Genomic DNA, 248,712 nt, shown 5'->3' with positions numbered 1-248,712 from the left:
CACATGTATTTTATTTTTTAATGTTTGGGTTTAGATTCTTTCCTTGGGTTTCTTGTGGACAAAAATTCCAAGAAACAACATTGTTTTGACCTATCATCATAAAATTGCAGGATTTATATGCACAAAACAATGTAGCATAAAACCACCTTTACTGTGTTTATATTTATAATTTTTTTAAGGGCCCCAAATATATTAGATCTGGCAAAGGACTATATTAAACCAGTAGAAAGAATCAGCCTCTGCCTTACAGCTTTTCCTCACTGTTACATAGTCTATAGTAATGACAGGTATTAATGTATAAGTGCAAACACATTTCCAGGTCAGCCCAATTTTATTCTGCCATTTTTAAACAGTTTATTAATATTTAGTTGCATTTCTCTAGCACCTGTCATTTAAGAAATGTCACTACTCTGAAAGTTTGGACTAATGTGAGGATTCACTTTTTACAGATAAGGAAATTAAGAAACAAAGGAAGTTACAGTCTCTGTGCACAGCTTTTGCAAATAGAAAGACAGAAGAAAAATTAAGATTAGAAAACAGCTTGAGTAATTGCCAGCCTTTATTTGCCATCTTTAGACTTAATCCTTATTTTTTGGCATTTCTAAACACCATCAAAAATGTAAAACAATCTATAGCAATAATTATATTATTGTTCCTAAAACAAAAATCCTATCACTGGTAATAGCCAGACACATATTCTAAGAAAAACTCTATTATTACTATATCACATTGACCTTCATTACTTGAGAGTTGCACATGTTTGGAGAAAGACATTGCTAATGTAGATTTAACCCACGTTTAGGCCTGTGCATGTAAACATACTGGGGATTTTCTTTCACTTCACAATAAAAATAGAGCCCTCAATAGTTTTCATACAAGCAAATTGCCATAGGGCATAAAAATGAAGTTAGATTTCTTGGACTCTACTTTCTTTACAGTTTGTTAATGTCTTAGTGGTCTCCCTGTTAGCACATGAGTACAGCTTTTATGCACAGTGAATCACACCTAGGTGAATATCCACACTTGAGTCTCCCCAAACTTTCACATACATTCAGGAAATACATCCCTATAATGCCATTTGTAACATGTGTTTCAATGGCGTTTGAGAGTGGGTGTGAGGACTGTGAATATTTCCAAGATAGATAAATGCTACATTGAAAAATAAATCAGGAAAAAAAAATACACAAGCTGATGTCCAGGCCTTAAATCCCACTCAAATGGCAAGACTCTGAAGAATATTAGCAATGCTATCACCATAGGCACATGCCTGAAGGGCTGTGATATTGGCATCATGGAGATATGGTAGGATGGCTCCTATGACTGGAGTGTTTGAATGTAAGGATTCAGGATCTTTAGGAAGGACAGACAGGGGAGACTGACTCTGTGTCAGCAACCAGCTGGAGTGCATGGAGCTCAAATTGGGGATGGATGAGGAGCCAATGCAGAGTTTATGGGTCAGGATTAAAAGGTGTAGAGGATCAGGTTACATTATTGCTACAAGCTACCTGACTGGGAAGACTGAGTGGATGTGGTCCTCTATAGGCAAATAGAAGCAGCCTCACATCCACAAGCCCCGGTCCTCACGGGGAACTTCAGGCACCCTGATATCTGTTGGAGGGACAACACAGCAGGGCATAAGCAATCAAGGAGGTTCCTGGAATATATTGATGATAACTTCCTCCTCCAAGGGACAGAGGAGGAGGAAGAGTGTTCTATGTCATCTACCTGGATTTGTGCAAAGCATTTGACACTATCCAGCACGACATCCTTCTCTCTAAACTGGAGAGACGTGGATTTAACAGATGGAACATTCAGTTGATAAGGAATTGGCTGAATGGTTGCACTCAGAGAGCTATAGTCAATACTCAATGTCCAAGTGGAGACCAGTGGCAAGTGGCATTTCTCAGGGATTGGTATTGGGACCATCTTTGTCAGTGTAATGGACAGTGGGATTGAGTGCACCCTCAGATAACTTGCTAACAAACACCAAGCTGTGTGGTGCAGTCAACATACTGTAGGGAAGGGATACCATCCAGAGGGACCTTGACAGTCTTGAGAGGTGAGCTTGTGTGAACCTGATGAAGTTCAACAAGGCCAAGTGCAAGGTCTTACACCTGGGTCAGGACAATCCCAAGCACAAATACAGTCTGGGTGGAGAGTGGGTAGAGAGCAGCCCTGAGGAGAAGGACTTGGGATGTTGGTGAATAAGAAGCTCAACGAGACTCAGCAATGTACACTTACAGCCTGGAAAGCCAACCATGTCCTCAGCTGCATGAAAAGAAGTGTGACCAGGAGATAGAGGGACATGATTCTCCCCCTCTGCTCTTTTGAGACCCCACCTAAGAAGAACATAGACTTATTGGACTGATCCCAGAGGAGGGCCACAGAGATGATCAGAGGGATGATCAGAGGTCTCTTATGAAGAAAGGCTAAGAGATTTCGGGTTGTTCAGCCTGGAAAAGAGAAGGCTCAAGGGAAACCTTATAGCATCCTTCCAGTAGCTAAAGGGGGCTTACAGGAAAGATGAAGAGGGACTTTTTGCAAGGACATGTTGTGACAGGACAAGGAAGAATGGCTTTGAACTGAAAGAGGGTGGGTTTAGATTGAATATTAGGAAGAAATTCTTTATTGAGAGGGTGGTGAGACACTGGAACACATTGTCCAGAGAAGCTGTGGATGCTCATCCCTGGAAGTGTTCCAAAACCAGATTGTATGGGACTTTGAGTGACCTGGTCTAGTGAAGGGTTTCCCTGCCCATGGCATAGGGGTTGAACTAGATGATCTTTTTGTCCCCTTACAATCCATTTCTGTGATTCCATGAAACTGCAATCATAGTACCTTGCATATTTGGAGTCCATTTCAATGAAATTACTAATCCATTTAAAATTACCTTTGTTCAGCATCAATGATAATCCTTGTGGGATGACCAACATCTCTTAGAAGAACTCGACGTTTCTTCCCATTCATGTCTGTCAATTCTATGGTTCCTTTCTGTCTATTGGCCCAGAGAATATCTTGATTTATCCAGTCAATAGCAAATCCTGAAATGCCTTTGTCTATGTAGCATAGTCTCTGTAAACAACAACAAAAAAAAGAGTTGACAAGAGATATCCTGATGACTACTCCAAACTTGGCTTTCATTATAGGGAATAAAATGCCAGACTGAAACTTTCTATTTCATTCCTTTGCTTGCTTCATTTTCTTTCAGACCTGTAGCTATTTCTTATTCTTTCATCACTTTCATTTGGTCTTTGTACTTACACATACCCCCTCTGAAAAGAGAGACACCCTGCAAAAGGAGAAACTGTTCTGTTCAAGAAATACTCTGGAGTAATCTTTTCGCTACAACTTTTTGCATTTCACACACTGTGAAGCACCCAGACCTGTACTGTTACATATGGAAGACTTCCTAACACACTGTTGCTGGGCTCTGATCCTTAAAAGTTAGTGAAAATACATCAATGAAGACTCCGCATGAGTACACGAACACAGACAATCTCTCTCAAAGAAGGCCCTTACACCATTAAAGTTCAGCCACAACAGCCTGTCTGCCCTTCTTAATCAGATGCAATGAACTGCATGGTTTTTTCTGAACAAAGGATGAAGTGCCAAAAGAAGCTTTTATGCAACCATAGAAACCAATGAAAGGTTTGAGAAAAAAATGAGTAGGAATTGAAACACATTCTTCTCATAGCATTTGTGTCAGCTTTTGCTGGAGGACAAAGTTCCATAATGCCAGAGATTAATTTAAAACTGATAGAAACATTAATGTCTACAATTAGTCTGAATTAGTTTGTCTGAATTTTCTTTCCTTCATTTTTAACTCTCCTTCATCCACAGAAAATACTGAATGTACTAAATGTGAATGCCAGTAAAACAGCCTAGATTCAGGATCAGAACTATTACAACAGCAAAAATAAAGTGCTAATCAATGAACAGTAAAGGCAGAATTGTACCTAAAGAGCAGGTGGTTTCCATAGAGGGTTTTACACCCATTAACTTGAAGAATTCCAGAGAACTGAGTACTCTACCTCTTGTTTTGTGCCATTCAGGTGAATTCTTTGAAGTAGTCTCCTTTCAGAGTCTACCCAATACACTTTCTCTTCTACATAATGAAAATCCATAAGTGTTGATGGACCAGTATCAGCAACCAATCTTTCGTGATTGGTCCCTTCAGTGTCAATTCTAAAGATGGCATTTCCATGGCTAAAAAGCAGGAATGGTGCAGGGTCTGGTGTGGAGAAAACAAAAAGAGACCAATTAATTGATAAGAATTGCATTTTTGCTGCATTAAGTTCTCATCAGCAGTATACTAGTCAAAGAGAAACTTCAGGATCTATCTATCTCATATTTTAATAATAGTTTTCTATTACAGAGATAGGTGTATCACAGAGAACCAATAAGATAGAAATGTAATGATCCTTTCATATGTAATATTGAAAATTAGGTCAAAAATCTGACTTAGGAAACTGAGACTGCAATGGTTGTTACCACTAATCCCAAATCCTACAGCCTAGTCAGAGGTCAGAACAATCACTGCATGCTTGCCAGCTGAGGTTGGAAGAGTTTTGTCATGGATGTGTCTCCAGGTAGAAGACCACTTCAAATTATTGTGCTATAGCAAGAATTTATCACATAGAGGTGGCCTGGAGCCTCACTTTAACTATTCAAAAAGGAAAATTAAAGATTCCAATACAGGGCAAATGAAAAAGCTAAAGATTGTAGATGTTTCTTATGCATACAGAGGGCTGAAGGAAAACAAAAGACTTGTACTTAAAACTCAACAGCATCAACTCCTTCCAGACAAAAACTGTATTCATACTGAGTGAAGGGTAACTTAAAATACATTAAAATAAAAAGTGCTCCAATTATGCCCCAAATTCTAGAAAACCAATTAAGGTTGAAAGTGATGAGCAACTAGGATGGTCCCAATACCCTTGATGCAACCTTAAACCAGGTGATATGTATAGAAATACAATTAGCGTGGCATAATGACTGGGGCTGCTGATTACACCACTCCAAGTTTTGTCAAATCCTTTGTTATTTTTAGGGTATCACCATAGAGCACCATATCACCAAGACTGCCCTATCACCAGTTTTCTTGCACATAAATTTTTGAAAATTAAACTGGTTTTATTGACCAGGTTCATATCTTTTTTAACTAAATATCTTTACTGTTAACATGAAACCCAATGCTTTAAACTCAACAAGTAGCACTTTACAAATATTAGATAGATGCTCTGCCTTCATCATAGTTGCAAAGTTGTTTGACAACTCCTTTCAAAGCAGAGGATTGAGACCAATTTTGATTTCTTCAAGTGAACAAAGTTCTGACAAGCACCCAAGATGTAATTTTCTTTTGTGCCCAGAGGGGAACCCAGTGAAGATGATCAGCACATTGTTTCTATACTAGCAGAGTGGTTTGTATCTCAGGTTTAAAGCTATCATCCAATTATAGCAGCTACTTCTAGGATTTTAATGACTCCCTTTTTTCTGCTGTTATTTGCACTGAGCAACCCCATGTGACCATATTTGAATTATGAAGATTTGCTTCACATAAATGGTAAATGAACAGTAAAGTGTAGTGAGGTTGATTTATCTAAGGAATTTGGCAGCTGCAATGCCTGCATTTTTGCCAATTAGTTGATCAAGAGCATTTATACACTTTGGTTTTGTCCTTTACATTCTCTGAATTTCCTATCAGGTGACTATGAATGAGGGCTGCCAGTGGAACAGGAACTAAAACAAATTTTTTTTATTGCAGATTTGCAGTTTAATGATCACGTAAACAATATCTGCACCAAAGAGCTTCCTGTCTTTAAAACACAACGGTATTTCACTTGGTGCATCCCCCAGAAGGGTTTATACCTAGCATAAGGGCTCCTTATCCATCACCGTATTTCCATCAGTCACTTTCTACTGTTACTATAAATATTAGTAATAACGTGTTAAAAAGTTGAAGTCCTCCAATATGAAGGTAGGATTGTTCTTTGAAAGATACCTGTGCACAAATAGTGCAGTTAAGTAACATGTTTGTTTTCACGTCTCTTCAGTTCAGAAGTGAAGAGTTCACAAAAGATCTGATTTTTAAAAATAGGAACATTCTATTTAAGGGACCAGAGATGTTTAGGCAGGACTATAAAAAATCCAGTTTGGGTTTTTTACGAGTCACATGTAGCTGATAATTATGAAGGTTCTAGGGGTAACTGAAGTAACTGTGTTGGTGGCAGTTTGGAGCTATATGGAATATTTTTGGTTATGTTCATGGTCCCAAAGGCTACATGCGTAGGGACTCAAGTCTGTCTCCTACTTCTCAGGTCAGAAAAATGCCTTATCACATCCCATCTCTGCATTAGCAAGAGTCCCAGGTAAATATTAGTCAAAAAAAAAAACCTCTGAGATTCTGGATCAGGAGGGAGCTGTGGCATAACCCAGACATGAATCAAAGCCAGGCATTTGGGAAACAAAAGTGGAGATGTGAGAGGTGTACTCCAGAGCACTCCCACCTCATACTCTAGATGCAAATATAGGGTTAAACCAATCAGTAAAATCCAACTTGATTTTTTTCCCAGGGTAGCATCAGTTGAGGGCAAAATGAAAGTTATTCAAAGGCCACAACTGTGAATATTTTTCTCTTAGAAGAGCTAAAACCTGTTAAAATTACATGCATCTTCCACATTTTAAAATAAATTTATTTTTAAATAGCTAAGGACAGAGCAAGGGAGAGAGATAACGTATAGTAGCACTCATGTTTTTTAAGACACTGCTGATGGATGAAACCAAAAATAAGGGCTTCTTGCTTACAGTTTCACAGCACTGCCCCTAAAACCTAGACACACTGGAAAGACATCAACACCACTAGACTGAAAGAGGCTAAGGTAGTAAAATCTTTTGTACTGCCACGTCTTCCTGGAAGTAGTTAGAATGGGATAAGAGAGTTTACAGTTCTGAGCACGCAGAGAAGGCTAAACAGGAAATAATTGTTTAGTTTTATTTGTTTCCATATTTTCATATTTTCATTCATCTTTTCACCACTATACTTTTCATTCTTCACCATCATTCTTCTGTGGCACCCACTTTTGGCCTTGCCACTTACCCACAGAGTAGGAGACAGGCTTTTTTTATCAGTGAACCAGAGCACCCCAGTCGCTGTCCAGCAGGGACCAGCAGGCATGGTTCACTTTGAAAAATAAAGCTAACTAAATCCCTAAATCTCTTTTTCAGTCATCAAAAAAGAAAGTGACCTTACCATTCACATAGCAAGACCGTTTGTCAATATCCAAAGAGTAGCCAGGCAAACAAGAGCAGACGTAGGATCCTGGAATATTGATACAGGTTTGGCCACAGGTTCCCAAACCACCTTCAAGGCACTCATCAATATCTGAAACAGGCATTTGAAAAAGATCAAGAAAATTCAGCTTGGAAGAGCAGCATGAGCAAGGAGAAAGAGTACCTTTGACATAGTTATCTAATAATAAATTGGTCACAAAATTTAATATCCCATCATTAAAAAAGCAAGATGAGGATGGCTGTATTCCTTCATGCATTGGTTTCTGAATTATTGTTTTGTCCATTGTCATGCTCATAGTGATTCTGGAGGGTGTTGGGGTTTTTTTGAGTTTCCTTTGACGTCTAGGGAAATTACCCTTCTCCCTTGTGTTTGGGCACTCTGGTCTCTAATTGCCCAAACACAGGGAACAGACTTGTCTTGATTTGTGTTATTATTTGCTATGCAAATGCTGCTCGCAGCTGCTTCCGTCAATCTTTATCCCTTTATCAACAATAATAATTTTGCCAACAAATTAACAGACTTTGCAAAACAGCAAAGCAGCAGACTGCCACAGCACTGAGTTCAATGTTGAGCTCATTTTGGTTTGAGTCAAATCTCAAACACACATACAAAACACTAAAACTCCCACTGTATTCTGACAGCAACAAGCCCAAACCAAGGCAACAAGCAAACTAATTAGAAACTGGACTTTTAACTGGCAGATTAAGCTAGAGCCTTCAGAAATTAAAAGATATTTGACGTATTTATGGTGTTTTATCAGGGTTGAGGCAGTAACTGTTAATTAAGCCCTCAATTAAGGAATTTATTTTTCAAAAAAAAAATATTACTACTGAGGAGCATTGTTTACAGTAAGGGGAAAAGAAATTAATCCCTTTGGCAATACCACGGATAATTGTCCCACAAAATTGAGATAAATTTTAGTGCCTACTGAAAACAGATGCAGCTTTCCAAGGTACTTGACGTCTGGCAGTACCATATGCTGGCATATTTCTTGTATACTTTCTTCAACTGTTGTGAGGGCTGCTATAAGGAGCAGCTGCTTCCTTGCCCAAGTACTATTAGATGTCAGTGGCTTTTGTTCTGGGTTTTATCAGCTGACTTTGCATATGCAGGAATAAAAGAATCAACAAATTTTGTTTTAATGAGACACATTTGATTAAGTCACTAAAGGACATTGATTCACAACCAAAACTAGGACTGTGAGTGTCATGTGAGAATTCTCTTAGTTTAAAGAAGGGCAGAAATGGCACCTTAACTACAAGGAACAGCAATGTAATCAACTCACAAAACTTTAAAGGAAACTTTCTCAGTAACTTAAGGAGAGCTAACCAACTAGATCTCTGATATACCATGGTTCTGGGTCCTGTATCCTTTAACTGCTTTAAGAAACTATATGTATCTGAAGTGTTTAGGGGTTTCTTCTCTGTCAAGTATCAAAGTTGTTAAAAAATAATGTAAATGCTTTACAGTCACCTAATGTGTCTGTACAGAGTAGAGAAAGTTTCATATTGTTTTTAGAGTTTTCCCACAACCTTATGTTCCAAATAGCAGATGAACTAATTTGGCAGTGCATGAAATGTAGTCAGAGCACATGCAACCGATTTCTGTTTAATGGATTACGAAGGTAAAGCAGAAATATTTTCAGCAATGTAATTCCACGAAGTACTCTAATTCTAACCCACAATTTTCTTCAAACAATCAGCTTTCAGGAGAATATTTTCCCTCATGTACTAGGATTGTACATTCCATTCTCCACAGCATTAAAGGAGTAACTCCTCCAAATCCCCTCTAGAAAGGTTTGACTGGCTTAGAAGTGTTAATGGGCTACAGAAACCACAAGCTCCAGGTCACCATTTTAAAACTAGATATTCCTAGCAAACGTTGTCTGGATGGCATTAAAACTAAAGGCCTCTCTGATAGCCCATATGGGGGGGCTTTGGTGACCTCAGATCATTGTCCAGCTGCTGTTGGTGCTAGACACAAAGACCAGTTACCTCTCTCTTGCTGAGCACTAGTTTTCAAACCATGTACCTGACTGATTATGCCAGAGAGTTAACCTGATCTAGTCACCAGTGCCGCAGCAGGTGCGAGACTGTGTCGATAAAGGCTATAATGTAGTTTATGTTAGTCAAAATACTTTTATGACAATAGTAGCTTTTAAATGAAATTGATGTTATTCCTCTGTGGAAATCACAAGTACGGGTGACAAAGGCAACTGTTTGGATATAAGATTGCTAAAGAGAGAGGTTTTTTGATTAAGCTATGTGAAACACTGGTGAGCTATTATTCAATCACAATAAAGAGCACATTAAATAAGAATAAAAAAAGATAGGCCTGACCTACAGATTGTATATGGAACTGCTTTCTCTGAGAAGGATTTGTGTTCATACTGGATAGAAAGGTGACCTCTTACCATGTTAGTGGGCATGAAAATTCAAATCAAAACACCTATAAACACAGGAAAAAATACTGATGTGGGGGAAAAAAATTACTTCTGTAAATGGCAGTGGTCAGATTATATTGGCATGCTGTTTGTATTTCTCAGATATAGGTTGTTAAAGGAACTCAAAAAATTAGAAGGTGTATACAACAAGGATAAAAAGCCTGATTTGAATGTATGGAAAAGTGATTTTCTGTGAGACACTTAAAGAGTTCAGAATGTTTAGAATATCAGAAAGAAATTTGGAAGAAGATTGATCACCATAAATAAATACCTTTACAAAGAAAAAGTAGCATATTTTCTAAAAGATACTCTAATCAGGAACCATTAAACAATGACTGATGTCTCAGAACTGAAGCCAGGGAAATCAAATTCAGACATTAAATACAAATTTTAACAGGAAGGGAATTCACTAAGGGAACTAGCTATTCAGAAAAACCCTGAAGGCATGGAAAACATCACAGGATACTCTAAAGTCAGGATCAGACTGGGAAGACATGCTTTAACCAAGCACAGGTTACTGAGCTACATACCAAGGTAAGAGGACAATGACCTTTTATTTACAGGATGGATTTTCCAACTTTATATGAGTGTACAAAACAGGAAAGAGTATACTCATTGATCAGGCTACAAGAATTTACACTGTCTCCCCAGTAACTGTACTTGAAGAGAAGATTTCAGGGTTATTGACCTGTCCATTTTCATCATCACCAAAACTCACATAATCAAGCAAATCCCACACATACTGAAAAGCAAGCCATCCCTCTAGCTGAAGAACAGCTACCATGGAAGAATAATAACTGCCCAATAAAAGGCCAGGGACACAGTGGCAGGTCGGCCACCGGAGAATGCCGCTTCCAGTGGTAAACAGGAGGAACCAAGAGACACAGTGCTATTGTGAAACACACAGCAGCACTGTGAATGTTTGGCTTTTATGGAATCAGCAACAGAAGGGACTCCTATGCTTAACACACTGTCTTCTTTGCTTAAAGTTCAAACAAACAAACAAAACCCAACCCAATAAACCAAAAACACCAACCCCAAAACAAACGAAAAAAAGAAACAGAACAAAGCTGTTTCTTAAGATTTAAGAGAACTCGATCACAAAACCATCCATCAGGTGTAACTAGCAGTGCTTTCATCTGCACTTTTAGTGCCAAAGGAAAGCATGGAGTTGCATCCTGCTGTAGCTGTTTTACGTGTCCTGGCAACCACATCCCCCAGTGGGAACTTTACCCTGTGAAAGAAATCGGCTTAGTGAACACAAAAGCTGTCTGCAGTGCCCTGACAGCCAACCCTGAAAGAAAGAATGAGGTTCTGCTTAGTTCTCAAAGGCTTCTTTATGCAAAAAATGCCTTGAGAATCAGCAAAAACGATGAATCATGTCATCACGATGTTGGCAGCTCTCAATGACTTTGCATACAAATATACTACTTTATTGAGAGTCCTGAGAAAGGCTCTGGTTGCAGAAGGTTGAACCATTAGTATGCCTGTCAGGGATACAGAGAAACCACAGTGAGCTAGAACTTGCATTTCATTATGGCCCAAAATACTTACATTATATACATATATATGTGCAGATACATCCACTCAAATAACCTCACACAAATTTAGTTCCTGTCAAGTTGGACTGGGGATTAATTCAATCCACTATATCTAGCAGCACCATAATCTTTTCAACAAAGTTGAAAATGAAATTTTATCTGGGTGACAAAAAAGCAGCCCATTCCTTTTATCTATTTTGTTTAAAGCATACAGCTCAAAGAACAGAAAATAACTAGAAATGGAAAAAGATACTCCAACTATCAGCAGACTACAATAAAATAGATGATGCATAGCTCAGTATCTTTTCTCTCCACTTTTAAATGAGGCTTAAAATGCAGCCTTATCATTAACAATTTTTGAGAGGAGAGAGGTGGTGAAGTGCTCCCATACTATGGTAAGAAATACAATATGAATACAGTAAGGTGGTTATCAACTCCTGGACTCTTTCAGCCCAGAGCCACAGAGATGATCATATCACAGATATGACAGCAAGAGCAAGCTTATTATTTATCAAGTATAAAATAGAATCAAATTTAGAATTTAAATGGAATTTAGAAACCACTCATAGATATCNGAGAAAGGGCAAAAAAGATCTCCAGGAACTACAATATCTTTTTTTTTTACTTTCTGGACTCCGATCTCAAGTGTTTGCTCACTAGAATGAAAAAAAAAAAAGGTTTTATCTTCAAAATAAATTCCATGTGTAAATTACTAACTACAGCATGGACCTCTACTTCTCGGATCATGCAACTTTCAACAGACTATTACTGGTTTGCCTTTCAAAGACCAAGTTCATGAGGCATCCATCAAATGCTGTCATCCAGCTCCCTTTAAAATCAGATTTCAAATTAGATACTAGAAAGTAATCAGTTTGTTTTTAAAGAGAATAACTGCTATTTTCCCCTGAAGAAAATAATGAGTCTTGTAGTATTAGTTATTGGCCCTGGAGTCTGCCCCTTAGCCCTTTTCAGTATTAAGCATCATGTGATGTGTGATGCCATTTCTGTCCTTTCTTGTAATATATTTGCCTCTTTCCTATTTTGATCTGAGTTTTTACAGCTGAAGACAGTATTTTTCCACATTCAGCTGGATCCAATTTCCAGATAATTCAGTGTGAATCTTCTCATGAATTGGTCTCTGGGTTCAGACCCCTGCTCAAGAATTCCTGAATACTGTTTGGTAAAAATACAAGCAGTATCTTTCCCCAAGGCAGTATTATATGCAGTGAGCTAGCTGGAAGATAACTACTGAAAACAAGGAAACAAACACGCCTTGACTGCTGCTCTTCTGAGACACAGAAGGAAACAGTGGCAACTTATCAGGTTTATCCCTGCCACAACAGAGGGAGAAAAAGCAGTTCCCCATTTCATTGGCTCTTACTGCTCCTTATGAGATGCTTGCAAAGAAAGGAGAGCTGTGAACTAATAAGGTTTTGGCATTTCATATTTCTCAGAATACAGCCAAGAAGTTTTAACAGCATGTCTTCAGAAGGCTGTATGGAGCAAAGTGAAGCCAGGATTTAGGTAATTAGGGTAAATTTAAAGATGTAAAACAAAGAGTAATAACTTAATATTACTCATTTCCCGTGCTCCATGGCAGGAGAGAGGTGAACAGTAAGAAAGAAAAGAGGAAAACCTGAGACACAGAAAGAAGCATCTGACCAAAAGAGCTGACCTAGATAGCTGCAGTTGTCACCTTCAATTGCAGGCTCTAGCTCTGTTGGAATGTGCAGCATGTTAGTCCTGAAGAAGTGACAAGGACTGAGCAGTTAATGTCAGGATCTGGTAGAGATGTGCAGAGTTTAAGAACCTATGATTAGGCAAAACTTCACTACTGTGGGTTTTAGTTTGCCTTCTTCTGAGACTTTTTTACAATACTGTTGGTTTTTTTAAAAATAACTATCTTTCTTCACTTTCAAAACTTACATAGTGAGTATTTAATGTCAGCCCTGAAACCAAAGTAGACCTCCAGTGTTGCAGCATCCAGAAGACAATATACTTACCTAGGGTAGCCCAAGACTAACAGGGGTTAGTATCTACTCTAAAATTGATAATGCAAGGGGCTGTTCTAGGGTCTTCTTCAGATAAACAGTGCCATGTGGAAAACTTTTTTGGTCTTGAGTAGGGAAAGAGTCTATACAACGTGACAGAATAAAAAATACTGTTGTTAAAGTGGTATTTCAGGAGGGCACAGGCAACAGATTCCAACAGGTACAGGCCCATCCCCTGGTGTACCACGTATGCTTACATTGTCAAATATGTTGGAAATCAAAGCTCTCTTGGGATCCACTATGCATATGTTTTTTCTTTGTAGGCTCCTTTGTAGGTCAGACCATTTTTCTTCAGCGGTAGAAGGTTCTATGTTTTTACTGGGGTCTAACGAGGCGAGTTATTTAAAGGTGACTGAGTCCCCAGTCCGGATATCAGCTTAAAATAAATTATTAATTCGAAATGGCAATGTCAAAAAATGTAGAAATGCTTCCAATTCTACCATAACTTGTCGATAAATTGATGCATTCATTCACCAGACTAGTGTTGTTCTGACCTTGTGATCTCTTCTTCCATACTTTCTCTCCTGTAAACCTTGCTGTTGTAGGACTCAGCCCCTCTGAAAAGTCTTTCCTCTCTTGACATACGAAGTCAGGATTCAAATAATCTCTCTTAAAATAACTGTATAAAACTGTGTGACATTTAGGGTTAGATTTCATTATACTTCCACAGGATGAGGAGGTCTTTGATCTTTGAATATCCAGAGAAATAAAAGGAACTAATTAAGAAGTGAGCTATTTAGCAATGTAAGAAGAGCACAGCCCAGACCTTTGTCTGTAGTGGCAGTGTGGAAAACAAATCTAGAAAAGCCTTCACACTTTCTGGTAAGTCACCAGTAACAGAGAGCAGACACCTCCTCAGTTCAGGGTAGTCCTTATGGCTGGCAGGTTGCCACCAGAGTCACAGATGATTAAGAATATTTTACAATTGGTATATCTATTACAGCTCACCCAGAATGGTCGCCAAGCCACGATTCAGCTTGCTGTCATTGTTCAGAAGTCAGTGGTATGAGTCACATCTCCCACTCACCACTTTTATCCCCAGTATTACCTTCAAAGCCTGCCTCCAGCTTCCTCCCACTTGCTTTCACTGCACCCTCTGTCTCACATAGTTATTGAACCAGAATGTCATACGTCCAGTCTTCTGGTCAGAACACCAGTTGTGTATCCAATACACAGAGGAAAGAGCCAGGGAAACCTCTTACACCAAAGCATCCTTCAGTCTTACAGTTCATATCAGAATTTCACCTTCACTTAATCCCCTGTAATCCAGTGGTCTGTAATTGAAAAATTACCCTAACATGTCTCATTTTTCACTTATTCTATGTCATGGAATTGTTCAGAGTATGTCATAGTAATGTTAGCTTTTATGCAGAAGATTTCTTCTATTGCTATTTCTTTGAGAGTTTGCTGAGCTACTGGCCAATCTGTTTTGGTGCTTTACCTAGAGTCCTCCATTCATACAGCAGCTAATTTTCAACAGAAAAGACAAGCAGGGCAGGTTATGTCTTCATTAATGAAATAGCAATGTGCATCAATATGCGAAATATGTTCACTGAAATAAAAAAATATGTCTTTGCAGCACTTTTCATGTTAATATTTAGAGCCCTTTTTTGGCTCTAAACAAGTGCCAATCAATACCCTTCATCTCAGCAGGATTCTCCCGTTATATGTGAGCTCTTAATCGGGCAATTCTGTAATATAGAAGTCATAACTAATGAACATCCTAATTCCCTTGTGGAAGCAAAGTACCTATTAATGAATAGTATCATCTGCAGGAGAGGCTGTGTAAGGTGCAACAGCAGCTAAGGATATGGTATATACACTGCATATATTTCAGACTGAGGTTTTAGACAACCAGGTCTAGTCTGGTCCCATGGACTGAACAGCCATTAACAGCAGAGAGGGTAGATGCTCTTCTACAGGAACACCCCCTGGTTTAAGTTTGCCTGAAGGGAATCCAGTTTGTGTATTTTGAGTGCTTTTTAATGTGAAGCAAGCATAGTAAGAGGTGGTAATATGGAGATCAATTTCAGAAGTATGCTTCTTATTTAAATTGAAGTATCAGTGTGGAAGCACCCTAGGTGTGTTTGGCTCTCAGATAAACCTTCGGTCAGGTTTATAATTTGTACACAAAAAATTCCTAGCTCCTCCTCTCTCAATATGACATCATTTAACATACATACTTTTATTTTCTGCTTACAAGATGGTATTTCTTGGCAGAATGCACAGAGGAGGCACCTGTTATTACATCACTAGAATCACAACAAGAACTGAGTCAGAGCCCAAGAGCCAAGAGAAGCCAAGGAATCTAAGGCAAAAGCATTAAATCCAAGTATTATGTCTGTTTGCTTGAATCCTTACAGAGCATTTCCTTATCTCCTTACTGCAAAACCCACAACTTCATTGGCTCTGGATTTCTTAAAAAAATTGGACCTCAAGGTAGCAGGGGAGGGAGAAGGATTCTGTCATTTTTTGTCTTGAACTTCGTAAAGAATAGGAACCTGCAGTATCAAGCACATCTGCAATTCATGTGTTGCAAGAGTCGTACTAATATGAACACATCTACATGCACCAATCAGCATAGGAAGAATAGTTTTTGAAGTTATCTAACCCACATCTAAGTGTATACTAACACATAATCAATAAAATACTCTTTCTATATGCATATAGAAATAAAAAAACACATCTGCACACAAATTTTACATATATAGAAGCATGAATACATGCATGCACGTGTACTGAAACTACAGAGACACTAAAAGCTACAGCAAGGAGTTTTGTGCACTAGAGAACAGTTCAGATTTCTTAATGATCATATGAAAATGTATCCTGCTTTCTAATACTTAAACTGACAGACAAGTGCTGATTTCTGGAAAAAAAAATGAGCTCTGTTCATTTTGAGAAGCAACAGATATTGAGAAGCTGATTTATCAGTTCTGCCAGTACAACAAGCAATCTGTAAAAAAACTCTTTGAAAATTATAAAGCTAAATTGAGAGAATACAAATGCAGTTTTCTTTATCTGGGAATGTTCAGCAACTTACCTATACAAGCAGAGTTTTCAGGCTTTAATCTGTATCCATTAGGACAGTTCCAGTGCTGCAGAGCTGAGAGGTTGACAAAACCAATTTTAAAAACCACCGGCAAAAAAGCAACAAGGAAGGGAAACATAATCTTGAGGGGTTTTTTGAGCCGTCACTAAAGAAAAACTAGCTTGTATTCAGTCATATCCAGGACAAGATGAACATGTGCAATCCCAAAAGGTTTCTGCAATCTCCCACTTTACACTCAGACATCTTATCACAATACCAAGTTTTATCTTTGCCTTGCTTTCCTTGTCACTTTAGACCTTACTGCGTCTGACTACAACCTTGAATAAATTCCTGGGAGATTTCTTCCCTGCACACATCAGGGCTTTTTTTCTCTGTCTCTTTCGTTTCTTTTTTTTTTTCTCTTTTGGAAGCCAAGTATGAAATGCCTGACCCTCCTGCCACAAATTTAACACAGCTTAAAAGCAATGCTCGCAAGGATCATTGCAAATTTCCTTGCAACAAGCAAAACTGCTGTTTAAGTCCTAAAAATTGGAAAACTTCACCACATCTCTCAGTGGAGCGCAGGCAGTGAGATCTCCAGGTACTGTCCTTCTCAGAAATGCAGTTGCTTTTTACATTCAAACTTGGACGGACTCCTCTTTTCTTTTTAAAGCTCTGCTTGCCCCACCTCTTCTCTTTTTAGTACCACTTGAGTGAACCCTGTGTTTGCAAATAGTAATGTGGTCAGTTCCTTACTACAGGGAACTGAGCCAGCATGCAGATATCCAGCCACCCGTTATAAATACAGTCTCTTTAGAAAAGCAGCCCCTCCCGCTTGAGAAGTACCTGTGGCTTTCAGCTAAGTTTTTTTCCTCAGAGATTTTAAGCAGGTTTATATGATTCCTGTTCAATCATGATTAGTTGCATTCATTTTAATATCATCATGTGTTGTACCACCAGAAACAAATTTTGTCATCAAAATATTTCATGCAAAAAGGAGGGGTTGGGGGGGAAGAACCCCTCTGGTTTCTTTGATATATTTAAACTGGAAACTCAAATCAGCTTAAGGTCAAGTTCAAATCTAGGATATGTGTTTGTAATTCCAAAGTTGAAACCATCTCTCTCAGGTCTCAATTTGGCCTTTGTGTGTTTCCAGGGAAATACCTGCTGTCAGAGACCAGGGCAACGTGTTCTGACCCTGCATATCTCACGGATGTTGCAGTCATTTGTATGTACACTAGTGCTGCACAACTCTACTGTTGGGATGCAATGCTCTTTTACACCTGTTCCACTGAGGTATAAAAACTAGACAAATTACCACTGCATTAAGCTCATAATTCTTCAGTATTGAAAAAATCTCCTTTTTCCCAGTCCATCAACCTATACCAGCAAAGCTCTAGAGCACAAGCATAAGTTTGTGCTTATAAGAGTTGAATTGTGAATGTTCTGAGATTTAAGCAGGTGTTTAAATGGTTGACTGAGCCAGGCTTTGTCAAGCTAACTGCTGTGAGGCATTCTAGGTTTGTCATTTTTTTCTTTCCTTTGATTTTTAAAATTTTGTTTCTGCAGCATTGTGCTAGAATAAATACTAACACAACAGTTGGATACAGCAGCAGCATCAGATGGTAACCTACAGCTGTACAAGTTCCATCTGTGGGAATTCTTCCCCTTCCCTCCCTTTCTCTCCCCATACTTATCTGAATCGATAAGAGTCCAGACTTGCACTGTCAGAAAATAGGAAGCACAAAACCTGTTATAAACTGAGCCACTCTCCAATAAAGTAACTGTTTCTTGATGTTTCTGTCTGCGTGCAGGCACATCCAGGTCACTCAGTCTCCACTGCTACAGCTAATGCAACTAGTTAAATCCAGACTGACAAATGGCAGTCACATTTCCATACACTCTGTTCAGAACCTAGTCTCTACCCACATGCTATAAAATACAATAACAGTGATGTAAATTATGCAGAGCCAGACTCATGCCAAACACCATTTGCTTCTCCAAATAGTCCCCTGGTATATAAAAGGGCAAACAATGTGAAAGCACAGTATAATGCCATCCCATCTAAGATTACAGGACCCTGCCCAAGAAATGTGTTATGTTCCACATGAACATCTTTTACTAATTGTGCAGCCATTGGTTCCTCCTCACACAATTTTCATCACTGTTCAAGCTGGGAGCAGGCAACCTAACCAGTTTAAAAGGAATGTGTCACTTCTTTGTGAGCAGCCACCAGCAGAGTGTTTGCCAGACCATGAGAGTGGCCATCCAAGCACATCCCTGACCTCTTCTAGGGCAGACTCAGACAAACTCACTGAAGGAGACAAAATGAATAAGCTCTGCCTTTCCTTTTAAACCCAGAAACAATTTCTGTCTGACTCACTTTCTTTTAGCCTCTCATTTACACACATTATCTTTCTTGAACATCTCCCTCAATCTTCCCCCCGCTCCATTTCCACTTATTGCCTTTACACAAAATACGGTCAAAGGCACATCCCAGAATTTCTTTTTCTTTTTTTTCTCTAAAGTAAAAGTGAATACAGAACTGTCTGATGCCAATATCACAATGACCTTTTCTGAAAGAGATCACTTCAGTCAGCTAAAGAGTAGTTAATAAAGTCATTCATTTTACTACCCTAGAAGTACAAGAATGGCTAAAAACAGGAAGAAAAATCTCTTAATAGTGGGATTACATTTTTTTTTTACCCTCAAAACCCAAATATAACTCAGATCAGAACCAGCTACCAGACACACAATATGATATTACATGATCTAGGACTAGGGATGTAAATATCCATTTGGAAGTGGATAGAAGAAGTCATCTCTCCTTACATCAAACCATGAAGTTCTCAATAAAGTATGAAATACACTTTTCAAACTATTTTTCACCAAGTCATTCAGCATAACATACAGAATAATTCCTTTAAATTTCCAGTCATTTAGCATTGGAGAAGTTGTTCAAATGCGTTTCTACAAAGTGGATTGTTGTGCTCACCTACATGTATTAAGTACAGTAATTTACATTGGTCTAGCACTCATATAATATATTAGACAAAAATAGCACAGCAGTCTCATTTGTAGAGCTCACTGCCAAATCAGTCCAAAAAACTTATACCAGTTCATCAAATGTGAAGAACTTAGTTGAATTTGACCTGCTGAATTGCGAGACTGATGAACTAACAACAAATAAAGATTTTATTCCTTTCTCTTGGATTTAACACTATCTTGGCTAGCTTTGGAAGGCTTTCTTTGCCTAAGATGGTAAAGACCACCTCGTGATTCAAATGGAGCGGGTCTTCTCCCCTACCTTGGCAAACAGCTGCTGTTATCTAGTTCAAGGATAGTATATTCTGGCTGCTTCTAAACTTTGAAGGAAATAGAGCCCTCTCACAGTTTCCCATGGCTTTCAGTATCTATATTGTATTAATTAGCACAGTATTTAAATCATGTTTTTGTTTTTAAACTTGCTTACTACACATTACACTAGCTTGTCAGCACTTGGACTCCTTTTTCTGTCAGCCTCTGAAAGTCTAATTCTGGTCTTAGGCATGTTCTAATCTGGTTAAAGTTATATTTATAGTCATCATAGTCCCAATTACCCCCAATACAGGTTAATCATTAAATGTGAGAGTTCACCGATATAGCAAAGGAAATGTGTAGTGGCTATCTCTAGTACAAATAGCACAGAGCAGAGAGGAACACTCAGATCCCACAAAACAGTTTCCAGAACCTCTCCGATGGCCCAAGGAAATCTGCCAGCCCCTGGGACTACATGCTGATGTATATGTCATTCTGACAAAAAAAGTGTCACCACCAGAGCAGTAGCTGATCGACATAAGCAACTTTTGAGATGATCCTGAGGATTTCTGACAGCCTTTGGGAAAAAACACCCAGCATTGGTGAACGCCATGCCTTACACCTACTTGCTGAAGCCTGATCTGAGGGTTGGTGTCGGGATAACTGACTGATCACCGTACTTCCTGTGACAGGACAGTGCTTGATTCAGTACTGTTGACATCATTTCAGCAGGTTCAGCCTGCATCATCTATAATTCTGATGAAGGAGACATTATGTAATACTAAATTGCCTGTCAGACAGAGCAGGGCAAGGTACAGCATGAGAGAGTGGCATATTCCAGTGGTCTCTCAAAGCCAGGAATGCCTGAAATCTCCTCCTGAGGAATGATGGCCATTCTAGCTTTGTCCTCAAGGATGTTACTCATCACTTCAACAGTTTGGGGATGATACTTGGCTAGCAGAATGTTTTAATTTAATTTACTAGTAAAATTAATCAAAGAGTGGCACTTTAAATCATGAAAGCTTTTTGAAAACCTAGTGTTATTGTAAGTAATCTCTTTCCAATTGTCTGTTTCACAGCAGCAATTACAACAAACATCTATGGGTGTTTTTTTGGTAGTCTGAGTCTCATATTTTTTCCTGCAACAGTTACCTTTTTTTTTCCTATTGCAAACTGATCTTAAGTAAAAGGAAAGGAAAAAAAATCCATGTTTAAACCATACTTTTAATCATACCTGATACTAACTTTTTTAAGCAGTTTTACATTTAGCATTTTAACGGGCACCTTTCAGCTGCTGTACAATGAACACTTATTTCATCAGCTAGACCACACTGCGATCCACAGAAGGATCCAGAAAGAAAGTTAGATATGCTCTCCCTTGTATCCAGATAGCCAGAACAAGAGAGAAACATTCTGGGGAAGCCACATAACACATTACTGACTTATGACATTTATCAGTGTTAGATGACTACATTAAGACTCTATGTTAACAGACACAAAGGAGTAGCTAAAATAGCACGTTGAAACAGTCAGTTGGCTCTCTGAAGGGGAGATAAAACTGGTGATAAAGCTAGTCATTTGTTACAATTAATAAGGTCTTTGCAGTTTGCTATGTGAGAACATTTAAGAAAGGATCTTAGTAACATTACTTCACTATCAGGGTCAAAAAATGTATATTCCCCATCTCTTTACAATGTTTCCATCCCAAGAGTAGCTCTGTTTCCCTCACAGCAAAACAATTTCTAGTGCATGTTCTAGAAGAGCTGCTCTAGCAGAACAAAGGCTGAAATCTGATTTCACTGCTTTTTAGAGTTCCTGAGCAGTCATCATTTACACCGATACCAGTAAAAGATTGCGAATTTATCTGTTAGTCCATGGGCTCTTATTTGAAATTCATCTATCACAGATATTGTAATTTTTACTTTTTTTATCCTATTAGTTTTAGGCTGGGAAGGTGAATAATTAAAATTACTTTTTCAGTCAACTTTTTTCTCCTCATCACAGATTTTCAGATTTCATTCTTCTTGTGACCATGATGCTCTTTAGAAAATAAACACCAAGAAAAACATTTTATAGTTTTGTTTTATGGCTGTTTTGCTGGCTATATGGAAGAGAATCACAGCATTTACCAATTCAATTCACTTTGTCCAGTTAACCCCATTTCACCTGATGCATCTATTACACCAGTGTGGCATACCTACAGAAACACATATCTGCATAAGCTTATCTCAAAGGCAGAATCAAAAAGGTGGACAATAAATAGAAGTAGAGGAAGAAACAGGCATTATTATAGTCAGCTTTCCACAGCAAAAGAACCTGAGGTGAACTCAAAAGTCTGGAATTACCAGAAGTGTTTTCAGTGCCCAGTACTGAGCTCCCGCAAGCAGGCTGCAGGATGCTCCCAGTTGCTGCCAGACTCAAACACTCTGAAGGAGGTGATGATCTCCTGAGCACGTTGCAAGCCACATTTTTTTTGTGGAAGTTTGTTATTTTCCTGTACATGGCCATGCAGTTGGTGCCAGAGGAATTCGTCAGTAACTTGGTGGCAACAAAGAGCAGGTGTAATAAAATACATGGCAAACTGCTGGGAATGTTCATTTTCCTACAATTTGTAGAACAGATTCAGAAGATCTCCGGAAGCAACTTTGTCTTGATTAAAATATATTTGAGCATTGAGGATCTCCTGAAGAATTTGTTCAGAGCCCTCTAAAAGTAAGCTTGCACTGGAAGTGCAAGATTTTGATGTACTGTCATTTCCGGTGTGAGGCAATTTTACAGGTGCAGTACAGAACTAAAGCAAAACAATATATGCAGGTCAGACTCCACCCACAGTGGCCATAAGAATCCTGGGTGTGGATTTCTTATACCGTATCAGGAAGCATTTGGCACAGAAAGTGGCAAGTGATCAGCAAGGGGCTCTGCCATGGAGGAGGCAGCTTGACCTGACACCACCTCAGAGAGCCTCACAGCTGCAGGCAGCGCAATGCCAGAGCCTATCACAGACCCAAATGCCGCTGTGAGTGATATCCCAGAACTTGGCATCCAAATCTTGCAGCTACCAAACACACCCTGCTTGAGGCCACAGCTGTCAATTCTCCATGTAAACAGGGACAAGGAGAGAAGAGCAGTAGGGAAAAAGGCAGGCATACTAAGCACAAGCAATAGCCCAAATTATATTTAGCTTTTAGATAATGCTTCAAAGCTTCAAAGTGATCCCATATTGCTGGTGAATACAGAGGCTCAGGTCAGACTCAACTGATAGTGGTTATTTCAGAAAGGGGAGAAACAGTTTCTTGCAGTCATCATTTTGCCTCTGGAGCCCTGTAAAAAACTACTGCTATACAGGAATCCCCTGAGATTACCTGCAGGAGTCAGAAACAGTATTATTCCTATGGTAGTTTCGAAGAAAAGAGAATGACCTAACAAAGGGTTGTTCCCAGGGACTGATCAAGCAAGTGCATTAAGCATTAAAGACAAGGGAAAACCACTTTGTAACAGAGCAGCATACAAGTGATTGTATAACCAACAAACAAACAGCGAGCAAAGTGCTCACTAATGTTCACATATATTCTTACAAAATGTCGCCTTGGCTGCTTGCAGAAAGTAATGTCTGCCCAGCTGAGGAGTGAATGAACAGATTCCTGGAAGCTGTAGCTACCTCCTTTGGAGTTGCCGGCACGTATTTGTGGGCGTAGCCTTTGCCTTACACTAGGCTAGGAAAAGCAACAGTGATTAGACTTGTAAAATAAAATGTCTATGAATGCATAGACAAATTCTGTGGATGCTATAGCCATATGCACAGTGTATTAAAAGATTACTTCATTCCATGTATATCCCTGGTACAGATCTCCTGCATGACCTTGGCATACAGCACAAAAGGGCCAATAGTTCCTATTGCATAAAGGAGGGTTATTTAATTTAGTAGCTGTTAGAAAGTGTACTGAGACTCTTGGATATAAGGTCATATTCAAAATTGCAAAGTAATTGTTATTTATTCCTGCTAAGATCACATAGAGAGAACAAATTAGGCCACAAAATAGAAGAAAAAAAGAAAATTATCTGGAATTGTACACTGGCTGCATTGGAAATACAAACCCAATCTTCTTCCCATGTGGTGTCGCAAAGCACTGGAAACTTTTAAGTATCATTTGTTATTCTCAAAATGAAATGTATGTTTATTTCTATACAGGAAGGCACAGTAAAAATATGTTTCCTTCAAAGGAGATATGTTAATATTTTTGCTGCTTTTATGCCAAAACTCATTGAACTATACTGTAGAAACTTTTATTTTTCAAAGTGCAAGCTAAGTTTTTTATAATAAAATTCCTATTAGTGGTAGGTGATAAAATACAGAGAAGGCTTCTGTGACTTTACTAGAACTAGAGTCCACCATCAGTAGGAATACACCAGCTAGTTTAGAGTAATAAGAGAGCATTTCTGAGGCTCACTGACCGATACACTATATAAAAAATGCTTCACACTCTCGTCACTTCACAAGTTACCAAACTAAAATCATGATAATAACGAACACAGTAGCTAATCCAAAATCACCATCTATGAGATGCACACACACACCCATTATAGTGTCTTTATTTAAAAATAGAGTATTTCAGGACCATTCTGTATATTACAACTGAGCATTAGAACAAAATTCTAAAAAGGACCATCCACCCAAATCCTCCTCAGCAATGCCCGTGGGAGAGGGTTTAATGTACCTCCTGGGCAGTGCTTTGAAAATTAGCCAGAGGTGCCCAGTTTTCCAAAATGAAATAAGACTCTAGTAAGCGGAGAGGGGCACAGGAAATCTATTCTGAGAGTCTGCATGTGTTTCCCAATGGTAAAGAGACTTCTCCATTTGCATGTTTGCGTTTGACTGCCTTATTTAGAACTGGGCTGGCAAGCAAGGCAGAACATGTCATAAGAATAAACCTAACTATCTAAAATATCTGGGGCAAACAGTAAAATTCTAATACAATCTATATATCTCTAGAGAGGCTTACAGAAGAACCTATCTCATATATGTTGGCACAGAAGTCAAAGACACTCATTCCTGCATATCTTCTCAGTGCTCACAGCCATTAATTGCTGCAAAACCAATGGCAGGGACTCTTCTCAAATGTTGATGCATCACAGGCTTATCTTCACATTCCAGGATGAAATATCCAGAGTAACAACTCTTTGCTTCCACACATGAAGGAGGAACTGATCCTGAACTCACTGAAGTCAGTATCAAACTCCACTGACTACATGAAAAACATTGGACTAGGCCTATCTTAAGGAAATGACAGATTCTTGTCTTAACAATCAACACAGCTTAAATATTTCTTTTTTATCCCACAGAAATCAAAAGAGATTAGGTCCTTTGGTAAAAGAATATCTCTATCATATGCTCTCCAGGGTCTACTTAAGTATTTTTTAAAACATATATAATTTAAATTAGGCCTGATACTAAGAAATAAGAGAAAAAATGAAAAATATTTCTAAGATCTTAGAAAACATTAGTAAACACAACAGCAAAATAAGAGGACAATCTGATTAAGGCTTCAGGATATGGTTTTCATGCCATGCACTCCTACACCTGTCCCAAACACAAGTTGCCACTGCGTGAGCATATGATATGGACATTTCTCAATCTAAAGTCTACAAGAGGTTCCAGCAGCAAACTAGTAAGTGACATTAGCTTTCCTTCTCTGCTGCTGCCAATAACAGGCACCTGTCCGCTAGTATCAAAAAAGAAATGATACCTTCAAAAATTATCAGTTATTAAAGATTCTTCAAGTCATAGTGTTCTGTGGATCAAGTATTCAGCTACTACTAATGCTTTTGTAATAAGATGAAAAACAATCTATTAAGTGCAGAACAATTCAAGAGAGGAAAGTGTTATAAGCATTAAAGGCTGAATGGTTTGCCTATACTGCTGCATGAGAATTTTTGCTACAGCTGCACCCACTACAAATAAATGACAACATTCTTCTTTCACATCACTCTGGTTTTACCGGGATCCATCAGCTTAAACATACTGTTTAATTCAGACAAACGTGCAAGCAGGAAAACACTGCCATATCTTAGCTTCATGTGTTTAATATAGATTAATTTACCATGAGAACTTACCTCCAAAGTTGTCTGGATTTCTCCTGACTGACCCACTGAAGTTTTCATAGAAGTAATGTCACTATTCAGTAGCTTAGGGAAAAAAAAAAAGTCTTTTTGATACAGCAAAGTTCTTGGAAGTCAGTACTCAGACAATGTGGTTAGGGCTTGAAGCAACACTCTTGAGATTGGAGCGCTGAACCCAAAGCAATTTTCTGTGACCAGCTGAATTGCAGAGTTACCAAGAAGCAGTATTTCTTCAAAACTAGAAAAAGGAGTCACCCAGCACCAAAGAAGGAATTGTTATGCTACATTGTGAATGACAGTCACTTTTGCTTTCCGCAGCATCATTACTTAGGCAGTGTATATGTTAAGTTCTGTGACTGGAGACTTTATGGCAGCTGGCAGGGCTGTTTCTCATAAGCTGCTGAACTTTGAGGACGGTGGAACTGCTATGAAACTCCTGCACATAGACAAAAAGCTCCTCTCTCTTGCAGAAAAGTGCTGGGCAGAACACGGGTCCTTGATGGCTATTGAGGCCAGTTCAAAAAATCACAGATAGTTTTCATTTATACACACCTGATTCATACAGTGACAAAAGGAGACCATTCAGTTGCATCTCCACAGGCTCCTTTACTATCCTGAAAATCTCAGTCATCTATGGTTTTCTGAATAGACAGTCAGTCAGCCTTTCAGACTTTTCTGGTATAATATTTTTTGGGATAGATTCAAAACATTAATAAAGGGCACTTTGTCTATTACTATTTTATTAATACCACAAGTGGCTTATGATCTACCTGTCACATTGCTGAAATTATCAAGATGTGGAAGCATCTTCTGAATCTCTTGCATTCCCAACCTCTCACCAGACACTCTCGCTATTTATGCAAACTTATTCTTGGTGTCTGAACACTGCCTGAAACAACGTGTGACAGGATTCATCTCACTGTAACTGGAGTACTAGCCCACTAAATCTTGAGCTATTGGCATTTGCTGAAATGGCTGTGGGCTCAGAAATACTGTCAAATGTCAGTTCCCAAGATGTGGTCAATAAATCTTTTAGAGCATCTTTTTAGAACCTATTCCTATGTTTTATCCCCAGCCCACACAAGGTTGGCATCATGCAGTTCATAAAGAGCATGGCCTTTTGTGGAATTTACTCCAGACATTCAGAGGAAGAAATCTCATCATTTCAGTTATATTTTTAGGTGGTGACATTTGACTTCAACTTCCTCCAGGCCTGTTCCCCTGCCCTTTTGGTGAATCACAAGTTATTTGTACTGTAATGGGCTTCCTATAGCTAAAGTTTTGTCAACTAACTGGGAAGCATCAGAAAGACACGCAAGGATATGTTTTGAGTATAACAGATCCAATAAAAGTACATCACCTCCACATCTTATTTCTCTCTTCTGTTTCAGTTTTCTACTCAGTAAGACTGAAAATCATTTAGGCAGCGCTGTCCAAGTTCACTCCAACTACACTTCTAGCTGGCACCTGTCATCAAATTCTGTTCTAGCTTTTCCCATTTAACATGTGGCCCATCTAACTTTTACAGTTCAGTTAGCATCCGTTAATGGCAAAGGTGTCAATCTAATGGCTTCTTTCCTGTGTAGACTCATCAGACTCAGAAAGCCAACATTTTTCCTTCCTTCAGCCTAAGTCCAGGTTTTTCCCATCCACAACTCTCGTTGCAAAGCAGTTACCTCAGCTTCTGAATTAATATCAAATATAATGGAAAAAATCACGTACAACAATACAGTCTTTTGTCCCCCAGACCAGATTTCTCTAAACTCTACTGAAGATCTTTCCTGGATCCATTATTGGAACTGGTGAATTGTCACTATTCTTTCTGCTTGCAGTTCCTACCCATGATTTTGTAAGCCCAAGGATAGTGAATGAGGTCCTGTGCACTGTTCAGGAAAGTTTTACTTAATCTTATTTGCATGTTTTCTGCAGGAATTTCTTCTTTGTTACTCCTGCATTCCCCTCCACCACAGCCTTTTCCTTAGTTTAGAATCTGTGTTTGATCAGGTGCCAAGTTAGTGCTCTCTTTCAAGGCAGACTTGCACACAGATAATTACACTAAAAATTATTCTTTCTTGTCCCAGCCACCAAATTATCATTTATGTTGTGCTTGTAGTGACCGCCTTTCTAAATGTTCATCGGCTGATTCTGGGCTTCTCCAGTCTTTTATTTTAAAAAGAGCAATTGTTTAACCATTATTCCTTTTCTTGGCATATTTTTGGCTGATCACCCCTTAAAAGAACTTTCATGACCATTCTTCTAGTTTCCTTATGATGGTCAATGAGCTCTAAGAATCACAATTTTTTCTGTCCTAGAATTTGATTCAGATTTCATTTCTACATGAATCTTCAGTAGTGAGAAATTGAAAACTTAATCACCTTGTGACAGGCCAAACTTTTGTCTATATCAATTCACATTCAGGCAATCTCTAGAGTTAAGTCATTGACAAAGACATGAGAAAAATGTCACTTTTTTCTATCAATAAACAAGGGACTTTATTAGTTACCTCTCCTCATGAAGTCCCTGTTACAGTTTGAAAGAAATAGTTCATATAGCTACTGGACATAATGCCTATTCAATCATTGTGCCTGACCAGAACAAAGACCGTTATGTTTTTGGCTTGAGAAAAACATTGTTTGCATTGTTTCTGCTCCTAATTACCCGATCCAAAGGGAATGTCTGCTCCTCTGTCAAAGAGTAAAGAATGCTCAAGCAAGCTAAGGAACAAATAAGCAGCACTTTTGTGCATGAAAATCTACCTCCGCCATTCTAGAGAGTTCCTCTCCTAATGCTGAGAAGTAATTTTGCACAATCTTCTACTGAAAAATGCTATGCTCAGATTTTTGGCTGAACTCAGAATGATTGACATAGAACTCCAAGAATTGAGTGCTTTGGGGATATTGATGCAATCCAGAGACAATGGCAAACACCACAATTGTAAAATGCAGTGCTTAAGTTCATGTGGAAGTTAAATCACAGAGGGAGAAAGAGGACAATATAAGAGTATGGCAAGCAGCTAGCTATAGAGCATGGCAAATTAAATTCAGAATATTATTTTCTCTGATCTGCTATGAAGCATGATGCTCAGAACAAGCAAGAGTGTTCTGATTCCTGTTTTCACATTCCTGCTTCACCAAGAAGGAAATCACTCCACCATGTCACTTCCATGCTAGAGAACAAGATACACCAAGCAGTATTCTTTTTCAAACCAATCAGTGAGAAACCAGGACAGGTCACTCAAGATCTGAGAGCATGCCCTGGAAAAATATCCACGGATAATGCCATTCATGTGCAATCTGAAACTAGCAGTACATCGGAAGTTTAGTTTAACACTGAAGTCAAATAAGGATAAATTTAAAATACAAAGAAAAGAGAAAAGTAATATCAAAAGAGAAAGTAATATTATTGTGAATTTAGTTTGCCATGCTCTATATAGATGGCTGCTCTTAAACACAAGGGACTGGGCTATGAAACAAAAAATATAATTGGTACAAGTTATTTTTGGAGGCTCGAACATTTGGCGAAATATTAGCAAGATAAAATTCAAGACACATGACTCAGAAGTCCATCTGACCAGCCCATGGCATTAGATTTCAGCATCATTAATTAAATCAGGTTCTTAGAGAAAAAGGTACTTACAAGTATTGGATTTAATTTCCTTTTCCTTTGACAAGGATGTCATTGTTTTAGAGATTGGAAAATAATACAAAGCAGACTATAAATATTGTTCCTCTTTTCCAAAACAATATTGAACTGGAAAGAATAAGTGAGAAAGAGTAAAGCAGGAACATGATCTGGAGATTTTTTTATAAACTTACTTTTTGAAGTATTAGAAAATTTATTTGAGGATGCCAAAGGTTTCCTACAACTGTGTGTCTAAATGAATGAAAAGACTAAAAATATATCAACAGAGCATTTGTTTACTTGACTGAGGAAGCAACAAATTATAGTTGCATTGAGTCTACTAGTAATTGTCATTTTGGATTGTTCTTACTTTCCATCAAGTCCAGTAGCATTCTCAAGTACCAGCTGTCCATACCAAAAGCCTTAGAAGAAACTGCTTGAATTCTGTCTGAGGCAACAACCCTGGAATATTCTATTCCTGCCCTCAATACACATACACACACACATGAAGCTCCTTTCTCCTGTATTAAAAGAGAGTAAGACAACACATTTCAACAACATGCTTTTCTAGGCATAAGCATTCCACCAAGTCCTCTCTCAGTCACCTGAGTCACTTCCATAAAAGAACATTATTAAAAAAAAAGAAAACTCACACCATGACTGAATTCCTTTGACACCTCCTTAAAAAAGATGTGCTGAATATTTGATTGCTCACCATATTTTAGAATAAAGTATTTTCTTGTCAGAGCATCTTCTGCAAAATGTAGATATTCACACATCATCAGTAAACTGGTATTCCTCTAGTATGAGAGGTTGGTTATAGTTGTTTGTACAGTCATCCTTTCATAATACTCTTAAGCCAATCAAGTGTCCTTCAAAAATACCAGACCTGAAGTTAGAACAATATACTTAAAATACATACCTGACAGGTGCTACTGAACTTGCTGCAATAACTTGAGCAATTCCACATTCTTTCCAAACACAAGATTAGGATGTTACTTCATAAAAAATAGACAGTTGGGGAAAAGTGCAGATTTTTTACTTCTACATTGGGAAATATTATATCCTTCTGTTCATAGCTGCTTTCTGGTTTTTTGATTGAAAAGATTACTATCTTGAATACTGATTATTAATACAGCTTTGTAAAAAAAAATAAATCTCTCCTTGCTACAGGATATTTCAGACTGACATTTCAGCTTGATTTTCCCACTGTTTAGCAAGAGAGTCTTTCAGATATATAAAAATGACACAATAATCATGCCTCCACTCTGAAAGGAACTTTGATCCTTTGAAATTCAGAGGAAAAAAATTTCAGTGATTTGTAAAGAAAAGAGAAAGCATCTATTCTACTGAAAATTTCTCATATTCAACAAAGGGAAGTGACAGCGCTAACCTGAAGCTTCTGTGGCTTTCTACACCTAGAACAATGCAATGAATTCTGTGACAGAAGGCATCCAGGTCAGCATGTTTCCAGTCTACACCCAATAAAATAATTTAAAAAAGGTTAATTTTGAAATCTTATCTGGGACCGTGAAGGAAATTCAAATTGGTCTACCTCCTAGCCACAAATCTAACAAATTGGTTATTTTCAAAAGAAAATCATAGATCACAATGGATGACAGTATATTATATCTAGGTTTCACAGCCTAGCTGGAATTGCTGTTGATGCAATACCTTTGTAAGCTACTTGCTTCCCTTTTTTCAGTTTAAAGACAGTGTCCTCCAAAAAGCTTTCACAGCTTTCACTGAGACACGGGCAGACTTTAAGAACAGCTTCAAGTACACTTTTCAAATTCCCCTGGTGCCTTTGTTCCACACTCCAATTTTATAGCTGCCCCCCCACCTTGTTGAAATTGGGCACATGTAGAGCTCCAATCATTGCAATAAGCTGGCAGTATCGTCATCCATCCTTTTACAGCTACCTGTCTGCGGATGCCCCAGCACCCTTGCCATGTATTACAGCAGAATTGCAAGCAAAAGGCTTTGTGGCACACAGTCACAGCATTCTTTAGGATATTACCATTCTGTTGTTTCTCAGCCTTCTTTTTGTATTCTCATTTCTTTTTAAATTTCTACAGCTACACTCATCACATATTTTCTAAAGCTATAAACAAAGACAAAAGGGTCAGGCAAACACAGTGTCTTGTATAAAAACAATTTTTTATTTTCACATCAAAACAGCTTCTATTTTAATTACTTATTTGAAAAGGTAATGAGTTTAAAATGTCCTTTGTTTAGCCTCTTAGATGTAGTCCAAGTCTGAATGGTTTTGCTATTACAGACATTTTCATGGTATCCATGAAATTAATTTCCTGTCTGAGAAAAGTATGAGAATCTGATGATAGTGCAAGGAATACAAAATCCACTGTGAGCAATGGCAAGGACTAAAATAGATGCATGGATGCCTTAAGTTTAGCTTAGTAAGTGCACATTGAAGCCAAGATTATGGATAAGTATGCTAAGTACTAAGGCCCACTAAAGCTCTAAGTAAAAGTGAGCTCTATTTAGAATTCAGCTCACATTACTCAGTTATTTCATTTGCCATCCAATTTTGACACACCCATTGTAGGTAATGTATAAAAAGAGGTCTAACCTTTTTGGTGAAAAGCAGGATGAACTGAGCTAACAAAGTGCAAAATATATGAAAGGCGATACATAAACACTGATTAAATCCTCTACAAATTCTCCTACCAGGCAAATATAGACTATAGTCATCATTATTCATAGTGATGATTGATTCAGTATTGCATTTCAGAAGATATTATACAAATTATTATGGGTGACAAAATCTATATCACATCATTAACAACTGACAATATAAAAAATTGCATCTGTTAGCAGAAGTATTTCTTCAGCTCTTTAGTTAAACCAATCCTGGGTGATGCAGTGCACATGCTTTTATTGTGTGATTTGGCCTTTCTTTGTATCAAATTCCTGCCAAAAATCCTCAGCAAATTTGCTGTTTTGCCATGAGGTACAGAAGCATATGAGTTATGTAACTCTTTTGTCTCAAGAACTGTGGAAAAACCATGTATTTCATGTTTTCTTCAAAGAACATGCCCTTTATAATAAACTCCATCTTTGTTGATAGTCCATGATTAATTTCTAACTTTAGGACATGCTAATTCCACCAGGATTAGTCAAACCAAAAGGTTTACATTCACAAGTGAGCTCTCTCAAACAAACTGCACACCACCTCAGTTCTATATATTGATGTATCACCTACAAGTCAGGTGAATAGCACTTTTGAACTCCAGAACTAGATTCAGGTTTCTTGCAGAGCTTTGAAACCTGAAATCAAATATTCTCCAGGAATTAAAAAATAAATGTTAATACAATTGCTCTCCTTAATGACAAACATGGTGTTTTTAATTGGAAACATCTTTAACAACTACCAGCTATACTATCTGTAAGGAAGAAAGAAGGCAAATATTTAAACACTTCAGATCCTGTTAAAATCTCAGTTTATCATTAACTGCTTGTCAGACAAACCTTGATTTTGACACAAAAAGAATCTGCTTTCCCTAAAAAAATCCTAAATTAAAAAAAAAAAGTCAAAGTAAAATGTTCCACTTAGAAGACCAAAACCATTTTCACTGCAGTCGAAATTATCCATTGAAAACAAAGAAAGGTTGATTTTTAACCACACATACTAGTACCATGGAAAGGAACACCAAGGTGAATTCTAAGCAGGTAAGCTAATTTTGCACTTTCGAACATCTCATCTGCTTCCTTACCACAGCTCCCAAAGTCTCAAATACTCATTCTGCTAGTCCTGGTCATTGAACACCATTGTGTAGATACTATGGAGGTTTTTCAGTGTGTTCATTTCCTGCCATGATTTTATGTTGGACGCTTTTTGACAAAGTGTTTTCCTCTCACTAATCTATGCCTTGCAAGATAAGCTCATCAGCATTCCAGCAGGCAAAATTTAATCCTACACTAGTGACATTGAAAAATGCCACTGTTTTGAAGTTGACAAACTAAGCTTTGGTTTGTAGCTTTGAGTAATATTTTCCCTCTGGAAAATTACAATTTCCTATTTCCTAGCAAAACAAATAGTTCCTCTAGGCATAGAAAAGTCCAAGAAAACAACACAGTTGTAATTTTTAGGAAAAACTGTGGTTCACAATTCATACATACTTCTAACCATAATATCTGAATCTAAAACAATAAAAGTTCTGTTATTTACTTCAGGCATCAAAAAGCAGCCTCAGAATAGACAATTCATTGTTATCATTAATAGGCAACTCTGAATTCATCGTTACTGTTAATTCGTAATTTTTTAAACATTAGGAAGCACACTCACAATTAACTTTCACTGTGCTCATTGAACCTCACACCCAGCATGACCTGGGGACAAAACCTCCTCTTACTGTATCTCAAAATGTATTATATTACTGAAGCATAGTACATAATATTGTGCAATATCTGTGTAATATATAGTCCTATAAGAGTGCATGTGGCATTACACAGTACCACGAAATTTTCTGGACAGTTTTCTGAAATTGAGGTATATAGACAGATGCATCCAAGGAAATTCTAAGGCTGAGATTTTGCAAAAAGATCATCTGATGTAAAATAACATGATTATCTAGTGTCTCTCTCAGAGTTACTCACAGTATCTTATCTGAGCTTCAGAATACTAAAGAAGTTTCTTTGCCCTTTGCAACAGCATCTGCAAAAGGACAACATGATGTGTATTGTACCTCTCAAGAGCCCATACACTGTGGCTACATAGCTTCAGTCTTCACTGACCTGAGAACACTTTCAATCCAAGATACTGTACAAACAGACCTGTATGACATCTCAAAGCACAAGCTGATGTCAGAAAAAACTTGTATTTTCAAATAAAGTTTTGACCACAATAGAAGTAGTTTAAACTGTTTTCCTTCTATTTTTAAGTACATCACTTTCATGAAGATTGTGATTAGTGTTTGATACATGCAATTGGGATATTATATATATATATGTTAAAATGAGAGAAGAGAAAACAGAACATTTTAATAAAAACAAGAAATAGAATATTTTTAACCAGGAAACCATTTCAAAGTTGTATTTATCTTTTGAAGAACATCATGCCTTCACATCCAAAGTCACAAACATTAAAAAAGAAAATAAACAGGTAATATTTTTCTTCTATTCTCCCTCCTACTCACCACTCTACACATCCAGTAGACTGTATTATATCAGATATCATATTCTGACCACGACTTAGCATCAACCTGCTTCCAGATGCAGTATCATCATTTTGGAATAATTTTACCTATTGTTTATTCCATTTCCACCCTCACTCATGTTCAACACAGATACTCTGACCTAGAACCCTCACTTTTGAAGGTCATTTGAGAATCCATGCTTGACCTAGAGCAAAGGAGAAGTCTTTCCGACTCATCGGTGTACCTCCGTGCCCAGAGCTGCTCTCCTGCACTCACTGTTCGAGGTTTCAGAGATAGTGTTTCAAATTTCACATAGGTTTCTTTTGCAAGGTCAGCTTCCTTTGCACTTTTTGGTTTCATATGAAGTTTTAAAACTTTGTAGAGTAAAAAAAATATCAAAGGTAAAACAACCACGCATGCTGCACTGCTGGCCACTATCAGAATAGAAAACTCAGAACTGCTTTCATCATTTAACCCATCAGTGGAGAAAATAACACACTGTTCTTTTGTAGGTGGTACGCCTTTGGGTGAGACACATGCCATATACTGAGTACTAGGTTGCAAACCATCAATTGTGACTCTGTTTTTGTTAGAATCAGTGCTCAGAGGCAACATATCTTTCTCACCATATTTGGAGTACAATACAGTCACTGCGGAGTTGCTTGTGGCATTGACAGTTTTCCAAGTTAAGGTCACTCTTTCATCAGTTTCACTGATCACTCTTAGATTCTTCACAGTGATGTTTTGCTCAGGCATACCTGCTGTATTCAATGGAGTGTCTTCACCTTTCTTGCTTATCTCCCCAGTCTGCTTTTTGTTTCCATTTGTCATAGCCTTTGAATTTTTCTTTCCATCAAACATGGGCCTGGGTTGCTTCTTGTCAACAAACATGATGCTCGTTGATCTTTCAGTGCTAACCAGTGCTGTGGTTGTGCTCTGTGTAGTGGCAAGGGGTGTGGTTGTCGTCTCGGGTTCCTGCTTGGATTCCTCCTGAGTTGTATTCTGTCTCTCAGCCTCTTGCTTCCTTCCATACTTCTGTGGTGACACAGTTGTAGTAACTACACCAACCACTGTGACAGTAACAGCAGCTTCTGACATTCCTGCCAAGTTCTTGGCTTTACATCTGTATTCTCCTGCATCCTTGTATGAAATTCCTGTCAAGCTTATTATGGACCATCTGACACCCTCTCCAGGAGTTTCTTGAATTACTACAGAAAAATGCAAAGAGTATTATGAATGGGAGTTAAAGAGAAAGTAAACATTATTAGACTATTTCTTCCCCTAAGTTATTTCTGCCAAAAGGAATCACATATACTAAACTTTTAAAAACAAAACACAAATCAAAAAAAAAAAACAGCACCAACAACAAAAAGCCCAAAACCAAACCAAACTCCCAACACAAACTATGGAATTCTTGGTCATATTATATTATTAAATAAAAGTGATCAGCTTGGGTCAAAATGAAAATGAATGTTTGGAGTAATTACAACATAATTTGCAGTTTCACTAAGTAAAACACAAGTACATAAAGCAAAATCAAATGTCTTAAAGCTGCTATAGACTCTTAAATACATCTCACTGACTTCAAGTGACACTGACCATACTGGCCATTTAGAACACTATTGGAAATTACCTTTATCTTAAGATATTTCAGTACTCTGGACTATTACCTTCTTTAGACCTATGATAACTGCTAACCACTTGGCATTAGCAAGAAATAATTTTTACTTTTAAGTTACTACATAAATATCTGTCACAGCAGCTAGAATGATATCAGATAATGATAGCCTTGAAAAATTTGCAAATAATGTAGAAAACATGAATTTGGAAAATCCTGTGTTTACAAAGCTGAGATTTAAGTGGCTTAGTCATAGATTTTTTAACAAGAACATTTTGAAACAAAACAGAAATTTCAGCAACAAATTCTCCTTTCTGCTTTTCAGCTTCTGAGTTAGGGCCCAACTAACCCAATCTCCATTTTTCTTTATCCTTCCCCTGCTTCATGCATTTCTCCCTTCCATACGCATTGTTATTATACACCACATCTAGAATCAAAACAGCCTGAGGGACCTGTTAAGACCAAGAACTAGACAAAGAATTTCATAACAGCTGTTGCACAGATACAATTGCCAACTTGATGCAATGCAAGGTCCATTGTTACTCATTACGATGATCTCAAAGCACATGCAACCCAAAAATGTTTGGCTCTCCCATTTCCTATAAAAGAGCAATTGTACCTGTATAGTTCACTGGTATATTGTCTGACCTAGTCCAGGTAAGCTGTGGTGTTGGGTACCCAGTCGCATCACAGCGCAGCAGAACGTTGCTTCCCAGAGGGGAAGTGATTTTTGTTGCTGATGTCATCACAGATGGTTTAAGACACTGCTCTAACTCAGCTCTCTGGAACAAGATTCCCGCAAGGCTCTCAGGTCCACTGCACGAAATCAATGGATCAAGAAGCACAACTGAGCTGTCCACGATTTTGGAAAATTCAATCAGCTTTGAAATGCGGCAGTCACAGAACCATGGGTTGTCCTGAAAACCTGAAGCAGGAAGGAAAGAGGGGGAAGAAAAAAATGTTGTCAGGCAATATATTGTGGTAACAGTGTGATGCATGACTACCGCAAAGTACAATCAAGGACGATTGTGGACCTATTCTGAGTTAATATTTTCTCTTTCAATTTGTCTTTTTTGTTCAGCTGACTGGTGGGGGAGTATTTTCAGAGGTGAGGAAGAACAGTGTGAATGTTTATTAAGCTAGACCTTTTCTTCACAGAATTTTACAGGAGCATAGTAATGTAGTAGCACTACCATTGCTTAACCTTACTATTTATCTAGGAAAAAATACTTTGAAAAGATGTCTTGAGACTGACAATACATTTTAACCTGCCTGTGCCTTCTGGAAAGACAGCTTCTCAGGACTATTGTTTCCTGTCACTCTCCTCTGCTCTTGGTCCTTGTTTGGGCTTTTACATCTTGATCTTCTAGGACCCTTTTCTCAATGCTTGCAGAGAACATGATGATTTAAGGGTTTAGAGCTTACGTCAACATCCCCGTCCCTTGAAAAAAAAAGGATAAAAGCTAAAGTTTTAGGCCAATAAAATTCTTATCTGGCTCTGAACTAAATAACAATATTGTTAGAAGTCTGGCTTCAATTTAGTACAGCCTTTGCAATATATTCATAAAAAGAATAGCAGAGGGGTAGAAAATAGGAAGGACCACAAACCCCCCTGATGATTACAATATTTTTATGAGGGCATACAAGAACTCTCTTTCTCTTCTGTCGGAGGCCATAACATTTGCTTCTTGATTCCAGTCTTTGAATGAGAGGCTTCTCCACCTTTGTGAACGCACTGTGTTGAAAGAAAATATCCATTTCTAAGGAATATCAGTTTAAATCCTCAGCTGGTATTTATTACTCCACTATGTTGACCTTCATAGAGCAACAGTGACTTCACCAGGTAAAATGCCACACAGCATGTCATTCATGTATTCAAATATTTTCTCATTTGACTTATACTTTTGAGCATACCTTTCTCATCTGAGTACTAATAATAAATACAGTCTGAAACAAGGGATAGTATGTAAGAACCCCTCCCTATTTAATTTAATGATGAGCTCAACAGAAAAGTCAAACCAATATTAAAAGAAAAAAAAAGCCTGAAACACCTGCTGTGTGTATTGTTAAGAATTATCAAAACAGCTAATGGAAAAATGCTTTGTTTTGTTCTGAAAAAATGTACAGATGAAAGAATACATGAATAATTAACTACTGCTTCCTTTTATCACCAGACCAAGATTAGGTTATTTTAAGCACAATGGTAGTGATTGGTTAAAACTGTGGTGAATCTCAATTAATCCCCACTCTTTAAAACAAGACTTGACCTGAAGAGATTCCGTGACTTTGACATCACAATCCAATTTCACTCCTTCCAGACAGAAGAGGTTTTACTTCTATTCACTACTTATTGCTTGCTAGAACAGAGAAGGAGAAGTCAAGGAAACTGTATCAGAACTGCTTTTCCTAAAAACCAAAACCAACCAAACAAACAAAAAAAACCCCAACCAAAAAAAAAAACCAAACACCTCCAAAATATAAAAATTTTGCCTATTATTTTCATACATAAATTCACAAGGAAAAGAGATGCCATCCAACTGTGTTTTCCATATCTAGGCACATCAGCTGTTTGTGCTTATAAAAATTCTGCTCAATCGAGCACATGCATGTAATTAGTTTTGCTCATCTTTTCAATTAGGGAAGCTTGTAGTTAGAGAAAATACTCCTGTAATATTCTTTTTTTTTTCATTCTCACTTGCTTATAAGGGGTCAATTTTCCTCACTCTGTTTAGAAATAGACTATATGAGCATTTGAATATTGAACTCCCCTAAAGTATATGAGGGAAAGCAGGATTCCCATGAAACAAGGGGCCTCAACTGCTGAAGTTCCTCCATAGCAAACACTGCATGTGAAAAATGCTTGTGAACTCCTGGCACGGCCCCTGTGCTATCTAGAGGACAGAAGCAGGGGTCAGCTGTGCTTCAAGCAGGGAGCAGAGCAGGAACTCTGGGCCCACAGCATTAATCGGGACAGATCTGCAGCATCAGCAGAGCTCCCCTCCTGCATACTAGGCAGCGGACTCTCTGTTATGTTAAATGCTTTAGAAAATATTTCTACCAGCTTTCTGCATCCTACAAACTTTTCTGCAGGAAAAGAAGAGGTTTATTACTGTTTCTAACCTACTCAAAGCGCTCAAAAGTTGTTATTGAAATAGAATCATGGAATGATTATGTTAGACAAGACCTTTAGGACCATCAAGTCCAACTGTTAACCCACTACTGCCAAGTCCAGCACTAAACCATGTATTTAGGTGCCACGTTTACATGTCTTTTAAATACCTTCAGGGTTGGTGACTCCACCACTCCCCAGATCATCCTTTCAGTGAAGGAATTTTCCTAATATTTATACAGACATGGCTTTCTTATTCTTGCAGCGTCCTGAAGAAAACCCAAGTTGTTAAAGTAAGTATCGGAAATAGACAAAATAAAAGGAAAGATGAAGAAAAGATGAACAGTCCTTAGACTGGATGGTTGATTAGTCCAGTCTGGGACACAGCTTTGGCCATCTCAGGTCATTCTGAAATCCTGGTTTTAACTTCAGAGTAAAGCTGTAGTCCCAGACGGCTCTACTTCTGTGTGTAGTGCAAAGAGAGTGTTACATCAGTTAGCCAGCTCATCTCCCCCATCCATATTGCTTCCCAGTGGAACTGGCTAAAAAGCAGGACTTACATAAATACAGATAACATATACAGCTACAGGAGTTCCTTCCTTGCCTCTACAGCACATTCCTTCTATTTACCTGTGTCTTGCCAATATCTGACAGCATTCACATTATTTTTAGCCATTGTAAAGCATCAAGTCATGTGAATTCCCAAAATTAAAAGACGAAAGCACTAGTGAGTTGGAAGCAAAGATAGACACTGAATTTGATTATATTTCAGTTAGATATTGAAGAGAACAGAAATCTGGATGTAAACTGGATGTAGTTTCCAAACTACAAGGGGCATTCTGAAATTTAACAGTTTGTGTTTACGAGATGATAGAAGTGAGAACTAACATGTGAAAGAATAAAGAAAAAGTTTAAAAAGGGGAAAACTAAGAAAATGGAAAAGAATAGGGAACTTGAATAAAGGAATAAGATGGAATCCCCTTAATTACTTAAGAAGCAAAAATAAAAATAATGAGTCTCCAATGGCACATGTTTTTGATTAAAATCTTTATAAACGCTGAATTCTTTTGTAGAAATATTAAGGCAGCTTGCTGATCTGAGACAGAAATACTAGCCAAGGCAAAACAAATATTGATAAATATTTGTGCATTGCAATATACCAATACAGTGTTATTTTAACATTAAATATTAAATATAAATTGCTCTAAAAACCTTTCTCTTTCTAGATTTAGCATAGTTTATATTTACTGTCACACATTTATATGTATGCTTGCATATACAACAGCAAATACATGTATATGTCCATGCACATTTTTGTAATCTTCTCAGTAAGCAGTGTTTTCCCCGTGCTGTGTCAATATGGACTTTAGCATTTGAAATAGCTATGAGCAAAATTTACTTTGTAAATCAGTAACCAGACTCAAACTATAACTTGTGTAACTGCTTTTCAGCTGCTGCAAAATGGTAAGATGCAAAATATTCAAGTTTTGAGCTGATAGACATTTTCACCACAGCTTGGGCCAACCCAACCAAGGCTCTTTCCCACTGAAGCTACAAATTTTGGTCCACGGTTCTAAACAGTAAAGTGCACATCCAACACTGTTTTGCAGTGTTTTCTGCACAGGGCAATTGCTAGGGAGTATATTCAGGAAAAGAAGTATCTATCCAATGGCCTAGCTGGGAGCCTGAGGGACCTGCAGCATTCCAAATTTTTGGCACCTCTACGTGCAACAGAGGCAAGATCTCATCTAACTGCTACTCTACTAAATCCTGGATTCCTCTGTTCCTCTCAGTGACTCATCAGAGTACACAATATGGAAAATGCTACTGCCATCATTCACGCCAGAAATGTCAATCTCTGTACAGCAGCCAGTGCTGAAACTCATTTGTGATTTGGATCAAAGTATTAGGCTATGGCTCCAGAGGTAACCAAGAGAGGGTTAGAATTCACACACTGCTCCCTCGATCATTTGCACGGCTTAATTGTCGGCTTTATTTTGAGCTGTTCCAAAGGGCATTTCCAAGACAAAGCCAGACGTAGCTCCAGGGACAGTTTGCACTCCAAGGATTGCTTCCTGAAAGGCTTACGGATGACACCACACCAAGGGAGGCTCTCTCTGTCCTGTTGTTGCCCCCAATGTAAGTGCAGTAGGTTTTGCACCTCCTAACTATTCTATCACCCTATCATTCCATAAGGCATACAACATACCCCTGCTATTTTATATTACAAGAGCACAGCTGTATGGTTTGAATGCAATTCCCACATTACTTCAGGCAGGTTAGAGTGAAGGAAAAGCACCCCTGATTCATGGAATTACATTTCAGAGTCACTGCAGTGTCCTGTAGAGCCCACAGAGAACCAAGGGCTAAGTATTGCAAGGTGTGGAATGGACAGCCAGCTTTAAAGAGAGCTGGCCCTAAACTGGATGAGAACCAGAGCAGGCCACTTGGCCATAAGGCCAGGAATCATTCCCTAACCCACTTTCATTTAGCACAGTGCACACACGGAGGAACATCATACAGAGGGAGGTATTTAAAAAATCCAAACCTCTTAGTGCAGAGATTATGAACTGGAATAAGGAGATGCTAACATGTCAGTCCCCTGGCAGTAGTCTTTGGTTCCTCCAAGAGTCCTTGAAAAAAACATGAGGAACCTAAACTTTTTCTTACCTGCAACCTTCTCGATGCTCAGTGAAGACACTGAAGATAAAATTGCCTGCTGGTGTTAAAAAATACATATGCACAAACATCTGAATTTGGGGCTTTGCTGGTTTTGATCTTGTTAATGAAATACAAGTAGCAATCTTATCTTGCTAGAACGGGGAGAGATGACAGCTCAAGACACAATTGCTTACACTAATTAGAACCTGACTGCTGCTTCCCTGACTTAACAAAAACAGTATTTGTTTGTTCTGGGTTCCATCTTCTAGCAGAGTTCTGGCTGCAGTTACCATTCTAAGTAGGTACATAGGTCAGGTTGAATGCTCTCACAGAGAATAGCTGAACTACGTAGGACAGTCTTCAGCATCAAAGCATGAAAGCATGCAGTTGTGGGCATCACATTTTAGGAGACATGTTTTTTTTAAACTCAAAGGAGTCTAAAGGGAGCCAATAGCTATGGTAGAAAATGAGAAACACCCTCCACCTTATCCAAAAAAAAAAACAAAAAACCCCCACCAATCAAAAAAAGCCTTCACATTATTTTAACTATATTAGCAACTGGTGAAAAAAAAATCTGTGTGATTAGCTAGGATGGCAAACAGGGAAGGCAAAACATGAAAGATTACTATGAGAGATGGTAATTAGTTTTTTTGTATGTCCATCTCCTGTAGGACAAGAGGTAATCAGCTTAGTTTGTAGTAAGGGAGATTGAGGTTAGATATTAAGAGAAACTTTCTCACTATCCTGATAGATAAGCACTGGAGGAGGTTACCACAGGAGGCTATGGGGGTGGTCTGGACACAGGCTTTAAGAACAGCTATGACTTTACCAGAAGGGCTCAGTTCCTCTGGATCTGCATCCTATGTGATCCTTCCTAATCACATACCTCTGTGATCTTCATCTCCAACTCAGAGGAGGCGGAGAGTATCTATGGGATACATTTCTTCTCCCTCATGCTCCAACAAGCCACATAGAGACAGGAGTGTCAGAGACAAGCCAACTTCTCCTTAGAGATGGTTGGAGCATTACCGAGACATCTCAACTCCTAAGTGATCTTTCTAGCCTGATAGTTTCTATCAACCATTCATTCCTGAAAAACAACTGCTTTGTAGCAGTCCATCAACAGTGCCAGTGAGTGTGAGTGCTGTAACTACAACTTGCAATACACATAACAAAACTAGCACTCAGTGAAGACTAAGTAAATTTGTCAAAATAACCCATGACATAAAGAGCCTTGCACTGTCAAATCTCCAGAAGAAGGGGACTGTCTTACTCACTACAGAGTTTATTACGTAGCAAGCACTGTCTGTCTTCACTGGGATATACTCATCAGAAAGCTATGATGTTAACGACAAAAAAAATTCAGCTAATTAATTCATAGCTTACATAAGGTAGATTTATTCAATGCAACACAATAAAAGTACTACCTGGCATCTTGCATTCTCAGATACAAATCTGTAATGGCTGCACAGCACCTTCCTTAGCACCTAACAGTAAAAAATAAAAGTGAAGCAAAGTGCTGTTTAAACTCACAGTGTGCGTCCCTCTGGAGATCTGTGTTAAAACCCATTTGTAGTTCATAACAGAAAATGGTCCAAAGGTCACATCTCAGGTCTCTAAAGAACTCAATGCTGGCACTAGAGGGTTTTCCAGGACTAGAGGAGGCTGGCAATGTGCCTGCACTAAGGAAGCATGCAGGTGGTTGCCAGGGGTGAGGGGAAGAGAGAAGTGTGCGTGTGGTTTTAGGATTTTTTGGTGTTTATTTTTTCCGTTGGTTTGTTGGTTTTTCTTTTTTGGGGTGGGGAGGGGGAAGGGGATGCTAGGGGGGTGTGGTGTTTGGGGTTTTCTTTAGTTTCTTTTGGTTTATTTTTTAAGTCGTGAGGGCCGTGTAAGACAAGGAAACCAATTAACCCCTGGGACTCCCTCATCAGATCACGAGGAGGATTAGATTTAGCACAGTCAGCTCTTACTTTACTGCCTCCTGTAGCCTTCAGTGTGGGGACAGGGAAAGGAGTACTGAGATGGACTTACTTTTACAGCTTTCTCTCTCTTTTTTTTTTTTAATCCTGAATAAACAAAGATCCTTTAATGCTGCAAACCTACAATTTGCGTGCATATAAGTTGTTCAGCCTACTTGCATCTATTAAGTCACTTATATAAAATCTCATTTAAATGAGAGTTTCAAACTGCAGCTTCTGCTGTGAAACAAAACAGCTGAGCAAATGAACACTGAATAGTGGGGCTTTCGATCAAGAAATTGGAAATACTAGGCAGTACAACACAGAGCTGATCTTTACCAGTGCTTATAGAACTACTGCAGTAGAGACAGCCAGCTGGTTTTCCTCCCTTCCGCTTGCTACACTACAAAAAAAAGTCAAAACAGTGTAAACAGTGACAGAAAAGAACACTGTTGATAGAACTGTTCCAGCTAAATTCTGAGGCTGCAGAAGAGAAAGAAGTGTAAGACTAAGAAGTGGAGAGAAAGTGTAAGATACAGCACAAAGCCACAAATAGAACTGATATAATTGTACTATAGAGAGATGGATAAAATTATTTAAAAAGTCAGAGTGTGACCAAATCATTCTTATATACTTGCCTTAAAAATTCTAAAAAGTACCTTGAAGTTGTAGGGATCAATTTCCTACTCTCTCTCATATTCAATATGTAAATTGGGAAAAACTTCAGGATAATCAGTTACTTTTAAAACAATGCAAGGTCAACAGGGGTCCTGGAGAGAGCAGAGTTGCCCTTTTTTGAGCCACCAACACTATCTGCAGCACTGTGTCACAGGACAGGCTTTATATGAGCATCAGCTCCCAGCTACTTGCTTGGCTTGTGAGCCATTGGGAAAAAACAGCCGCAAATGGACATGCTCGTAGTTGAGAACACATACAGAGATGACAGAAATGTCACCAGAAACACTGTGTAAGTCCTGCATTTATATGGTTACTGAATACTCCATATGGCCCATATTCACGTAGACTGGATTCTCTCAAGTTTTATAATCGTGAGATATCAACATACATGGAGGTCACTATCTTAGTTTTATGGTTTTCTGTCACCAACAATAAATAAATAAATAATCACAGAGCAAACCAGAAGACTGACCTGGATAAAACCCACTCTCCTGAATCCCAGGCTGGTCCCCCATCTGCTCTCACTTGCAATTTAATGTTTAGGTACATTTTAATAAGGAATAAGAGAGGCTGTTTAACATACCCAAAATGACTCTCTGTGTCACCAGAATGTCTGTGTTCTTGGACAGGACAGTTCCTGAGAAGGGGGGCCAGATGTCCATCAGGTCTGATGGCAAGGTGGTTAGCTTGTTGCTGGATATGTCCAGGTAGGTGAGGTTTCTCAGGTACCGGCCAGCATCAGCAGGAATGCTGGTCACTTTATTGTTGTGTAAATCAAGAGTCCGTAAGTTGGGCATCTCTGCCAGTGATTCCCAAGGGAAAGTTGAGAGCAGATTACCATCCAGCCGTAACTCGTGCAGTAGTTTCAAGTTATAAAAGCTGCTGATATCAATGTTGGCTACACAGTTGTAAGTTACCCACAGGTATTTGAGATCTACTAGGTAGTAAAAGGCTTCAGTTGGAATCCTTCGTATGACAGTTTTCTCTATTCGAAGTTTTACAGTATCCACAGGAACATTCACAGGGATTTCATACATGTCAGGATCATTACAGAGTACAGACCTAGCACCAGGGGAAAAGAAAAAAGAAAAGGAGAGAGATACTGGCATTTATTTATCAGAAATTTGAATTTCAGAGTTAAATGCAAATGCTATTACTTTCTGCAACACTACTACCAGAAATGAAGGACAACCCTCTGCATTTAAAAGCTGAACAAACTCCACAAACATGGAGTCTCTAAAGAGAAAAAGAATACAAACCAGAAAAGATCCTTCTTTCACATGAAATCTAGATTTGCTTTTTTCTAAAGCATGTAAGCACTGTCCTCTGTGCATCCCTCGCTCTATTGATAACTGAAAAACAGAAGCCCTTGTATAAGGAATAATGCATGCATGTATCTCAGGTGGGAACTGTATGCCATCTAGTTTACTAAAATTCAGAATATAGGATTACTAATCTAATTTTTCTGTATGATAAAGATTAAAAGCATTTTCTATACTTACCTTTCAGAATGGACTGATAATTCAAAATATACCAAAGCATATTTGAGTAAAGAAGAGCTTTCTCTCTCTCTTTCTGATGTTTACTTATGAATTACTTGCTTTGTAGAGATGCTAAGAACTTTCTGTTCCAATTGATTTCAGTGAAATGGATTTCTCAGCATTTTCAGGTGTCAGTATACTTTTTCATTTCTTTGGGGTATATTGTTTGCACATACTAGCTTGAAGATTCCCCTGCTCTCACTAAGTCTAATTTTCTCCCCCTTTTCTCTAGATTCTTCCTCTATTTTACTTTTTCCTCATGCAGCTTTATACCAGATAGCCTGTGACAGTAAGTAGCAATGACAAAGAGTACCTCCTAAAATTGACATGATAATAACAGGTCACCACATTTCAAATTAACCTCCTTATTATCAAAAATTACATGATTTACTCTAGATTAAAAAAATAACAAACTACTGTATTTTATTTAAATCAGAGCCACCTTACAGTAGTTAAGTAGTTTGTAGAAATGGAAAGGACATTACAACAGCAGGAAAATCAAGGAGCAGAAAGAAATTGCCTTCTGCAAAAAATGAAGATTTAGAGTAGCTATTTGCCAAGTACAAAGCCATAATCACCATCTGCTCCTGTTCAGGAATGCTGCTAGCCATAGAACATCAGTGTAAAATATGTGTTTATTTCAATTATTCTAGAATTACTTGGCCATGTATGAGAATGTTATCTCCAATTTCTTTAACCCTTTTTCTTATAAATTTCCCTATATAACAAATAATAAAATATATACCTTGTTCCAGTGCCATCACTTCTGCCATGGTAAACGCAAGTGCATTGTGAAGGACAAAAACCAAGGACTTCTTCAAAAAAGCTCATTAGGAAGTAGAAGTAAATAAACAGATACATGGCTTCCTCCCAGCAGAACTGACATGAAAAAATTTGAAAACTTTATTCCTAAGCACTCATGTGCAGTGTGCTACGAACGTGCATGTAGACATCCATTTAGTAACAGCAGATTACAAGAGATTAGCCGAGATCTGTAGTTGCTTAACCTTCAAATGTATCCTGAATGGGATCAGTTAAACCAGCTCGTTCTTTACTCTGTCAGAACACACGCTGCTTCAAATCACATCCAGTGTGTTTTAAGGCTATGTTAATATGTAGCTTGTAGAGCTTGTGTGTAATAAAATATCTCTTTTCTTCTTCTACGAGGAGGTGCATTAGTTACTGTATATAAAGTGTTCCAAGGTTCCTGAAGGAAGTCTAGTACACCATGAGGATATTGTGAGGCATTTTCTTTAATACTGAAAATTACAAATTAATAGGAAGCCTGGATTCCACAGCTTTTAAAAAATCCCATAAAAACAGGTTTTAGGCAAAAATACACATATATTTAAATAAGTTACACACTACAAAGCCAAACTTCAGATGCACACACAGAAGCTAGATTTATACAGTCATCTTCTTCATCCTGAATAAATCCATTGCTCATATTGCCAAAGGTATTTCTTGAAAATTACACATCAGACCTATATAACCAAAAGATTGACTTAAAAGTGATGAGAAATTACCATAAACATTTACAACATTTACTCAGTGTTATGTGCCTCCCAAGTGTGGCGCTTTAGGGTACATTTTGTCTCATTTTCAGGATTTGCTGTACAGTCACAAGCACTAGAAATATGCTACTAACAAAAAAAAAAAAACAAAAAAAAAAAAAAAAAAAAAAAACTCTCTTTCCTACAAATTAATTTGGTTCTATGAGTCAAAATTTTAAAAATACTTGAAATATCCTGAAACTCCTTCAAAATCCTAAAAGTTGTTAAAAGATTCTATAGCGTTTGGCTAGGTATTTTGACATCCTAACATATTCACAGACCTTTGCAAAGCATATCAACATGGACACTTGGTATGGAAATATACAGCCATAGGGAGAATCCAGAATATTTCAAGTCTGGAAAACTTTCAAGGGAAGTTGGTGGAAAGTAATTCATGAAAGGAATTACAAATGTAAAATCTAGGGCTACTGAACCTTCCGTCTCTCCCTGCCCCTTTGTCGCCTTGCCCAACTCTGTAAGAGTCACAGAGGCCTTTTTCATTTGGGACACATATACTGGGCAAATAAACCTCACTCTCAAAAACTAAATTCTTAGCAGGTTTTGTCTTTCTGCCTTCTTAACTTATCTAAAAGGATTACTGTGACTAACAAAAAACAGCTGGCTGGGACAGATTATTATTCCAAAAGATTAATTAGCTTTAACCCAGATTTCACTCCTTTCCATGTAATTTATACAGGCAAATGACAGGAGTTCTATGATGTCAATGCACTTTGAGATACACTCATGGGCAAAGCATTGTTTATAGTTATCTCTTGTCTTGTCTGACATCGCACCATTGCCAGGATTGCCCTCCGAAATCTGCAAAGGACAAGAAAGGAAAAACAGAAATATCATTAGCTGGAGAACAAAATGTAAAGAAAAGCTGCGTAAGATAGCCTTAATTATTACAATAGTTTTCAAACTCAATAAAAGACGTGTATTTGGAATTCATAAGGATCTGGGTCTTTTTTACTTCCATGTACAGGAATATACAATTAATTTCAGTGTTTCTTCTACAACAGGGATCACAGCAGCTTTTGCTTATCCCAGGAGAGGATACATCCACAACAAAGACGAACTTATAGAAAGGGAAGAAACCCAGATGTTTTTTCATTGATTCAGCAGGATCAGGTAAGTTCACCCAGACAGAGATCACAGGCTCTGCTTGAAGGTTGGTAGCAGAGGAAGGAAGGATGCCTCTTTGCAAAACCCACTCCTCAGTCAGAGGCACTGGCTTGATTAGAGCATGTGTTATGCTTGCTCAAATTGGAATAGGCTTAACCTATTTAATTTAATGAAAAGGGTCAATCCACCCTAATAACTCAGAATATGATACATTCCAAATCAAACAAGAAGTATTTTGATTTGGTAAGTAACGTGTCACTAAGCCACACACATTTTGGCCACAGTCATTAAAACCAGTCTACTACTGATGCAACTCAAATTCCATAATGCATCCTCTTGAGAAAAGACAAAGGGACTTTCAAAACTCTTATAAAATCTATGTTAATGTTTTTTCAAAAATATTTTATTAATTCCGTACGTTCTGAGGATGATCAAAACAATTTATTTTAGACTTTCCTGTCCAAAAGGTCATCTTTGGTAAATTAACAGTGGCTTACCCTTTGCTCTTCACTAATCAGTTTGTCATATTTTACAGGTGATCCTTCTATAGTCAGATGATATGCTAAAATCATGAAATAGACTGGTACTATAGGAACACTTACTTTTTGTTTGCAATGACATAAATACAGGGATTATAGAATGTGGAAGATTTTGCAAAAAGAGGAGCTATTATGGCCATTGCAGGAGAAATTTTCTTTGGGTCTCCAAAGGAAGACCACAAACACACAATAGAATATGGAGACCATGCCATCAAGAACATTACAATCATCACAACAGACATCTGTAAAACAAGAGGAACAGACATATAACCAGTATTACCTCAAGATGAAGACCTCATAACATAACTTCATAACAAAAGCACATGCAGCTGTGTGAAAACAGATCTATCCTGAATGAAATAATATATGAATAAGCACACCTGACACATTTTGACAGGTTACAATGAAATCTCACTTTAATAGTAGGGGATTTAATAGCACACTTCACTGCCATGTATCTGGCATACTGTCATTTCATTACGTACAATCTTCCTTCAAAGTCAGTGCTACTGATTATGTTAAATCTCTCCATCAGGAGTTTAGATGATCAGAGACAACTTCACACATGAATTATGACCCCTATAGCAGGACACTCAGGGATGCTATTACAAACAATAAATATGAACAGAGAGAAAAATCTAAGCCATATGTTTAATTAGGCTGTTAATAAAAACATTTCATATGGCGTAACTATGGTACAGTGAAATAAAAGAAAGTAAATACTCTAGGACCTATACTGAAGGAACCCAGAAGTGTCTGCTTGGTTTAATGAAGAATTATAGCCATGTTCAAGTATCATACTGAGGAGATATCTGATATTCTCTGCCTGTCTGTCAGAGGGAACAATCTGGGCATGGTGGGGCTCACACACCAGAACACAACATGCCACAGCTAAACCTGAACAGCAACAAACTGTGGTAGTGGAGGAGACTACCGTGGTATCAACTGAGACAGACTTCTCTGGCCTTTGTTATGGACATGAATCAATAATGGAAACTGGAATGGAAAGCTCAAATCAAGAGGACAAAACAAACCAGTAGAAAACCAAACAAAACTGCAGGGCTCTCTTTACATACCGGCTTCTCTAGTGCTGTTTATTCAGCCTTTTAGTGATGAACAAAATGAGAAACAAGAAGTAAACAGCTAGTTTGTATGAGCTGTTCTAGAGAATAACCAACAAATAAGCAGTGACTCTCTCACAGAAGATTCCTATTTAAATACAAATGCAATACCCATTGATAATAATGTTAGAAATAACACTTTTATTTAGAAGTTTGGTGCACAGAAATCTTAGAAGATGCTAATTTGTGAAAAGCAAGCAGTCCAAATATACAGAAGGATACTGCTTAGCTCCATAGCTCCAATCTTTTTTTCTTTTTAAACATAACTTTGTGTCTTCAAATGCAAACCCAGAAAAATGTATTTTCTTCACAAACATGAGTCTAAATTTTTAACTGAATCCTCAGTTTCAAGCTTTCTGAAAATTCTTCATAAAAGCAAAATGCTCAATTTATTCTTTTTAGGTAAAAATACTATTTTCAGAATTTAGAAATAATAATATTTTCTAAAGAATGTTAAGTTTGCATTGATAAGGAACTCAAAAACATAGGTACATACTCTTCTGTCCAATTCTCTCTCACTTTTTCATCACGCCCAACCATCAATCACATCTTTACACAAAATCAAAGGAGCTAGTGAACTTCAAGATTTTTCAAGGACTCTTCTACATTAAAAGAATGTCCACCTTCCAGGCAGGATACCTCATTTCATGTCATAACTCACATTTGCTTCTGTTTACATAAGAAAGAGATAAGCTCACTAGACTGAAAAGAACAAGGGATTGGAATCACACAGCTTGAATGCTAGAAATGCACTTTCATTCCTAGTTCAAATCAGAGTTGACCAATCCTTTTCAGACCAAATACACCTAAGAACCTAGCAGAAAGCTTAAGGACTCTGCAGGTACAGAGAGTAAAAATTCTTCTAGGGCACCTCTGAGGTATATTTCTGAGGAATGGCAAGAGGGCACAGGCAACAAAAATTCACGATGTTCCCAGCCTTTAAAGTAGCTATTCATCTGGAAAGAGTATTAGACCAAAAGTAAAGACTCTAATGTTAAAAGTCAAGCCAAGAGTTTACACCAAGGCTCAATTTCAGTCATTTAGTATGAAAGAAAAAGGAGAAGGTATGAAACAGAAATGCTTAAAAGGCTGCACTGTTCCTTTGCCCCTAAGACTTTAACACAAAAGAACACGTTTAAAGAAACCCCCACACTCATTTACCTTTGTCACATCTACTTGGTCAGACCAATCTATGTTAATGCTCTCCAGGCAGTTACTGCTGGCATATTGTTTCATTGTCCGGGAAACATTGTAATAACAGTAAAACATGACTGTTAAGGGCACAACAAAATTAACAGCAATTACACTCATTGTGTAGGAAACAAAGGACCTGATAAGACAGAAAAACAAAACAGAGTAACTTACAAATAGCCATCCAGGAAAAGTTGCTAAAGAATTTGGTATTTTGCTTTGATTATGAAATTTTATAATAAGCTTTTAAATAATAAGGAAATTTGTCTTTAGTTTTTGTTATCAACTACAAGTCTTGCAGTTATGAAGCATGGCTCAATTGTTATGGTTTCTTTTTTTTTCTAGACTTGTTCTATGTTATTTCATTGTTTTAAATTATTTTTAAAAATTAGACTTCATACTTTAGAAAGAAGTTATGCTCGTATATTGGTGAATTAAATAATCTTAGACTTCAATAAAACAGCAAAGTTAAAAGAAAGAGTGAAGAGGAATCTTACACATCATTTTTCCTCCAATTTACTGTGCACGTTGCTCCAGTTGGATCGGGAGCGTAGCTAGCCCAGCCTAGAATAGGCATGGAAGCCCAAAAAACTGCATTTATCCAAGCAGCAAGGATTAGAGCTGTATAGCTACGGGTAGTCATTCTTCTTCCTGTGGCCAAGCACATACAATCACAAACAGTTGTCATCTGTTGCTTCTTTCCAATGTCAATCTAGACTGATAAGTGGCTTTCAGTAAGCACATAATGGGTTAATAATGACCCTTTCAAAGGTTTACACTCCCAAACACTGTAGCATACCTGTTTCACACTGCTGACTGACATCTCAATTTTTCCAGCCCTTAAAGCCACTTAAATACCATTACCCATTCCAACTCTCAGCATACAGGCAATACCTGATCCTGACCCCATGCCAAAAAGCTTATTATGCAACAGTGCATTCAAGTACATCCTTAGAAGACTGCAGAGGCAGGAATTAACTGTTACAATACAGCTGTGGCAGAGGAGAGAAAAACACCCCCTGTGGTGTTAACACAACAGTAAAGGCACATATCAGCCTGACAGAGGTCAAAACCTCCCAAAGCTAGAGGCTTTTCTTGTGCTTCTGTATGAGGATGTGGCCCTCTAAAGACTGCAAACAGCCGTGAAAATATAACTCATAAACAGAATAACAGCCTAATTGTGACTTTTTTGTTTTGACAAGCAGTACCATCCACGCCAACTAGATAAGTTACTTAACTAAGTGCCGTAGGTTCAAATTATGCCCAGCACTGACTATGGAGTCATTCATGAGAAAATAATAAAATAAAATCAGACTTTTATTTCTTAGAAGCTCAACAGCAAATGATTTTTGACTATAAGTACAGTACCTATATCAGGCCTGCAGATTGTCAGATAACGGTCAACTGCAACAACAGTGAGCAAACCAATACTCGCCATCCCAAAAAAGATATTTAAGGCAGCATAGATCTGGAATTAAAACAAACAAACAAGAAAATCCTTCCTGAGAAATCTTTCAAAGGTAAAAGCACAAATTTGTGTACTGAATCAAAGGTACTACAACACATCACATTCAGCCAGAGCTCTCTTCCATAAGCAGTGTCTTGAAGGAATTAATTCTATGCAGGTAATTCGAAGCTGGCCCATTAAAAAGTAAACCTGCATTCAAAAGCAACCTGCTTGTGTGCACATCAGAAATCCTAAAGGCAGAAGTCTCAAAATCAAAGAAACACCATACTTCAATAAGTAAATTTTGAGATTCAGAGTTTGGAAGTGTTCACTTTGTGTTTTCAATATATGTTAAGGAAACCCAAAAAGTTTTTGGTTCACCAAAAAGAGTTACAGCTTTAGCAAATATGAGGTTCTGAATTATTACTCTTTCATTTGTTGTATAACTACACTTATTTCACAGATATGGCACACTGATTTACCCCCTTACCCCCATTTTACGTGTGTCAGATCTATTGCAGAGTGACACATGCTTCAATTCCAGCATGCTCTATATGCATCTGCCCCATCATCCCATGGGAAGCCTGACCAGGAAGGATGACAGGGAAGGCTATGTTACCACTGGCACTCCAGAAACACAGAGCCCTGAGCCAGACCACATGCAACCAGCAGTTATAATAGGATCACATGACATTCAGGGATCTCAGATCACAGGATTCATTTGGTTTAGGTTGACATGAGTTGTGCTTCAAGTGATCTTAACTCTCAAAGCACTGGCAGTGAGAATTCACATTAACATGAACACACTACAAGTCAGTCCAGATCCAAATATGTTGAAAGTGAAGTTTCCTGTCAAACAGTGACTGAATTTTGAGCTTGAAGCAACTGTCTCCTGAGGCAAGTGATGTCAGATTGTTATAAACATCCAAAATGTATAGTCTTGCTAATGTTTGCCTTGAGACATATTTTCAGCATATGCCTTCACATTACTACCCATCTTCCTGGACACTTAAGCCAAACAGCCTATCAATAATGTAAATTTAAATCCCAGTACACAGTGAGTGAAGGGCATCATCTCTCTGCTATGAAAGTATAATTTTTCCAGTCAGTCTATTCTTAAAAGCAGATGGCTATTAAAACTAGGATAAGTCTTTAATGGAGACTAATAGCCTTGCAAGCCTTCATTTTGGATATCCTATTAGTCCTGTCCAAAAGAACATGTATTTCCAAGGAGAACTCATTAGATCTGTTAAGATCATCATTGAAACATTAGCTACATTCAAAGTCTTTTAACTGTCAAGTGAGTCATCAAATGTGCATGTGCTTCTATAACCATCTTCATTTTGGGATTGAGTTTGTAAGCCTTCTTAAAGCTAATTTAAAATCTCTACTTGAGATTAAAGTAGGGACTACAAACTCCCTACTTTAATGTTTACAGATTATAAGTTTAAAGTGAAATTCATATGAAACACTGTCTCCAGAAACTGTTGACATTACAGAACATTGACTTCAGGTCTACACTCAAATTCTGCATCTCCATTTTACCTCTTAAATGAGCTAACACTAAGTAGAGCTACTACTTATTTCTCAGTTTGCTTTTAAGTGCTCAATTTTTTTTTCTCTCACTGAATTGCAATACCTGGCATCCAGTATATCCAAATTTCCAGCTTCCATGCAGGTCTGAGGCAGCAGACATGGGGTAACCAATGCTACTAACACCAATGTCAGTAAAAGCCAAGTTGATAATAATTGCATTGGTTGCTGTCCGAAGCTCTTTGTACTTAACAAAGATGCCTAACACAACAATGTTACTGAAAATGCTTATCACTCCTGTAAAAAGAGAAAAAGGGAAACTTTACAAAAGATACACACCAGTCAGTAATACACATGCAGAAGAAAATGCAGCCTATTGTAATATGTAAGTCCCAAACAAGCAAGTCAGTCAAGTGCAATTTTGCAAGGATAGACACCTGAAAAGGAGAGAAAAGCTTTTCCAATTAAGTAGTTTTCACTTGGATTCATTAAGTGCCAACAGTGGAGCATTTGCCAAATTTGGGACTTTCGATACAATGACAAAAACCACAGCAGAAGTTCAAATGCATCTAGGATTACACTTCAAACACTCTGGTCACCAAGCATATTGCTGACTTCCATGATAAAAAAGAATACAGTTAGTGATTGGCAAAAAAAAATTTGGGGAAAAAAATTATACACCTAATCTAGCAAGAGGCCCCTGCCAACATCCGAGGTCTTCCATTCTCAGCAGGTAGTTTTCACCAGCATTCAGACAATAATCCTGGGCAAAAGGGATGTAGAAGGTTTGACTTTGGTATCACTATTCTAGCCAGACTAACTCCTCTCTCTGCTCATGAGGTCCCAAAGCTTTGCCAGCCTCAGAGTTGGCTCAGGTTGCTGCAAATTTTATTTTCTAAGCTTTGTCAAGCAGTCTAGGTGATCTGCACAGTCTGTCACAGTGGCATGGCTGGGCCTGCACCAGAGTTGTTTCCTCTACCTGACAAGCTCTAGGGCTGTGTCATAGCCCTGGGAAAAGTCCAGCTCTGGACTGAACTTGCTTCTGCTTCACTAACTTCTGTATTTTTAAACCTTTTTGGTCTGGCTTGACTCAAACTGTGTCTGAAATCTATTCTTAGGCAACACAAAAAATGTCCAGGAGCCAAAGAGTTGTAACAAAGTACTAAAACAGTACTAAAGCTAAAATGTACATTCTCCTCCCTTCACATTCCATCCCTCTGAAATTTGTACGTAATGCTCTTCAGGGTGCCCAAGACATTCTTCGGGACTCCATGCACCAGGAAGCTTTTTCTGATCCTGGTGATCCTATATTAAAGCATCTACAACCTCCTTTTCTCCTGTCATTCCCCTTTCCTAGCCAAATCCTACTGCATGACTCTTGGAGTAGTTTACATGGCATTCCCACAAAACATTTTTCTTTATGGTTGTGGTTTTATTATCTTCAGACTCCAGCCTGTTTTAGAGGTATACAGAGCAAATTCTCATCCTCTAAATTTTTACTAACCCAATATTAATACAAGCTTTAATAAACGGTAAGGTTAAATACTCCACCTTGCACCTCAGCAGAGACAGACTCACAGCCCTTATCAACACAATGAGAACTCAAACATCTTCAAGCAAAGACAGACATTAAAATAATAACCTGCAAATAGTAAGAGGAATTTGTAAGTTGTTCATAGATTCCCTAGACTGGCACAACTGCTACAGTATCACTGAAGCAAATCCTAAACTTACAAACATTTGTATAGCCTGGGTACCTTAAATTGCCAAGTGAATAGTGGAATGTTATACTGCTAAAAGTAACAACACATTATCCATGGCAATGCCTCTCGGAATTTTTGTTTTGGTTTAGTTTCTTGTTTGGTTTGGATTGGTTTTATCTTAGAAGTTTCACCTATGTATTGAAACACTATAGTTTTCGTCATCACCGATCTGAGGCATAATTCTGTAAGAGCTTGAGTGAGTGGTTGTTATACTGAATGTGGACTTCCACAAGCAGATCCATCTTCTTTCACAGTCCCGTTGGTACCTTTTTTATTATACCTAAAACTCATATAAGGATTTTCACTGCAACATTTTATTAATCAGTACCAATCTCCTACATTAAATAAATTCTCTCATCAGATTCAGTAATTTTAAAATCAAATGAGGCAAAATTAAAATTAACTCTTGGCTATCTCTTTTAAAACTACCAAGCATGTCTGTTCTCAGGCCTCCTGTGGAAGGTCCAACATCTTTTGGCCACACAGATGCCATCAGCTATCATATTCATATATCCACGTATTTCGGGAATGACACTGTGATGCTATGTGTTCCTAAAATTAACAAAAACAAGGAGCTGAGGATCTGATCTGAAATGAACATCATAGGAAAAAACACCCACAGTGCCAGTTCTGTCAGTTTTTCTGTTGACAGATAGTATGTCATCTCTTGGGAGAGAGGCAGCAAAAGGGAATTACAAGTTTATAAAATAGTATAGGCTTCTTATGAGGCATGCTTTAACAGATATTACAGCTATCAAGAATGAAATCAGACATACAACAAGACTGTAAACTCATATCCTCAGGGTGAAGGAAAGATCCTGCTAGACACACTTAAATTTAGTGATTCAGAGTCCAGTCTTAATTTTAAGGAGGGGGAGGGAATCAAACTAAGTCAAAATAGGGAAGAAAAAGTGGAAATTGCTAAGCCTATATTCACTTAAAATGTTCACTTAAATGTTTAAATGATGCTAACATCATTTAAACAAATTAATAATAGGGAAAAAATGCTTTTGAGGAGTAAAATTTAAGACTGAGGATGGATTCCATCTTGAATAAAGTGAGAAAAAACATGTAGATATAAGAAATGCTCTCTTCTGTGTTTCTGAGAATCGGGTCAAGCAACTGAACAAAGTTTCTCTGCACAACAGTTAAGCAATGCCCATTAGAAGGGCATGAAGCTGGTGAAAGGACCAGAGCAGAAGTCTTATGAGGAGTGGCTGAGGGAGCTGGGGGTGTTTAGCCTGGAGAAGAGGAGGCTCAGGGGGGACCTTATTGCTCTCTACAACTACCCGAAGGGAGGGCGTAGCAAGGTGGGGGTTGATCTCTTCTCCCAAATAACAAATGATAGGGTGAGAGGAAATGGCCTCAAGTTGCATCAGGGAAGAGTTATTTTGGATATTAGGAAAAATTTCTCCACTGAAAGGGTTATCAAGCATTGGAATTGGCTGCCCAGGGAAGTGGTTGAGTCACCATCCCTTGGAGATATTTAAAAGATGTGTAGATGTGGTGCTTAGGGACATGGTTTAGCATTGGACTTGGCAATGCTACATAGTAGCATCAAAACAATGAAGGTTAGGTCCACTTTTAACATGGAATTTACCAGTCAGCATTTTTAAATTATACCAGAGCATTTCAGCACTATATGCAGAAAGATATCCATGAGGAAGTATTGCTTCCGGTATCCCTGTTGTATCACAAAAATTACATCCTGACCACTGTAGAATGCAACACTTAACAATTACTTCCTTCTTAGAACACAAAAGAGAGGCATTCAAACCTTTTAAAGAGTAGCATAATGATGAAAACTGGACCTGGACTTCATTCTTATTTTTAGCCATCTACTTATTAACACAGCTTAAATTTTCCAGATGTGAGATTTGCTGGGGTAAGCAAATATGTAATAGACCTTACCGTCAAAAACATTTCTCATTAAGAAAGTAAAGATTTACTAGACTCCCCCAATTATAATAAGAAAAAAAATTAAAACAACTCAAACCCACAAAGTAATCCAACTTTTTTTTTTTTAAGACATTTAATTACCATGCAAGATTAAGAAAGAAGAGCTGGGTTGATTCTGGCCAATTCCATTGACACTCTATGATCACCTTTGGTAGATTTGATCCCTAACACCAAGTGGTCAAAACTATCTGAAAATATCATCTTCTTACATACAATACAATAAATTTTAATCAAAATATAACAGGTATCATACTTATTTGCAGCACCTAATAGATCCAAATAGTTCCAATATCTGCAAATAGTGTGACAGTGTTGCAGAGCATATTTAGCCTTCCAATATTTGACCATTATCCATCTCTACAGCTTCTTTAAAAAAGTCTACTGATATGTGTAGCTGTTCTACAAATTTCTCTAAAGACCTGAAATAAATTATTGTCTTTGCATCCAAAAATATCCTCCTTACCAGAACAGCAATTTTATACTCATGACTGCAGACAGATATGCTAAATAAAATGTGACCATCAGCAATATTATTTCATATAAGTTTAAATTAATATTTTTAAGTATTTTAAAATCTAACTATAACATAGAAAATTTATGGTACAGTCTATTAATAAAATATTGATAAACTGCCTTGATTTGCTGTAACAAAGGTACAGAAGGCTATTTTTAAACACAGTAGGTTTCAGGTTTTGGTTAGGTGGATATTTCATTGCTATAGCAATCAAGGCTTCAGAAAAGCACTATTGAAACAGTTGTGGTTACACAATGAGAAAGTTTTCAAGGTGGAAAAAAATATAATTCTATAATAATTTAGCCAAAGACCACTGAAGTCACAGTGTGTTTTTCTAACGTGTCATTGGTGAAAAATACAGCTGCAACTGGAGTCTGCTCTTCTCTGATTAATGACCAGCTCCCTCCCTCTAAGTCACATTCCAACCCTTCCCCTTACATCCCCCTAACAGACACCCGCTCACATGCTCAGACTACACATATATTACTACGAACATGTGGCCCAGGAGAAATCTCAAGATAGCTTCGAGCACATCGCAGAAAAATGCAAGATGTGACAGCTATGCCCTATTTTTATCTCTTTTGCAAGCTGGCAGAAATTAATTCTCACTCTCTTCTATAATTATATATCAACAAAATATACTTTTTGAGACACAACACTGCCTTCAAATATAGAGCAGAAAACTTAGATGTTTCTGCACACTTCAGATGTTTCTGCATATTTCAGTCAGGCAGCTGATTGCTAACTTGTCAGTAAATAGGGAGAAAAGCCATCAGACAGTTGTCTAATACAAAATGAAATACCATCACTGTTACTATACAAAATGAGCATTAAGATCTACAAGTTCTATTTTAAAAAGTTACACAACAATTTGCCAATGCTCATACCTGCTGTTATTAAGTAAGCTGCAACTATGTTGTGCTCAGTCTGTGTAAAGGCTGAATGAGCTTCATTGTCACTTTCTGAGGAATTGGATGAGTCATTCCAATGCATTTTCGACAAAAGTGTGTCGTTTATCCTCTGCAATAATTCATCAAGACGAGGAAACACTACAACCCTGTCAGGCAAATTCTTTCATTATTCAACAGACTCATTGAACAATTAAAAGAAGGGGGGTAGGGCGGAGTTCTCCCCACCACTGACAGCTTCCAAGCATGATTTAATTGGACTAAAGTGGAAAGAAGTTTACGCTCCCAATCTAAGCAGGAGATTGTTATTTAAAACAAAGAGCAGCACAGAACTGAATAAATTTCCAACAGTGTGCTTAAACTTCATTCTTACTGCTAAAGAGATTAACTGTCACATGCTCCCAAACTTTTTCCCTCAAACCTCTTGTGCAATCTCAACAAAATCTTTGGAAATCTCAACAAAAGTTGACTCAGTTCAGTTGATCATCAGCCTGGTTTGGAACTAAGTCCCATCATCATAGAAAGTACAAAAAACTGCAGTATGACACAAAGACACAAATGTCAGTTTCTTTAAAAAGCAGGATGTGTTTACTCTAAAACCCATCCCTTCAAATCTTCAAAGACCTACTTCTTCAAAATTCTTTGTTTGAGTTAAGCTCTCAAGCTGACACAGACACAAGAAAAACACACTCCAGTATTTTCTGAAGTGAAGCATAACTTTCAGAAAATTCAATCACTACACTTCTAAAATAGCCTGGCAGGTAGAAAATGATTGTTGAATATGCCTTACAAGCCAGAACACCCTCCCTCTCCTAATCACAATGCCTGTAAGCTTACTTTGGGCAAATTTTCCAAGGCATGTTACTGGGCAGAAAATTACTGGGCATTTTTCAAACACCTAAACAGCAGAAGCTCATGTTGTTTTCTCTTCAATGATGAGGTACCAGCACACCAAACTAAAGACCTTTTAAAAAATCCTGCATAAATATTAGCTGCAATAAATCCCTGCCCAAAGAGTTCATATGCAGTATCAGAAACCAGCTGTTTCCCATCAGTCCCACTTCACACAGTTTTTGCCTCCAGTTAGTATTCATACTGGGTATAAAAGTGACAAAGATGAGTAACCAGTAGTTCTTCAGTTGTATGTGGTTCACAGGCAGTTCAAGCAGGTCCCAGGCTAGAGCTGTATCTTCCGAGCAGCAGTAAGGATGCAGTGACAGAGGCACTATTGAGTCATTCTATAGAAAGGAAGTATATCTGAAGAACTCCTCCTTCCCTAACCTGTCAAACACTCATAGAGCATTCCCTCCTACTCCTCAGCTCTCCAAAACAGACATTCTGCATCTTTCAGCCATTTGAATATAAAAGAACATTTTTATATAAAACTTGTGCAGTCACAACATGTAGTCATCATTACTACAAACGATCACGCCACAGTTCTACCAGCAAACATTTTCTTTAATACCCCAGATCTACACTCACTCTTACAGCTCTCAGGGTACTTGTATTATTACAGTATTTTTCTTGTCAGAAGAGGATTAGGCAGGAACAAGGTGGGAGAGATCTAAAAGGAATGATGATCCATTTGGCAATGAAGCCACTTCCCTAGTGCACCACAGTCCTGCCTCAAAAGATAAAAGCATAGTGATAATCTGATATCTTTGCTTTCCTCCTCTGACACTTTGGCAAGAGTTTCAAAAGCACTTCAGATCTTGCAGCTTCCACAGAAGTCAGCTTGCAATGCTGAATGTCTCAGAAAAGCATAGCATCACTATTTTTATTCAGACAGGATTCTAGACGTAGAGTAGCACCTAACGAGACCATAGAAATTTTATACTTGTTGATTAAAACACAACTTTCTGATATGTGCAGTCCATTCTATGTACCATCACGTTGTCTCCATCTCTTCTTAAATTTGACTAACTTTACAGCAACTGGAATTGAGAGAAAAGTCAAAATTATAGGCAGACATCATTAATCTAAAAGTATTTTTTCCCACAAAATTGTAGTTTATGAAACAAAAAGATAAAAAAAGGAATTAAATATTGAAGTATACAAATAATCCAGAAAGCTGGAACCAGTTCCTAAGCCAGTTAAAATATGTCTTACCACATTACTTATTTATACTGGTATAAGAAAATAAAATCCAAAACCTCAGGTTGTTTTTATCCTCCAATAACAGATAGTATTACTGGTGTCAGAGGGGTACTTTATAAACTCAGGTGATGCTTTTCCTTCCCACTTGCCTCAGATCAATAGAAAATCACAACTTCTATTTAAGTCCATTCTTCAATTTGTAGGTATCGCTATATATATATGTTTGACAATGCAATACTCATCAAGGGTTTAGCAAGCTGCTTTCAGTTTTGTGTAAAATGTATTTCAATCCATGACTGATGAGAGTGGAGAAATGTAACTTCTGCATTAAAAAAAAAAAAAAGTTAGAAACCTAAACCAACCCCAAACCTTTCTTATTTTCGGAGGTAACCAGGTTACAAACCCACCCCAAACCCAACCCCTCCCACGTTTATTACGAAACCACGGCTAGAGGGCTCTCTAAGGCAGAACGTCCCTTTTCTCATGTATGCAAATAGTTCAAATCCCATGGAAAACAAATTAATAACTTACTTTTTCCCCTCACTCACTGATTTTTACTAGATTTAAACTTTTGTTCAGAAAAGCTTGACTCAAAAGATATTTTCAGCTGACAGAAGAAAACACCCTCAAAAATACGTGACTCCACAAAGCTTTTTACTTGCCCTCCTTCACACAGTAGCTGTGCCTTTTTTTCTTAAAGACACTACTGGTTTTTGCCAAGATGATGCTTTGCACATCTGCAAATAACTTTGCACCAGTATGTATGTGACAGTCCAGCATTGCTTCAGGCAAATGTCCATAGCTGTGAGTCAGTGCCAGAGAGAATCCTTTCTGTTCTATAATGGCCAGTGTCGCAGACTTACATCAAAATATCCCAATCATTTTCTCCACTTCATCAAATTTCTCCGACAAAGTAACACAGCAGATCTTATGAACAACATTGAACCATCCTATCCCAGCAACTGCAGAAAACACAAGGTGAATAAACATCCCTCCAAGACAGAGAAAAATATAAATCCAGAATTTTGGTGTGGCAAGGACAAGAGGCTCCAGGTCTTCTGAATACCTTTAAACAATCAGATTCTAGTGATTTACCAGCTGTTATTTTCAAAACCAGCTGAAAGCCAGACCCTATGCCTAGGTGGCCAACACATTCATTTGTGACCACAAACAGGACTTGGTCACTGAATGCTCTGCCCCTGCCAACAGCGAGCACGTGCAGACACTGACAAGTGGAGGAGGAGACAGGCAGGTGACACCACTACTGCTGTGTCCTGGGTGGGCAGCCAAGCACTGAAGTGCACTGAAGCCCACCTGAGTTTCAGAGGAATACTTCAGGACAGCAACCCTCTTTGCACTGCTGGAGCAGGTGGCAGGCGAGCTCTTTAGATGACCCAGGTGTTTGTCCCAGATGCTGCCATTGAGGGAAAACCCAGGGAACATCAAACAGTCATGAAGAGCCTGCACTACCACTAACACCTTACCCCACTCCGCTCACTTCAGACTGCACTGTGACTTTTCTTCCCCAGACACCACAGCTACCTGAAACTTCCCACTTCTGCAACACACTTACTTCTGCCAGGGTACTGGTGAGACCCCCCCTTCCTGTTCTCTGCAGACGCAGCCTAGGATAATTGTAAGCACTTATATAAAACTGGAACATTCCACTTACTAGGATTAGGAGCTCAATGACCAAATCATTGGATACGATTTGAATAAAAATTCAAGACAGAGAGAAGGTGTCATATAAAATTAGAGAATCTGTATTTTAGTTCATTACAGCATTACACTGCAGACAAAACCTGTCTATTAAGAGACTGAATTTTCATCCATTACAGTTAGCACCTTACATTAGGAGGGCAGGGTCATGTCATGGCACAGAGAAGACAAGGCAGAAGAGGGACTGGATGGGCCTGGCAAACACCATCCTTCCCCACAATGGAGAAGAAAAAAAAAAGCATAATATGACAAACACAATAGTTAGTTTCCTCATATTCACACCAAATCACTGAGGACATTCTTATATCCCAACATCCTACAACCTCCAAAAAGATCTAAGATTATAAATTTTCTCTATATATTTGTATAAAATCCATCCAACATTGTTTGTATGCATAGGCCATACCATAATGATCCTCATGCACTTCTCAGTTGGGACTGCAGTCTGTCCCCTATAATCAAGAGGCCAACCTTCTCTCCAGAGCTGCAACGGATATTGCGCTTTAGCCCCTCTGCACACAGATGTCAAAGCCTTTGCTTTGGCCTCACCATGCTTCAAGCTGACTCACTGCTCCATCTGCTGAGAGATTCAAAGCATACACATCTTGTCCTGAGCTGCAGGAAGGTGGTACTGACTGCAACCAAATCATCAGCTGTCACAACATGCAATTCAAAAGGGATGGCAGGAGTGTTTTGATACCCTGGGAAAAAAAATGTCTCTAAAGCACGCAGTGCGAATAGCAAAGCAGAGCATGAATTCAGGTGTAAGAGTGAGGACTGTGTTGTGTTAGTCTTCCAAAGTCAGATGAATAAGGAAAGACAATCTGAGTCAACTGCCCACAACTAGCTACTGAAACATCAGTGAACACAGCACAGCAGATGCAGCTACAAAGGACAGAAGCACTGACAACTGCAGCTGCACTTGGTCCCTATTGTTCAACTGCAATGTGGTGTGCCTGAAATGCAACTGGTAACTCCTCACATAGGAGACTGTCTAGTTGAAGGGCAGTCAATGCCTTAGGCCTAGCAATGCACAGCAACAAAAGCCTGAACATTCTGAGAGTTCTGGATTTAACTGACCTGGTTAAAGCTCAGACTGCAGCAATAACACGAAAATAATGGGAATCCTTCAGTTCCAGATAGTTCTGTGGCTAAACAGTAGACTCAGTTTCTTCTCACAGAACCAGATATAGCAGAAATTCAATGTTTGTGGGGTTTTCTAAGCTGAAGAATATTATTATCTATTATCCTGTGCTGCATCTGTTCACACTTAAGTGAATTCTTTAATTTTTTTTTTCCACCTTGTTTCAAGTTTCGATCCAGAGACTATTAAAACTAACAGTCACGTTTGTTAAAATGACCAGTAACTGTCCAATTCTAGTGCTGAAAAACTACCTGTTTCTTTTTGTTAAGCAGAAGGCTAATATAATTCATCTGCCTGGTACTGCATTCATCAATTAAAAAGTGTAACAGTACAATCAGTTCTGAAATGTATTTCTTTTCACATGGAACAAGATGTTCAAAATACTTGCACATACATTATTCTATAGATCCCTTTTCAGAAGTGCTTGGTAGGAGAGTCTACGAAGATACTCCTGGCTTCAGATGAAGTCCAGAGAGATTCTACTTTTTACCCCTTACTTTATTTCCAAAGTTCAAGAGTAGAGAGGTACCCTGGTCTCCTCTGTCCATAAGGAGAGACAGTCACTAGCTTTCCAAAAATCCGAATGCATCCATTTAAAGAGTCCAAAGACTCATGCTGATTTTTTCATGCCTTTTTTAAGCAATACATAACCAAAAGCACTGTGTGCAGAGGAGCCCAATGATGAGCTATTTAATCTTAGCCCTACACAAGCTCAGAGCACCACAGAGGTGCAGTGCCAGGATATCAAAACCTCAAAAGAAAAAAGCTAAGGGAGTATGCAGCGATGGTTAAAAACCCTCAGCTTTTTAATATACAATTAGGTGACTCAAGTATAGTACTAGCTTGTCATTAGACAGCAGCTGCTAAGAAGCACATATCTTAACGCTTTTTGGCTTTCATTGAGATTTGTACAAAAAAAAAATCACAAAATATACTTTGCTATCTTCCTTTTCTTTTATACATTATTATGTATTTAAAAAAAAAAAATCTATCAACACAAAATATTTAAGTTTAGTTTATAAAAAAAGGTTCATAAAGGTTGTTTAAACAGCATGTCCATTTCAGAGCAACCCAGAAGATTCTATATAAAAGGAGGATGAGAACCAGGGATCAGTCACGCACAGGTAACAGGTTCACACTGATGAATGTGCATGTAGTGAACCTGTAGGGTCTTCCGAGAACCTATTTCAATTGACTGTTTACTCCAAACTCCATCAGGAAGTCAAGCATTGACTGCTGCTTGTCAGAAACAAACAGTTTAAGAATAACATTGAATCCTGGCTTAGTTAGAAAAGTGTCCATATATTCTGAGTAGTCTTCAGCTCTTCGCCTGGGGCTACACTCCTCATGTGTTGATCAACAGTCACTAGCTGTAAAAATAATCATCATCTTACAGCTTCAAGTTCTTTATAAAAACAACTTTTTCAGGGTCCTTTACAAAAATTTTTGCTGGTTCTTCCCTTCCGTAGATGACATGGTAAGACAGTGGGAAGATATCCATGGCTCCATTTTTAATGTCCTCTTCCTATTTTAAGAGGAAAGAAAAATACACCAAACAGTTCACATCTTAGTTGCATTTAAAGTATATCAGTTATATATGTAACACTGAATGAGTTGATAGAATAAAGTAATTTATCATTGTTGTCTGTTCTCACAGCCCTTTCTGAATGCAAAAATCTGACATGTTCTTATACACACATCAACAAATGCAGAATACTGTGCTTTGGTTTAAGCTACTGGGATGCACTGAAACATTTTACATAAAACTATAAACATCTACAATACATTAAAAATTACAACATTCTGTTTAATATTTATAAGCTTTAGAAATCAGGAGCCATTCTTATTACTGAACAGTAAAAACCACACACTCACCCCGAAAGCCTCCTCCACCACCTCTTCCTCCTCTGAATCCTCCTCCTCCACCTCTGCCTCCTCTGAATCCTCCTCCTCCTCCTCTTCCTCCACCTCTTCCTCCTCCAAATCCTCCTAAACATAAGAAAGAAACTACCCTTTGAGAAGCATATTCTTTGTTATGCATAACAATTTATTTCACTGACAGCTTCTCAAAGAGAATGAACAGCAACAAAAAACAGAAACTGGCAGTTGCTGGACAGTTACCAGTTCAATTGTCTTTTCTAGGGACCATCTGCAGCATTTTAGGTATTGTTTGATATCTGATATACCATGTACAAAATACTAAAGACACTAACAAAACTCCACAATTAACTTCTTTCACAAGAGCACAAAACTAATTACCTATATTAACCAGTAATTGATTACAATTATTAATACTTAATATTTATTAGTTCAAACAAACAAACCAAACCCCTTCGAAACACTTGTGCCCTGCTGCAAAGGGCTAGGGTAGGGAAAACAGACAAGAAACTGTGATGTAAGAAAAAATAAACTCCAGCTTTAACTGCAGAGTAAGTACATGGCAGATGATGTTCAAAAAGCAGAGGATGAGATTCACCAGGTGATTCACTCCTCTCTCAAACACTGCATTTCAAGTATTTTGATATCCAGACTGGATTTTTAGAACATAAGGATAAAAAGCTGTTAGACAGTGTCCAAAGGAAGGCAACAAAGATGGTGAAGGGCCTTGAGGGGAAGCTGTATGAGGAACAGCTGAGGGCACTTGGTCCGTTCAGCCTGGAGGAGACAGAGGGGAGACCTCATTGCGGTCTACAACTTCCTCAGGGGAAGTGGAGGGGCAGGCACCTTCTGTGGTGACCAGTGACACGACCCAAGGGGATGGTCTGAAGTTGTGTCAGGGGAGGCTTAGGTTCGATATTAGAAAAAGGTTCTTCACCCAGAGGGTGGTTGGGCACTGGAAAAGGCTCCCCAGGGTCACAGCACCAAGCCTGAAAGAGTTCAAGAAGCGTCTGGACAACATTCTCAGGCACAGTGTGATTCTTGGGGCTATCCTGTGCAGGGCCAGGAGCTGGACTTTGATGATCCTTGTGCGTGCCTTCCAAAGCAGAATATTCCATGATTCTATGACTCTAAATATACTAAAAGTATAGATTTCACTGACAGTTTTGAGTGTGTATTATCTACAACCTTTTACAAGTTTGCTTAGTAGTCACACTTTCTGTCTTTGATATAAATCAGCATTCTCTCCTCCCTACGCATTGGAGCTGTTATTTAGCCATTGGTCTTGCCATTGGAAAGATATCACTGTCTTTTCTATTGAGTCAAACAGAAACATGAGTAATATTTTTCTTTGCAATATAGCTGTTGATATTCAGGTACTCAGCAGCAGCTTTAAAAAACAAAAGAACACAAATACCCCACAAAACAAATGAAGAAAACAAGATATGCCATCCCAAATAACTCCAACATTCTGCAACTTCCATTCTTGGGATCTTACCTCTACCACCGCCTCTTCCTGCCCCACGTCCACCACCACGTCCTCCTCTACCACCTCCTCTGGGAGCACCTTTTTCTCCAGGGGGCCTTGGCAAAAATCTCTGAAGAGGTAGTAGCTTTGCTGGATCAATGTAAAACTGTAGGAAGAGAGTTACATTAGGCTTTCAAAATACCAAGACCAAAAAGCACATTAATATCTCCCTTTACAAATACCCACAATTTCCTCTTACCCCTTTATGTCAAACTGTTACAAATACCTGCAATTTCCTCTTACCCCTTTATGTCAAACTGTCCTCTGCAAATAGCCAAATACAGAAAGCACACAAGAAATAAATCACAGTGTTATAAAGTTACTAAAATATAGATATTTGTGTGGTTTTCTTTTGTTACATCTTTTCTTGTGGGGCAGGGAAAAAGAACAAGACAGATACAAAATTGAAAAGTAAGAGGAAATAAAAGACTGTTTACAAAGGCCAATCAGCTTTTAAAGTTATTAAAAATTTAATAAAGCTTTTATTATTTGCTGACATAGACGAGATTTATCTAACTGATGACATACAGTAAAATGCTGTTATTGAGATTGGCTCACCTTTTGCATTTTTTTAAATGAAGAGGCTTTCATGTTCTCAGACAGTTTCACTGAAAAATACTGTTAGTTTCTTTAAGGAGCATAGCAGTAATAAAACATTAGAAATTTTGATTTTTATTATTATGCAGAAGGCATATTCAGACATTTTCTAAATTAGTATTTTATAAATTAAGCTAAAAATCATCACAATTGCAACTTAAAGATCTGCAGAAACTGTAACCAATTTCTCTCAAATTTTTTAATAGTTACCAATACGGTATTTTGTGGTAAAATAATTTTTTCCTTCCATGTATTAAGGCATACGGAAGAACACAACAGTCCAAAGAGTACATAAAATCATAATTTTAAAAAACAAATTAGCATAGCAAGTGATGAACCCCTTAGCCTCAGGGTGACCTCAAGGCTTATCTAGAATAATTCACATGCTGCAGGGGCTCTGCTAATGCTGCTGCTGCTGGATACCTGGCTGTGGGAAGGTAAGAGCCAGCAGGGACTGCTGGACCAATCCCATGCCCAGCCTCATCCTACAGGGAACTGGCAGACTGTGTAATCCCACAAGGACTCTTGTACAAATCCTTTGGCTCTCCAATATGCAAGGACTTAGGGATGCCGTTCCTAAGATCAAAAAAGAGCTGCTGGCCAACTCTGCTTAATTAAAAGTCAAGATTAAATGAGGAAGCAAGGAGCTGCAAAATCCAGCGATGTATTTGCTTCATATGTTATTGTAGGAAGAAAACAAGTCTTTGCAATTCAGGTAATTGTCATACAAAAAGCAGATCTGTTAGTTACTACATTCAGAGCATGAGAGTGCTTTAAAACCTGCATGTTTTACTTCACATTTCATGTGGGAGAGGAAAATGCATATAGCTGGTGACTGATGCTCAACAAACCAACACAGGCTAAGTCTTACTGCCATGTTATAGGGTTACTCCCCCAGGCATCCCACTTTTCTCATGGATACTGTCAATCCAGCAGTGACAACTGAATGGGCCCAGTGCCTGTGTCAACAAGCTTGCTCTGACAGAGGACATCCCAGCACAAGCCCACTTTTAGTAATAAACTGGACAATGAGCAACAGGACATCCTAGCATAAACTCACTTTATAATTAAATAATGAGCTGTAGTATGACCAAGGTCCCCTAATGCAGAGGGAAAAAAAATCCACACCCTTGATCCAACTCTGTTATGGGTGAGTAACCTATAGCAGAAAATTTGGTCAGTTAGCTAAAAAAAGTAACAACTTAAACCACCATGGATCCAAAACACAGCCCCAGTACTGGTACGGAGTGAAAACCTCTGCCTGACTGAAAGTACCCTGTCATATCAAAAAGGCTTTAAGACAGGCACTTAATGTGAACGAGCACCTACTGACATTAACAGTTGCAGCCAGACTTGTGTCTGTCCACATATAACTGGTAGCCAAGCCCTGAATGATTTTAAAATCCTAGAGAAATCTCATTTAATATCCAATTCACTTTTAAAAAAATAAATACTGCATATCACATTTTTTGAAGGATACAAAATCTCTCAGCTGTCCAAAGATTTCATCCACTTTGCCAATCTGTTCTTTATTATCCAAGTACACTGGTGCATTGAAATAAGGCACCTTGTTTTCTTCTGTTTTGCATTTACAAACAATGTCATCTTCACAGGGGTGCATGAACTCTCCCAACACTGAAATAAAGAACAAACAAGCTAAGGATTTGGACCAGTCATTCTAAATTAAACAAATATAATCCCTCCATGTAACTTACAAACTACCCTTTCTGGAGGGCCCTGGTCATATCCGCCTCTGTTGAAGCCTCCTCTTCCACCTCCCCGTCCAAAGCCACCTCGTCCACCGCGATTAAAGCCACCTCTGTCACCGCCACCTCCTCCACGGTTGAAGCCACCACCTCCTCTTCCTCCTCCACCTCCTCTGCCACGAAAAGACATCCTCTACTGCCTCCTAAATTGTGGACAAAAATCAGTTGTTTTAAATGCAAAAGATATCTCACGTTTGATTTGCTGTACAAACTCAAGCCTCCTGTCAGCCTTGTTTGTTAATTTAGTTGTTAGTCCTTTTCAATACTCACTACAAACGTGCTATGGTTTTAGCCTATGAAAAATCAAGTTTACAACTAAGATGTCACCTACTGCAACACCTATCTGCAAAAAGTGACTAGCAGTGATTAGCATGTTCTTCACTGGTCTGTATGAGGGTTGAACATGACACTTTCCAGCCCCAGGAGAAAACTGTGCAGCTCTCCAGTCCTACAAAGGAGTGACACAAAGCGAGAACATCATAGAATCAGAGAATGCTTTGGGTTGGGAGGGACCTTCAAGATCATCCAGTTCCAACCCCATCTTCCACTAGACCACATTGCTCAGGGCCCCATCCAACCTGGCCTTGAACATTTCTGGAGATGGGGCATCTACAACTTCTCTGGGCAACGTGTTCAGTGTCTCATCACCCTCACAGTAAAAAAACCTAAACCTACCTTCCTTCAGTTTATGGCCATTTCCCCTTATCCTACCCCTACATGCCCTTGTAAAAAGCCCCTCTCCAGCTCTGGTGTGGCCTCCTTCAGGCACTTGGAGGCTGCTGTAAGGTCTCCCCAGAGGCTTCTCTCCTCCAGGCTGAACAGCCCCAGCTCTCTCAGCCTGGCTGCAGAGGAGAGGTGCTCCAGTCTCCTGAACATCTTGGTGGCCTCCTCTGGACCCGCTCCAAAAGCTCCACGTCGTTCCTGTACTGGGGTCCCCAGAGGTGGATGCAGCGCTCCGGGTGGGATCTCAGCAGAGCGCAGCAGAGGGGCAGAATGCCCTCCCTTGCCCTGCTGCCCACGCTGCTTTTGATGCAGCCCAGGATGTGTTTGGCTTTCTGGGTTGTGAGCGCATATTGCCGGCTCGTGCCCACCCTCTCATCCACCGGCACCCCCAAGTCCTCGGCAGGTCTGCTCTCCCTCTGTCCATCCCCCAGCCTGTGGCGGTACCGGGGGTCGCTCCGGCCCTTCCGCTCGGCATCCTTAAACTCCGAGAGGTTCCCACGGGCCCCGTCGCTCGGGCTCGCACCCGCAGCACCTCACAGGGCCTGCAGCCGGGGCGCGGGGCCGCGCGGGCCCCTCCTGGCGCCATTCCCTGAGGAATGACAGACAGACAGACGGACGGACCGGGCCGTACCTGCACGTGCGCGCCGTCCCCGCCAGGAAACCGCCCACGCTGCCGGAAACGCGGCTGCCGCCGTAAGTGGAACGGCACCGGTCGACCGACACTGTCGCAAAAGCATCTGCCAAAGACTTGGAAAATTCTCAACGCAAACCGTGTAAAAGGAGCTTGTGACACGGATGAGCGTGTAATGGACATCACACGGATAGGAGGGCTTCTCCATATATACATTGTACATAAAAGCATTTGTCCTTCACAATATATAATAAATATTATGTAGTAAATAATGCCTACAATCAGGAGAACAAGTGCAATGTTTCGATCAGATTCCTCTGGCCAAAGAAAAGAAATGTGTCTCCTTAACAAGTGCTTCCTTTTAATCATTTACTTCAAGGGCTTTATTTCTGTTATCTCATCATGCACTTACGATAAAACCAGTCAAGCCGAGGCGGGATCCTTTGGAGAGATCAGATTTATCAGTCAATAGTTGCGGCTCCTGTACTTTATTTCTAAGTGCACTTTAAAGTATTTTACTAATGGTTAAAAATTAAACACAAATCTAACATCTGATATTCTAAAGAATCCCAGCCAGAGGAATTTGTCTACAAAGGGAGATAAAATTTCATCATGCGAATGCTCCCAGTTTGCTTGGTTTTCTTCTCTCTCTTTTGTCTTTGTGGATCAGAGGTAAGATATGTTTTATTGTGGTAGCAGTAATTTATTAAAAAGGTTTTAAAACAGTTTATTGTTACAAAAGCAAAACCAGTTGATTTTTTTTTTTTTTAGTTTCCTTTCATGGTATTTGGGTTTCCTACATTAGTTTTAGACCAGCTTGAATGTTTGAAGCTTGCTGTTTCTCTTTCATGTACTGATTGTATCTGGGGCTTATGCTGTAACAGGCTTGTGGGAAAGATTTTAATCATGACCCTACGCTAAACCAAATTTGCAAGCATGGCTGACCACATAAAGGTGCTGCTATTTCCCCTGCCTGCCCCCCCCCCCTTTTTTTTGAGAAACAAAATTACAGTCTTGTCACAGGGCAGCATGGTACATCCTACTGCCAGAAGGTTTGCTGAGGATTGTCTTCAGGCAGAAGTGTCCTGGAAAGCTGAGCTGAGCTGAGCATTCAGCATGACCCAAGTATTTTAGAGAAATCCTGAGATAAAAATCAGCACCTGTTGTTCCCGTTCAGGAGAAACACCAAGCACAATATGGGAGTTATGCCAAGCCGGATCTACTCACCTGAGAACAGCAGGAAGAGTTTAGTAAGATTATACAACTGTTAAAAGGAGGGTTGTTGGATTAAATTCTGCCCCAACAACATAATCACTGACTTTACTATGGCCAGAACTTCTTCATGAGAATTTTAAACTTCAGCTATATTGATTCAGTTGACACAGCCAGAGCTGATAAATCACATTTGAGGACTCACTATTCTCTCCCATTTTTATGCAGAGTCCATCCATATATATTTTTCATGTTTCATCATTCATCCTACGCATAGATCTTAGTAAGCAAAAGCACTCAGCTTGCAATGAAGTCACAAGAGAGCTGCATGAACACAGTTGCAGAGCCACTCAAACAGAGGCTGTCAGAGGGAGTGTCAGAATCTGTGCTTGCAGTCCAATGATGACCACCAACCACACTGCAAATCCACTGCTCTGCCAGATACAGGAAAAAAGCTGATAAGGAAGGGCATTTAATTTTCAACTTTCTTTAAGATACTTGTTACTTGAGCAGTCACAGAGTAAAATAAACCATTAATTGTAGTTCATAAATATTTACAGGTGATACTTAAATCCAACGTCAACCAAGCCACTAAAAAAAGTCTTAGAAAAAAATCAAATTTCTATTTTTTTTATTTCTCTGGTGTTTAAGTCCCCCTATGTTTTGATCTGCTTACAGTCCCATTGCTGGGATGTGTTATAAACCAATGGCTTAAAAAATGTTTATAATCAGCTGTGCATTTCAGCTGATGTTTGAAGAGTAAAGAGTATAAAGTTTGTGGGAGACCAGTAAGAGAGAAGATCATGCCAGGTAAATGATCCAAAAAGAAAAAAAGGTTCAGAGAAACTGAGAAAAATGAGGTGGCCAAAGACAAAAACCACTATAAATGATATTTAGCAACTTTGTGGTTGTTAGATAGGAAAAGGCTTATGAATGGACACTTTGTTGAGGGATCTGCAAAACTCTTGGTGCAGTTCCTAATCTTACTCCCTTTTAATTAGATTGTTTTTGTACCTTGCAGAATGCAGCATCTAATGCTGAAGAAAACCAGTTTCAGCAGGTTGAACCTACCCAGCCAGCTGAGCAAGACACATACCTCATAGGAGAATGCTTAAGCAACCAATACACCCACAAGTCCTGTAAGAAAGTTTTTTGTCACCCATGGGAACGATGCGTGGAGGGAAAATGCCTCTGTAAGCTTCCCTACCAGTGCCCAAAGAATGGCTCTTCAGTTTGTTCTACCAATGGAAAGAACTTCCATACTTACTGTCAGCTAAAGAGCTATGAGTGTCAACAACCCAAAGCAAAGTTTCTGCACAAGGGAAAATGCATGCCTGAAGGTATTAACACCTCCTTTTCCAAAATTTATCAAACATCAGTGGTTAAGGAGATGCTTATTATTTACAGCTCAGAAAGTCTGTTCCTTTTCTTGCACTAGCAACAACATGAAACAGAAAATGAAAAGTCACTGAAAATGGACAGTATCTGTTGATTTTTATAAAAAAAATAAAATGATTGACAGGCCCAGGTAGAAAGGGAAGAAATAGACATGGGAAAGAGCCCAACGGTTTCTAAGCAGGGTGTTGACTATGGTGGGAGGCAGCGGGAGAGGGCCTGCTGTGAACATTAACAGAGAGGGTATCTTTTGAGAGGGACAAACCTCACAGGAGTAAGTGTCCAAGGAATGGAGTCAAGCTGCTGAGGTATGTGTGGGAGTGCATGGGGGAAGGTAAGGCATGTTCACCTCAGCCATCTTCGTGCTGTGGATTCCATCCCAACAGAAAGCTGTTGTCCCTCAAACCAGCAACAGTTTGTGCACTGACAATCAGCTCTTTGTTCTCACCTGCTTTTTATGCTGCACCAAGCTGCTTTGTTGGCTCAACATCTGTCTGAGTGCAGGGAAAAACAGCTCCTGTGAACTGGGCAGGTGCCTCTTTCAGCAGAGGCAGATACCTTTTAGCAGAGGCAGTTCCTGCCCATCCTCCAGCCTCACCTCCACAAAATGTTTTTTGTCAAGCCAGGCCTAGTACTGTCCCAGTACCATCACGCCCTTTCCTCAGAGAAGTAGCAACTGAGCCCATCACCTTCAGGGTAGCAAAATTCAGTTCTGTCTATTCCACTGAAAAGGTCTGGAGAACCTCCATGTGGTCCTGGTGCACTCTCTATACTTCACTCTGCTTCACTATGTTAAGCTGAGGACTTTAGCTCCACTGTACACAGCAGACGTTTTGATACACAGGTAGTAGAAGCAGGATCTGGCCACCTCACTTCAAGTGTTACTGGTTGGTTATCAAAAGTTCCCTAAAAAAGGTCATTATATTAAAATGCAGCCTGTTCTCAGTAGACCTCCAGCTACTCTTAAGTGTCCATTATCCTCATTTATCCTTAAACTGGTATATTTTGAAAAAATAGCAGGCTCAAAGACACAAAGTCAATCCTCAGAAAATTCACGAATAATACCTGAAGCTTCTGATTCCCAATCTACTGTTCTTTCCATATGAACCTTGGCTGTAAGTACAAAATTAGTCCTGATTTGGTTTTGTGCTGTCTTTCCACTAGATACTTCTATATAATGTGATATCGTTTGGGGATTTTTTTTAGAAACATTTTCAGTCTCTCTGGATCATGGAAATCTAAACTTGCTTCAAGTAAAACCTGTTAATCAAAAGGACAACAGTTTTGTATGTGCTACTGAGTGGACTATGAACGAAGCAAATGTGGCTTGCAAGCACCTTGGCTTTGAATTGTAAGTTTGGGGAATTTGTCTCTGGATAACTGCAAGGGATCTGAAAAAGTGGTGATGCTTACAGAATTGTCAGTCACATGCAGCCAGCAGTTAAGACAGAAAACTCATGAGCGAGTATTGGCTCCAATATTCTAACAAAACTTCTTAAACTAACACCTCAGAGTGAAAGCCAAAACACAGATTTCTGTGTTCTATTACAGGCTACAACTGTACAAACCATAACTGTTTTACTTCTAAAATAAAGCTGAAGACCAATGTGGAGGTGTTCTCTCAGGTCTGCGTAAGGGAAAGTGCACGGATCACAGAGTAGCTTTGAGCAATGATCTCTCTACATAGAACATGGAGTTTTTTCCTTCACCCCTCACCCCTGCTGCTACTGCTTGCTTTGGCCCCAGGTAGGGCCAAAGCCACACACAGCTTGTTCTTTTTCCTGTGAACACACTGATGACCCAAGTTGCGTATTCAGCTCCTTATAAAGAGTCAATTCTATATCCTGTACATAATAATTCTACACCTGTACAACTAATTTAACTTAGTCAGGTAGAGCTGTCTCCCCAACTCTACCTGAACACTAGAGATGCGATTGCAGCGCCCTAAATTGTCTGCTCTAGGTGAGAAGAAAGTATTTCCTACTCCTGATCAGTATCTCTTTAGATAGCAGAGAAGGGTGTGCCCTGGGACAGAGCATTCAACCCTGGAGTCCTGTTGAAAGCGTCTCAAGTTACTTATTTACTCAATCCATATTTCTGAAAGGAAGGGTGCACATACACTGTTGGGAGGATACTGCTCAGCTAAAACCAAGAAAGATAAAATTTATTAATCTCAGCCTTGCAGTGGCCTAAGCTTCCTCAATATGCACTGGTTTTGATAACCCCATAAAGGATGGTTTCCAATTTATGGCTCACCTGTGTCCACACAAAGATAGAGATCTGAGCTTACAACTTCTGCTACATAAGGAGACTTTTCTATCCATCATGATACACAGTGACTGTCACAGAGCTACATATGCATTTGGGGACAGTTCTATGCAGCAACCTGCAAAAATCAGCACTTCACTTTTTCTTCCAAAATAAACATTTCCTATTTACCTCGAGACAACTCCATGGGAAGTCTGCTCTTTTTCTTAGGCATGATCAAAATTCTTTAACAATGAGGAAAATAATATGAATTCTAAACAATAAAAGCAGTGGACAATCCATTGTGAAATTATATAATTTGTTGTTATTATTATTTGTATCTCCACAGAGGTGCTGAATATTACCAAGCCATTTCCAGCATCACAGAATCTGCTTTAAATTCATTGCACTGTCTGCAAATAACTTGCAGGGGCCTAGAGACAAGTCTTGCTGAATGTCACACAGAGATGAAATCAAGAGATAGTAATGAGGGACTTGTTAGCCTCCAGTGCTATGAAAATCTCAGAGGTTAGTAGATTTTTTAGTTTAATATCTTTGTGGAGTTCTTACATTTTGAGTTTATTTTATATAATGAGAACCTAGTTTGCTGAACTCTCAGCCACAGCAAACCTGCACTGAAAACTTTTGACTTTTTTGAAATAATAATTTTGCAGTCTTTAAGACAATTGAGGCAATCTTGAGTCAAGACAGTCTTGAGTTTATGAGTTTGGAGAGTCACTGTTGCTCCTTAAATATTTTTACAGGTATTTCACCCACCCATGGCTCTCTTTGTTCTCCCATCTCTTCCAAGGGTACCAAGGTATCCCACAAGTCTTATCTCTCCCAGCTTAACTGGTGAGGAGACAGGTGACAACTTCCTACTCACTGTTTTCTCTGTGACGGAGATCAATTATCACATGAGTAGCACTGTAGCCAGACAAGCATGACTAGAGTGGAACTGCTGGTGTCTTCTGGGGAGTTTCAGGACTCCTCAGTTTCTCACAGATAAATGGGGAATCAGGGTCCTGGTTTGAATTCTAACAGCTTTTCATTCTCTGTAGTGAGCTTTCTTTGGGACTGATAAGTATCACCCTGAGATGCTGCTGGTTAGAAGGGCTATGAATCGTCTCAAGTTTTTCTTACAAAAGGAAAAAAAGGAGTTATTCACAGACTATGGTTGAGTTCTTTCTACAGGGGGAACATCTTAATCACTTGAATAATTTACAGTGGGTTTGAACTGATCGTTTCTTGTTTAGTCCTTCCCTAGAAGAAATTAAATTCCCTTTTGCCAGGCTACTGAAAGTTGGAGGAGGAAAATAAGTGGCCACGCTGAAACCTTGATGAGAAGGCAATCAAAACAATAAAAAAAGATTCCTATGTAGGTGACTGGGCCCCAGCATGCCTACTGTTGATAGGCCAAACTGCTGACAGAATAAAATATGCAGGCAGAGTATTTCTCTAGGCAATTGTGAACCTATGGTCAATGCCACACTAACTTCATTTTCATTTTGCTGCACAGTTTGTTCAGATGATGAGTTTCATTGTGTCAACAAGAAGTGCATTTCTCTGAGTAAAACCTGTGATGGAATCAATGACTGTGGAGACCTAAGTGATGAATTGTGCTGTAGAGGTAATGATTTCCTTTCTCAGGTTTCAAAATCATTTCAGCAGAAAACCACTCCCAAAGAATTTTTCTAGTGCCAGCTAAAGTCTCTCTTCCAATAAGTCACTACATTAAAGCAATCAAACCACAGTTTTTGTATATGCAAAAAAAAAAGCAGGCATAATATACTTTTTTGAAGCAGGCAAGTGATCTCTGAGAACCTAGATTTCCTCAGAGGATGAGGAAATACAATGAGATTATTTAAGAGGCTGTTAAATACTGAGACAAAAAATGAGCCATGTTAAAATGAAAACATATTTTTAGTTGGGAAAAGTCAATAGTAATTAAACAAAGACACTTTTTCCAATAAACTGACTTTAAACCAAAGTAAGATATCTCTTAAATTTATTATTAATGCGAGATTATCTTTAGAATATCTGTGAACAGTTCCCATCACATTGTTTGTTCACTGAACAGTCATTCTTTCAGCATCTGCAATTCCAGCTGTAAAAATGCTGATTAGAAACATGAAACGGCTCTACCATGGCCTGAATGCAGGAGAATACTCCCAAAATTTGGGTGCCAAACAGTAATGTGGTTTACAAATCCTATCATTATCCCTCCATAACCTTAATTTTGTAGTTTTACTGTTTTAAGTAAATTTAATCTGATAATTGTGGAAACACATTCACAGGTATTTAGAAAAAAGTAATAAATACCTGTGATTTCATATATTTGGAGGACATTTATTTGGATTCCACATGGCAAAAATAGTGCTGCTTCAGCTGAATGGGCAGAAAACAATTATTCTTGGAATCAGAAGAAATATTTCAATTGAGTTCAGCGGTCTTTGGAACATATGATCCATATCTGGACACATTTAGAGAACCACCTTATCTTCTATTAGACACAAATATCCTTAAATAGGAGATTGACATAGGATTTTAAAGAAGCTCAAAAGCCCCTGACATAAATTCAAGCACTGCTTTGCTTTTGATAACTTTTAAAGTGATCACAAAAATTAAAAGGAAGGGGGTTCTCAGGTTTATAATACCTTTTCACGTAATCAAGAATTTTAGAAGAACTAGAGTTATTACATCCAGTATCTTCATAATAGGATTCTTGATTCATAACCCTGCATTTAGGCATTTAGGTCACTCAACCAAAAGTCAGCTTGGTCTCTGGTTTGGGATTTGGCGCAAGCATCATCAGTTCCTAATTTGAGATGATCAGTAATGCTGCAAAAACTGAAAGTCCTTTGGCTGAGGTTGAGTGTGGGCATGTGTTATGGATGAAACTGGCACGAAGTGACACCAAGTCCAGCAGTACAGGGCTGAAACGGTAACAGAGATCCACATTTTTCAAGTTTTAAAACTTCAAGATTATAAAGTGAGAAGAGCCAAGTACTCATTTTGTTTACACGTACAGAGCCTGTTTTTGTGATCTATTTATGAGCTGCCAAGTCCCCTGCAACATGGGTATTATATTGTGTTTATATTTTAAAAAGCTCTCTGACTATGTGAGGTTGCTGAATCATATGATCCTGTGATTTACAAATGTAATTCTCCTATTTTACAGAGTGCAGAGACAACAGTTTCCACTGTCGGTCAAATATCTGTATTCCAAATAAGAATGTCTGCAACCAAGAAACTGATTGCCTCACAGGAGAGGATGAAGCTCGAGTTCGCTGTGCAGGTTTCCTTCTGAAAGGTGTTTTTGTTTCTTTTTTTTTTTTTAATTCTGCTCAATTATAACTAGAGACTACACAATGCATATTATTAAATTATTTATCAGATTGGCAGAACCAAAATGCATGCAAGAATTAGTCTTCCCAATGTTATGTTATGCACAGTAGGAAGAAAAGGTTATGTGATTTTCTTCCTTTTCCTTCTAGAAAATAGCAAGAAGACAAAAGGAAGGAAGAAACAAATGTTTTGGGAGGCTTAAGGCAGATTATGTCTTTTGTTTACGTGGCCATCTATCAAACTGGTATCCCTTATTTGTGAAGAAAGTGTTGAGAGGGGGAGCAGGAATATTTTCTTCACAGATGAGGAATTCAACTAGTTTATCAATATAATAATTCTTCTGTGCTCTTCCCCTCTCTGTTGAAAAGATTTTGCTTTGTTTTGAAATTAGAATGTTTTTCTTTGCTCTGATAAGAGACAAAGTCTAAAGCCAAAAAAGTAAACACTACCGGTAAATGGTAATTAGTACAGGTAAACTGAACTCTAAATGTAAACATCACTGTCAGTGATATGAGAACAGACACAATGCTCAGCCCCCGTTTAGGAATCGAATTCAATGAGCACTTTTTTTGGATAAAACCTTACAGACCAGATTCAGGAAGCATTTAATTTACCTCTCATGTTGAATACCCTCCCTTACTCTGTTAAAGGAGGCACACAGTACACAACACCATAATCTAAACTGGAAAAAAAAAACCCAGACCTGTTATCTAATGCTCCTTTGGGCTCTAGAAAGCTTCATAAGGGGCACGAGGAGGAATTTCTGTTGTTTCCTGGTGGAGGAGAATGGGATATCACTTTACAGATCAAAAACCAAAAAAAGGCTATTCCTCAGGGTTTCCTTGCAGAAGGGCTCCCTAGACTTGGCAAGCAGAGTAGATGTCATGTAGTTACAAATGAGTATCTGCTATTGTAGGTCATTTGTAGGCTGAGGCAGCCAAACAGTGTCTAGAAGGAAAGGAAACAGCAAGCACCAGGCTCAAGAGTACTGCTCTCCATATGTATTTAAAAAGTTTACCATGATTTTGGCACACAAACATATATTCAAGTAAATGTTTGCCAATAATTTTAGTATTTTGTTATTTTACTGCAGACAAAGAAAAAGGGGCTGAAAATGACAGCATGGATGAAGGTAAGTGTAACTAGCCCTCCAAAAACAACAGCATACCCTCTTATTAGCGACTTTCAGCTACCTGCTAGCTGGTCAGATCCAGAACACTCAGATATTTGGACTTTGTGATTTAGTAAGATGCACTCTGGGGCTTACTCTTTGTCTCGCTTTTCACTAAATTCAAGAACACCATAATAATTCATCCTGGTTGAGGACCCACATCTGTGTGTTTTGGCATCTGGTGGAGGTAAACTCCCAGCAAATCTAGGGGAATAGCTTTAAAATTATTTGCCTGAATGCAAGCAGCATTGGAAAATGAAGAGAAGTAATGTGATGCTAAGACACAAGCAATTTTCAAAGCAAAAAGAGATGCCAAAATTTTTAGTCTTTGCTTTCCTGCAATTTCAGCTACTGGCATATTCACAGCACTCAAATTTTCAAGATAAAGATAAACCTGTCTCCAAAGTGAGAGAATGTATATCTGAGGTACATTTTTCCTTTTTGTCAAAGAAAGAAGAATGATAAAGACATTTCTTCCCCAAGCACACTGTGGTGTTACAAATCACACATTAACTCGGCGGAAAAGAATCATAGGTGGAGAGACTGCAAAAAAGGTAAAAAAAATAACCTTATATGAGTTCATTCAGCATTGATTTAAAGGGGCATTATTTGCTTTCTGTTAAACTTATGGAAATAACAAAATCAGCTACAACATTTATTTCTTGTTTTGCAGCAGTAGTGGCATCACAGTGAATGAAAAGTAAAGAGAAGCAAAATTTGTAAAGTAAAATATGGAGCTGCAAAATTGAGCATTGTACACACTGAAAATTAATCAGAAAAACACAATACTATAGCTAGAAATAACAATTCTGGCAAAATGGCATTAAAATTTGCGTCTTTGAAACAGAATACAGCAAAAATTCTGCACTAGATCAAACCAGTCAGATTCTACATCTGTTTCTCTGTCTACAAGGGGTTTCATGACTGAAAGTTGGAGAGAAGGTGGCATCACACAAAGTCAGAAGATTGAATAAAATTACTGGATTTTATCATATATATCCTTTTTATCTGATGTAGCCCAATTTACAACTTCTGCACAGCAGATCTATAATTTACAATCAGGCATAGTCAAGATGGTGAGGTGATATCAAGAGATGTGTTTCCCTTTATGCACTAGAATAGTACAATTATAATGATTTCTCATTATTTGTGTTTGTTGCTTAAATAGGGTGAATTCCCCTGGCAAGTGGCAATTAAAGACACCAGCAATGAAGGTACAACAGTGTACTGTGGAGGGGTTTATATTGGTGGCTGTTGGGTTCTGACTGCTGCACACTGCGTCAGGTAAAAACGACAAGCTATGAAATTATTTTCTTATTGCAAGGCAGAAAGATTGAATTGGATATTATTGCCCTTTTCAGCTACCTGTTTGCTAATTTCTATCTGCCTATTGAATAGAACAATTTAAAAAACTGACTTACATTAATGATGAGGAATATTCAGAGAAAACAAAGTATTTTGACAGTGAATAGAAAGATTAAAAAGTAATAAGTTTGAGAGACATAGCATACTTCAGTCAAATGGCAAGCAGGCAGGAAAGGTTCAAGGTAACCATTCTGGCTGAAATGCAATACAAGGGACCTCCTCTCTTCCCCATCTCTACCTTGGGAAAGTCCAGGATCTGTTCCCTGAGAAAGTCCCTGGGGTCATATATTCCCCAGAACAAGCAAGAGCAGACAGGGAAGATTTGCCAGTCCCATCCACATCTGCTCACTCTTTTTTCAGAGCAGCATAAACACCTGGTTTCTCTTTGTCACAGCACTAAACACAGAGCCTGGGTTTTAACATTTTTTCTGTATTAGTTGCAGTACTCAGCATGGGTCATCTGTCTTATATTTACTATACTTTAGAAAAATCTGGACATCAAGCCCAGAAAGAAAATATATGCATATAACATGACTTTTTATTCTAGAGACACTTTGATAAAATGCATAAGTTTACAGCTTTAAACTAGTTGACATATACTGCTTGTGTTAAGTACCAAATTGTATTTTATTTCTCTGTTTTTTTCCAGGGCAAATCGAGTCCATCTCTACCGTGTCTGGGTTGGAATGTTGAATACAATACAGTATGACAAAGAGACACATACTTTTAGACTAAAACGACTGATAATTCATGAAAATTACAATGCATCAACTTATGAAAATGACATTGCTCTGCTGGAGCTGAGTGGTTCTGGGAATGGAGAATGCTCCCCAGACCACAACAGCATACCTGCCTGTATCCCCTGGTCAGAGTATATGTTCAAGACTGGTGACAGATGCAAGATTTCTGGATGGGGACTAGAGAAAGGTATTTGCTGTAGTGCTTGCTACAAGAATGTACTATTTGTATCACTCCTTTTCTAATTGTGGTGAGCTTTCATTTCGAAAAGGCTGAAGAATAGTTGTGCATAAAGCACTCAGAAGAGGCTGAGTACAAAAAACATAGGCTGTGGTTTGACATTCAGCTATCACTGTTGGTTCTCTTTTCTGTACTGCTTCCTCTGCTGTTTCAGCACTTAGTAAATTGATATGGAGGATACTCCTGGATGAAAACTATCTTAACAATAAGAAATTTTCGTTTTTTCCATCTAATATTTATATTAGCTGTGGAGACCTGTTAAGGATATTATCAAGTGGCGGTTGGTAGCTCTCAGGGGCCCACAGTCACAGCCTGTCCTCTGTCCCAAGAGGATCTGATCTGCAGCCAACAGTTATGAAACTCAGCATATCCCATCTCAACCATGTTTGAGTTTAGCCCAGAGAAGTTGCACAGAGACCCATAAGCCAAATGTAATCATGCTTTCAAAGATTTGGGAAGAACTTGTTTTGTATCACAGCGTTACAGCCTGGCATTGGAGCTACCATGTTCTGGTTGTGAGGTTTCTCCTGTCCATACTCAGTAGCAGTCCAGCCAGCAAATGCCATGTTGGGAATTGCTAGCAGAGACAGAGAACAAAACAGAGCATCTCCTTAGACTTGTGAATACATAGTTCACCTGTATCTTCGATAACTGCTCCACTCACCCCAAAAAGACAGAGACAAATTGGAAAAAATGTAACAAGAATGCATTACAGCCACATCTCCATTTCACAGAAAACAATGTACCATTTTGAAAGTGTCTGAAACCTTGATATGGAAAACACAGGGAAAAATACCTGAGGAAAACATGGAAATGGATAGGGTTGAAAATGTCACAAAATGAAACTACTGTAGTTAACATCACAACTGAACCACTCTGCTTTTATTTTGAAATATATGACCAAGGTACTGCAATTCATATGGGGTAAATGTTACTGGCAGTTTAAGGTTTCTGGTTTATAATAATGAAGATAATATTCTGTAAATAATTAAATATGTAGCTTTCAATTTATTATATTAAATGTGTCTCGTATGTGCTACCATTTTAAATTTAGAAAATTATATTCTTTTTTCTTCTAGGTTATACCAAACAATTTATCCTCAAGTGGGGAAATGTTAATATATTTCAGAATTGTTCTGCATTGTATCCAGGACGATTTTTTAAAAAAATGGAATGTGCAGGCAAGCATCAGTTTTCTTACTATAATCTCTCTATAATCAAACTTACAGTTTAGAGGGTCAGACATAATGGCTGGGAATCTTCTAGACTTGGGAAAGACAAAAAACCCAACTACCACAGTATCACTACTGGCAAAATGCTACAGCATCCACCATTATATACGTATTTATAAACAGAGTTCAGATGACAGTGTGCCAAGTTTCTCTAATTATGTAGACAAATTTCTGCATGTGAGTTGTGTTTTCTAGACACACAAGCACTTTACAGTGCACTGACCTTCCCACCTTTACTACATTTGATTCTGATTCAACAACATATTTAAGCAAATGCCTGTTCCAGAGTGCATTAGTAGCCCCATTGACTAGAATATAATTATTCATCTGCTTAGACATTTGCCACTAACACACTGTACCCTGGGAAAATATGATTAACTTTTCAAACTTAGATTAGTCTGGCCAGGAAACTAGTTGTCACTCCTAGTATTAAAACAAGGATTTTGAATACACATTTTTTGCTTCTCAACGAAAGGTATTGCCAAATACATGACTAAAAGAGCAATGAGTATTCAACTTACAGGGCAGATAGTTTCCAATGTTTGTCAAATCGAAAAGTAAAGGCAATATTTAAACAAACTCCTTAACAAGAAAATAAAAAACACATATAAAAGCCAAATAATTTATGATAAATTCAGCATGACACCTGTAAGATACTGGGTTTATTTACTGTGCAAGTTCTGTAACTTATCTTCTTTTTCTTCAATATATTTCAAGTGATCATCCTTTACCATGAGGTGACAAAGGCAGTATCACATGGGAGAAATTCAGAACAGGGGTACCTGGCATTAGCTTCCCCTCCCTGATGCAAATACAAACTTTGAAATTAAGGGCTAGTATCCACAGTAGCTAGTTATACATGAAAATATTAATTAAATAAAGGCACTAAAACCTTGTTTCATAGGATCAGTAATCCCAACTCTACAGAGTTCACATAACTCTTTCTCAGTAATGTAGAGATTCAAGAAAGAGGTTACATTTTTAAAAACTTGGAGACTCATGCTTGGTATGGGGTCCATCGTGCTAGGACAGCCTACCAAGCAGAAAAGTGTCATAAGGGAGTTAGAAATTAATAAACTTTTACTGAGTATATAGGAAAGATCATATTCTAGCTCTGTAGCAGCATTTCTGTTTATATCACATCTTTTACACTTATTCTTTTTTTCACAAGCACTGTATTTGCTGAATTGCAAACAAGTAGGTTTGTGAACGCTGAAACATAAGGAGAACTGAATCTACACACTTGTGCCTCAGGGCTGCTGTCTGGTGCTGCAAAAGGTCCACGCTGAGACCGAGATCTCGCAGTGAGGGCACTGTATTACAGACAGTTGCTCTCTCCCTCCCTTCCCACATTCATGTGCTTTCCTTCTCCTTCTTGTACCTGCTCACCCATTTTCATAAAGCTGGTAAATAAAATAAATGTGCAGATGAAACAGGACAATGAATGACTGAGTAGAGAGGACACCAAAGGCAGACACAGAGGTGTACACATATTACGGTATCTTAATTTCCAAAGGAATCAACCTAGAAATCTTTTTATCTTTTCCCTCCAGCTTTTGTTCCATTTTTATGGGCTACTTATTATGACACAATAGGCAATGTAGCTGAATTCTTCTCTTTGGCACGGGGTGAAACAAGTCTCACATGACTGACAACAAAGCAAATGAGGAGAATTTGGGCCGGCCACAAATGTAAAGAGAGATCCAGCACTTAAAAAGAAATGATAGACTGAAGAGGTTCAGAACCTCCTTTACTGGTGACCATTAGGCAAATATCTGTCAGGAAGTGACGTGCACCTGAAAATTCTCCTGAGCTCTGCTTTGTGCTCTAGCTTGTATATGAACTTATTTTTGCTTTATATTTCCTCTTTTGCTTCAGGTACTTATGATGGCTCCACAGACAGCTGCAAAGGTGATTCAGGAGGACCCTTGGTCTGTTATGATGCAGAAAATGTGGCGTATGTCTGGGGTGTTGTGAGTTGGGGTGAGAACTGTGGGGAGGCTGGTCACCCTGGCGTGTACACAAAGGTTGCCAGCTACTATGACTGGATTAGCCACCATGTGACACGGAGTCTCATTGCACGGTACAATATCTGAGCTTATATTCAATACTTCCTTCATATCACCCATGCAAAACCAAACACCAGTGCTTTTTCACGATCAGCAGTCATGTAACTTAGCAACAATTACTACAAATCTTTAAAGAATATATTTTGAAAATTCTTTACAGTCTACGAATAGCATAATTTTGCAGAGCCTGTAGGAAGAGAATTCTACAGACACAAGTCCACAGCAAAAGTCTCTAATAAAGAAGGATATTAAAATATCTTTTTCTTGTTGTTATTTTGGGTTCTTTTCCACTTTTCACATTGCATTTCAATTGCCGTTGTTTAATTAGCTAAAACTGACCATACTGGAAGCAGTGGTTGGAAAATGAGTGCACTGGCCTTATGTGAACTTACAAAAAGGACAGCAACCAGAGTACTTTAAAGGTCTTACATCATACTGGGGTCTAAGTCACTAGAAACCTTCTGCCTTGCTTGGAAGATTCTTTAGGCTTATTGTGGAAGTAGACTTCAGACCATCTATTAATCAAGAGATTGACTATGACCATGGGATTTGTTGCAATGCAACAATTACTCAAATAATAAATCTGCTTAGTGGTAGTTTTTTTTTCATCTACAGACTCAGACAATTTATATCTAGTTAATATATATCATCTGATCATCTAGCTTTGTAGCTCTGAGTTTTATTAATTTAACAGCTGGTCACAAAAAGCAGAAGAATTTTAAAACTTAAATCTTCAACTTAAATAAAAAGCATCTTTACTATCTTAAGTTCTCTGTGTATGTGTACATATATATATATATATATCAGGTATACAACAAAGTCTTAACACCAAATAGTTTTACTCTGTGTGTATATATATATATATTTATACACACACACAAATTTTATATAATATAAATATATAAAAAGTCAATATATTATATAGATATAATTCTACAAAAGCAAGTTACAGATCTAAAGTTAAAATCTTTGCTGTCATAAGGAAAACGTCAGTCTATACATAATACCCTCACAACCAGCAAGAGTTATATACAGAAAGTGTGTAATTTTAAAAGTATTAGAATTTGATTTATGGATTGGTATCCTTGACACAGAACTCAAATAGCTCCAGGACTATCTCAGCCAGTTGTATCAAACTGTTCAATAGTTTTAGAACATTCCTCACTGTATTCTAATTACAAATACTTTTAATATTTATTTTACTTTATTCAACTCCATTAATTATCCTGTCGAATTAATGGCATATGTTCACACAACACAGTTGTTCTGGTGGTGTTTTTTCTATAATTCAGCACAATCAGACAACGTTTTTACATTTTCACTGACTTTTCTTCGTCTTACAGTCTTGTAAAAACCCCACATCAGCATGAATTTGTCATGTAAATGCACTGTCAATCATCAATAACTAAAGAAAGGGTATTAATTGATTCTCTTCACATGCACACACACAAACACCCCCTCAACAAGGTTTCCTGTTTAGAAAAGCATTTAAGTATATTCCTACACAGGAATATACCACAGGGTCTTGGTAAAGTAATCATAGGAAAAAGCTGGACAGGTGTACAAAGAGCTCCCTCTTTTGTTTGACTTAATTAATTTCTGCAAAGAACTTTTTCAACCAATATCTTTAGTTAACGACAAATAATATTAAATGTTGAGGCTGAAAATAATAAAAAAAAAACAAACCAAAAACCAATAGAGTATGTATCCTTATACTCTGCCTGTTGATCTGAAAGTCTCTTGGTTTTCTTCCCATTTCCTGTTCTTTTTCACATTTAACTTTTGGCCAAATACTACTATTTTTTGAGGTCTTCTACACATCTTAAATCAGAGTTTTCATGGTTCCACTTCAACTCATCTGTGAAGCATCTAGAATTAAAATATAAAATTAATTAAAAAGAAATCCTCAGAACCAAACAGGATGTTCAGCAAGCAGGTTCATTTTGGTCTGTTTTTTTTTTTTTTCAGCAAATCAAGACTGGAGTTGTAATGTTTAATAGATATACTTTCATTTTGTTCTGTTTTACAACCCCGTCTTGCACTCTTGATGATGATGTTACCAGAAACTGAATCACTTGCATGTGGAAATGTCACCAGATCAGTTTCCTCCACATTGAACATCATCATAAACTTAGGTTAAAATTTTAACATTTCAAGCACATAGTCTTTAAAGCCTTTTTTCTTTTTTTTTTTTTTCTTCCCAAAGGGTCATGTTTTTCTAGCTGCTCTAATCCAAGTTCTCTCCGTGAGTACACAGAGGGACAGCAGTATGTGGGTCTGGGCACGCTGCTGCCAGAGGCAGCGTTTGCTCCAAGCCCCAACATGGCTGGCACAAAACCTTCCCTTTGACCCTACGCATGCAGGGTCACGAAGGCTGGCTCGAAAATCAGCCTTTCACAGAATCACAGAATCAACCAGGTTGGAAAAGACCTCTGAGATCATCGAGTCCAACATATGACCGAAAACCACCTTTGTCAACTAGGCCATAGCACTAATATGTCCAGTCTATCCTTAAACACCTCCAGGGACAGTGACTCCACCACCTCCCCGAGCAGCTCATTCCAATGTCTGATCACCCTTTCAGTGAAGAAATTCTCCCTGTGTCCAACATAAACCTCCCCTGGTGCAGCTTGAGGCCATTTCCTCTTGTCTTGCCACTGGCTGTCTGGGAGAAGAGTTGGATCCCCACCTTTCAGGTAGTTGGGAGAGCGATAACACCACCCTTGAGCCTCCTCTTCTCCACCTTTTCTCCAGGCTAAACACCCCCAGCTCCAGCAGCTGTTCCTCGTAAGACTAATGCTCCAATCCCTTCACCAGCTTCGTTGCCCTTCTCTGGAGGACTCTTGTTGTCTCTTTCACACTGAGCAAAGCCAAGTCCTCTACTTCTAACACAGGCATCAAATAAAGGTTTTCCCAAATAGCAGACTCCCGCGGTTCCCTACTACCGGATCGCACCGGTACCTCCCAGGGCCCTGCTCAGCCAGCGCCACGGTACCATACAAGCGCATCCAGCCACCTGCCCCTGGACAGCTTCGGAAAAGCTCCCCGCACTGCACACAGCCCACCCTGACCTTCCCCCCATGAAGCATACGACACTTCAGCGAGGCGGACGCTCGGCCGGCACCTCCTCCTGCCCTGGGACGGCGGATGAGGGAAGGCCCGCCCCGCGGGCGGTGCCCGTGGGACGGTGGCGGCGATGGCGGCGGTGGCCCCGGGCTGGGCCGGGCGGGCGGCGGAGGCGCCGTAGCGGGCGGGCGGGCGGCGGGGCGCGGCTCGGCATGGCCCGCGCCCTGCTGCTGCCGGGGCCGCCGCTCCTGCTGCTCCTGCTGGTGGCGGGCTGTGCCCTGCGGCCGGCGCGGGGCCAGGAGGCGCCGCAGACCCCCGACTGGAGGATGACGCTGAAGACCATCCGCAACGGGGTGCACAAGATCGACGTGTACCTCAACGCGGCCCTCGACCTGCTGGGCGGCGAGGACGGGCTCTGCCAGTACAAGTGCAGCGACGGTGAGCGGATGGGAAGGGGGAGAGAGAGTGACGGCGACCCTTGTCCCCGGTCGGAGCGGCCGGGGCTGCGGGGATGGGGCGGCAGCGCTCCCGCCGGCCCCGAGCGCCGCTCCCAAGGGAAGCCTCGCCAGCAAGTTCTTACCGGTGTCTGTATCTATAAATATATCTGTCAGCCTCAGCAAACATGTTCTTACGCTTGTGTATATGTTTAAATACATGTGTAACATATATAAAAACATATATACACGTAAGCAGTGCTCTCGGTGTGACTTTTAAATAGCGACGTTTGCGTTTGACAAACTGTCAAATATGTAGCTGATGTGTAGAGTAATAATGTGGAGGGGAAAGAATTGCTCCCTCCAAGGGTTATTTACGAACACTCCTGAGCATTTCAGTCTGGAACAGAAAAGCCTAACTCTGAGCTGTGGAATGCGCTGTTTCAGAGTCGCGTTTAAATAACAGCTTTTAATGGCAGCCACGTTTGCCGGCGGAAGGAATGCATCCTGCTGTTTGTAAATCTTGCTGCTACCAGCAGAGGACATCTGTGCTTCTTCCCTGCGTTTTAGCTGCCTAATTTGCCTAAAATCTAATTGAGGCAGCTCAAGTTGGCATGACCTGATAGATTATTATTAGGATATTACACTATTATTATATGAGACTATTATTATTAGGATAACCCTGCTTGAGCAGAGAGGTTGGACCAGATAACCCACTGTGGTCCCTTCCAACCTGACCTCTGTGATTCTGTGATAAACTGCCTGAAAGTGGCTCCCCAGCCATCCCGTCCCAAGGCCAGGCTTTTCACTGGTGCTCTCGAAATGGGAGGCTCACCGTAACCTGTGTCCATGGAATTGCTCACCCCCATTTTACTATGTTGGATTTGTTAAGTCAGGAAATGAGTTCGGTGGTGGCCCCCTGGCTGGCTCCACAAGAGTGGCTAGGACACTGTAACATTTCCTTGCTGTACTAGAATATGAACCTTTCAAATGTGTTTTTTCTTCTCCATCACTTTTAATTGTGGCCTCAGTTTGTTTCCAATACCAAAACAAGTTGGAGGGTCATTTTTCAAATTAACAGTTTTCCTTAACTTGCAACGCAGAATTCCTTGGCTTGCTGTACTAATGAGTATTCAGGGAGCTGGGACTTTAGCAGTCTCTACTAATTTAAATTGTATTAAGATTACAGCTGTAGAAATAAAAATGTTTTGTTCCAGTTAATTTTAAAGGTTAAGCTAAAAAAATCAGCACTACTGTTGATTGCGTATAAAGCATAGAAGTATTAATGAACTTGCAATGAAGTACTCTGTTCTTAAATATAATCCTACATATTGCATACTTAACTGACACAGCAATTTTAGTAACTTAAGCTCTTCCTCTTTTTTTTTTTTTAACTTTTGAAGCTAACATTGACACTTGCTCAGGTGACTTGTTTCCCCCTTTTTTAAAAAAATTGCCTACTACCCCAAAGTTGTAATTTGGAAAGGATTGTTGATATGTAGCTGCCTAAGTATATGTTTAAGTTAAAAATATGAGTGATACTGTCTTAAGCCCTACAAATGCCTGTGGTGAGTTTTAACAGTACAAAAATTACATGCAAAAAGTCTATTTGAGGCATGATAAATTACCTTTTTCAGGATCAAGGCCCGTTCCTCGCTATGGATATAAACCATCACCACCAAATGGCTGTGGATCCCCTCTATTTGGAGTTCAGGTAGGTACTTCCATTTTTGGACTTGTCTTTTATACATCAACTTTCCTCACCGTAGAGGACTTTTCCCCTCCTCCATTCCAAGAATGAGACAGCATCCATATACATATGGATCCATATACAATGTCCCTACTCTTATCAGCTCCAACACGTGCTCTGGTAACAACAGATGGAAAATGTTAGTATTGTAAATGAACATAGCGTAAACATTTTCAAATATTATAAGCATAAAATGTAACATTGATGATTAATTTTTCATGTTTTGATGTTTTATTTAGTGTTTTGTTCACGCAGTCTTGAAAGCGTTGAATAACCACAACTGTGAGAGTCAAAGGTTTGGCTCTGACTCTTGCTGTCCTTACTGACACTAATCCTTTTTCCTTAATGCTAGAAAGAAAATATGAGTTAGCTTATTCTCCTGCTTTTGGCTGGGATAGAGCTAATTTTCTTCTTCTTCATAGCTGGTGTAGTGTTGAGTTGCAGGTTCAGTATAAGAATAGTGTTGATAAAACACTGATGTTTTTGGCCTTTGCTCAGTAGTTCTTACCCTAAGCCAAGGACTTTCCAGTTTCCCATTCTCTGGCAGTGAGGAGGTGCACAAAAAGCTGGGAGGGAGCACAGCCAGGACACCTGACCTGAACTGGCCAAGGGGATATTTCACACGATAGAACATGATGCTCCGTATATAAACTGGGGGAAGTTGGCCAGGAGGGGCTGATTGCTGCTTGGGGACAGGCTGGGCATTGGTCAGTGAGTGGTGAGCAACTGTATGGTGCATCACTTGTCTGTCTTGGGTTTTGTTTCTCTTTCTCCTTTTCCTCCTCCTCATTATTATTGACTATATTTTACTTTCTTTCAATTATTAAACTGTCCTTATCTCAACCTCTGAGGGGTGTTTTTCTGATTCTCCTTCTCATCTTACTGGGGGCAGTGGGGGAGAGGCAGGAAGAGTGATCAAGCAGCAGCATGGTATTTAGTTGCTAGCTGGAGTTAAACCATAACCCTTGAGCACCATGTCTGGGTGGGATGGAGTTAACTTTCTTCATAGCAGGCTGCATGGCACTGTGTTTGGGATTTTGTGCTAAAACAGTGTTGATGGTTTTGGCTGTTGCTGAACAGTGATTGCACAGCTTTGGGACTTTGTCTTTTCAACCCCACTCTGCTCATCCACCACCCCAAAGCATAAGCTGGGGCTGAGGAAGAGGTTGGGAGGGGACACAGCTGGGACAGCTGACACAAACTGAACAGAGGGATATTCCATACTACATAGTGGTGCTCAGCAATAAAAACTGGAGTAGTGAGAGAAGGTGGGGAGGGGATGGTGGTAAAGCCTACGTATGACTTCAATGGAGGCTGTTGCTCACAGACTGGCTTGGCATTCTCTCTGCTTGTCAGATGTGGTGAATGATTGCTTTTGCACTGCTTATTTTGGGACATCTTTTTCTTCCTTTATTCATCTATTATAGTGTCTTTATCTCAGCCCACACGTTTTCGTGGTTTTGCTCTTCCAATTCTGCCCTCCATTCCATGAGGTGGGGCAGGGGGTGAGCAAGCATCTCTCTGGGTGCTTGGCTGCTGACTGGGGTCAAATCACCACACCTTACTAGACGTGAACAGCAGAACAGATAAGTGAATGACAGCTGGATTGGTCACATTAGTTTGTAATTCCTAACTGTTACAGTCCATTCATAGGCTGTATCTTTCTTAACTGGAATACCAGTGGAGTACGTGTGTGTGTGGATTTTCTTCACAGTTTGACATTGGTATCCCTTCAATGACAAAGTGCTGCAATCAACACGACAGATGCTATGACACTTGTGGCAATAAAAAAAATGATTGTGATGAGCAATTTCAGTCCTGCCTCTCAAAAATTTGCAGAAACGTGCAGAAAACACTTGGAATCTCAGAGAGTGTCCAGGGTAAGTGTGAAAAACGCTTTCTTTTTTTTTCCCCAGGTTTAACTGAGCTTAATTTGGCAAAGAATCTTTGTGCTGCGCAATAAGGCCACATTTTCATAAGCTGATGCTGTTACTGAAAGACGCCTTGTTCTGTCCCTGTGCTGTGCAGCCCAGACACTTGTACAGCACAGCAAGGACAAAGCATAGGAAAATGATCTGGGTTAAATCTAACCTTCAGTTAAGGTTAGTTTTAACTTTAGAGGGAAAAAAATGCTTCCCATTTAGAATTAAGAATATGGGCATACAACTTGATCCAAATGCACATATAATTCTTGCATGTACTGTAACATGGCTGAATCCTGACTGTTCTGCTGGGTGATTTCTAAACATCTACTACATATGATTGCTAGTAAACTGTAGGAAAATGTGGAATAATTTCCTTTTATGAAATAAGATTTTAGAACAATACACTGTCATAGTGGATGTAGTTAATGCTGTCCCTTAGTGAATAAATGTTAGGTTTCTTAGTAACAGACGATATGATACTCCTTCTGGTTGTTGGCCTGCATCCGATGGATATATGACAACTACTTTTTAACTTAGACATTGTCACTTTCACAGTATGTAGTCCCACTGAGAGCAGTAAGGCTTTAGAACAAGCCTGTGTTTGAACTGCTCAAATTCATTTAACTGCAAATAAGTCATTGCATTAGTCTTTAGTGTCAGAACTGGTGAATATTTGTTCAGTTCTGTTGAGCTGATGTTAAAGATAGCAACCTCTGCATAAACTGGGATGCAAAGAGTGAGAGGGTAAACCAGTTCTTTCATCTTCCCAAGACTCAGTATTCTAACACAGTTAACATTCCATATGCAATGAATTTTCTTGTTCGTTTTGTTTGGCATGTGAAAAATCTTAATTCAAAACTTAAATGGTTCTGTATTGGTTCAATGTTTCATTTAACAATCTGTTTGCTGTGCCCAGAGAAGACTGCTTCTTTCTTAGAGTCATTCTCACTTTGCCAGAGTTATTTCTGTTAGTTTCATATTCCATTCAAAGCATACTTTTAACTGAATTCTTCTTTGCTTGCAGCTTGTGAATCAACTGTTCAGCTGTTGTTTGATGCAGTTATACATTTAGGATGTAAACCATACCTGGACAGCCAGAGAGCTGCATGTATGTGTCATTATGAGGATAAGACAGATCTCTGAAAGTAGATACTGAGTTCTCATGGTGTACAATGAAGATTCAGCTGAACTGAAGCAAGTCTTTGGTTACAAAGCTTTACGATTTTCAGATAGTAATATATTAAACACTGACATGAATATACTGATTTGAAAATCACTACAATATTCTTATTAATGGAAAAAAGAAACAAGTCTTCTTTCTTTTCTATTTTATGCCAGAATCTTGGAAACTGAAATTAGTTTCTTTTGGCGTATGCGTGCTCAGGGCATGTTATTGTACAACACTACAGCATTAGTGTACAACTACAGCACTAGTATGCAACACTAGTGCCATTTTAAAGTTTTTAAGAAAACTCCATAATGGGGACATCAGAGGCACTGAAGAGTTATATTGAATTCTCAGATGATTTTTAATATAGGTCACATTTCAGGTTTACTAGATGCATCTGATGGATCCAACAGGAAGGAGTGTTTTGTGTGCATCAGTATGTCATCTTAAATAGCCTGTACTTCCATGTTTCTGGTACAACTGCATTCAGTTCTCTCTGATATATGCTGTCCTGGGTTTGTTCTTAAAAAAGCAACCAAAATACCCCAACCCTGTATACATCTGAACTACATATTTCTACCTGAGTCTGTATCAACCTTACTTCTGCAGCACTTTTCAGATCGAATATGTTGATCCTTTTAAGGCTTGACTAGTAAAATGAACAGCTTGCAATCTAAGGATATACTTTTGATTTGACAAAATGGTGAAATGTAGTTTCTTATGTTATTTTTAAAAATTCATCAAATGTCTATTTTTAAATAAAACATTTTGTGTATTATATGCACAGAAAGGATATAATGTTCCAACATGTTCATTTATATTTGTCTTGTGGCACAACTTGGCTACTGTATTCATCTTTGCTTTCATTTAGTACATTCTGATGAAAACTAAAAGCAAGTTCCACGGTTAAGATCAGTAAGCCCAACAAACCTTTTTATTTAAGATGTCCTCTGTGAGGCTGATGGATATTTGAGCCTGTATTTTTGTCATCGGTTCCCATGACCTCTGTGAGGCTGAGCAACATCTGAGCCTGTACTTCTGTCATCTGTTCTCTCTCTGACTTCTCTAGCTAAAATCACTGAATTATTTGGGATTTGTTCTCTGTACTCAGCTTTCGTTGCTGATCTACAGGTGTTAGTCCTTAACTTCTGCATTAGGTTCTCTGTTATAATGATTTGCTTTCATGCAGCCCTGATTCTGCTTTAGATATCCACAGAAGAGGAGTGAAAATTAAAATACTGCATCTGTGAACAGGGAATAGAAACCATGCTAAATGCATAAAATTTACTGGACTCATGGACTGTAATGTCATTTCTCCTCTGGAAGGACTTTTATATGTTTTTTCTTGGCCAGTTGTATTTTTGGTTGGTTTGTCACTGGAGCTTACTGTATATGACACTGAATGTGCCTCATTAAAAAAAGTTTCTGCTAAAATTCTTTAGCCATGCTTCAAGGTTTCTTTTCTTATTTGCGGATATGAAATAGCACTGCAAGAGAAGTATTACTATAGAGTTTTACAAAACTGTGCTTGACGAACTTGTGGTTCCTCTAAATTTGGTGAAATTTATTTTCTACCATAAAATTGAAACAACTCTGAATTACTCTGGAATTCCACGGTTGTAACCCTAAAAATCTTTTAACACCAAAGCAGGGAACGGTAATGGCATTGCTTGTTTAAAATGAAAAAAAGTACCACACTGAATCCAAAATGCTGTAATTCAACTAAATAGCTGTTGAGTTCGGTACAGATGGGCTTAAACTAAATGCTTAAATGTCCTGGTTTTGGATGGGATAGAATTTATTTTCTTCCTAGTATGTGGTGCAGTGCTGTGTTTGGATGTAGTGTGAGAATAATGTGGATAACACACTGATGGTGTAGTTGTTTCTGAGCAGCGCTTACCTTAAATCGAGGACTTTTTAGTTTCCTATGCTCTACCAGTGAGGAGGTGCACAAGAGGGAGGGAGGAAGCATGGCCAGGATAGCTGCCCCCCACTGTCCAAAGGGATATTCCATACCATAGACTGTGATGTTCACTACATAAATGGGGGGAAGTTTATATCCCAGTCAGCTGAGAGGCACTGATCACTGCTCAGGAACTGTCTGGGCATCGATCAGTGGGTGGTAAGCAACTGTGCTGTGTCTCACTTATCTGTCCTGGGTTTTGCTCCTCTTTATTATTTTCATTTTTATTATTTTTATTTATTTTACTTTATTTCAATTATTAAAGTGTTCTTATCTAAACCCATGGGTTTTACTTTTTCTGATTCCCCTCCCCATCCTGTGTGTGTGTGTATACAGGTGTACTTAGTTGTTGCCTGGGGTTAAATCATGACTATACAGAAAATTTTCAGTGTTGGAAAGAGCTGGTTTTTGTTCCCTTCTGTATTCACCTGTACCATGAAAGTATTCCAGAGTTTCCTTCAAATCATGTATAACGCTAAAAAGAGCTTTAATCCTGCTGGATAGCACTTTCATAGTTCTGTTTGCAAACCACAGAAAGCATTTAACTTTTTCCAGGGAATCTTTACTTTGTGCAAGTTTTTCCTGTAGCAGAAATCCTGGATTATATTTACCTGCAAATGATACAAAATGCATTTTGCAGACCACAGCTAGCCTTTATTTTAGGGGTATCACCCCCAGAATTAACTTACATATTTATATATATATATGGTTTTTATATATATATGTAAAAAATGTAATGCTTGTCCTGGTTTTGGCTGGAATAGTTAATTTTCTTCCTAGTAGCAGATACAATGCTGTGTTTTGGATTTAGGATGAGAATATTGTTGATAACACACAGCTTCTCATACTGCCCTGCCACGGAGGAGGCTGGAAGTGCACAAGTTGGAAGGGGACACAGCCAGGACAGCTGACTCCAGTTGACCCAAGGGATATCCCCACACCATATGGAATCATGCTAAATGATAAAACTGGGGGGGTGGGAGGGGCAGTTGGCCAGGGAGTGGCACTGATCACTGCCTGGGAACTGGCTGGGCATACGTCGGAGGGTGGTGAGCACAATCACACTTCCTTCTTCTGACTGCAGTTCTAATCCATCCATAATGCTTTTTCCAAAAACTACCCACTTATGGTGGAGCTCCTGCAACAATCTGAAAGTGTTTCAAAACATGTTTCAAAACACGTATAGGCATGTATAACAAAAAACTTGCATATAACGCACACCAGCCAAACGCTACCTGAGGCTTCATACATTGCAATCAAGTTACTGGTGAGTCATCTGAACATGGTGTCTGATGGCTCTTAGCCTTCAGCAAAACAAAGCAGAGAAAAAGTTTGTCTTGTTATGATCTGAGCAAACTGTTGGACTGAGGAACATGGCTGATACGAGTTCAAACTGCTGAACACAAAGCTCTTACAAAGTCCTAGATTAAGGTTCTACAGCTGCTACTTCACACAGGATTCTCTAGCATGGGCTGAGAGAGCTGGGATTAGAAATTTCAAAAAAAAATGAATCTGCTTGATAGAAGTCTAAATGTTACACAGTGGAAGATGCAAAACTCTTACAATAGTATCATGTTCTAACTAAAGTAAACACAAAGCCAATTTAAGCAACTGTTTTATCTTGATCCAGCTGCCTACTGGCAGACTGAAGGTAACAAGTCCAAACAAGGGGAAAAATAAGCAATGGTAATTAGAAATACCCATGGCTTCTTCAACCAAAAGGGACACATCTTGTCTAAAAGATTTACCTATGCAAGAAACCTGTGGAAAACCAAACCAAATGGACTGGGTAAAAATACTTAAAATCCCACTCTAGATCTGCCTGCTTTTGTGCTTGTAGCAGCAATCTCTAAGTGCATATTCGCACACGAGTTTATCCTAGACCCTGCCTAGAAACAGGCTGGATAGAAAATTCAGATTCCCTCCACTGTACAAAACTGTAAAGCTCTTATAGAGAAGAAATTTTTTTTGTCATTGGCTTTGGTTTAGAGACTTGTGTCTTATGCAACTGATCCAGCGAACAGTAAGTCCATATAATAACTTAGTTGGGAATATCGGCACTTGTTAAGATACCTCGGCATTCTCTTCAGTATCTTGTCACACTCCTCACAGTTCTGAAATCGTCAAAGAGAGCTGATGTAAGAATAGAGAAAATGCATTTTGAGGAGCAGGAGTTTTACAGGAAAGGAAAGCTCCCCATGAAGGGGCCTTGAGGGCAGTTTTGAAAAATCTCAATAAATAAAGGAGCTTCTCACCACGTTTCAGGACGATAATTTTGTCTACGGCGGTGCAGTTACCCAAGGACGGCCGCTGAGGTGCCCGTCACAGGAGCAGGTAACGCAGGGCACACTTTTACACATCACCCTTCGGTTCTCCCGGCCGCCTCCCGCCTGACAGACACTTCCCCCGTCACTCGCCTCGCTTCTTGCGGAGGCGGCGGCCGGAGCCAAGGGCGACAAAGGCCCACCCCCGTACGGAGGGGGCGGGCCGACCCCGGCACGGCACGGGAAGGAAGGACACGACACGGCTCGGCTCGGCTCGGCTCGGCTCCAGCAGCAGTTCCTTTGTCCGCGGTCATGTCGGGGCCGGAGCGGCCGGCAGGTGGGTGGGCGGCGGGGAAGGCGCGGCGGGTGGGTGTGGGCTCCGGCCGGAGCCAGCGGGATGCCGGGGTGCCTGCGAGGGGCTGGGGGGAGAGGGGTCCCACGGGCACCGTGGCGTGGCAGCGCTGCCCGGAGGGCTCTGCCGGCGCTCGTGGGGAGCGGGGCCTTCGCTCCCTTCCGTCCCGAGGAGGAAGGGAACGGGGAAGGTGGGACGTGAAGAGCCAAAGGCGGCGGCGGCCGACGAGGAAATAAATGTGCACGGAAATGGATCTGCACGTAAAGTCCAGCGCACCCCGCGGAGGGGAAAGTCCCGCCCCAGGGCGAGGGAAGGGGGAAGATCGCCGTTGTGTAAGAGGAGTTCAAGGGAAGAGAGGGCAGCAAAACTGCGGGGGTTGGGTGCATACCTGATTTTTGATTCCTCTGAAGCAAGGAGAGATCTAAGACAAGTAGTCCCATTGAGAGCAATCAGCTTTTAGAACAAGGCTGTGTAAGACAAGAACACTTTTCATGAATCATGGTAATTCAAGTAGTGTTTAGTTGAATGAAGCTGCAATATGAGAGTGGCATTGAAAAGCTACAGACTAGGAACTGACTACACAGAATCTGAATAACAGGAAAACTGTATTTCCCTAGTTTCCTTCGGCCCAGGAATTCTGTTCTTCCTGTGTCTACATTACAGTATTTTCTGTTATAGTCTGATGACTATAACATTTTATGATCTGTTTTTGGGGGAGTGCCTTGCCCCCCGCTCCTTAGGTTAAGACAAAAGCATAAACCATATCTCAGTTACATATGCAAAAATACAGTGTAAATTTAACATATAGATGCACTCTAAGATTTCTGCCTTCCTGTTATCAACACATGCACAGGTGTTGTTCTATCAACTCTCATTTTTTAGCAGTTCTATCATTAGTCTGACCTCCATGTTATGTTTCAAGCAAAAGAAATAGCTTTTTTTTATGCATTCAGGATAGGAGTGGTAACTGTAAGACACCACAGCTGATCGATATTTGCCAGTAGGAAGCTTAAATGTAAAGACTAACACTTAGTCCTTTGAGCCACCCCTCTACTTTCCTGTGCTGTTGTCTTCAACATTAAGCTTCTAAAGCCAAGTCCAGATTTCTGCAAGTTTATTCTGGTGTCTTTATGAACTTTTCTCCTCTATCAACACAGAGCTATGTTAGTTTTGCAAAAGACTTTAATAACATATGAAAAACAGATATGAAAAGGTAATGCTGTATATACAAAGCAGTTTGTAAAATATATGTGTATGTGACTCCTCTTCTAATTGCAGGCCACGTCCAGTTGGATAGCAGACCTATATTATCTACCACAGGTATAGTATAGTATATAGTTTTCATAATGTGTTAGTCTCCACCAGTAGAAGTTGTGATTTTATAGCCCACTGGTTAAGAGAAAGGAATAAATATTTTGGCCTAAACATCTGCAGGTCTGTAGTTCTGCACACTCCCAAGATGTGCACATTCCCCATTGTTCCCACACTGTTACCTTTATGTCCGCTGGCATTAGCTATACATACTGTTACACTACTATTGTGACTCATGTCCTGCATCCAGCCTCTAAGAGAATGCTCAGCTTTGAATTAGCAGCATTACTAATAAAAGCAGCATTGCTAATAAAAGAAACAGTAGTGTATTTTTAAATAATATAACATCGTAACTATTTAGAGACTTTTAAAAAATACAGCCAGCAAGTTAATTATATAAAATCATGATCTCTGAATTATGCCTATATAGGTACAGATGCACAGACAGATAGAAAATACGCACGTCTTGACCATCTAAAATTCACACTGTGAGACTCAGAACTTTCAGAACAGCCTCCAAAAGCTGTGGGTGCGGACAAATGCTAATGAAGCTGTTTAACTGCATGCCTACTTACCTGATGTGTAAAGGAGCTTTTGGTTCATATTAACAGCTAAACTTTAAGGCTGGATGCATAAATTCAAATTGTTTCTGTTCAATGAATGATTTTGCAGCTAAATCACTTTTTGATCTCTAACAGATGGAAATCAGAACATCACAGAAGTAGATGCATTCGATACAAGGTAAAGTTCTGGTGGCAGACAGAGGTGGCCCATGGCATTGAAATCATTGAATGCAGGGTTTTCTGATTTTTTTTAAGAACATGATGGAATTATTCCATTCAACTCCACCAATTTACAGAACACATTTCTAGTTTTAGCTACACCAGATGCAGAAGCGCCCTTATTGTGAAGGCATGTGGAAGGGACTATTAGGAGTGGACTCGTTTTATGGTAGGCAGTGTGCAGAGACCGTGGCAAAAATACCATCACAATCTAAGGAACAATTGGACAGACTAAGTAATAGAATGTAGCACAAGAATACATTCCTCTAGAAGGAGGGGAAAAGAGACCATGGGATAGTGATTCCATTGATTTTTCCTATTCCACCTTGCAACGTCTTCTAGCCCTGGAAACAGTAAACTACCTGCCTGATAACTCTATTTGCCTCAGCCATTCAGTAAATACAACTGAGCAGAGAAAGAACTATGTAGGGAATCATCCTTTAATAGTCATTCACAGGATCCAGGGACCTAACTGTCCAAAATCCCTACCAGCCATGCATCTAGCCAAATCCTACAGAAGAGAAATTGCCAAAATCTGAATAAATTCTGGTACTGGCACAGGTGAAATACCATTCATAATTACAAGGCTAAAGTTTATAATATTTGCATTTTATCATGTTAAGTACTCAAACTGGGGAGAGTGTGATAAAGCACCCAACTTCTTATACTTGTTATCCAACCAACACTGTTGAAACCCCCAGACTTTAAACAGTCATCCAAAATTCCTGTTCTCTGAATTCTTATGTAGTCATTACCAAAAGATGTTTCATTAAGGAGTTTCTCATAATGAAGTGGAGAAACAGAAATAGTTTATGGATAACTATAACTACAACTTTGTTGTGAAATGAAGCATTTTGCTGACAAAACTGTGATCTTTAAGTAGTGTCTGCAGGCAAATATTCTAGCCAATTTCTTCCACTAATTGCACCAAATCTGAATATTCTATGGCAGGAAAAAAACCAGTAACATGGCAAAAATGGCTCTGACTAGAGCAGCATGACCTGCACTGTCATTCTGTACACCTGTTCTGTCCTTGTCTATTACCAGTGGTGTCACCAGAAGTATTTTAGTTTTCATTTTCTGCACCAATTACTGTCTTCAGAAGCAGAAAGATGGTCTGCTTTGTCTCCCAAAACACAGCCATGTCAACATTTGGAAACGATCTTCTGGATCCAAATGTTGGCATGACTGTGGGTCCACAACCAAGTCCAGAGCATGCTGTCACGCGCTTCTATATTGTGTTTTGCTCGTACACCAATAACATTGCTGAATGCTACTCCCAAACACACAGGTACTCCATGCTTTTGTTGCTATGATATAGTCCTCTACTTAGAAGCTGGGTAGGTCATTTATTCTGTCCTCTAGAACACCTCTGTCCTTCAGCCTTCAGATTTTGTTGGCTGGTTGCTAAAAACTTAGCATTTTCTTAGGGTAAACAATAAACATTTTTTCTCCTTTTGCAAGATACACTACTCTTAGCACCTCATCACCATCAATTTATAGTCTATTACTTATGATGTAGCACTTGATTTACTTAGAAGAACTTGAAGCAAACTGCAGACAGCTACAATTCCAAATAAGTACATGTGTACTATCCAATTATGCTAAAATAATATTTAGCAGAACACATAACATGGAGAATCGGAGCCATGCCTAAAGTGCACCATTATATGTGTTACTGTGTTACTAATGAGACAGCCTCCTGAGGAGAGAAAACACAAATACCTTGCAGAGAAACTGTTCAGTCTATCTGGTGGAGTCACAGTAAACACCCAACACTTGTTTTTACTGATTCACTTAACATGCCCAAGCTTTTAAAAAAGACGTAGTGATTTTGGGTCTTCCTAAAATATTGCACATTTTGAGGTCTTGTCTTCTGAAATTGGCTCCTCCAAATATCTAGTCAATTAAAAATTCTTACCTTGTGGAAATGCAGGAATTTAATTCAATTAGCCACTGACTCATTTATCAAGAATGTTTTCCATCTCTGGCAACAGGCAAACACATGATCCTGCAGTGCAGTACAAAATGAACCATCAAAGAAGAGGAATTGCATTAATCTTCAATCATGAACACTTTTTTTGGCATTTAAAAATGCCAGACAGACGTGGGACTTTAGCAGACAGAAACAATCTGAAACGCAGGTAAGAAACTTGGTTTCTCTGCTCATCCTTAAAAAAATCTGAACTTCAGAAATCATAGTCAAATAAGCAGTTACCTAAATCTTGTGTTTTAAGTAGAGACCAAAAGATTTTGTAGACATAAGCATCTCTGCAGAAAGCTGTAATGAAAAAGCTTTAGGGCACATTCTGTACATCACAGAAACTGCTGGCACAAGTGCTATGATTTCAGTGAGTCCAGAGCTTTCTTTGGGCAAACTCTTTGAAGTAACTTGAGGTATTAGACCTGTACTTGACACTGGTTTGAGTTCAAAATCAACTTTAGTTTGGTTTTTTTTTTTCATAAATAATGCATAAACATGAATATTTATTCTCTGAGAGGGAAAGCAACTGACATATAATTTGAGTAAGATTTGTACTAATACTGATGTGTTTTAATAATAGTTTGACAGACCTTGGATTTGAAGTCAGAGTTTTTGATGATCTGAAAGCAGAAGACGTGCTGCAGAAAATTTATGAAGGTAGGAGACTATACATTGATTATGTCTAACTATTTGTAGCAGAATTTCCAGGTATCTTTTCTTCCATTCTCTCTCTTTATCTAACTTAAAACAGTTTTTGTGCACAAGGAAGTTCTTTAATATTAGAAGGACTTAAAGGTTAGACTGCAGATTATTGCAGTATAAGGGAAACTTCTGTGGAAGAACTAAGGAAGTCACTAAAAGATGAAAGTACTTGCTGCTGGGAGAAGTTGTTAACATTCTTCTTTTTACATTTAGTGGCCCTTCAGCCATGTTGAATCAATGCACCTTCAAATCTGCAGTATTCTTCTATCTGAAAATAGCTTTCATTTGAAAAGGACTGATCAGGGATTAAAAATGATACAAATGTACAATGTTTTTTAAACCTCAGGATGACTGTTTAGTCATTTTGACTATTTCAGCCTCTCTGGATGACCACAGTAATGCTGACTGCTTTGTTTGTGTGTTCCTGAGTCATGGTGAGAATGATCATGTTTATGCATATGATGCCAAAATCAAAATTGAGACAATCACAGACATGTTCAGAGGAGACAAGTGCCGGAGTCTAGTAGGAAAACCAAAGATATTTATCATTCAGGTAAGATGTCTGTTTCTGAATTCAGTGGACTTAACACTGATCTGGTGTCTTCCTGCAATACAGATGTCAGTTTTCCTGATGCAGTCTTTCCACAAGGGAAATTTTTCCTTAAAGACATTTCAGACAAGGAGTCTTCTTTTTTAAGAAACCTGTATGTACACTAGTGTTAATATCATGATTATAGCTGTATTTATTAAGTAATTTTATGAAGAGAAACACAAATCAAGCCCATGTCAGATTGACTGTCACTGTATATTTAATGGCAGAGAAGGCAGTGCCATATTTTTGGGGAAGGTCTCAGCTCAGTTCCTACTGCTCACACCTCACTAGACTGTAGAAGGCTATCAAACCTCTATCTTCATTGCTTCCTTCTAGGCAAGTCCCTTTAACTGATCCTTACTGAAGCTGGGGTTTGTGTTTTGTTTTTCTGTTTGGTTGTTTTCTTTTTTTGTGGACTACTTGGTTGGTTTTTGTGGTGGTAGTGATTTTTTTTTGTTTGTTTTTTGTTTATGACCAATACCTGGCATCTCTGTAGACTCTAAGAATCAATTTAAGGATTTATTGTCTCAAAAATACTTTTTATGGTAAGTGGGCCCATATGTAAAAGCCCATATGTAACCTCCTGTGTCACATCTTGGTTCACGGCATAATGCAAGCTGGGAGGCACCTCAAAAGGTCTCTGTTCAAGCCTCTTGTTCAAAGCAAAGTCATGGGATCATGCAGGGCTTATCCAGATTACAGTTAGCAAACTCATATATGAACCTGGCCTTCAGCAGATTGTAATTGTAGCAGTTTACAGAGTAATCCTAAGTATTATCTTTTTTCTTTTTCCAAATGAAAGCTTCCTTAGGCACAGGGCTGCTGCAAGAATCAGCACATCATTAATTCATCTTTCATTAGGAGTCATGCAGGTTTCCTTTATTATTTTTAACCTAGTACCAAACATGGAAAAATATTTTCATATTTCAATTTTAAGTAATACTTGGAAACATCTATAACATATACTCATCAAAAAGCTAATTAACTTAGTTCATCAGCTGAGTTCTTTTACAGAACAATAGGCATAGCATTTACCTGTGGAAATTAGAGGAAACAGCCACATGGAACTTCATCACTGTAAAGAAGATTTTTTTTTGTGTTTTCTCTTTTTAGTGGTAGTTCTTAAGTAATGCTTCTTACTTTTTATCTTTTGACCGTGTTCTCACCTTATGCTCCATGTGTAGCCGTCCTGCATCACTGACAATACTGGGCTCACTTACTGACTTCTCACAAAAAAACCATCCCTCATCTAACACATATGAGACAACTAGGAGCAGAAGTGTGACAGCATGTAATGATGGCTGTGCTCAGAACATTAATTCAATGCTGCCTGCTTGCCAGCTGGTCTCAGGGAGGCAATTCTTCCTCTCTACTCAGCACTGGTGAGGCTGCATCTGAAGTGTTGTGTCCAGTTCTGGATTTTCCAGTACAAGAAAAATACAGACTTAGTGAAGTGAGTCCTGCAAAAGGCCACAGAGATGATTAAGAGACTGGAGTATCTCTCATAGGAAGAGAGGCTGAGAGAGCTGGGATTGTTCAGCTTTGGAGGACATGCCTCAGGGGAACCTTATCAATGTTATAAACATCTGGTGGGAGGGAATAAATAAAAGGGAGACAGGCTCTTTTCAGTGGTGCTCAAGTGACAGGACAAGAGGCAACCGGAATGAATTAAAACATACAAAATTCCATCTCAACACAAGAGAACACTTTTTCACTGTGAGGGTGGTCAAACACTGGAAGAAGTCACCCAGACAGATTGTGGAGTCTCCATCTATGAAGATACTTGAAAGCTGACTGCACATTGTCCTGGACAGCCTGCTGTAGAGCAAACCTTGGCGGTTGGACTAGGTGATTTCAAGTCCAGTCTTAGTGATTCTGAGATCATCTCAGAGCTTTCAATGGACTTCATCACCAATATTTTAACTGATAGAGAAGTAAATGGGTCTTTATGATCCAGACTCACGGTAATGTGGAACACCTAACTGAAGTCCCCTCTGTTTAACTTGAGAAGTATCACATTAAGCATAGGTGACTTTGGCAAAGGTGGAAGCCTAACAATACTTCTCACCAACAGGCATGTCGAGGTGATAAACATGATGATCCAGTTATTGCTCATGATTCAACAGACAGTAGCAACGAATCCACTGTCAATGAGACTGAAGTGGATGCAGCTGGTGTCTATACTGTCCCCGCTGGTGCAGACTTTATCATGTGCTACTCTGTAGCGCAGGGTAAGTTCTAATATTTTACATCCAATGTCTAGAACTTCATTCATTCTTCATTTTGCTGTCAAAAAAATGAGAACAGTTCCAGGTCATCTGTTTTACATGTCTGATAAGTGACAACTTGTCTGAAAGAACCTTACGTGTTAAAGGAAAAGTGAAAATAAACTATCAAGGTTGCAGTTAATTTGCCAAACAGAAACATTCTCATCAATCTTCCTGCTGAGCTGTCTGCTGATAGCACACATTCCCTTCTATTCCATGATTTTAGGATTCTGGTGGCTTATAACTTTCCCTGCACTATATGGCTGTTCTCTCTTGTCCTCACTCCCATCTGCTCTCTTGTAATGTGCAGATACAGTCCTGTAAGCTACCAATCCCTGAATCACATTCCTCTTAGCTGAGCACTATAAGTGATCTCAAAGCCATTTCCCATCTACAGTTTCCAGTGAAATTACATAATTGGCAAAGTAAGATTTATACCTATTAGTAATCCCTTACGGATGGTAGCTAACAGTGACTCTCATAAATATTTTTCCAAGAGTCATCACTACTTACATTCAGATATTATTTTATGTTTCTGTTCTACATTAGGCTACTATTCTCATCGTGAGACTGTAAATGGCTCCTGGTACATTCAAGATCTGTGTGAAACGCTTCGGAAGCACGGGTCTTCCTTGGAGTTCACAGAACTTCTTACTGTCGTTAACAGGAAAGTATCTTACCGCAAAGTGGATGTGTGCAGAGACCGTAATGCTATAGGAAAAAAACAGATTCCTTGTTTTGCCTCAATGTTAACTAAAAAATTGTATTTTCATCCAAAATCTAAGTAGATTGTTATTTAACAACGATGACCATTAACTACTACTTGCTGCAGAAATGAAAACACCATCTTAGTTCAGGAAACTAATACTCTACAAGATTGTTCGCAAAATCACTGGAATCAAACATTATAGTTTGTATACATAATAGATGCTAAAATCTTAAAGCAATTTTAAAGCTAGTATTACAGCTCAGGGAATTTGGGAAAAGCTGACTGGTCCAAAACTCTAAGAAGGTGCTCAGATTTTACTGAAATTGATATCTAGATTACTTTTTTGTAAAAAGCCTTTTGCTTGATTGCCATCTAACTATGGCACATTTTACTACTTCCAAAACATTTCTAATGTTGCATTAGATTAACTTATCTTGCTCCAAGAGCACACTTTATAGGGAATAAGTTTGTAGGGTACCTTTTCAGATTTGTGGAAGCAGCATCCACGTTGCAATTTTTGTGGCTTTATTGAGCTTTTTGGACATTTTTTAATTATTTTCTCTCAACACTAAAAAGGAATTTAATTCCTTGAGTACAGTTGCAGCATTAATATAGGGTTAATTAAATAGGGTTAATTAATAAAGGGGTTTTTTTTACTTGAACATCATTTATGTTTGGAGCACAATACAGCTTGCTGGTGCTTTGAATCCTCAGGAGAAAAGCAAGCAGTAGTGAAATGAGACCTTAGCTTGACTTTGGCTAAGCTTGCCTTGTACATACCTCTAAAGCTAAAGCTGCTAGACATCTCTAGGCAGCTCTGCAAAATATAACCTATGCAAACCTTCCTACTTCAGACCTTGGTGTTGGATCAGCCTCTTCCTCCTCTTGGCTCTGGAGAAGGTCAGCCATACTCTGTCATTGTGTACATACAAGTGATAGTCACCATAGGATTGTTACTACTGCTGCATCAGCAATTGCAGTGACACTATGATACTGCCTAGAAGTGAATATTTCTTTTCTTTGTTTTTTTGGTGTTGGGTTTTTTTATATATTATTGGTACATACGCTTAACCCTGAGGGACAATGGAGAACTCAAACTGAGCAAAATGTCTTAATCCACTTTCCGGGGGATAAAATAATTGATTTACTGCCTCTGCTTTAGTTCAGTCTGTGGTCTGAACCACATATGTTAAATCTTACTATGTCTACTTTTAAGCTTTACATAAATCATGTATGTTTGAATGTTTTGATAATTTTTTTCAATAAAGTGCAACATAAATGATTTTATATTGAGATGCCTTGTTCTTCCAGCAATATTTACTAAAAAAAGCTTACCTGTAGATCAAGTCTAACCTTCATCAGTGGTGTTACACCAACAGTCAATGCAAAGAGCTAGGGAAAAGAATCCTTAATACTCAATGCAAGAAGAATTCTGTGAGCAACTGCTCATAGTACATGGTACTAAAAAGACAGCCTTTGTTCTGTAAAGCATCACTGTCATTTTACCAGCAGTCAGAATGCCTCCATTGTACTAATGAAATTTGAAAAATATCTTGAAGATTTTGAAAAAAAAAACAAAACAAAACAAAAATAAAACAAACCAAAATCATCAAGTGACCAAATCATTTTAATAGATATTTAATGCAACTTTCAAAACTACAGTGGTCAAAAATGCCCAATTTCAATTAAATGTTCATATCAGCTTTGAAAGGGCAACTCCAATATATACAAAAACAAAGTTAGTCCTTGTCATTGATTTCCTGGATGGGAAGCCTCAGGTGCAGAGGTTGGCGCAGACGCCTCAGGGATTCTTCTGCCTGCCAATGCAAGGAAGAGTGAGAGTTTATTATTGAAAGAGTGAGAGTTCATCCTTCTGCAGCCCTCTGTTTTCTCTTCTTTCACACATTTGTTTTTTCACAAGGCACTGGTCTTAGGCAAGAAACCAAGCAAATCAAAGGGAGGATGCTGAACATTTACAGACCTGCTGAGGGCATTCAGCCAGTCTCCAGAGAGAAGCATGAATCCTGCCGTCAACCCACTCACCCGCACCCCAAAGTATTATTTTCCTGAAATCACAATTACAAAGTTCATACTCACAAGCCACTGAAAAAGCATCAAACTTTAGCTTTATGTCAAATGTGGCTCATGAAATTATACCCTGAACTATGGGTTTTGAACTAAAATTAGTTCCCATTTTCAAGACATTGAACACAGGGCTGGCAAGATGGGATGGAAGAGTGAGAACAGAGGAGTGAGAGATCTGCTAGACTTTGTCATGAAGGCCAAAAAGTTTCTCCTACGTACACATGCTTTCCATCCATTTGCTCATATTCTGTAAAACTAAGCCTTTTACCTAAGGAATAGGATTATGATGTCAAATGCTGAACTCTGCAAGACAATCTCCTTCCAAGGAAGGGAAGAGACTCTGTTACCACAGCGGTGCAGCAAAAATACTGTGTCCAGAAGCAATGCAGTTAGTCTATTAAAATGGTTAAAAAATGCAACATTAATTAGAATATGCAGAAAATAGGCTGATGAACTGACTTACTTGTTTTAAAATAAATTAATGAAGGTCTCCCTTTCTGATGATTTACTGGAGTAGTTTATATGTCAATGGCAAACACTGTATGGTTATCTGAACAGCTGAAACTGGCTGATAAACAATACACTGTTTTGAATGTAAGTAGCAAACCTTGAGGTCAATTTTCTGTTAGCTAAGAGTTTACTGAGAAAGTCTTAAGCCAGAAGCTACCACATTATTCAAGGACTGTGTTTAAATACCTCTGCTAGGTCGTCTTTGAGCTTGTTGTACCGTTCCACATTAAAATGCTGTTTTTTGGATTTCCGATAGAAGTAGTGGAGAAACTGCCTGTCCTTGGCATGAGGGTAAATGTAGTCCTGGTGAAGGAAGGAGGACATATATTTGGGGTTATCAAGAAAACTGAGTAGAAGTCAGAAGATTAGAAATTCAGCCTGTTTCAGGAATATTTACCTAGTTCAACACACACCTATGTTCTGTAAAGAGGCTACACATGGAGCTATGCTATTACAGGTCATAAGGGCTTTTTAGACACATGGTTGGAATCATTTCTATCATGTCTGAAGGAATTTTCAATTGTAATAAAGACATAGCATGATCTTCATGACTGGAGCCACTGGAGTAAATAGACACAACCTTCAGAGGGTCAAAGGAAGTTCGGGTACTGTTTCTCACAGACGTATTTGAAAGTCTTATGGCACCAGCAGCTCTTCAAAAGAGCCAAGTAGTAATCTCTTTACTCACTTACAAAAATTAGGAATGCCTTAGCCCTTCTTAAAACACAGTGAGAAGGAATAAAACTCACATCTAGAGCCAGCTCTTTATAAAAACAGACATATCCCCCCTTCTCACTCAATGAACCTAGTGTCTTACAAGGTCTACAGATCCACTGGTATTATGGAAGAAAGCGTTGGCTACTCTTCCAACAATACCTCCACAATAAAAGGTTTGCATCACAGAAAGTTCGACATCAATATGCCTACTTTGAGAGTAAAGTACAGAGCTAAAATAGGAAAAAGAAACATTTCTCAAAGTCTCACAGAAGTCTCACAAGTCTGTATTGTGAAGCTCAGTTAAGATCTGAGCAAGCTTTTTTTCTTCTACACAATGGCTGCTTCCTGCTCCACTTCAGTTGTCCTAGATTTACCTCCATTCATTCAAAGTCACAGAAAAGCAGTCAGATTATGAAGAACAAAGCAACAGCTTTTTTTCAGGCACTAAATAAGGCATATTTTAGTAATGCAACTGCCAGAGTTCCAAATGGTTTGGTACCCTGCACTGTTTATACATAAACTCCAGCAAATAAAAGCTGCTGTTCAGTGATGTTCTTCTGTAAGGCAGCGTTCACAAACTGTCACAGCACTAGCAGTTGCTCTCCCTTTACAGCAATGAGCAAGGTTCCATTTACTATGCAAAGTGGTCCACAAATATTTTAAAGGAGAGACTTCTTTCATCACTTCTTATTCCCTAGATTATGAAATCTTACAGATAGTAGTTATGCTGTGCAGTTGGTCTGCAGTTCATGTGTAACAGCACCTGGATTGATTTTGCATCATGTAATGTTTGTATCCAGCCCCGTTACGGATCAAACAAGTCCTTGTCTGATGCCAAGGCTACTTACTAAATTCTATTTTCATCAGAGCCCAAACATTGTGATTTTCAGAGTCAGTTTTCCTTCTTTTCAATATTCCAGACACTACAAGAAAAGGACTTACTTGCTTAGTAAGAACAAAGTAGGCATAGAAAGCCATGGCAGTCCCATAAGTGATGAAGTACGTGACTGGCTCCATGATGTCCCACGAATAGACCCACCACGTGAGCCACGCCAACGCTCCCCCTTGAGTTGACATCAGAGCTAAGCCAACCCATAGAAGCCTGGAGGTCTTGGCATCTGCACTGTTTATGATTCTGGCTTTCATCTAAGGAAAAGAAATATAGCAAACATGAGTGCTCCTCTGATAAGCAGCTTGTCAACTATGTTTTCTCCTGCTGGGCTAGATCCTCTTTCAGGATTTCTTACTGATACCTCTTACTGACACCTTTTACTGACCTACCCTGCTAAGAAATAAAAAGATTGAAATCCAAGAGCAACCAGATCTTCTTGCCTTTGTGCACCAAGACATTCTGCTTTTAAATTTGTCCTTCCAACTACTAGGGATCTATGTCTACTGGATTTCCATTTACCATTCCAGGCAGTTCTGGGTAACACTGAGGCTGGTCCTCATAAAGCAGGAGTCCTTTTGTCCACTAGCCTAAGCCACAGATGATGTTAACCCCACTACTGGGTTTTTCTCTCAAAACTTCTACAGCAACAGGTGACTAAATGGCCTTTCAATCTCAATACTAGCCATGCTGAGGCTTGTTCATGACAACTTTTTCTCCAAGTGTTGTGATTTCTACCCAAGTGAATGTCTGAAACAGGAGGGAAAAGAACTGAATTGAAAATAATTTGAATTCTATTTGAGCTGACATTTGTTTATATAACAAACAAACCAGATACACCCTAGCCATTCATGCTGATTTTCTTCTATTACAGAACTTATTCTTGATGAAAGGAAATGCTTTTGAGTTTAAAAAAGAAGTAACCCCACTTTCTGACCTGTTCAAGGGGCAACAGCTCTTCTTTGAGGTGATCCACTTTCTGTAGCAATTCTCTCTCTTTCCTGATCTGGTGATCTTCTAAATGTAGGGCTACAAACAGTCTGTGAACCAAGGATTTGATATCTTCCATTTCAGTAGCATGCTCACTATTCAGCTTATCTGAAAGAAAATATTTGTCACATAAACCATTTCAAGAACTCACCCTTCTTCATTCTTTCCCTACCTCCAACCCCAAAAGCAGGATTATCCAATGGTAAAAAAACAAAATCAAATAGAAATACCTTTCTCCAGACAGGTTCCAGTTTTCTGAGACTTCCCATGCCTTTCACTAAAGATAATCCGTTATTAAGGATTGCTCTTACCTTTTACAGGAGGTGACACACTGTACTCTGTGTTGTTGATAACAAGTTTAAAGTCATTCATCAGTAAGATCTCCATCAAGGTTGCATGAGAGACCTTGCTACCATCTGCAGAAGAAAGATTTAAGTTCTAGATCACTTACCATAAGGAGTCTTAAACATTAGCAGATAACCCTGCTAATGTTTAAGAGTTAATGTGCTACAGTTCTTCATTAATAATGTTTGGAAGGGAACTGTACTTTCAGAAGAACTGGTAACTAACACTAAACAGTAAGGAGGAACACATGGTGTGATTCTTGGGGCTTGATCTGTGCAGAGCCAGAAGCTGGACTTTGATGATCCTTGTGGGTCCCTTCCAATTCAGAATATTCAGTGATTCTGTGACACTAACACAGTGTACCTGAATGCTTTCTATACTGGTATCATTCGGACTTGTCCCTACTATAAGCAGACTTGCATTTTCTTGTCTGTGATTAGGACTAGAATAGACCCATTGGCGAGGGCAGAAGAAAAAGAAGTTCTGAATAAACCAGCAACAAATTGCAACATAAGGATCTGCATTTTTGTTTCTCCACCCACACACAAGTTTGCATCTTTACTGGGGTTTTGGGCAATTAAAAGACCTTCAAAGACTTCATCTTCAGTTACAGATTTATGTCTTTACTTAAACAGGTTCTTCAAGTCAAAAGGAACAATTCCCGTCAATAGTGGTGTACTGATTTTTATTAATGGTATTTAAAATCATTCTGTTTTGCTATCAGTGACTGGAAGGTAAGAACTAGATAGCTACACTGTCCAGTAAAAGGCAGACCAGAAGCCACAGAGGCATAGCTCTTCTACTTCTTTTTGATGCAAAAAATTATATGAATGGTACCCCATGAATTTTACATGCCATTTTACAGCTCCTACTGAAAAGGAACTTCTGGACTCATTAGCACTAACACGTAACAGTGGATGCCAAGAGCACACCAGGGTTCAGATGGCCCAAGAACCCGCAGAGCCCACACCACTGCTGCTGGACACATCACTGTGGTGTAGGGGTTTGAAAACCCCCATGGAGCAGCTGCTCCACAGTACCTGTTTGACCTGATTTTCATTTCCCATACAAAAAAAGGGCATCTTCCCCTGTCCCTGCCAAGAGCTAAAGCAGCGGCGCAAAACAGCAGCTTTACTCCCAAGATGAATAATGAACAGGGTACAAAATACCAAGACTTTTGTATGTAAATATTTGTCACAGTGCTACTTTCCCAGCTCCCCCATCATACCCACTACAGAAAGGCACCATAGGTGACTCCACACCTCTGATTATTTATTCACCAGACCTCTGTCCTCAGGCCCCATCTGCTGAGGCTGAGACTGCTGAGCTCTGCGAGCTAATGCACCAGCTGGCTTGCCCATCCACTCTGTGTGGGCAAAGCAAACCCAGAAGGCTATCACTTTCAATCCAAAATATGAAATTTTAATGTGCCCATCCACTCATTTCTTTTTTCTTTTACAGTGTAATAAAGCATCACAGCTCGTTAAGGTGACATTTATGAAGTGACATTTAAGCAAAAATTGCTTTTCAAAAAAAGGGCCAGACAGGCTCTTTGTTCTGGATGTGAAACACCACCAATTTATTAACCTGTGCAACCTTTTATTAACCGAAAAGAAGAAAAGTTTTGGGGAAAGGGAGGCGTTTTATTTAAGAAAATTCCCCACAGGCTTTTCGCAAAGGCTACTTTCAATCCTAGACCTAAACACAAGTGTTCTGATGTGGACAAAGGGCCATTTTTTGTCTACTTAAGTTTTGCAGGACCAAAACCAAATCCAGAGAAAATGAAAGCAAGTCATCATACACAGCATTGATACTTTCAGTTAAGGTTAGCTTTCATTTAATGGCTAAATGGCACAGAAATGTCTGCATTAAATCAAGGCTTCATAATTTGTCTTTAATAATAAATGTTTAAAATCAACTCTCAGTACTTGACCAATAGTTTCTCTTTACAGTATCAGTTTCCTAATAAATTAAACATTTAAGCTGTTCTCTAACATTACAACTGCCCAGTACTTGACAAATACAGAGCATAGAACTGTTTGACAGTCACTATTTTAATCAAACTGGACAATGTTTCTATTCCAAAGTTAGAGGTGGACAGGTGCATGTTTCAACAGATGAGACAGGTGAAAATGACCCAAATTCCTCTTCACTCTGGAATCTGCTGCCTGTCTGTGCCAAAAATGTTAGACTTTGTGATTCACTGCTGAATCGCATTCTTCTGTGGTATGTCAGCAAAAGCTAACTTCTCCTGCTTCAGTGCAAACATCAGTCACTTGTGAAGCATGTAATTCACAGAAGAATTCGATTCCACAGTAAATGACAAATACTCCTGTCCTGGATGTCTCTGCATAATAGCAGTACCCAGAGGTTAACTGTTTGCTGGCACATGTACTGTCTCCCCCCAGTTAAGAAATCCTTTGTAGTGAAAACCTCCATTTTAAGGGGAAGGCCAGCTGCTGAAAACAGCCATTTGTTACAGTGGTTTCTGAAGATAAGAGTTTTTTAGGAAATTATCTTTCTCAAGAGAATTTTCTACTTTTGCTGCCTTACAGACCCTTAAAAAAAAACCTGAAAAAACACCACCAAAGTTCCTGTGTACACAAAGCTCCTGAAGCTCATGCACACACTGGGATCCACACACATCGCATCTCCATTGCTCCGGAGGATATAAAAAAAAAATGGCTCTATGGGATATTTTCCTGTTTTACTAAATGTGCTCTCGAAGGCAACTAAAGCAGCTTCTCCTATATATCTGGCTTCCTGATCTTCTCGGAATATCAGTCTGTTTTCAGTTCCCTTAAAAATCTCTGCAGCCCTCTGTAGTATCAACCAGAAAGAAAAGGAATGTTATGAATGCACCCAGCTATGAAACTTTCAACCAGCATTCCTTGACCCCATCCTTTCTTCTGCTTATGTGTTACCTGATGGAATATAATTCTTTCCATAGGAATGTAGCTATCTTTTTTTTTTTCTTTTCTTTCTCTCTAGAGGCATAAGCAGGGAAGGAGCAAAATAGATGCTTTTAGTAAGTCAAATTCAAGTCCCTATTCTACCAGATTCAGACCAAAAAGCTATATCCCAATTCTGCTTTTGAGATTGAGTCCTTCTCTAATACCAAGACAGGGATTGCAAGAGTCTTCAGAATTGCTGTGGAAAAACTACAAAGCACTGCCAAAATACAAATCATCTTGGATATAAAATGGAGAACCAGGTGAACTAACTGGATGTTAATTTTTATCAACAGGAAAACCAAAGAGACAGAACAAAAGAACACAGTGAGTAGAGCTTGAGATAATTATCTAAAGACTTGAGACAACAGGATAAATAGTATGCTACAAGGAGGAAAGAGGACATCAATGCAAAAATATGAGTTAGCCTTCAACCCTAGCAATCACTTTCCTTTCAACCCAAGGGCCCCAAAGCATTGTACTCCAGTTGATGAATGAAACGTCCCCAAAGACTCCAAAAGTTGCCCTTGACTATTGCACTCATTATCTGGTTGCTTAGCTCTTTCATATGAGTTCAAGTTTGTAGTAAGACAAATGGATTCTTTCAGCTCTGGGTAACACTGAACAACTGGCAGACATCACATTCAAGAGCCCAACAGGTTGTCTTCATGAAGGATCATGGAGGATAAGGAAAGAAAAAGGTATCAAGGAGATCAGAAGGGAGATACACATTTAAAGACAGCATTACAAAGAGAAGCTAAACTTCTAATTTTTAATTAGCTTTTTCAAGAGGACTCAGATACTAAATTTGAAACACAATAAAATCCAGAAGCATTCAAGAGCTACCCCAATAGCAACAATGCTAAAATTGATGGAAGACTGAACTTGTGCTTCAGAGGGGAAGTCCATTTGAAAAACAATGTATTTATTCTGGGGAATAACAAATATAAGATACCTGTTGCAAAGACTTCTGCCCTCTCAACTCCTTTATCTTCTCTTTGCACATCCTGCAGGAATGCTCCTACAGTGGTCACCACCGGCTTAACAGTGAACTGACAGCGTTCACTTCTTGTGGGCAGCATAAGAGTTATCACAGGAAGACCATGTCTGTAATTAATAGTTACTTCTGGGGGATTAAAAAAAAAAAAAAAAGAAAACTAAGTGAAAAAGTCATATTGTAGGTTGTGGTTTAATTTAAAAGGATGAATTAAGGAAAATTACACAAAACATTCTAGATTTTTTAAATCAATATAGTACTTCTATTTCTGGGAGATATATATAAAACCACATAACTAACATCATCTCACCTGACCCTCACAAAAAAAAATAAAAGCTTGTTGACACTGATGGGAAGGGGGAAAAACCTGCTGGGAAAGCTTACCATCAGATGGCACCAGTGTGCTGTAAGGTGCTCCTTCCCAGCCCCTCCAAGCTCCAGCGTTCCTCCAAAGCCACACCTGCAGCATGGACACAGGAGAGCTTTCTTTAGAAAGGTCAGGATGCAAGATATATCTGGTTAAAAGCAGTAACCCAGCTGTCACGGTGATCTGCTTTTATGTGATCTGATAGAGATGTCTAGACATCTGAAGAAAAAACCCTCACTTAGCAGTTCTGTGTAAAAAATTAAACCATCCTGATAGCACAATCATTGCCAAAGGTATTAAGGTATTACCCACAGATAAACTTTTTGCCTAGTGTGGTTTAACTAACTCAAGGAAATAAGGGAAGGGGAAGGAAAGAAAGGGGAAAAAAAATTGCAGTGTTTCTGAAGGGCTTCAAGCAAATGCTACAATAAAACCTCTCCACCCAAAACAGCCATAGGTATGGTTTCAGTGGCATGTTACCGCTCAATCATAATCACAAATAAAATATAAGGGACTGAGGTCACTACTCTTTGCTTCATAATTATATACTATACACCAAAAGCTAGCTGTTGACATTCATGCTGTTAAAATACAGCTTGTCCAAGTACAGAAGATTTTTTAAATGTTTTAAATAGGAATGGCTGTTGCTGCAACTAACACCACCACCAGCCTCTGGTACTACACTGAAGGCGGCACACTCAGATGCAATAAGTATCCTAGATGCCCTGGGACAGGGATGACAGCAGGGTTTTGAACCTGCATAGTTGAGCTCCCAAGCTTGTCCCTTCCAGAGACACTGGTGAGAACCATCACAACACTTCAACACAGTCATATCACAACACAGAAGACAAACTGCTCTGATTAGACCCATTACTTAAAGCAGTCCAGCCACGCTGTGGAACGTGCAAAACAAAAGTCTTTGCTGCTACAGCGAATCCCCCTGCATAGGGAGGGAACAATTTTATTGCAGTGAGTCCACAAAGCAGACGTTACTGCCATAAACTAAATGTAACAGGTAGAAGGGAAATCACATCCTTGGCTAAAATGGTTACAAAAATTGTGCATGGGCTGGACCAAGGCCTGGGATTTGAAATATGGTAGTTAGAGGAAGTGGAAAACAATGTGGAGAGAAATGACAAGGACTGATCCTCCCTCTGGTGAGCTTTATAGCTCATCTTTCTGAAGGTACACACACTTCAGAGTCTGCAAGATAATACCCTTTGACAAGGCAGGAAAACAAAGCTACAAATGCAAGAGGCCCTGCCCATTCAATACGCCAAACACTGCTCACCAGTTCACATGATTTATTTGTTTTTAAAGAATCACAAGCTTGACTGTTTGGGTAGGAATACAGTACTAGGTTAAATAAAAGAATCATCTGTAAAATAAATCTGTAAAATGATGCTGATATTGCCCTAGCTTTTTACCTGGAACAAGTGCTTTCAGGTTTTAAAGAAAATAATTCTAGGAGTTTCCAACACTTAGAAATTTGTGTGTTGTAGTCTTTAGGTATCAAAGGCAGTCAGAAACCTCGACAAAATAGCAAAATACCTTAAACTGGATTAAACAAGTGGATTAATTCAAACTGGATTAAACAAGTGGATTAATTCAAAGAAAGGTAGGCATTAGGAGTGCAGCAATGCTGAATGCCACTCAGGAGACATGCAGTAACTTGTCTGTTTCTTCAGCAGAGGAAGAGACTTTCCCTGGAGCAGAGCAGGACTCACAGCCCAGCTCACCAGTTCTCACCCCATTTACAAGGGACACCTACACCCCCAAAACATTTAGTAACACCCAGCCTAGAGCAGGGAGACAACTTTCAACATATGATCTGCTTTTCCACAAAAGAGTCTGAAACATACAGATTAGAAGAGTCTGTAGTAAAACTCAATAGCTTTGAATGTAACAGCAAATGTGTTGTTTCTTCAGAGGGATACACAAGGGATAATAAGAAACTAATTTTTTACAGACTCTTGATATGTAACTTTGCAATCAATATCTGGGTATTGATCATTCAACATGCCCCAGGCAATGGGGCCCCAGCCAGCCTGCATTTGAAGGTTACTTAATTTCTTCTGTTGTTAATCTGGGTATCTATTTTACTTATGGAAGAAACTATGCATTTAACAATTAATATATATTAAAATATCTAAATATATTTAATATATTACGTTAAAAATACTTATTAAATTGAACTACATTTATTGAAATAAGATCATTAAAGTAATTCATTCTATTGTTCTTTAGACTTTGACATTACCATTCAAGATCCACTGAAAGAATCTCTATATACTGGAGCTTTCTTTTTTCTATTTTAGATTGTCTGTTAATGCAGCCTATTCATTAAAATCATCTGCAAAGAATATGTGAAGTATCAGAAAAGCAAAAGCCACGGAGCCATGGAGTTGAAGTGATTTCCAAATAATTAACTCCTTCCATATAAGCTCTAGGTTGATTAACTGGGAAGCATGAAGGGCTGGATTAATTTTCTCCCTATGTTTCCAGATTTAAATCTCCAGTTCCAGTGAAGTTACTAAACCATTAGCTTGTGCCCTATATCCAAATCATTGTGCCTCTTTTGAGATACTTGCAATGACCCCTATCTAACCACTGGAAAAGAAATGTTAGTCAGCGAGCACCATAGCTAGAAGGAACACAAACTATGGGACCAAAACAATGAGACTGCCCTCACAGCAACATCAGTGAGAGCTGGAACAGGAATATGTAACCTGAACTAACTGCAGCACAACTTTAACTCTGAGATACTGTAAGGAGGACAGCATACTAACTCTTATATGCCATTACGTGCACCTCTTGCCTAATTCGTCTAACCATGCAAAGGCTAAAGAAAGCTATTTCACATCTTTCTGCAACTTGGATGCACATGTGGCAGGACTTCTGGATAAAACACCTCCAATACAATCACAGTTACATTCAGCAATCGAGCTGAAAGCTCATGAACAGCATTTAGCCGTGAAACCCCCTTTCTACCTCAGATATATTTGCTTCGTAATGCAAAGTGCCTGGGATCAGCATTCAGCCACAGCACACCACGTTTCCTGACTCAGTTCAAGGCATGGACTCTCCAGCAAGTGAAAATGCACGGGAATTTAAGGCATAGAGTGTTAATTGTGATAAAAATAATCCAACATATTCTGGTTTATACCAACTGGCATTTTTTAACAGAAAATATATACCCATTTTAAAGAAGTACTTCCTCTGTTAAGGGTACCTCCGGTCTCTAACAGCAGAGAAGTTGCCACTGTTAAAGTCTGAGCGGAAATTTCAACAATCTGGTTTCCAGCACAGCTTTAGGGACTACTGTAACATCGGGTTACAGCTCAGCAGAGCTGAGCTGGAAAACTAAGCAGCCAGACATGAAGAGTGGGAGAGACAGGAACAGAAATACTGCATTTTTCACTTTTGACAGTGGCAAATGACTGAACCTACCTACATTGCAGTTTCTGGAGTTAGCTGTTCCAAATAAGCAATCTCTTATGATGTTGAGTGACTGTTCCTGCAAATTTCAGCTCAAATTTACTTGTAACCAGTTATGTGTAAGAAGTTGATATCATTATCAGTACATGAGGTGACATGAAAGCCTCTGATCTTCCTCAGCACTACATATGTAAATAGTAACCTCATCAGGAACCATAACTTCTGTTCTGTAAAGACTGTAATGTGGGTGGAAAGAGAGAGAGCAAGAAATAAAAATATTTTTTATATGAAGATGTGACTTTGAAAAATCAATTCTACAAAAAGATGTCATTAGGACACCTGAGAACACTGAATTATTGCCTTAGCTGGTTTATTTACTTTTGACTTGCCATACCAAAATGTTGTAACAAATCTAAATCAACGTACAGCTAGCCAACAATCACATATTTGAAATTGTTTTCTTTGCTTATATACATCTTGGAAGGTATGGTAGTTTTCATTTGTTATTTCAACAGCAAAAATACTGTAACACTTCTTCAACATTTGAGTCCCCATTAACTTGCATTTATTAGTAGAAAGCTGTTTACCCCAGTCAAAAAAGAGTTAGCTCAACTCTGTGTGCCCTCTTGAAGTGCCATGCAATATTACAATTGAAGTATTATATTCCTCCAGCATGAGATCCTGTCAAGACTGCCTCAAGTCAAACTCAGGAGCAGCCTTCACAAAAAATTATGCAGACTGTTACTGTGAATGCTATATACTGGTCTCCAATATTCTCATTTCCTTCTCTCCAAGGTAATGATAAGAATTTGATATAGCAAAGCACAATAAGAAAATGCACTACACTCCAGTAAGCAAAGCTTTTTACCCTTAATTACACTGCAGCAAAACACATTCTAATTAAAACATATCTTGCAGTGTGCTTTTCAGTAGTAATATAGTGTTACAGTCTTTCCCTTGGCAGGAGAGGAGAGGTCAGTTATCTCCTGGAGTCCTTGTCCAACACCTGGTACAGCTCCCTCCACACAGCTGCTGAAGGACTGGGGGAACAGAAGGGAGAAAAACCACAGGGGAAACTAGTAGTTGCAGTGACTAAAAATGAATTTGGGAGCCTCTCTTTCCCAGTGTCACTACATGAGCTAACATCCCCAGTATCCATCATTCTCCTCATATGCTGATCTTGCCCAGTTTGTGAAAGAGAGGGTAAGACGAGTCACCTCTCTGGATGCTGCTTGCTTGTCTGGAGCAGAAGGGCAGGTATGTCTTAGCCACTGTTCAGTGAAAGCATGTACTAGAAACAGTTATTTATATTTTCTATACTGACTTATATGTTTTTCTGCTTAGAGGTTCTTGGCATATGAATGACATTGGCTCCCATCTGATTCTTCAAGGAAAACAGATTAATTAATTATGGACTAACAATCTGTAATTTTAGAATAAACTATCTATGGACATTGCAGAATGGTTTAAAACCAAGGAAAAAGAGGAAAAAAACCCAGGTGCTGTCACAGCCTACTTAGTTTGCAGATCTTGCACAACCCAAGATTACCAAAATCAGTATTCAGGCCAAGTTTAAAATAAGTACACATAAGGTATTTCCCTCTTTAAAATGATTCACTAAAGTAATTTTGGAGATATCTGCTGTTAAATTTCTGTGCTGTTTTTTATGCAATCCCACATGATTAGGAAAATAAGACATAAGGAGCTCTAACAACCGCCTACAATCATCTTACAAGTGCCTGTTTGAGCTACAGAAACATCTTCTCTCTCATTAATTTTTTGTCTTTGCTTACACTGAAAAGATTGTCATTGTTTCTACACTGGTCCCAGAACTGATTTAGATGATCATGGAACAACAGCCTCAATGCAAACAGCAGCTTCAACGTACATGCTCAGATTTAGCAACATCTGCTGGAAGCCTAACTAAAGTTAAACAAACAAAATCCCTGCAAGAGACATATCACTCATTCTGCCATAACATCCTATACCAATATACCAGTTTCAGTCAGGGAAGATACTTCTGACACATGGGAGCATTCAGGATATATTTCTCTTTCCTAGGCCAAAAGAAATTTGACAGGTTATTTTACTTTCCCGAGACACAGCTTTCCTGTCTTGATATGGGCCATGCGCCTTCTCCTCGCTGTTCCACAAGGTGCTGTAAGAACTGCACTGCAACATTTACATTTCAATCCTTCAGCTAATTCAAAATCTGTAATATTTTTAACCCCTTCTTCAGAGCATTTAAAAAAAGTAACCAGCATGTCTCTTCCAGCAAAGCAGTAGTTTCAACATGAGTATGCACGTTCCTGTGACCTTGAAGAAGCAAGAGCAATATAGCAGCCATAACTTTTCTTCAAAACTCATTTGCCTTACAGCACTGTTAAAAACTAATAAAATAAAACAGCCCAAGCAATCAAAATTTTGGTTTCCTGTGCCTGTTGTTCTTTGTGACTTTATCATCCCTGGTGATCTTTCATTTCCTGCCTCTGCTCAGGTTCCAAGAACAGCTGGCACTAGATTTAAGCAGCCAAACACTACCAATGACCAAAATGACAGCTGTGATAAGAAATGCAGAGGCAATTGGTCACCAAGAACCTCTTCTATGAGGGTCCAGCTGGTCAAATCCACCACTGAAGAAGGTTTTTGCTAAGGAGACTTTCACCTAGCTTCCACTGAGCAAGAGTGCATCCTCCACCTGACTTCTGCTCACTATTCCTTTGTGCTCTCTCACCCACTCCCTGCCCAAACTCTTCTTCCTCACATGCACACCCCACTCCACTCAGCATGTGCACGCAGGGGAGAGAAAACATGCAGCCTCTGCAAGTCATGGATAATTACAGGGGTAAAAGACCCTCTTTGCATTGTGTGTCACCAAGGTTATCTGACTCTCCACCAGGCACCTGCAGATGCAGAGCTCCAAGTATCTAGGGAAGCACCAGGATTTGCATCCATATCAGTTTTACAAGCCATAAAAACAGATGCTGAAAACACCAACATTTAAAGCAGGCTGAAATTAAGCCTCACCCTCCTCTATCCAAAAGCATGACTTCATTAACAGTGATCCCTCACTGCAAAGAAGCAACACCAGAAGTGCTGAGGAGACTGGAAGGATGAACCACCAGCTGACATCATCTGCCTGCAGTGTCTTCTGGGGACTACTCTAAATATACAGATAATCCCTGCTTTCCAAAGCAAGCAGACCTCCAAACAAATGCAGGGACAGACCTAAAAACAAGACAGCTATGCAGACCGAGGGCATTTTTAGGAGCAACACCAAGAACTGTGTCTTACTATTTTATCAAACCTTCTTCTCTTCCTACAAAGAGAAACAGAACTAAAATCTCCTCTGAGTCCAAAGTTCTACAGTATTGGAAATCTCGGGTTTACATTTGGTTTCAATAAAGCCTGTTTGTCTGAAAGTTGTTGTTCTTCCCAACCTCCTTTATTTTCAGAAGGAAAGGTGGGATGCAACACCCAGAAGGAAGTTTACAAATCAGAGAGGGCTAAGAATTTGAAAGGGATGGATTACAGCATGAAAAAGTATTTGTGCTTTATTAAAAACAAGCCTACATTCAAAAGCTCTACCATCTGCTCCCCAAAACAGACTAGGTCAAAAGACTACTTTGTCAACACACACAGGATTTTTAAATTGCCCCACAGAATAGATCTTTGTTCTTGTGCTGTGCCTTTTGGGACAGGCATCCTGATCTGGGAGATGCTGCAAAACTTTAAGGGTAACAAGGTGACTTTGCTTTCAAAAATACACTTACAATATATTTCATCATATAAGAAAATTAACTTGCTGTACCTTTTCCTACAAGGTTCTTAGAAAGCGTAAAAAAAAAAAATAATTTTGCTCAAACTCACCTTCGTGCACACTTTACAGAACAGCTTGCAATAAGCTGTTTTTCACAGCAACACTTTACTTGAGAAGACAATCTTGTTCAAAGTCCCTTATCAGAGGTCTACATAAATATTTTTAAAACCATGAAACTCATCTAAGTAGGCAAGCTTAGACCCATCTATTTGTTTTCTTGAAAGAGAGCTTTGCCGGGAGAAGTAGCTTCAACAGTATTCCTGATAGAAGAGTAGCCACACGAGAGATGCCCAGAAAATCCAATCACTCTGGCATAAAACACTGACACGCTGTCGAGGGTGCAAAAGCCCTGTTAGCCCAGTGGTTCAGCAAAGGTCCCAGTAAGCATGTATGTCTTGGCACTTTATGACTTGTGTCCAAGGACTTATCATTCTCATATTATTGTGGAGAGAGGTCTCAACACTGCCATCCCCATGCAGACACACCAAAGTGTTGTCAGATGTCAAGAAAAAAAAAATTCTGCCTCATTTTCTGTTTTTCTTTTGCGAGTCTATGTTCCCCTACTGCTGTTCAAGAGGCTATTTTGATAAAAAAGCATCAAATGGCTGTGGCTTTGCTGATGCTGTGTACTTCCATGTTTCAGCTGTTGACATCAGTGTTTTAAAAACACACTTTAGCTGAACCAGTGACTCAGTGAACTCATTTGCAACATTCCTCATCAAATCAATCATAGTCAGATTTTCACCTTCTTCCTGCAGGAGTAAAAGCACAAAGCATACAGACAGCAATGATATTTTGAGATCAACAACCAATACTGGCTGTGACACACTGAGCTATCACTCTGCCCTTCAGCCTTACTCCGTACGATGTGCCTGCACATTTTACACCTTTCCATAGAGCAGGTAAAGGAAGTAGAAAAAAAATGAAGATTTCCTGCAGAGGTTTCCAATGTTTTTTTCTAAGGTTTATTATCACAAGAAAAACAATTACAACCAGTAGATGATGATGAAAGGCTCTGTATACCCTGGATGGTCCAGCACCTGTGTTCCGATGCGCCTGCCGTGCCTCCCAGGGTGCAAGTTAGCAAATCTGCAGGTTAGCTGCTTGCTTTTCACCCCAAAGCCTTTGAACTCCAGCCAATTAAGTAGCCTTCTATTTCCTCTTCCTCTATTAATTTACTCAGGACATGTATTTGAAAGACTGATGCAACAGACAGGGCAAGAACCTGGATTTTTTAAAAGCAATGCCTACCAAGTGTTTTTAGGAACCCCTTTAATGCTAAAGCAAACAAGAATTTAATGACATGCAGAATAAGCAGCCAGTAGCCAAAAGCTGTTTTTCTCCTCAGGGCTATAGTAACATCAATACAGATGTAGTCATCTGCTCTTCCAACACAAGCAGATTACTATAATGCAATGATTGTAACACAGACCCTCTTACTCTGCTCCACACTTTGGGATACATTTAAATGGAGGTACCATCAATGACAGCAGAATCTCTAGCCTCCACCACCAACAGAAGTCTCTTTTATGGCAGTAAGTTTTCTATAAGCTACCTCCAGTAAATCAGCTCACATTGCTAATTAATAAAGTTAAAGCCCAGTTTTGTCCCTAGACTGGCTCCTAATTGAGTGGAAGCATATCATTCTGAGAAAGCATTAGTAAAGGAAAACCCTAATATAAAGTAAATAAATCTCACGGAATGCCCTGTATGTCAGGTTGTCATGTTTACAGCCTATACTCCAGAAAAGCCACAACACTGTCCTAGAAAATGAATGGTCTGTGGTCACTATTTATTCTCCTAACTCCCAATATACACCCAAGACTCTGCCAACAGAAGAAGAGGGGAAAATCCCCATCAGTTAACATCCCACTTCAAGTTAGGATTAACTTGTAGAGTTTTGGATGATCTGGATTTTTCATTTGCTTTGGTAGTGTGGCTTCCCAGAGGGATAAGACACACAATCACGCTGCATGTCTGTCTACCAAAGTTAGTTTCCACTAAGCTTTAAGATTATTTAATTACACAGCTACCAGCCACTCACAGTCAGAAACACTTAAGAAGTGATCCAACAGTCTACACTGCCTCTACTACGACACAAACCTTTAGCGTATGAGTGATGTTAATTTTAAATTAAATATGATTAGAGAGAGGTTACTCAAAAACATCTGTTCATCCCTGGCAGCACACCTGCCACTGCACACCACCAAAACAAGAGAGAGGAGCAATGCTGTTCAGGAGCAAGGCTGAGCTGTTCCACCTTGGTGTGTTTACCCAGTACCTTCTAAAAACAATTAATTTGTATACAAAATAGTTTTAACATATTATTCTGTGCACATGGACAAAACAACCCAAAATCAAACAAAAAAATACTTTCCATCTGTTTCTCTCTATCAATGTGGAAAGATTGTCATCTTCCATACAGGTCAGCAGCAGCTTAGCCTCCAGAACATGTCCTGGAGAATTGCAAATAACACCGTGCACAGTCTGTGCACCGTGCACACTCACAAAGCCTGAATATTGGCAAGGTAAGAGCATTGCGGGCACCACATTCAGAGACGTGCCCTTCTTGGAACAATCAAGTTATAACAAAGGTTTTGTCAGGAGAATAGAAAAGATATGCAATCTACAGTGAGAAAATGGTTTTATAAACTGCTTAATGCATTCTTCATCTTTTATTCAATTTTCAGTAATTTTTCCTAGAGTCCTTTTGCAAGTTCTTCCCAATCTAATCTGCCCTCAGACAAGGACAGCACAGGCTGTTCCAAGAGCCTATTATAGGAGTGTATCTTTCTTATCTCAGTAAAGGTACCAATTTTAACATCCATAAAAGCAAAAGAACCAAGCTGACGTATTCTCTGCCATTTGACAGTGCAGCAATTTTCTTCCTGCTGGCAATATAAGCAGGTGAGCTGGAAGTCAGACCAAGTTCAGTCAGACTGAAGACCAGGTTCTGTCTCACTGTCTAGACTTAGAAAAGGCATCCACATCTAAGTTTTAAGGTAGGACACTAACCTCAAGGTGTTTTACACCTTGAGGAGTTTAAGCCTGGCATGAAGCACCCTGAAGTTAGGACAGACTTCAACCTCAGTCACACGTGCCTTCCAACTGAGCACCCCAAATCCACATGCACATCATAAAATGTTTTCAGTTTCTGAACTTCAGCTTTACAGCTGTACTTCAATGTAAGACCTTCCGCAGACCATGGAGCCAACCATAACTTGTCATAGTCTGTAATGTGCATCCACTTACTAGCTGGACATGATGATCTCAGAGGTCTTTTCCAACCTAAACAATTCTCTGGTTCTGTGAGGATGAGATTTAACAAGACCTGTTCTCATGGGTTTTGATCTAGCACAGAGCAAGTTGTAGCAATCAGAACTGGGGATTTCCATATGGACCTTTACAGGAATTTGTACTACACTTATTATCTATAACATTTATGTTTAATCAGGGCACGCAGGAGTCATGGGGTGAAGAGATTCAGCTGAAAGCATACATTTGTGCATCATGTTTTTACATCAGTGAGATGTACATATATAGCATGCATATCTTATACACAGCTAAGGGCTAGCTGAGGGGAACTGCAGGATGCAAAACAATGGAATATCTAGTTACAAATGCCTATCACAAAGAAAATATTGATGACTTCAGAAGATAAACCAGAGAGCAGAAGACAAAAAGCATACAGATGCACCTGTACCCCTCAGTATGACAGAGTGACACAAAATCACTAGCAGTATCTGAATTAATTCTTTTTTTCTCCTCACATTTAAAATGCCATGAATAAAACTTACTTTTTTAGGCAAGGTTGAAACCTCGAGCCAACAGGTACACAAATTAATTTGTTCCAGTAGTGCCTAAATATATATATATATAAAATTAATGTCAACAACCACACCAAAAAAAAAATCCATCCATGTCTTTGCAGTAATAAAAACTGAATATAATCAAATATCTGATTTCATCAGCTAAACAACACACGAGGACAGCAAAGAACTCTGGTTGCTGTTCATTTTTATCTTCCCACATTAGAAAAAGAATTGTGAAGGAGTGCCACAATACATTATTACTGTTCATACCTTTCCAGTACACATGCAGCCAAGACTATCACCTTATTTAAACTCCCTCCACTATTTCAGCTCAGGGTTCTTACAAGCAACCAAAGCACAGAAAGGCAGGGACACTTATTCCCACAGAAACATACTGGTTCAGGGGAGGCAGAACAGAGAAATGCAGAGTAAGGTGCACATCAGAAAGGAGCTGAGCGGTGCCCAACCAGCACAACTGGTGCTCGATTCCCACGTCTCTGCAGCACACACCGGGCTGTTATATGGCAGAGTCCACGTCTTCTGCACAATTAAGTAACTTATTGTCTCACCAGAAAATACACCTCTGGCATCTAAACACAAGCCTAGATTCCAGGGAGAAGTTTTGTTAGTGTTGGCTGTCAAACAAGACAAACTGCCTAAATTCTTCCTTTGCTTAGCCCTGTGCATATTTTGACACAGAGCATTTCCATACATTACCGTTAACTGAAACTTCATATTGGTAATTGCATTGTATGCAAAGGAGAAGGGGAAGAACCTTAAGTTTTTTGTTTGGTTTAGGGATTTTTTGCTATCCTGGTCAGGTATTAAATATAGCTGGGCAATCAAAACAACAACAGCACAGATCAGAAAACACACGCTGAGATATTAAGGCCAGAATGGACCAGTAAGGTTGATGCTATCTGATGTGCTGCACAAAATTCTCAGTCTGTTGAAACACCTTTTCTCCACCCCAACCCCCAGAAGATTTAGAAGATTTTAATATAGGGATGTTGTGGATCCTCTGTAAGTCAGAGATGACAATTATAAGCTAACATAACCAAAAATACCCAGGTGCTATATTTCTCTTCAATGGGTTGAGCCAGTTATTCTGTGTAGAGTTTAACTTGCTTAGACTAACACTCTGTAGCCTCAGAAATGTCTCTCCTTTGTAGGTACTTGCACACTACAAGAATCTACTTAGATTGAAAATCTTCAGATTTCTGTTGTAAAATATTTCTTTTCCTCTGGAAACAATTCTTGTAGTTTCTTTCAAGAAAACTCTAACTTTCCGGTTTTCTCTCCATCCTCACCTGCCCCTAAATCTTTTGACTACAACCTCATGTTCAAATACAGCCACTACAATCCTGCTGCTTTACAGGATGTACTCTGTCATTTACATTCTCTGTTTCCAGATGGTAGACCTTATTTCTTATGTCCTATAATTTCTTTCCTTTTTTTTTTATTCAAACTGTAATCAAATGACACTACTGGGTTACAGCTTACCGGAAAACCTTGGACTTTTTACTGCACCTCAATCCCTCATATCTTGAAACCCGAGTATCTTAAATGGCAATAATGAGACTTGCCCTAACTTCTACTAGGCTTTACATATTATAAGGGATGAAAAGGAATCAACTTCAGCAAGCACCTACAGTCTCCTACCACTGACCTCTCCATTAATCAGCAAAATAAACTGTAAAACATATTGTTTAGGTAACTTGTACATCTTACCAGTAATTGTACTTTGCTCTAGATGCTCAGGATACTAAAAAGATCAGCAGGTAAGAGCTCTTACACAGTCACCCCGTGGCATCACTGCATTCGCAGTTAATTTTCTGTTCTCACTTTATTGCCATTCTATTTATGAATTAAAGACATTTACATTTTAGTACGTATTACTAACTGGCATGTTGATAGCTCAGTTAAGCCTTACTTATTCCCACCTCTGGTTTGCCAAACTTCAGAATTTAAAATGATTACTGTACCTTTCACAGTGCCAGAGATACTCCTTGTATAAAAAGGAGAAAGACAGCTTTCAAGTGAATGACAAGGACTTCAAGAATATAAATTAAAGACGAAATGCAATAGACACAACAGCGAAAGGTTTCACACAGCACAAGTATAATGACTGCTCAAGAATCCCCTGCAACCAGAAAAAAAAAAAAAGGTTTTTTCCTTTCTTATGGTCAAGCTAACCTGTCATCTCATACTTCCATTACATTATGTGTGATTACCTATTTCCTTATAAAACTGCACCCTAGTCAGAGCCCAGCCTTTGTCAAATGGTAAATAGCTAAATTGCTTTCCTTTCTGTTTTGAAATCCCAAGCTGCCAAGCCACAGGCAATTTCCAAGGTAATCAGTAAAATGTCTCTAGCATCATAATTTTTAAAAAAATTCTCACTTTCTTTCATAATTAATGCCCTACAAGTAAGACCAGAGCACTCACATGTACGTGAAACAGGTTCAGAAGTTTCTAAGGGACTTAATGACTCAATTATTTCTCCAAGAAAAGGGAGGCAAAGTCTAAAGTTAAGTGTAAGATTCTTAAGATTAAAGACTCTGTGAGATTAAAGCAACAAATCAAAGTAGTAGTTATTATCCAGAGTTTCATGTTAACTGCCAAAGGTAAATGACAGGTCACACTGTAGAGACTCATGCTCCTATTCTGCCTAGAGTCAAGATAAGCACCCCAAGCCCATAGCTATGGGAAAATATCACAAGCACTTCAGCTAGCAGCTATTTCAGAGAGCCGGAGAGAGAGAGAGGGAGAGAGAGAGAGAGGTGTGTGTGTATATATATGTATAGCCTTCCTGTCCTTATCTTAAATTAGAAAAGCCTGAAAACCAGGAGGATTACGGTCAGTGAACTCCCCAGTTCATTTCAGATTTCTCTTCTGGTAAGAAACAATAATATTACTTTGGGTTGATGCAACTTGATCTATTTCTGCTTTGCTGCTAAACAGTGCTTATTTCAGAACATTAAAATTTGCATTCCATCCTCACTATCTGGAATCACACCCTGAAGACTACAGCAAGGAGAAAAACTTGTGTGTTGTTCTAGGTCCACTAAGAGTGAGGCAACCAGGACAGGGCCACACGTGGCCACACAGGGCTGCTGATTCTCACCAGCCAGAAAGAGCAGCTGACTCCCAAGCAAGACTTCCTGGATTTCCAGTAGCTTTGCATGTGAGTTTGTTACATGAGGGTAAAACTAAGCAGTATCAAGAGGGGACTCATAAGCAAGCTAAGAGCTTAGCAGTCTGGGAATTTGTTTTTAGCCAGCTGAAGACCTACTTTGATAGTGTGAGAGGAAGAAGCTCTCCCCCCCACTCAGCCTCCCTGGTTTCCAAGGTGGTCTTTCAGTGCCTACTATGCCTGCAGAAGATTCTCACTTTCCTATCATTTGTCTTATCTCCACAACATATCAAACTGCACAGCTTTTTCTTTGGTATTGGTTAGTTGTACATTACACTACTTTTGTTCAACTTTCTGTAACTCCTGGACATGTGGCACCCAGTTATCAAAAACTAGCACAGTATTTATTCATACCAACCGGGAATACAAATGCAGCCATTGAGGCCACATTCATGGCTCTCCCAAAGGGCTTTATTAACCTAAAGATAATTTTTTCCTTTAAAAGAAGTCTCTTACACTCTTATCAGCATGGTGAACAGCTGCATATGGGGACAGATCCATCATGTATTCCAGCAATCACCCAAATCCACCTGACCAAAGTCATCAAAATAGTAACAATTAAGTTGACAAAAGAAGGGGAAAAATATAAACATAGCATTACAAAGATTTGCGTTTGTCATCTGTTCTGCTTCTCCAGCACACTGTTGCGCTAAGCAAAACAGATTGTCCTCTCTGCCTATGAGATTAAAACCAAACAAAAATCCTCTGGCTAATGAAGTTTCCTTCGATTCATAAAATCAGCAAGGCAATAGTTCCTCCACGCAGAGACACTGGAAGGTCGGCTCAAACACACAGATTTAAGAGCACAGAACTGCCTGTGCCTAGCCAGAAATGTGTCTTCAAAGCACACATGTGCGCAGAGACATCCCTGTTCCTCCTTTCCCAGCCACCCACCATCTCAGACCACAAAATGTCAAACCCCCTCCAGTAGCATCTCTTAAGATAAATTATTCACTTTTTCCACGTGCTGCACTGCACTTAAGCACCACAGGTTCGTAAGGAAACAACATTTGTGTAGGAGAGTGGGCTTGTCCTCCTTAGCCTTGGAGCTCCTGAACCTGCTAGCTAATTTCAACTCAATCTTGAGATGGTACAGGTCTGAAGGCTACGATGTTCTTGTATATCGAATGGAAAAATTGGGGGCTGGACAAAAGAGAGATGCAAACTGACAGCCCCAGGGAGGAAAAGGCAATGGCTCACCCACTCCCAGAGACAGGCACACAGACAGTCCTTGCACTACCAACTGGGGATTCACTGACACTTCCCACTCCCAGCTCAACATGGCATTTCCTGTGGGCAAGGACAAGGATGACCAGGAGAATATTTGTCACATGTCTGCAGAAAAAACAGTCATGTAGGTCTATGAGCCATCTAACTATGACAACCTGTCCTATGCAACCTATAATCACATCACTACAGGCCACCTGAATATAAACATCAAGAAAGGCTGTTAAGGGATCTTTTAACTCTTCATCAGTTTTGTGCATACCTTAAATTTACATAGAACAGAGAGTTCCCATAAGGCAACACTCATGTTTCCTGGAGTTCCAGAGCAATTCAGCCCAAAACAAAGTAGACATTTCAGAGAAAGCATAACAATCAACCACTTCTCCCATATTAATTTAAATAAGGAAAATCCCACTTCCTCATATTCCAAAAAGTCAATCCAAAACACTTGTAGGTTTAACAAAACATTCTGCAAAACCTAGTAGATAGAAGAGGGTTGCTGTAGCTATAAAATGGCTCAAGCTTTCACAGCACGTTACAGGTCTAAAGGTAGAAAATCGAAGTACGTTAGTTGTAAAGCTGCTTCAGCAATGATGTTTGGATTTTCTGTACTGTTTAAGTCTATCAGAGGGGAGCTCAGCAGGGCAGATGTGATCGGCATCACAAAACCAAGATACAGCACCGCAGACTTGCTGCTTTTCTCTCCATGACTTCTTATGTACCTTACTCTTGCATCCTACACCAATGACACCATTTCCATAATGACATCTCCCTCTCACTCTCAATTTGCATTTCAATAATCCCAGAGATCTCACCTATATTTTTCTATTACCACCTCAATTTTACAGGTATTCTATATAGCCTATATCTTCTCTAACAGTGTCTGAGATGTCAAAAAAAAAAGCCCTGCAAATTAAGGGTTCAGTTTCTTTGTTTCTAGACTTAACACTTGACTGTTAAGAGCAATCCAGGCTGGGCAGCCCTTCATAATAAGGGTAAGCAACCCTTCTGCTGGAGCTCTGCAGAGCAAGAAGGACAGACCCCTGGGGCAGGAAAAGAAAGGCTTCAAGGAAGCTGTTGGGAACTCTCCTCTTGATCTTCAACACTCTTCCAACTCCCTTAGCTTGCCTGGAGGTGCTCACAAACATATTTCCTTGGTTGAGCATTCAGGAACATCAAGACAATTTCATGATGAGCTTGCCCAACTTCATCACTACAAGCAGCTGACCAACCAAAACAGGAAACTCAGCCAAATGAAAAAGAGCCCAGAGAGAGAGGAAAAAACCAATGAAAGGATAGAGCAGAGGAAGGAGGGAGAGGCAGGAGAGATTTCAACTGAATTCACTCTGTAATCTGAGCACAAAACAACGGCAGAAAAAAAATAACCAGGAAAGGAAGTCTCTTTCAGGAATCAGATCAGAAAAAAGCTAAAACCAACCAAAAAGAGAAAGCAAGTAGGAAGTAGTCCTCTGAATAGAAAAAAACCAGTTTGTATGCTAGAAGAAGAGCCACAAAAACTGCTGAATTTTGCTGCAGTTGTAACCATGCTGTATTCTAAACTTTTTGAAAGCATTGGCTTCCGTCTGGAGTACGGATGCAAGAGTAATTTAGTGGTCACTAGCAGTGTAACAGCAAAGTTGTGGGACAGGAGCATGCCTACTGAGGGACTGAGATGCCCATACAGCTCGTGCAGGATGGCCAGGGAATGGCAAGGTCCAAGCTCTGTTTCATCCTTCTGTGCCTGAATCTTCCTCTGCCACTGCAATTGCATATGCCCTGTAAGAGATGTCCCCAGTAAGAAAAACCCTGCCTGGTGACATTGGGTAGGTCACCAGCTGAATAGCTACCAGTTTCCTGAACACTCAGACCAGCACAAATGAAGGTCTGCAGACAAGGACTTAGAGGGCTGGGACATGCACAAATACAGAAACCTGAGCAATATGCCAGAGCAGCAGAGCTGACCACAACCTGCATGGCATAGGGAACACTGACCATCTGTTGCTCTCTCACCTAATTTATCTGCTTCCTCAGGAGCTGGGGCTTTCTCTCTAGTGTCTCTGCCTCTTGCTTCTCTCATCTTTATGGATTTTCATTTGAAGTTACACAGAGCAGGCAAAGGAAATTAAAACTACTGCAATGGAAGAAGAAAAGCAGTCAGCAGCTATTTTTGAGGTGGACACTGCATAGTGGCAGACAAAGACATAAAATTCCCATCCCTCCCGCACAGTTTGCAGCTTTGGCATATTTCTCTAAGTTGCCCTCCTTTTTAGTCTGCACTTGCTTTCATAATACACTCCCACTTGTATTCCAGATGAGATCATTTCCACATCCTGTTCCTGTTATCAGGACCATGAAAGGAAGACCTTCTACATGGAGCCAAGCAGACCAGATAATAGCACCATTTCCTTTCATCTTTTTCAACTGAAAAGTAGATCTGTGTTTAACAATGGCTGACTTCAACTGCTGTGTTTCTACCTGCTCGGACTTATCCAATACTATTATTAATATTAGTCTCTTTTAAAAACTTAAAAAAAATAAGATTCAGTCACTTGCCTGCAGACCATGGAGTCAGGCAGTTAAGTTGTATAAATTCACCAATCACCACATATGTTTTTATAACACATGGAATAAGTCATTCATCCATTTCCTCTTTTTTCTTTTGCAAGGAAAAATAGTCAAAACGCAAGAAAAACAATAGACAGTTGACAAGTTTGAACACTTCAGAATTCTTAAAAAAATAAAAAATACATTTTGCATTATGCATTTCTCAGAAATGATACAAAATGCAAATCGTACTGAAATTTCCGAAGCAAAACAGTTCAGCCCAGAAGCTGCCTGCCACGTCTCTGATAGCTATTTCTTTGTCATTATCAGGCAAGTTGTTTTGACAGTTTCACTTCTATGCTGACTGTAAATCCGTGAATATTTAATGGCTGATTCAACTGGAACAACTACCAACAATACTCATCAGGCTTGGAGCATGAAGATTTAGCCAGGGTCCAATAGCTAAATGCTGAAAACCTGTATTAACTTTGCTCTTTACATATTATTTGTGTAATTCATTTGGATTTTATAAAATAACTGTAAACTAGAAGACTAAATTAACGATGTGCTTCCTAAGCTCAACCCTTCAAAGTACAGTTGCATTTAAACAAAAACAAAACAGTTCAAATGTAGAAAAGCACAAGAGGTTTCTGAAAATTAAACTGGCAAAAAGAGCAAATATTTTTATATGACTCCAGATTTCCTAGGTCTCCATGAAGTGCTGCTTCTTTACTCCAAACCTTTAGTCCATATTGCTGTTTAGCTCCTATCACAGAAAGAAGGTCACATTCCTGTCTCACTACAGCCAGTGCCTGAGAAGCAGCTGCTGTGATTGGTCCTGCACTTTCAGCCTGTGACAGACAGCTGCTGACTGACACCTGCCAAGAAAGCATAAGGGAGTGCCCTGAGACAGCCCTTGGCACCTCCTCACCTCACATTCTCTGAAAGAAGCCTCCGATTCAACTGCCTGACTCTGCGTGGTAATCACAGTTGGCATCCTAAATATGAGACAGAATGAACACCTGGCATCTTAATCCTTTCCAGTGTTTTATTTTCAACTGCTGAGTGTTTGGGCACAGACAGTAAAGAGCACCTCTGGCCAGAAAATAACAGCTGCCAGTATTTGCTGCTCAATAATAAAGCAGTGAGCGTGCCAAAAGATGTTTTTGAAAAAACTGCTTTGCAGAAGAGGAAAAGGTTGGAGGCAGGAAATATGTTCTTATATTTTAGAGCCCTTACAGATAATTTGATTATAAGTCTCTTATTCATAGTATAATTGAGCATCTCTGATCCTCAGACAATTGCTGCAGGCAGGGAAGAACCATTATTTCTTTATCAACTTTGAAAAACCAACACAGTTTAAATAATTTAAGTTACTTAAAGGTAACACAGAAAACTTATGGTGGAGCAAAGAAGAAAACCTGAGTATCATCTCTGCATTATATGTGAAAGAGTGCTGTGTGCTTTCCTGTCCTAGGACTCAACAGAAAAAAAATTCTACCAAGATAAACATTACATTTCAAACTACCAACCTACAACTTCTTAATTTTAAATCTGTAGTGTCTAAATCCTACTTCTTCTGTAAGTGCATGCATTTGTTGACTTTAATATTTATCAAAGGACCTTATTCTTTTGGAGAGTTGTCACATCTGCTGCCTGTATTTTTGTGGCATAGCAGATCAGCTGTCAAGAAAAAAGAACCACACTGAAACCAAGAACTTTTCTTAACCCCTACAAATGGCCATCATGGTCCAACAATAGTCCAGCTAGATCAACATTCTCCCACCCAACCATGGGTGGGCAAATCCCTTAGGGGTGCCCAGTGAGGAATGAGAATAGGGTAAGAATGTTTTCATTCACTTTCACAGCACAGTTTATATGTCTCCTCTCTGAAAGTCCAAAATATAAATACTTTTTATGTGGGTTTCCCAAAATACAGCAGCTTAACATCCTTGCACACTATGATTCTGCTTTGTCTCACAACTATCACTGCAAAGATCAGATGTATGAAAGATACTCAGCAACTTGGTTTTAGCAGATCCAATTTCATAGACTTCTGATATTTTCCTAAACATAGAAAACAGCTGCATCAAATGGAAGAAACAAGTGCAGGGGCTGCACACACTGCAGCCAACTCAACTTTGGACTCTGGCCTGCTTCAGGTAGACTTCTGTCATGCCTGCATACTTCAGTGACTGTAACCAGCAGAAAATGCAACATTCTCAAAGGATAATACCAAGGAAGAGCAGTAAAGCTCTAAGAAAGAGTCCCTGGCAAAGGACTCTTTGTTGTGACCACACAGCTTCAGCCTGACCATCAGACAAAGAGGCAGGTCGGAGAAAGTCTCTCTCTGCCTGCACTCAGCTCCTGCTCACATTTTGGCTGACAAGTAGCCCACCCCAAGGCCTCATGTATGCTGGGAGCAGTGCCATTAGGATAAAGCAAGAGCAACGCCCTAACAGGACACCTTGGGCAGGAAGGGCTGAAGGTCATTAGCTGTAGCTTGCTGTCTCCTGCAGCCACCGTCCTTGCATTATGATTGCCTGGCATTTTTGGGGAATCCTAGGGAAATAGCATAGCTCCAACTTCCAAACAACTTCTGAAGCAGATCCAGCAGCAGTTGGACTGCTGAGACTTTTTTGCTTCCCAGTGTGACACAGGGATGCCCTCCTTGTGAGGTCGCTGCTTTGCTCACAGGTGCACAAGTTACAAATCAGAGAACTTGTCAATGTTACCTATGTTGCCTTTAAAGTAACTTAAATTATATTAACTGTGTTGGTTTTTCAAAGTACATAAAGTAGTAATTGTTCTTCCCTGCCTGCAGCAATTGTCTGAGGATCAGAGACAGAGATGCTCAATTATACTGTGAAGTCTAATCAAATTAGCTGTAAGGGCTCTAAAAGATAATCACTCATGAATTAAGTGAAATCATGATGAATTAGTAAAATCATGTTAGACTAGTCTGTACAAAGAGGATTGAGCTCAACTGACATATTTGTTTGCTTTCTTTCATAATGAGCTCATTAAATAAAGCTTAGTTTATAGACTACATTGTCCTGTAAATTTGAGAGATTGAAAAGGACTGTAACTCTCTCTTTCCTCCAGCCTGCTGTTTAAGGATGAGGAGAGAGGCAGGACTTTGCCAGGTTTATAAATCAGCATTTGTCTGTAGGACCCAAGACAGCACAGTTACCTCTTGTTGCGCTGTGTGTCCTCCACACTAGATTCAAACAACGCTGACAGCTCATGTGTTTAACATCACGGGATAGAGACTTCAACTGCCTTTGAGATTCTCAACATCTATGCCACTGGATTTCACTGGGACACAAGAGGAACTTGTAGTTATTAATCTCTTTTATCAAACAGCTCTATGTTTTCAGCACCAGTGAGACAACAAGGCCTGGGAACAGAAAACAAAACAACAAACCACTGGCCACTTCAGAAACGCATCTTGTATTCTGCATATGCAAAACATAAGGTACACATAAGCACAGTCTCTGTTCAGTAGCAGCAGCTGCAGGGTCATCTTAGCAGCTGTGTGAACACACAGCAGGTGTTGCTATACTGCTGCTGCTCTTCCATTTCCACGTAACAGACATTTTGGACCTCTGTAGGCACATTAAGCATTGCAGTCCAGAGGGAGAAACCAGGGTGAGCATGAAGGGGGCTGTGAAGGAGAACATCAGCAAATCAAGCCAGCAAACTCATGACCATGGCTGCAGAAGTGACGTAGATATGGAGAGGCCTTGCATAATCGCTGCACCCACTGATACAACACTAACACAAGTTAACACCAGGTCCACAGGACTCTTTCTTTTACAAAAAGAAGGCTAAAGAGAGATAAGATGGACTGCTGAACTTGCAGCTGATAAACAGCAAAATCCAACCACATCAAACCACTAAATGCATGTCCACTTTCATAACCACCCTATTATGGCCAGCAGAAAATTGCAGAAATGAACACAGAAGCAGAACACTCTTATGCTGTGCTACATCAACTCTACAGCTCAAGCAGAAACTTTGTTTTCCAGTGACTCTCAATAAATACTCAATGTATTCTAGTTGCTTTTTTTAAAGGAACCAGATATTAATCATCCTTGCTTAAGAAGCAAGACCCTTTGCAGCCATTTCCCTGGAAAACTATGTCCTATGCATGGTTTATTACCTTATATTAATAAGGATGGCTGAAGAAAAATGAGACTAAGAGCTGTCTGCTTCTGATAAATTTTTAACTACCAGAATCATGCCAAGGTACTTCTCAGCTTGCTTCTCCTTAACTTTACTTCAGCATTATGCTTTTGTCATCCCCCATGGTCTGAAGCTGAGAGCATATCATATTTAGCAATGCAAGAATACTCCTCCTCTAGGACATTAATAGATCCTACTAATATATTATGGTAGCATTTACTCTGAGATGAACTCCAGTCGCTCCTCGTATCTGTTCAGATAACGAATCATCTGAATGTTGGTTCTGCACTTGTTGCTTTATGAGCTTCAGCTGCACAGATCAGAAAAACTCCTTTTTTCAACTATTAGGAGAGTGAAAGAACAATTCTTAACCTCTGAAGTTGTTCAGAGGAGACAAAAGGATGGCACTTCACAGTCAGAGATCAAGTGCTCTCCAGCTGAGCACAGAACCAGGGCGGGGAAGGGCAGATGATGAAAAAAAGGAATCAGACAATTCCAGGCTCTAGCAGCTACAGGGAATGGTCAGTAGCAAGCACAGAGCAGCCCCAATCTTTGCACCCTTCTGAGGATGCAAAACAAGTCCTGGCCACTCTCTGTTCCAGTGCCCAAAGCTCCACACAGCAAGGACTACATGACCTAGTCATCTCCTTCTCTGAGGAGTTTGAAGGAGCGAATGGTTGTCATTACAACTATCACTTTTCCCTCTTCCTTTTCCTCTTTCCTTATATCTTTAGCCTGTTAAAATTATACTTACCATATCCAGCATGTTCAGACCTCTCTAGGAAAAAGAGTACTTGTTCCTCCTGTCGGCACTCAAAACTGAAAGAGGATCCCTGGATCAGCTCACAGAAAAGAACAGGCACTAAAAAACCCAAGTGCTGGAGTTACAGAGTCTGAATCTATAAATTTATTTGCTAAGAAAATCAAGTACATTCATAATTACTAAAATGCCACAAAGGTATCAAATGCAAAGCATTAATCTGAAGTGCAGTTCTGGACACACCTGTGGGCCTAAACAACACTGCAATTTATTTTTATGACTTTTATGTGCCAATGCAAAGATAGGACAAAGCAGCTTTCTTTTATAACTCCAATTTGCAGCAAAACTCCACATTGGACTGTTTTCAGCAGAAGAAACATCTGGGGATTTTGATGAGGATTTTAAGCATCATTTATTTCTGTAACTCCACTTCAACTGCCACCAGCACCATTAGAACAGTAATGCCAGGACTGCATTCCCAAAGATACCTTCAGATCCATGGCAAGCAGATCTCATTACTACATCATCTGTTTCACTTCTGCAGGTATTTTACAAGCACGAGTTCAATTTATTTTGGCATTGGTATCAACAAAACAGATAATTATGTTGCATTTGGCAGTGGGCAAGAAAAGCAGCTTCCAGTTTGGCCTCTGTCCTTTCTACAAACTAGACATCAGAATCCCACGGTGCTGGTGCAAAAAGCAGCACTATGGCTAGTGTTGAAGACTGTCCCGGCAGGCTGGCACAGGGCCGGCGTCCCAGTGCATTGATAGCCATCAGCTCCCAGCTCCTGACTCCCACAGAGCTCCACACTGAACAGAAACTGAGTCACCGCCTCACTTAGAGGCAAGATATGCCAATTAATTGGCTGGCAGCATTATGCTTCTTTGAGAGACAGCACCTCTGGCTTCCACCGAATACCTATTAGAATGCTTAACCTCTGCTTTAGCAAAGAAAAAGACAATTTGATGTGTCAAAAGAAAATTTGACATGTTACTCTTGGCAAGCTGCTCACCTTGATCCACAGCATCACCAAAGAGAGGTCATTAGTTTCCAGCTGGCTCAACACTGGATATAGCTCCTGTCTCACTGTAATTAAGATCTTAAAGATGGAGTTATGTATTTTTAATATGTTTTCACATTAGCTCTGCTAAGGCATTCTCAGCACTAGAAAGAGCTTATTGATATAGCTATCATCAGGAAACATCTCTACACAGACACCAAGTATATAACTATGGGAGTACCTTAGCTATTGCTACTGGCTCTAAAGTGCCTAATTTAAAAAAAATAATTCCACTCAACTTTTCTTCCCCATTAATAAAAAGTCAGCAGCTGCAATACAGAAAATGATCAATGAATAGCAAAATCTACTGTCAATTACATAACTACATATTGAGAGAATGTTTATTAGAGCATCACTCCAAACATTCTTTTCAATTTCTTAGTATTTTAAGTACCATACCCCAAATTAAATGTGTAAGTATATAAGTATATATAGAACATATATATATGTAAAATATTGGCCAAGTCACAAAAGGCAGACGCAGGGATGCAGGGACTGGGAGAATGAAGAACCATTGCCCGCTGTAGGAAAGGATCAAGTTCAAGACCATCTAAAGAACCTGAATGTGCACAAGTCCATGGGATGATGCCTATGGATTTTTTGATTTTTAGCTTTTTGTAGATTTTAGAAGTAGCAGTATTATATCCCTTACCAGTTATTTTCCAGTAAAAGTAACGGCAGTAGCTTAACGGTTGCACATACCAAACCCCGACCCATATCACTCCCTCAAAATTCCGTTAGCTTGTTTAGACTTCCCTCGAGGTAGCCCTTCATTCTGCTTAAGAACATCTGCACCCTGGGCTGGACAAAAAGAGACCACAAAGGCACAGTGACCTTCAAGCCCAGAACTTTGGAGAAGCTCCAAGGATTGTATGTGCTGTGATGAAGAGGAGGCTGAGGAAGAGGGGGTCCCAGAGCCCCCTGCCTCGATTTCCAGAGGGACATGCTGGGGGGAGGTGCTGAAGGTGGATAAATCTGAGACTGGATGGGTTAACACCTTAAATTGTGGAATCCCGTAGACACAGGAGGCACATCATGTGTATTCCTGTAGGCCTCAGGCCTGAAATTAAAGGATCTACCCTCTTTATCTTATCTTATACATTAAGTTGGCTCTAAGTCCTGTTTTTCTGCAGTCTCTTAAGGCAACAGGACCTGATGAAATTCATTTGATGGTCCTGAGGGAGCTGGCAGATGAAGTTGCTAAGTCACTATCCATCATATTTGAAAAATCATGGCATTTGGGTGAAGTTCCTGACAACTGAAAAAAGGGAAATATAACTCCCATTTTTAAAAAGGAGAAAGCGGAAGACCCAGGGAACCACAGACCAGTCCATCTCACCTGTGTACCAGGTAAGATCACGGAGCACATTCTCCTGAAAACTATGCTAAGGCACATGGAAAACAGAGATGATTGGAAACAACCAACATGGTTTCACTAAGGGTAAGTCATGCCTGACAAATTTGATGTCTTCCTATGGCAAAGCCACAGCATTGATGGACAGGGGCAAAGCAACTGACATCATCTACCTCGGTTACCTATAGTTGTGCAAAGCATTCAACACTGTTCCACAACACCCTCGTCTCTAAATTGGAGGGACATGGATTTGATGGATGGACCACTCAGTGGATAAAGACCTGGCTGGATGGCTGCATGCAAAGAGTTGTGGTCAATGAATGGCTCATTGTCCAGGTGGAGAACAGTGACGAGTGATGTCCCTCAGGGACTGGTACTGGGGTCAATACTGTTCAACATCTTCGTCCGTGACATGGACAGTGGGATCAAGGGCACTCTCAGGAAGTTCACGGATGACACCAAGCTGTGTGGTGCAGTCGACACACTGGAGGGAACGGATGCCTTCCAGAGGGACTTGGACAGGCTTGAGAAGGGGACTGATGCAAACCTCATGAAGTTCAAGAAAGCGAAGCCCAAGGTCCTACACTCGGGTTGTCGCCATCCCAGATATACCTACAGGTTGGAGAGAGAAGTGATGGAGAGCAGCCCTGTGGAAAAAGACTTGGGAGTGATGATCAATGAAAAACTCAACACAAGCCAGCAGTGTGCACTCACAGCCCAGAATGCCAACCATATCCTGGGCCGCATCAAAAGGACTGTGGCCACCAGGTCTAGGGAGGGGATTGTCCCCGTCTACTCTGCTCTCAAGAGACCCCACCGGGAATATGGCATACAGTTCTGCTTCCCCCAGCGTAAGAAGGACATGGAACTGTCCGAGCAGGTCCAGAGCAGGCCACAAAGATCATACAGGGACTAGAGCACCTTCCCTATGAAGGCAGGCTGAGAGAGTTGGGGTTGTCCAGTCTGGAGAAGAGAAAGTTGCATGGAGACCTCAAAGCAACCTTTCAGCATCTGAAGAGGTCCTACAAGGAAGCCAGAGAGGGACTCTTCATCAGGAACTGTAGTGACAGGACAAAGGGGAATGGCTTCAAACTGAAAGAGATTAGATGTTAGGAAGAAATTCTTTACTGTGAGGGTGGTGAGGCACTGGAACAGCTTGCCCAGAGAAGCTGTGGATGCCCTGAAAGTGTTCAAGGCCAGGTTGGATGGGGCTTTGAGTAACCTGGTCTAGTGAAAGGTGTGGCGAAAGGTGTAGTGAAACACCATGGCAGGGTGTTTGGAAAGAAATGATCTTTCCAACTCAAACCATTCTATGATTCCATGATGACAGTATGCTATTTTAAGCTTAGAACTTTCAAAGCAAACAGAAAACAGTTAGTAACTGCTCTAAGTTAAAATGTGATTATAAATATTATGTCTCCTGCTTGTCAAAGTGTCCCAAAAAGTATAGTATAGTTACATCAACAAAGCCTCTCAGTATAGGAACATCTCATATATGCAAAACAGGTAAATAATTATACTGATTCTTTTTCCTTCAAAGATGTTAAACTAAGATAACACCAGTTCCTTGGCTTTTACCAAATCTGGGACATGGGCTGTTTGTTACAGGCTTGAAAAGGCAGAATTCCTACAGCTGATAGATTTATATCAGCAGAAGTAGTACTTTCACTGATACATCTTTCTTAATTCGAGCAGAGTTTGTAAATTTTACTAACAAAACGATATCTGCTCAACCTATTCTGTGTTAAACCATGGTAGTACGATTCACTGACTTCTGTTATGTAGGAGAGGTTGAATACTAAAACTGGAAGTATTTTTAGTTTTTGAGTGAGACCAAAAAACACTTTGACAGAAAATATCTGAAAAAATAACAAGGCAATAATCAAACTTCCTTTGCTATAAAATCAATTTGATGCTGAAACCCATTCCCTTCTGAAACACCACCATTCACATTCAGTCAAGTCAATCTTTAACTTAGGTCAATACTGCTGACCAAGTTAAAAAAAAATAAATTTAAGAAGTCCAATCCCAGAGAGTAAAACATAGCCATCAGCAATTCACAGACAGGTACACGCCCCAAATCCTTGTGCTATTTACTTCAGACCGTCTGTAATTGCTTGTCTACAGGATAAGAATCTCAGTTTTTATAAAAGCATGTATTATCCCCTTGAGTATGAAAGAGCTTGGAAAAAACCCTCTATTAAAATACATCTCAAAGGCTCAAATCTCAATGGAAGACAAGTACAGAGAACCATAATATTTTGTTTAGAAAATAAGTACCTAATGTTTCTGAGAAGTAATGACATTTAAAAAAAAAACATACACACACACAAAATATTTAAGAACTGCTTGCTGTCAAGTGACTGAAGAGGACACAGAGGACACTGACTGCTAGAAACACAGAGAGGAAAAATTTTCTATACCCTATAACCTACTTCGGTTAAGGAATTATTTTTTGTTTCTGTTATCTTGTGCATTTGACGTTTGGACAAAAAGCTGCATCCTGAGGCAACAGCCTGAAACAAGCTCTGGCATCAGTGCTCTCTTCCCAGCCTGGTGAGAAGGTACACACTACATGCACAGCACACAATACAGACAGGCTTTCTGGTCCAGGTGCACCATCACACTGAGCAGCTATATGCTGCTTCCAGGTTCCCAGCTAGTCTCTCCATATGGACAGTTTTTTCTGGATATACCAGCCCACTCAGAATGAGCCACAGTGAAAAGATAATCATGCCCACAGAGCCCAATCTGCATCCAAGACCATCTGCAATATGAAATGCAGACACCCAGGACTATACAACTCACCATCCTTCTCAGAGAAATGGAGAAAATGAGACCGGCCAGGCTCTCAGACTGACTGTTGCTCTGTTGTCAGGAAGGAATACAGTAGAACCTGAGCTGAGTTCCCTACAGTCACACAGTTAAAAGGATTCTTGTAAATCTTTCTCATATTATAAAACTTCTTGAGAAAAATACAGTCTGGAGAAGCTGCAGTAACTTATTGAGTCCTAAAGGTCCTTATTAGGAGTTTTTTCCCAGAGTGCAAAACAGCGTCTGAATTTTTTCACTGATGGTTTATTAAAAGTCTAGAAAATTCTAAAAAATATCTGATTAACAACAAGTAAGTAATAGAGAATCATAACAATCTTTGCAATGTGTTATCCTGGAAAAAGTACAAAGGAAAAATACAGTCACAATCTCTTTGACACCACAGGATTTTGCTGCGGTATGCTTTGTCAGTGTGCCAGTTCCGAGAGTGAGGATTTGATATGGATTAATAAACATATTGAAAAAACTCTTTCCTCACTTGTCTGTGGCTACACAAAAAAGTGTATATGTATATATATATATTTATACCAGAGTATACAGAGACCGATTAGTCTCTGTAGGTTGTTTTCCCCATATTTTTATTGTCTTTCACTCTCAGAATAAGATGAAGTTCAGCTAAAAACCTACCGTCTGCCATATTTACCTACTGCAGCTGCAGTCTCTGAAGCTACATGCAAACCACTGAAATTTAAACAGAAGCATTAAGTAACACTATCAAACTAACTCAAACAAAAATGGATACCCTGAATGGTCTTCGCTGATGAGGGGTTATAAGTACTACAGAGTGCATGTTACACCAGCCAGAGCATGGTACAACAAACTAGTAAAGACACAGACAAACTGCCCACTAAATATTGATAGCCTGGACTAAACAAAAGAGTCCATAAATCTGTGCTTTCACCACTGCCTTGGAATAAATGCTGTAATTTCACTCCCTATGTGCTGTTGGGCTTCAGAGAAATTTCCCTGAAGTGAGACACTGGATTTTTCTGCTTTCATCAGGAGAGGGCAGACATGTAGAGAGCATGAAATCAGGGAACAAAACAAAAACAAGTTCCTCCAACTACAGCTTCCCCCTGAAGTGGATCCCCTGAGAATGTTCCAGGTCTAGGAATAGCCGCTGGCTGACTATTTTTTATGATGGCCACTCCCGGAACTTTGCATTGCTTGTGCATATGGAGTATTTCAAATTTGTGCCACAGAAATACATAAATATTCTCTTGCATGCTTGCAGATAAGATCAGCTTATGCCATAGCAGTATGCACTGACCTATGAACCAGCACATTGCTCCTGGCTTCTAGCAGATCTTGCTGGTCTGAGTGCTGCCATGAAATGTTGTAAATTTTCTTTAAGCTCAAGTCCTTAAATCATGGGATTATGCACACAGAGACTCACCAAAAATCTAGAAACTATTAGGAGCACCACAAAGGCCAAGAGCAGTACCTAGGGGTTTGAATTCGACATTCAAAATTTTTAGCAGCGTATCTGCATCAGCATTTTTGTTTAAGCCTTTTAATAACTTTTGATAGTATCTACCTTATTACGTTACCATATGCAGTTACTTCTTTCATTAGTTATGAATATTCATAACTTGCACAAAAGTTTTTGTAATATGGCAAGAAAACTATTAACTACTGATAGTTAATACCAAGTGAGACAAGATAAGCTATAATTGTTAGTGGTAGAATGCATGGGTTTAAGATCTTACTTTCCAACAACCCAAAGCCATATTTGTATCTGAATACCAATGAGACTACAGTTTTCATTTGCTAGTTTGGGGGAATCCCTAAAGACAGTTGCATCCCTGTTCATGAGAAAAGTAACACGGCCATTGCAGCAGGAAAGAAGAAAACAAGCTACACAAGAAAACAAGCTACAGTATGTGCTGCATTATGAAATGCTGAAGACCAGCACCACTGAGATGGTTTGCTTAGATTAAAATTGTATCAGGGTCTGATTTATAGCTAAATATACTCAGTTTACACTTCCACTGCCATGAAGAACAGCTTGGGGTGAGTACTCCAGGGAGCATGCACAGTTTAACACCTATAACTCAGTTATAGGGCCTGGCTTATTTTATGTCTCTTTAAATTACTCCAGCTCAGTCATATTTCCAGTGTGCTTACAGTCACAGGGCACTGCAAGACCAAGTCTGAAACGTCAACCTTCAAGCAGCAATCTTTTAAGTATGCCTGGTTTTATTATACCAGAAAAGCTACAAACACTGAGTGTTTGGCTTCTGATTAAAGCACACAGATGTAAATATGAATTTAGTTTCATATCCTATAGCATATCAAACTCTATGGCTTCAGATAAATAATGTTATTTAAAATTACTACAATAAAGAACACTGAAGAATGCCTTCACAGCCAACAGATTAAAATGGGTGGAAAAAAGGTAGACAACTCAGTACAGCAATTTCAGTCCCTGCACATTAAATTGGGACTAGCTCCAGCTCCACAAAAAAAATAGTGTTACCTGCCTTAAAAAAACCTGCTTATGCCTGAAAGCCATTGCAGCTAGGTGAGAAACTGTACCAGGCAGAACTGACTGCCAAAGGTACTACTGTGGTGCCAATGCTTGGGAATACGCTCTGGCAGGAATCTTGTCTCAAAATTTTTATTAGAACTTTCTTTGTTTAAATGAGTTTCAACTTACCCTGCAGCAGGTCATCTCCCAAGTCAACTGAGGGCAAAACCCCCAGGAACCTCCCTATTCCAAGCCTTCACAACCTCTTTGTGTGGCACCTTTAGCAAGGCTTACGCTTTGCGATATTACAGAAAACAAATTATGGCTTTAAAAAACTTTTCCAAACCAACAAGCAAACTGCCAAAAGGTGTGCCACAAACATATGTAACATGATGCCTGAATAGTTCAGGACTCATTTAAAAGCAGTCTTTGGGAAGGTGCTAGTAGGAATCCAGGATATTGCCAGCAGCACATAAGATTAAAATGGAAACGCAAACTAAAAGCAAAGGCCCATCTAACACAGAAGCCATGATTCAGCCCTATACTGTATTTGGTTACTGAGCACAAAACCTCCTCGCAAAAGACCTTCAATGACTTGATTCAGTTTTCCTGTTTCAACAGAGTTTGTGGTCATCCAGCAGTCAAAACAGGGGAAAGCAAAAGAGATACACTCACCCTCTCGCCTCTGGCAGCAAAGAGATTGCTCAAGATCACTATTTGCTGTGTTTCCATTCCCTCCCTCCCCAAATTTAAGAGACTTCCTGCTTTTAGTTAAAAATATTAGCATGAGTGTTGCTCTGGAAAAGTATTTACAGAGCTGGGAAGACATGATCTCAGTGTAAACTTTAAAAATTAACACTGTCTTTTAAGAAACTGGTGCGTTAACAACTTTCTGGTAGTTTTATCTGGAATTTTAAAATTCTGAAAAGCTGCAGAGATAGAGAGGAGAGGAGCCAATCCACTGAGAAGCTAAGATAAACTCCCCCACCTTGCTATTTCAAAGTACCTGGTCTACCTAAAACACATCAGCTGTACAGACCACGTATATGGTTCTTACAATACAGCTGCAAAAAGCAACTGCCTTTAAGTTTCAACTATGTTAATAGTGTTGAGTATTTACCTGAGCCACTGATCAAGATCCTTGTCTTCCAACACTCAGCTGATTCAGTATTGCCATCCTTGGGTGCAGCATTCAGGTCAGCAAGACTCTTAACTTTGACTTCTCACACAGCATTACTTTTATTAGACATATTTCTTCAATTTGGCTTCTATTTTTGTAATTACTTTCATTTTACTGATTGCAAACAATTCTTTTATCTAATTTCCTTATCTAGGGCAAGGGAGAAACAGATAGTATCTGTAGAAAAGGAAGATGTACTGCCACATACCCCAGGCTAGCCAAAATCTCTGCTCCGCTCCCAGATGAATCATCACTTCAGCTCCCAGCCTCTACGTAGCTCAGCCTGGAGATTAGCCCACAGCCACACAAATCCTCCCTCCACCCCTGTCAGTGAAATCTTCAGAGGGGTCTGAGCTGCAAACCCATGTTTGTGCTAGGTTTGCTCCTTGGATCAGGAATCCTGTCATGACTATGTCTCATATCAGGGATTCTAGCTTAGAGGGGCTGGAAGAGGAGCAGCTGAGGCCACAGAGGTCCTTAGGAGCATAGGTGCTGCTGCATCTAAGGAGCTTGGCACCTTCATAATTCTATTTCAAACAAACACATAAAGGTGTTTTATAAAAGAAGTCTTTCTTCCACAGATAGCACAATGTTCACAGATCTGCTGTCACAGACAGAGAGTGGATGGTTCAAAAAGCAAGTACAGAATATAAATAAAGAATAGTTTGCATGAGAAGGTACAGAGAAGGTCAGGTCAGGCCCTAGAAAAAAGAAACCTCAAACAAAACCATAGGAACATTGTTCTGTGAACAGTATGGCATAAACTCTTCAAGTATAACCAGTGACTACATCGTACACTCATTTTGGAGTGGAAGATTGGAACAGGTTGCCCAGAGAGGTTGTGGAGTCTCCCTCACTGGAGATATTCAAGAACCATCTGAGTGCAATCCTCTGCCATGTGCTCTAGGATGACCTTGCTTGGGCAGGGAGGTTAGACCAGATGACCCTTCCAACTTCACCCATTTTGTGATTCTGTGATCTTCTCCTTACCACAGCACTCCGGCCAAACTCATACCCTCATGATATATTGAGTTCAATATGCCGGGAAGAAAAGCAATGTAATTTTTCCACTACTCTGGCAAACATACAAGACATTTAAAGATACTTTTGTGATCTCTAAATCAATTTCATGATGCCTTTACTACAGTTTTAGGTAACAATGCTGGGAAGATGAAACACTGCTTACTTTGCAGATAAACAAAATATTTCTTAAAAGAAGATAATTTATTTCTCTCCATCTGACTAGAATGTGAAGACTGAACTAATTTTGATCTAAAATGACCAGACAGTAAATGTGAAAGTAATTGCTTCAAAATTGTTTATGAGGTAGAAGAGAGAAGTAGATTATATCTTGCCTGTGTATGATGTACTCCATTTTTCTGTCCTTTTGAAGATGTGCTGCCTGTGCTTGTGATGATAAATGCAACTTTTTTAAAGGTACAATTTTCACATTTTTAGAGTAAACATCTTTTTTCCATTTCAGTTTGAGGGACTCCTGAATGTTTCCTTATCAGTAAGGGGGGAGGTTGTGCTTGCCAGTCCTCATCACACAAGCACAAAGCTATTTGTTTATGCATGCACTAACTGCTGACACCTGACAGGGCCACCTGCTTACCCTCAGCCTCACTTGAACAAAGGAGAATTAGTTTATGGACTACAAAAGCTACCATCCTTAGTAGGCACGTGGCCAATCAATGTTCATTTTAACTTCTGTTCCCTTCTTCAGCTGCTGTGCTACAGAGCCATTCCAATACGAGGGATTTATTTCACCAGTGATGGATCAGATCTTCAGAGTATAGATCCGCACTTTCCCAGCACTTGGGGATCATGGACTTGGAGTCAAGCAGTCCCCATAAGCAATCTATCCTCACCATGATCACACCAGATTCCTCAAGCACTGTATCAGCCACAAATGGGTGTACAGCAGTACTGTTACAGACCAAGCCACTCTTCACATACTGCAGGAATTAAAAGACCAGTCTTCCTGGCAAACACAGTGTATTTGGGACAGCATGTATGAATACCTGCATTGGATGGCAGGTATTTCAAGATGATCCTGGACTCATGTGTCAGCTGAGAATGGAAAAAGTCACAAGTAACTTGCAGGGGCCTGAAAACTGTCGTCCTCCTGGCCTCCCTATGCACGTTCACAGAACAAACAGTTTAGTTCAATTTTTGTCGGCTCCTCATATTAGCCTGGGATACAGTAATGACACAGTAAACAGTCTTAAGAGTGGCAAAAGGTACCTCATGAAAGGCCACCTATTCCCCATGCAAACCTAATCACCAGGTTATTACACAATATCTTGACAGTAAGACAGAGGATGAGGCAGCAACACAGAGAACCTGTCCCTCCCTTTCATCTTTCTGGAAAAGAGCAAAAGAGATGAAAAACCAACCCACAGCAAGAGCTGCTGCTACATGCCCTTAAGAGACGCTTAATTAACATCATAATATAAAAAGGCAGAGAAGTGACCATGAAACATCTCTAGGCTCAGAAGAGCTTACTGCTTTCTCATATGGATGTAGGAACTGCCCCACCTACGAGTAACCCAATGAGAAATTCACCAGGGTAAAGATGACCCTAGAGAAAGCAAGCCTTACTCAAACCCAGATATTCCATTCGTTTTCCTTCAGCTCCTTTCCCCTCAAGAGGAAGTGGGAAATGAGTATTTTACTCTTTAACTAGATGTTGAGAACAGCTGTGCTGTTTGCTTCCTCTCCGATGCCAAAAACTTTACTGTGTAAGAAGTACTTCAGAAGGTGAAACCCTCACCACAAGAAAACAAAAAACAAAAACCAACTAACCAAAAAACCCCAAATCTCTCTTTCCGTTCCCCTCCTCTCCCACCCCTTCAGAAATTATGATATTTTAAACTCTAAAATAGGGTCTACATTTTTGCCTTATAAGCTTTAAAACATAAAAACGTAAAAAGAAAAAAGAAATTCAGAGGAGACTCATATTCTTAAAAGATACTATAGGTTTCTCAACAGCATTAAGTACTCAGCACTTCAGTGATTTGTGGTAAATCTTCAGAGCATCTAAGACACTTGCAAAGCAATTTCCTCAGACATCCTCTAGAGGTTTAGTTTCGGGGTTTTTTTACAGGTACATAAAGACTGTGAGCAAAAGCCTTGCTCAGAGTGCTAGAAGGAACAGAGCCAAACTTAGATGTTCTTCATCTCATGAGCAACGAAAAAACTACTCACACTTACAGCACTGTTTGAATGACCATGGCATCCACTACAAATGAAATCACAATACTGTTTTCTGCCATCTGCTTCTCAACCACAGAGCACCCAATACAGCTATCACTTCATTGTATCACTATTTAAATTCCCATTCTAAATTTAAAAAAAAAAAATACTGTCACTATGGTTACCAACAGGAAATTACATAATTTTTTTTTCCTTTACTATAAGACTGTTGCATATACCCGGAGTAATGTACTTCCCAACCTTTAGGAAGCACAGTCTGTTACTCCTATATCACATATGAGAAAGCTCCTCAAGAAGTTTGCTAAAACATTATACATATTCTGCTATAGACAGTAACGTTAGACCAGCATTTCAGTTTTAGGGTTTCTTTGCATTTCCTGCAGTACCACACAGCCCCTACTTAGCACACAAAAGCTCCAACTTCTTTAAGCTTGTGATTCTGAAGAGTATGACCACACTCTTGCAGGAGCAGGTTTTCATTTCCTTTTCTTAGAAATTGCCATATTCACACAACCACAAAAGACACACATCTGGTGACAGAGTAGGCAAAGAGCATCCTAATATGCTATGCAAGGACAGCTGATATGATCTACACATCTCAATTTGCTACTTTTCTGTCACTTGCTCCCTTGGAAAACAACACTGACAATTTTGAGAAGTCATGCCATTGATGCCAGTTTCAAACACTGAGGCTGATTATTAGAAATTTCATAAACCTCTAAGGAAATAAGTGTTTTGCAGAGAATTGTACATGCACATACAAGGGTATTTCACAGCCCACTAAGTAACTACAGCATCTGTACTAGAGAAAGAAGACACAGAAAAGCAGTACATGAGATTATCTGTAGAAGTACAAAGAAATTATGAACTTCTGTGCTATATCACGTCTCTCTCCAAAAGTGTATTTATTAGTCAAAACGTAGCCAGCTCCCAGCTGCCAGAGGAAAAGAGACAAAAGCAAATGACCATTCCCAATGCCACCCTGCTATTCTGCCACAGACACAGTATCAAAAGCAAAAAAAGGAACTTGCTGAGACAGGCACATTTCCTACAGCAGAAGAGCCAGAGATCTTCTAAATGTTTTTTTAAAAGCATTTATAAATTAGTTTTTGTAAGAGTGAACAGTACTTCCACAAACAAACAGATTAGCAGTTTGTTGACACATGCCAGCATAAGCAGGAGGTTTCTTTTAGAAAACAAGACCTGGATCAACTAGCTAACTTTTGTTGTGCAAGACTTTCAAAGGGAAGACAAGAAAAAACATGTCCAGCGGCCACAAATTTTCTGGGCTCCAATTAGATATCGATTTCCAAAGGACGTATGTAGGCTGAAAATACAAAGCAGCGACTTAAACCACATTTGTGTGAAATATTCAGCTGCATAAGACACTCAATGACACTCTGCTTCTGTGCAGCTGCCTGGGATATCCTGGGATTGCTCCTTGGACAGAGAATCTTAGAAATCGCGGCAGCAGACTACGTGCAAGAGAGAAAGAGGCAAAATAAAAAACCTAAATGAAAAACCACATTTCTAATCATCCTGTGGCTATTAGGACACATTTAGATCATTCTTATAAGACTATAAAACTGAAGGACAAACTGGATAGGTATGATGCTGGAAGAATTATGGTACTTTGGGAGTAAGAATAACCATAAAAACTAACAGGAAGGACAGGAAAAAGTTCAAGCCAGTCTGAGGAAAAAACCTGGACGTCAAAAACTTATCAGCTGAAAGCACTAAAAGAAACATTTTCAACAAATATGGATGACACTGGGAGCTGACAAAAAAAGCCCAAAAATAAAACCCCCTCTACTCTGCTTTCTGCAGATAAACTCAATGAGTCTCCTACTGGCTGCAATTTGCAACTAGGAAAAAAATTCCCCTCAGCAACAAGCATATGCGATATCCCAAGTGGGGAAGAAGGGAAATCTGTAATTTTTTCACAGAAGCCTCTGCAATTTGATCCTGCCAGCTTACACATGATCTTTCCCCTTAACAGTGTATCCTAGAGGCGCAGTTTTAAGAGAACTTTGCACATGGAAATGGAACGCATTCTGAATTAATGATGCTAAATAAACTTACATTTTGAAAACAAAGTTTTCCCGTTTTACTTCCATCATTACTACTTGTTCAAAGCAAGCCCTGCCTTTTGCAGAGGAAATGTCACCACTCCAGCACCTTCACACAGGATAGATACAGTTTTAGCTAGACACAGGGCTACGTGACTGCAAAGAAGCCTAGTTTTAAGCTGAGAGAAACCGTGTAGCCCAGACTTCATTTTCCGTGGCTGCCACCCATCCCAACCGATGTGGGCATGCTGGCAGAGATCTCCGTACCATGGACTAAACTTAAAATCTCACACATATGAATGGCCGTAAAAAGAAACACAATTTTACATCAGCAGGATTCAGCACTACAGAAAAACTAACTAGAACCATCTGAAAAAAAATAAATTAAATCCAGTCCCTGGCTTAGAAGGTTTCTGAATTAAAACAAAATTCCAGCAATTAAAAGCTTTGATTTGGTGTTAACACATGTATTCTCCACTGTGATATGGCGAAGGGAGATTTTTCTCACAGAGAGCAGTGCAAGCAGGGCATTTCTTTCAGTAAGAGCTGAAGGAGTTAAAACGTGCAAGTGAAGAGGAAGCGAAAGAGCTGGCAACCTTTAGGTTTTATCACATGCAAAATAACTGCAGCATTACAAATCTACAACTCCAGCAAAATGAACTGCACCCTTTTGGGAACAAAGCTATGTGTAGCAAGAATGCCTGTCCAAAGAACACAACATAATATGCCTCACTTAGTTTGAAAAACTGCCTAAACCTTTTCTCTTTTGCATATAGCTTGCTGTCCGGATTTCTAACATACTCTTTTCAAAGCAGCAAGCCCAGGACATCCCAGGCAACTAGAGTCTGTCTAAGCACTAAACACTTTATATACAAAAAGATCCACATAACAGAAAACTCAATTTTACAAAATAAAGAAGAATTTGTATAAGCATCACTCCAAAGGCAAAGCATTTAATCACAGCCATAGGAGGAGTTGTAGATTTTGTTTAAAAGTGGAGCTGAGACGCTAACAATAAAGATACAGCTCCTTAGGACAGCAATCCTTGCTTTTACAGAAAAAAAATTTCAGCAAATTAGTAGTAATGGTTTGTTTATCACCACAGCATTGTATTTATTAGTCAAAAACACAGCACACAAATACCCTGTGTACTTACACACCTGCCCATCCACACAGCAATACTTAAGTATCTCAAAGTATGTGATGACAAAGTACACGAAGAACCCGTACTGTAACCTTGCATAGCCACTGAAGTACCACCTCTAGCTTTACAAATGGAAACCTTCACTCAAGGCCCCAAAATGCACACGGGCAGACTGATTCCCATTACGGAATACAGCATGAAACAAGCTGAAGAGTGCAGCCCATGATGGCTCCAGACCACACCAAACACTAAGGCAACAAGTGACCAAGCCTTGCTTTCCTCAGTCCCGCACAAGCACTCCAACCTTTCCTTCCCGAGCTAGAAGCAAAATATTTGTTTAACCAAATAGCAGTGGCAAACAGCAGAGATAGCAACACTGAACAGCAATGGTGTAAAAAAATGAAACGATCACAACAGTGCTTCCACTGGATGAGATGCATGCAATCTGATGTTCTGCATCACATCAAAATATAAAGACCTAAATAACTGCAATAACAATTGGGACTTTTTTTTAAATTTTACTAGCTTGAAATTACATCTACAGGTCATTCATTTAAAGTTTACGAGAACAAATATTTTAACTGCCTGAAAAGAGTAAAGGGGAAATCAGTAAACATGCTTCATTAACTATCATGCTAGCAACTGTGTAGGAAAACTGGGTCTATCAACTGCATCTATAAAAAGAAGTGTATATTAATTTATTCCAAAAATTTATTAAGAAATAAACCAAATCTTGTATTAAACACTTTTCCCAATTAGATTTTTCCTCAGCTTTACAACATCTCTCTGCTTCATCTATTTGGTACAAGAATTTAATTCCCAAGTCACATCACTATCGTGTTCCATCCCACGAAGTAACAGAGACGATCATTTTTCTGCTCTTTCCTATAATGACAGCACTGCCAAAGCAAGAGCTTTTCCTCCTCCTCCTCTCATTTTTGGTGTCTCTTCTTGAAGCTTTATCAGCTTTCAGTCTCATTTTAGAGCCTTAGAAAAGCACGAAGCTTGTCTGCAAAGCAGTACCCTGGAGAAGTCAGAGGCGACAAACTGAATAGGTAATGTCAGTGTGCGCTGAATAAGAGTGTAAATGCTCTGTGAGCTGCAAGATGTTTTTAGCACGCCGTGTTAGAACCTTAGAAGATCAAGGAGGCTAAATCAATATTTATCTTAAATTCCCTTCTTAAATGTCCTCATATACACGCATGACAAAGCAAAGAAGGGCTATTGGCATTAACAGAAGAAAGGCAAATTAGTGCAAGGGAATTTAGTAAAAGGGGTTTTTAATAGTTTGAGAAAAAAATATTAGGAAAAAGTAGATAGTTCATTTTGCGCAACTCCTCAACTCCACCCGCCACCGCAGGTGTCGAGACACAGGCTGTGGAAGCTGCTCAGTAACATGCCCCAGAGCGCCCTGGGCTTCCTTGTGTGGATGTCACCCCACACTCAGGCCACTTCCTTGCTATGGGTGGGCGGCAGACACAGGGACAGGGTTTTGTTGTGTCTCATCACAGAAATGTTTCCTAGCATCTCCATCAGTAAAAACAATAATGAACGATTAAACTGCCTCCTCTCCCGCTAGGCAGTCTTTCAGGACTATTAACACCGCACCGTTCTAGATGCCAGCAGATCTTTAAAGTCATTGTGTCTTCCTGCTTCCTATTCACAGGACCTCTGGGACTTCCTAAAGCCACGAGAAGCTCAGAGGCAGGTGGACTCCAGCGTACACGGCAGCACCACGACAGCCCGCAAGGAAAACTTTTTTTTGGCGCTCCCGTTTTATTTCCCGCTGTTTACAGCAGCAGCCTGTGAGTCACCCACTGCTCTCCAACCAGCCCGGGGCAGGGGCCCCCCGCCCGGCCGGCGCTGCGGCTCCTCCCGCCTCCCGAGTCACCGCCGCCCCGGGGAGCGAGGCAGCGGCGGGACGGCCCCGCGGCGGAGCCTCTCCGGCCCCAGCCCCGCAGGGCTGACACTCCCCCCAAGTTTTGTCCCTCTTCCCGGGGGGAAGGCGGGCGAGGGGCCAGCAGGCACGAGGGGCAGTTCCGCCTCTTCCCGCCGCTGTCCCGCGGGGAACATCGCCCGCCGCCCGCTCCCTGCACCCCGTCTTACCTGAGGCGCCGAGCGGCCAGTTCGCCTGCCCAGCGGCACCGGGAGCAGCCACTTGCTCCGCACCGCCCGCCCCAGCCCCGCCAGCATGGTCCTACACCTCCTCCTCCTTCTCCTTCTCCTCCTCCGGCCGGGAGCGGGCCGCCCGCGGGCGCGCTCCGCAGCGGCTCAGCCTCGGGGCGGGCGGCGCCCGCTCCTCGCCGGGCGTGGGCGAGCCGGAGCGCAGGGCGTCTACCCCAGCGGCCAAGGCGGCTTGTGCGCCTTTCCTCTGCTCCTTCCCGCCCCGACCGCGGAGGGGCCGGGCCGGACGGGGCGGTCCCGGGCAGCAGCGGCCCGCGGCTGCCACTGTTATCGCGGTGGGCGAGGAGGCGGCCCCGCCGGGCCCAACCCACCGCCTTTCGGCTACAGGTGCCGGTCCCCCCTCTTCCTGTAAATGAGATTAAAATACCCATAAATGTCTGTCCTACCAGAACCCCTGGCTTTTCTGTTGCTGAGTTATTGCCTTTTTTTTCCAAGAACACGACTATCGCTACTCCTAGGTTTCGGTGAAATGAACCCATTCCGGTGCCACAAAAATGAACAGCAAAACACAAAAGACGCTCGGAGTTCGCTATTTTACATGAGAGTTTTGTTTACAGCAGTAAAACAATTAGCAAGGCTTAACCCTTTCCTATTCAGTCGTTCGTTCGAGCTCACCTGTTTGATATCATCCACATGCCCACAAACACAGGTTTTCACGTTCAGTACCACGGAAGTGCATCAGCCCCATGGCAGCAGATCAGGGAAACATAGAGGGAAGTGGTGCATTCCTCCGTTTCCTCTGCCTTTTATGATGTTCCTCCAGAGCAATGCTGCACGAAACAAAACATCTTTACCTGATGATGACAAAAGGATCTTAGCGAATGGGCTGTTGCAGATCTGAAAGCGTGCCACTATCACGGGAAAAAATATCCACATCTGATTGCACGCTTGATGGCTCCGGGGGACTAAATATGACCCCATTTCTGTCCATCTCCTGAGCTCTGGGAGGGAAACCTTAGGCAGCTAAGATCACACAGACATTCATTCACATTTTAGGGTCACTGTGATCTCTTAAAGTGAATGTGATCCCAGGAAACAGCAGAGGAAGAGCAGCTGCAGTGTTAACAGGCAGTGATTCCCAAAGACAACAACTTGTGCTAGTCACAATTAACATTTACCATAATTATTTACCCAAATTTTATTGGAGCAATTTTTCTTTAGCAAAAGTAAGTGTTAATTTCTCAACCTAGGTACCTTACTATGTAAATTATATTAAGATCCACAAAGTTGCCAAAGGTGAAATAAGGATTAAATAGTTAAATATATTAATTCAAGATATAATATTTATGGTTTTATTGAGCAGAGGTAACTAGGTCATGGCAATAGGCTTTTTCTTTTCTTTTTTTTTCCTAATACTTCTACCACATAGTGATGGCTTTATCAAAATTATTTTCTTTGGGGATGAAAACTCAGCATCAGTACTAAAAAACCAGATCGCTTAGTTTTGGTCATTGCTCAATGCTACATTTATTTTTTTTACTTTGTTTTAAAAGGCTGATAAGGAGCAAAGAAGCACTGATGCTCACAGCAACTTGCAGCTGTTAGCTTCGGCAGGGACTGGGAATCACAACTCACATTTTTATCTAAAGGCAGGAGAAACTAGAGAACATTTTACTAACATTCTCATGCCAAGAGAACGTTAGTCACTGCCAAGTTTAAAAAGATGACTTTGACACTTTGAAAAACCTGTCCTACAATTTACTTTCACACCTGTACAATAATCTCATGAAGCAACTCCTGCTTTCTTGTATAAGCAACATGTTTTGTGTCCTACAGTTTCCACTGTAAGTACTCACTGTTCACTGTAATTTAGTGGGTTTTTCAAATTATACCTCAAAATGTATCTATAACACAGTTTACATCTAAATTAACATTATATAATAACATTGACAAAAAATTTCTACATAAAACTAATTTTATTTATCTGCTCATAACCACTGAACACAGTAAACATAAAAAAAATACTGTGAAACATCACTATGGTCACAGATACCATTAAAACAGCTATAAAAAGGAGCGAAAGGCAAAGTTTCTTGAGTGCAACCACTAAAACAGGGTCTGGACTTACAAAGCATTCAAGGGGGACAGCTTTTAGGATGACTTGCTAGTTCCCAATTTTTGCCTGTTGTTCCCCCCATTTCGCTGCCATGTTTACAGTGTAGTTGGTAACAGATTATATTAACTTGAAACTATCTTTGATTTAGTTTTCTTGTTCTATGAAATGCAAATTAATCTCTTCCCTTCTGGTATCTATGTGCTCTGTCAATAGGAACTAGCACTTCAAGGGAAGTGATTTATGCATGCACAGCATCGGGGTTCTCTTCCTATCATGCATACATGACTGGCCTCAGTTCCAGCAAGAAAATGACTAGGGAAACAAGCAGATTATTACAGACTTGAGACTTATGTTTCAGTTCATATTCTAAGGGGAATTTTCTAAAGAGAAAACTGTTTACTAAAATAAAACCAGATGAAGTTCTAGGGAAGCATGAAACTAAGGGGGGATAAGAGGGACTCTGTCACAATGCTTCCAAGGGGCAAAGGGTCTGTCTCATAAGTCTCAGGGCATTCATATCAAGTCTTTGTCAAGGTAAAAAAAAAAAAAACACCAAACCCAAAATAAACTCTAACATAGGAGAAAAGGACATGGATAATCTTCTGAATTGAAAACATTTTCCCAGGGCCAGATATCAAGCTCTAGAAGAGCACCCTAACTCCAGGCGTGCCTCATCAACTGGATTGTCAGAAGCACACAAATGCAAGAGCAGAGATCTCTACCCTCACCACAGGGAGGAATACGACTGCCATGCATTATATTTCAAATATGTTCAGAAAGGAAAGGCACACAGTATAATTTCAGGGTAATCATCTTCATTAGCCAGCTATAGGAGTCCGATAACACTTAATCAGGACCCCAATTGTAGGATGATGTTCTCACCACTAAAGGAAAAAAGTATGCTTAAAGGTAACTTCAGATGTGATTACAGGGAAGCCAGAGCCCTTTTCCTCATCCTCTGAGTTGTTTCCTCCATTACAGTACTTTTAATGTTTCCTTCTTTGTTCACAGGTACCTTTCCAGAGCTGGAGGGTAAGGGAGAGAGAGCAGACAAATTTTGATGACAAAACTTAAAAGTTCCCCAGTAATACCAAATCTACAGCAGATATTTTGAAGTTCTCCCTCTAAGGCAGTCCTCCTTCAGTGACCAGGATTTCCTACTACTACTTCCAGCATACTCCTGGAACAAAATTTTTTAATGCATCTTACTTGAAAACCAATAGCTAAAGGTTTTTTAACTCTTGCATACCACAGTTCAAAATAGAAAATGGAATGAAATAAAATTATTTGATACATCTTTTCAAAACTATGTCTATGCTGAAAGATTTATCTTGCATCTGGTGATGAAAAGCTGCTGCAAAATCTCTCCCCTTCAGCAGCAAACATGAGCTAAGATCTCAAGCCTTGCTTGAGGAATTGCCTTTACAAGTCATTAGTAAACAGCCTGAATTTTCCCCAAAGACACAAGAATGAAACCCAAACTTCTGTGTTTTCATAAAGTTTTTTTGCTCCTCTTGGACATGGTATCAACACTGTGCCACTTAATTTAAAGACAAACTTTTTCACCAGGAAAAACTATGTTCCCTCCCCGTGCACAGAGGGAAAAAAAATCTCTCTTCAAAGTATAGAAGAGATCATTGCAAAATATTAGCTCTGCCAGTACTAGCATAGTAATCCTCCTTCTCTAGTAAAGAAAGAGTGAAATGAGACCTATCACCAACTCACACAGAACACAAACAAAAGCTCTGTATTTTTCATAGAGCAGGGGATCATGCCCATAAGATTTTCTAGATAAATTGCTGGAAGGCATGACACCCTATACAGAAATACCTGGATTCCAGTTACAGAGATAAATTCTTACTCAAGGAATGAGAAGTGCTTAGTGCTAGTGCCAGGCAGAGGATCATAAATTACACTCTTATTACAGAGTTGCCAATCTGTCTAAATTGTACTCGAGTATTTAGTCAGTAGAGCAGAAGCCTGAGTCGTGATTAAAGGGATTCATGGTCAACATTTTTTCCTCCCTCTTCCGAGTCTTTTTACTGTGTCTCTTAAAATTTGCTTATACTTTCTTATATGCTTCCTCTGGCTTGTAAATATCTCTTTTATGCATAAATCCTTACAATAAATAATTATCACATTTAGAAACAATACAGGCATGACACAGAGGATCACTTGTTTCTTGATAGGCACAAAAGCCTCAAAAAATCACAGCTAAGCAGTAAGCTATTATTCAGGCTAGGATTGCACACACAAACATGGCTTGCATTGGGCAGGAAATCAATACATAGAATATAGTTCAAAGCCCACCTCCCCCAAAGGTTCAGATGAAGAAAGAACAGGCCTAAAAGGGAAAGGCTGCGGCTTGACATGGAAATAGACCTCAGGTTGGCAACAGGCCAACTCACTAGGAATTCACTTAGAATAGCATCAGTGGCAAAGACTACTGTTTGTGTATGCTAATTAATATTAAGTATTCCCAATACAACTTTAGCAGCCCACTAGGCCTTTGTGCAGCAGGTACAAAAACCAATGTAGCTTTTCAGTGAAGAGTCGTCCTTACAACCTCAGGGTCCCAAAGAGCAGAGTCCTGCTAGTTTCTAGGTCTCTATCACTAACATCTTTTCTGGCGGATAAAATGAAGTTTATATTCCCCATCCCTCAAGGTGCTGGGCACTCACAACGTTGCAGGCAGCTGAAACAATAGGCATGGTTTGTACAGGGAGATGTGAATGCCACAGCCATACTTTGAAATTTGCTGAGTTTATTTGGTTGTCCAGTTGTGAATACCTGTGTCTCAGGACAAGCAGTGGCACGAACTGTTGCTGCTGACAAAATGGAGGTGGTGGGAGAGTAGGGGGACAAGGTGAAACTTCCCCTTTGGGCACCACTAAGCAGGGAAATCAGCCTAACCTGCCACTGGAGCCACAGCTCCAGTGAAATACACAACCAACATAACAGAAAGATATGGGTGGAGAGCTCCCCGTTTAGAGTTTCAATTCTGGAGTCATTCCAGGCCCAGCTCCTGCTCAAGGCAGGGCAATCTGTCATCAGAGAGCAGCAGCACGATGTAAAAGTTCAGCTGTTCCCTCTTCCCTTGATACACCAGCCGGACAGAGCTTCAGCCATTTTCAGGCTCTTTTCCCTTTTGTATCAGTCTGTCAGAGACTGAGCTCAAACCTTCAGCTTGGCACCTGCAGTATTAAAAAGAAAGCTTAGAAAGTGGCTTTCCTCACTCAGGAAGCCTTAATGACCTATACTACACCTCTGCATGACTGATGGCTTAAAATATGAGCACATGCAAATTGAATGTCAGCGTTGTTGGATAGGAAGCAATAACTGTTCAGAACACAGCACAATCCTTCTGGTGACAGCACCTCAGTGAAACCTCTGCCTAAGAACTCAGTGCTAGTATCTGAGAGTTAGTAATAGCTATGCACAGTTTGACACACTTCACTCAAATACACAGAAGAGTATAATCAAGAAGTGTAATCAGAAGAGTCCAATCAAAGTGAAAGAGGGGAACTGAAATAAATACAGTTCAAAACCTGCAAATAACACTAACAAATGACTCCTAGAACAAGCATAAACATTCACCACACTACAGAAAGTCATGCACATCTTGATACACAAGTTCTTTTTCTTAGTTTAAGTCATTTTACATTACACATTGCAAATGACCACTAGAGCTGAGCACAAACAATATGAGTCACAACCATATTCATTCTAAAAATTCTGACATCCTGTTTTATATAGATATTCAGGGATCTGAGCATCCACTCCAACCCTCATCCCTCCCCAGAACATTGTACTCCATCTGCCTGTTTTACAGAGTATGTTTGTGCAAGGGTTTTGTGGTAATATTCTTCGGATGAATAATAGTCCTCCTTTCCTTTGAGGTGATATCATGTTGTCTGCCCTGTTATTGTTTTAGGCTAAGGAAGAAAAACTGCCAGGACCATAGCAATGTATTGGAGAAAAGGCTTGTTTCTAAGTCATTTTACATTTGAGTCACATAAAATTCACAAGTTAAAGCAGAAGGACATTCCTAGAAGTCCTAACTCTTGCTTCAGGAAGTCATGCAGTCTTGCCTAGACCTTTTCCACAACATGCATAGTTTCTATGTGATTTTGGTTACTTCCAGTTGTCTTTTTAAGGCAAGTGCTAAACTTTGAAGTAAGGAGCTGAAAAATTCCGCTGAATTTAGGAAACTGCCACTGAGGAGGGCCAACAGTTCACAGGTTTCTGGTTTGTTTTGGGTTTTTTAAACTTCTTTAGGAAGCCATAACACAAACACATACACACTTATTTAAAGACCCAGATATTACTGGTTAACAAAGTTTGTGGTAACAAGAAGTTAGGATGAAAAAGAGTAGAAAAGGGAAAAGATTGGTGATTTACCTTTACGTAAATCAGTTCATGCAATACCGTTTGTGATACCTTGCATAGTACTATGCACCTTATCTCAAGTATAGTCTTATCAAGTGGTATGGGAAGAACAGATGAACACCATCAGAAATTTAAACACACAGAGAAACTTAGAAAAGCCTTAGAAAGTAAATTAAGGAGAGAACATAACAGTGTACTGAAGAAAGAAGGGTATAGAGCAGTTTACTACCTCCTGTTCTCTCCACCTCAAGAAGCTACAGAGCACTCAGCATCTCTCAGAAAGAAGAAAAAAAATTTTTCTCCACAGATTGCGTAGTTAGATTGCAAAACCTTTCATTAGAAGAAATTATTCAATATATGGTCAACAATACTCACTTATTCCAATTAACAAAAATGCTGACAGGGTTTTACATACCAAGGTGATCTCTAAATACATACGGTAGAGACGTGACTTGGGATAGGGCAGCTTACACACTAGGGCTTTCTCAAGTTTCACCCTGACCATCGGATACCGGTTACTCTTAAAGGAGACAGGATGTCAGAGAAGGTGAATGGGCAACTCTGCTCGATGATCCAGCTGTGGTATGATGGTGATGGAGCAGCTGACAGAGCCCTTGTGCGCTGCTTTCCTCAACGGCTGCGTTCCTCCTGCAGAACCAATCCATGTGCACTGCTAGAGATGCTGGAGTCATGGCTGCAGAGGCAGTTTCCAATCTTTTTCCAGGAACTTAAAAATTTCAAAATGCATTTAGAAGGCTGAAAGATTTCACGCTCGCTCTCCAAGAATAAATTATTCCTTAATGTAAATAGTTTTGGTAATTAGAAATACTAGCTTCGATGAGGGAAAAGGGGAAGCTTGGAAACTCAGATGGCTTTTTATTTTAAATAAACATATAAGGCACTTAGAAATACAGCCATATTGCAAGAAATTGCTAAACTTGATAGACAGTCAAAACACCAATCTTTCTGAAGCTCTGCACATGCTCAGCAAGCTGGATGAAGACATCCAGCACGTATACCACTGATTCTACTTTTACTTTTAGTCCTGGCTTCTCCTAAGCTTTATTTCAGATAACGAAGGCATTGTATTCAGCTGCTAAAAAGAAAGAGAAGAGCAGAAAGAATTCCTTAGCTATGGATGACTGCTACATATTTTACTTTTTTTCTTTGCTTCTGCATTAGGTGATCAGATAACTTTTAGTAACATTTTATATTCATAAAAGCTGAAATTTACAGCCTGCAGAAATATTTGAAAGCATCATATCTACAGAAGTTGTTAACAATAAAAAGTATTTTCCTAAATGTTACTTTCCCTCCCCAAATGATTTTCTAACATTAAAACATTTTATTATTTTTAAACATATTTTCAAATAATATAAGAATAGTATTTCCTATGGCTAACAGATTACCAAGATGGTTAATTATCACCAACTCTTTCTCATGCTTGAGGATTCTTATGCCAATAATCACTTCACTCAAGAATCCCACAAAGGCTCAGTGTCTTGCAAGCAGAGGCTTTCTACTCACATTGATAAACACAAGAAAAATAGCATTATACTAATTGCTAGCCTAACAGTACTTCCTTCCAACACTCCTGACCTGTGTAAAATTCCCACTCTTCTCTGAATGGTAACATGATTAAGGGTGTAACTGGAGATCCGTATTTGCTGATGCCTCTAGGATAGGCTCCTCTTAACATCTGAAAAATCAAATAAAACCCTTGCAAGTAGCTTTAAGAAAATATAAACCAGATAATCATAAACATGAACAAGTGCAAGAAAAAGGATTAAAACTCATTCTCCTTTTCAAAATTGCTTTTTTTTAAACAGGTCGTGAAATGTTTCCAGGAGTTCTGCCATCTCCTCTATTTATCTTTTGTAGTGTGCACCTGCTAAAATCTTGTGCATGACTGATACTCCTAATTAGGCAGCTCCATCAGTTTTGCTAAGGACCCTCAAAGGAAAATAAGAAGAAATTCTGTGAAGTATTTAATTTTTTTCTAGTTATCAAAATTGTAAAGGAAAACACAAAGGCCCTGCAAGTGGAAAACAGTAAGAATTCATGATTGAGGCATAAACTGAAGAAAGATCTATTTTGTAGTTATTTGAATTTTCATTGCTCTTGTGATAATCTTTTACACAACACTAATCATGTGAGAATTCTCTTGCTACACTCAAGTAAGTAGAATGCCTTTGGATTTTTCATGAAAAGGCATCATCAGTAGCTTGTGAGGAAAACCAAAATATTCTATAGAGAGACTTCAATCTCAGTTCATTGCAATAGTTGTAAGCATACTTTTCCAGATTCCTACATTTGAATATTACATAACATCAGTTTAAGTAAAGACATGCTAGACTTCTAGAAATGGTTTTCTTTTTTTTAATTCTAGAGGCTGACAGGTAAAGAAATAAACATTACTACAGTCTCTCCATTCCCCTGTTAAAATTCCCAACACAACTGTACCAAAAATCCTGGTATGCTAAAACTCAGAAATATTTCTGATTCTAATTATGAAAATTTGAGAAGCAATGGTGTATGTAAACATCCCTCCACCATTTTTCAGAACAAATTACCAGAAAATTTCATATAAAAGATTTAACATGCATTGAAATCCAAATAACTGCTTTTAAGCAAGAAGTCACTCAAGTAATTTTATACAGTAACTGACACATTCATTGGCATTTTCAGCCTCATACCTCCACACTCCCCATCACTGAAAATGGTATTTTAAGGGTTATATCCTGCCCACTATCAGAATACAGCACAGGGAGAAAATATACTCTAAAACTGAAATCAAAATGAGATCTTTCCAGACTTTTATACATAAGCTAATACTTCTAACTACAGAAATCACTGACTGAGGTTGCAATTATTTTCTCATTAACCCATTTGTGTCCCATACCTTGTAACTTTAGCATCAAATTCTTAAGATCTACTTGGCCTAAAAAAACATGACTCCACATTTAAAATTACTGAAAGGCTCTTGACTCTCAGTATTACTAACAAGTGATCTTTGACAAAACCATCTTTTCAGTACATGACAAAAAGTACAGAAAACCAAAGCCAAACAAAATTACCTGCACCTGGTCATCTTTTCTCCTTTGTCAGGTTAAGCAAGATTAATAAATGGGTTTATTTCTAATAAGCTTAAGAACAAAATAAAGAATCAAGATCAATAACTCTTCTTGGAGGCTGCATTATGTGTCCTACCATTGTAAGAGCTTAATTTCTCCCACAGGAACTTCCATACTACTTAAAAGAGGTACAAGATGTTGCTTTTAGAACTAAGACATGAAAAGGGACACCTAGTGTCAATATTTAAAATACTGAGAATTTGAACTGATCACCCAAAGACTGACTTAGCTGGGGCTGGGGGACATCTTCCCTGGCAAATAGGCATGATTTATATTTGCGGTGTAGAAGGCGTTTTGGGAAAAGTTCAATCCCTAAAACGGCTGGAGAGCTACCTTGGACAGTTCAGCACTTTATTTAAGCAGATATGAAAGCATACCTCTTATCTCTTCTCCAAAACCTTACTCAGTAGGCAATAAGCTTATTGAGCTTCACAGTACATCCCTTGGTAGGAATTAGTCTTTTGATGTATATCTTGTGATCCAAGTCATTGTAAGAAAAACTGTCTTTTAGATCACAAAGTACTGAGGGTTGGGAGGGACCAAATGGTGGGCTCATGTGGTCCAACCTCCCTGCTCAAGCAGGGTCATCCTAGAACACATTGCACAGGATTGCATCCAGATGGTTCTTGGGTATCTCCAGTGAGGAAGACTCCACAACCTCTTTGGCCAATTTGTTCCAGTGCGTGCTCACCCCCATGGTAAAGAAGTTCCTCCTCCTATTCAGGTGGAACTATTCAGTTTTTGCCCATTGCCTCTTGTCCTATTGCTTGGCACTACCGAGAAGAGCCTGGCTCCATCCTCCTGACGCTCTCCCTTCAGATACCTATAGACATTGACACAGTCCCCTCTCAGTCATCTCTTCTCGAGGCTGAACAGGCCCAGCTCCCTCAGTCTTTTGTTATAAGAGATGCTCCAGTCCCTTCATCATCTTTGTATCTCTCCACCAGGCCCACTCCAGGACCTCCATGTCTCTCTTTTACCGAGGAGCCCAGAACTGGACACAGCACTGCAGATGCAGCCTCAGTAGGGCTGAGTAGAGTGGCAGAATCACTTCCCATTTCCTGCTGGCAGTGCTTTTCCTAATACACCCCAGGATACCATTGGCCTTCTTGGCCACAAGGGCACACTGGACTGTGGACAGCTTGTTGTCCACCACGACCGCCAGGCCCTCCTCAGAGAGGTACTCTTGCCATGCCTACAGATATTCTATTGATCAAACCACTAAAATCAGTATCCTGAATCCTGAGATGTTTCAAAATCAAGATATTTCCATGAGACTGTCTTTTTAAAATTTAAACCACACATCAGTCACAATGGAGGTATGCTCTAAAATTAATAATAAAAAAACTATATTCTCTGTGCTGTGTAATAATTTTACTGAACAAATAGCTCTCAAGATGTACTTTTCATAATTTTTATATACAAAACCCCATAGAAGAATAAAGCTTTAAGAAATGATTTTACAGAATATGTTGCAATTAATCATGGCATACGGTGTTCCCAGATATCAATACCAAACTCACAAATCAGAAGCATCTATCATGGAGCATTTAAACTGTAACATGTCCTTCTTGTCTTTGCAAATATAAATGATTTTTAAGGTGCCCCACGCTTCAGCTTTCACCCAATGCAAATTAATCTACAAACAAGCACTGAGATCCTAGAGGTCTCATTTAGGGACAACATTCAGCATTGCCGCAGACATTTATTACACAATATTGATCTACTAAATGGAAAGTTTCTCTTTTGTAATCTTTGGGTAACTTAAACACATGTAGTAAAGGACAGCACACAAATATAACTTATAAGGTATCTTCTCCAAACAATGAGTTTGTGCTAACATGCAGAATAACACTACTTGCGGAATTTAATTATTGTAGCTTTTAAAGCATTTGCAAACCATAGCTAGTACATTTTCTCCTTGACTATTTGATTCAGGGGCTATAGCACTTAAAATACGTTAGCATCTTCGAGGCTACATTAAATTAAAATGTAATCATACTAATCATAATTTACTTTTTTCGTACTTAATTATTTAATTGTAGTCACATTTCATTAAAACAAACAGATAAGTTCAGAATACTAAGTATGAGTGATTGTGCTTTATGCATTAATTCTAATGTGTCTCTAAAAAAAAAAAACAAACAACCTAACAAAACCATCTCAACAATCAAATTAAAAAATCTGACATAAATCTATCAAAAAGCCCAAACCGTTGAGTTACCAAAACATTAGCAAGAACAAGGTTTCTGAAATACGCAAGTGTGATTACATTTTGAATTTTGTCATTTTAAAGCCTTTACTTTCACTGATGTAAGGTAATTAATTTTTACATCACCTCTTCTTTTTCTTTAGATCACAGTAGAATTCAAACCAACAAGTGTGAGTGATTACCCACACTTACTCTAAAGGGCAGACAACACAAGTTTACAGAAACCTCGACCAAGACTACAGTAGTTACAGAACATAAAACAAAGTTAATAGATATGCCTTCTTGAGGATAATACATAAGAAGGGGTTTAGGAATTTTGTATTAAAAGCTCATTTCAGATTATGCAGTGTTTTCTCCTCCCTTCCACAGATCTGTGAAATAAAGTGGTAAACATGTTCTCTTCAATATTCATTTCGGTAAGAGTTTAGTTGCAAAATGGTTATACTTACATAAATATAAAACCACATGATAAAGCAAAATATTGTTAATTAGTAAGCCAATCATAAATAAATTCACCTAAAATTAACAGAAGAAGCAGCTGTATTCCTTCTACATTGATACATTTTTTAGCATGTTTTTATTAGTCAACTTCATTGCCTAGCCTGGGACAAAACAACTCATCATCATCGAGCACTCAACAATTCTGCACACTGAGCTAAGTCTTTTTTTTAGTTACATTTTTTACATTTTCTTTACAAATGTAATACTTATGTACATTATATATTTTATTTCTACAATTGATTTACTTTACTGAAACTCTACAACTTTCACAGGGAATTTGCTGAAGTCTTTAGTAAATATGAATCATTCCTCTTAAAAAGAAATTCATATAAACAACCAACATACATCACTGCCCTTTGACATCTCTGTTAAGGATTTGGATCTGGAAGGGCTACTATAATAAATGTAAGAAAAAAGGCTTTACCTAATTGTACATTTTGTTAAGAAATATCATCCCACATAGCTACATAAATTCACCAGCTTGCAATAAACAGAGCACCATACCGCTGCACAACTGGATACGTGTACAAACCAATTTTAAAGTTTACTAGTGAAACAGCTTCATCACTCCTAGCACTTTGAGACTGAAGTAAATCTGCAAAATTCTTTTGGAAATGTATACTTCTTTAGCTGTAAAGCTTCCAAAACAGTGCTGTCACTGTATATTGTGAAGAACAAGCATCCACTTCTGTAACTTCCCATATGCTTCTCTCAGCCCATGCTTCTGTCTGAAGTCAGAATTTTTCTTCTATTTATTCCTTGATCACTTACAAACCTGCTGTTGAATATTAAGTAAGAACTCATAATATGAGAAAGCTGCTTCTGTCCGATCCTCAATTAAATGCTGAAAAAAATCTGTTTTGGCAGGGTTCTCATCTCTGAAAGAAGAGAGGAAGGTATTGAGCAAAATCAAACATTGAGCAAAAAATCCACTGCAAAATTCAAACAGAGGCCTAAGGTCTAAAAAATTTCTTACTGTCCTTTGGAATCTACATTCAGTCCAAAGATACCAAAACTGAAAATAATCTAAAGTCTAGGAAAAAACCTTGAAGTTTGCAATACACTATCAAACAACAGCATCTTTTTAAGGAGTATAAAATGGCAGAAAAGCAGGTGAAATATAGCATTTAAAGTATCTTGCAGAAACACAAAAAAGAAAATGTAAAAATACTTCTCTTTTAGAAGTCAGAAGTTAACAAATATTGCTGGTGGCAATGAAAAAATGCAAAAATTACATCTCTGGTTACATGTAATCTCAATCTCAACAGAACAGAGAAAGTAAACATGATTATATTATCCATAATTATTGTCCCAATAAAAATTATCAGAGACACAATCCTCTGTACTGGTATTGTACAGTGTGCAGCAAAGCTCCTCAGTCTCTCAGAACTACTTGCAACTCAAGCAGCAGCCATCATGCCACAGTTGAAGAGCTTCAGTCCTGTATTTCAGCATTATTTCTCTAAGCAAGTCATCATACTCTCTAAAAGTGACCTCTAAAAAGTGATCTCCTGTCCAGCTCAGTAAACTGAGTATTCCAGAAGTGAAATGTAGTCTCAAGTATAATAATTTTATTGCACTTAAACTTCTTTAAGTGAGTTGTGTCTTGAAAAGGCTTCAAAACTTGCCTCATCTATCATAAATCAGCTGCTGTCCTATGGAGCTCAGTAACAAATACATACAATTACTTACCCATCTACAGATTACTTACTTTACTTCTTTTTTATATGCATATTATAAAAGTTATAACAGAAATTAACCCAGCTAACTCCACTGATCAGAAGGATATCCATTGCTTTAGTGTATTCTTAATACAAAAATATGCAACTAATTCCTAACAATAAAACTATTAGTAATTGAATTTGCACTAGATTCAAAGACGATCTTTGTCACTAAGCAGTTTTAGATAACAGCATTATATCAACCGGAAAGACAACGATACTCAGATAAACACACTTTTCATCAGTTTTAATTAGACACTGTAAATACAAGTTGCCAATAACAACTTAGTATCTAACAGAAATACTTACTTTATTACTTGAAGAACTGGACTTAAAGGTCTACTGTCTCTAAGCCAAGATATAAAAGATCGTGTTCTTTCTGAAGAAAGTGCATCTACCTCAGGAAGCTGCGTCTGGTTGAAGGTAATGGACAGAAGTCAGCATCTTTTAATATCAAAACTATTTAAAAAACTATTTAAGAGAAATAGATCCTGAAAGTCGTAACATGACTCAAGCCACAATTTCTATTGAGAAATTAGCACCCACGGATTTATATATACAGATTTTTTTCTTCAGCTTTAGTGTTTAAGTACACCTTTAACTTAAACCGCATTTTAAGTGCAAAAGATTTGAGAAAGCAAGTTCATTTGAGAAGTCATCTTTTCAAAATGCTGCTTTGCAGTCTTCTTGCCTTTATCTTCCCCTGGCAATCAAGTTCCTACATGTTGTACTATACATCACTGGAAAGATGAGCAAAACAAGAAGAGAAGTCTGAATTGCAAGTAAATTTCTGAATTGCAAAGATTACACTGGACTATTTGGTTGGGGAATAAGGTGAAAAAATAGAATTAAAACCAACTCTTCAGTCAACATAACACAATCAGTATGACATAAAAGACTCTATTTCAGAATTAAAGTAGTTCCATTGCTACCTTTGTAGAATGGAGGACATAATTTAAAAGCAAAGATAACTTTATGTTAGTTTTTGTCTCACTTTCAGTATAAAAGATGCTATATAACCTTTAGAAAAAAATTACTCTCCTTCTCCTATCTAAGTTGTTCCTAAAAACTCTATTAACTAATACTTACCACCACCAGAGGAGCCAGTTTTAAATTGCCAATACACGCAAAATACAAAACTCTAAATAAGTAGTCCAATTCTACAGTAGTTTCTAGCTTACCACTCTTAACCTGTTCTTATAATTACCACTTGTCACTTCACCCCTTGATACTATGGAAGCTTTATAAGCAGAAAATATCTTCCTGTGTTTCTAAACTAACACATTTTTGGTACTATGTGAATATAACCATTTGATTCTGAACTTTTCTAGAGTGTCTTAAAAGAATCCTTCCTTACCTGACAACTGTTGACATTTTGGAATCACTTCTCATGGAAGAGGAGACTTCTCTTTATTTGCTGCTCTGTTTCACACACTAGACTATAGGTTATAACATAAAAACCCCTCCACCAAAAAGCACATCCAAGGGTCTTTGATGTTCTAACAGCTAAAAGCATTTTTTAACATTAACTCAAGGCTTGGAAGCTGAGCAAAACTTAACTCTTACCCTTACTTACAGGTCTATCGTGTCATACCATAGATTTGGTATCTGACACCAGATTGAGAGAACACAAGGCTTCTGAAAACCATGGTATCAATAAAGTAACTCTAATATTAACCATTAACACATCTGAATAGATAATTTTTGTATTCATTCTGTGAAATTCCTTCCTATTCTTGTGAATGCACATGCATTTCCATAAAAAAATACAAGGAGTAATGTATAGAGCAACTCCGGAATTTCACAAATACCAAACTTAAAATGTTTACATTCTTTCCTTAAAAACATCTGACAACTTCTATTTGGCTCCTATGAAGCTGACAAGTTAGAAGGTACCCAATAAAAAACCCCCCTAATTCACAGTTACGTAATTAAAAACTGAAAGTCCAGAAATAAAGAGATTAAATATAAATTCCAAGCGTAAGCACTATACAGCTCAACTCAAATGCCTACCATTTTCTGTGGAACTGATGCATAGTTTGGGTATCCAAGGACATCTTTTATGAAGCTGTTATCACAGTTTTTTCCAATCCAAATGTAAAAAATCTGTAAGATATCAGAATCAGTTTTAGTAAAGGCCATGCATACATTTTAGAGGCAAGTGGTCACGTAATAGGAATAATACCAGAATAATAACTTTCATGCAAATGAATCACTTGAGCACTCCAGTTGCACTTCATGTATACATGTCTATATTAATTATTTGCACATTTACTTATTAGTACATTGGTAATTTTTAGAATAGATCATTAAACAGAAAAAAAATATAGGTAGAATGCAAATACTGAAAGAATGAGGATGCAGGACACATCTATAATAGAACAGTTATTGCGATAACTTCCCACGTTACCCCCTCAAATTCTGTCAAACACTGACTTCCCAATCTAAGCAAGTCATAGTAAAGCATCAATTCCCAAAACATATTATAGTAATTATTTCAGACATCTGAAGACAGATGCTAGTTTGACGTTCACACACAGCCCTGAACTCATAAAAGGTTTCAAGCACTTTCTAGATTGTCATTTGAGTAGCATAATGCTTTATCCAATTAAGTATGTTTTAGTGTAATTTCTACGGATACCTTAAAATGCATCTACAGATTTTGTTCACTTTCCACAATTCCCTCACTTTTGCATAAAACCACTTTATTTTTGTGTAGCTGGGAAGGTTTCTGCATCAATGAAAAGTGTTTTATTAAAGACTGTAGTATATACATTTTAATAACCATAAGAGATTTTGGAAAATAAAAATAAATTAATTCCAGAAAAAACACCTTGATGTGAACTCTTGATATATTCTGACCAGTCTATCATGAAAAAAACAAATCAGCTTTTAAAGCCTCAAAGATACTCCTTGGATCAAAATATGAAAGCCTTTCATTGAAACACAGATTACTGTCAGGTTACCTGGAATGCTGATTCACTACACTGTTATTATTGAGAGTTGACTGCTTTTAATAAAGAGTACATGCATTGCCTCTTTTTTCTTTAAAAAAAAAAAAGTGTGTAAAACTTGTAACTTTTTTAACTTACTGAGCCACAGTCCATAAGAAAAGCTCCTTCTCTTGTCAACTTCTCTGCAGACAACTTCTGAAGAGGTGGCTGAGGAACAACTCTGTCATTTACATGTATTGTACTCTGTAACAAAAACCAATACTCAATAACACTGGAATTTTACCTTTAACCAGGTAAAACAAAACAGGAAAACCACTGTTAATCTCTAGTAAAATTTTGAGGATTCTCATGTAACAAAATACCATGTTAAGCCTAAAATGATTATGTACTCCAAGCAGTTCTAGAATGTTACTTAACCTAAAGCCTACTTTATTACCTAAAAAATAATAGTGGAAGTTCATTTAAGATGCTTATGTAACATTTCTGATGCTACAGATGTCAATATTTCAAAAGAATTCTAGTGTTGACATTTGAGTGTCAACAAATTCCAGTGATTCTTTTCATTGCATTCAACTTTACTAGAAATGCTGCAAGAGCTGAACAACATCAAATGGTACTTCCTTATGAGGCTTCACTATTTTACTGCATTCAACTGACAGCAAGTTCCTTGATTTAACATCCTGCTTGAAGTGATCCACAGGTTTCTCCACAGAGCACTATGACCGATCTGATTAAACAATCTGGCTGTCAGCACTGACATTATTAAAAAATATCCTCCCCCAACCCAAATCCCCAGTATTTTCAGATTAAAGCTGCTTCCCCCTCCAATACAAAAATAGGATGGGTATCTTAAGAACCTGTGAAGCATTCTACAAATAATGTAGGGAAAAACAGTCTACAGACTAAGTACAAGACTGTAGTAAAAGATTATTAAATAAACTAAAATCTCTATTTAAAAATTTCATACTGTAAAGCCATAGATCAGAAGTTTTGGGGGATTTAGGCATAATTATGAAAATCAAGCTACTGAATTCCACTTGGGCAAGTTCTGGGCTTTACTCAATGGTCTCAAGAATCAAGTGTTAAGAGGAAGGAAAACCAGCAATAACATTAAAAAATAATTCTGTAATATATATAATATTCTAAAGAAACAAGAAATTTAAGAGCAGCCTCTGTCACCAATACTTTAAACTGAAGTAATACTGACAGATTAGCACTCTGTTATATGATTTAAAACATGTTCTGTCAATTAATTTCAATAGGTGAAATAAGCTCTATTTTTTGTATTATAGTACTAAAAATAACTGATCTGAAAGCCTCTGCTAATAAAACAGGATCTGCTAAAGACACTGGTGGTTCTTTACAGGACATGCACACTGAATACAGTATTTGAATCTAAGTGCCTCAAAAAAAACTTTAACAAGGTTAGTTGAAGTTGGCTTCTCAAATGCTTGGAAGGGTGGAGTATAAAAAGACTAACTAATCAGTTCCTCTGAAGAGCACTGAGTTTAGACTCACCTATTTGAGTTTATGAAATACCTCAAAAGAAACTCTCAAGACTACAAATAGGTCAGAGGTTGTGCTGAACAATACCACTGCCAGAGAAATGACTCAATTTATCATATAACACTTAAAACCAAACTCCCACACATACTTTTCCAAAGCTAGCAACTACAAACTCATAAAAACTTACCTAAAAAAATCCCTTATTTTTGCAATTATAACCAACTTTGACCTCAAATAAAATCCCGTCTTACTTCTTACTATTAAAAAAGTGCATCCATTTCCTAGGTTACCTCTGTAAAAGCTGAATTAATAAAATCTGGTTTCATACATGAAATACCTTTTCAGTCTGATCATGACCAGCGAGAAGTACAATTCTGTTTTATCCACTTGAGTCTGAGAAACCACTGTTATTATTGCAGGCAACTTTATCTGATTTCAGTATACGAAACCTAGATTCATCCACCAGATCTACTTCACCCATTTCCCCCAGACAGGTGTAAAACACAAAAGCATACTGAAGGTGTTTCCAATGCATAATCTTCTCTGCTTTCTTTGTATAATAGAAAAACATGGAATTATTGTGGTCAGTGAAACAAGATGAAGGAAAGCCACAGTTTTGCTCATAACACAGTAGTGTACTTGCAACTCAAAACTTGAAAACAAATATTTTTCTTGATTTTTTATAGTTTATGGTAAATTCTCCACTTATATTATAATAACAACTTCAATTATTGCAGCACAACATTGAGTTTAACAGGCCACTAAAACTAGAAAATGCTACAAACAGGCTTCATACATTACCTCATCAGTCAACTTGTCTATTCTGTACAAGTTGGGATGTATCATTTTCATCAAATGAACAAGAGGCTGGCTCTTCATCTGGCACATTGCATATACACGATCATCCAAGCGAGTGCTCGTGCCTGTCCTGAATGCTTTCTGTAAGAGAACAGTGTTGCTACTCAAATAAACCGTGCATTTCAGAATTTTGAAAGCTTCAAGCAAAGATGGCAAAGCTTTTGTATAGAAATGTATCTTAGTGAGATAGATCAGAATCTGAATCATAGAGCTTGAATAAAATAAGTTTAAAATGTAATCCATTCTCCCTCCTTACTGATAAAGGAGATTAAATTTCCCCCTCAATTTGTCTAAAATTTGCATGAAATTGAGCCAGCATTTCTCATTTTCACTCTTGACAAATGCTACTGCCCTCTGAAACTCACCAATGCAAGCTATTATGGAAAGATATGAGACGAGCAGAGTCCAAGCAAGACTGCAGAGTCCAAGGTGCATAAGATTAACTCTGATTTTACAGTAGTAAGAATTCATTGTTAAGGGAAAACTTTGGAAGGGAAATATACTTTCATGTTTTATAGTGAAAACTAGGCTCTCATAGGATAAAATCTGTTTTGTAACTCCTTCCTACTGAATTCTTCAGATTCCCTTTAAAAGCAATTGTTAAACGATTGCTGTGAGAAGCAACACAATGAAGTAAACATCATGTTCTGACTCAATGGAGAATATTCCTATAATCAAAGTTCACATTCACTTCTACAGCAAAGCTAAGAACATCAGTCCTCCTTGGTTGCCACAAGTACTTTGGTTTGGGTTAAAAAAGATAACAAAAAAACCCCCAAAAACCAACCCCTAAACAACTTGTTTTCTCAGCCACGCTTATTTATAATAAATGGTCTGTTTTTTACCCATCATTAACTACATTACTTATGCAAATACCAAAAGATCATGATCAGTGTATCAGAGGCTGAAGTAATCACTAAGCCAAAGAAAATAAGTGATTATGATTACATCTCTTACCAAACTTGCATAAAGGTTTATTCATCATAAGAGAACAAACAACTCTCAGACATGAAAATCTTTAAGCTGTGAGATTTATTCATAACAAAACCCTGCAGTAAATTCTTTTTATGTATGATGTTTGGTAATCCAAAAATATCACAAAAAAAAAAAAAGTAGTAACTAGTTCTATGTGACCTTTAAACTATATCACTTGAGTTTCTGTAATAAATTTCACCTTATCTCCATGGAAACTAGTTTTTCTTTTTGGAACTTTAAAGTACAAAGTATATGTACTGAAAAATATTTAACTTTTCCTCCATAAAATAAAGTTGAAGAAGTACTAATAAGCAGCTGTCAACAATCTACACCAATGAGCTGCCAAAAATCTGAGAAATGCTAACTGTAACAGTACAGATATCCTTATTTTCATTGTAAAACAATATAAAACAAAACATAAAAAAATAAAAATCAAATAAGCTAATAAATGGTTCAGACACCAGTAATTTAAAATAAGCTAATATAGTCATCTTCTACATGAAAGTCCTGTAAGCATAAAGATAACAACACAATTTTCATTAATTTTAGAAAAGTGCAGACATTGCTTGACCTAGAACAGAATTCCTCAAATGGAACAAAGAATTAAATATCAAACATTAATCATTAGATTATACATACCTGTTTGAGAAGAGCCAAAATATAGAGTGGAAACAGCTTGAGGGAATTTGGTGCTATCAGCATGGACTGCTGCAGATTTGAGGCAGTTGACATGTATGCTGCCAAGGAGTCTACCACGGCATTAACTAAGGCATCTCTTGCATCTGCAAGGCTAGATGACACTGAGCGATCCACAGCTGTTCGGGGGAGAAGGATAGAAGAAGTTATTAGAGATGGCCTCATTCATTCCCTTGAATTTTGAAAATATTAGTTGAGCTTCTGGGTTATGCTTTAAAGACAAAAAAAAAAAACAACCCAAAACCACACCTGAGGTCTTAATTGTTTTAGGTGCAAATTAGATGATTGTCCATACTGGAACTCACTTTCACAATTCTTAAAAATACAGTGTGGCTAATTTCAGCTCCATAGTTATTAGTCTTGGAGAATTGAAAGAAATTTTTAAAGCTGTCATATATAGTTAAGTCTAAATATAAATCCTCTTTTAAACCTTATACAAATAACTTCGCTATTGCTGAAACTCTGCTGCCCAACCTCCAAGATAAGATTTGCAGCAATTAATTTTGATTTCCACCAACCCCCAAGAAATTTCCCAGTTTTTTCTCCATTATTTCAGTGGCATAATTGTGATAAGTGTAAATGCAGCTTTACTTTTCTCTGCTGAGCAACGGCTGCAAATTCGTTGATTGGAGGAAGCCACCTGCTGGACTGAATGCGCATTTAAGAGGAGATCACAGAACTGTTTGGGTTGGAAGGGACCTTACAGATCATCTAGTTCCAGCCTCAAAAGATGTAGAAGTACTATTTATTTCTTCTAATTGATTTCACTACTAATTCACAACATAGCTTATACTAAAATGCTGCACAGAGTCACACACATTTGGTGTCAGAGATCAGTCTATGAAACATCTACTTATGACCCGCAAGTCGGGACAAGTAAGAATCCTCAACCCAGCAACAACAGCATAGAAGCACACAAAACTAGTATTTCGATACACTGTTGTCAGAAGTTGCCTTTTAGTCTCCAGCAACTCACTAAACTGAATCACTGTCTCTTAAGTAATCCGAGAATGCTTAAGTTTGAGATAACAACTATGATGATGATACAAAAATGAGAGTTTTGATCCAAGTATTCTTTGTTCTTTAATAAACTCTAAAGAATGCAAGGTTCCTTTTAAAAGATTAAGGTCAACTAAGTATTCAGAAGGAGGAATATTTCGGTTCACAGTTTTGATATAACTTTGATTTTGTCATCTTTTGCATTCTCAGGCTTCAGTGTGCTCCAGTTTAATACCTAGGCTTCATTTACTATTTCATTTAAATGGTTGGCAAAATTAAGAACATACAAAGAAATACTTGAATCTTCTTGGTCTGTACTCACCCATGTTGGCTAAGAGGCAGACAACTGCTTGTACATCTGCTCCTGCATATACGTCAGCCAATGAACTTACTACAGGCAAGCAAAGTGTGTGCACTCGAATGCGCCGTTCACCTAAGAGAAATCAGAGGAAACCATCGTGAATTACCTCCTGCTAGAAGTATACAAATTCAGTCTTTACTGCATATCTCCTCTCATCTAAGATGCACCCACTTTATAAAAACATACCAGTCAGGAAATTGATTTAACACTGTCTCTCATTACTGTCTCAACCTGTTCAAGTTCTGCTCTAAAGCAGCACAAGTTGACTTACAACATCCACAGTGTCTTGATCCTACAAATGAAGTACATGGATTTCCATCCCAAAATTTTGTGGCATCTTCCACTATAGAAATTAGCTGCTATTCTTTAATGCCCACCCAATGTAGTAGCAACTCGTTCCAATTCATCACAAGTCTGTGAATTTGGACAAAGTGCCTGCCAACATGTTACTGCTTGAAACAATGGTATCACTTGTAAGTAAAGGATTCTTGCTGAATCAGATGTAAGATGGAGATTAATCACATTATCCCATCAAAATAGACTTTATAAGGATTTCCATTATGTGATTAATTGCCAAGGAGGCTCACTAGCCTTGAAAAGATTCTCTTAGGGTATTGTGAACGGCAGAAGGCTGTGGAACCAACTATACAAACATTATATTATAGAAAAAGCCCACTGGTCAATTAATTTGAATTTATTTACCTTTGCTGGAAGTATACAAAAGAGCTGTTTGAAAACAAACCAATGATGTGTCAGTCAGACTTTCTTCAATGGACATTTGTACTGCAAATCCAGCATCAGGATTGACATTAGCAAGGGACAACAAATCAGTAGATCGTACAAAAAAGTTCCCATGAAAAGTGTGTATTGAAAGACCTAGAAGCAGATTAAATAACTCAGAATGAGTTTAAAACAGCATGGAAAACTCTTATCAATAACTAAAATCCACAACCCTCAAGCTAGGTTTAAGAAAACAGTAAAAATTCTATCATGCAAAATCAATTCCATGAATCATTAGACATTTCAGCACGATCCTGTAGAGTTCCTGTTCGATTCTGAACGCTCCAAATTGATGCCCTTACACTACACATGTCAATTTAAAGCAAGATCGTGCCATCAACTAAAGAGCAAAGCAACAAACGCCAAAAGCTAATGTAACTTACATAGAGAAGGCAACTTTCTCTTCAGAGAAAGAGAAATAACATGAACTTTAATGTTGCTCAAGACTTAAGCACATTCAAAATGATCATTAACACACTTACACCAACTTTTCCATGTATTTAAGACATACCTTTTGTACATCTTATGCGCATAACTGCTTCAAATCCAATCTTTCTTGTAAGGTATCTTTTCAGGTCTTTTTGCAACTTTTCGGCCTGAGCAGGATTATGGGTACGATGGAAAGATGGATAGTAATAGATGCATCCAGCAGAATACTTGGACATGCAAGCTGTGAAGGAAGAAAAGATATGGTTAAGAGGTAAAATTGTAACATGAAGTCAGGACACAAAAATTGTGTCCAGCCTTCCACAAATCACATCTATTTATCTTTTTCTTCATATGACCCACACCTATAAGACAATGAGAACTGGCCCAGCCTCAGGCCACTGAAGACAGTCACGAGCCACCTCAATACACAATGACCTAATTATACACTGAGCCAAATAAACGCCTCCTTTGGCAGCTAAGACTGAAGTGCCTGCAGAAAAATTCAATGGTGTGGAGGCAAAATTAAGTGTGTGCACAAATCTTGGATTAATATCAAAAGATGAAAACTCTGTCCTACCCCTATAATTAAACTTTATTTATTCCTTGCCATCTGGCTGTTTCCTGTTCTTGAGCAGGAGAGAACATTCTCATTTAAAACTGTGAAATCCTAAAATAAGTTGTCTGATACCACCAATACAATATTTCTGTTCCTTACTGCTATCAACTTCAAAGTCAATTCCATTGCAGCATGAGCTGCAATTCCGAAAGTGCAAAAATATTTACATGATTTAAAAATTCCTGAAGCAGCCTATGCTTCTAAAGTAAGACAACAGTGCAGAAAGAGGGAATGAGGTACTCCTTACCCAGAGAAGCTAGATCAGAATATTGTGAACTTAAGAGAAACAAATCCACAGCAGTCTGCTGGCCTGAACAGTCCAGTGCCAACTTCTTATAAAAGTCTGTTGCTGGACCAAGATGCTGGACCACCTTTAGTGAATAAATTATACAGGGAAGAGTTAAGACAACAATCGTGCTTTTAAGAGTTCATGGAACAAAAGACATACTAGTCAGCAGCAAAGTATCATAAGGAAGTTTCCTTTAAACAGTAACTTACAGGCATTCCCACCTTCAGAAACTATTTTCCTTATGTTCCGTATTATTTAAGTTTGCGTTTACAAGCAGTTATGATCCTACTTTCCAGGAAGTTTACATGCTCATACAAATAAACATTCATGCAACTGTGTACCACTTATTGGATGCTGTGAACTACAAGGCCATAAAAATAACAAGAAACCATGTTTTAGGTCTACAATTTAAATATCCACACTGATCAAAAACTCAGGTTGATATTAACCGAGTTAGAAATATTTGCAGCTTCTTTTGCTTGCCAAGGAAAACTATGAACCAAAGGTCCAAAAGACAGCTCGAGCACTTTGAAACAAGTAACACCACACATACATGTGTGATCTTAAATGTATAAACATAATTTAATTTAGTGAACTATTATAAACAAAAAGCAAGCATTGATCTGCAGAACTACACAAGTCAAAAAGACATGGCCAATACTTAGTCTCATGAAATGAATATTAAAGGAAGTTTTTTACCTTTGTGCTTGACCTTTGATTGGGATCTTCTCTGGAATGCAAAAGCCCCGCTCCCAAGGATGGTAACTGAGTTTGAAAGACAGATATCCGACCACCCGTTGGAGACATCAGTTTAAATGCAGCCTGAAGAGCAGGGCCCAATGCACTGTGTGTTTCTCTTGTATTAGTGAACATATTTGGTAATGCATTCAATAGGTCTTTTATCAGCTGCAGAACAGATTGAAGGGTGTTTTATGAGACTTTACAAGCTTTTGTATGAGACTTTACAAGCTTCACAAGATTTTCTGCTGTTTCTAAAAAGCTCCACTACCATAACTGAAGTGACACAATCTGTACCAAATATTTCAGTTTAGTTTTAACACATTAAGGAAAATAAAGGCATAAATTTAGAAGTTATGATGTATCAAACTACATGTAATACTTGTATAATTAAAAATTAGCATTGGAACTACATATTATGAAGGTAAGTTTGAATTCAAAGTTTAACAGGAACATCTAATTTGAATATTTACTCTTTAAATTTAATTATATATTTTAAGCAATCATACCTCTTTGCTTTCATGGAGATTTACAAGTAAACTATCTGGTGTAGGCAGGAAAATATCTGCAGGGAGAATGGAAAATAACATTAAAGAAAAAAATAACATTAAAGTAGAACAAAACATTTCATTGCCCACTGCTATTCATACCATGAAATAGTCTAATTTTCTGATAGGTGTGTTAGAGAGAAAAACACAGTCTATACAAAGCTTGTCTTATTCAAAGCAAAATTAAGTTTTGAATTTTGCATTTTAAACATCACCTACTCTATAGTTAGTGTAAGACTACTTTTCAAAAATATATTCACTATACATTCAATAACATTGACCTAACACCAGAATAGTTGAGAGATTCTAATCTTTCTTCTGGGAAAAAAAAAATAAGATTCTCGAAAAGTCAGCTTCCATTTTCTTTTTACTTACCATCAATATCTGAGACAATCAGCATCTGAGGCTGAGATAAACCTTCTTGCAAGTTGTAAAACTGAACAGTGCTGTCAAACGTTATGAACCCTATTCTTGTTCTTGAGTCTCCAGGCAGCCTGAAGCATTGAAAAATAAACTATTAAGCCCTAAATCTCTCTCTCAATACATATACATACTCAGAGCTCCTGCTGATGTTAGCAGAAACTCAGCTCTAGTGTACAGGAGTGAAGGGAGAACATAAGAAAGGAGATCTGAAACATGAATACAAACAATATTCCCTCAGTATTTTCTGAAAAGCTGAGGTAATGGCACGGTTTACAAGACCAATGTTATAGATGAGCACTCACTAATATATTGATATTTTGCTCCAAGAGAGAACCTAATAGGTTCATTTAAACATTATACTGATACATGAAAGAAGGCAGTTCTTCAACAGAAAACAGTGCATTCTGCTCTTTCATAATTCAAAAACCCCATTTACTAATGTAGTTACAGAGTACTTACAACTCTAAACCAAAATCCAATGTCTCTACAATGCAACTTACTTATTGCTCATGGGGACCATATTTAAGTAAATGGCATTAAAAATATAAAATTAAAAACTAAAAGCAACTTCTCAAATAGAATATAAAACATCAGCAAGAGCTGAAAACCATGACAGTGACCAAAACCAAAAAAGGCGACTATTGTTGTTACCACCTAGGTATATAAATGAACTGGATGTACTGATTTTCCTATAGACTTTGCGTGTTTCTGAGATCTGTTAACGAAATACCCATAAAAAACTGAACACAGAAGGACTAAACTAAAAAATGGAAGAATTTTATTGTACATACTGGTTTCTTCATGAGAAATTAAAATCAAGTTCCCCAAGAAAAATTTGTAGAAAGGAATTTTCGAGCCTTCACAGGATTAGTTGTCAAAAGACATGAACACAGTGAAGCTTATTAGGCCTCACTAAAAAAGCACCAGTAACAACCCATGCTGTCCCAGTATAAAAATGTGAACAGACAGAAAGTGGCACAGGTAGATCTAGGTGGATCCAGCATGCACCACCTTAGCTATTTCAGCACAAGAACCAGACAACTCAATCTCTGTAATTCAGTTCATTTTTGTTGCTCTTGGCAGAGGGGAACACTGCAGTGTATAGATCTTTGTACAATTAACATGTTGCTAGAAGTTACAGCTAAATATTTTTTGCAGATAAGTAAGTAAATTATATGCAGATACACCTTTAATCACATTCAGGGAAGACAGCTCTCACCATGTAAATTGCTTCAGCAGCTGGGGTTTTTTTGGGTTTTTGGGGTTTTTTGGTGGTTTGGGTTCTTAGGTTGGTTTTGTTTTTTTAGAGATGTAAGCTGCATTTCAGAATTCCGGGCAACTGAACTTCTGCTCTTTGGGGACAGGATGTTTAGACACTATATGCAAGTTTTTTTCAAAATTGTAAATTACTATTGTTCATAACAACATGTCAGCTGATTTGAAAAAATTGTTTATACTCTTACTTGTCTAGGTTTTCCAGCAATGACTGGCAGACTATTGTCAAATATCCAGCCTCCACTGCATTATGTGACACATCTAAAACAAATAAATATACCGCAGGCTGAGGAGGACGAAGCTACAAAGTAAAAAAAAAAAAAAAAATAAAAGAATGTTTAAAAATCATATTCAAAGAAATGGTAAAATTGATTAATCATTAGAAAGGGAAGTGGGAAAAGGGAATACTTAGAAAAATGCAAAGTATACAGTATGCAATAAAAGCAACTTACTAAGAAACATGTGGATAGACTTAACCACAATTCCCACTGGTTAATAGCTGCCATTTGTAATAAATATACAGTGTTATACTTCAGAAAAAAAATTTGATATATTAGTCCCTCCTTCCAACAGTCAACTCAGACATGACATTCATGAAAGATATGGAATTCACCCTTCTATACTCCACTGTTCTTTCAGTGTGATGCATTAAACAGGGTTAAAACATTCTACCTACAACCTTTTCCCAACTCTGTAATGAGCTCTGTTTATTCATTGACAAATGTCTCTGCTACAATGTTTCAATTAAAAGACAAGAGAACAATTTATTTTTGCTGCTGTTAATAATGTCAATTAGGAACAGGGCCTTTTCCCAGGCGTTGTTTAACTTTTCTGGAGACAAGACTACTATCACAGCAATTGTAAGCTGACTACTAATAAGAATAATTTCTGTCACAATTACTAACTGAAAATTTGAAGCTAAATTAATTTGCTTGTTATTCCATTACTGGTCTTTCAAAACTTCCTCAAAACAATGGGGAAAGTCAGAAATTATATTGCATTGGGTTCAAATCTGACTGTGCCACATTAAACTACACTGGATGACAATACACACTGAACTGACTTTAACTGACAAGCCTCTGAATGTCTGCATTAGCAAAAACTCAAAATATGAATTTTAAATAATCTTTAGTGTTAAGAGGACCTTCACAGGAAAATTAATACACACCACTGGAGCAATATGCAACATTAATTTCAAATGCTTTCATATTAAAATGCAATTGCTCTTGCTCAAGTTACCATGAAAAACGTTTTTTACCATATAGTCTGAGGAAGCAATGAATTCCACTGTAGAATTTTGCACCTCTGGCCGTTTATGAGGCTCTCCATAAGACCGTGTCAGAGGATTATACATAAATTCTTCAGGAACTATTAAAAAAATGTAATACAGATTATATTTTTGTCAGCAAATAAAAAACATTATGGAAGCTACAAGTAAAGTAACGTGGAAACATTTCAATTATCACAACAGGAAAAAATTCACGTGACAGATACATAAAATGAAGGAACACTTCAAAGATCTCAAGCAACATCCAAGTTAAGTAATTGGAAAGAAAAGAAAGTTTATTTTAAATAGCACTACAACCCAACTATAAAACACCAATGCAAATAGAGCATTTCACACCAAGCAGCAATCTGTATTGCTTCTCATAACCCCTGGCCTGGACTGCAGACAGTAGTAGCTGTCATCATGTTTCCATTTGCATATTGCAACAGCAGTCAATGGAATAAGCTGAATTCATTATACAAGTAATCAGCATTATATGAATACATTTTCTTCATCTCCCACAAGACTGCAAAACAATCTTTTCCTTCAAAAAAATGCACAACACATCTGACTTAAGATGTTTTTTTTAAAATCTCTGGATCATAAGAACACTGTCACTTTAATCTACATTTTAATCTAAAGTCTCCTATGGACTGATATGATGCAAATGCTTGAAAGAGATACTATAAATGCAAGCATCTCCTGCTACAGAAACTTACCATCATTAACTCGATAGCACAGATTGCATTTCCACCTCCTTTGATCAATGAAAGAAACAAAAGGGTTGATATACGTCCTGCAGGATCTGCATCTTACTATTGTGCTTGATGTTATTACTGGTAATTGCTACAAAGAAACAATGGAAAGCTGTCACAAAGGTATATGATACATTTCGTAGAAATGTGCAGTACAATTCATAAAACCTTCATAAGACTACGTATTCTATCATCTTTCCTTTTAGCTTTTTAGTTTATTTTCATACAGAGTAATTATGATGCCTTACTAAAAATAACTTCCCCATTAAAATCAAAAGAAATAACATTTAATTATTGTCTCAATCTAATATCACAATCAAAGATGTAGTAAGATTTTAAATGAAAGTATTTTAAATTAGAGCTACTGTGGCAAGAAGAATTATGAAAGACAGGACCACTTTGAGTGACTAAATATGACAGATAGAAAACTTTACACAAATAATACATATTTTATAAAAAGAAGTTAGACCAGACAGTTATTCACCTTTTTACATAAATACTAATAAATCAGATGGTGAGGAGATGCTTAACAGTTATAAATACATCTTCAATCTTGTACTGTGCTTACTTTCTGTTGAAAGCATTTATCAGGCCAGTAATACACTCAATATGAGCACAAGAGGGCTCTGTAAACACCTTTTCAAGAGCTACCTGACAGTTGTGAGCCCAACACACAGAGCAGTAATTCACTGCTTTGGAGAACCACAGGCAAGCAAAGATTTCCAACAACAAGGAAAAACTTCTCCAAAGCTTCTCCCTTATGAATTTCAATGAAGTAGCAATTTCAAGGCTTTTTTCCCCTCCTCCTAAGTCCCAAACAAGTTTTTGGTACTTCTGTTAAATTAGGACTTACAGTTCATTGTCATTTTTCATTTGAATGAAAATAAGACAAATGCACATATTAAATACACACTCTGAAAAAAAAGAAGTACGAAACTTTACCGTTAGGTCCCTGAAGGGATGCAGCAACAAACCCAAAGGAAGCTTAGCTTTGTTTAACAAAGCCTGTGTTTGTGGAATATTTGTCAATGTACATCGAAATGAGCTGAAAGGAAATAAAAACATTATATTGAAAATGAAATTTTAAGAGATGTTAAAAACATTGTGTTAACACGAGATTTTAAGGAACTTAGAAATTTAAGAAATCCTGTGTTTTACAAAGCTGATTTAATAAAAAACAAAATGCAAAGAGATTTATAAAAAGGCCTCCTAAAGAAACAAAAAAACCCAGTCCCCCACTCCCCAGTTTAGCATTTCAGCAGTGCAAGTATACCAACTTGCACTAAAGAATCAGAACTGCTTTAGGTACAACACTCAATGTAAAAATACGTATTTTTCTGTTCATTATAAAAATTTTTTCCAATGAAGGAGCCACAGAAGGAATATAGTATTTACTAGTTCTCAGAAAGCAATATTCACATAAGAAAATGGTAGAAAAAGATCCCAAATACTGAGTACAGTCAAAATCTTTTCTTTTGTGTAACATGGAGGATAGACTTCAAGATAAGGGACACTAAAAAAACCCAATGCAGAATTAGTGCTGTCCAAAGTGATCCATACTTAAGAATGATTTCTAGGCTCTCAGCTTTCCAATTTCTGTTTTCTGGTGGGACTGTGTGTTGTCACTAGAGCAGTAAGAACACTGAGTCACTTTGGGGCAACAAAGAATACTTATTTTGGAATTACAAATAAAATCTTTGGGGAATAGCACTTGCCATTGTACCCGGCTGGACTTGACTTGGGATAGTTGTTAATTAATTCTATTGTTAAACAGAATGTTAATCAGAGGTGAAAGGATACAATATTCAATGTATTCAGGCATGATCATAATACTTTTCCAGAAAATATCTCATGCAATATTACAAAAATATTCTACTGCATAACGTTAAGGTGTTTATTAAAACATTTTTTTTAAATGGATAAAACAAGGTGAAGATTAAGCAGACTTCTCAAAATATTAAGAAATAAGCTACACTCCCACTGCATATAATGTATTCTGATGGCAGGACAGTTTCAACATTTGTGTAAGGATGCAGAGGATAAACTTATTTTCAAGTGAAAGAGTTTTTATTAACTCATCATGACGATTTAAATTCAGGAGTCAGTTTACACATTTTTTGACACTTTAATTATTAGTTACTGAAAAATGTAAGATACTGTTCTAGACACAGTACACTCACTCTGGACTGCAGTTTAATTTCCTAAGATCAGAATTCAAGTTAGGCACAGGTGCTGGAACTGAAGACACTGGCAAAATATTTCTATCATGTGTAAGGTTTACTGGTCTCAAGCTTTCTGGCTGCTGAGAATGTTGTAGACTTAAGCTTCCTAAGGAAGAGGACAGCTGGTTCACACCTGGATATTGCTGAAAAAGGTAAGAGCATGACAAACAGGTAAACACACATTCATGTTTAAATAACAACCTTAAACCTTCTTGTAGTCCCCTTTCTTCCAGACACATATTGAAAAAAGATAGAGCAGCACTTAGTAACAAACCCAAACAAACAAGAAGAGGGTCGTATGGTAGAAATTTAAAGATGCTAAGACAAATGTGACATACCTTCTAAATATGTATCATCGGACAAAATTCAAATTCATGACACAAATCAACACAGGAAGTCAGTCACACATAATCCTTCCATCTCTCCAGGCATAAGAAAACAAGTTACTAGAAAGGCTGACACAATTTCCGTCCCTGCACTCTGCAATGTAACTTTTGTTGCAATGTAACTTTTTCAAGTTACAGACACTGCTTTTATATATTTATTTTTAAACTAAAACCATAGAAGAGGAGTAAAGGTTAGGTTGGAAGGCACCTTTGCAGTCTGGTAGTCTAATCTCTTACTCAAACAAGGCTATCTTAAAAGTCAGCTTATGTTGTTTAAAAAAAACTTGAAAGTTAGTTTAGACTTGTCGAGTTTTGATAATATCTAAGGATTGACAATTTCATGACACAATCTGTTCTACTGCTTCCCCACTCCATTCCTGAAGAATTTTCTCTTTATGTGTCCAACTAGAATTCACTTGCTGCAACTGCTGTGATCCTGAAAAGAGCCTACCTGCATCTCACATTATAGTGAAGATGAAGCCAATCCTTTCAATTTAAAAAAAAAACAACAATGAATAATTTCTTCCAGGTCGCATTCTACATTACCTCTGTAATGTTCCTGGATAGTATATACTAAGTTATGGTACTACACTCAGATCACTAAGGAATTGTGATCACCTACAACAGCAGTTTCACTCTATTTGCCAGCTGGCCCTTATTTCAGAAAGTAAGATTTGTAAATCAGTACATTTCTTTTTGTTGACCTCTTCACACATACATTTCTTCGCACTGCTTCAGCATTTCTATTTTTCCTCAGTGTCTGTCTCTTCTTCAGATTTCACTGCACTCAGGTGATTCACATGTATGACAGGAGTCAGGTAATTGTACATGATTTCTTGGGTGTTTGGTACTCTCTTTGCCAGGAAAATAGAGCAGACTCAGTCAGCCTGCCCCATCACACACAGAGCCAGCACAAACTCTACAGAGCTCTTTTATGTGGACCCTATGCCATGCCTTGCTCATGAGGTCATTTAATGCTGGAGATCATAGCCTATAGTAGTGCTCAAATACATGCAGATCAAGTACTTCCTTATGCTTCGTCATGGTTTCCTATCAGTGATGTTCAGCTCTCTGGAACACCAAACCTTAAAGCTGTGGATGCTGCTAATAACTGGGGAAACAAACTTGTTCAGCTAACTGCTTCGAGGCACACTTAAAATTTTCATTCAAAAGCCTTCCAATGAGTTTAGATCCAGAACTACGACATCAATATTATACTTAACATTTGTTGTCTCAGAAATAATAAAAATAAAATAGAAAATAAGAAAATAAAAGGGGAAATACATCACGTAGAAAAAGGTTTTCCCAGGAAGTTATTTGATGACGTAACTTTTCAATTAAAAATACAAACCTGTGGATAGTGTTGAAAACCAGGATGGTGTCCTGGATTACTGGGCTGCACAGGAGTAGTTGGTGTTGCATTTTGGTAGCCAGGCTGCAGTGCTGGATATCCATAACCAAAGGGCTTTGAAGCTTTTGATGTTTGCGGGACTGATGGAGCAGGAACTGGGCTGCTGGTCACAGAACGTGTATCTGAATGGACAAAAGCAATCAGAAGGTATTGAATATACTTACTATTTCCTTCTTAATTTAAATGTAAATTCCTAAATGCTTTACAAACAACATTTCCATTTGTAAGTGTTTTCATTACCCATCAAGTTATTTTTCTGCACTGAAAAAAGCAATTAGCAAGGAAGATTACTGCAATTGCACTGACAAAGATGACATATATGGGAAAATGACCACAGACTTATAGTTACTACTAACAAAATGTTGCTTTACAAAAAGAGGCAACCTGAAAAGTACTTCAATTGAATAAAAAAAGAAAAAACCTCTTAGAACCACATTTTATTACAACATATATATTTGATATAAACCACAAGAGACCATTCATGCTTAGTCTCTGCTCTACCACTTCTGAATACTGTCAAACATAAGGCTAAAATCATTCTATAATTCTACAAAGACTTCATTAAAAGCTGTGTCTACGTTTAGAGAATAGTTTGGTCAGCTGAGCCTTATGTTTTCACAGTATTATAAGTGGTAGAGGAGAAATTATGCATAATTGGTCTCTTTTGCAGTTTATAACTCTGATGCAAGTTTCTCCTGTATATCCCTGCAGCACAGGGATATAGAAAAAAAAGAGCCAGAGGGGTAGGCCTTCCAAATTAATCCAATTATCATTTAAAATACTGGCTAACATACTTTGAATAGCATCTTTTCCACTTGTTCTTAATATGGCAGCTCTACAGATTTCAAGACCAAGGCAGTCAGCTAGCAAGTTCATTTAGAAACAACCTGACAGTTCTGCTATCTTTAGAGCTAAAAATTAGCAAAATAGCAGCCATTTTCTTTAAATGAAGAAAAAGAGAAGAAGAAAACCTAGTCCAAGCATCTCTGCAAGCTGATATTGTTGGTGGTGTGTTGACTTCTGTGGTGTGTGAGTCACTATTAGAAGCTCCTACTGTCAACACAATCAGGCATACAGTATGATCTAGAGAAAGATGCTGCTTTCACATTTAGCATGTTTTCAGTACTACCCTCAATACTATAATGGAAAGTATGACACGATTCAGGGAATTTTTCTTAAATGGTTATGTCAGCTTCAACGTTCAAACTGTGAAGTGACTAAGAAAGGCATGTATGTTTTCTCTGATGATTTCCCTCATTCCTTTCATAGGCATTTCCTTTCATCTGCTTGTTAACTAACAATAAACAACACCAGAAATAATAAAAAAACACGTTTAACTATTTAAATAAACGATTCAAAACGAACAGTTTACCTGGATAGCCACCTCCTTCCAGGGCATCATAATTGTTCAGAACAGGAGAGGCACTGCTTGTAGTAGAAGAACTATCAAGTGCTGGGGGAGGAAAACAGTTTAACTTTAGGTACTTCAGAAATGCCAAACTTTTGATAAATAAGAGACTGAGAATTTTTTTCTTAAAATTTTGATAAGAAACTGTCAAGAAAGATCCTAGAAAAAACCCCCACCACTTCAGTCCTAATACATGAAGACTATTACCACTGCAAAAAGGAGAGGGAGGAAGATATAATTAACAAGATATTAAAAAACAAACAAGGACATACCCAACAAATAGCAAGAGAGATTGACGGGAAAAGGACAAAAACAATGAAAAAAGTTCTTTCTTGAAATAAATTTTTTTTCTATTAAACCAAAAGCTCTTTCTAGAGTACCTCAACTGAAGCCGTGCACATTTTAAAAATATCCATTCATGACTTTCTTCACAACTGCAAACAGCTGAAGATTCCCATCATCTTCAGAGTGATTATGCACCATCCCCACCTTCAAGCCAAACTGTCAAGTATTTAATTCTTCCCTCCTTTATGTCCTGTTGTAATTCACAGCTTGGTTTCCTTTCAATCTAAAGTTTCTATTTTCCATTATCATTGACAAGAAGTCTCAGCTTTAGTCAGAATAAACAATTACTTTTCGTTCAGCCAAAAGTAAAAGTAACTATGTAAAAGTAAGTACCAAAATTTAACTAGACAATATAAAAAAAGCACCATGAGCACATACATAGCTGTTAGTACTAAAGAGATTCTTACTGCTGACTTTTTAGTTCAACCTATGCATAGATCTTCAATATTTTATTGTAAAACATTGCAAACAAAAGAATATTTGAAAACATCTCTTCCAATGCCATTTCAGACACATTTCCAAAGAAAAAGGGCCGAGGAGATAAAATGTATCTGCTCCTTAAAGCACATGAAGTCATGAAGTATGACAGAAAGAAAGAGTCTATTTAAGAATTAAAATAAAAAAAAAGAGAATCACATGTATCATTTTTGTGTCAGAACAGACTTGAAAGATTCACTGATACTGTTCTACTCAGAAGGATCAACCATGACCACGCCTTCCATTGCAAAGCTGAAAGTATTTCAAGGGAGAACTTCAGTGGTGGGACATTTGAGATTCGATTGCCCTTCAACTGAGGTTTCCAAGTAAAGAGACTCCTACCTATGAAACATAACATCACTGACATTTTGGACACAGCAATACCATGGCACCATCATGATGGTATAGATTATTTTTGAGCATTTCAAGCACTTAGCTAAGTGCCTTTAAAGCACTTAGCTAAGAAAGAGAAATACTATTAAAATAATACCCCAATACTATTAAAAAACCTCATAACACTAAAAATAATATATTATTTAAAATAAAATTTAACACTGTGACATTCATACCATCTTAGTTTTCAGATTTTCCCTCTTTTTTAAATCCTGGAGGATTTTATCTTTCTATTCTAGAAACTGAAGGAAACAGGATTCCTTACTTTGTTCCCCGAGCAGGAACTTTTAAAGTAGGGCTTTTAAAGCTTTAGGAAGTCCTACTACAGAAAAACCCAAAATATACCTTTGTTAGGTCAACAAAAAACTTGAGAAGTTGCACAATCATAAGCAACTCGATTTCCTACATCTATTTTTCATAAAACCACTGTGACAGTCTGAGCTAGAAACCTGTCTACTGAATCTGTTTAGGACTTAACATTAATTGCTGGTGACAGGATGCTTATTAATCAGGTAGCCTATGTATTGAACCTGGGTGCCCCTTCACTCTTTTCCGTAAGATAAATTTAAATATGATACTGCCAAAGCTACAAGCTTTAGTGAAGTACAGACCTTGAGAGAGAAAGATGGTAGGGAGTATGAAACTTTATTTAGGGAACAACATAATAAGAGAAAGGTTACAATCAATAGAAAAAAAAACCCAATCAACACATCCTTTGACAGAAACCTCGGCATGGGAACCCAGCACACTGTTCTTAATTATGATTGAATGTCGTAATTGTTTTGCTCCATTCTTCACAGAATTAGTATGAGTACACTAAGCTATTTTCACAGTATTCTAGTTGATGATTTAATTATTTTAATAAAATTCTGAATAATATGGCACTTATTTTGTTTTCTGACTAGTTACAACATGAATTATAAGCTTATAGGTAAAGCTACAAAAGTTTGCTATTCCAAATCAATACTAAAAGCCAGCACACACAAACAGGAGCAGTATATCAACACAAGGTATGTGCTATTACTTCAATCTATGAACAAGGGTAGTAGTCTAATGCTTCCCTCAAAAAGCTTTTTACACTCATATAGACAGTAAAGACTTCTATAAGCTCAAAGAAAAAATGTTACCATAATTCAAGAAACTAAGGTGAGGAAAAATATCAAACTCACAAAACCAAGCCATTCTGACAAAACACAGGCAGAATCCTTGCAACCAAGTATGTAATATATTTCAATCTATCAGCACAAACTTCTTCTTAAAAAGTTTGATTTTTTTTTTAAAGTTTTCCTACAAAGCAAGCAGATTAAAATTGAACCTATATGCCTGACCATAGAGATATACCTTAGAAGGAGAAAAAAAATCCAGCACAGATTAATTTACTGTCATATAAAGCATGCTTACTACATTGCAGTATTTACTTTACTACCTTAATTGTCAGAGTTCCCTATGCATAAAATGAGAAAAAAGGTAAACACTTGTTTAATGTACGGTATCTCGTTGCTTAACAGAAGCAATTATCAGTCTAAGTTCTACAGCTAGTTAAGAGTTTAAAACCCATTCCAAATCAAAATATTAAAAATGTGAGTCTTGCAAGTTGTGAATATTACTTTGTTAGATCAATAAAATATCAGATATTAATATGACCAAAAAAAAGACCCATTTGTTGGCCACTGAACTCCTTTTCGTTTACTACACTAGTAACAGTTGGGAAATTTCTAGTTAACTTGATACATGATGAGTCAGAGTGATGTTTTGTCTTAAAGGAAGAAAAAGTTTCAGGGGATGGAAATATGGAGAAAACCTTGAGTAAGAAGAGAACAAGATACTGGTGTAAAGCTAAAGCCAACCTGCTTCCTCATCCTCCTCATCCTCTTCCTCATCATCTGAACTTGATGACAAGGGAGCTGGTGCAGAGTTAGCTTGATTATTAACATATCCACCATACTGCATGCCTGTGAAGTGGAAAGCACAAACATAAGAGTCAGACAGACAGGAAAGACAAGAAACGAAAGTCACAAATCATTGCATTAAAAGTGAGAGAAATTAGCTGTTCTACAGAAAATCCCAACATGCAAAAAGTTAAATTTACAACCCTAGAAGCAATTTTTAGTGGGCTAGTACAGCAAAGTATTAGTAGCACATGGAAGTTAGCAGAAAACTTTATACGTGTGTATGTGCATGTGTATCAGGAAGTTAAACACAAACAGACTTCCCATGTATCTATTTAATATCAGTTTGTCCACTGGGATACTTTCACAAATTAATACAAAGAAATGAATGAGTTATTTCCAGACAAACTCAAATTATGTCATGAAAATGTTTAGTATTAACTTTTACTTGGCACACCTGCCCCTTTTAAGACAAAAATACTTCATGCTGGAATTCTGAACACTGTCAGAAATGAATGAAATATACTGCTGTTGCCACATGCAAGAGTACAAACACACATACAGAGACTGCAACACAATCAGTGAAAATTAAGATAAGTAAACCTGAAAATTTGGTTTGTCTTATTTTTAAATTAGTGCCTAAATTCAGACTTACAGACCCATATTTAAGCACCTAAATACACTATTCACTTCTAATATCTGGAGACAATGCAACAACAGTTAACTGCTGTCACCTTTGAAGCACAACCTATTAGATTTTTTTGGTGTTTTTTAATTTGTTTGCTTTTATAATATCTACTCTAAACATATGTGAACAATACACAAAAGCAACACACAAATATACCATTTTAAAACAGAGTAAAGCATGCAGCAATGGCTTATAATTTCCTACATGTTATTGATGCAATTTCAGCATCTCAAAGAAATCTTAAATTTCTCTTGTAACAAGGCAGGGTTAGCAAGGATTTTAAATATGCTTGTAGTCAGACAGCGATATCCTAAAAAAATGCAAGTGATCACTGCTTGTCTCAGCAATCTAATGGATTGCTATGGTAAAAAAATATCCTAATTCTTCAAAACTCTTCAAAATTTTTCAGATTCTTAGGAGTTTGAGGTTTTTTTCCCCTGTAAAGCACTGTGGCACCACTGAGTAGAATTCTTGATTTTAATACTATAAAGCACTAGAGAAGTGTCATGTTATGCATAATCTGAAACCATCCTGGTAAATAACAATATCCCGATCCACCACTTAAATCAACTATATCAACCTTTATTTTGTTTAAACTGTGGGCTATAAATGCTGTTAGGTTCATGGCTTTTTTTAAAAGGATTAGCAAATGAACACTTCAATTTCACTTAAGAAAAAAACAAAACAGAAAAAAAGACAGAATCAAGGTGAAGAGTATCTATTCAAACACTTGAAGTAAAAAGAAAAGAAAGCAGAACTATATAACAACATTCTTGAGAAGCTGAACTTTCATAGAGAAGTTAGTGCAAGAAAAGAATGACATACTCCTTTATCTACTGCATTAATACTCATACAATTCCAATAAAGTTCTTCCATAATTCAAGTAGTCACAATGGTGAAGGCAAAATCATCTCAAGTGGAACTGAGGACATACAGTGTTTCAGTTTTTCCATACTGCTAAAACACAGGGATAATTTGACTGATTTCTAGTCCCATCTATTATGAAGTTTACTGGATGCACTTGATAAGAAGAATACAAGAAAATCATTCCCTGTGCAAAAACAGACTACAGCTAAGGAGACTATGCCTTTTCTCAGGCCTGGGAGAGCTACCAAGGAATAAGACAAAACAACTGCATTATTGTGGAGGAGAAAAAAAAAACAAGTTAAAGTAATTAACATGCAAGTAAAAGGGAAAAAAAGTCAGGATGACAAGAAGAAATGCAGTGTAACAGAGAGATCCAAATTAAAAGAAGATGCACACAACGCGAGGGTGCAAAGACAGATCTCTAATAAATATCACTCACAGAGATAGGAAGGAGAAAGAAAGGATATCTACCTGGAAAGTGCATGACAATGCAAAAATTCCAAGCATGCGCAGATGAGAGAAAAGGACTGAATTAGTCATTCTACTCATGTTACTTTGAAGTCTTCAGACTATTTCTTTGAAAAAACCAAAACAACCTTCTATTTCTAAAACTCCCCTTTTTCCAGTTACTGTACACTAACATTAAGGATGCAGCATGTGTTCAGAAAGAATACAGAAAAAAAAGAGATTAAAAATACATGCTAGTGACACAGAAGTTTAGGAATCATGAACTATGTCACTGTGATTCCTCTGGAGGCAGGGATGGTTTATCAGCCTTACGAGTTTGCATAGATTTATTTTTATTGCCAACAGTACCACAATTTTCTGCCTTTAGGATACTCCTATGTTGTGCTAGTACAACTGTCCAGAAAAAAAAACCAACCCTGAGTTTAAAAAGTCATTCTCAGGTGGAGAGGATGACCCATTCTAGTTCACTGCCCAGCAATGCTACCAATAGGTCAACACAGGGGACAAAACAAATTGAAGGGCAAAATGGGTGGCTGCAGACAGCAGTTCCAAGTGCCATCATGTGCCTAATCATATTTTCTGTTGTGACAACTCAGTTCTGCTTAGTATCTTTTACATATTTGCCAATAACGTTAAAATCGCCCACTTTTAAAACTGCAAAAGCTAATTTTGAAACCACTATTTATTTTGAGTCAGGTTATTCCATAAATCTGACTCAAAATGCAACCACATAATTTAAATAATCACAAATTTCTTGGACTGGAAATTTCTAAACCCTGTGACCGCTGTACCTGTAATAAATATAACAATTTTGCACTCTAAGGCTTTATCCCACTACAATTTACAGACACATAGAAATATAGGTGAGAGGACACAGAAGATAAACTGGCATAATGATTTATTTGCCCATGAAATAACCCAACCATTTACATATTTAAAGTTCAATCACCCATGTCACAGAAGACTTTAAAACATAAAGTGCACATTTTATATGGTTTAAGTTTCCTAATGGAGGCCCCACCAAAAACAACAAATGAAATAACTACATGCAAATACAAACTATATTCTGAAGTTCTTTAACTGTCTCTACTCACAGCCCTCATATTTTCAACCAATTTACTACAGCATTAAGATCTTAATATTAGAAATAGTAGTCCTTACAAAATGAGCCCTCCTCTTCTCTGTTTTTAAACTCTTTGATTTAGATTAGTTTCATTTACTCATCAGCTCCACTCATCAACATAAAACCTGAGGAAGTCTACAAATAACATCCAGAGAGGACACAAAATCTCAAAGTTTATGTCTGCGATGCTGTTTTCAAGTAAATTAGTTTATTTGCATCAAATTTGTATGCATAGTTATGTAAGATTAAACAGGCTTTAATACATTTTAAGGTTTATGACCTGTTAGGACACAGCCAAGTAAACAACTAGAATTTTTAAATTCTGTATAGGAATGCGCCAATAGGAGCCTAAAATAATGAAATCCACTTTAAAAATTAACTCCAATTGGTTTTTCAGAATGCTTTCGTGCACACAACAGTATTCTATAGTAAGTTAAAAAAAAAATCAGTCCATCTAATCTCTTCATGAGAAACACACTTGGAATTCTAACCCAGAAAAATATTCAGCATGTGTGTTCTATTTTTTCAGTACATTCATTTCCACAAATAAATTTACCACGTTTAACTGCTGTTTAAAAAATATTACAAGAGCACAGTATGTATTTCAGACTCCTCAAATGAAACTAAGGAAGAGTCTGAAGTCTTCCAATGCTCATAAAACCATACGTAAACATAGCAAGATACGTGTGCAATGGCATGTAAATGGATTTATTATTGATTATACTGATGTAAATAAAACTAGATCAATACAAACTCCTGACAACTTATCTTTAGAATGCTGACATATTGTTGGTTTTAAAGTGTGCTCATTCAGCTATGTATTGCATTAACCTTCACTTAAATGGAAGCATTTGAACTTAGTGAAGAATTCAGCAGTGACCGCAGTGAATTGTAGTTACTGTACCAGGTGTTAACACATTTTACAGGAATCACTGCAAGAACATACACATTGCAGGTCAAGGCAATCACAGTTAAACAGCTAAAATCCTTTTTCTCATTAGAAACATGGTTTGCTATTTCCTTGGAAGATGAAGCAATATATTTTTTCTAGCAAGCACACCTACAACACAAATTCTACCTATCGCCAAAATCAATCATAAAACTGTGCAAGAACCACAGTTCCAGAATTTGATTTATTTTTCTTAGAATGGTACACTGTACATAGGACTTTATAGCAATGAACAATTATTTTTTTTGCCTGTAAGATATACAGCAATGATTCACAGAAAACTTATATTCTCCATTCCACCAGAAAAAGAAGGAAATGGAATAAAAGGGGTAATTTAGATATTTATGTCAGAGGATTTTGAAATTTAAGAATAAAAAAATATGCTGTGACAATCACACACCATACTTTGGAGAATTATTTTGAACATTAGACATATCACATTTTTCTGGATAAAACTAATGCCTGCTTCCACCTCTCACACAGAGTTCTTTACCTATAAGAATTTCAAATTCTGAAATTATCAAGAGAAAACATGGACAAAAATTGTGCAGTAAATTAGATTTGGAATACTAGATACAGAAACATATAACAATCAAGAGGCAAGTCAAAACATCAGTCTAAAATTAAAATGACTGAAGTAGGGTAAACACCCAACTGATTCTTTGTCAAGATGATACCAACATCAGAATAGGAAGGAGCTTGTACAAAAACTCTGTTTTCCCACAAGAACTCTTGCAGCATCTTTTCATGGGCAGTTACAGCTATGGAATAAAACAATTCAATCAGTTTGAACTTAATACTCAAACTCACTGTTTCCCAGTGCAAATTGCTAATTTACACTTCATTTTTCAATAGAGACTAATTACAAAAGCTACTTTTAAGACCACCTTCTAAGAAGTTAAAGTAACGAGCAGTTTTTTAGAAGAATAAGGGAACTAAAAGAATGGTTTTCTGAGCAGGAGACATGTGAGACTGCCAACAAGACAAACAAGCCAAAGACAACATACGGACAAAGAAAATCAAACGTAAGCGCTAAGAGAAGCTAGAACCAATGTGACGTAGAACAAGAACACTAAGGGAGCCTGATGAGAAGCAAGAGATGTGCTCCAGTCAGACAAATACAGAAAAGCAGCAATAAAACTTCCAGCATTCACGTGTGCATGTGGAACAGAGCAGAAGTCTGTACTTTAACTTCCCATTCCCATTTAGTACCTTCCTGAAGGGCCAGCTCTGGTGACTGCGTAACAGATGGTGAAGATGATGGCTGTGAAGAGAGGCTTGGAGCAGGTGACCTTACTGACGAGACCACGGCAGAGGAAGCAGATGTTCCAACCCCAGGCTTGGTAAATGGAACATTCTGGCTCACTGAGTGCACGGGCTGTGAAGAATCAATGCCACCTGAAAACAACAGCAGAAAGCAGGAACCCTTTGTATGTACTTGCACAGACAATTACACAACACAAGCAATCACATTTGATTTCACAGTAACTACAAAAAACAATACATTACTTCAAAGAGAGATGCCTTCAAATGGTATATATGGACAGGTTGGTTGCTTTTAAAAATTAAATACCTGTAATGCTAAAACTCCGTTATAATGAACAAACTGCTCTGTCAACTAACAGCAAAAAGGAAAGCATGATGTAGTAAGATCCAGACTAAGCAGAAGCTAATTTTTGATACATGCCCACAACTTTATGCTTTTACAAGTTACTCTTCCCAGTTAAGCAGAATGTAGTCTATCTGAAATAACTCCCCCTCAACATCCCTCCCACAGACAGGAAACCTCAAAGTCTGTTGTGCAGCAGACCAGTACTCTGCCTCCTTCACACTGCTGGCACTTTGCAACTTTGGTACTCAATTATGAGACCCAGATTCCAAGCAGTCTGTTTCAATCAACCCTGAGTACTCCACAGAACTTCTGATGTGTTTTAGATATCTGGACTAGAGACAATCTGCTTTAAAAAAAGTCAGATTAATGCTTTGAGAGATTTGACACAGTTTGGTTGAAACTCCTATCAGGTTTCAACATAACTTCATTAAGTTATCTCTTAACTAAGGGTCGTTCTTTGCTTAGAAACTGAAAAATTTCATATTATGTGATTCTTTCTAGAAAAAATCTGACAGACCAAGCTGTTAAAAATAAGAACAGAAAGGAAATGGTTTGACCAATAATACTCAGTAAACAGACACAGAAATTAAGCAAGAACAAAATTCACCATGTACTCATTAAAGTTATAGAATTCACTAGAGGATGCAGAGGTAATATTAACTTTGCTTCCTCTGCACATAGGGTTGTGTAGTTCATCAAGTCCCTGACTTTTCCTTTAATAATGGAGGTGACATCTGGAAGAACTTTATGGGCAGGTTGAGGTTGTTGAGGTTTCCCTTAGAAGGTGAAGAAGTGGCTTAAAATGATCCTTCTGTTTTTCTTGTTTACAGTCAAAATTAACAGCAAACATTTTCACTATCTTAATGGAACTTTTATATATTTTGCAATTTTCAAATACAATGCTGAGCACACATGCAGTCTTTTCACAAGTGTTATCAAAATCAAAATTATGTATTTTCCCAACATACATACAATTTTCTATGAAATGTATTTTTTAATTGAAATGTACTTGCTATAACCTCTGTTTCTACACATTGTCTTGCAGATTTTCAACGGCAGCAACACCTGTCAGCAGAAATGTTCTTATTAGAGTGACTACATAGCTTTCTCAAGCAAGATATGCAATTAAAACAAGGGAATTTCTTTGCCACATTAACGTGCTTACCCAGGTTTTGTAGCAGAGAGTTTTCTGTAGGGTTACGGTATTTTCCATACTTCAAGTCAATAGAGCAGTGCTTGCAGCACTGCTGTAAAACAATGCTAAATGCTACAATATCTGTGTCACACGTTCAAAGCCAAATAATAACTTCCTGCCAAATACTATTATCTATTCTCAAACAAAGGTTATCCAATATTCTTTAAAAGTACAGGGATCTTTAAATGTATTGTAAAAAAAAGTTTTTAAACTCCAAGCAAAAAAATGTATTCTTTTCTCTGTACAAAAATCCAACTTGCAAAATTACATGTTAAACAGTATTTGAAGACCCTGAAGTTTTTGAAAGCCATAAGTAACCAAGGAAACACTCGGACAAAGTTAGTACTTAGAAATGCATTGTTGGTAACTATCATCACATGAAATAATCTATGGTTAGAGAAATTACGCTATCAATTTTTTTTTCCTCTGGTCAGTAAGATGATTGCATGTAAGTCTGTCATATATAAGTACTGATCAATTTAGGATGCCTTATTTTAGCTCAAGACAAAGCTACACTGAACACCAGTTTAGAGTACAAGTTTCCCACCAGCTTATCCAGGACAAACACAATCAGGCCATAAAATATTCCCATCAGTTGATACCACGAGAAGTCAAGGAGTTTTGTCAGGCTGTGATAAATATAAAATCCATTCTCAGTGACACAGTATTTTCTGTTTTTCACATTCAACTCCTCTCCCCTTCAATGTGCACTTATGTTTTCCCCTTATGCCTCTCAACCATTAACATCTCTTGCACTAATAATGATCAAGTATAAATACCTACAGCTAAAAGCTATGCTACAGAAAGAATCTGCACAACTGGGCAAATTAGCAGTGCAATTCGTCATTTTTCCCTACACATCATCACAAAGTTGTTGTTTAATTTCTCACATGAGACCTACAGGTCATAGCTAAAAAGCTTATCTCCACAGTATCTTCTCAAATTTTCAGAAGAGATGCAAGTCATCCTTTTTGAGTTGCTCCAGCTGCAATCTTGATTTCCTGCACCCAACATAACATACAATTTCTAGTGAGAGATGTACCACCTTCCTGCAGCTTGTTTTTTAACAGCGTTCTATTTCCCCGACTTTACTCTGTACTGGCTGCAGTCCTTCCCCCTTTTTCAACCACACCTGTATTAGCAGATTTACAGGATTATAGCCTGCATTCCTATGAAACTGGGGCAGCAAGGACTTTACATCCTGCTCTGACATAACGGGAAGTATGCGCACGAGATAATGAAATTAAGAGCGTCTCCTGCTCAAGCAGACTGCCAGGATGCAAAGAAACCCATACCAGCCACCTGCAGGAGGAGTTCTCCATCTCCCTCTCCTCAGGGAGGAGTCCAGTAAAATTTAGGCATTCTGGCTGACATCCATGCTGACTTGAAAAGTACCAAGAATAAGCAAAGTGCACCGATTTTAGCTGAAATAAGCTGGAAAAACATTAAAGAAAGCTACTGACCTAGAAAGACAAAAGGCTAAATAATACAAAGTATGTTATTTACATAGCATAACAACACTCCTGGACAGACTGTTACCAACACTGTTCTGCTGAAATACAGAATTTAAAGCTAGACGAGGATGATTCTGCAGGATGAAACTAGTTTAAACCTCCAAGGAGGAGAAAAATCTCAAATTAGAGATATTTATATTCTACTTTATACTTCCTAAAGCAAAGAAAATTATCCTCACTGGCTATTATTCCTCAAAAGCAGTCAAATTCCAGGAAAAAAAAATAATCTTAAAATAAATTTATTTTCTTCTAGTGAAATCTCCGCAAGTTTCACTGAAAATACTTCAGCTGTTTCAGATAGGGGCTGTCAAAGTTTTAGAAAAAGATTTTGTTGCAGTTGTATGTCCTTAGTACGTGACACACAGCAGTTCAGGGGTTTGATCTTAGCAGATTCAGCATTTTGGGGACTTTGCAAGGCCATACATAAAACTGGATTATTAAAGCAACGAAATAAAGTCCAATGCTCACGATTTTTTTGGTTCAGGTAAAATATAATTCAGCAATCAAACAACTTCTGAAAAACTCTTGCCAGCCTAAGTTTCCTAAGTAAGTCCTGTTTGAACACACAGATTTTATTAAAAACACATCATTCTTCAACATAAAGAAAGTTTCACTCTCATCACAGATGAGAATGCTCACTGATTGCACAAAACTGCTACTGAAAAATAGCTTAAGACAGTAGTATTCTGACTGATAATCCTCCTGTGATTTGTTTATTTATAATTCAAGGCTTGTAAGGGTTCATCTTCCACAGCATAGAAGAAATGATGGCAAACTGTTTTATTGGCACCCTGATTAATAGTAGGATACTGTATCAAAATTTCTTTACACAAACAGTCACAGGCAGCACATTTATGAATTTCAGTGTTAACTTTTCTTTTTTTCCAAGTAATTTTGCTAAAAACTGCACATAGAACAGACAGCAACTGTTTTCTGCCATTGTTTCCTTCCTGGAGAACAGCAGGGACGATGAAATACCCAGAAAAAAATTCCTTCTGACAAATCATTCATGATTTCTTTATGTTCCTTGTGTATTGTACTCGGACACTTTCCAAGGATGTACAAGAACTGGCAAGTAATTTTCAATATCTAACTCCTTTTTTTTAAAGGCTGCAAACAATTAGAATACTATATATAAAATTACTCCACCCGAGAACAATAAGACTGCGCTGGGAAATATTTAAGTCAGGTATCATGGGAGGCAGTTTGTTTAGCCACAGACAAATGGTTTAAAACATTTTCAAGCGTTTAAAATGTAGTAATAAACCTGCCCAGCTCTTCCTTCAGCCTAGCTATCAGTTGCTATCTTTACTTGTTCTTTCACAGTCAGTAAATACAGAATCATTTGTGTGCTGAGGTTGCACCAGGATTCAGAGGGAAGAGAAAAAAAATTATTTTCCAGATAAATCAGTTCCACAATCCAGTCCACTGTGCAAGCTTTTATGTCCACACAGGCATGCTTGCATCAGCAGCTTTACAAGCTCAGGAAGAGTCTGAGCATGGTTTAACTATTGATGCCCACGGTCTGGCAAACAAACCGAATACTGCAGTGTTATTGAAGTAAAACAAACAGTGGGTCAGTGTTTATTTTCATAACTGCAAAGTGTGTATCCATTACACACCACTAACACAGCCAATTTTATCATTAATTCTTTGAAATTCAAGTGTAATATTACTACATTTTCTTGAGGCCATGCACTAACTCAATCACCCAGTCGAATGCAGCACTGAGTGGTTCAGAAATAAGACTCTATTGCTCATATTTCTCTTCATGGTCTGATCAGCTCCACTGTTCCACCTTTAAAACAGTTGCTCCTCAAGAAAAATATTGCTATGAACAAATCACGGATTTCAAAACACCTCCAAAGGAAACAAAATTAATAAGCATTGAAATTAAAAAGTTCTGTAAATGAAACTAACAGTTTGAACAAACAATAAGTTGTTTTCATATATCTACTGCAAATTGTACTATTCTGGAATTATATCTGCATTCTGTGAAGTCCAGCTGCAGATTCTGCATTCAAAGATTCAATTTTTTTGGCCAGAGTTTTAAATCTCCTGTCCTTGAAAGAATTCATTTTTATGCTCAATCATGAAATGCCACTAACTTCAGAAGCTTTTCAAGGAGCTCCCTATTTTTCTTTTTTAATCCGTATTTTGTTTCATGGTTTTAAAATATTGAAGAAAATCAGACAGAGCCCCTCGTCAAGACGGAATTCAAATCTACTAGTATTCAAAGTAATAAAACTGAGCTAAGGATGACACTCTACATCTTAGTCTGGGGCAGGGGAAAGTAATATTGAAGCCAAATTCCAGCTATGGATTGAATGAGCTTGATTCAAGCTTAACTGCTTTCCCAGACAAAGCTTTACCATTATCAAGGCCATGTTCTTTCCTAAGTCCTTGGTCTTAGAAAACCTCAGCTACAAGAACTCCTAAAACAATTTCAGTGTTACACTATAATCTGAAATATGTAGCACAAAAAGGAAACGTTCTACAGTTCTTTTAGTAGCAAGCCATAGTCTGGCACAGTATAGAAGTCAAAACTGCATCAAGTCAGAAAATTCCCAGTGTAGAAAGAAAACAAGATTCTTCCTGCACGTGTTCTCGCTCTCTCAGCTGCAGACCAAGATGTTTCAACGTGGAGGCACTCCCACATCTCTGTTCTTTTCCATGCTTCCTACTAAGTACTACCTACCTCATGAACTTGTACTAAGTTTTCCTATAAACAGAAGCAAGGGTTGAATGTACTTGCCCTCAGCTGGCACCTTCACAACTTCATTCTCTACAGCATCTCTCTATTCATCCATACTAATACCATTAAGTTGTTGCTTAGGACACTCAGCTACAACTTCCTCGTTCAAATGCTTATCAAAAATATTAATTAAAAAAAAAAACAATTGCCTCCAAACCCATGTAGGGTTCCACTTTTTTCTGAACTTTTCGAAAAATGCATGTGTGTTCACTTGGGCAAAATTTAAAGGAACAACTTAAATCATGACTTAAAAAAATTATCTAGCCAGAAAAGGAAAAAAAGTATCTTTGTGATTAACTGACATATTTCAGAAATTATACATTCATTCACAACTACATGAAAAAACTCCCTTCCAAGGTCACTCACATGAAAAATACACCAATAAACTAAAAGCATCCTCTAAATAGTGTATCTATCTAAATTCTGTATCTCTCAATAGAAACATGTAGCTGCTATTGTGAGGACTGAGGCAACCAAATCAGAAAAGCTTCAAGAATGAATAAGGACAGAACTCAAAATTACAATACAGAATTTCACATTGTGAACAAGAACAAGTCAACAAAAGCACATGATTACTGATGTCTCCCAGACAAATCTGGAAGTTCACTATCCTTCAAATAATACAATACCTGTTTTTATTTGGTTGTTTACTTTTGCAACGGATCCAGGGAGATTCCTGCAGAGGTTGTCTTGAACAGACTGGGCAGATGAAATAGTTGATAAAGTTGTATTATATCCCGCAGGAACATGCTGTTGAAGTGAATGAGGTACAGATGTACTCTGGCTAGAAAAAGCATTTGTCTCTTTGAACTGTCCAACAGTAGGTAGACTCTGAGAGGTAAATGTCTGCCCATACGCACTGCCAGCAGCCGCAGGAGGATAGGGAACATTAGGATACATGGCACCAGAAACCACGGGCATGGCATAGTGATCAGAATTAAGGGGAAATCCCTGAGATGCAACCGAAGAGCTGACAGAAGTGCTGTAGTGATTATCAAATGCTGAGTATGACTGCTGAGCACTCATATGTAAGTAAGATGCAGATGATATTGCTCCTTGAACAGGTCCGTCACTTGACCCCCCTGTATGGGGAGGAGTTTTGTTGTACAACTGTTGCGATCCCTGTGCATTCAACACAGTGCTACCCACAGAAGGTGTCATAACATTTTGTGCTGGTGCTGAATAGTAACCAGGGTAGTAACTGGCTCTATACTGATGATCCAGATGTGAAGCAGCAGCTTTATTGGGCACTTGGGAATAGTGTCCTGAAGGCGCACTGTAGTTTGGAGGATGTGAGCCATAGCCAGGGGGAAACTGCATCTGACTCTGCACAGGACCTGAAAGAAGAGAAGATGTCACATGCATTAAAGGTGCATCTGCTAGTAGTGCCAATGGACTCTGTACTTGAAATAACAAACAATTGGTTTCTCCTTGTTTTCTGTCACTATTTTTGAGATCAGTTCCCATCAGCAGCAAGAGAACAAACCAAGTATAATGCATGCAGATACAATATTTGAAATAATTTGCAAACACACACAGAAGTAGCAGTAGAATGGATTTCTTCCATTAGCAAAGGAGGTTTCCACGCCAAGATTGTTTGCCTCCTGCTTGTATTTTTAATATTTTTAGGAGGTTAATACTTAAACAAATAGTGGGCAACAGTAAGCACCAAACTGATATTTCTAAGTGTCCGAATACAAGGGTATGCCTTAAAGAAACTCCCTGAATATGGAAAATGAAAAGCTGCAATCAAACCAGTATGTAAATAAGTAACAATGGAGGTATTCTTCCTTACAAATCTTCAGTATAGTGACCAAGACTAAGTGCTGCAGGGCAGTTATATTTGTCTTTTATGTTCTTACATATTATGCTTTTGGGAAAACTGACTGTTATTTTTATGAAACTACAGAGTATTTGACAAAGCATGTCATTTCAGTTCACTGCCTGATACTTACATCAGGCATAAGAGATGTTGATATCAGAGAAACTGACCTCTGTTACCTCTACAACTAATTCTGCAACATTACAGGTTAATTACATACTGGTCCAGCAAGGGTCAAGTAAGTGCCTGTTTCCTAAAGACCAAATGTTAACTATGTCCAAGCTGATTTTCTCATGCCAAGTGATCAATGGTAAATCTGGAAGTTCTTCCTCATATTCTTTTCTTAACGCTATTTCTATTTTCTGGTGAACCACAAATGCATTTGTCTGGATAACTTACTTCCTGAAAATTACCAACCCTTATTGCTTACACCAAGCTGAATGACTACGGTGTTATTTCCCACCCCTTGGTCAATAAAAACACAAACACAGCACTGGCCCACTCACAAATTAAACAGCAGTTGGGGTAATAATGAATAGTTGACTACCTCCTTATATTTACAATGATTACGAACCTTAAGCATTTGTTCCCGTCTGGAAATTCTGAAAAATCACTGTTGTCCAAGTAACACCCAGAGGTCCTATGATTAACTTGCAAGGCAATTTTAATAATGAATTTGTTAACAGACCCCTATAAGCAAGGACCATACTGCTCAAAACTGCTTTCTGATAAAATTAAAAACGTCCTTTCATAATTGACAATGCAGGAAGTTGGGCAAAGAGAAAGGAACTAAAAAAATGCAAAACAGTAACTTGGACTGCTGGCTAAAAAACACAGAGAGGCATTTGGGAGAAAGCATAAGGAGCTTAAAAAAAATTACATTCAGAGTTTTGAGGAGAGCACGTAGCTATGCTTCTGATTCACCTTTTTCTTGAAAAAGTGGGAGCTACTCCACACAGCTCCTAGTTTTTTCTCCTTGAAAGGATGATTTTGAGCGAGCGGGTCATTAACGGCTACATGAACTTTGCCTGACTTTTGACCTGTTTTTTTAACGTCTAAAAGAGCAAACTCAAAAATACACAACTTATGTCTGTTAAGGCTTGCTGCTCTAAGCTGCTATGACAATTAAGGTGGCAAGAGAAGGTATTTTATCTGAGGAGTCTGTGCATTTGTTCTACTAAAATATGCAGAATAAACTAACTGAGCAGGTATAATTTAGAAACTGGTTTAGAAGCACCTGACTTCTAATAAGAGGTTGCATGTCAAATCATCTACTGCAAAGTCTTTCAGTATCTAGCTCTCATTTAACAACACACACAATAAGCAGAGATTGAATTATCAATACAAGATATCAGTCTCTGCATCTAGAATGCAGAGTCCTTTTTATTCACACTTTTAAGTGAAGAAATACCTATACATTTAAAAGCACACACGAGCATAAATCCCACAAAGACCTCACTAAGACAGGTGAGCCTAATATTTGAAAAATTATATTTCTGATTTCAAACGGCTGGTCCTTTGAAACAAGTTTTACAATTACAGATGATAGATTACTCCCTTTATTTGAAGCGAGTTTTTTGTCCATTTGATTATAAAGAATGTGAGCAGAAAGTAATTTTTGTACTGCAATTAGTAGCTGAAGCTACTAATGATGATTAGATAATTGGTCAGTTTTCAACACTGGAAATAGGGATGTACCTTCAGTATAATTTTGAAATCTGGTTAACTGCCCAATCCGTCATGACGTCTCAGGTAATCCACCCTCTTCCCTAAACACCTGACAAATATCTCAAAAAACTCCATGAAAGAAGCTGAAAAACTTAGCTGCATACAGAAGGTGTACTTCTAAAACATCATCTCTTTAACGAAAGCCGTGAACCTCTCCTGCTACAGACAAATGAATACTTTATATAATCTTATAATGTATAATTACATTGACATTAACAGGTGAACCTCAAAAACCTTAATATTTTTTAAGGGAGGGGAGAGCCACCGCACAAAAAAACTCCAAATCCCCACAAAAAAAGCAGCAGTGCTATGGCTATACTGCTATGTGAATTAGTAAATCTTTGCTTGCTAGTGTCATACCTGGTTTTTACATCCACACATTCCCTCAGCTGAATAATTTAGCCATCTGCCTCATACCCTACCTGCATGTAGTCTATGTGTCCTAGAGCACCAACTTCCTTTCTATCCAAGAACACCTGTTGGCTTTCTGAAACTTTTAACATCCCTTTATCCACCTCCAGAGAAGGCTCCCACAGCTTCCTCACATGTCCTTTAGTGGTGGAGAGGAGGCAGCACCGCTGTCCCTTGTCAACTGCCGGCAAACAAAGCAGCAAATTCAGCCACTGCTGAGCTATCCCAACAGCTCAGTCACCGAATTATGTCTACTCCTTCATTCACTCAGCTTCCCATTTCCACAAAATATTCAGGGATTTCCTATCTTTCACATCTCTATTCTCTTTACTAAATTTAATGAAACTATCCAAAAGATCCAAAGTCAAAGATTTCAGTACAGGATCAAACTGAGAATGTTGTAAGAGAGAAGGAAAAAATAATAAAGTACACACGAGAAGATAACTTAAAAAACCCAACAAGACATCTAAGTTATACTAAACCTAAAGTCTCCGAGGATCTCAAATGGACTTGGTCATTGAACCAGGCAAAACTTACTAATAACAAAACATCCTTTTTAATACCACCGTATGTAAAACAGGTCACTTGCTTTCTGCAAAAAGCAGACCCTCTTTCATCAGACTGTAGTAAACACAAGGCTTTACATGAAAAATTCACATTTTATGAAATTAAACATTCAAACATCCAAGAGGATGCACTAGTATTTTCCTTCAGCCAACACAGAAATAGCTCAAGTCACTTCAGTACTTTGGACTTAAACTCCATTATAATGATGTAAAATTAAATTTCAAAAGCAATGACAATCTTCTTTGTGAAATTTAGTTTCTATCAGACAGAATGGAAAATTCTACTACAGTCTTCTTCTGTTACTATTCCCCTCTACTGCCTGCCCTATTGTAATTAAAAAAAAAAAGAACCCTCAAATCTTGTGTTATAACTTCAGAAGATTAGTACTACAAGAAGACAGACACACCATGGAATGCTATTGCCAAATGGCACAAAATGAAAAATTCAGTTATTGACTACAAATCATCAAACACACACCACTAAGACATCTTAAAACCACAGAAGCCAAAGTTATACAATAAAAATTCAAGACTATTACTGAAGAATGTATAAATGTCTCAGAATTAAAGAAAAAGTGTTTTGAAGTAAACAAATGTCTACTCTCTGGTTTTATACAAGCTGTTTCTAAAAATAATAGCAGCAACATGGGGTTAATTAATTAAAACAACAAACAGTAACGATGGCTCTTTAAAATTACTGTTTCGTTAAGCTTAAAACCCAAAGAGAAGGTATGTGAGCTTCTATTTGTTTCTGTAAAACACACTTCCAGGTTATTGATGCTGTAGTAGCTGTATCCTGATAACAGTATGTTTTTTGATTAAAAGCCTCATAAATTGGCATTTTCTGAACCATTTTTACAAAACTCAGCATTACACTACCAGTTTGGACACAACCGGGCACTAGTATCTTAAAATCTACCGTTTAATTACCTTCCTTTTCATTCACTTCAGCGAACTCCCCAACACCTACTTTATAGGCATTTAAGTACTTATCACTTAGCTACCCCTTTGGAGATGAGAAAAATTCACGAGTAAAAAATTCTGTAGGTCCTTACCCTGCACACTGATCTGTTCAGAAAAAACACCTGTGCAGAATACAGCCAAGCTACAAAATAAAGGATTTAACAGTATGAGCTAGATCTCTGTTGCAAACAAGAGGCCAAATTTAGATACCAAACAAACATTACATGGAGAAGATGATCATGCAGGGATTTTGAAGACTTAAGGTGGTGTATTAATAAAGAACTGATCTTATAGTGCACCAATTTAAAAATGAGGAAGTGTATCCTCATTACTCTCATTCATAGCACAGCCAGTCTCACTACCTCTCCTTCTGAAATGCGAGTCAGTATTTTGTGACTTTAAACTATTTTGCCTTTGTTTTTCAGTGACCCACATTTCACTGGCCCAATGCTGTTCGCTCAACTCAAATTCCGGGATGCAGTTGAGTGAACGCCTACCCACCTACTACTTTTAAGTTCATAAACAGCTAGGAAGCGAGTACTCTCACCCAAAATAACGCGATTTTCTGCCCGTTCTCACGCTCTACAGCCAGCGCCGAGGCCTGGAGGTGCCTTGGCCTCCAGAGCATTCCTGAAACGCCACAAAGCAGGCGCCACGGCACAGGGCACATCCAAACCCGCGAGGAGAGCGAAGCGCGGATCCCCTCTCCTGACTCCCTGTAGCGAGGCGGGGAGAGGCCGCGCCTTCCCGACTTCTCCCCGCACGCAGCCGCGGGCCCCGCAGGGGGACGCGCCTTTCCCGAGCGGCCCCGGCGAGTCTCGCTGCCTTTCATCCCAAGAGCTTCGTTACGGGCCGGATCCACCGGGTCCGGGCCCCTCCCGCCCCGCCGGGAGGAAGAAGGGGCGCGCAGCCCCCCGGCACCCCTAGGAGCCTCCCCCCGTGCGGGCGCAGCGCCGCTCTCCCCGGGGCCGCTCCCGCCCCGCCGGCCCCTCACCGTTGTGGCAGTGGGGAGCGCCGCCCGCGGGGGCCGCGGCCTCCCGGGACCCGCCGGGCCCGGCCGGGGAAAACGCGGCGGCGGCGGGCCGCGGCGGCAGCCCGGCGGGCGCGGACATGTCTCCTCGCGGCGCCTCTTCACTCCGTCCCGCTTCCCTTCCCCTTCCTCTTCCTCCTCCTCTTCCTGAGCCCCGATCCACCGCCGGGCGCCGAGCGAGGCTCCGGGAGCCGCGGGAGGGCCCGAGCGCCGCGCGCGCCGCTGCGGCCCGGAGCGCCGCCGCCCACAGCGCCCCCTGGCGGCGCCTCCGCGGCCCGCCCGGCACAGCCCGGCCCGGCCAGGCCCGGCCCCGGGACGGGCTCCCCGCGCCCGCTCCTTGCGGGGACCCGCCTGTGCGGCGGCGAGAAACGGCGCGGCGGGGCCCGCCCCGCTTAGTCTGCGGGTGGTGGGGCCGCACGCCCCAGCAGCGACCCTGCGGGTGCGGGCGGACAGGCCAGGGGGAGGGTGTGGAGAGGGAGGTGATCCTGCCCCTCAGCTCAGCCCTGGTGAGGCAGAACCTGGAGTGCTGTGTCCAGCTCTGGGCTCCTCAGTACGAGAGACATGGAGCTCCGGGAGCGGGTCCAGTGGAGAGCGATGAGGAAGACTGGGGTACTGGAGCATCTCTCTTTCAAGGAAAGATGGAGGGAGTTGGGCCTGTTTAGCCTGAAGAGGAGACAACTGAGAAGGGACGTCATCAGTGTGGATAAATACAAAGGTGAGGTGCCACAGGGATGGAGCCAGGCTCTTCTTGGTGGTGCCAAGCAATGGGACACGAGGCAATGGGTAGAAACTATGCACACGAACTTCCACCTGAATGTGAGGAAGAATTTCATTACTGTGCAGGTGACTGTGGAACAGATTGCCCAGAGAGGTTGTGGAGTCTCCCTCACTGGAGATGTTCAAGACCCTGAGCGCAATCCTGTACAATGCGCTCTAGGATGACCCTGCTTGAGCAGGGAGGTTGGACCAGGTGTCCTCCTGTGATCCTTTCCAAACTGACCCATTTTGTGAGGCCGCTCCATGTCCCTGACTCAGGGCACAGACATGTACATGTACAATACACACACCTCCCATCATTTTGCCTAAGTTAGACTTTTCTATCTGTATACGTAATATATGCCATTTTAGAAATATATTGCCTGAGACAAGGCTTTTCTTTCTGTGTTAGGAGTGCACGCTGTGTATTCTCTCCCTCTCCACTGTGGGTACATGCTATATATGAGGAGAAGAAAGGCCTTCACAAGGAAGGGCGAGGCAAGATAAGGCAAGGCTTTTCAGTTTCTGTGTAGAATATATAGTAGATATTCTCTTAACAGGAAGGCAAGCGTTGGAGAGCCCTTGCCATGGTTTAACCCCAACCAGCAAGTAAGCATCACGCAGCCCCTTGCTCACTCCCCCCCACCCCATCCCAGTGGGATGGGGGAGAGAATTGGAATAGTAAAAGTGAGAAAACTCATGGGTTGAGATAAAGACAGTTTAATAGTTAAAGCAAAAGCTGCTCACACAAGCAAAGCAAAACAAAGAACTCCTTCACCACTTCCATGGGCAGGCAGATGTTCAGCCATCCCCAGGAAAGCTTCTACTTGGGGAGGGGACAAACGTCTCTCCCTTCCTTCTTCTCCCACCATCTCTATATGCTGAGCATGACTCCATAAGGTATGGAATATCCCTTGGGTGAATTGGGGTCAGCTGTCCCAGCTGTGTCCCCTCCTAACTTCTTGTGCACCCCCAGCCCCCTCGCTGGTGGGGTTGTATGAGAGGCAGGGCAGGCCTTGATACTGTATAAACACTGATCAGCAATAATGAAAACATCCCTGTTTTATCAACACTTTTTCTAACAAAAATACAAAACATAACCCATACCAGCTACTGTGAAGAAAATTAACTCTATTCCCAATTAAAACCAGCACATGCTCCCTTGCTGGCTACTGTTGACAAAGGATCTCCCTTCAATTTAACACTTTCCATAGCCAATCACACACTAAACCATATTAATTTTGACTGCGTGCGTGTTTCTGTCACCTATATTCACTTGTCATTCACTCAGACGCTATTCAAGATTGAATTAATTGCTCAGGTTATTTTATTAATTATGCACAGAAGTCGAAATCAGGATAATATACTGGCAATCATATTGTCAACACTAAGTCCCACAACACTGCATCACCTTTGTTACATAAATTTGATCAGTCCCTTCCCTGTTTGGATGCTGTTCTTCCTACTAGTTATTATACACGTCTGCTGTAATGCTTAAATGCTGTAATACTTTTTTAATTACTTTGCCTGTATGCTCAGCATATGGTCCAGCTCTGACTGTTACTGTTATTACAAAGCATGCAGGGCATCTTTTCGTACTGCAGGAACTGACTGTATTTTGAAGTTTCTCAGCCTATCAAACTATGTAGAGTTGTCTTGCGCAGGCCTCCATCAGTCCTTTGATGGATTGTAGATCCATATCTGAAAGACATAGTTTCTTCTTTATGACCTAATAAGGTAGGGCAAGAAATTATAGGTTCAAAATGCAGCAACGTTCAGGTGAGCTATTAAGAAGTAAACATTATCTTAAGATACTAAAGGACTAAGTGACATGGGAACAGTGTGACATTGCCATAATCGAAGGAGTCTTAACAGGGGTTGCACAAACATTTTGAGAGTCAGACTGTCAACCAGCTTTGGTGCAAGTGACCTCTTGAAATCCCTTCCAGGGCTATATTGTGCTGACAAATTCTGCTCTTAAAGTTGTTCTTCCTTCTTTGTAACCCATGCTTCTCCATCCCACACAAAACACTTGTGACAAATGAATGCATGACACCAAAATAATTCAGAAATATGGACAACAAGTTGGTTTGTCTTTTCATTTTCAGTGCTGTTTTATAAGATGTGTAACTGCTTCTGTGTACTGCAACTATATTTCATCACAGCATGCAACACGTGAATCTGTGTTTTGACAAAGGTTTTCCCTTTCCAAAGTCTCGTTTCTCTAATTCTTTTTACTGTGAGTCTATAAATATATCCTATATCACAATCTGTGAAAATTACACATCAATTTATGATCAAGCACAAGGAGTTATAGATCATTGTGCTAAAAGCAAGAGGAGGCAACTGGGAATTTTCCCATTGTTTTGAATGCTTTTACAAAACCTTTTACACAACTTAATCAATTATTTTCCATAAACAACAACGACACTGTGGTTAAACCCATTAATTCCTAGGAAATCCAGATGTGTTGGCAGTTAGAACACAAGCCTCTAATGGAAATCCACTGTAAACTCAAACCCATTAATTTTGTTTTCCTCATTTATAATGAATTTGAAAGCATTAGTAAGAAATGAGTATTAATGTCTGTTATTAATGCTACCATGCAACAAATAACAGGAGCTGTCTCACCTAGGCCATTGCTTCCACTTAGTCTAGTAACAAGCTTATTAAGGAGTAATAAATTCTTTGGCCACTTGATGAGGCCTAATTACTAATAGATTTATTTTGACCTCTGGTGGAAGAAACAATGACGCAAAAAAAGCCCCTCTGCCATTTGAGTTTGCAGAACAAAATATGAAAATGCATCTTGTTACCCATAATATGATAAAAAAGGCATTAAATGTCCAAACCTAGAAGATAAAAGTTATTTTTGCAAGGATAGAAGTCTGAGAACAAATCATTATAAACTGAGTAAGAAATAATTTTGAGCTTTAACATAACTAAGCCAAGCTTCTTCCACTTTGTCATACATTTCAGAAGGAGAATGACAAAATTAGGTGCTTTTATAATCTCCATCAACAAAATACAGCTGTGAGTCACCCTAGCTCACTAATAAATTTCTAATTATTGTCCTGCATTTCTATCAGGAACTGAGCCATTTTGGTGCAAAATAATGGGGCTTCACGTTTTCACAATCAGAAGTCTCCAGTTGTGTTGACATAATTGTATTTGCGTAAGTTACCTGTAGTCACTGCAGTGTGATTGCTTTCCAGAACGAGAAGGGCAAATCAAGACTCTTGATGTCACTATAAAGTGTGCCTCTGCTTGGGTGACCTCTGCATCTGGCTGCAGGATAAATCCCTGCATCCACTGGGTGAGATCTATGTTGTACTTCATTTGCAGCTGGCTAATTGGTAGAAGAGGCCCCGGGGGAGTCATGCTCCACTTTAAATAAAAATCTTTCAAACTTCTAATACATAACAGAGAACAAGATATCAGTTGTGATACCGTGCAGCTTTCTCACACAAGTGTAGATTTACTTTCCATGTAGTTTATTTATTATCCAGGTAACTCCAGAGAAGTTTTGTGTCTCAGCGATGAGCAGGACTTCCTTTTGCCCATCTGAAGCACCTGGCATGTATTCTGGCTGGGTACAAAAGACTGAGCTGTACTTATTTTTTGTGTTTTGAGGTGTTTGTTTTGGTTTGTTTTGGGGTTTTTTTGTGGTTTTGTCTTGTTTTGGGTTAGTTGTTGTTGTTGGGGGTTTGTTTGCTTGGTTGGCTGGTTTTGTTTGTTTTTGTGGGGTGGTTTTGTTTTGTTTGTTTCCTTGGTTGGTTTTTTTGTTTGTTTGGGGTTTTGTTTGGGTTTTTTTGGGGGGGGGTATTTATATCTGTAATGGAAAAGGCTCAGAAAGCAGCAGGATCTACCTGGCTGGGATTTCTTTGGACAAAGGCAATGAGCTCTACTACCTGCTACAGCTGATAATTGCTGGATATAGCTAATCATTATGGCCCCTGTGTCTGAAAGTCAGAGTAGTTGTTCCATTCTGTAACCCCCAATGATGGGTATCATCTCTGTTCACAGTCTAGTCTGTAATTTCTGTGATACCTCTTCAAATACGGATATATGACTTAAATTCTCACTTAAATTGGTAGTCCTGATTGGCAATTATGCCTGGTAGGCCTCTTGAGTATACAGTGTAGATAAACATATATCTATATCTAGACTTGTAATATTCCTGAGTGGTTTCATCAGCTGCAAACTTCAATCTATGACAACACTACTCAGAAATCACCAAGCAAGCTCTGACTAGGGAAGAACCTCAGCTATATCCAGAGATCTAAATATTTTCAGGAAATTATGTTCAAAGGGGAAGTCTAGCCACAAGCTTTCATGTGAACTTGGGGGACAGCTAAACAAAAACGAGTGAGTCTGGGGAATTTATGCAGCTAATGTGCCACATCCCAGCTATTGAGGTGTAGTGTCGCTGTGATCCAAACAGGCTGAGTTTAAGAGAATGAAACCTTTTCAGTTTTCAGCTATTAAAATTCTATGTTTTTCCAGTAATTTTTATAAGGCCTGTAAAACTAATAAACCCCCGAAACATCTTTACTCTCTGGCAGTTTGATATTTTATAGGTTTTCCATTAAGACAAAACAATGACTCATATAAACCACAGGAGCTCCCTTCTTCCCCCTGTGGCTGCAGATGTGCCGCTTGCCCCCAAAGCAAAGCTTGCTGTTACCTCTAAAACAGGAACATGCTGCAAATATGGGAACTTGGGTACAAAAATAGCTTTTTTGGATGTCTATATCACTTGTCCCTGGTGTATCTTTCTTTACATAGGGAGTAAGAAACCCACAGACCGAACCAGAAGACACAGTTCCTCCTCTACATTATCTGACTGCTCAGGCTCCACTGTTTATGTACATCACAGGTCCCGAGGAGCTCAGTCATATGGTAATCCTTGGCTTCAAAGGGTTTCTCATATACATGATGGCAATGACATAGGCTCACTGATCTGTAGATCAAGCCATCCAAAACTAAAATAGAAGATAATTAAACCACTGAAGCACACTTAAAAGTACCGTGCTGTGGATTAGCAGCTTAATGCTGTAAACCTCAAGGACTTCACAGTAACACTATAGAAACTCTGGTTTTCTGTGTACATTTGAAACAACATAAGAAGCTGAAATTAAATCTATCCTTATATGTAGAGACTGCTATCCTCTGAAACTAATTGAAAAATTCCTCTCACAAGATGTTTTGGCAATATTTGGGAAAATTGTCATGACAATTAAATATCATGGACAGGGGTTGGCCAGGGCCAGGTTCTGCACTGACTGCCTTGCCATCTTGCGAGGTTAACTCTGGAGGAAGCATATGAAGCTGGATCCACACTGGTAGAAGAAACATTACTCAAAGGCATCATATAAAGTGACATATTTTCCCTCTGCAGTCGCAGTCCTCCATCAAGTACTACTTATTTAAGGTCAAACTATTTTCATGAGTAACAGTGTAGCATTGTTTTCAGCAAAGGGAACCCAGAGAGTGATTTGCAATGTGCAGAGGAATAAATAAATGTAATTAATAAAAAATGTACAGATTGATTCATATAACATTATATGCATGAAAAAATTAAACAGTGATGATCAGTTTCATTTTCAAGTGCAAGCTAAGTATTCATGGAGAAAGACATGTTTATTTATAATCTTTTCAGACGTGCACACTGCCCATTTAAAAAAATACTTCTGTGCTTATAGTTGCTCTGACAGCCTTACCTGCTCAATCTTACTTTGAGCTTTTTGAACGGTGGCTTTTTACCTATTTGTAGCTTGTTCCCAGCTGTTGCCTCCTAATTTAATTTCATTCTTCATAGTGAGTGAAATTCACCTCCTATTTTTACACTACTGACTTCTGTTGAAATAAATGGTGACACTATAATTTCAAATTCACTGAAACAGGAAACAGTGGAGTGAGCACCTCTGTTTAGCACATCTTTTGCTAAGACTGCAGCATTTATGATCCCACAACACAAAATTATAAAAATAATAATAAAGGTCAATTACTTCCTTTAAGTATTAAAGTGTCTACATCTAAATATTTTTCTAACACAGAATGTAAATTTTCATACACAAAGTTCAATTTACTTTTGATGTGATGCTTTTGCTTTAAAAAGAAGTGAAAGTAGGTCTCTGCCATCTTATCTTTTAAGAGCAGCTTGTGCTGTGTGGTTTCACATTGTACTAGAAATAGCGCAGATGCAGATCACACCTGCAAGGACAAACGGGAACCATTTTGTTTACAGAAGAACAAGTAACACAATCTATGGCATTATTTTATAAGGCAAACTATTTTTCTGTAGATGGTTGCTATCACTTGGGACAGCAAGACATTGCTGCTTCTCAGTCCATAGTGAGAGACCTCTCCATTTTTAATCCTCCTCTGACCTCTACCAAATTGATTTCATTGTAACTGAGATCCCACTTTGGGATCAGTTCTAGAGCAGATGAACACTTGGTGAAAAATTATTTATTTAACTGGAAAGTAAGCAGCTATGGCCTGACACCATTTAGAAATGTGATTGAATATTTTCTGTTTCAAAAGTACTTCCTTTATCATTTTGACTGCTGTAGAATGCACTATAAGGGAAGGTGATGAAAGGACTGGTAACATGTGAAATGCAATGAAATTATTCATATTCAGTTCAGCTTCCATCACCCTTTTTCTCCTTCATGTCAAAAAACCTTTTTTTTTTCGTATCAGGGTGACTCAAAAGATCTGTTTATGTATTTTAATTCTGGCCAGATGATGAAATCAACCATTTTCTTGAATTCCTTTTATTATTTAAACAAATTTTCTGCTTTAGAAACATGTGTCCAAAGTTAATCGTGTGACTAAGTGCCTTCTGGATTGAGGATGTTAAATATATGTCTGAATATGAATATGTTCCTATGTAGTTTTTGAGGACAAAATACTGCCAGAAAAACCAACTGGACAGGCCCCATTCCCCAAGTTTGCTTGTTCCTTAGAGGGGGGGATTATGTTTGCAGGAGATAAATTAACCTGATATGTTCTGAGGTCTCTGAAAGTGGGAGTACTCGCATGTTCACTCCCGGGAGTCCGGAGCTGTTCAGGAAGCAATGAATGCCATCATACAACAGTGTTTTTTCTTTCCAGCTCTAGGCTAGACATGAACAGGGCAATTGGGGTTAAACTTAGTCTTCCTGTTCAAAATTTCAGCCTGTTAACTTCCTATAGCTGCAATGACTTCTGTTCTTGTTGCACAGTGTTTTCTTTCTATACATCAGTGTTGTGTCACAGGACCAAAACCTTCGTGTACATGTTGGGTGGAGAACGCAGAGAATTTGAGGGACCTCTTTTTCTGACTCCTTGGAGACCTGTGAGCAGCTGAGAAACTTGTGCTCACAGATTTTATTTTACTGTTCCCCTAGTAAAAGCATTCATGAAGAAAACTAGTCAAGCACAGAGGGAACCATAAATAAACTGCCCTCTGAGAATAGTTCCAGGCATTTGCATTTCCCAGCTGCAGGAGCCATTACCAAGAAGAATCCTGCTAGCTTTGGAGATGAATCTATCCCAGGATTCACATTTAATGTGCCAAGGTCATTAGTTCTTAAGGATTTCGATTAGAAAACACACTGATTTTCAACAAATGGGAGGGAATAATACTAAATATTTTTTTAACTTATAATTTTCTAAAAAGCTGATAGCTTATTTTCAGAATTTAAAAGATAGTGTGTGATTTAGTGAATTTATTTTTTTCTTCCATTAGCACATAGAATACCAGAAGCAGTATACAATATGACAGCATTACTGGCAATCATATAAGAGGAGAACCAGTAGGATGTCTCAAATTTGAAATAATATTTGAACTGAAGCAACATCACTGGTGAAACTGATTACTGATAGTACATAGGGGCTTTTATTTCCCTAGTTTGAAAGGCTGCACAATAGTTCAGAAAAAACTGATTGCTCTGCAATCTCTGCAGCAGCTTCCTTCCACTTCATAAAGACCCCAGAGATAATCCTGCTCCCTTTGTGCTGCAATGTGTTCTTTGGGCTTTGAGTTAAAACAAGAGAACTAGTTTAGATTTAGATTTAGATTTAGATTTAGATTTAGATTTAGATTTAGATTTAGATTTAGATTTAGATTTAGATTTAGATTTAGATTTAGATGGGATTTACCTGCCTGGGAGAATACAATATAGGTAGGGAGAGAGGCAGAGAGCATGAAGAGTTTTTGTGGCTTCAACTTCATACCAACATTTAATATGTTTCTAATTCTTACTTCAGACTGCAGAGATATGCAGTTATTTTCAATATTTTTTTTTTAATTCTACTTATTTGGGGCACCAACATCCAGTAGTCTTGAAGATTTCATCCCCTGGCTCTTCAAGTGTCCTTCGTCTTTCTGGGTGCAATAAAAAAAGGAATTTATCTGCTTTTTCTACTTTGCAGTGGAATCAGTCTACATTTTCTCCCCAACACTGTTCATCTTCTAAGACTTTTTGTATCAATCTGTAAAAAATTCCCCAAAACTTTTAAATGGTGAATTGCTTGAGGTCCACATATTTGGCTCTGATTGTCTGGCCAATGACTTTAAGCTGTGTTGTTTTTCTAGGCTGCAAGACTCTTGAGACAGGGCCTGTGTCTCCCTCTAGGTACTGTAAATGTCAGTCACACAGAGAGTGCTCAATAAATAAATAATGATGGCTTTGTTATTGCTGTATGATGTTTCCCTTGCCAGAGAAGTTATAGTGGAGCCAAGATCAAAACCCATACGCAACAAAAAAAGAAGCACTCTGATTTATCTGTGCAGAAACCAGGAAACTGTGCAAGATCGCACTCCTGCACAAGTTCAATGTCACTTCTTTGCTTCTTTTTTGACTTCTGGAGATTGAATACTTAGTCTGGTTTTATGTTCAGGTCTCAGAGAAAACGATACTGAAGGTCCAAACAGTTGCAGATTGGGGTGTTGCAAGCATGGATAAAATGACCAGGATTAGCAATTAATTCAGTGGGCAAGTTCCCCTCCCAATACTTGATGTGACTCAGGAAAGTCCCGAAACATGTACCTGACATTTAATCTTGACTTAAGAGGAGCTAAGCAGGTATTTAAGCTGCTCTGAATAGCAACTGTCTCTCAAATATGGGCTTTTTGTGCTGTGCCCAGCAGTGGCAATGGCACAGGGAATGCAGTGGGTGTCCAGCGGCTCAGAGGGTTACATCATTCTTGTGCATGCTGGAAATACTGTGGTTGGCTCTACGCACACTGGCGAACCCAGCTGCAGCCTGATAGCTACAGATTACAGCTGAAATGTTAACAGTGTCTTTAAACTCTCTGCCATGTTCAGAGTACTGAAATCCTGCATCACTCTGTCCTTTCCGCAGAAAGTACCAAAGCATTCCCCCAGATCTTTCTGAATTTTTGCCTAACTGGAAGCTATCCACAGTACTTCTATAACTTCATGCAAGCACTTTTCCCAGACAGAGTAGAAGTATTCTTCATTATTAGCTGCTCAGAAAGCAAGTAGACACCTTTTTCATTTAACCTGATAGAAGTCAGGAATTCAAATGCTACACTGGTATAAATTAGAACAAAATTAGACCTGAGAGTGGATTCAGGCCTTGAAGAAACTCTTCCCACAGAGGACGCTTGGACAGGGCTCTTCAGCGGAGTCCACCTTGCCTCTTTCGGCAGGAAGGATTATGACCCCACACATTGCCAGGTCCTGTAACTCAGGGGGCAACCCACACTTCAACAAAGGTAAATACTACTGTTTATTACCAACACTTGGTCTCATCTGATTCCTTTTATTGCTCAAACATCCGGAAACATAGTGAAACGGTGGGAAACACGAATTCTCCTGTTGGCTGCCTTTCCCACACAGCAGAGACCGGGCGGCCACTAGGAGATGCTGCTGTACGCGGAATACACTCGGCGCCACGGGAGACAAAAACGAAGCAAGAAATACTTCGGTCCAGGCTGAGCCATGGCGCTTTCTTTTTAGGCATTTAGAGGGGAAATTTGAGACAGAAATATGCATAAGACTGTTATGTTGAGTGAAACACTAACTCACAGTTTGCAGCAATTTGGGAGGACTACTTTAGCACTTAAAAAAAAGCATTGCCTTTTAGTTTGATATAAATTACTAACCCAGGAATTTGCTTCTCTGATCTAAAATAAAGACTGCTGGGATTTGGGTAACAAAAAGATCTGTGTCTCTGTATGTGGAAGGCTTGAAGCCACTCGATAATATGACTACAACATATATTGACAAAAACCTTCCGGGACAAAAAGAAATTAAGATTCTGGGATGTAATTAAACAGAGAAATTAGAAATACACCTAGGAATTCAAGTAAGGAGATTTTCTATGTCTAGGAAGAAACCCAATAGGTTTAATGGTAATTCCAGTTCAAAACTGAGGTGTTGGAAAAGCTTTCGCTGGAGCTCTGTTGAAGGTCTTTCAAAATATGAAGATTAACTGAAAACTCCATTTATGTGTTTATATTTTCTAGTCGCTGTAGCAAAACTCCAGCTGCCTTGTAGCTTTATCACCCTCCACAATGACTAGTGAGTGCTTACATTGTTCAATTGCCATTAGATAGTATTGTTTTCTGCTGGCTTATGATGATTACTGCCATAAAATGAAGAATGTGGAAATTAGTAAAACAATGTCAAATTTGTATTGTCCTTTGGCAACATAAAGAGTTATTCATCTGCAAGGAGCCCACTTATCACTAGCGATCTTTTCTCTGTGCTTTTCTTGATGTGTTCACTCAACTCTGGGAATTTTTGTGAAGGTTTTTTTGTTTTCTTTAGTTTTGCTCAGGGTCCTTTGAGGGCTGGGTGGGGGAAGGGATTCTCTTCACAAGTATTTTGGACATATAAGTTGCTGCAGTTCTCCTGCCCCTATTTTATGGAACAAGGCTAATGTCTTCATAGTTGTGTGTTTATTTTTAGATACCATGTTTCCATATTTAGTAAATGCAGTTCTCAGCATTGCATAAAAAGAGGCCATTTATTTGTGTATCTAAATACATAGAATTATAAGTCCAGAATAGCTTATAAGTAAGTAGCTCACTTCCCAGTCAGAGTTAACTATCTGAGCATTTAGGGCCCTCCTCCTCCCCCCCGCCCCTCTTATTGATATACTGTATTATGCACCTAAAACAAATGTATATTCTTTAAAGTGTCATTTTAGGGTACATATACTCCTCAATCAATTCCTCCACACAGCTTCCATCACAGCTTACATTCACTTCCACACAGCTGCTGCCAGATCCCACTTGTTGCCTCTGCTGAAGGCAGGCCTGGCAGCTACCACCTGGCAGCTGCATGAATGGGAAACAAGGCATTGGTCCACGGCAAAACTAGCAGCACGAGGGGCAGGAGCAGCATGTGGGGAGGGAAGGTCTGAGGTTGCAAGGAAGATGGAAGTCGATTTGGTAAAGGAGTCATGTAGCTGCATGATGTATTTGATAGATTTTGCGTGGGTCAGCAGTAATCAGGTGTTACGGCACAGCTCCAGGTCAGCCTTGCCAATAAGCCAACTGTGGGGCTTTGCAGGGAGAAGACAGGGAGTTAAATATATACTGAGAGGATAAAGTAACTCCTTAAATTTAAATCCATAAGCTGAAAAACTTGTTCTTGAGCAGAAAGCTTATGCTGATAAGTCCTAAGTTCTAGGAAAAGTATGCCTTCTAGAACAGGGAGCATAACGAGAAATAGTTTAATTTTTGCTATTTCTATTCTATAAAGTTTGCAGATATTCCTTGTGTGAGAAGCGTTCTTGTGAGGCTTGAAAGTGTTCCTATGTGCAATAAAAATATTTCCTTTTTTTATTTTCTCTAAGACATTGGTTGGAAGATGGTGCTGTTTTCTTGCTGTTCCACCATCCGGACCCAGCTGGAAGGTCTGCCATCAAGACTTCATCCTGGATTATATCAGTTTCTGGTTGCTTTTTGGGGGAAAGGAAAGGGGATGATCTTAAAACACATATACACTTTGCAAACAGATGGAAGACTGGGTCCTGCTACACGCAGTGCAAGGTCTACTTTAGGCACAAGTTGCTGATATTACTTTACCATAAAGTGGGTGCAGATGTTGTTGATGAGCAGAGGAACGTTGGAAACCTTTCAAAGGAAATGTATTTAAGGATGGATTTGAAGGAGGAAGTGGTGTGAGCTTTTCACGTGAGAAGTTATGATGAAATGTTTATACTTGATCTATAAATGACAGGACAACATTCAGAACAGTCTCACCAAGCAAATCATAGGATATCCGATCTGCAAGTGTCAAGCCTGAAAAGTCCCTTGGCTGCTTGTGAGAATTTCACAGTGAATTCTTACAAAAGTTAATCTTAAATGTGTGTCCTCCTTTGGAAGGAGGATTAACAGTGCTCCTAGGAGTATCAAAGTTGAAGATGTACTCGAAGCCTTTTCTAAGAAATTCATTTCAAAGATAGCACTGGGGAAATGGAGACCCTTTAATGTGCAGATGATGGTGTTTTCAGTGCTCATCAGAGCAATCAGGAGCTTCTCGGAGCTGAGTTTGGACAATTTTCCTTTGCCTTGTAGGGGTATGACAGCACCACTTTATCCTTTCCAAAAAATGCATCTTTCCCTAGTGATTAATTTGCAAAAGAAAAATACATGGGCTGATTGAAGGAGTGAAATAAAATGTAAGAGGAAGTAAGGAATTGGAACAGTTAACTGGAGACTCTGGTCAAATCCATTTTTCCCAACTCTCCCATTCTTCACTGTTTACTTTAACTGCAACCCACCACAAAGTTCAGCTCAGTGTGTATAAATTATAGGGAGTCTCTTCTCTATTTTTAATACACAGATGTATCTAAACATATTTTCACAGTAAAGGGGGAATTTGGTCTTAACAAATGCTCTTAACATTAATGGAAGCCCTGCTTCTCTGCCCTTTAATTGCCTTGAGATTCTCCAGATGGGGCCAGATCCTTGTCTCCTATCAGTTTTCTACTGACCACTCAGCCAAGTGAGTTACTGCAGGCTCATGCAAACAGGAGAACTGCAGAACTGGGCCTTTTGGTTTTCTGCATGTACCCCACCGTGTTGACGATTAGTCTTTTTAAAGTCAAGAGAGATGAGATAAGAGCAGTAAGCTCTGTTAACACAGCCAAGCCGTGTATGGACTTTGGGTGATCCACTCCTCTTAAATTCCTGATTCCTTCAATTACTGAAAAGCCAAAACCCAGAAACTAATCTATCTATGGCCAAAATATTTTTGTTACTAAAAAAGCCAGACAGTGAGCTCCGTATGCAGATTTGGGGCACTTTTTGCTGTTATGATTTTAAGGTGATGTCTTCTGAGTAGCTGCTATTTCTCATTGCTGTCAGAGCAGACTAGTAGTTCAGTCTGTTGCTGCTGGCACTGTTCCTTGTTGCAGAAATAGTTTATTTGTATAGGTTTCCGATTCTTCATATGTAGGAGAGCTAATGCATTTTATTCATTCTTCTTCTGGCTGAAGGTGGCCAGTTCTCATTCTCCTTTTATAGTCTGCATGTAGTTAACAGCTACCAACTGCTCTCATGGAATGAGGATGAAGATTTGTAGTAATTCTCTCCTCTATTACCACAAAGAGCTTGCTGAGTCTGTGCCAGGTTCTTCAGAGCTACCCCACTGTGATCCCATCACTTGTGTTTCAGATCCTTCGGTCCCTTCTTCGCTATGTAATTCTAGGCACTTGCTTTCTGGCGAGCTCTCTCATCAACATGATACCAAGGAGTGAAGCTAACACCCTCCCCACTAGGGTTTTTACGGAGAGTTGAAAGAGGCTTTCCTGTTTTGGCAGGCCAGCACCTAAAAAGCGGGAATGTTGGCAACTTGCTCCTGGATTGGGTATTCTGGGGAAAGTAGCTTCATGTTGCTCTTAATTTTTATGCCTTTTGCAGTCTCACGTGTATGGAGTTTTACCTCTTTTCTTGGTGGAATAGATTAAGAACTGTTGATTAGATAGAGACAGCATCCAAGTTGGTTGAAAAACAGAGGTCAAGATTTTCAGAACGTTTAGGAAGATGAATAAGCAGCATGCTTCCTTCGTAATTGTCTTAGCTGCTAGAGCACAGAATGTATGTAATTTGGGCCATTTATTCTCATTCCCAACTATGACCTTTTGAGCTAATTTTAGGTACTTCTGAAAAAAAATCTTGGCCAACTGTCAACAACATAATCAACAAGCAGAGAATTTACTTCTAAGTAGACCACCCTGAAATAGTTCTGCTTTTGCTGGCAATTTATACCATTTCCCGCTGGATCTCTCCCTTGAGCAGAATATCCGGTTGGATTTATTGTGGCTTCACCACAAATATGGTAGCAAAGTTCCCTCTAAATTTTCTCAGGAGGAAGGAATCAGATGCAAATGAGGAAATAAGGTGTTACAGATATCATACAGCTTGTTCATAACCTTCTCTTGAAAGAAAACATCTTCCACCATCTTTGAGCCCTACTTTTTGGATTCTTTATCCTTCAGGATAGCCAAACTCTGGTAGGGGAAGCTATTCAATAAGAATATATAACTTATATTCTGGCCCTGCACCAAATGGGAAGGCAGTGTATCTCAGTTGGAGTGGAAAGAAAAATATTCTTTTAGAAGATATTTACACTTCTGTGCTACAGCTGGGAGCTGCTCACCTTCTTTTATGGAAGACAAAAGAGCACTGAATTCCTAGCCAACCCACAAGATGGCTCTTAGTACAGATGTTTCTGATGCTTTAGAGCAGGGGTACTCCAATGGGGCACTCTGGCATGGGTGAGGATTTTAAGCACAGTTTCCCAAACCTCACTGAGGTTTCAAACTGACATGTCGGAAATTTTTTGCTATTATTGGTATTTATTGCCAGACCTTACAGGTCTCCCAGGGGGCAGCTGCAGTTCACTGCCTCAGTCCCCAGCTGTGCAGGTGACATGTGCTGATTTTCCAGGAACCAATCCTTAGTAAAACTAGACGGCTGGTCTTGAGCTCCTCTGTTTTGGGACTCTTCTTGTGGGTGAGTGTTGGAAATGTACCAATATTAGTTTCTCAGGGATCATGAAGAGTTTTACCATTTTGTTAAAAGGTCATAGGTTTTGTAGATTAGGTCCTGAAATATAAATTTAAACTCTACCTTCCACAAGGTTTAGAACAGCAGTGGACTATTTGCTTTTTGATGAGTATCATGCAGAGGCATTAGTATGAAGTGTTGAGGCTGATTACGTGACCTTTTCTTTACTGCTGGATAAGAAGTCTATATTAAAGGAAACTTGTGATGGAAAAGTTAAGTGTCAGATGACTAGTATTTGGTACTGACGCTGAAGTAATAATTAATGAAAAAAAGTGGGTATACAAAGAAAGCTATAATAAGTCCCATGATAATGAAGTTTAGTACTAGTATGGTGCATATACATTATGCTCCATGAGCTTCTAGGGCTGACATAACCACTCACAGATAGAAAAAAACCCCACTAGTCGAATGTGAGGATTTACTTTCAGTACTGGATAGAAACTGGACTTAATGTGCAAAATGCTTTAAAAAATAGATGTACATGGGAAAACAGTGTTATTTGCACTAAATATTTTTACAGTAGTGCATGTGAAAAAATAATGTCTTTGTGCTGTAAGGATAGGTGAGTTTAATAGGAAAATCACACAAAACATTGCCTTCAATTAAATTGATCTTCCAGACCCACGTACAACTTATTTTGTTAACTGCTTTTTAACTTTCTTCTAGCCTCTGATTAAATAAGAACTCATTTGGGTATCTTTTGAATCCACAAAGCATCAAATCTGAATTTACTTCACAATTTCATCTTTCCTTTCTACTGATTTACAGCTTATTTATAAGTAGCAAACCCATTTTTGTCACTATTTATTTCAGTTCAGTATTGCGGTGCATGTTGCAGGTTCCCACTACTCTTGCCACTCTACATGAAGAAAACAGACAACATTCTTTGCAGGAGTGCATATCCCAGTGTAGAACACTTCTGCTAATGTGATTCAGGTGCATATATCCATACGACAGTGTAATAGGAAGGGAAGGCATTCTGTTGGCTGATGGTTTTTGCTGGCTTGGTGAGACTGTAGTGGTTTCCCACTTTGTTAAATTCTTAGCTGGTGTTTGAAAGGAATGCAAACTCGTCATTCCGGAGGTTATAGGAGAAAAAGAGGAAACTCAATTGTGTCATAATGAATGGCAGTGCAAGCAGCAGGGTGAACTATTGAGGCACAAAGTCATGTCAAGTCAGCAGACACATTGGGCTGAGGTAGTATTTTAAATTCACAGTTGGCTACAGATTATTCGAGAGCCTTGCTCCAAAGACTGGAAATGCCAAGAGGCCCCTGAATGAAATGCATTTGGAGAAGAAGAACTGTTCAGAATACTGGTTGCTGTTGGGATCAAGGATATGTTATTAGTAGGTCACTGCTTCATTTTCTGGTATAGGCAATTGCTCTCTTGGAGGCATTTCTATTCCTATTTCCCCTAGGACCACAATTTTCCCTTAAGGAAGGGTTACTATGTGCATAGTTTTAAATCTAAGAAAGAGCAAAATACATTGAAATTGTAGACCTCTTAGAAGGAATCATCTATTTCTTATTTTCAGGGAGTTGGCTCATTTAGGTCAGGTCTACATTTGTTTTGTGAAGCTAGGAATGAGATGGTTTAGACATACTATATTTTGCTTAATTTTTTTCTAAAACATCAATTCTACCTCTTTAGATATGTATTGTATGGAGGAGATTTAATTAATGTAATAAATTAATTTAGATTTCAAATTGTTATCATGTTCTTGCACTGAGAATAAATTGGAGAAATGCATTGATCAGTATTAATTTTCTGTCTCTAGCACTGTAGGTAGCTGTAATACAACACTGGGACAATGACTGGTTATTTCCCTGAAGTTTCTTGCGATCCCATGGCTGCACTGTAATCTCCTCAAGGTTTAACATGCATTTACTAACAGCATAAGTTCTAGCCACAAAGCATATGATTAAAAAGTGCTGAAAGAAATGTTGATATTTAATTTCCTTTACATTAGCATTGGCATTCTAAAAAGAAATAACACTTAAGAGTTCAGAAACTGAGCAAGCAAAAGGAAGAGCTGGGGAAAAGCCTCAATTTTCTACTGTTCATTTGATTTTACTTAAGGGAATGTGATTTACTTATGTGTGAGGAGTGAGGAGGCAGTGGTACTTCTCTCTGAGGATCCTAGAGTAATTGTGCCCTGTTCCTGGGTATGCCATTGCCAGACAAGTCAGTGGCAAACTCATTGCATTTCTTTTCTCTGAATTCTCTCCAGTTGCGGTCTGAAGCAAGCATGGCTAAGCAATAGGCAATATGATATCCACATATGTTAGCCAAAGCAGTAAAAGCTGGTAGGAATGAGTTAATACAGCATGAGTGAATAATGTAGGTGAAATTGAGGTCTCTGGTTTGTGATGCCTGTCAAAGTTGACAGCGGCAGCTAAATCCTAGCTGCCCCAGCTAGCTGACCTGCCTTTTTTTTTAAAGGTTGTTGCTCCTGTAGCAGAAGTGATGGAGCAGGAGATGTACCTGCTCCTCAGCAGCAGTGCACTGCTCAGTATTTTAACATAAACTAAAATCAGTGGTGCTTTAGGTTGATATATTGAGTTGTGCACTGTGGTGTCAGTGGAGCTGACGTGTTGCCTGCTATGCTGTCTCTCCCATTGGGGCAGCAAGTTTTGACCAAGTGACAGAGAGGATTTAAGGGGTAGCAAACTTTCTGGATGTCATTGCTATACACGCTGGGAATTGTGTGCTATATTACTAAACTGGGAAAATGTAAACTGGTGGGAAAAAGAGGAATATAATTGCACAAAATCCCTATTAGTGCCATATTAGAATATTATAGCAGTATTAGATTTTCACAAGGTTCCTGCTATCTTTGACTTTGGACTGTAATTTAACAGCTTGAAATCCTATAGTGGAATTCCATTTGAATTTTGGTTTCCAAAGGCAACTGGCAAGGCTATTAATTTACCACACTCTTTGCCATTTGTTTGACTTCATCATAAGTGTTCACAGCATTTTGCAAGGATACCAAATGCAGGTCCTAGATCCAAAGGGATTATTATCAACAGTCAGACCATGACGCAGAATTAAATCAAGGGATGGATGCAAGTCTTTTCCAACAACATAGTAGACAGCTTTGCCACAACCGCATTATCTGAATGAGAAATGTTGTGGCTGCAGAGGATCTCAGGTGAGCTCAGGAAGGAATGAGCTGACCCTTCCACATTACAGATGTTCAGCAATGGATTAACCATTCCAAGAAATCCATCTGAAGACCCATTTTCTGAGAGCTACAGAAAAAAGAGAGGGCCCCAGAGCCTGACCAGAGACAAAAGATGACAAAAATATGGTTCACATTTGTTGTACCTATGCTTCGCAAAGGTTTAGGGATCCCAGAAGTTGAAGACTCCACAAGAGAATGAGCACTGTTCTTCCTTCAGACTCAGGAATTAGTACAGAAAGGAATTCCTCCTTGCAATCATTCCCATGATAGTGAGTCTCCACTTTTGGTCAGTGGAGACATAGATGAACAAGCAAATAAGGTTAGGTAGCACAGAGAGAGTGAAACTCAAACTGCAAACAATCATATTGCCTTGTCTAAGGACGTTAACAACCATAATGCTTAATCTTTAAGCATGGGATTTATTTTGCATTTCTTGGAGGTGTATAGAGATCTTAGCAGTGCCCTTTTCTGCATTTGAAATTGAACAAAACTAAACTAAATGCAGAAGATGTGAAATCCAGTCCAAAATGCAGACAGACTGGGGTTAGTGTGGGAAAGCTAAATATAGTCAGTGTCTCTAATCAGAGTTGGAAGGCCAGAAGTGGAGCAGTATGGCACACAAGATGCAGAAAGATATTCAATTAACCTTAATTCAAGTTCAAGGTTTCAGTCTGTGCTGCTTTGCCGGCTGAGAGTCTGCGTCAAAGTCCCCATGATATTTTGGTGAGGGCATTGCTATCTGTTGAGATTTTCAGAGCCCACATCTAAAATCTATTTTTAGACTTCAGCTCTTAAAGGAGGAAAAAAAAGGGCAAGCTAGGATAATTTTCTAACAAAGTTTTAGAAAAATATTCATTGCTGGGCTGACAACCTTAATGGCCAGTTACGGATGAACTACAAACCCCGGAAAATGAGGCTTATAAAGGAAACTGCAATTCAACCATGTAACGATAGCATTGCAGATGGGATATGGTAACACACAGCCACTCCTTGCCCGACTGAACTGGCTGTCTCAGAGTTCTGAGGTATTTACCCACTCTCTACCCATCTTCTCCGAGCTGGAAGGGAATCAACAAATATCTCCTTAGATGCTAAACATCAAAAATGTCAGCATATTGAGTAGTATCATGGCTAATTTCAAGCCTGGAAATAGGAGAAATACATTTGGAATAGACTGTAAATAGTTGCAAACTGTAGAATAGGTTGCTAGGAGAGAGGAAAGAGGAAAGAAGCAGCACTTCACTGGCTTAAACCATGCCCATAAAAAAGGGACAGATGTTTCCTATTGGAGCATCCCCTTATAAAACAGCTTCATCCCTGCAAAGCAGCACACTAGAGCTTCTATATATAACTGCAGCACAACACACCATAGCTGAGGGTTTATAGAAGCTTGTTGATTTGTAAAACATTAAGGGTAAAATCAGATAGCTAAGAGCAGGTGGGATGTCTCTTGATAAGCACTCAATATTTCCAAGCACACTTCTTTATTCTGCCTTCATAGAAGATGCTGTTGCATTCCTGTAGCCAGTGATGGTTGTCAGTTTTGATTGCTACTTTTTGCCTTTATGCAAAAGCATCCAGAAGGTTGAGATTTAGGCCATCCAAGGCCAGATAATTGAGGGCTAATGTAGTCTCTATATCCTTAAGTCTGTTTCCATGCACAAGTGCATTATGGTGTTTCATTACCAGATCATATAACAGTGTGATGTGACAATGTGACATAGTATTCAGCAAAACAGGAAATGTTGAGAAACTTTTCTGTGTTATTCACATCAGCAGCTTTCAATAATAAAAGTGACATGTTCTCCATGATGGAATAAGTACAGATGCATTAGTATTCCTCATAGAGCATCACTCTTGTCATTATGGTAATGACAGACTTTGCGTGCTTAACCTATCACTTATAAAAAGAGTATGTTTGTTTCTATGGAACCAGATTGTTCTCCTCCCACATGTACTCAAGTAAGCGAGACAATTCCAGGATTAAGGGTCTCAGTAATGTCAGTAGGATTAAAGTGAACATTTTTTCAGAAGTGACTGGGATTTGCTAAAAGCCTCTTTCTTTAAAGTGTTATTTTTGATGCATTCCAACAAGCACGGTTTTCACTAGGTTCATCCTATACTGCAGTGCCTCAGCTGCAAAATCTGGATCCAGATTCACAGCAGGACCAAAATCTCAGGTCTTCTGCCCTTCATAGAGACAAAAATATTGTTTTATGACAGCCGGACTCCCTAGAAGTAGGAATAAATATCAGGACATCAGGGCTCCCTTTCCAGATATGGTCTCAGGTACATCATTTGACTTGTATTTCCATTTCACCATTTCCAACAAAGACGTAAATAAACTTTGGTATGTGGTGAAAGGGAATCATATCTATAGGATACCTGAAACATATTAGCATCTCTATATTCAAAGACATATTTGATGATATAAAATATTACACCAGAGAAAAAAAAATTTTCCTTGAGGATACCCTCCCAACTTTATAAAAAAATCCAGGCTTATCTGTTTCACGAGCATCCCCATTCAACGCTTGTTAAGGATTTCTGTCTACAGCGTTGCACAGGCAGCCCAGTCCCACAGGCATCAGAATTTGGAAATGCTTTCCCTGACTGTAGTTGGCTTGAAGTGCCCCTTGCTGAAAAAGCACTGCTGTGTAATCAGCAGGGGCAGGCAGGATGGTGTTCGCCAGGGCGTGAATTCGCAGCGCATTAGCTGCTCTCCATTAACTCCCATAGTAAATGTGTCATTGTGCTCACAAGAGCATTCTTAGTACCAGATTAAGGCTATCCACACAGGAAGCTAGTGTGGAGTAGCTAGGGCTGTATAAATTCACACCTTAGCTTAGTTGGCACTAAATCTCCCCCTGTAGGCAAGCCTGTTGTCTATCCACCTACTTAGCTTGTGTAGCTTGAAATGCTGCTTTTTCTCAAATGCCTAATTTCTGGATATATGTTCCTTTTTGTCCTCGAAAGTCATTTGTTACATGCTACCCCCCAGGCAAACTTTCAGTTCACGTAGCTGCTCTCACATGTGGCGCGAATGGCCCCTGAGCTCTCAACACTAGGTTGGAAAATGCGGATGATGTAGGCTGAATCCTCAACTTAGACCCACTGCCATATTTCCAGCTGCTGTTGGTATTCCCTCTGTGGCCATCCTTCTCCATCTTCCATAGCCAACTTCATCCTCATCTGCCTCCTCTGCAGGCCTTTGTAGCTGACTTGCATTAGAGCTGGGTGGGAAAGGCAAATCATAATGCAAACTAAGCATGAACTCACTGACTTACCCCATATTCCGAGAGCAATGTGCTCAGGAGACCATGTGGAGCTGTGCCTAAGCAGAGCTGTTATCATTTACTTACTTGTTTTACAATAAGCTCAACAATTCTAAATTGTTTGAACACTTTTGGCTGGGTATAAAGCTATCCACTGTAACACAAAAATGCTATAAATTTCCCTTTAGCACCTGCTCCGCCTCACTGCTCGCTTTTATGTTGTTGCTCAGGCTTGGTGCCTGTTGGTTGTAATCTGCTTCGGACAGGATTGATGTCCTTTATACTTCATCAAGGTCTAGGAGAATGGGGGACCCCTATCCTGTTACACGGGGGCACAGCCACAGTACAAGTGATGGTGATTGTGATTACAGCTGACAACTGAAATAAATGGCACTCTGCAAACCTCGTCCACTTCAGCTGCATTAATATGAAGGGCAGAGAATACAACCATGATCCCAATGTTGAAAGCTAGGATGAAACTGATAGTGTTACAGTTGTATTTTCCCTCCCTTTTTTACAACCAGATTATACACCTTATTAAGAATATTTTCCTGCATGCTTTATGTTATTCTTTTGCACTCAATGGTGAGGGAATGCAAGAGCAAGCACAGCTTTTCTACACTTTCTATCTTTCCCCCTTGCTAAAGTATGTGGGACTCGATGTCTAATCCATACAGTTTCTAGGGCAGGCTACTCAAAGAGAATACACCATTATTAATAGAAGACATCACCGAAATGCTTGAACAATGCCCCATTGTGAGAATGGAGAGAGATTGTTGATGGTTCAGCTCCAAGCCTTGAATTCCCTCTGCTAACCCCACAGCTGACTTATGGGAACCTTTTCTCCTTTCCTGCTACCCCTCTCTCTTCTTGAAGAGTCTTTGTTGCCTTCCTGTTAATAAGGGTCCTTGGTGTACTCATTTGCATGGTGATTTGCACTTCCAGCTCACAGCTAATCGATAGCAAGGATATTGCTTGAGTCCCAGAAATGAACAGAAAGGGTCCTTAAATATTATATTCAAGGATGTGCTTTGCAGAGGAGAAAGAAGACTGTTCCACATCTGCTCTCAGCTTCTGCACTGTACCTCTTTCAAACACAGGATTATTAATGCAGTAAGTGGGAAATTCTTCTCAAAATCCTCTCTGAAAGCTTGATGAGGTGTGTGCCCACTTCCCTGTAACTCAGGCAGGATTCTAACTTTTTATCACAAGACCATCAAAAATAACAGATTTTAGGGGAAGTTGGAATCATTGCTAGGAAGTCTTACTGCTCCACAACCACAGAGGGATGGCTCTTTAAGATGGACACCTTGTACTGATTTCCTCGCTGAAAACCTTCCTAAATGCAGATTTTGGCTTCCTACCCAGACCTTTGAAGAAATTGCTCTTATAAAATCTCTCCTCCCTTCTCTGAGAGTTTTCTCCCCCTCCCAAGCTACTGGTGTCTCAATGCAAGTAAGTTTAGCCAGGACGTTTAGCAGAGCAGATATTCTGAAGAGAGTGCACCTAATTCTCGCTTTCAACCCTGCAAGCCTGTACTCAGGCATTAAAATTAAAAGCTGCCTTAGTCAGATGCAGCTTTTAAACAACCAAGTGAAAAGTGTGTGTGTGATGATGATTCCTAGTTTCTGGTTAAGTCAAAGTAAGTAAGATTTATGACAGTCTTAATTTTTAATTTCCACATTTCAAGTAAACACTTATTACTAGTTTTGTACGCAACGTGATAAGTAATTGTGTTTCTGAGCTCCAACAACTTTAACTTCTTTGATAATATTGGCTATTTATTTATTTTTAAAATAAGTATAAGTAGATTAACTACTGCCAATCTGAATGTTTGGATATATTGATTTGACAGGTTAATATTGACCCCTTGTCTTGGTCAATATTTGCCTACGAGGATATTAAATCTTAGTGTCTGTTACAAATGTCAGTATATATAATGTAACTAGAACAGAAGAAAATTGTAATGCTAGAACTTTTATTAACCGATAATGAAAGTTTGGTAAAACTAATTATTTTCAGGTTAAAGTCAAATTAATCAAACCACTGGGCTGCTTTTCTAGGACTGGTCAAGCATCTTGACCTGCAATTTAGAAATGCTTAGTTTCAATTTATCTAAGTTTAATAAAGGAAAGCATGGGGGCAGAATGGGAAAACCCAGACAAGATGTTTGATTTATAGTTAAATAAAATATTTTGTTTAACCACAGATTAATATCTTTGTTTGGATGTAGGAGAAAAGCCCACTGAAGGAACAAAGAGAAAACCTCACTTTGCTCACTTTAGCTAAGAAACAGCAAAAGTAATGCTCTGAGGAATGCTTGTTACTGCATTTGTTAAATTTCACTGAACATATCAGGTGATTTCTCTGCATTATGGTAGTCTAATTTAGATTTTAAGAAACTGGGGAAAAAAAAGACAGACAAACATTCATCCCCAGGGAGGAAACAACTGATTCAGCTGCAGCCAGCTGTTTTCATACATTTAACAGAGTACATTCCTCCAGAGCTCCCACACTGCTGACCTATAAGAGGTGAGTGCAAGGAGCTTCTTGACGTGTTATCTTTCCAGGCTAGACACAAGGCTGTTAACAACATGAAAAAGGGAAATAGTTTCCCTTGTTCTCATTGCTGGAAGACTCATTTTCCTCCTTCTAATAGTTTTCTCACAGCTCTGCCACTTAATAAAAAAGGAGATGACACTGATCCACATCACACATTCCTCCCATTTCTCTGGGCATAGGTATTTAACAAAAAGGAATGTTCCTCTAAAGTTTTGCCTAACTCTTCTCTGAATTACTGCAGGATGGCTCATGCCATTCCACAGCTGTTGTCTTGTTTACATAGCATGGTTTAAATGGACATTCCCATCAAGGGACATATGGAGCATGGATGTTACATACTGCATTCTAGAATAAGGCTAGTTAAATCCCACTTTTATGGCTTGAGTTTTTAAGTCCCTGTGAGACTTTGCTGCAGGAGACTGACAGGAGGGACAGGTGTATCGTGGTTTCAGCCTGGTGACAAGTTTTCACATTCAGCTGCATTCTTCCAGCAGCAAAGGGCCGAGCAGCTGGCAGTCCCCAAGCCTCCTTGCCTCTGCGGGAATGCCTGTGGCAGGGAGAAGAATGTGCTGCGTCCCTCACCCCATCACGCAGCCACATTGCAACGCAGGCATGGCTGCTGATGATCCTGCTTGTCAGGTAAGGCCTCCCTTGGACACAGCCCCAGTTACCCTTATTTACCCTGAATGTGGTCCTGACTTCCTTACCTGGAGAGATGCTAAGCACTTTCAGGCAATGAGCAGATCTCATAACCAAGAATATGCAAAAACTATGGTTTGCTGAAATCAGATCTCTTTTTGTGAACAGAAGAATTTTCCAGTCTTGAAATTGGGTAGAAACTAGACATAGTCATGTTCCCTTGCTTGCTTAAACAGAGATTTTTACAGGAATGAATTACACCAGTTTTTGCAGGATATAGTGTTGAGAAGGTCCTTTTGAAGCCCATTCTGCCTATGAGTAAGGTAACTCCATTAAGTGAGCATTCTTAGATCCAGACACCCTTTATGTGCCTATATTAGGAAGTTCTTTTGAGGAATAGGTGTATAACACAACTGAGAAAGTCCAAAAGCAAATAAAGACTGGGGTTCTTTTGACTGTATTGCAGCTAGGGCAACTAATTTGGACTCAGAGGCTAAATTACACTTCATAATACGTGGATGCGTAAGGGAGGAAAGTACATCCTCCCCACTCCCTCTCTCTCCCTCATGTTGCATCCCTCATAGTCTGCAGAAATGTTTCTTCAGAGCTCACGGGGAGGAGTTGGCACTGCTGGCCAGGATGAGACATTTCTGTAAATGCACAAAGTCGGAAATCAGCAGGCTAGCCATATATACCGGCTACACTGCCAAAGCAGACATAGGGAGGGCTCCCCGCACTGCACTTCCCCCAGCTTTCACCTGGGCTGTCCCTCCTTCTTCTCTTGTGCATATTTGTGATGCTATGGCAGTGAACAGGATGAAGTGTTGCACCAAATTCCTATCCTAACTATTCAGACTACAAACCCAGCCGAAGGAAAAGTAGCCAAGAAAAAGCAGAAACCAGTCACCTTCTTTGGTTGTAAAAGAGGAATGGTGTGAGAATCCAGGGTGAAGTTCCAGCCCCAGACCCCATCACATGGGCTATAGCCAGCAGGCAAACACTCTTCGGTCTTTCCTTGCAAGATGTGTTATAGGTACTTCTGAATATGAGCTATTTCCTCTTTTTTGTTTTCACCTTTGAAGGTCACTGTAAGGGTGAGCTGCATCATTGCACAACTCAGGAAAGGCAGGTGCTACAATTGCCTAGTCTTAAAAATCAGTCAAGAGCATTTGCTCTTTTGCAAGGAGAGCAAGCATCTGGAATCTTTTTTCTTTCACAGTAATCTTATTTGCTGTGAAATGATTGAATTCAGATTCCTGAATTTTTCTTGAAGACTATCTGTAAGTACCAGACAGCTGATCTGCAGCAATCTAGAGGGTGAGAGATATATAAATCTCCTTCATTTATGGCCACCTTCCTCCCACCCTCCTCCAAAATCATATTCTCTCCCTCCCAAGAGAAGCAGCAGTGACTGATGCATCCATCCAGTGGTAGGGAGGACAATGCGGGTCTGAAGCTGTGGTGTTGCTTGGTAACCACCTGCTGAGAGCACCAAAGAGCCAGGCGCTGTAGCCTGTGGTGTCTCATCTCTTAGACAAAGGGGTGCCTCACAGCTGGCCCTGAGGATCAGCAGTGCTCAACGTGGGCCCCTCCTGCGCAGCAGTTACCTGCTGAGCCGTCTGGTCATAGCATTTGAGGAGTTTGGCTCTTTTTCTCATCTCTACAATTGATGTTGTGCCCTTCACACATGGCTTTGGAACAGTCTGAGTGGACAAGCACAGTGCAAACCTCTTCTGCACAAATAGCTAAGGACCTGACCCTGCATCCTCAACACCATGGCAAAAGGGCTCAGTGGCACAAGAACTCATTTATTTAGGAAAACATTCTCATTTGAGTACATTTATCATATAACTTTTCATTATGTTCTGGGACTCCGTTATGTGCTACACTTAAAATACAGTTTGGGATTCTGACATATTTGGATTTGGTCAGATGTGGTGCTTGGCTCCAGATCAGAATATCACTTACATTAAGTCTGGTTGTGGTATGAAACCTTAGACTAGGATTTGTATTCAAACTAAACAATACTAGAATCCTGCAAGCAGTTCCTGTAAGAGCTCGGCTATATTTGGTGGCTACCTGAGCAGCTGAGGCTTTAAATAAAGCCAGTACTGCTTGCTCAACTTTTACCAGCATAATCAGCAGTCTTGTTAAAAAGAAAAAAGAAATCATGCTTTTTTGTTTGAAACCTAACTGGAACATAAGTTTTTCCCTAAAAAAAAAAAAAAAAAAAAAAAAAAAAAAAAAAAAATTTGTCCACAGGTTTGGGTTCATATCCTGGAATTAAATGAATTTTTCTTTCTAAGACTTTCCTTTCTCTATGATTTTCTTTGCAATGAATAGGCCAACATTGGGGAAGAAGAAACATGACCAAAACAACATGAGTATCATGTATCTGATGGTGTTGAACACTGATACCAAATTTATAACTGTGCACATTACTGGCTTAAAACTCAGAAGAAAAATCCAAACCGGAATCAGAATGTAGCAGAACATTTATTTTGGCACATTAAACTTGGAGGCACATATTTAGAACAGCTTGCAAAGGAAGAGTCACACCTTTAAAAAACAAAATGAAGGCTGTGCTCACACCTCACGTGTGAAAACTGGACCTAAAAATAACATAATGGTTTCACTACGTTAAGCATACTACAGCACATGGAGCTGTCAAGAACTTCCTTAGTTCCTGGAACCTCCAACCTGTCTAAGACCTGTTCCTTGACGTGGTCCCTGCAAAGATCCAGGGCAGGACCACGGGTGCTCCTGACACAACACTGACACTGTATAGGCTTCAGGGGCTTCATCCCCAGCCACATCATCCTATTTTGTTCCAGCAGGGTGGTGTCCAGCCTCTTGCATCCAGATTGCCAACCTGAACATGGTAATGAAGGGTAATCAGGCGATTCATTGAAAAGCACACTCCTGGTCTAAGCTAGGCTATTAACTGTGCCCTGCCTGATGCGGCAGCAGCTGCTTAGCACCTCTTATTGTTGCTCTAGGCAGCGGCATTGCTCAAAAGTGCCCCTTTCCCTTTCTGCCTCTCTGTTGGTGATCTGGTAACACAGTAAAAACTCAACTGATTCCTGCCTTCCCTCTGTATGCTCAGTGCCCCTGTACATCCTATCATGTTAGTGGAGCTCTGCATGTGCCTACAAAGCACAGCAGGCAGTATGGAAATGGTCTGTGCTATTTTTGACAATTACGTCATTTTATTTAATAGTGCACTGACTAAAGACTCTCTTGGATGCTGTAGATAATCCCCCCATATTCCATTCAGGTAAATGAGGAGTCGTCATCTTGTTTCCTCTTGGTTCTCTTCCCCTGGGAGTGCCACTGCCTGTGCAGGTACATGAGAGAAATGGTCCACACGCTCCCTGCTCAGTGCTGCTGCAAGGGGCCCTATGCCTGTGGGGCCAGAGGGAAGACTCCTTCCCACACTGAGCTCCTCACACTGACCAACAGGTCAGCCATGACGTGGCTCTGCATAACGTTCAGACACACCCAACCCCTCTGCTTCCTGATGTGCAAGAAGAGTCTGCCTGCCTAAGTGTCTACCTTGGAAGGTAAGTCACCTGTTTCACCAATGGGAAAGCACAAATCTGGAAGGTCTTCATAAAAAAGTAATGAGACTGGCTCTAAACATTTGAAGTACACAAACCCAATTTATTTTAAAATTCACTTATGCTCTGAGCCCTTAGTATTCGCATTTTCAAACTCTTCTGAGATCTGGAGGGCAAGAACCCATCTGTCTGTCTTTCTCCCTTCTGAAGGAGCTGCCACCTGTGGTGCTTGCAGAGAAGGACCAGGGGGAAAGTGTTTCACTCTGAGACATTCCCAAATTGCTGGCTACACAGCCCTACTCAACGGCTAAAGAAAGCATACACAGAAGGAAAGTAAAGACATGAATGAAGCCCAAGGAGGAAGCCCATGATATCAATGACTGTGATTTCAGACTATCTCTTTGACTTCAAGAGAAATAGCAGAAGCCAGGGGCAAGTCAGTGTATTGGCCTGCAGTGATGGCTCAGAAAGCTATTTCCAGAGTCAGTTTTCTGTGGGCTGCCACTCTGCATGTGCAAGTGTCTGAGGTGCATAGGTGCTGCTGTGCCCTGTTTGCTGCAGAAGAGCTGCCTGTGGCAGAGCAACCAGCCAGGGGCAGCCCTGCAGCAAACAGCTGCAGCAGTTTCAAAGCGAATATGAGCCAAAGCTCGCTCTTTGTTGGTGCTCACAAAGCCACTGTTAACAGGAGAGGATAAAAAAAAAAAAAGACTAAAAAGCAAACAGTAATGTGGTAACTTTCCCCTTAGCACAGAGACTATTACTGGTGTTAGGGATGTGTATGGCTCACACAGCCCCTTTATTATGCACACATTTTAAATGCAACCTTGCATGATAAGGTCCTTGTTCTCTCTCACCCTCTCCTGCTGTAAGTTTTCCAGATGGAATGATACTTTCTTTAAGCTCTCCTTCATTACACTATCAACTGCTTCTCTCACCTGGGAAATAAAGGTTAATTGGCCCTGTGCAATTACCGATTCATATCACAGGCACACGAGATAGCCAAGATTAACAATCATTGCAAAACCAGCAAGTATTAAGCTAGAGATGCCATATAATCCTCACACAAAGCTAAAAATTGTGACCAGCATGCTACCCAGGTAACTGTAAACTGTGAAGTCATACAGATGTCTTTGGAAGCTAGCTACAGGCAATTAAAGAAGTCATATATGATAAATTGCAACATCTTCAAAATCTCAAGTGTTAAGTGCCTTCATTCTAAGATTTCTACGCTATGGCTAATATATCCCCAGATCATTTTCTTTAAAACTAAATTGCATTCAAGTGATCTGTCCTCCTCTGCCTTGATATTCTGTTTCACTTTGTTAGCAATTAGTACTATAGAAAAGACATCTTTAGTCCAGGACTGATTTCCAACTCATTTAACAGTTCATTGTTGGATAATGGAAAAACAATTGAATCAGAGGCTGAAGCTAAATGGTTCATCTGAGTACAGAAATGCTGTTTATTATTTTGGAGATGTGTAGAAATGGCACTTGCTAACTCAGGCTACCATTTCAAGAAGAAAACAGCACATGAAGCTGGGTATTAACTCCTAATTCTGCCTGCCACAAGCAGCATCACTGCTGATGGACTGAGACTGAACTTCATGAGAAAACACTTCCTTTCCAAAATGGACTGACATGAAGCCATCTACTCCAACAGGGCTGCCCAACCCTACAACCCACAGCACTTCTCCATCAGTGCTAGAGTTGTAACTTGTGAAGTACTTAAGGATGAAAGATACTGTGAAAAAAAAAGGTTGTATTTTTTGAGCTTAAAGAAGGCTACTAAATAAGTAAGTCTTTATGGTAGTCTTAGAACATCATATGGCTTCAGGCAAATACATGTTCCTTTTCAGATCAAAACAGAGGAGAAATAGTTTTGGTCTCTGAATGGAAATGGTTTTAGACAGGAAGCAAACAGCATCTCTTAAATGAAGTAAAAAAGAAAACAGCACAAAGAGCCATATGCCTGTCTTCCTTGAGAATCCTCAACAAGGGAAGGAGGGAGTCTGGTTAGAAGGGTGAGATGCAGTCTATGCTTGTGTAGACAGGGAAATAAGAAAATAACTTCAAGAGGTGAGAAATGTCAAAGAAATAAAATAGGTATGGTAAAAGAGGTGTTAAGGAGGATTATTTTCCCTCAATGTATTCCCTGAAATCCTATTTAATATTAATGAGACTTGAATACACAGCTCATGGGGAAAGAACAGTGATCTTTATGGGCTTAAATAGGATCTTACAGAATTCAGATAAGCACAAGACATAGCCAGAACAAGTTGCTTGAGTTCTAAAAAATGCAGACTTCAGATGCACAGAATAAGCCATTGGTAAAACAAAGTAAGACCAATAAAACAGACAAAATAAAGAGACAGTTGGTGTGAGAGCCATACCCTAAACTCAGGTAACTTCCTTGTCTTTGGTAGATCTCACTGACCTGTAGCAATAGTATTGGATATGTAGCCCATGAGGAGCTCCTGCCAGCAGGTAACTGCAAACACACAGACATTTTCAGCTGAACAGCACTCTAAAGAGTGTTCCTTCCCCTTTTTGCTATGCCATGTGATAAATCCTATGATGAAATACGCCTTCTTGCATGATGTTTCATATAGCCACCATCAAAATAACTCAAGAGACAGCACTGAAAATATTTGTACTGAGCTACAATTCCTCTGTAAGTGTTTAGGAAGATGTATCAGGTCAGTCTTCAGTGCGTGTTTGGCAGTAGAGCTCTGTAGAAACCTACTGAGCTTGGATGGGGTGGCATTGCAGCGGCAGTCAGAAAGGGGACAAACTGCTGGAAAGAAGTATGCTATCTCTGAAGTGGGAAGATGAGACAAGCTTTTAACTGGGGGAGTATCACAGGAACCACAAGAAGAAACAATGAAGGTGAGACATAAACACAGGTGATTAATTTCAGTGGGTCCCAGCTCCTGACTGTAATAAATCAATACATGTTAGCATCAAGTATGGAAGAAGCAACATTCTGATAGACACCTCGGGAAAGCCGATTGCTCCAGCATACCCCAATTCACAGGGGTATGAATGGCAGCACTGAAAGGGCTACAGAAGTAAACCTGCCCATGGCTTATGTGTATTTCTTTGTCAATATATCTTTTTGAATCAGTATCTATTGGGAAAAAAAACCAAACAAAACCCAAACAAACCAGCCTCCAGATGAAATCACTGAGAAGCAGAGCAGGAGTTTGGTTATGGTGAGCATGGAGAAGCAACTAGCCTGCAGCACAGCTACTTAACAAAGAGGCTACAAAGACCTTCAGACTCTCACATTGGTCCAGGAAGCTTTACATCATGGTTGTAGTTCATGAAGTTTAACAGCTCATTTATGGTATGGTTTCAGAACTCTTCACTCTTTTATAAGTGTATGGGACTTTTCCTATAAAGATGGATTGAGAAGGCGGCTTTGGAGTATTTTTTACACATTGTAATCACATACAGGAATGCTATCACTTGCAAAAAAAATTATATTCCCTCTCTCTACGTGTGTGTACATATCTCTATCTCTATCTCTCTCTATATATATACCCTCCATTTTATTTTAAGCATATGGGCTGGTATTCCTGTGGGTAAACCACCTAAAAATTACTTCCAGAACAGATACATTAATGGAGACTCGAGTAACTAAAATGTAAAGTACAGCTGAGGAAACCTTGGCAGCAAAATATTTGAGCATTGCCAGAAAGAGTAGATTCCCACCTGACAGCCAAATTTCATTACCCTTTTGATGACCAGTATTACCAGTTTGATTGGTCTTAGTAACTTTTAAGTCTTTCTTACATTCTGGAGATTAAGGTATTGTTGCCTGCAGTCATAACACCTAGAACTGCGATGCTGTCAGGTTTCAGTGGTTAAGCTGGGGTCAGCTGGTCTTGATGCCCAGATGGGGCATTTCCCAGACACCCACGGGGGGTTGCAATGAGGCCCATCAGAAGGAGCACACGTGCCAGCCTGCCAGCACTGTTTCTGTGTGCACCACTGCTACCATGCTGGTACCATCTCTTCCCATGTGGCAGAAAACAGACAGGTGCTTGCTCAAACCCATTAAAGATTCCAGGAGGCATTTTATAGAGGAAGGAATTATAGATGCCTATTTGCTGGTTTCCTGAGGGAAGCTGCTTTGATGCTGGATTTTATATTCATCATGAAGTTCATTGGAAAAGGTATCTTCACTTCCTTTCCGATCTGTTTTGCGAAGCATCTGCTATGTTTCATGCAGGCTACAGCTAATTTCTGTGGAAGGGAGCGATTCCTACATAGGATTTACACATGACAGCAGCAGGCAGAGAGAGCATTGAGGGGCAGGCTTAATCCTCAGCTGTGCTCCAGCTGATATCAAAGAGCTTTTATATTTAATAAGTCTCAAGTACTTACAATATCACAGAGGACAGACAAGTACAGAAAAATACAGCAAAACCAAACTATCCTCAAGAGCAAGATGAAACAGAAAACTAAGAGTCCAAGATTTCTTAAATGAGTAGAAGTCTACATTCAATAAAAATGAAAAATTATACACAAATCATCCTGCTGTTTCAGGAGGATAGTTTATCTAAATATGATGTCAGGCAAAAACCACTGGAACACCAGTGTTGGGTAGGTATGTGTCAAAAAGTAGACATACAGGTAAGCACCCTGAGAGAGGACTTCTCCCCAAACCTTTTTTTCCTCTCTGTTTCATCCAGGAGAGCAAACCCCCAAAAGAATAGATCCCTCTCTAGAGAGCCTTTCTGTGCTTTGCAACTCTGGTCACCCACCTGGTGTTCCACATCAAGCAGAAAATACTTCAGCTGCAGTGATGAAAAACATTCCCTTTCCTGCCCCACTGGGGGAGTGCTGCTCCCAAAGCCCACTGGGGGAATGCTGCTCCCAAAGGCCCCTGGGGGTTGTTTCTGTCCTCTAACACAAGGACTGTTTTAATTTTAGACTTGAGCTGTCGTTAACCAGAAACATCAGAAAGACATGTTTTCAGAGATTTCAACCAACCCAGAACAAATCTCACAGCTGGAAGACACTCTTCCTTAAGTCCATATAACACTTTCTTGATACAAGACATTCCCAGTGCCATATGCAGGGCAGTCTCTCCGCATGTAAGAGGCACCTTCTTCATCTTGAGATCTGTTGAGCCCAGAGAAGATGTCCTCATCCTGTCCTCCAGCTAGCTGGTAAAACATAGCTTTAAAGTTCCTGTATCTCCTCCCAGTCCCTGTATATATAAATATCTTTTGTGTCAACATTACAGATCTTTTATGCCCTTCTGCTTTTTCATCCATAGTGCTACCACCCCGCCATCAAAGCATGTCCATTCTCTTCTCTCAGTCCTACTTCTGCTTCCTCAAGAAAGAGCATTTAGGAGCATTGTCCTCAACTATAAAAGGCCATAGTAAATTCCCTTTATTCATATTTCCCGCATTGTTGCTTTCTGCAGTGTTAATGCGAGGTTACCCTTCCCCTCCAGCTTTCTCCTTTATCAGCCCTCA

At 39.0% G+C, this 248,712-nt stretch overlaps 9 protein-coding genes and 2 long non-coding RNA genes across 18 annotated transcripts in view; 3 read left to right on the top strand and 8 right to left on the bottom strand.

The window, feature by feature from the left end:
• EGF (epidermal growth factor) overlaps positions 1–16,983 on the bottom strand; it is a 57,866-nt gene extending 40,883 nt beyond the window's left edge. Inside the window, exons 1-4 of the mRNA XM_017805774.1 lie at positions 16,370–16,983; positions 7,250–7,381; positions 4,032–4,231; positions 2,891–3,072 (exon numbers count right to left, since the gene is read on the bottom strand). Of these exons, the coding sequence (XP_017661263.1) occupies positions 2,891–3,072; positions 4,032–4,231; positions 7,250–7,381; positions 16,370–16,496 (641 nt within the window). The 5' untranslated portion in view covers positions 16,497–16,983. The remainder of the gene's footprint in view (positions 1–2,890; positions 3,073–4,031; positions 4,232–7,249; positions 7,382–16,369) is intronic.
• A 14,599-nt stretch (positions 16,984–31,582) lies between these two features.
• LRIT3 (leucine rich repeat, Ig-like and transmembrane domains 3) lies at positions 31,583–46,977 on the bottom strand. Its single transcript, XM_017805793.1, has 4 exons — positions 46,862–46,977; positions 45,159–45,637; positions 36,789–37,094; positions 31,583–35,759 (listed from the first exon to the last, which is right to left on the bottom strand). Exons 1-4 carry the CDS (start codon positions 46,975–46,977, stop codon positions 34,693–34,695), a joined length of 1,968 nt encoding a protein of 655 aa, XP_017661282.1. The 3' UTR covers positions 31,583–34,692.
• A 1,276-nt stretch (positions 46,978–48,253) lies between these two features.
• Positions 48,254–62,252, bottom strand: RRH (retinal pigment epithelium-derived rhodopsin homolog). Its single transcript, XM_017805790.1, has 7 exons — positions 59,749–62,252; positions 54,732–54,922; positions 53,014–53,113; positions 52,143–52,296; positions 51,616–51,784; positions 49,397–49,575; positions 48,254–48,488 (listed from the first exon to the last, which is right to left on the bottom strand). The coding sequence occupies exons 1-7, from the start codon at positions 59,852–59,854 to the stop codon at positions 48,383–48,385; spliced, it is 1,005 nt and encodes a 334-aa protein (XP_017661279.1). The 5' UTR covers positions 59,855–62,252; the 3' UTR covers positions 48,254–48,382.
• A 1,356-nt stretch (positions 62,253–63,608) lies between these two features.
• GAR1 (GAR1 ribonucleoprotein) lies at positions 63,609–71,977 on the bottom strand. Of its 2 annotated transcripts, none has more exons than XM_017805839.1 (7): positions 71,853–71,977; positions 70,448–70,641; positions 70,213–70,367; positions 68,694–68,753; positions 68,106–68,241; positions 66,605–66,718; positions 63,609–66,254 (listed from the first exon to the last, which is right to left on the bottom strand). In XM_017805839.1, exons 2-7 carry the CDS (start codon positions 70,626–70,628, stop codon positions 66,241–66,243), a joined length of 660 nt encoding a protein of 219 aa, XP_017661328.1. In that variant the 5' UTR covers positions 70,629–70,641; positions 71,853–71,977; the 3' UTR covers positions 63,609–66,240. The 2 variants fall into 2 exon arrangements, with proteins under 2 accessions (XP_017661328.1, XP_017661329.1); XM_017805840.1 differs by lacking the exon at positions 71,853–71,977 and adding an exon at positions 70,769–70,931.
• A 320-nt stretch (positions 71,978–72,297) lies between these two features.
• On the top strand, positions 72,298–87,126 carry CFI (complement factor I). 3 transcript variants are annotated; one of them, XM_017805836.1, is made up of 12 exons: positions 72,298–72,524; positions 74,086–74,404; positions 75,666–75,810; positions 77,056–77,234; positions 78,226–78,336; positions 79,888–80,004; positions 81,148–81,186; positions 81,676–81,779; positions 82,394–82,509; positions 83,240–83,517; positions 84,648–84,749; positions 86,679–87,126. In XM_017805836.1, exons 1-12 carry the CDS (start codon positions 72,465–72,467, stop codon positions 86,894–86,896), a joined length of 1,788 nt encoding a protein of 595 aa, XP_017661325.1. In that variant the 5' UTR covers positions 72,298–72,464; the 3' UTR covers positions 86,897–87,126. The 3 variants fall into 3 exon arrangements, with proteins under 3 accessions (XP_017661325.1, XP_017661324.1, XP_017661326.1); XM_017805835.1 differs by having other exon boundaries at positions 72,299–72,524; positions 79,888–80,019; XM_017805837.1 differs by lacking the exons at positions 75,666–75,810; positions 77,056–77,234 and having other exon boundaries at positions 72,300–72,524; positions 79,888–80,019.
• Positions 87,127–88,708: 1,582 nt separating this feature from the next.
• On the bottom strand, positions 88,709–89,750 carry LOC108492970. Its single transcript, XR_001873292.1, has 2 exons — positions 89,559–89,750; positions 88,709–88,738 (listed from the first exon to the last, which is right to left on the bottom strand). It is a non-coding gene; the product is annotated as an uncharacterized LOC108492970 (long non-coding RNA).
• Positions 89,751–89,853: 103 nt separating this feature from the next.
• Positions 89,854–96,653, top strand: PLA2G12A (phospholipase A2 group XIIA). The gene is made up of 4 exons (XM_017805838.1): positions 89,854–90,373; positions 92,007–92,083; positions 93,834–93,999; positions 95,069–96,653. The coding sequence occupies exons 1-4, from the start codon at positions 89,950–89,952 to the stop codon at positions 95,185–95,187; spliced, it is 786 nt and encodes a 261-aa protein (XP_017661327.1). The 5' UTR covers positions 89,854–89,949; the 3' UTR covers positions 95,188–96,653.
• Positions 96,654–97,930: 1,277 nt separating this feature from the next.
• On the bottom strand, positions 97,931–99,557 carry LOC108493042. Its single transcript, XR_001873309.1, has 3 exons — positions 99,431–99,557; positions 98,411–98,479; positions 97,931–98,310 (listed from the first exon to the last, which is right to left on the bottom strand). It is a non-coding gene; the product is annotated as an uncharacterized LOC108493042 (long non-coding RNA).
• A 92-nt stretch (positions 99,558–99,649) lies between these two features.
• CASP6 (caspase 6) lies at positions 99,650–109,420 on the top strand. Its single transcript, XM_017806028.1, has 8 exons — positions 99,650–99,776; positions 101,070–101,111; positions 101,801–101,843; positions 103,882–104,028; positions 104,449–104,525; positions 104,948–105,123; positions 107,237–107,393; positions 107,979–109,420. Exons 1-8 carry the CDS (start codon positions 99,752–99,754, stop codon positions 108,215–108,217), a joined length of 906 nt encoding a protein of 301 aa, XP_017661517.1. The 5' UTR covers positions 99,650–99,751; the 3' UTR covers positions 108,218–109,420.
• Positions 109,421–109,747: 327 nt separating this feature from the next.
• Positions 109,748–158,525, bottom strand: MCUB (mitochondrial calcium uniporter dominant negative beta subunit). 3 transcript variants are annotated; one of them, XM_017805758.1, is made up of 8 exons: positions 158,412–158,525; positions 118,007–118,082; positions 117,581–117,751; positions 113,641–113,745; positions 113,277–113,437; positions 112,393–112,596; positions 110,920–111,036; positions 109,748–109,955 (listed from the first exon to the last, which is right to left on the bottom strand). In XM_017805758.1, exons 1-8 carry the CDS (start codon positions 158,496–158,498, stop codon positions 109,878–109,880), a joined length of 999 nt encoding a protein of 332 aa, XP_017661247.1. In that variant the 5' UTR covers positions 158,499–158,525; the 3' UTR covers positions 109,748–109,877. The 3 variants fall into 3 exon arrangements, with proteins under 3 accessions (XP_017661247.1, XP_017661248.1, XP_017661249.1); XM_017805759.1 differs by lacking the exon at positions 158,412–158,525 and adding an exon at positions 143,377–143,421; XM_017805760.1 differs by lacking the exon at positions 158,412–158,525 and adding an exon at positions 141,990–142,019.
• A 5,494-nt stretch (positions 158,526–164,019) lies between these two features.
• On the bottom strand, positions 164,020–214,303 carry SEC24B (SEC24 homolog B, COPII coat complex component). 3 transcript variants are annotated; one of them, XM_017805901.1, is made up of 24 exons: positions 214,158–214,303; positions 208,303–209,010; positions 201,810–201,995; positions 196,461–196,565; positions 193,363–193,443; positions 191,931–192,112; positions 190,152–190,336; positions 188,914–189,016; positions 187,936–188,062; positions 187,208–187,317; positions 186,138–186,250; positions 184,627–184,745; positions 184,213–184,268; positions 183,665–183,871; positions 182,924–183,047; positions 182,143–182,301; positions 181,554–181,727; positions 180,813–180,923; positions 179,435–179,610; positions 177,764–177,901; positions 175,595–175,699; positions 174,516–174,608; positions 172,812–172,915; positions 164,020–171,659 (listed from the first exon to the last, which is right to left on the bottom strand). In XM_017805901.1, exons 1-24 carry the CDS (start codon positions 214,273–214,275, stop codon positions 171,545–171,547), a joined length of 3,699 nt encoding a protein of 1,232 aa, XP_017661390.1. In that variant the 5' UTR covers positions 214,276–214,303; the 3' UTR covers positions 164,020–171,544. The 3 variants fall into 3 exon arrangements, with proteins under 3 accessions (XP_017661390.1, XP_017661391.1, XP_017661392.1); XM_017805902.1 differs by lacking the exon at positions 214,158–214,303 and adding an exon at positions 213,711–213,868; XM_017805903.1 differs by lacking the exons at positions 196,461–196,565; positions 214,158–214,303 and adding an exon at positions 213,711–213,868.
• Between the last annotated feature and the right edge of the window lie 34,409 nt (positions 214,304–248,712).

This window comes from Lepidothrix coronata, unplaced genomic scaffold (genome assembly GCF_001604755.1).
Source record: "Lepidothrix coronata isolate B3197 unplaced genomic scaffold, Lepidothrix_coronata-1.0 Scaffold13, whole genome shotgun sequence".
NCBI lineage: Eukaryota > Metazoa > Chordata > Aves > Passeriformes > Pipridae > Lepidothrix > Lepidothrix coronata.
Note: the sequence above shows the minus strand (reverse complement) of the source record. Positions and strands in the feature narration are given on the sequence as shown.

Excerpts from the sequence above, each read along its gene's own strand:
- GAR1 (XM_017805839.1), bottom strand. The coding sequence starts at position 70,628 with ATGTCTTTTCGTGGCAGAGGAGGTGGAGGAGGAAGAGGAGGTGGTGGC. Across the intron at positions 68,754-70,212 it reads TTGGACAGCTGAGAGATTTT|TATTTTTCAGTGAAACTGTC; the intron begins GTATCCTTCAAA and ends AGAAACTAACAG. Across the intron at positions 66,719-68,105 it reads AGGAAGAGGCGGTGGTAGAG|GAGGATTTGGAGGAGGAAGA; the intron begins GTAAGATCCCAA and ends TCTTATGTTTAG.
- MCUB (XM_017805758.1), bottom strand. The coding sequence starts at position 158,498 with ATGCTGGCGGGGCTGGGGCGGGCGGTGCGGAGCAAGTGGCTGCTCCCG. Across the intron at positions 117,752-118,006 it reads CACACTGGTGCCATCTGATG|AAGTAACTATTAATTACAGA; the intron begins GTAAGCTTTCCC and ends TTAATCCCCCAG. Across the intron at positions 111,037-112,392 it reads ACTTTGTTCTTACTAAGCAA|GACTACATTTACCCTCATGC; the intron begins GTAAGTCCTTTT and ends TTCCTTCACCAG.
- CASP6 (XM_017806028.1), top strand. The coding sequence starts at position 99,752 with ATGTCGGGGCCGGAGCGGCCGGCAG. Across the intron at positions 101,844-103,881 it reads GTAGATGCATTCGATACAAG|GCAAACACATGATCCTGCAG; the intron begins GTAAAGTTCTGG and ends CTCTGGCAACAG. Across the intron at positions 107,394-107,978 it reads GTGCTACTCTGTAGCGCAGG|GCTACTATTCTCATCGTGAG; the intron begins GTAAGTTCTAAT and ends GTTCTACATTAG.
- CFI (XM_017805835.1), top strand. The coding sequence starts at position 72,465 with ATGCGAATGCTCCCAGTTTGCTTGGTTTTCTTCTCTCTCTTTTGTCTT. Across the intron at positions 80,020-81,147 it reads TGCAGGTTTCCTTCTGAAAG|ACAAAGAAAAAGGGGCTGAA; the intron begins GTGTTTTTGTTT and ends ATTTTACTGCAG. Across the intron at positions 83,518-84,647 it reads TGGATGGGGACTAGAGAAAG|GTTATACCAAACAATTTATC; the intron begins GTATTTGCTGTA and ends TTTTTCTTCTAG.
- LRIT3 (XM_017805793.1), bottom strand. The coding sequence starts at position 46,977 with ATGTATCTGTTTATTTACTTCTACTTCCTAATGAGCTTTTTTGAAGAA. Across the intron at positions 45,638-46,861 it reads AGTGATGGCACTGGAACAAG|GTCTGTACTCTGTAATGATC; the intron begins GTATATATTTTA and ends CCCTGGTGCTAG. Across the intron at positions 37,095-45,158 it reads GACACAGAGAGTCATTTTGG|GTTTTCAGGACAACCCATGG; the intron begins GTATGTTAAACA and ends TTCCTGCTTCAG.
- PLA2G12A (XM_017805838.1), top strand. The coding sequence starts at position 89,950 with ATGAAGCATACGACACTTCAGCGAGGCGGACGCTCGGCCGGCACCTCC. Across the intron at positions 92,084-93,833 it reads CCCCTCTATTTGGAGTTCAG|TTTGACATTGGTATCCCTTC; the intron begins GTAGGTACTTCC and ends TTTTCTTCACAG. Across the intron at positions 94,000-95,068 it reads AATCTCAGAGAGTGTCCAGG|CTTGTGAATCAACTGTTCAG; the intron begins GTAAGTGTGAAA and ends CTTTGCTTGCAG.
- SEC24B (XM_017805901.1), bottom strand. The coding sequence starts at position 214,275 with ATGTCCGCGCCCGCCGGGCTGCCGCCGCGGCCCGCCGCCGCCGCGTTT. Across the intron at positions 188,063-188,913 it reads ATCCCTTCAGGGACCTAACG|CAATTACCAGTAATAACATC; the intron begins GTAAAGTTTCGT and ends GTTTCTTTGTAG. Across the intron at positions 183,872-184,212 it reads ATCTCCATGAAAGCAAAGAG|CTGATAAAAGACCTATTGAA; the intron begins GTATGATTGCTT and ends TCTGTTCTGCAG.
- RRH (XM_017805790.1), bottom strand. The coding sequence starts at position 59,854 with ATGCATTGGAATGACTCATCCAATTCCTCAGAAAGTGACAATGAAGCT. Across the intron at positions 54,923-59,748 it reads AGCTTACTTAATAACAGCAG|GAGTGATAAGCATTTTCAGT; the intron begins GTATGAGCATTG and ends CTCTTTTTACAG. Across the intron at positions 53,114-54,731 it reads TTGGATATACTGGATGCCAG|ATCTATGCTGCCTTAAATAT; the intron begins GTATTGCAATTC and ends TTTTAATTCCAG.